The 277,877-nt window shown below is 47.5% G+C and overlaps 19 protein-coding genes and 5 long non-coding RNA genes across 47 annotated transcripts in view; 12 read left to right on the forward strand and 12 right to left on the reverse strand.

Moving 5' to 3' along the window:
• Window positions 1-2,591: 2,591 nt before the first annotated feature.
• postnb (periostin, osteoblast specific factor b) lies at window positions 2,592-13,268 on the reverse strand. The gene is made up of 22 exons (XM_088380559.1): window positions 13,134-13,268; window positions 12,515-12,613; window positions 10,248-10,312; window positions 9,903-10,060; window positions 9,663-9,827; window positions 9,432-9,578; window positions 8,690-8,831; window positions 7,736-7,948; window positions 7,318-7,452; window positions 6,756-6,904; window positions 6,555-6,691; window positions 6,283-6,413; window positions 6,078-6,208; window positions 5,836-5,938; window positions 5,667-5,734; window positions 5,421-5,466; window positions 5,310-5,336; window positions 4,667-4,780; window positions 4,463-4,510; window positions 4,304-4,381; window positions 4,181-4,219; window positions 2,592-3,070 (listed from the first exon to the last, which is right to left on the reverse strand). The coding sequence occupies exons 1-22, from the start codon at window positions 13,253-13,255 to the stop codon at window positions 3,042-3,044; spliced, it is 2,346 nt and encodes a 781-aa protein (XP_088236685.1). The 5' UTR covers window positions 13,256-13,268; the 3' UTR covers window positions 2,592-3,041.
• Window positions 13,269-15,846: 2,578 nt separating this feature from the next.
• Window positions 15,847-20,882, reverse strand: LOC148395788 (short transient receptor potential channel 4-like). Its single transcript, XM_088380834.1, has 10 exons — window positions 20,497-20,882; window positions 19,910-20,428; window positions 18,118-18,454; window positions 17,901-18,040; window positions 17,335-17,648; window positions 17,058-17,253; window positions 16,790-16,984; window positions 16,670-16,711; window positions 16,511-16,600; window positions 15,847-16,449 (listed from the first exon to the last, which is right to left on the reverse strand). The coding sequence occupies exons 1-10, from the start codon at window positions 20,872-20,874 to the stop codon at window positions 16,069-16,071; spliced, it is 2,592 nt and encodes an 863-aa protein (XP_088236960.1). The 5' UTR covers window positions 20,875-20,882; the 3' UTR covers window positions 15,847-16,068.
• A 5,503-nt stretch (window positions 20,883-26,385) lies between these two features.
• On the forward strand, window positions 26,386-66,640 carry LOC148395789 (FRAS1-related extracellular matrix protein 2-like). The gene is made up of 24 exons (XM_088380552.1): window positions 26,386-31,623; window positions 32,642-32,731; window positions 45,355-45,501; window positions 48,750-48,980; window positions 50,825-50,950; window positions 51,967-52,218; window positions 57,584-57,733; window positions 58,687-58,896; window positions 58,970-59,167; window positions 59,643-59,807; window positions 59,875-60,057; window positions 60,146-60,276; window positions 60,666-60,821; window positions 61,562-61,865; window positions 62,287-62,418; window positions 62,484-62,815; window positions 63,475-63,667; window positions 63,747-63,851; window positions 64,027-64,154; window positions 64,229-64,363; window positions 64,432-64,558; window positions 64,627-64,814; window positions 64,915-65,061; window positions 65,229-66,640. Exons 1-24 carry the CDS (start codon window positions 26,604-26,606, stop codon window positions 65,679-65,681), a joined length of 9,303 nt encoding a protein of 3,100 aa, XP_088236678.1. The 5' UTR covers window positions 26,386-26,603; the 3' UTR covers window positions 65,682-66,640.
• LOC148395790 (uncharacterized) lies at window positions 64,670-88,705 on the reverse strand. Of its 4 annotated transcripts, XR_015859391.1 has the most exons (6): window positions 88,451-88,559; window positions 88,047-88,364; window positions 87,917-87,971; window positions 66,107-66,194; window positions 65,220-65,713; window positions 64,670-65,088 (listed from the first exon to the last, which is right to left on the reverse strand). It is a non-coding gene; the product is annotated as an uncharacterized LOC148395790 (long non-coding RNA). The 4 variants fall into 4 exon arrangements; XR_015859390.1 differs by having other exon boundaries at window positions 65,220-66,194; XR_015859392.1 differs by lacking the exons at window positions 64,670-65,088; window positions 65,220-65,713; window positions 66,107-66,194 and having other exon boundaries at window positions 87,547-87,971; window positions 88,541-88,705.
• Window positions 67,601-69,750, forward strand: LOC148395791 (uncharacterized). The gene is made up of 5 exons (XR_015859393.1): window positions 67,601-67,848; window positions 68,034-68,362; window positions 68,438-68,492; window positions 68,560-68,614; window positions 68,682-69,750. It is a non-coding gene; the product is annotated as an uncharacterized LOC148395791 (long non-coding RNA).
• A 539-nt stretch (window positions 88,706-89,244) lies between the features above and the next one.
• Window positions 89,245-97,897, reverse strand: LOC148395792 (tripartite motif-containing protein 3-like). The gene is made up of 13 exons (XM_088380563.1): window positions 97,654-97,897; window positions 94,317-94,482; window positions 93,877-94,117; window positions 93,643-93,794; window positions 93,063-93,243; window positions 92,185-92,914; window positions 91,989-92,092; window positions 91,735-91,902; window positions 91,495-91,663; window positions 91,207-91,266; window positions 91,028-91,098; window positions 90,822-90,962; window positions 89,245-90,486 (listed from the first exon to the last, which is right to left on the reverse strand). The coding sequence occupies exons 2-13, from the start codon at window positions 94,463-94,465 to the stop codon at window positions 90,334-90,336; spliced, it is 2,319 nt and encodes a 772-aa protein (XP_088236689.1). The 5' UTR covers window positions 94,466-94,482; window positions 97,654-97,897; the 3' UTR covers window positions 89,245-90,333.
• Window positions 97,898-98,624: 727 nt separating this feature from the next.
• fhdc4 (FH2 domain containing 4) lies at window positions 98,625-104,110 on the reverse strand. Its single transcript, XM_088381130.1, has 11 exons — window positions 103,747-104,110; window positions 103,362-103,423; window positions 102,719-102,821; window positions 102,168-102,253; window positions 101,995-102,095; window positions 101,858-101,928; window positions 101,679-101,786; window positions 101,540-101,610; window positions 101,351-101,468; window positions 101,114-101,278; window positions 98,625-100,998 (listed from the first exon to the last, which is right to left on the reverse strand). The coding sequence occupies exons 1-11, from the start codon at window positions 104,104-104,106 to the stop codon at window positions 99,922-99,924; spliced, it is 2,322 nt and encodes a 773-aa protein (XP_088237256.1). The 5' UTR covers window positions 104,107-104,110; the 3' UTR covers window positions 98,625-99,921.
• LOC148395794 (uncharacterized) lies at window positions 102,544-104,346 on the forward strand. Its single transcript, XR_015859488.1, has 2 exons — window positions 102,544-102,859; window positions 103,729-104,346. It is a non-coding gene; the product is annotated as an uncharacterized LOC148395794 (long non-coding RNA).
• A 2,463-nt stretch (window positions 104,347-106,809) lies between these two features.
• LOC148395795 (arfaptin-2-like) lies at window positions 106,810-110,262 on the reverse strand. 4 transcript variants are annotated; one of them, XM_088381132.1, is made up of 10 exons: window positions 110,134-110,262; window positions 109,593-109,701; window positions 109,094-109,202; window positions 108,861-108,923; window positions 108,383-108,472; window positions 108,151-108,254; window positions 107,843-108,064; window positions 107,607-107,764; window positions 107,359-107,533; window positions 106,810-106,965 (listed from the first exon to the last, which is right to left on the reverse strand). In XM_088381132.1, the coding sequence occupies exons 2-10, from the start codon at window positions 109,689-109,691 to the stop codon at window positions 106,810-106,812; spliced, it is 1,176 nt and encodes a 391-aa protein (XP_088237258.1). In that variant the 5' UTR covers window positions 109,692-109,701; window positions 110,134-110,262. The 4 variants fall into 4 exon arrangements, with proteins under 4 accessions (XP_088237258.1, XP_088237257.1, XP_088237259.1 ...); XM_088381131.1 differs by lacking the exon at window positions 110,134-110,262 and adding an exon at window positions 109,779-110,038; XM_088381133.1 differs by lacking the exons at window positions 108,861-108,923; window positions 110,134-110,262 and adding an exon at window positions 109,779-110,037.
• An 8,820-nt stretch (window positions 110,263-119,082) lies between these two features.
• Window positions 119,083-174,763, reverse strand: LOC148395796 (protocadherin-16-like). The gene is made up of 21 exons (XM_088381391.1): window positions 174,392-174,763; window positions 168,039-169,856; window positions 135,125-135,313; window positions 134,434-134,665; window positions 134,124-134,360; window positions 132,963-133,991; window positions 132,268-132,455; window positions 132,095-132,191; window positions 131,871-132,028; window positions 129,874-130,723; window positions 128,194-128,433; window positions 127,684-127,809; window positions 127,012-127,221; window positions 126,047-126,913; window positions 125,828-125,941; window positions 125,528-125,739; window positions 125,108-125,259; window positions 124,890-125,020; window positions 123,833-124,119; window positions 123,615-123,756; window positions 119,083-123,542 (listed from the first exon to the last, which is right to left on the reverse strand). The coding sequence occupies exons 2-21, from the start codon at window positions 169,833-169,835 to the stop codon at window positions 120,943-120,945; spliced, it is 9,858 nt and encodes a 3,285-aa protein (XP_088237517.1). The 5' UTR covers window positions 169,836-169,856; window positions 174,392-174,763; the 3' UTR covers window positions 119,083-120,942.
• Window positions 174,764-182,950: 8,187 nt separating this feature from the next.
• urb1 (URB1 ribosome biogenesis homolog) lies at window positions 182,951-193,792 on the forward strand. 2 transcript variants are annotated; one of them, XM_088380374.1, is made up of 39 exons: window positions 182,951-183,208; window positions 183,304-183,443; window positions 183,513-183,664; window positions 183,741-183,870; window positions 183,955-184,051; window positions 184,120-184,205; window positions 184,279-184,404; window positions 184,495-184,625; window positions 184,699-184,894; window positions 184,959-185,096; window positions 185,188-185,349; window positions 185,434-185,554; window positions 185,615-185,737; window positions 185,799-185,911; window positions 185,971-186,078; window positions 186,146-186,262; window positions 186,337-186,475; window positions 186,552-186,710; window positions 186,784-186,980; window positions 187,111-187,326; window positions 187,392-187,577; window positions 187,654-188,467; window positions 188,555-188,753; window positions 188,892-189,078; window positions 189,174-189,232; window positions 189,299-189,498; window positions 189,568-189,678; window positions 189,784-189,847; window positions 189,918-190,086; window positions 190,392-190,494; window positions 190,569-190,729; window positions 190,801-190,912; window positions 191,000-191,106; window positions 191,205-191,348; window positions 191,418-191,527; window positions 191,631-191,825; window positions 191,892-192,133; window positions 192,321-192,860; window positions 192,952-193,792. In XM_088380374.1, the coding sequence occupies exons 1-39, from the start codon at window positions 183,082-183,084 to the stop codon at window positions 193,125-193,127; spliced, it is 6,657 nt and encodes a 2,218-aa protein (XP_088236500.1). In that variant the 5' UTR covers window positions 182,951-183,081; the 3' UTR covers window positions 193,128-193,792. The 2 variants fall into 2 exon arrangements, with proteins under 2 accessions (XP_088236500.1, XP_088236499.1); XM_088380373.1 differs by having other exon boundaries at window positions 185,434-185,737.
• Window positions 190,242-194,685, reverse strand: LOC148395798 (uncharacterized). Of its 3 annotated transcripts, none has more exons than XR_015859366.1 (4): window positions 194,074-194,685; window positions 190,987-193,741; window positions 190,810-190,921; window positions 190,242-190,710 (listed from the first exon to the last, which is right to left on the reverse strand). It is a non-coding gene; the product is annotated as an uncharacterized LOC148395798 (long non-coding RNA). The 3 variants fall into 3 exon arrangements; XR_015859365.1 differs by lacking the exon at window positions 194,074-194,685 and having other exon boundaries at window positions 190,987-193,461; window positions 193,555-194,067; XR_015859364.1 differs by lacking the exon at window positions 194,074-194,685 and having other exon boundaries at window positions 190,987-194,067.
• On the forward strand, window positions 194,198-204,956 carry LOC148395799 (SR-related and CTD-associated factor 4-like). The gene is made up of 18 exons (XM_088380386.1): window positions 194,198-194,447; window positions 195,511-195,594; window positions 195,700-195,744; window positions 195,815-195,976; window positions 196,060-196,177; window positions 196,463-196,584; window positions 196,664-196,783; window positions 196,860-196,930; window positions 197,047-197,119; window positions 197,294-197,389; window positions 197,451-197,530; window positions 197,640-197,824; window positions 197,893-197,993; window positions 198,071-198,184; window positions 198,266-198,422; window positions 198,495-198,604; window positions 203,900-204,041; window positions 204,152-204,956. The coding sequence occupies exons 1-18, from the start codon at window positions 194,418-194,420 to the stop codon at window positions 204,487-204,489; spliced, it is 2,148 nt and encodes a 715-aa protein (XP_088236512.1). The 5' UTR covers window positions 194,198-194,417; the 3' UTR covers window positions 204,490-204,956.
• A 252-nt stretch (window positions 204,957-205,208) lies between these two features.
• LOC148395800 (rho guanine nucleotide exchange factor TIAM1-like) lies at window positions 205,209-225,103 on the forward strand. Of its 5 annotated transcripts, XM_088380379.1 has the most exons (28): window positions 205,211-205,389; window positions 212,723-212,786; window positions 212,864-213,731; window positions 214,885-215,308; window positions 215,393-215,456; window positions 215,535-215,565; window positions 215,695-215,919; window positions 216,280-216,465; window positions 216,956-217,102; window positions 217,174-217,248; window positions 217,322-217,495; window positions 217,590-217,694; window positions 217,757-217,838; window positions 217,907-217,993; window positions 218,415-218,621; window positions 218,798-218,898; window positions 220,786-220,968; window positions 221,057-221,125; window positions 221,799-221,924; window positions 221,999-222,107; window positions 222,297-222,476; window positions 222,547-222,665; window positions 222,742-222,850; window positions 222,912-222,970; window positions 223,039-223,144; window positions 223,224-223,311; window positions 223,380-223,552; window positions 223,640-225,103. In XM_088380379.1, the coding sequence occupies exons 3-28, from the start codon at window positions 212,874-212,876 to the stop codon at window positions 224,026-224,028; spliced, it is 4,476 nt and encodes a 1,491-aa protein (XP_088236505.1). In that variant the 5' UTR covers window positions 205,211-205,389; window positions 212,723-212,786; window positions 212,864-212,873; the 3' UTR covers window positions 224,029-225,103. The 5 variants fall into 5 exon arrangements, with proteins under 5 accessions (XP_088236506.1, XP_088236505.1, XP_088236501.1 ...); XM_088380375.1 differs by having other exon boundaries at window positions 205,212-205,389; window positions 215,393-215,565; XM_088380376.1 differs by lacking the exon at window positions 205,211-205,389 and adding an exon at window positions 207,786-207,946 and having other exon boundaries at window positions 215,393-215,565.
• On the reverse strand, window positions 218,934-238,377 carry LOC148395801 (uncharacterized). Of its 3 annotated transcripts, none has more exons than XR_015859369.1 (4): window positions 236,958-238,377; window positions 236,724-236,804; window positions 221,781-221,891; window positions 218,934-220,179 (listed from the first exon to the last, which is right to left on the reverse strand). It is a non-coding gene; the product is annotated as an uncharacterized LOC148395801 (long non-coding RNA). The 3 variants fall into 3 exon arrangements; XR_015859367.1 differs by having other exon boundaries at window positions 218,934-220,938; XR_015859368.1 differs by having other exon boundaries at window positions 218,934-220,938; window positions 221,777-221,891.
• Window positions 225,488-227,117, forward strand: LOC148395802 (claudin-4-like). The gene has a single exon (XM_088380392.1). It carries the CDS (start codon window positions 225,862-225,864, stop codon window positions 226,546-226,548), a length of 687 nt encoding a protein of 228 aa, XP_088236518.1. The 5' UTR covers window positions 225,488-225,861; the 3' UTR covers window positions 226,549-227,117.
• LOC148395803 (claudin-8-like) lies at window positions 231,509-232,906 on the forward strand. Its single transcript, XM_088380389.1, has one exon. The coding sequence runs from the start codon at window positions 231,576-231,578 to the stop codon at window positions 232,533-232,535; it is 960 nt and encodes a 319-aa protein (XP_088236515.1). The 5' UTR covers window positions 231,509-231,575; the 3' UTR covers window positions 232,536-232,906.
• cldn8.1 (claudin 8.1) lies at window positions 233,662-234,697 on the forward strand. The gene has a single exon (XM_088380391.1). It carries the CDS (start codon window positions 233,697-233,699, stop codon window positions 234,498-234,500), a length of 804 nt encoding a protein of 267 aa, XP_088236517.1. The 5' UTR covers window positions 233,662-233,696; the 3' UTR covers window positions 234,501-234,697.
• On the forward strand, window positions 235,483-236,664 carry LOC148395805 (claudin-8-like). Its single transcript, XM_088380388.1, has one exon. It carries the CDS (start codon window positions 235,578-235,580, stop codon window positions 236,571-236,573), a length of 996 nt encoding a protein of 331 aa, XP_088236514.1. The 5' UTR covers window positions 235,483-235,577; the 3' UTR covers window positions 236,574-236,664.
• Window positions 237,903-249,056, forward strand: LOC148395806 (glutamate receptor ionotropic, kainate 1). Of its 3 annotated transcripts, XM_088380383.1 has the most exons (17): window positions 237,903-238,314; window positions 242,337-242,585; window positions 242,837-243,004; window positions 243,081-243,338; window positions 243,425-243,606; window positions 243,851-243,904; window positions 244,043-244,216; window positions 244,580-244,723; window positions 245,193-245,300; window positions 245,659-245,700; window positions 245,929-246,042; window positions 246,221-246,424; window positions 246,490-246,713; window positions 246,959-247,077; window positions 247,142-247,359; window positions 247,568-247,793; window positions 247,956-249,056. In XM_088380383.1, the coding sequence occupies exons 3-17, from the start codon at window positions 242,932-242,934 to the stop codon at window positions 248,243-248,245; spliced, it is 2,430 nt and encodes an 809-aa protein (XP_088236509.1). In that variant the 5' UTR covers window positions 237,903-238,314; window positions 242,337-242,585; window positions 242,837-242,931; the 3' UTR covers window positions 248,246-249,056. The 3 variants fall into 3 exon arrangements, with proteins under 3 accessions (XP_088236509.1, XP_088236507.1, XP_088236508.1); XM_088380381.1 differs by lacking the exon at window positions 242,337-242,585; XM_088380382.1 differs by lacking the exons at window positions 242,337-242,585; window positions 245,659-245,700.
• LOC148395807 (transcription regulator protein BACH1-like) lies at window positions 248,528-254,854 on the reverse strand. Its single transcript, XM_088380387.1, has 5 exons — window positions 254,735-254,854; window positions 253,309-253,563; window positions 252,234-253,193; window positions 251,966-252,172; window positions 248,528-251,889 (listed from the first exon to the last, which is right to left on the reverse strand). The coding sequence occupies exons 2-5, from the start codon at window positions 253,549-253,551 to the stop codon at window positions 251,701-251,703; spliced, it is 1,599 nt and encodes a 532-aa protein (XP_088236513.1). The 5' UTR covers window positions 253,552-253,563; window positions 254,735-254,854; the 3' UTR covers window positions 248,528-251,700.
• A 25-nt stretch (window positions 254,855-254,879) lies between these two features.
• On the reverse strand, window positions 254,880-266,701 carry usp16 (ubiquitin specific peptidase 16). 2 transcript variants are annotated; one of them, XM_088380384.1, is made up of 18 exons: window positions 266,510-266,701; window positions 258,949-259,026; window positions 258,672-258,871; window positions 258,500-258,603; window positions 258,279-258,391; window positions 258,000-258,214; window positions 257,834-257,929; window positions 257,613-257,743; window positions 257,441-257,528; window positions 257,271-257,352; window positions 257,111-257,202; window positions 256,977-257,030; window positions 256,620-256,769; window positions 255,988-256,549; window positions 255,770-255,864; window positions 255,602-255,688; window positions 255,383-255,524; window positions 254,880-255,285 (listed from the first exon to the last, which is right to left on the reverse strand). In XM_088380384.1, exons 1-18 carry the CDS (start codon window positions 266,541-266,543, stop codon window positions 255,170-255,172), a joined length of 2,439 nt encoding a protein of 812 aa, XP_088236510.1. In that variant the 5' UTR covers window positions 266,544-266,701; the 3' UTR covers window positions 254,880-255,169. The 2 variants fall into 2 exon arrangements, with proteins under 2 accessions (XP_088236510.1, XP_088236511.1); XM_088380385.1 differs by lacking the exon at window positions 266,510-266,701 and adding an exon at window positions 259,094-259,399.
• Window positions 259,170-261,367, forward strand: rwdd2b (RWD domain containing 2B). Its single transcript, XM_088380390.1, has 4 exons — window positions 259,170-260,026; window positions 260,107-260,174; window positions 260,282-260,650; window positions 260,779-261,367. Exons 1-4 carry the CDS (start codon window positions 259,775-259,777, stop codon window positions 261,020-261,022), a joined length of 933 nt encoding a protein of 310 aa, XP_088236516.1. The 5' UTR covers window positions 259,170-259,774; the 3' UTR covers window positions 261,023-261,367.
• A 185-nt stretch (window positions 266,702-266,886) lies between the features above and the next one.
• Window positions 266,887-277,877, reverse strand: part of LOC148395810 (cell adhesion molecule 2-like) — a 44,335-nt gene continuing 33,344 nt past the window's right edge. For 3 of the 6 annotated variants that reach the window (XM_088381205.1, XM_088381206.1, XM_088381208.1), the window contains 6 exons: window positions 276,144-276,293; window positions 273,748-273,900; window positions 273,535-273,672; window positions 271,812-271,970; window positions 271,492-271,582; window positions 269,486-271,280 (listed from right to left, as the gene is read on the reverse strand). In XM_088381205.1, the coding sequence (XP_088237331.1) occupies window positions 270,812-271,280; window positions 271,492-271,582; window positions 271,812-271,970; window positions 273,535-273,672; window positions 273,748-273,900; window positions 276,144-276,293 (1,160 nt within the window). In that variant the 3' untranslated portion in view covers window positions 269,486-270,811. Of the gene's footprint in view, window positions 268,950-269,185; window positions 269,309-269,485; window positions 271,281-271,491; window positions 271,583-271,811; window positions 271,971-273,534; window positions 273,673-273,747; window positions 273,901-276,143; window positions 276,294-276,563; window positions 276,835-277,877 lie in introns of those variants that run through there. The other 3 variants (XM_088381209.1, XM_088381210.1, XM_088381207.1) reach the window with 3 other exon arrangements.

A 277,877-nucleotide genomic window follows, 5' to 3' on the forward strand; every position in this document is an offset into this window, starting at 1 on the left:
GTTCCCCAGATGAAACCGGGCTCTTCTATCTGGAAAAACACTTTGTCCCCACGCTCACCCACCGTCACGCAAAAGCAAAATTCCAACTCAGATGAAGCAGTCATGCACGGACAGGCTGCGTGTAAAAAGTCAAAAAAGAGGATAAATCACACAGATGTCTAAACTCAAGTACGTTTGTCGGAAATATTGAGATGTGCCCCCAACGGCAACACTTGTGTGGCTTTTGCCTTTCCGCGCTTTTTCATAAAATACCAAGCACCCAGTTTTGCTCTGTATTTGACAAAATATGGAGAAATGATCGCTGTGCAAGCCACTTCACAAAAAGAACCTGCTTGGCAGATGAACAATTTGACGACCGGGTATACGTAATAAAAACGCCTATCATATAGGTGTTATTATTTATTTTTTAGTCTTTTTATATGTAAAAATATATGTAATTAAAATACAGGTGTTACTATGTTATTTATTTTTGTATCTATTTATTTATTCCGAATATTCAAATATAATGAATATAATAATTATCATAAAGCCAAACAAGCTCAGAACTTGATTAAAGTCAAGTGATTAGTTCTCGACATAAATCCCGAACGACGCCAAGACGCCGCTTGTCCGGACACATCGTGAGCAAAATGGAAAGAATTTGTCTTCCCGTGCTGTTATCTCCAGGCTGCGATTTTCACGCTTAAGATCACACACACACACTCGTGTCACGCAAGAATGCGCCAAATAGGCGAGTCGTTCATGCGTAAAGAAATTAACGGGTGGGCGGGATGTTTTGCTGGGGTCATGCAGGCTTCACCACAGCGGAAGCGCCTTGTTGTGCTGCAGTAGCAGGACACACACATGAGTGCGTGCTTTCCAACAACTTTGAATTCCGCCCACTCTATCGTATCTCAGATCGTCTAATAATAGTGCTTCGGAGTCGTCAGTTGAACTTGACTTCCTTTTAAAAGGCCCACTTTTGAGGCGGCACAAAGCAGCCAGCCAAATAACCGTTTCCAAGGCACGAACGGCGGCGGCTTTTATGGAGATGGAAAATGAAGTCCGGCGATTATTTTCCTGCTGTTTCTCATTAGAACCTATGCGCTTGCCGCCGAAATCCCGGCGCTGAGCTTTCCGTGTTTTCATCGATGTTTTCCTGGACACGCGGTCCACCTCGCATGACCTTTGACTTTTTGAGAATGTTTGAATCTGTCAAGGTGTCCCTTGATTCTTCTCGTTGCTTAAATTTGGAGAGCAGATGACGGCGCAGGTGTCTTTGGACAGCCAGGTCGCACACTTCATAAAGAGAAAACACAACTCTTATGTTCTGGGCTTTACAACTAATAGTCATGGCTGGCAGCTGCAGTGGTGAGGGTTTTGGCAACGGAAGAAGGGATGGAAAAAGAAAAAAACCCAGCTCAGAAACACTTTATACAGCTGATATATTCCTAAGTGTGGAGTACAGATCTTCTGTGGGGACAGTCCATACTGGATGGATGGATGGATGGATGGATGGATGGATGGATGGATGGATGGATGGATGGATGGATGGATGGATGGATGGATGGAGGGACGGACGGACGGACGGACGGACGGATGGATTTTTTGTATGATTGAATAAACTGCAGGTCCAATTGACCCATGAACATTTTCAGTGTTGTAGACGAACCAACATAGTAGGAGGGCCAATAAATTAATTTGAGTTCTGACTGTCCCCCCCCACCCGACCCCCTGTTGAGATTTTGACTACCAGCGAACATGTCGCCCGTCTGCTTTCACTCAACGACAAGCGTCGGATGGCGTCGGAGGCGCCACATCCACAGAAATTTGAATCCGTGACTCAATCATTGATTGGAACAATACTGCCGAGTTGTGCAGGGGGAGAGAAAAAAAACCCACACACAAAACCAAATGGAAAAGCCATGGGCTCTTCCAACAAACCATGGGACTCCGCCGCCGCCTATGCGGTTGCGAGGCCGTATCGGCTTTTGTCAAATCAGGCCAGTTGTGCATATTGGCAAAGGGGACACAGCAACATTCCTTTGAAGAGGTGTTGGTAGCCATCTCTTTTTTTTTTTTTGCTCAAGCCTCCCGAACGTGGGATTTCCTTCAGCCGCCTCAACACCGGCTTGCTGCCGGATTCCCTTTGCCGACATATGTTTAAAGCATCATGTAAGCGGTGATGGTCATTTCCCATGTTTCGCCACGATCGGGTTGCGGATCCCTTCCCAGAATAGCTAGCCTGCCACTACGATAGGGATGATGAAATGTTTGGAGATTTTTTTTCCAAAACAAAAGGCACATTTTTTAAAAAATCCCAAAGCAGCTGTTGGCGTTGTCCCTGATTCTCCCATTAATTGCACGCAAAATAAAGTCACGACATCCAAATCAAACACACGGACCTTTCAGTCCATTTGGATACACATGAAAGATTTCAAATCTCTTCTTGAGAGACGGCCGAGTTCTCCATCCGCCATCAATTATTATAACGTGGCCGCGATGGAAGAATCTCACATTATGAAACACGTACTGGGGCATGGTCAGACCTTTTAAGGAAGCGTCGTCGTCAGGTGTGCTTTTGGAAAAAGTGGCAGGTTTATATCAAAGAATGCACTTTATTGCAAAATGCTTGGGGACAAAGACAGAAAGCAGGGAAACGTTTAGATGGATGGATACATTGTTGGAAATGAAAGAGCAGATAAGAGCATTTAAGGGTCTGAAAAAAAAACATCATTCATCTCCTTATTTATCATGCCAGGATTTCGAAAATCTTCTCCTTGAGTTTCATTGCTTGGACTTGGGCAAAGACACGGGGAAAAAAGTGTAGGATTGAGCCGTGGTTTTTCTTTTATTGCTCCGTTAATGGCTCGTATGAAAGTCAAGCCGCAATGTTCGTTGGCATTTGAGAGCCTCAAAGTGGAGATGCTAGCGTGGAGATTGCTTGCCAGAACGGCTTTTGAACCGAGAGTACACTTGAAAGGACATTGAAAGTGCATCCCTGTTTTTCAACCTGCTTCGGTCGCTGCCTGAATCCCGCTCACTCTCCCCCTCGTCCGGGCTCAGTCCCGTCCTCTTCGCCGGCTGCCAGCTTGGAAGAGAACAAGCGAAAGGAGAGTGTCAATATATTTTTCCAAGGTCTTTTGAGCAGGCTGTGCAGCGACATTCCCTTTGTGGAAATATCACATTTGGCAAAGCAGGAGCTCCTGAGCCAATGTGCAGCAGCAAGCATGGCTGGCAGCAAGCATGCAGAGTTTGACATTTCGGGAAGACGGAAAAAAAACATTTTTTGATGAGACTGTTTGCCTAGCTTGAGCAGGCCCTTACAATTATTATAATGTAGTATTTTTTTTAAATAGATCATGTTTGGGAAAGCTCCACGTGATCCGTTGCAGATCCGTTACTTTAAATAGTATCTTGTGAAATCAGCTTTTCAGATCACCAAAATGGAGTCGACCCTTTTGAAATGATCATCATTAAAGATCACATGGCAATAACAACAATAGCTATTCCATTCCTGAAGTTTTCCCATGCTTCTAAGATTACCACTTAACCCAAATCCCCAACTTGATTCTGATCCAACTAGAGATGCGGGACCCCCCAAAAAAAAAAATCCAGACCTTGATCCTGTTCGTTTGGGTTACAGTTTTTGGATAGCGGGGATTAAGTGAAATGTGTGCTGCTGGATGCTTTTGTTCCCTAGCAACTGTCTGTTTACCCATTTCCAGACATTAGTCTGAGCCAGGCTGTTTGGCGGGAGCTTTGTCTTTTTCATTTCAATGCCAACAACTTGACAGTTGTAAATTTGAATGGTTCTAAAACTATCATGCGTCAGCTTCGGAAGCTCTGCTCTGCTCTCAAGTTGTAAATTTCAATGGTTATAAAACTATCTTGCATCAGCTTCGGAAGCTCTGTCAGAAGAGGCTAGCTCAGGTCACACGCAACAAAATAGTGACGACGGTTTTAATGGAGGATTGCTTTGCTAGCCATTTGCTTGCCTGCTATTATTACATGCTGAAAGCTAAAAGTTAGCTGGAACATTGGTGAAGGGCAAGGCCTTTTGGGTCGTTCCCTCCTCTGAAGTTCATGTTAGCGATTAGCATGCTTAGGGACTCTTCGTTTATTGAATGCGGAGTTAACCAGCCCGCAAGCTAATCTGTGTTAAATGCTCGGGCATTGCCCGACCGAATCTTTGCTTTACCTAAAATTCTTCGGGGAGGGTTTCTCCTTGAAACGCCTTCTATATGGAGGCAAGCAAACATCATCGGGTCAAACAGTGTTTGCCCCGTCGCTAGCATACACAAACCGCTCGCTCCCGGCTCACCTTTGATCATTTTGACGAGCTGGTCGCCGTCAAAGTTTTTATCAGTTTCAAAGGTAGAGATGTCTGCAAGGTTAGATCCTACAGGAAGAAGAAAAGATGGTCATTAGAGCAAAGTCTTACTATAATTCTAGCAGCGTCCAGTAAAATCATTTGGCTAACCGTCCACGGTGACCTGGGAGGTGCCACTGCTGACGGAATACTGAGGTCCTGAAAATGACACAATCCATCAATTTGTAGGTCAGCGTAACTCTAACAATTGTGTTGATGATCAAAAGACAGCTCAAGGTTCATTTGAGGTCGGATAGCAGGATTAGATGTTGCTCAGGAGGCCTTGGGATTCTCGCTCTGGTGTGAAAGACTTGCCTGTGACAACTCGGGTGACTTTGGTGATGGTGGGATCACTTTCAATGACCCTGGTCACCTTAGTGATGGTCGGTTCCTGTTGGATGACCCTGGTCACTTTGGTCACGTCAGGTGCTAAATAAGTCCAAATCAGAGAACAAAGTTCAGAACATGACGAAAGAAGCCGTGTACATAGTACATGTTGAGTCTCATCAATGCAAAGTCGAAGTCAAGTTGAGCCTTTAAGTTCGAGCCAACTAGTCCTAAAATTAACAATTCGATTGTGACCCGAGACGCGTCATGTGAACCCCCCCCTTTCCTACAAAGCACTTTTTGTTTGTGCTCTGTCGAGGTCAGCAACATGTGCCAAGAAAGAATCCTCGGAAGCATCTGTTTAACATCCAAGTGGCATCTGTTTTGCGCGTTATACGTAGTAACAGATATCACTGTACGTTTTTTGTCACTCGTCAGGAGCACTCCACCAAGGCCAGGGACTCCCTTTTGTGGTCAGTGGGAAAAGATTCCGGTGGCTGACGGCTGGATGAAACCATCCAAGTAAAGGTGCGTAGGTTCAAATGCCGGTATGCTCATCATTTAAGGCTGATCGTGATGAAACTCAAGCAAAGCACAAGATGACAAAGATGCTTCATGCTCTTGACTGTACCTTCAATAACTCGTGTGATGTACTTTTCTGTTGACAACAGAAGATAGAAAGCAAACGATGAGTGTGTAAACTTTCTCAGGAGATTTGAACGTCAATTCTTTGACTACTCACTCAAAAACGTGAGGGGGATTTCCTGGTATCTGAAGCCTGGGATGTACTGGGAATTCAAAAATAAATACGTTAGTGCAAAATGGACGTCATGCTCGATAGAAACGTTTTCATTTCGTGACGTGACGTTTGCTAGATGTCTATTTTGGGTAGAGCCACAAAAGGGCTCAAGAACCTGACTTTGGTCATTTCCCGGGGTCCTTCAAATATGTCCGAGGTAGCGTACAATGACTCGAGGTTCTGACTAACCTTAATTTGTATATAAGTAATGAGCCTCTTCAGCAGTGATTGAAGAGCCTGGTTTCCAACGGGGATATCTGTGGGAAGTTGCAAGAACTCTCATTAAAAAACAAAAAACAGGGAGCCGGAGGGTGCATCACACATCTTGAGAGATTTTACTTAAAGTGGAAAATTGTACCTGCAGGATACAAGAGTCGGTTGACAAAATGAACCACTCCGTTTGTGGCCATGATGTCAGAATCCGGGATTTGCACCGAGTTGACTCGCATGGTGTCGTTTGCCTGCCAAAGACACAACCCCCAAACCTCAACGCTAAGACCTGGGATGACTTCTTGCCGTAATAGCTTCCAGCCTTCTGTAAGTTGAGCTCCTTTGAAAATTGCCCCTCAAAAAAAAACTGCTCGATATGCAAATACTCACAAACATCACTTTGAGGTTGCTGCCTTGAAGGGACTTGAGAAGGTTGGTTACTCCCGTCTCCAAACCGCCGCCAATGAAGATGCCGTTATTGATGTGGTACAGAAGGATGGTTCTGAGAGCGTTGATGTCACCTAATGTTAACGAGAGACGGCCGACGATCAACGTTAGGTGTGCTCAGATAGACCGAGGCGTACGGGAGCCCTACTCTTCAGCAGTTTGAAATCTCTCTCGTTCAAACCGGCAAAGGCCTTGTCGGTCGGGGCGAATAAAGTGAAGTCTCCCGACTGCCTCAACAAGTCGCTCAAGCCGGCGTCTTCCATCAGAGACAAAAAGATCCTGGAGCACAGAGAGGAACTTGGCACCGGTAGCAACATCTTTTTCTCATAGGCATACATCCGCTATGAATGGGAGACTGCGGTTTAAAGGCATCTCCAAGGCCAAGGTTGGCTTTGGTTAGGATTACGTAGATGTACTTACTTGAAGCTACCGTTATCGCTCAGAATCTCATACATGGATTTCTCGGCCGGTTTGAGGAAGCTCCTCATGAGATGGAGCGCTCCATTGCTTCCTTCCTTGCTTCCCCTGATTAGGCAGGAGTTCTCGATGCACACGGCCTGCCAAAGAACGGAATCTCCGGGTCACGGCTCAGTTGCGCAAGACTCGATGGGGACCACTCACAGTGCGATAGATGAAAACCCTCAGGAGCTTGCCGCCGATGGTCTCCAGCGTCTGCCCATTGTACAGGTCTCCGAGGATGATCTTTTTCTTCAGAATGTGGTTTTCCAGGATGAACTTGAGCATTCTCTGATCCATGGACATCACCTCATCTGGAGAAAAAAACATGGGACCGGTTGATGGAAACATATACGTCATACAAATCTTTGTCTTTTATTTTATACGCCCATTTTATTGCGCTGGAAATGTGGTCATCCCTCACAAGTAGAAGGTCACAATACGGAGCACGGTGCTTAGGAAGGATTTACGCCACAAGGTTAAGCTCAGCAGCTGGATGGTGCGCATGAAGCTACAAGTCATGTCTGCACTACCAGTAGAATTTACAGAGTGAGGACGAGCTCAGCTTTTGGCACCGTGTGAATTCCTGGCTCCATTTCCAAAACCTATAAAGTATCCAGCCCCCATCGACTGTTGTGCACGTTTGTCAACTACAACACCTGGCTGGGCTTAGCTTGGTCCCGAGTGGAAGAACATGATATTTTCTGACGCATCGTGTGATGCTTACCGTTGAAGGCGGTGTTGAGGGGGGCCAGGAGCGTGTACTCGGCCTTGGGTCTCATGGCAGCAGAGAGACCCAGCTCGGACACCATGTCGCCAAAGGTGGACTGAGAACTTCCCACCAGTTCCATCACCTGTTTGGCTTAAATAGCAGAGACCATCCCGACACAGTTAAATGGAGTCATATCAAAGCTTCAAGCCTTGTGAGTAAGTATGCTTGCTTTTCACAAAAGAAGTCTAAGGTGAACGTTCTGCTTGGGGTTGGGTTAAGAAGACTTCTGTACAGTATTTACAAAACCACAGGACCACAAAGGGTCATGGTTAGGTTTGAGGTTCAGACAGTCTGTTGCTCTTTGCATGGGCACTAGATTCTTTCTGTGTCCTGGTGGTAAGCCATAGGTCAGTGAAGATGAGGCAGATCTAACCTGAGTCCGGCATGAGCACTTGGTCAATGACGTGGATGACGCCGTTGGTGGTGACGATGTCCTTCTTGCGCACCATCTTAATGCCATTGACGGTCAAGCTCTCGCCGTCGCAGCCGATGATGATGTTGTTGCCCTCCAGCGTCTCGTAAGAGGTTCCAGCCATGATGGCCTCGGAGCATTGCACCGAGTCCAGGAGGTGGAAATTGAGAAGAGCTGGAAAACAAAGAAAAGTCTGTGAACGTGGTCTCATTGTTTAATTGGATTGCTGGCTGCTCGGGTGGCTTTGCGTTACACTGCAAACAGAAGCTCTAGGGAACCAGAAGACCCTTGGATCCTTTGGGTCCTTGAGATTAACCACTTGGGAGTCTGCCACTCTTCTGTTTAACTTTGTGTGGGATTGTGTGATATGACATCATCAGCCAATAAAATATTTGAGGTTGACCGGCCAACTACTGCTTCCAAGAAAAGCCATTTTACGTTTACCACGGATAACTGTTGAAAGTTCAGGGTGGGTTAACGAACAACTCAACAAAATAGGATTTCCCATCTCGTAAAACGACTTAGTCAGTGTAAATGTCTGATCCGATTATAGTGTCAAATATTGACTTTCATCTGTTGACTTTCCGCTCGCGATTACATGCGCGATTTGAAAGTGGAGACTCATTGTTGTTATTATTCCCCACTCAACTTTGTTGTGCCAAAGTGTGGTCAAGTTCCAGACTTACTGCACAGAAGAATATTGCGGCTTCAGCTGTTCCCAGTTGGACCCGATTGAACCGGAGACTCAAAAAGTCAAGCAAACGCACAGCCTGAAGAATTTGAATTTGACATACGATTGCTTGGACCTTCACCCTTGCGCTACAAAGGTGCCTTGTGTTCTGCTTGCCGACTAATGCACACTTGAGAGACGTCTGGGCACCATTTATCATCGTTGAAAGCAAACATGCCGTGTACCTTGGAGGACCTGCTTGTCGCCCTGGAGCCTCTCCAGCACGTCACCTCCAAGCTTGGCAAAGGCTTGGTTGGTGGGGGCGAAGAGAGTGAAATGTCCAGGCTGACCAAGCTTGTCCAGCAATCCCGATTTCTGAGCAATATCCTGGAAGGAAGGAAGGGAGGAAGGAAGCAATTGGGGCTCACGTTTAAAAAAAGACCCAAGTTTCATTTTGATTCAAGTCATTAGAAATTGAGGCAGCGACCAAAATGAATTTCCGGGAACATCGACCTTGTCTATTATTTGTCGCAAGAGTCTCAACAGGAAGAAACTTTGGTGTGCACAAATAAACGGAAAACGGCGCCACACCTGCTGTTTGTCGATAATGCCGATAAGCAAGCGGACAAGCCGGAAAATAGCCAGAGTGCCTTTTAAAAGCTGGCTCCTAAAAGTTATTTTTGAAAAAGGCGCAAGATGCTAAACAACGTGCTGCCGTGTCAATCTAATCAGCCCAGGGACTTCAGGATCAATAGTGCCGACGCAATTTACATTTTATTATCAAGTAGACTGTATATTTTTCTCTAACAAGTCCGATTTCAAATTTGAATTTAGTCGGCATATCGACATACTCTGTTAGGGTGGTCAATAATCAGCATCTTCTTAGTTGTTGACGTTGCTGTCGTGTTTTTAGATAAATTGCGGTCCAGAAGATGTAGGTGGCGCACTTGTATTGTCTTTTATCACATTCTCGTGGCTCCAACTCACGCTCAACGAGGTCAGATCATCGTCGACCTCAATCACGTCCCTAATGGTGGTCCCGACGGCGCTGATGACGCGGTCGATCACGTGGACCACCCCGTTGGTGGCCACCTGGTTGCCGTGGATGATCCTGGCGCAGTTGACGGTCACCACCTGCGGGGCGGGGCAGGGCGGGGCGGCACGCCGATTGTAACGCCAGGTGTCACCGGGCGCTAAATGATGCTAGCGCTCGCTCACCCCGTTGGAGTAGTGATTGATGAGCAGACCCAGGTCGTTGTACATGGAGGTGATTGTCATGCCGTTGCGCAAGTCTTTGGTCAGGAGGCGCTTGTTGACCATGTGGTAATGCAGAGCGTTGTAAAGCTCGATGTTGACGTTGCTGACCAGCGCGGCCCGCATGCTCTGTCGCGGAACGACCAATACCATCAAAACGCCATACCAGCAGTGATGCAACGGGAACAAATGGTGGAACCTCACCTCATCCAAAAGCTCCCAGGCCTCATTGCTGGGCGCAAAGAAAGTGTACGAGCCGGATCCCTCGATCTCGGCCCTCAGCTTGGACATGTCGGCGTAATTTTGGGTGGAATGGGCCTTCACCATGCCCAGCGTGCCGTACACATGGTCGATCGGGGCCACTGTGGGGTGGCAAAGGAAATCAAGGAATCTTCTCACATAGCCTATAACGTCTAGCACCCGCGTGCGCCCTAAAGAACACGTGTCGGCAACATTTGGGAGCATCCCTTAACCGGCTGCTGCTCGCCAGGTTGGAAGTTACCCCCCAAATAAATCTCGTATGAATTAAAGTTGGTTCTTGCCACGCACCTGCGGGGCAACCGCGCATTCCATCCATCTTCATGTATCCCGGGCAGCACTCGTAAAGGACGGTCCTGGAAGTCAAACAACCTCAGTTAGTTACTAAATCCAAATTCAAAGGCCACTTTTATGTCATTTGAGTACTTCCAGATGTCACCGTTTCTCTGTCCTTCTGTAGCAAAAAAATGCCTGCTGCTCCAAAAGCTAATGGGAAGGCTGCCTCCTGGATTAAGCGAACATTAAAATTGCAGATTTATGTTACAGACTGCTCCATTTTAAGAGTCACAATCGCTTTTGGTTGTTGCTTGGCATTTGGTTAACCTCATTTTGGCACACATAAATGCAAAGTGCTTAATGTTGCATTTCAGAACGTTTTTTTTGCTCAGCACAAAGACCCCTTTTGGTTTCGGCAATGGAAACTATTGAAGTTAAAGCGTGAACAAGCAGAAATCGCCATTCTCTTTATTTGAAATGTATTTTTTTTAATATAGTCTCGTAGTCGTCGAATTGCCGCAGATCACCCACGACGGCGATGATAATCACAATATAATTTTTTTTTTTTAAAGAGCAGCTGTTGGATATAAACACAGCTATACTTCTCAGGTCCACAGGTATGTCATGTTTGGATCTGGCTTCCATTATTAGAAACATTTGCGGATCCATGTCTTATTTTAAACGGCCCAGGCAACATATGCAACATTAAAAAAAGAGCCGCAAGAAGGCCACACTCGTATACATACCGATATATATATATATGGGACCAACGTATACAAGGTTAGAGCTCAGTACATGTGGCAATAAAACTTCAACCACCTTATCACATCAACTTGTGACCAAATATCCACATTGGGGGGGAGTTTCCATGTGAAAGCTGCCTTATATTATATACAGTATAGGCTACACAGCAAACTGATGAATAACAACTTTTGAAATCAAAGACTTGTAAAAATTAGTAAAAAATAAATAGATGAATATTAATAAAAATTGCTCGCAATTTCTCAATTTTTTGGACATGAAGTCCATGCGCAATTTGTCTTTGCGGGCCACATAAAATGAGGTGACGGGCCGTATCCAGCCCCCGGGCCTTGAGTTTGCTACTTATGCTATAGTGAGACAGCTATCTGTTCGATCAGAGTTTTTCCTCTAACAATATGCTTTCAAAGCCTTGACGTATTAAGTGTCATGATTGATGATTTGGTTTATGTATTCATTTTTTTGACATCCTAATTGCCGGCTACTGTTTGCTTGACATTCAAATCAAAGTCGGAGCTCTAATCTTGAAATAAATATAGGACGAGTCAGCCATATTATTAATGGTGCTTATTTGTGGTTTGCGTGAGACTTTGAGGCACTGCGATGAGATCACGCAGAAGCCCACTCAAGACATAGTCAGCATATTAAAAAAAGAAAAAAAACAACAGTTGTTTCATTGCTCTCACACAGAGGGATTGTGTCTGGCCAAGCATTCGGAAACTTTTGACTTGTCAGCGTCTTCTTAACTCATTCACTGCCATTGACGGTTTTAGACGTCAAAGACTGGATTGGCAATGAATGAGTTAAGAAAAGAAACTCACAGGAAATTGCTCAAGTAGAATATATTCTCCCCGGGGCTGGCTGCATTCCAATACACTTACTGATTAGCGCCGCTTTTGAAGCCCAAATGTGAAAAAAAAATGCATGTGCAGTAGTTTTCTTAAAAGAGTAAATGTTGTTTTGTATATAGGTTATGTTTTTTTTTTTTTTTTTTCCCCAAACGCTCGGCTCCTGTCCATGTGTCAATCCAAAAGTGCTGATCCGCCAGAAAGGCCAAAAGAGCGAGAGAAGAAGTCGGCTGGAGTAAACGGCGGGCTTTTCCATTCATGGATCGTGTCAGCAATTCCGAGCCACATCCTGGAGTCTGTGGTCGGCCGGTGGGCCGGCCGGTCGGTCGGCCGCACAGACACTCCACTAGTGGCCGCTGGCCGCACTCCAAAAAGCTAATGAACGAGACTGTACATTATTGCAAAGACTACAAAGAGTTCCGCGTCCCATTTGGAAACACCTTTGGAAAGTGTCAGGGGAAAGAAAAAAAAAAAACGGCGCAAGACAAGACACGAAATATAAACGCGCACGTGTCGGAAACATATGTCGAACGAATTATGGTAAAGCGCGAATGACTCGCTGGCACGTGGACACAATTCATATGCTTGTTTGGGGTTTGCAATTATCAAAATATAATAATTTGTTGCTTGTTCTCAAATGATGAATTTGTCTTTTGTTGTCTGTCAACTACTCACGCTTTCTTCCCACAGATGGCGCCTTGGTACCAATTGCGACAAGTGCTGAAGTACTTCTTGCGGGTGCCCATCACTTGCTGCAAGGCGCACACGTTGGGCCTGAGGGGCAACGTTGACGTTGGGAGGAAGGAAACATCAAGCAGGTAAGACACACCAGCAAGACTCAAGCATGAAAACAAGTCAAATCATTCAAAAGCCAAATATGTGCGTGATCATATTGTACATGGGAATTTGTTTGTAATATTTGAACAAAGGTTGCTGAGTATCCAATTTAATATGAGTATTTATATTATTTGCATTGAATTAATGCCAGATATTCACAAAGTGAAATATTTCATCATCTTATTTCATATATTTGTATTAGCTTGCAGCTAATAAAAACCCAGAATCCATAAAGGGTTTTTTTTTTCAATAAAATGGCTAGCCTTTATTTAGAATATTCCAATTTATTATTAATAAAAAATAATAATATATTACACTATAATAATATTAATATAATTAATATAATTATAATTTAGATGAACTTGTTTTTGTAAAATTTTCACAAAAACAGCAGTTGCAATAAGGCACTGACATTGGACTAAATGAGGCAATAAAAGCAAATGGGCCCAAGTCTTACCCCTGGTTCCTGGCCCGGATGCGGCTGTGCGCCACGATCTTGTCGTAGGCCGACGAGTGCGCCTCGTCCAGCAAAGATGAGAGCACAAAGAGTGCAAAGGTGGCGGCCACGACGAGCTTCATCCTTGACTTGCTGCTTTGCACGGCCAAAGTGATGAGAGCTCCTCTCAGAGCGCGCCTTTATATACGTCCGGCCCGGCCCGGCCCGCGCCTCCCGCTCCAGGAGGATGACAACATCACGCACAAGTACGACGAGGAAACTCACGTGCTTAACCCCCCCCCGGCTCCCCCTTTTTTTCAACATTTTCCCAAAGTACTCATCATAACACATACTGCAACACTCCACTTTGTTTACATTTTTCTAAATGGGACCATTTCAATGTTGTTTTTAAAATCAGAATTTATTTTGGCCTCCTTTTAATGACCAAATAGAGTTAGGGGATACTTTATTAGGCACCCCGCACAGTCGTTTCCATGGAGCAACCAAAATATTATTAGTTTCTAGTATCACCATTTTTCTGTCAACTTAAGCCATTGCAACTTGCACATGCAGAACTTGATCGAACAAGCATATCATTGTCTGCAGCGTTGCATGAAATTGTGTGAACACATCTCGTGTGTGTTAGTGCCACCTAGTGGTGGGAAGTACTTCTTGTTTAGCACTTGCAATAAGGTCATTCCAGGTCAGCGTTTCCCAAATTTCTTAGGCCAAGGCACATCTCTGACAATGCGCTTCCTGAATTCCAGGCTCATTTACTTGAACACAACGCTGTTGTTTGTAGCTTTGAATGGCATCTGCCATTCCTTATTCTGCCCAGCGGTGGCATAGATGGACAAATCAAATCACTGGACAAGAATATGTGAGATTGCGAAGTCTGTTTCACTCTGTGATCAAGGACACACACGGAAAACACGTGAGACACATCTGGGATATTCCAGGCAAGTCTCCGTGCAAGCCCCACATCCGATGGGCCTGGCTTCCCACCCTTCATATGGCCGCCATTACTGACTGTATGTTGGAAAACTGCAAATATTTTTCAAAGTGAAAATGATGTCACAATTACAGTCCATATTTGAAGATCAAACGTTTCTTAACTCTATAACAATCAAACGAGATGATAGCATAAAATGCGTCAAGATGGGGCCAAAGCCTGGCTTGATAGGAAAGTAGTACATTGTTGTCAAAGTGAGACATTTTGACTGTCGGCAACGAGTTAACCTTAGCCTGGGTTGTTGGCGGAAATTCCTCGTAGTCTCAGTTGTATTCACAAATAGGTTCAACTTTCAAGGCCTTTTATGAACTCCTTATACAGTGTTGATATTTCATGTCAATGGAAACAAGTGGAGGACATTAAGTGGATAAGCCAGACGTTTGAAGACGCGGTGAGTTTCCTCGCATGCACGCAACAACGGCACACATGAGATCAATGCGGCCGTAATTGGATGCAGCGCGCCGTCGACACTCTTTGTCACTTGCACGTCGACAATCAAAACACAAGCGCGCCTGTCACACCATCGTTTTCACATCGGTGACAGCGATAAAAGCCATAACCAGCGCAGAAGCTTTTAGTGCCCCCCCCAAAATCTCTTGAGCATCACGTCAGCGTTTGGGAGCTTGTTTTTCTTCGAAAACTTTCAAAAGTGCAATCAACAGACACATCATTAAGTCTGCTGCCATTCTCAACGCTCGCAAATAACGCCTTGACATGCGCGAAGAAATTCCTGAGCTCGTTTTATTTAGCAGCCAGCAGTTTGACATCATGTCACTAGTATTGTTATTTTTCCATTGGGCTAGAAGGAATTTGGAATTGACAACTTGAAAATATCAGTCTGGTGGGTGTGGCTTATGCACAGCTTCCAGTGAAGGGAACCAGTTGCACAATTTTCCATGAATTATTGAGTACTGACTCGTAAACATGCATACAAATGATCCTTTTTTATTTTGTGAGCAGTCAAGCAGCCACTTGATTGGCTCAATGATTCTCAACCGCTGTGCCAGGAAATGCAAGAGGCGGAAAATGATCCAATTTGACAGGCAGAACAAAGCCATTGTCCTCCACTAGAGGGCAGACGTTCTGTTGCCACAGTCCCAGCTTAATGTTGAAAGTTTGATAGGGAATTGTTGGGGCCGTTGTGGTCGAGTTGCTTTTTTGGGATGTTCAAATTCTGGTCGTACGCGTTGCGCTGGACATGTTGAGAATTTCCTGTAAGCTTAGCATCTGCTTTTGTATACAGACAGACTGTGTGGAGAAGAAATCATCTGTTGACTCTTTTTCCTCACTGTAAACAGGATGAGTGAGAATTTAAAGCAAAGAAGATAAACTTACGAGCATTTCCCATAAATAGAAGCTTTGACACGGTGTCTCTTCTGCTTTTTATATTCTAATTTGCTGATTCATCAAGTGAAACTCTTTTTTTTTTGGAGCGTCCATCAGAAATAATGATAAAAGCCAACATGTAAATTTGGGCAGCACAAACTTTCCAGGAGTTGCATTTCCTCGTATCCCATCGTTGCGAAGAAGTTACAAAGATGTGTCAGAATAATTTAGTCGCGTGGCATGCGGCACCATATAATTAGAACAAAATTGAAACCACTTCATTTATGAAAGTAACGAATAATTTACTGCGTCCCCTCAACATGAGGTCCGCAGTCGACGCTTTGTATGATTTCTTACTTTTTAAAAAACAGAGACAGTTTGAGGAGGAGAAATAAACTTAGTTGACACATTTAATACTTTCTTGTTTCTTCACTTTCCACATGTCAGCACTATTTCATGTAGCGCACGAGCTAGCAAGCTAACGAGAACACGGCCGGGGTAGCGTCATTCATTCATTCCGTACGTTATCGCAAAGCGGGGGATCAAACCAAATCTCTTCTCGTATTTGTGGCCGCGAGTGAGCATTGTTGCGGTCATCAATGTCCATCAGGTTGCAGCTCAGGAAAGGTCTTTCTCTTGTGGGTCCTTCTCCAACTCCCGTGCCACTTGCACTATCACCCTGGGACTTTTCAGCTGCTGCTTTTCGGCACTGTCGGCACACTTTGAGCCCATCTCGGAGCGGTTCTGAGAGGCCCGCCTGGCGTGCGTCTGCTCGGGGCTGACGGCGATGGCGCCGTCGCCCGGGCCGGGCCCGCGGCCGCTCAGCTCAAACACCTCCAGCCTCTGCTGCGACTCTTCCGTGAAGTACTTGGGGGAATACTTGAAGGAGTTTCCCGGGTAAGCGAAAGGGGAGCTGGCCAATATGGAGCCTCTTTGCCATTTGCCGCGCATCATTCCCAGCACCTCGTAGCGAAAGCTGGAGATGTCCTGCTTGAGCTCCTGAAGGACAAACGGCGTCACGAGCGAATGACAACTCTTGGACTCGGCGGGTTTACGCTACCTTGAAGTTTTCTTCGGTCAAGCCTTTCTCCGTCTTGGCATCTCGGATCATTGCCGCGACGTACCTCTTGATGAGATTTCTCAAAACCTCCTAAAAGGTCACGCGGATGCCGAAGTGATATATCGATCGTCGCCGATTGTTTCGGATCGGGCGCCTTACCTGATACTCGTGGTTTAGTCGCACATTGTCTGCCGCTCGCCTCTGCAATCGCTCAAGTAAATTCACCGTTAGTCTGTCAGCGTAGGAAGCGATCCAGGAAGATTTGATAAAAGAACTTACCCCTAAACTTTCAAAAGTTTCAAGTCTTTTTATGCTGGGCACGTGAAACAGATGGGCTCGTATCCACCCCGTCAGATAATAAAACGACTTGGGACTGGGTATGATGTTGAACGGCGACGGCAACGTTCCTCCCTCTTCAAAGTAGCTCATCCATAATTTAGTTCTTGCAAATTTCCACTCGATATCCGCGTGATCCTTCGGGAGAAAATACGGCTTGTTTGTCAGAGGCCGACGCCAGACAAACGGGAGCGCTTAGGTTGGTCCTCACCGCAATGTGCTGGTACGAGTTGTTCATCATGGCGATGAGCATGTTCAGCAGCACCACCAGGGAGATGATGTTGTACGTGCCGAACATGGTGGTTCCGACGAACTCGGTGAATTCGTGGGGCGGTTTCACTCGTGTCACGTAGAGGGAAATGAGGCCAAACACGGACCAGAATAACGACTGCAGCGTCTCGAATAACCTGAAAAAAACAACAAGCGGAAGGAACGGACATCAGGTCTGCCGCGCCAGGCGATACCGCTATTGGTCAATCGGGTCGTACGTGGAGAAGGCGTTGTTCTGCTGCATGCAGCGGATTCCCTTGCAGTTGTCGCCCACGTCGGTTCCGTAGTAGTAGTAGAGCTGGTTGAGGCCGTTGGCGAAGGCCAGCAGCACCAGACAGTAGATGAAGAGGAACTTGAGGATGTCGAGGAGCATGCGGCCCAGCGAGATCTGCAGCGGGCCCAGGTGGGAGTTGGCGGTGAAAAGGCAGATGAGGCGCAGGGAACTGAAGATGTTGGCGATGGCGAAGAGCGCCTCGGCAATCAGAGTCGGGTGCCACATTTCCCAGCTGCATCGGGGTTTGTGCCCGCTGTACTGCAAAATAAATACGCCGTCAGTGAACAGACGGCTTTGCCCGCTGTGATCTTGGGTTCATCTAGCTTAAGTCTACTCTTTTGTCACCTCTTTAGTGACTTCAGGTGTGCCCCAGGGCTCTATCCCAGGGCCCCTGCTTTTCCTCCTCCACCTCCTCCTAATGTCATCTTTTTCTTCCATTGCTTCATGCTCTACCTCTCCTGCAAACTTTTTAACTCCAGCCTTGACTTGAAGTTTACACTTGTACAGTACCTTTGCATAGGCAACAATCTTGAGGGAAATGGTTGCAAGGTACAACGCGTTCATGATGAAGTCCATGATGTTCCACCAGTCATCCATGTAGTCTTGGAAACCGCTATCCCACATCTGCTTGATCTCCGTCCAGATGAAACCTTCAAGACACAAGCAAGTGGTGGCATTACGACCACCGGGGAGCCCAATCGCCGGGAAAAAACGAGAAATTCTTTACCGATGACCCAGGGTAGGATCATCCATTCCACCACCGTGGGTGCCGGGCCCTGAATGTCCCGCTGCGGGGCTTCGATGTGCTGCGACGCCAAGAAGAGCAGGAACAGGAAGGTCAAATAGGAAGCGGCGTGACAGATGAACTTGATGAAGGGCCTGCGGATGAACAGGCCGTAGCGGCTCTTCGGCGAGACCAAGTAAAAGATGGACAAGACTGGGAAGAGCACCCCGATGAGCATACACGTGACCAGTTTGACCGCCCAGTGCCGTCTTCTCCACCCCGGGATCTGATCGTACCAACGCGACGCCAGCAGCTGCTGACAGTTGGGCTGGGCCACAAACTATCAACGAGACAAAGGTCGCAATCAATCAACTGCCCACCAAATAATCGAAAGCAATCCACAACGGTCCTACTTATTTACCAAACTCCCGTTTGTCTGCTTTTTATCGTTCATTGTTTTTTCATCATCCCTTCTTTCCTAACAAGTTGTCCAATCTGGTTTTCATCGTCTGCTGTCAAAACATCTGCAAGGCATCTTTTTTTTTTTTTTTTTCTGGTGCCGGGAGTTCATTTCAGCTTAACCTCGTTACAGCCAAATGGATTCTCTCCATGGCGGGCTGGCTGATGAGGTCATCTTTCCACGCAGAATCCTTTTGAATCTTCCCATCTTGCCTCGGGAGTGGCCAAATTGCATTTTTGTGGCACAATGGACAACGTCCGGCATCTCAGCCTTGCGCTATTATTTGGATCAACACCCAAACTCTGGCAGCAGGAAGAGATGGATGGATGGATGGATGGATGGATGGATGGATGGATGGATGGATGGATGGATGGATGGATGGATGGATGGATGGATGGATGGATGGATGGATGGATGGATGTTGTGGACAACTGCTAAGTGCTTGAAAATGTTCTGCAGCGTGTCTGTAACCACCTTGGAGCCATCCAATCAGACAAACCACAATAGGAACATGTAAAAGGTTTGCGGTCGTGTGCTGAGCGTCAATCTCATGCAAGCTTGCAAATGAGGAAGGTCAGAACATATCTCGTATCACGAGTTGAACCATTCAATCGTACATGCCGATCTCCACGACCTTTGGCCTTTCCATCCGTTTCGGCTTTCTGAAGCTGACATCCATTTTTGTGCCAATAATATTTCCCGCAATGTCTGATTCTTTCAACTTTCAAAGAAATCCGCACAACTTTGTCATTCTCAGTCTCTAATCCAATTGTCGTGGGACGGAGGAGGCAACGGTAATGCATTACATTAAGAGGCAGCCTCGCAATTACGGGCTGTCCAAAGCTCCCTCAGGACACCTCCGAGCATTTGGAGCCATTTGTGGCTCATCTCCACGCGCGTCTTGTCACGAGGCCAGCGCCTTTACAATTTAGAGCTAACGACAGCTTGATGTCTCATTTGCTTCTTTTCGGGAGCGCTAAAAATGTTTTACAGCCAATCATTCCACTTGATAAAGCGTCTTTAGGACCAGAAGCGCCTGTCCGAATGAGGATGTACGTAATTTGGGATGTCGGCAGTATAATGAATGTTCACTTCACAGCTCAGGTTGGCGGGAACGATAACGTTTCATGTCAACAATCTTATCACGATGGACTTTCTTTCGGTGTTTGTGGGATTCCCGGCTAATCAAAATAGCTTCCCTTGTGGTTAGTTTTGAATTCATTTTTCTTTCAGACAGGTCTTTAGGACCAAAAAGTGTATTTGCCAATAGTTAGGGGTTCTTTTGAAATTCTTCACACAATGGAGAGGAGAGCGCGGCTTGTTCTTGCGGCTTACCTCCTTCTGACAGTACTTGATGGCCAACTTGACCCGGGCCAGATCGTTGGTGTTCTCATCCAGCAGCGGGTTGATGTCGTCGCGGTAGTTGAGGATGATTTCCAGCTCCTTGGAGCTCCTGGTCTGGTCCAGGAGGTCCTTGGCGAATTGTTTGCAGGTCCGCGACAGCGCCTCGTACTCGGCCTTGAACTCGTTCTCCACCCTGCTGAGCTCCTTCAGCTCCCAGCTGAGCTGGAAGGCGGTGAGGAAGGGGTCCTCGCTGGACAAGGCGATGAGCGAGGGGCTGGCCAGCGCCTTGTAGATGTTGAGGCGGCAGTGCGAGTGGCGCAGGCCGTCCACGTCCGAGCTGGACACGCACTCCAGGCAGTCGCACAGCACGGCGTGCGGCTGCGGGATGGACACGCCTCGCTGCACCAGCAGCTTGATGATCTCGTAGTTGTTGGTGTGCGCCGCCAGGATGATGGGAGTGATGTCCGGGGTGAAGCCCCAAAACTGCTTGTCCTGCAGGATTGGCGGGAGCTTCGGGGGAAAAGACAGCGTTGAAGATTGAAGGAGGACGATTCGAGCGGCCACTGGTGTTCTTGTACCTGTTTCTCGCCGCTGGGCTTCTTGTGGTTGAGCAGCAGTTCCACGGCGCCCACCACCTGCTTGCGGATGGCGTGCAGCAGGGCGTCGCCCACTTGCACGTTGTAGCTGAGCAGCAGGTCCACGATCTCCAGGTTCTCGTTCTCGATGGCGATGAGCAGCGCCGTGCGCCCCAGCGAGTCCACGCAGTCGATATTGATGCGGAAGTAGATCTCGGCCTCCTCCAGGGCCTCCTTCACCGTGGCGTAGTCGCCCTTGCCCACCGCCCCCAGGTAGGCCCGCTCCAGGGCCGAGAGCTCCGGCTCGGCCCGCACGATGCGCAGGGGGATGCGATCGCTGTAGGAGGGGCTGCCCGTCTTCTTGTAGTACAGCCGGGACATGGTTCCCTTCCCTTCCCTTCCCCGCCTTGCCTTGCCTTGCCTTGCCTCACCACGCCTCTTATTTGCTTTGATCTCAATGGCGAGAGTCCGTCTTAAACAGTGCTCGCATGCAATAATAAGAAGTATTTTTTTTTATATATGCTGCAGACAGACATATAGTAGGTAGAACCCTAACCCTTAACCATTTTTGAAATCTTTCTATGCTGAACTAGAATTGGAACTTGTTATGGGATCATTGAACTCATTTTGTAATATCTGACCAAAAAATGGAATGACGTCACAGTGCATACCCTCTTCTTTTTTTTTTTTACCCCCCCATCAAATGCAAATCGTCTTTACCTTTCCGGCGGTGCAAAGTAGCCACTCGGTGGACGAGAAGAAAATGTCAAGGAGGCGCAAAAATGACGAGCTTGTAATGGTGAGTCAGAAGTGGTCCAGCACGCAAGGCAGGACAGGACGCGCTAACTCAATGACATGTCAAGCAGTCAGCCACTCCCTCCCTCCCTTCCTCCCTCCCTCCCTCCCTCTCCATGCTCTCAAGTCTTTCCTCTTTTTCTCCCCCTCCGACAGCTTCTTAATTTCAAACTCAAGCATGAGTGGTGACCATTGCCGTCGTCGGGTATTATCACTCGCAAGAAGACGTTCACGTGACACCTTGGTGTTTTCTTTTTAGTGACTGAAAGGTCTTTATCCCCACACAGTTTTCATAATGTTTATTAAAAATAAGCCTCATGAAAGTCTTAAGCAGCATCTCATTTTTGTTGGCCACACAAATGTTGTCACCTTCTTGATGGCTTACTGTGCCCCACATCTGCTCACTTGTCTTCTAGCTCTTTAGTTCAGCATCCGTCCACTAGAGGGAAGACGACAACCCTTCTTGTTAGCTACTCAAGCGTGTCCATGACTTATGATAGCTGCTCCACTCGGGAGCTGGAGATTTTTTTTTTGCCCAACAGGGATGGAGGGAAGAAAAAAAAACATCCTCCAGGGTATCATCCTTTCTTTTTGGGTGTCTGATGAAGTGGACAAAAATCTAGGCCAGCAAAATGGTTCATGGCGAGCCAGTCTTGCGATTCACTTCTTGGCATGTTGTTTACTGCTTTCAACTTTTTCTCGCTTAGAAGTTTTATGTTTGTCATAAATAAGGTTCAGCGCCGCAAGCACCTCGAGAAGCTACTCAAGACGTTTGCGGCAACATCATTGAATATTAATTGCATCGTTTACCGAGGAAGACTTTTCCTCTTCCCTATTCAGTGAGTCAGATCAACCGCACTTTGTATTTCAAGCCAATCGTCGGGCCGGATCGGATTTGTTTTCCGAGGCGGTTGACCTCGCCGCGCGGGTTTCGACCTCGCCGCTCCAGAAGAACCCTGATGATGCAACGGTCCGAAATTCAAACATCATTAGGCGAAGGTGAACTCATTAGTGCCGCTGGATTGACACGTTGACGCAAGCTGAACACAGTTGTGCATCACGTAAGACCTGGGTGTCAAACTTGAGGCGCGGGAGCCAGATACGGCCCGCCACATCCTTTTATGTGGCCCGCCAAGTCAAATCAAATTCACGTCAGTACTAAAATTGCCTTCACTTTCAAAAAATAGAGCTATTGCTAGCATTTTTATTTACCATTTATCTTTTCAACGTATTTGAATGTTTTCTACTTGATTTGAAAACTAGTTATGCGCTCATGAGATGTGTCCGCCTCCCGGCAACAAAAGCGAAATAGGTTGAGCCGTCCCAAAAAAAGCCTGAGCCAGGAGGGTCTTTGTTGTTTACACAACTCGTAGCGTCTGCTCGGGTAAAAATACATTTGACTCGGGTTCCTCCCCCCTCCCCTCGGAGGCGATGCGTTCGAGGTTGTGTTTGTTGCGGGTATTTGTGGGCTCAGCAACGGCATCACCTGACAAGATTGAGCAAGCGTTTGTCAGTTGGCTCGCCGGTTCCCATTAAAGCTGTCAGTCCAGCGTGTGCGTGCGTGCGTGTGTGTTTGCTGTGTGGTTTTTTTTTTTTTGTGTGTGAGGGGCTAGCAGGGGCAGGGGGTTATAAATCAAACTCAAGGCCCCATAAGTGAAGTCCACATCTATCAGGAAGCATCAATTACAACAGTTAACAGATGACAGATGAATCCGAGGGGCAGATTAAGTCCATTACGGCGCGGCGGGGAAAAATATTTGAAATATTCCCCCCGACCAACCCACCTACCCCTCCCTGACCCTTTTTTGGGCCACAACAGGCCCTCAGCTAGAAGCTTGTTAGTTGATTTTGAGTGGTGTTGTTTTTTTACAAATGACACGAAGAAGGTAAAACGCCATTTTAATCATCCCACGCAGTGTCGACAATTGCCGTCGACTCCCAGCAGGCAACTTAGTCATCAAGTCGGGGGGGGGGGTCTTTTTGTCAAGTGCCCGGCACCTTAAGAACTCATCAGCGGCAAGAAGCCCCGCAAGCTGGTTGGCAGCGTGATGATTAAATAACGTGAACTTTGAACTGCGGGTGAGCGCCGCTCTGAAGGCGGGGGACTTTGAGATTTTCATATGCGACATGTTGAGTCGGAAGCACGGAGGAATGAATGCCTTGTGCAAGGCCCCTTTTATTTGATAGCTACAAGAACAATATCAGCATCAAAACATCTTAGCTGTCAAGGTGAAGACAAGAAAGCGTCGATTAACGTCGATTAACCGATTATTCAAAAATAAAAATGTAATGGCTCACAACCCATGTAAAAAAAAAAATAATAATAATTTAACTATGTAACTATGCTTTAAGAAACAACGACAATGTCACCTACTTCTATTTTCCAGGTCGCCATTTATTAAGCAAACACAGTAAATAAACCTCATTTGACTTGTTTGCAGACGCCGTGTGATTGCACCTGCCATCCGCCGCCGCCGCCGTCGTGGCAGCGATGCGTGCGTGCACGCCCGCGGGGATTGCGGCGCAGCGGCAAGGTAAAGAATATCATTAAATCTGACTGGCTCGCGCTGGCTGTTTAGTAGGGCGGCATCCCGAGAGTAATGAAAATTGCCCAAGATGGATTTGGCTAGCGGCCGACAATTCGCGGATTCCGCAATTTGCCTCGGTGGGGCTCGAGACAGCGGTGCCACTGTTTTGCGCTCCAAGCAAGCGGCGGAAAAGAATTGCACCTGACAGAAAGTTGATGAACTGAAATTGCCTCCGCCGTGACGTCGGGCGGCGCCGTCCAGGGGAATGACCACTCGCATTGCTAGCAAAAAAAAATAGTCAGCAAGGTCTGCTTCTCTCTTCGGTCAATAACATGGTGTTTTAGTTATTTTTAAGATTTCGAGGTTTGGCAATTTGCAGCAAGGCGGTCGGCAGGGTTCATTTGTCCGTCAGTGGACGTCGGGACGTCCATCCGAGTGCCTCGTTATCTGGTGGCGCCTCCTGCCACATACCTCAACGCGCTTGTAATAACAACGGCGCCGCTGACGGACGAGTCCGGCCAACCGGCCTCGACATTCGCCGTGGAGCCAGACGGGGAAAAATGACAGACTGCTGTCTATCAATTATGCATGTGCGACAAAAAGCGTTTGCTCCTTGGTGGTAGCTGCACAGTTTGGATTCATTTTGCTCTTTCTTTGTCATTCTGGAGTATCAACCATCTCGATTGTGGTCGCTGCTGTCATCTTCAACAAACCCTTTCTTGTCTCTATCTGCAGCAGCAGCAGCCCGCTTCATTTCATTTCAATTCATTGTGCCTTCCGTAGAAAGCTGTTGAGTGTCGGGAATTTCATTTTTATTTATTTTTTACCTTGTCACTCTAGATGCTCAAGTTTTTTGCGATCCATTGAGTCGAGCTTGCCTTTTGCTAGCGCCGGTGAGAATGAAGACATCCGCCATTTTTTTGGGGGGGGGTACTATAATGCTGTGCTGTTGTGCGGCCAAGGTAGCATCTTATCGGATTTTCAGTAAAAGCCCTCTTAGATGTTTTGTTGCTGTCTTTGTCAACTTTGGCTCAACGCGAGCGCTGTGCGAGTGCGATATTTAAGCCCCCGCGCTTGGGCATCTTAGCCCGAGCCAATAAATCACAGCGACGCCTCTCTCCGGCACCTTCCTGACATCTCTGACACTCTGCTCCGAATTGACAATTTACACCAAATTTGATCTAAATCCGATATGACGGAATATGATAAAAGTTGGCTCCGCCTCAAGCCCAAGCCCGAAGCTTTGGGATATGATCCAATTCCCTCTCTGCGGGGGTTGCTGTCTGAGCGTTTTATTCCGCTGCCTTTTCCCTCCCATTTTCTCTTCTATCTGGAAGCTGTCAAAGCCCGAGGGCCATTTGCTGGCAGTTTGCTCGCCTCTGCTTATAATTGGACTCTGTCAACAATGTCCAGCGCCCGTTTCGATACGTGCCAAATTTTGACGTGTAACTTCTTGGGGCATTGGGGGGGAAGTTTCTCTATACCAATCAATTATCTAAGGTGGATTTAATAAAAATTTCTCAATCAAATAAGCCTTTCGTATTATGATAAACTAACTCAATTAAAGCTGAGTCATCTGGAGTGTCTTGCGAACATGACCGGCATTTGAAATACGTATCGACACAGTAGCATAATTACCTTGAGTTTTCATTCAAACTGGATTTGGTGGTAAAAAGGTACCAAATGTGGCTTTGTTTTTAGCTTCTGAACTTGCCAGCTCCGGATGTCAAGTTAAGGTCACAAATGTTCACGGGCCGTGTCCCGACTTTATCAATACCGTCGGGAGCGTGACATGAAAAGCATCCAAATGGGTCAGGGCCCGTCTTGATGCTTGAGGTCAAATTTGCGGAGGGGACAAAAAAAACACGGCCCGGCTACTTTGCTATTTTAAAATGCGCTCAGTCATGTGGCTGATACTTTAAAGCTGCTTTTGATCGATGTAGTACTTCTGGTCGCAGTGCTGCTCTGCCGCTCGGCGGGCGTCCTCTCGCTCTTCATCATCACCGCTGCACACGGATCATGACCGGGCTTGTTGCGTGTCAGGAGAATGTGGAGCCGAGGGCCGAGGGGCGACACGCTGAAGGAAGTGGCTGACATTTTAGGATGAGAGGGAAAGCCACAGTTATGTGCACTCCAAACGGTCTCAATGAAATCTGAAAGAAATGAAAAATAACTATCATGTTCAGTTCATAATTCTCTGAGCGCTTACTTATATATTTAAATACCTTGTCTAATGATTTCTATGAGAGTTCATAGTCTGGCTAACGAGTTCAGATATACTAGTCCCAAATTCTTTGACTTTGTCTTTTTGACCATTGTAGTGCAAAGCAAATCTGCAGTCTCGCCAAAAGAGGGAGACAAAGTTTTTGACTTGCACAGCATTTCTTCTGCACTCGTCTTTTGCCTCGCATTAGAAGCAGAGACTTGATTGTAAGAGGGAGTCGGTGTGCGGAGGAAAATGAAAATATGCTAAATGTCATCCAAGTGACGCATGGGTTGAAGTGGTGCGTTTCAATCTGCTCTCGGTGCAATCGGATTCCTCCCGTGACGGCGGCCAATCGGCTGCGAGGGGGGCGCGGCCGCGCTTTACTCGCTCCAAGAGGCAGCGAGCGTGAAGTTTGGCTCGCCAGTGCACAGAAGCTGCGGGAGAATGGTGCACCTTGGCGGCGGGGGCTGCGCGACGCCGTGCCACTTTGCAACTTAGTTGTGTGCCTGCTCGTGTGTGCATGCGCGCGTGCGTCCGTCCGTCCCTGTGTGTGTGTGCGTAAAGTTAAGCCGCGGCTCCAAATGGCTGCAATCTGTCCTCGGCGCGCGCACGCCTCCGGCGCCGCTTTTCTCACGCTGGCGCTCGTCCTCACCACGACGAGCGACGCGCAGTTCTGGGAGCACCACGGACTGTCCTACGTGCTGCGCTCCGAGCTGTCCGAGGACACGGTGCTGGTGGCCAACAACGGCATGCGGGTGCCTTTCGGGAGGGCAGCCTTTGTGGATCCCGTCAACGACCTGGTGATTCAAGTTCAGCCCGGTGACAGGTGCACCATCACCGTCTTGGACAATGACCCTCTGTCTCAGACGCCCGGGACTCTAAGCCCCAAAAAGTTCCCGTGTGAATTTGGCCCCAACGATGTCAAGTACTCCCACTTTGGCTCCCGGAGCCCGGCCAGGGACCGGGTGAGACTGCAGCTCAGGTACGACACGCAGACGGACACCGTTGTGATTCCTTTCATGATGGAGGTGGAGGTGGTCTTCACGCAGCTGGAGGTGCTGACCAAAAACATGCCACTCACCGTGGAGAAGCTGCTGGGGACCAGCAACCCCATCGACAGGCGCGTCTTGGAATTTACATTTGACAGGCAAGCGCAGCGGTGCAGGGTCACGCCCCTGTCCGGCGGCGGCGGCGGCGCCTTGCCCAGGTACGGAGTCCTGCTGGACGAGGGCGGCCTGGCTACGGGGATGACGGACTGCGACCGATTCACCGAGCTGAACCTCCGCTATCGCCACACGTTCCCATTGAAGTCGCCGAGCCGAGATTACCTCCCCATGGTGGTGGAGCTGCATGACAAGGAGGGCAACCTGCTCAAGCAGGAGTTCTTCCAAATCTTGGTCAGGATTAAGGAGGGCGAGGAGAACACGGCGCCCAAACCCAGCTTCGTGGCCATGATGATGATGGAAGTGGACCAGTTTGTTATGACGGCCCTCACCGGCGACATGCTGGCCGCCGAGGACGCCGAGTCGCACCCCGACGAGTTGATTTTCAACATCACGTCGCCGTTGTCTTACGAGGAGGGCTACATCGTCAGCACGGACGACAGGAATTTACCCCTGACCTCCTTTTACCAGGCTGACCTCAAAGACTTCAAAATCGCCTACAAGCCGCCCGCCGTGGATTCAGACAGCGAGCGCATTTTCCAGCTGGAGTTTGAGGTGGTGGACACCGAGGGGGCCGTGTCGGACCCTTTTGCCTTTATGATCGTGGTCAAGCCCATGAACACTCTGGCCCCCGTGGTGACCAAAAATACCGGTCAGTTGCTGTACGAGGGACAGTCCAGGCCGTTGTCCAGCTCGCAAAACCTGGAAATCAGTGACGAAGACAACCTGGACAAGGTGAAAATCGCTGTGATCGGCGGCCTGAAACACGGCCATTTAACCGTCTTGGGCTCAGGCGGGAAATTTTTCACGCCGGCCGACCTGAACGCCGGCCAAGTCGTTTATCAGCACGACGGCAGCGACACTTACAGCGATAACATTGTTTTTCGAATGACGGACGGCTCGCACCAGGTGGAGTTTCTCTTCCCCATCACCGTCGTGCCCACCGACGACGAGCCGCCCATCGTCAACGCCAACACCGGTTTGATTCTCTTCAAGAACCAAATGGTGCCCATTTCCTCCCTCATGCTCAGCGCGGCAGACATCGACTCGGAGGACTCCACCATTAAATTCATCATCCAGCCGCCCTTTTCCACCATCGGCCAGGTGCTGCTGCGCCAAGCCGAGGCCCCGGAGGACCCGTCCACCTGGAAGTTCGACACCGAGGAGGAAATGTATGAGAAGGCGGTGAGCGAATGGCTGCAGCGGGACGTGAGCGACGGCAAAGTCTTTTACAAGCACGTGGGGCCGCACAGCACCAGCACGCTCATGGATCAATTCACCTTCCGTGTGCAAGATGACAACGATCCCCCCAACCAGTCGGAGGAGAGCTCGTTCGCCGTCAAAATCCTCCCTGTGGACGACCTTCCGCCCGAGCTCCACCCGGAGGCCACTTTGCATATGACCGTGCACGAGTATCAGCTCACGCACTTGCGCAAGAAGTTCCTGCGCTACACGGATCTGGACTCGGAGGACCGGGACCTCAAATACGTCATTTTGCAGCCGCCGACGGACACGGACCAGAACAACCCCGTCGTGCTGGGCGCTCTGGTTTTGACGGAAAACCCCAAGGTGGAAGTGACAACTTTCACTCAGGCCCAAATCAACCATCACAAAATAGCTTACCAACCGCCCGATCTGGAGCTGGGCATCACCACCCACGTTTTGCAGTTTCGCTACAAAGTGGAAGACGTTTCGGGGAATAGCGCCGACGGTGTTTTTACCATCTTCTTGAAGCCCGTGGACAACAAGCCGCCGCAGATTACCAACTCTGGATTTACAGTGCTGGAGCGGGGGGCGCATATCATCACGAGCGCTGAGCTGTATACCTCCGATTCAGACACGGACAGCAAAGGCATCTCTTTTACCGTCGCTCGGCCTCCCCTGCACGGACACCTCCGCTTGGTGTTCACAGACATGACGAGAGGAGACGTTTTTAGCCTCGAGGACATTGACGGCGGGCGCATTTCTTACGTCCACAACGGGGACGAATCCACGTCCGACTCCGTACAAATAGACGTCAGCGACGGGGTCCACGTGGTCACGATTAACGTCAAGATTAACGTGAAGCCCATCGACGACGAGATTCCGTCCATTAGCCTTCCGGCGGGGACCATCGGCTCCTCCATTGATGTTTTGGAGAACGGGGCGACTGAAATTACCAGTAATGTCATTCAGGGGCGAGACGAGGACACGGACGACCTCCGTTTGACCTTTATCGTGGAGGACCCGCCGTCTCTGGGTGAAATTTTGGTCCGAGGGGTCCCTTCGGTCACGTTCACCCAGGCCGATGTCATCAACGGCCACGTGATCTACGCCCACACCGGCGGCGAGGTGGGTTTCACCACAAGACAAGACATTTTCAACTTAACTCTGACCGACATGTCTGACGAGTGGACGGTGGGAGGTAATAAGATTACCGGTGTGAGAGTGCGCGTGACCATTCTACCGCTGGACAGCCAAGCCCCCCAGGTCTTTGTGGGGAGACTCTTTTCCGTCGTGGAGGGCGAGAAGAACGCCATCCAGACGCACCACATCGGCGCGGATGACGTGGACACGCTGGTGGAAGACCTCCTGTGCACCATCGTCGTGCAGCCCACTTCGGGCTACGTGGAGAATATTTCCCCGGCCCCCGGCTCGGAAAAATCCAGGTCCGGCACGGCCGTCAGCGCTTTCACCGTCAAGGACATTCAGCGGGGTCACATTTACTACGTTCAAAGCATCCACAGAGGAGTGGAGCCGGTGGAGGACAGGTTTACATTCAGATGCTCCGACGGGATCAATTTCTCCGAGAGGCACTTTTTCCCCATTTCCATCATCCCGGCCAACGATGAAAAGCCAGAGATGTACATGAGGGAGTTTGTGGTCATGGAGGGCATGAACATCGTGATCGATACGCCCATTCTGAACGCGGCCGACGCCGACGTCCCCGCCGACCAGCTCACGTTCATCGTCACCAGACCCCCCGCGCACGGATTTCTCCTCAACCAGCTCACCACGGGCACCGTGCCCGTGCACAACTTCACCTTGGAGCAGATCAGCGAGGCCTCCAGCATCGTTTACGAGCACGACGACTCGGAGAGCACGCAGGACAGCTTTGACGTGCTTCTCACCGACGGCAAGTTTACCGTGCAGAGAACGGCGGTGATCATGATTATCCCCGTGGACGACGAGACGCCCAGGATGGCCATCAACGACGGCCTGGACGTGGAAGTGGGCGACGTCAAAGTCATCGACGGCGACGTTTTACGAGCCACCGATCTGGACTCGGAGGACGGCGCGCTGACTTATATCGTTCGCCTCGCGCCCGGGCAGGGCTACTTGCAGAAAAGCACGCCAGACGGCGTGCTGCAAAACATAACCCTCGGAATGAATTTCACCCAGGACGAAGTGGACCGGGGTTTGATCGTTTACGTGCACAACGGCCAGGAGGGCGTTCGCGACATCTTCAAATTTGACGTGACGGATGGCTTCAACCCGTTGATTGACAGATACTTTTATGTCACCGTGGGCGGCATCGACATGGTGTTCCCCTACGTGGTCAGTAAAGGCGTGTCCCTGAAGGAAGGCGGCAGGGTCACTCTGACCACAGACCTGCTCAGCACCAGCGACCACAACAGCCCGGACGAGCACTTGGTCTTCACCGTCACCCGAGCTCCGGTGCGAGGCCACCTGGAGTGCACGGACACGCCCGGGATGCCCATTTCGTCCTTCACGCAGCTTCAGCTGGCGGGCAACAAGATCTACTACATCCACACGGCCGACGACGAGGTGAAAATGGACAGCTTCGAGTTCGAGGTGACCGACGGCTACAACCCCGTGTTCCGCACCTTCCGCATCTCCATCACGGACGTGGACAACAAAAAGCCGGTGGTGACGGTGCACGGCCTGGCGCTGACGGAGGGCGAAAGCAAACTCATCACGCCTTTCGAGCTCACGGCGGAGGACAGAGACACGGCGGACCGACTCTTGACGTTCACGCTCGCCCAGATGCCCGTTCACGGCCGGCTGCTCTTCAACGCCAGCCGGCCCGTGGCCTCCTTCACCAAGCAAGACCTCAACGAGAACATGATCAGCTACAAGCACGACGGAAGCGAGAGCGCCGAGGACAGCTTCTCCTTCACGGTGACGGACGGCACCCACGCCGACTTCTACGTCTTCCCCGACACGGTCTTCGAGACCCGAAAGCCGCAGCTCATGAAGATTCGCATCGTCCCGTTGGACAACGGCGTGCCGCAGATCGCGGTCAACAAGGGCGCCCCCACCCTGCGGGTCCTGGACGGCGGGCGCCTCGGCTTCGTGATCACCGGCAAATCCCTCAAAGCGGAAGACCGAGACAGCACGCAGGGTTCTGTCCTTTTTCGGATTACGGGCGCCCCGCAGCACGGCTACCTGGTGGACACCGGCAAAGGAAATGCCACCGTCAGCACTTTCACGCAAGGTACCGGGCTTTGTCACATTCTTCACTGAAAGCTCTTCATCATGTTTGTGATATGTTCTTGTCAAAATACTCCAACAATCAAGTTCAATATATACACGACCAAAGAAAACGTATTTTATTCCAAAATAGACCCCCTTAAAAAAATTGCATGTCGAATGTCCCCAGGGATTTTGCTCTGTTCCTCATGAGATGGCCAAAAGAGATTTTTATGAATGAAATCATTTATTTCTTTGACCGAAGCCACCCTCCTATTTAGAGCGTTGAAATATGTCAACGCCTCAGGCAAGCCGTGCATCTCGCAGGAGAATTTCAAAGAGAGCCTAATGGATTACACTTAGTAAGGGAAAAGTGCCCAAGGTGATTTGTGCCGGGCGCATTTCGTGCAGGATCACGCATGTCGCCTGGCACACGTGTGTCAAAGGAGGTCATTGGTGAATTTTGTAAACTGGAAGTGCAAACGCAGGCATGCACGCGCCACCGCTGGCTGGCTGGCTGGCTGGCTTTTATTCACTGAGCCGCCAAGTTCCCCGCGAGCCCTGTTCAATATTTCACAAGTAAACAGACTGTAAATAAAGACGCCAGTCATCTCCTGGGCTTTTTGAAAGACGCGGCGGCAGCGGCGATGCATCGATCTCTTTGAAGAGAAAACACGTGGCCATCAAATATTGAAGACGGCCATGGGTGTAAAGCTCCCGCTTTTACCGAGACGCATCTGCGAAAGCCTAACCGTCGAAGAAGAATGCAAGAGGGCGCAATGTATTTTTCATGTGATCCGAGGGTCGTTACGCAGCCAAGTGCATTTGGTGGCGCTCTGAAGAAGCACTGCTGAAGCACTGCTGAAGCACTGCTGAAGCACTGCTGAAGCACTGCTGAAGCACTGCTGAAGCACCACAAAAAAAAAAACACCTGCCTGATGGATGAAACCGTGTGAGCGGCTATGGATGGATGGATGGAGGGATCTCTTTCATGGCCAAAAGCCAAATGACTGATATTGTTGTATCTATTATTTTTTTTTTAGCGGACATCAACGACATGCGCATCTGCTACATCTTGAGGAAAGGCGACGACGCCACCAACGACATCTTCCATTTCTCCATCGAAGACAGCGGTAAGTCGCCATTTTTTTCCCCACTTCCGTCCCCATCCGTCGAGGAAACAAAAAAACAAGATTTTGTAACAAGTTTTTAGTATGGAGATGAGTCAGAGTCACGGCGGCTATTTGTAGGCCGGAAACAAAAGCCCAGGCAAACAATGTATTCCGGTCCTGACCTTGAAACGTCGGAGCGGCCGTGGGCTCTTCGGCACCGAGCTCGAACCGCCGAACAAAGCCCGTGTTAATTTGTGCCGTTGCGTGCAGGTGTAAATCCGCTCTCAGCCGCGCTTCATCATGTTTTTTAATTAAGCGTAAACATTGGCCGCGCAGATGGGAGATTTACATCCAGTTCCTTGAGCCGAGTACGGCCGCGTGGGGAAATAACTACGTGCTGAATCCAAGAACATACATTTTTAATAAGCCGCCTTTACCGGCCGGCCGTGCTGGCTGGCTCGCTGCGTTGGCCGCCGCCGCCGCCGTGTGATGAAGGGAACAATTAGAAAAAGGGGGAATACAACCGAGGCGAGCGCCTTGCCGATTAGCCCGAGCGGCGTGAAGCGGCGTGCCCGATGATGTGGGCCTCTCCCCTTGTGCCCTTTCCTCAGCTGCAGATGGACAAACTCACCCATAGTTGCCCAATGTGATGAACAGAAAAACTCCTGCAAAAGTTTAAATTGATTTTTTTGGTGTCACATTTGCTTGGCTGCCTTTTGTAATTATTCGCTCCATCTCATCAGATATGCTTTTTTTTTTCCACCTAAACCAATTTGACATCACAGGTAGAACATAACACACCAACTGTCATGTTTGTCTTGCGAAACGTTGACTTTCGAATTGGGCCGCTCCACTGTCTTGCCCTCATTTGAGGTTGCACAGATAACGCTGAGTTCCAAAAGTGTCGTTGTTTGCCTTTGGTAGAATCCATTTGTGGCCGAAAGAAGCGTGGCCAAGCGCTCACAATTAGCTTTATGGTGGCACCTTAATGGCTGCAGATCCGTTTTGCGCTGTGACTTGTCCACTCGGACTTAAACGCTGACTCCGCCGCAGCTTATGAGGCCGTGAAGGAACTTATTTTTCCTCCCTTAATAAGATTTACTTGTGCTGGGTGGCTGCCCTGCGTCCCCCAGACAGACGCAGCCTCCAGTATTGAGGTGGGGGAGGTTGGCTGAGGACCCCCTCCCCATCAGGAAGAAATGACTTTCTGTGCCACGGCTGTAATAAAGCGTGGCGGTTAGCGGCATGTCGGCATAACTGCCGCCAATGCGCCATCGGAGATGAATTCCGAAATAGTTTCGCACGACAGGATCAAAGCGTGTATTTTTAATAACGTCCCCCGTTGTAAGATGATGACTCAGCTTTGACGCCATGATCAGCCCACATTAGTTGCAGTAGAGGAAAAAAAAAAAAGGCGACGGCACATCGCAAACTGAACTGGACTAATTGACTAAGCGCTGTTTTTGACCTCTCTTCTTCCGAGCTTTCTAATTTCCCGCGGAGCCCCCCGAAAGGGCACAAAATGAAACTGCTTCTGGCTCAGAATGAAGGTTAGCTTCGCTAGCGAGCCGGAAAATATTCACCCCAGCAGGAAACAACTTTACTTTCAGTAAACAGCATTTTTTTTTTTTAAATTGAAGCCCAAAGAAATGCTTTCGGCCCGGTTTTGGATTATTTTTAATTCCTATATTTTCCCCTTTTTTTTTTTAATGAAAATGATTTAAATGTTTGTGACGGCGGCTATTGTCAACAATTGTAATGCGTCAGGGCGGACAGGGATGACCAGCGGTGAGGTTCTTTTTCCACTTGCGACCTGCACTGAACGTTTCCCAAATTCCTTGGCTCGGGTGCACGAGCGTGTCGGGCTGGCTAGCTGGCTCTGCTGTTTTTGTAAAAACATCCCAGCTGGAGGTAGAAGTGATGAAAGGCTGCTTAATGGCTATAAAAGTCTCCTGCTTAGGGAAAGGACTTGTGGTTTCTTGCTGCTTCTGTGCGCCACGTCAAGAGCTCCCTCCCCCTCCCCTACCCCGCGCATTCAGGTGAGCTTACCTGAATACACACACACGACCGCAGTGACCCGCTAAAGTGTTTTTGGTCGGGCATTCTGGTCTGCTCTGATCCCGTCAGTCAGCATCCGAGACGTGGTACCTGACAGGCGCTTTTTATTCGGCTCTAGACGTGTTAAGGCGTCGGCACGGCGCGCTCGTGGTTAGTACGTCCGCTTTGCAGTTGAGACCTTCTGGGTTTGAATCTCTGCTCCGTCAACTGTGCGTTTCGAACGTCCAGTAAAGGTCAGGTGGGCTAAGGATGAGCAACTCAATGTAGCAAATCATTTCTACAATAGTGTTCTGTTATGTGCGGTTTATGATTGTGATAATATTAATAAAATGAAAAAATAATGATTATTCTTCTTGACAGTCCGCTTGCTGATGCCTTTGTGGAGGTGTACCTAATGAAGTGTCCTCTTAGCTTTCAATCCTCTGAAGCATTTTCCCTCCCGTGTGAATTTATTTGATGGTGTGACTGTTTGTAACACCTTGCGCCCCCCACCTGTCGACCCCCCCCAGGTTGGAGGGGATTATCTGCCTCGCCTTAGCGTGCTTAAGCACAGCGGCCTGCTGGGTGGCCAGGAATTTGCTGGTAAATGTGCAAAGCCACTTGTGCGTGTGGCATTGTCAGTGATGATTCTGCGTTTTCTCTGTGCTTTTTGACCGCTTTTATTAATTTCGGTGCTCTCCTTGCCGCTTATCTGGCTGCGTGTGTGACATTGGTCCGTCCTTGGCAACAATGATAGGAATTATACACAAGAACTGGAGGTGAAAATGACACGTGCGCTTTACCTTTCTCTGTGGAAACATCTGGTCGATGATTACAGAGCGATTGTTGCGTGACAGCTGCTTTACTTTCTAGAAAGAAAGGATTACAAGCTTGTTAGTTTTGTAGGACACTCGCTCCAGATGCCATCTTGCTCAGTTGGACTTTTATACTTTGCTCACGTTTCTACAGTATTGATGTTGTTTTTTTTTAGGGGTCTTGTCATTTGATTGATCGATTTTTTTATTCATAGCTTTGAAGTGCTTTTGGTGCAAATATTTAGTGTAAGTAAGCCTTCGTCGGTGTAAGTCGGTAAATAGCACAATGCATTGTGTCATGCATGAATGGCTCAAGTTGAATTGGAGTCCACCGCGACCGCTCAGTCATCTTGTCATGGACTGGAAGTTGGTTTGCGAGCACCTCCTCGTTGGCACAAAACTCGTTTGTTGTCTCAGCAGCTTTTATTAGCCAGCCCGCGCCTTGTTAGCGACTTCATTTTTACTGCACCTTTGATGCACGTGTGATTTGCAGGCTGCTCAAGAAGCTGCTCAGCGGCCGCAGCATGAAAAATGGATCAACCCCTAACAGACTCCAAACAACGTCATTTCCCTTAGCCCGACATTAAACTAAGCCTTTTTAATGACGCCCCCCCCCCCCTCAGATAATAAGCACATCTTTGCAAGAACTTTATTGCTTGATTATGAATTATCATTCTCAATTTCCATATCTCCTTCTAGCAGATGTCTGATAGTTTTATGATTGCTGTTGCTTCTCTGCTGTTAGCGTTTCATTCCTTTTACGGCAGCGGAAATGTTGATGTATCGCAGCCAAGTCACGACGGAGGCATTCATTTGTTCGTGCTTTTCTGCGTAACATTGAATTGGTCTTAACATTTAATGAAACAAAAAAGAAAGAAATGTCAACCAAATGTCAATCAACAGAAAAGATTTTCAATTTGCCTGAAATAAAAAACGAGCGCCGCTGCTATCTTCTGTTCTGGATGTGCAATTACACTTAATGGTTGTTTGACCCAAAAACAAAAAAACTCAAATTACCCCTCCGATCGATTCAGAAGTATATTGGATGGTCCTTTATTGGAAAGATTCATACAATTGCAGCCAGCTTCTCCCCCCAAATAAAGAAAAAATCATCTTTGATTGACTTTGGTTCCCCCGTGACAAGGAGGGCAAAAGCAAAAGTCAAAGTCTCCTTTATTGTCAATTTCTTCACGTCAAGATATACAAAGAGATAGAAATTGGTAAAAAAGGTAATAAATGCGTGGCTAGAAGCACTTGTTCACTCGTTGTCAGCCTGGCATGAATGTCAAACAATGACTTGTGACGGATTTCACCCCACCGACCTTTTGAGAGTGGCAATAATTATTGCCATTTTCATTATTTCCTGTGGGGAAAGTCGAAAAAGTCAAATCAGAGGTTGCCTGGTGTATTCTTGCTAACTTCTGCTAGCCTTCTGAAGTGGAAATGCAAAATCCCGCCGGCCGACCGACCGGCCCCCTTCTTCAGCCTTGTCCAAACCGGCCCGGGCTTGTTCCCCCGGAAGGAAAGAAGGAAGGAAGGAAGGCGATGATACGTGTCGTCATAGCCGCCTTAGGATATCGCCCGAGCAGAACTGAGCTTCCGAAAGTGCCGAAAATTCCTTGGTAGAAAAGCTCAGACCGAGGGGGGGAGGGAGTGAGGGAGGGAGGGAAGTATGTGGGCGGGGGGGTTGTTATTTGCTTCAAGGACAGCCGGGAGTCTTCAGTCTTCAGTCTGTCTGTCTGTCTGTCTGTCTTCCTGCCATGGCAACAGGATGCGACGTGTTGAGGCAAACTGAAAAGTTGAAAACAATGCTGGCTCAAGTGTCTTGTGCTTGGGCCACCACCAGGTTGCTTCACGACATTTGTCACAGCGTCCAAACCTTCCGAATGTTCATGGGCCGCCGCTTCCATCTCTGGGAATCCTCTTAACAAATCATTCACACCTCTTGCGGGAATATTCATTAGTGTCTTGAGAGATGCCCAGAAGAAAATCCACAGCAGGGAATCGGAGTGTGACTCCATGCAGCTGTCTCTCGGCGGCTTTTTCTTCCAATTTGTTGGAAAAGTCCTGAGGATGAAGTGAAACGCTGGACCCGCCCCTTGCCTGCTTGATGACAGGCTGACAACTGCCGTGAACTCGTGGGAGGCTGTGTTTGATCAAGATGTCTGCCAAAGAACCAAGCGACATTAGTATTCATTGTCGACGTAGAAGTTGTTGCGTCAGCGTTGCAAATCTTTTGGGCTGGTTGACTGAGCGAGCACTTCCGCTTCTGACTTTGCAGCTTATAATTCCAGTCTGAACCTGTTATGAATGAATAAAACATTGCCAACATGCAGTAAACACGGCGCATCCACGGCGAGGCGGGCCGCCCTAATCTATGACCCGATGAAATGTGAAGTTGAATTGAAAAAAGGCCTCGCATTTCACGCCGCGCTCTGCTTTCCTGAGCGGCCGAGAAGGCGCCCCATCCGAACGTGCGCCGCTTTGACCACGAGGTCGAATCCTCGCCATTGGGTCGCTCTTATCTCATAAAAGGTGTTGATGACAGCCTTTGAGGGATCCTCCACGCTGACGGGAAATCGGCTCGCTGGTGGAGACGTGGGAGGTGAAGTTTGGAGGAGATGAAAGATAGACGTGCTTCGTCGCTGGTAGTTTTTTTTTCCCCCCAATCGAGGAGCCTCTTCCTGTCACCTGTCGGGACGGCGCCGACGTGCTGATGGAGGATCAGACAAGTAGCGGAGGCCTGCGGGGATCCTCATCCTCATCTGGATGCGTTTGATGGCTCGCCGCCACTGCCGCTTTCATTACCTGTGCATGAGTTTAAAAAAAAAAAAAAGAAAGGCTGTGGGCTTGTTCGCGCGTCCCACTTCTCGTCTATAAATATGCGACAGCCTCAAAACCGTTGGTAGAATCGTTAACGCGGGGCGAAGATTTTTCACAAAAAACTGCTTCGCTGCAGAGAACGAGCGAGTCAGGTTTCGTGTTCCGACGCATACGTCGGCCCGCAAATAATATCTGGCGTTTTAAAAAACAGATGGCAACAAAGCGCCGTCTCAGAATCTCCTTTTAACCTGCGTGACGTGCTTGCTTTGCCAATTACCAAGCGGCCTTGACGGAGCTTAAAAACAGATTACACCCAGCCGTCACTCAGCAGAGTGCAACATTTCGCAAAAGTTCAACTGCTCACAAAAGCAGCAGGGGGGAGAAAGAAAACCAAAAAACACTTCTTACCATACCTATATTTGTTCGGCACAAGTCTACTTCCTGGCTCAAGATGATCCCCGCCCCCTCCCCTCATGAAAATGAATCAGAAATAGCATCTCAAAGTGCTCTGTTTGTGGCCCCCCAAAGCTCAGATGAGGTCGGGCATTCTCGTAGTAAGGTGGCCGCCAGCCACACTTGGCCCGCTCTTTGTTTTTGCTGCAGCTCGCTGCCGCTCGCTTTCTCTTTGCTTTCCATTTCTGTCTGCGAAGACTTCCCCGTGCTTTTCCCGCGTTGTATTTTCATGAAATTTTCTCCCCAAACTTGAAGTAGTAATTTGATTCATGTTAACTCAAAGTCCTCTTTTCAAGTTGAACAAACAGAAGTATGGCATCTTTTAAAAACCTCGATTCCTTTCAATTATTCCAAACAAATTAAGCGAGCATGAGGCAAGAGTTCAGAGTCCAACTGCCCCCCAACCCACCCCACCCCACCCCTTCTGAGCCCCCCTCCCTTAGGTTGGAAATCAACTCAACCGTGTCTGGACTCTTTCAAGTTCTCATAGTGAGCAGTTAAAAATTAGCCTGCCAGGATTGCAAAAAAAAAAAAAAATTTTTGAAATGAGGAATGCATTGCTTCATTTGATCATAATAAATGTAAGTCACAGTCACTGTTTTTTTTTTCTTTTTTCCTTTCCCACAATCTGCTTCTTGGTCTTGGCATTTGCAGACATGAAAAAAAAAAAAAAAGCGCAGTAGCAGGTCTGCGCCAACAAAGTGCTTGCGTTTTTCTCCGAGTCGTCACCTGGAGCCGTTTTAATGAGAGGGTCATTGTCGTGCCATACTAACAAGCTTATCAGCGGCCAATGAGCCGGAAAGGTTCTGTCTGAGCGGGACCGCTCGGTTCCGCTCGCCCCGAGTAGGGGCTGGGGGGCGCGTATTTAATTTGCACCTTGAAAGAGGGGGAGGGCGCGTGAGATCCAATTTCCCAGATAAGGCAAGAACGTCTGCACGCCCCTCACGTTCCACGCCGAGCTTTTGTTCTGGCCAAAATTCCCATCCGGCACTTTTTTCAATGCGAAACTGATCTCATTCTTGGTTCCTAGGGGCTTCCGCCGGCCGTCCCCCAGCGTGAGATCTTCTGGCTTGTATTGTATGACACGGAAGGAGAAAGAGCGGCTTTTTTGGAAACCCTTGACTTGAACGTTGCACGGTGTTGATCACGCTGCTCTTTGAAGCGGCCATACTTCCCTTGGAAGTTAGCAAACAGCGTGTGAAGGCTGGCCACCGAAAAAAAAAAATAAAGCAAGCACTGACTTTGGGGGGAACTCTATCAATCATTCCGCCTTTACATTTTCTAACATGAATGTTTGGCCTGGGGCTGAAGCTTTTCCCAACCTGGACTTTGTTCCAAATCATCTTTTGGAGATGCTCCTCCCTTCTCATTTGCGAGGCGAGGCGAGGCAGCCGTCTTATCTTGAGCAAGCAGCTTTGTGTTCCAATCCAAGGCCTCCTTTCAGCGTGCTCAAACAAAGACTCGCGGAACAGCGCTTTACCTTTTGAGGCAGGACTCGTCGCTCCTTCCACCTCTTCGCCCGCCTCAATTCGCAAAGCCGCCGTTCTACATTTCAAGCCCGGTGTGATTAGTATGGCGCTGGCGAGGCCCGCGCTGCACTTTTATATTCAAAGGCTTCACATGGGCAAACAGTCGGCCATTATTTGCTGTGACAAGAGAGCAAATACGGCCCATTCGTGGGGTCAAGGAAAAAGCGGGCCCCCCCGCCGCCGTCTCGCTCGAGTCCCGCCGAGCTCGCTCCTTGCGCTGCTTTGTTTTCTCTTGTCGCTCCTTGTCTTTGCTTTTCGATTCCTTCAGCGTGGAAGTCCATTCACAGGCAATTCGGTGAAATCACTTTTTGGGTGGGGGAGGGGGCAGGGCGCCGGGCTCCCCCAAGCTTATTAGCTGAGTCAGGAAGTGAATTCCTTTGTGTTTTTAACAATGAGGACGACTGAAGATTGACTTCCAAATGATGAAGAGAAAATCGAAAAGCAGAGGCCACCCCGCGAACGATGTCAGTTCAGCAGTCGCAGCATTGAACATTTCACAAACTTGCAAGCAGCTAAGTGATCAATGTGCTCACTTTCACGGCGACACGTTTTAATTTCTCGCTTATTATTCCGCCAAACTGGAGTTTCTGCAGTCTTGATGCGGGGCGAATACAAATGATTCAAAGGCGCCTTCTGAAATCCACGCTGACAATTTGATCTTTGCGCTTGCTAAACGGGGATTAGCCGCGACTTGACGCTAGCCTAAAAGCAGGATAATCGTTTGAAATGAGTCCGCTCATATCTGAAGCCAACGCTCTCTAATGATGCGCTCGTCATAGGGCTCCACTCCTCAGCTCGCCGACTTGGAGAGGAACATCTTGCGCTCCTGCCGGAAACATGGGTCGCTGTGAATTATTCCTCACAACTATCGCTCGCAGGCGGCACGGCACGTGTGGGATCAAGCGTGAAATCCTCACGAGCTCGGAGAACATCTTTGCGCTCTGTCGCGGCTCTCCTCGGGTTATCTCCACGACCTGAAAAACAGCCTGAGAACTTTCCCGAGTTTTATGTCGTGCCAGTTCCACGAGAAGACAAATTAGGCCGTTCGGAGGCAACAAGCCAAGTCCCAGGACGGGTCGACCTTTCCCCGTACAGTATTTCTTTTGCCTTTAAAGTCTCCCGGGACACACATAAAGGAGAGCCGTTTGAAATAAGAGCCTTGGGAATTTCCTCCAGACCGCTGTGCTCAGTCAAGGGCTTCAACTTTGGGATCCTGGAGGGGAAGAAAAAAAAAAAAAAAAAAGAGCAGGCATTGCGAGAATCTTGTGCAGCTTAGCGGTTGCCAGCTTTAATTGCAAAATGAAAATATAAATAAAAACGTGAACATAATAGAGCTGTTTTGGGAAAACATTCATTGCTGTGCATATGCTCCAGGTGAAAGCAGACTACATTAAAAAATAATAGTTATGATTATACCTCTCCCATATGCATTTAAATGTACTAAAACATGTATTTTAAAAACATTGTAATCATATTTGAATGCGGGAAAAAGTTTAAGAGGCGGCTCTTGGGCTCAAATGCTCACGTGAGTGTCTGGATGTGAGCTGTGGCCAACAGCAGCTCAAATGTTGTATCGACGCATCTCGACAGACAATTCTCGCAGGCATATATTCTTTATCCTCTGCAAACTGAGCGCGCCTCATGCCAGACTGGGCACCAAAACAGATCCCCGTATTGTGCTTGTGATTTATCTGATCCTTCTCTCATTCTTCCCATGTACGCAGAGGCCAAGCACCTCCATTGAGGCTCCTCACACGTTAATCTCCCCGCTGAGCGCAAAGCCCGACTCACCCCGAGCCCGGCGGTGGGCGCGCCTCCCTGACCCGACCCCGGCCTTTTGTTCCGTGGCGCCTTTGGCCTTCCTCTCAGGCACCTCCGGGGCGGCCTCGGAACGAGCTGATCGGTACGGGGCGCTCCCTGCCTTTGCGGCACGCCACAAAAGGGGCTTCGTTCGAGCTGTGTGAAATGATTGCGGCTCTAAATCTTTTTCCACTCGCCTCTCATTAGCGCTGATACAAGGCTTAGGCTGATTAGACCATATAGCTCACTGGCTTTTTTTTTTCCCTTCTACAGGATTATCTTATCCCGCTCCACCTTAATTGGAGCGCCGAAAGGCACGCGCGCGCCGTCTGGCGCTTTATTGAATCTAAACATTCCGTCAAAATATAGCCTAGGCTGGGATTAGCGGCCGCTGTTTCGGATTGGAATTGAGTCGTACTATTATTACTTCATGTTATGATAAAGGTTGAAAAGACCGCCATATGTGAAGATTTAGCGGTAAATGAAAGCAAAAGTACGGCACCTGTGTGAGCTTTGCGCATTCACTTGTGCCGCTGCTGCGGTATTTTTCGTGAAGTCATAAAGCCCAGCAATCCTCATTAAAGCCGGCCGGCCGGCCGGCGGGCGCCCTCCCGCTGCCTTTTTTCATGACTGAGCCTCGCAATGATGATTAAACTTTGACTTCATGCTCCGCCCACATTAAAGGAGCCTCAGATCCTTGGCCGTATAGCATCCATCCATGCCTCTGATTTGCTGCTTTTCTTACGTCCGCTAGCAAATTTGTGTGAGAACAGGCTGACATCAGGATTGCGATGAGAGTCACGTGATTTGGCACTCGCCGCGCTGCGGCTTTGGCACGGAGGCGCGGCAACATCTTTTGTCAGCCCGCAATCACGACCCATTTGTTCGGAGGGGCCCGAGCTGACCCCCCACGTCAACGACAACATTCCCCTTCGTCGCCGGGATGTTTACACTCATCTGTCAGCGCCGCGCTCGACTATTTATCTGTCGGACCTGTCGCGGAAACTTTAAGCGTGCAAACGCCTTGTGAAGGTATTTTTAGATGTATTGTGTCCGTTCGGCCGCGTCCCGATTTATCCGGCCTCATTAGCCCGCCTGGCCGGCTCGGACGACGGGTCCGCCGGGGATGCTCGACCGTGACCAAATAAGGGCCGTCTACTAAAGGGGAGGGGCCAAGTGGGGGGCACCGAGCTGGCACGGCCCCGGGGCCCCGCATTCCTTGGCCCGCTCTCTAAAGGATTCTGTCGCTCGTCATCCGCCCACCGTGTTAGTGCACGGAGTTCACGCTCGGCACTTTTGTGCTCGGGGCTTTTAGCAACAAGGCAGATTAAGGTGAAGGTTTGTTCCCCAGTGGTTAAAAAATAGTATCAAACTGAATGCAATCATCCCTCCACGCTTTTTCTTTTGAAGAGCAGGGGTGTGTAGACTTTTGTCATCCACCGCATGTTGTCATTGCTTCAAAGAAACAGCGAGACTTCCGCAAAAGTGCCTCTCTTTTTTTTTTTTTATCTTTTTTTTTGCTGAGTGTGCCATTTCGAAGAAGCCCGTGAATCAAAGTTATGAGCGCGGCTTTTGCGTGTGAATTTTGTCAAATAGCGTGTGGTACAAATGAAGGTACCCGCTGTGAGATTTGCATTAACGGCAGGTGAGGTCATGCGGGTTTTGCCTCAGCCTACGCTTGAAATGCAAATACGGCTGACAAAGCGCCGGTGAAAGATTAACGCTCAGCGAGACGGTCGGGGTGGCCGCTTCAAGACTGTTTATCTTCTTTGGAGAGAAATCCGGAGGACGATGGTGTTCTCCCCACTTACCGAACTTACAATCTAAACTCAAAGTTAATGTTTGCTCCTCTACTGAGTCAACATAAATGATTTGCTCCGAGAAGCCCCAAAAGAGCGACTTTTTTGTCCGTTGCCTTTATTAGCTTAGCGAGCTATTTGCAATGTACTCACATTTTAGCTAATGTGAGCTCTTCTATTTGATCAACGTGGCCTTAAAAAGGCTCGTAAAAAGTCTTTCTCGACGTCCTTCCCCGTGAGTGGAATGGGCCGTCTGCGCTTTTTCCACGACCTCGGCTTCCTTCACGACTCAGCGATCGAATCGGCGGCCTGCGTCGCCCGCTCACGTTAATCCACGGAGGCGGGGGTCCTGTCGTACCCGGGTCACAGAACGCACGGGAAGCCGGCCGCCAGCGAGTTTAAGCCTCTGCAAAGTTTGCCTTTGTTCATGACAAACTACTGAACTCATCCTGCACGGTAATAGCAACGCATCAAGCCAGAGGCCTTGTTTGTCCGTGTCAAAGCGCATTACAGGGGGAGTGGAGCGGTTGGAGGGAAGGAAAAAAAAAAACCACACAAAAAAACAGCCATAGGCATGAATTTAGATGCATTTTGATGTTGGTGGCTGGGCAGAAAGACAGAAAGGCCCCGCTTGTGACAGCCGAGGACCCGATGAACCGGACTGTTCGTAATAGCGGTCGGTCATTTGATGGCTGAGCGGACATAGAAAAAAGCCATCAAGAAAATAGAAAGCTCTTTCCAATATGATTATTCTTCGATCCCTCAAGTTGGAGTCCCATTCACCGTCTTTGACGTGATGATTTGCTAACTGCGATGATGTCAACGAAGGCCATTCTTCTCTTTCTTTAGAGAGAATGATGCCATCGGCAGAAAGGTGAAGCCAGACTTGTGTTAGCGGGTCATCGATTGTCTCGGGCTCACAGAAGAGATCGTAGTAAATTGTTGAAAGGGAAAATTCGTCACTCTCTCGCTAGCCTTTTGGTCTAATTAAAACTCTGTACCGTCTTTATTTGCCCGATGAATTAGCGTTAGTGTAGCATTAGCGTCATTAGCGTCTGAGAACAGTAGGACGACTGGGTGCTATTTTGAAAGCGGCTTCTAAAGGCCAGGATGAATGGAAGCAGTCTGGATGGCAAACCCACACCTTTTTTTAGTCTCATTAGAAGCCAAGCGGTCGGATCCTACCGATCCCCGGCCCTTCATACTTCCCACAGACTCTGAAGGTTTTCAAAAGAGCTTTATCATGGGAAGCTTCCTCCGACCTCCCAGAAACTTAGGTTTAATGAAGGCTAAATTCTCCAGTGGGTTAAATGTGAGTGTGATGAGCATAAGCGCATCAAACAGTCTTTTTTTTCTTTTTCTTTGAGGAGTTCCTTTGTTTTTTGCAGGTGGCAACAAACTGAGGAACCAGCAGTTCCGCCTCAACTGGGCTTGGATCTCATTGGAGAGGAAGCACTATGTGGTGGACGAGGAGCTCAAGTTCCTGGAGGTGGTCCTCAAGCGTCGAGGCTACCTGGGCGAGACCTCCTTCGTTAGTAAGTCCAAAGTCGGTTCGCTTGTTGCTTGAGTTGTATGTCGCTGACATGTTTTAATTGTAGCCACAATGCATATTAGAACCTGTTGGCGTCGTTTGCCTTTGCTTTTTATGAGCCCACAAAACAAAAAACATACCGTCAGACATTGTTTCACACACTAAAACCAAGAGTCTTTTCTGTAACACAAACAGTCTGGATCAACAACAATCCATAGATAAAAGCTACAGAATTGATTAAAAGAGAAAGAAGTTCCTTTGAACTAAACTGAGTATTTTTTTCAAGTGCGAGGGAGCTTTCCTCATAGTTAGTGAGATAAGAAAGGAAGGGAGTTAAAGGAATTCTTTGGAGCTAGCGTCGTTGAACTAAGGGACTCCAAGTTTATAAATTACGAGGCACTTGGTCAGGCCGATCATCTAATTATTCCAACACATACAGTGACCTTTAACCCCTCTCCCATTTACCGTTCGGATGCTCAACAGTGCACATCCCTACTAGAGGTCACCTGCAATTGGTGTCACCGCTCCCAACGACGCAGCCAGCAATTTAACGACCGCGACTAAACAAACAACAAGCTGCCCGAGACAATCGGAGTCGCTTTTATAAACTCGATTAACGCCGGAGGGGCGCCGCTGTTTTTGTTTTCTTTTTTGGTGTCACCGTTAAGCATCTAAAAAGCGAAGGGATCATTAACACGACGTGATGTGAAAGGTCAGATCCCGTGGCATCATTAGCAGCCTCCGTCCGTCGAGAGCTCACGCTAATGCATCAACGCAGGAGGCCATATGCGAATTTCTAACCTCTGTTCAACTTGGCGCTCGCCTCAGTTGCCGTTTGAAATAAAACGCAACTGTCGCTGCGTGGATCATTAAAAAAATGTGTCGGGAGATTGAGCTGACAGTAAGGTGTGAATACGGGGGTGTGAAATTGAAAAGGCTCCTTTCTAATTACGGAGAAGGCAAAAATGAAAAGGAATGTTAACACGGAAAATATTGTGTGATGATCCCCGTGTGCTAGCCTCACAAATTGAAGCGAAACAAGAATGTGTATTTAAAGAACGTGGGCGGAAATTCAAATTGTTTTGATTATGCGGAGCAAAGCTTGCTGTTTTATTCATGCTTGCGTTGTAAATGAAAGAAATTCCTCTTTCAACTAATAACAGGGAGGCTGCCACTTGCACTCCAATGACTCAAATATGGAGACGTTTCTCCAAATCAGAGCTTGAACGAAACAACCTAGGTGTCTTTGAATCTGAATGTATTTATGTTATAAATATGTCCTGATATTTTTGTCCGGGTATAATCTAGAGTACGCTACACGAGTGACTTTGTTCATCAGCCATCCAATCAGTCAGACGCAATTGGGATTGGAGTTCCTCAGTGAACAATTTCAGGTCCACAAGTTTTCTTTCAAACGTGAACACACGGCAAAGCATTTCAGAAAGTTGTCGCAAAAGTAGCGAGGCCGTTATAGCGGCAAAGGGCTAACCTTTTTTCATTTTCACATTCCGTTGATGGACTGTGTCTTACTACTTTTTTTTTGTCCACGTGGCGTACGAGCCCTTGGTGGTCCGCAGCTCTCGTCAGATCAATGAAGAGTGAACGAGAACAAGTGAGAACAATAAAACCGCCGTCCGGTGATGGAAAGATCAGCAACGTTGAAATCGGATAAGTCCGACAATTTTGTCCTTACAAGCCCCTCAACAGCCATACAACCTTTTATGTTGTACATTGCTCACAAAATTGAGCGCAGCCTTACATTACCCCAGAGTGTGTTTGGCCATAAAGAAAATAACACATATTTTTCAAAACAAAAGGTCAAACATTTGCCGACGTGAGGAAACGATCAAATATTTTTTAGTTTGAACTCCATTTCACCGCTTGTACAAACAAGCACGCTGCCGCCGGCAATAATTACCCTCATCATTTAGTGTAAATGGCCAACACGGCTAATGAGCCTGCCTGGCTGGCTAAAATGAAGCGACGTGAGTTTTGATAGGCGGGCTCACATTTTCCTTGGAGTTCCTGAGTCACCGCAACCATGCAAGTTGCATGCTAAAGTTTCGGGATGAATTCATTCTCCTTGCCAAGTTAGCAGACTCAACTGCCCCCCTCCCCCCCTTACACCGCCGAGGGGGATGCTAAGATGGACCATCTTATCTCAGTTTGGCTGTGCTGGAGCTTCTTTCCCTCCCGTCTCTACTTACATATCAAAGTCCTCGCTTTCATTTCAAAGAGCAGGTGAATAAATCAGTCATAGTCGCCCAAAGAGTCAAACGTATGCATTTCATGTATGCAGCCTGAGCATCTTTCTTCTACAAGAGGAATTATTTAACCTTTTCCTTCCGCTGACAATTTATTGAGGAAGGAACCAGCACCGGCGTTCCCTACTAGTAAAATGGTTCTTAGGTGAATGAAATTGCCTTGAACCTTTAAACATGATCCAAAAGACGGCACATTTAGTGGAGTCATCTTTCAGAATTTGGCCTCGTATTAATAACCAAGCCATTTGGGGGAATGAGCCAATTAGCGTCAACGTTGACCATATGGACAACGCTACAGATTTGGGTCCAGACATATAACCAGAGTCAAGTTTTGCATACTTGAATCCAAGAGGTTTGATTCCTCAACATTTTGAAATGTTTGTTTTGAAATATGGTACGCTTCCTGGAAATTGGGTCACTGGGACCACCAATGGGGAAAAAGACATGCCTAGCCATGACATGACTCCAAATGCACAGATTCCCTTTGAATGTTTCTATGCTGTCAGTTTACAAACGCTCAACGACAAAAGTATTGGGACAGCGACGCATGCATGAAAATATCTGTAGACCAGTGAAGTTCAAGCTCTACTTTGGGAGTTGTTTTTGTCAGCCCTGCGGCGGGTTGCCTTGTTTGCTGCCAAAGCCCGCCACATGTCGTGTGGTCAGTTCCAGGAGACAATGAAGTTGACATTTTACGGGCCTCCGCTCTCCCGCCGCCAGCAGCGACAGTCAAACGCTGAAGGTCAAAGATGGGCTGAGGAGATAGATAATTGGCTTCAGCTCGGCCATAACCAGTCGAGACACGTCGCTTGGGACCCAAAACGGACCAGAAATCACCACCGATGGAGGCGCCCGGGCTTCACCTGGTTTTATTGATGAGTTTGTTTATGGCGAGTTGAGCTGGCCTTTTTATACGTGTGAGAGATATCGTTATCAATGAAGTCATGAGTCTTGTCATGCTAACTTTTTGTTTGCGTCCTCCGCAAAGGCATCGGCACCAAGGACGGAACGGCGCTCAAGGACAAAGATTTCCGCGGCAAATCTCAGAAGCAGGTGCAGTTCAACCCGGGTCAGACCTCCGCCACCTGGAAGGTGCGCATCCTGCCAGATAGCGAGTACGAGGTGTCCGAGACCTTCCAGATCGTTCTCTCCGAACCTGTGATGGCCGTCCTCGAATCCCCGGAAGCCGCCAGCGTGGAGATCGTGGACCCTGCTGATGGTCAGTCGCTGTTTTTTTTTTTTTTTTTTTCCCCTCTTGTAAACACCACGGCGTTAGTGCCAGGAAGCAGAGTGTGCGGGTGTACCTAATAAAGTGGCAGCTTTTCAGCGGCTTTTCAATCCGAGATATTCATCCTGAAGTGGAAAGCCATTTTCAACCACTTAGCACTGAAGTGTTTCAGGTGAAATGCATCGAGAGCAGGTAGCATGACCTCACCACTTTCAATCACGGCATCTCCAGCGGCCGTTGAATGCGACGTGGCCATGAACAAACGACGTACTTGGAAGCGAGTGAAAATTATCCACGGGAGTGCGCGTGGCTTCTCAGAGGGAGGGAGCTTTCTGCGGCTAAATAACTCAAGCCAAAGGAATAACAAAAGGATTTTATGCAAAGGATGGGATAGAGACTAAGTAGCGAACTCTTCAAAGTGGGTGACGACTCAAGGAGCATCCTGACTTTGTCCAAGGATTTTAACTTAAGCTTCCCAAAAACTGGGATTAACCCCAAAAAAAATTTCCTCCAGCTAGCTGAGGTCTCTTGGAATCTCAGAAAAAGTAACAGAGTAGTGTATTAAATGGGCGACAGCTGCAAAAAGAGAGAGGAGCAACTGGTTGAGTTGAGTCACAAGGTACGCTTTCCAAGACTTCAATGGCAATTTTTTAGCGCGAAACTCCGGAACCTGTAGTTTGCGGCCTTGGCGCTTTGAAAAGCTCCGCGGCGTCACAAACTGGCCTTTGTCAGCCGGTCAAGTGAGTCCTTTTGACTTCTGCTTGATGTGAAAAATGACAAGTAGATGCCCTTCCCGCTGCATTGCAGTTAGCCAAACAAGCTAAGAGCCAAACTTCAAATTTCTTTTTGTAACGACCGCTTCAAACCACCGGGAAGAATAGGAGGTAAAATCCGGCGCCACTTTTGGAGCCACAGTCGTGGAAAAGATATGAAAGAGATACGCAACAATAACAAGTGAACATTGCTTCTGTAAACAGTTGCGCCGCCGCCGCCGCCGCCGCCTCATATACACGAGTGCTGAGGTGCGGAAAAGTGCAGCCGGCCTATAAATATGGATAAGCAAGTCTCCTGGGACTTTGCCGGCTGGATTGGCTGTCAACAATTTATGCAAATGAGCATGTTCACTTGCTAGTTTGCTCGGCGAAACATCTCTGGTGGACAATCACCCCACGACACGCCAACACGGATTCGTTGTCACCTTTTGCCTTTTTTGACGTGTTTTGGCAGCTCAAGGAATGAAAAAAAAAGAAAAGGCTTTCTCCTCTTTCTTTTGCTGCGCCCGGAGGTTTGGTGTCTTGTCAAGGTCCCGTTCACGAGCGCAATGATGACTGAAGCCCGCACAAAAGAAAAGCCTCGCCGCAGTCGAGAGAAGTCGGCAATTGTGATTGGCGTGCTTAATGAAAACATGAGCTTTGTTTTCTTTTACGGTGTTTGTAATTAACCGTCTGCAGGAGAAACAAAGATAAACACATTACAGCAACTGATGACACGCACACATATATATTATATATACACACATATATATATATATATATATATATATATATATATATATACATACACACATACACACGCGTATATATGTGATCACAGTAAAAATCGAGTGTAAGTTTCTAGCGCGAATGAAATTGTATCCTTTAATGCCAGTCGTGCACGACGGAGTAAAATGTTCCTATGACAGAGCATCCATTGATGTGTAAACTCCACGTTTTGCATTTAAATGATTTAAATCGTTCATTGCACTTCTCCTTCACTTCATCCCGCTCAAACGGAATATATCAAGGGACGCGTTGAATATCCTAACCCTTCATTTTCTGCCCCTCGTTCCCCTTCAGAGTCATCCGTGTTCATTCCGGCAGCCGCGTATAACATCGAGGAGGACGTCGGCGAGCTGATGGTGCCGGTGAGGCGTAGCGGCGACGTGGGCCAGGAGCTCATGGTGGTCTGCTTCACTCAGCAAGGTAAACGAAATTGAGTGCCGGATGAGGTTTCACTCTAATGACTTTTTTTTTCGCCATGCATACGACTTCCTCGACTAATTTAACAAATAAAACCTCCGTTTTTATAAATCATTTAATATTGTATGTCTTTTTTTGCCCCAGTCTAGCGTAAACTGTAAATATTGACTTGTTTCAAGTCAAAGAAAATGTTTTATTCAGCAGATATTTTGTATTACGAGGAAATTGGGTGATTTTTTTATTTTTCTTCCATACTATGCAAAAATCACTCAAGTGGCTTTTTACAGATACAAATGATGATTAGAAGGAGCTAGCCATCCAAATACAAAGCTCATCATTTGCAGATTGTTCTGAAACAATGGACTTTGTATTGTCTAACGTAGACACTGGCACTCTCACTTCCAAGACTAATCATGTCTTCCGGAAGTTTGAGGGCATAAAACCACCAAAGGCGGGCCGGCTGGCCTGGTGACGATGTTACGGGCCACTTGAGGATCATTAAATGACAACAAAGCCGCAGAGGCGGACATCACAACACAATATAAAACCAAACAAGCAAAAAAGAAGAACAAAGTTGTTTAACCCCCTCCATCCAGGGGATAGTAAAGCCGGGCTGTCAAACTCATTTGTGTCGTAGTCATAGTTTCCCTCGGAGAGACGTCTTCTATATATACAGTATAGGCTACGAAACTAGTTTTGAAATCAGAGACTCGTAAAAACTCATCAAATATTTTAAAAAGACGAATGATAATAAAAATTGCATGCAACATCTCTATTTCTTTCAAAGCGGAGACAATTTGTAATTTTAGTAATAACACAAAGTCGATGCACAATTTTTCTTCGCGGGCCACATAAAATGATGTGGTGGGCCGTATATGGCCCCCGGGCCTGATGTTTGACACCTACGCCTTAAAGCTTCAGAAATGAAAAAAACATCCATTATTAGCATTTCAGTGTACTATATGTTGTTTACACACAGTGAAGAAAATGGAATCCAACTAATGCCGGTGTTTCCGTAGCGTCAGCCACGGGCACGGTGCCCACCAGCGTGCTGTCCTACTCCGACTACATCTCGCGGCCGGACGACCACCGCAGCGTGCTGCGCTTCGACAAGGGCGAGGTGGAGAAGCCGTGCCGCGTGGTGATCATCGACGACTCGCTCTACGAGCCCGACGAAAGCTTCAACGTCAGCCTCGGCGTGCCCATGGGGGGCCGCCTGGGCGCCCGCTTCCCCAGCACCAGAATCACCATCCTGCCCGACATGGACGACGGTAAGACCTAAAAAAAAAAAAAAAAGAAGTCGTTTAGTCAGCTTTGTCGAATACAGAAAAGTACTTTGCTGTGCTGAGAGACGATTTGTGTGCGAGTGCATCTTTGCGTAAAGGCAGTTCAGCATCCTCGAGTTCACCCATCCTTGCCCTTTTTTCACTTTCTTCCTCAAAAGGATTTCTTTCAATGCTACAATACTGACGGGGACCATTGAACTTTCAATTTTGCTATTTATTCAGCGGAATGCACCGTTCCTTTTTCCCAATTGAAGCATGCGGTTATTTTTCTGTTCTTTGCTTTAGAAGTGTGCTGCTATTGATGTCAAAAGAAATGTTTGCGCGTACACGCGAGCGTGTGGCCACGCGCGTGCGTGTGCGCAGCAAAGCCGGATCCACACACTCGCACGGCTTTTTGATGTCGCAAATAGTCTTGGTGGGAGAAGTCAGCATTAGAGTAGTGGCTCTTTTTTCTCAAATTAACTTTTGCACTCAATCATTGATTGACAAGGTGTCATTTTAGTGCTTTGATTTCTTTATTTTACAGCTACTGCGGGTAAATATCTAAAATGATATTTATGTTATTTCATATTGATATCGTATATTTGTCTTCCGTCAATAAATCTGAAATAGCAGAGCAAGGCAACAAACAACACGTTTGTACGTAAGCAGAAAAAGAAATGTTCTATTAAAGCCTGCCAAAAAATATCGTTAATATTTTAGATGTTTATTTTAGACTGCAGTAGCTTTAAAAGACTTGTTTTAAGTGGAAGCGTATATTCATGTAGCTTTATTTTTTAAGCAGTGTTTGGCTCTCTGGCAGTTTTGGCCCTCAGGGACACAAGTGATCACAATGAGAAAAACACACATTTCCCAGCAAAGTCGAGCTGACACTTCAATGTAAGCCTTTGTTGCCGTTGATTGCCGTTCCGCGGCTCCTGATTGCAATCATGCAAAAAAGGCCAAAAGCAAAGTTGGAGCTGCCTCGTCAACAGGAAAGTGGCGGTGGTCGCTAATTGGCTCGTCCTGGTGTAGCTTTGCCGGCTTTGCTACCTGTGTCGGTTCCCATGGAAGTCCAGCTTCCACTCCATTTGTTTGACCTACTTAGTAGCGGGGAGGGAGGGAGGGAGAGAGGTAGAGAGAGAGAGCCTACGTGACGGGAATGAATGCGGCGTCCGGTGTAAGCCGAGCGAGCGGCGGTGGCGAAGACGGGGGCAAGGCGGCGTCTCGGGACAACGCCACAAAATCTTTTGATGGGATGTGCGGCACGGCTCCATTTTGTCGCATCCCACTTGACGCATCGTTCGTGTTTCTTGTCGTTATTTATTGTTTTGTTTGTCCGCTTCCGTTTTTTTATTGGCATTTAAAAACACCACAGTCACTTAATGGAATTAAAAAAGTCTGTCCTGGCTTCGGGCCTCGCTGTTAGTTTGGGACGTTTTATCATCGGGCAAGATCATATCGGCAGAATAGGATTGATGTCATAGCATCGATGGCCCGCGTACCTTTAGCAGGCATCATTTTCCGACCTGCTCGCTCACTAAAGACTGACAGTCTTGCGTAATTTCCCACTTTGAATGTATTCCGTGTTTTTTTTTTTTTTTTTCCTCTGCTGTTTAAGTGCCACAGCTTGAAAAATACAGCAGCTAGCTAGCACCCCGCCATTGCTAAGCGTGTGAATATATGGAATGCGCTTTCTTCCAACAGAGAAGCGGCTCCACGGAGCAAATATTTGCGAGCGTTTGCGCGGAGTCCGACCGCGTTGATAACTTTTTTGCAGCGGCCAGTTTGCTTTGCCAAGGCTTCGTTTATTCCCGCTAACTAGCACACCTTCACCCACCGCCGGGGTGTAATTAAAATCTGATTTGTTTGGCACCGGCGGCGCGGCCCGGGAACTGAGATTTGTGGCTTCCAGGGAAGTTTCCGCTGGCGTGAAAGATGGCACAGTCCTTGTCTGCCAAATGAACAAAGGGACCCGGCGACGCCTCGAGTCTGCCGCTCGGAATATAATTGTCGCGGCGGCGGCTGATTTGCAACGTCGCCTCCGCAACAAAACAAAACGGCCGTGTTTGCTCTCTACTACCAGACTGCGCCTGGTTGTTTTTCAAAAATTGCTCCCACCCACCAATTTGCATATCTTAAGGCCTCCGACTTTACGGCGGATTTGGCCGGGACGGGCATTAAAGGAGCCCCGCGGATCATTACGGCTCGCTCGCTCGGGGTAATCCGCGCGTTCGATCCGACGAGGCGCAAGGACACTTGCCGAGTGTTGAGGCAAACAAAGTCAAAGGCAAAAATCAGCATTTTAAAAAGAAAACTCAAAGAGGCAGCCATCTCCAAGGGCACCATAAAAGATGATTATACCAAGCCATGTGACGGTACACACAATTTCTGGCTAGTACGGCCGCAAAAGTCCTTCACCCTAACTCATAGGTGTCAAACTCAAGGCCTGGGGGCCAGATCTGGCCCGCCACATCATTTGATGTGACAGATTTTGCGTCATCACTAAAATGACAAATTGTCTTCACTTTTTAAAAATAGAGATATTGTACTGTACGTAGACGACATTGACAGTCAGAATGGCCCTCCGAGGGAAACTTGATTCCGACATGCACTCGATGTTGTCATCATTTCAAGAAGTTGTCTCCTGGGTGGTTTTTCATCGTGTCCACTGCGTTTGCCTCAGTTGACCTTTGTGGTTCCATATCGCCAGCCTGTGAAGCAGCTGCCACGGCGTTGGCAGCGAGCTTTAGCGGCGGCTCACTGGGCTCAGCCAGCCGGACTGACGGCCGTGGTCGCAAGAAGGTTGGCCTTCCCGGCTGCAGATGGGCCATCAAAGGCGTTTGTGTGCAGGCTTGCCCTTTCTTGCTCAGCTAATTGCCGTTTGATACGGCCTCTGCATCCGGATGTCTGTTCGGCTGCTCGTAGAACAAGACGCTGCTTGCGGAGTTTATCGTCCGCTCGCCAGTAAAGTCGGCTCCCGTTTCCCAAGGTATGATTATGACTTGTGTGTGTGTGTGTGTGTGTGTGTGTGTGTGTGTGTGTGTGTGTGTGTGCGTGTGTGTGTGTGTGTGTGTGTGTGTGTGTGTGTGTGTGTGTGTGTGTGTGTGTGTGTGTGTATGTGTGAGTGTTCTGGCTATGCACACTGTTATTATTCTCTCCCTTCATTTTGTAAACAGATGTCCAAAGCACTTAAAGGTAGTGACCCATTTTTGACAAAAAAACAATCATACTTAGGTTTATTTATTTAGTTAGTTAGTTAGTTTTTAAGAGAGGCACAAGCAAGAACTCATTCAAGACAAAATCGCTCTTGACGTATTGAAATAAACAGTCGAGTCAAAAGGCACCGTCGTGAAAGTAAAAAAGCAGAAAATCTATTGACGAGAGCAGCGGCTCGTCTTTCGATTTGGTGAAGCAGCATGTGGTTGACTGCCCCAGATGACTCCGGCGGGCTTTCTCGCAAGTAAGCAATGTTCTGTTTGTGATCCGAGGCTGCTGGCTCATCCCCAAGCGCCAGAGCAACTATAAGAATAAGAACAACAAGCTTTCATCAAGTTGTTTTCGGAACGAATGAAGACTTCTTGCGTATAATTGCTCGAGTCTAAATACGGATAATCCGCGCTCACGTTGAGGTAACTGGAGATGCTTTGCAGGTTTACCTTTCACTTAATGAGTGGCGGCTCTTTGAAGCTGCTCGCCGCCGATAAGCGGCGTGTGTGGGTGTGCGTGCGTGTGTGTGTGCGTGTGTGTGTGCGTGTGTGTGTGTGCGTGCGTGCGTGTGTGTATCTCCCTGCGGCCGCCAGCCAGCCATCCTCGGTGTGCTGCATGATCTGATTACTCCCGGACGGTGTTGGCGAGTGCATGCAGGCAGCCTAAACCATCTTTGTTTGCTTTCTCTGCAATCTGGCACCTGTCACAACTCTTGCTCATTGTCCTGCCAAGCGAGCGGGGACAGACGCTAGTGCAACTTTTTTTTTTTGGTCCACTTTCGGGATCACGTCAGCCGGCCAGATGGTCCGACTTGCAAGTGGAAATGCCAAGGATTTACCTTAAATGTCACCGTTACTTCTCGGGAGTTTTATAAAACAGACATGAAGTTGACTTTTCATGGGGGGGTGGCCAGTTTTGCAACCCCGCCCACCTACGAGTTGGCATTTGTTTGAAAATCCCTGGCAGGCCGTAAATATGAGAAAGAGTAAGTATGACATAAGATTTTCTTCCACCCCTGTGCAAAGCCTTTCATTTCCGAAGCCTGAAGAAAAGCGCCCCTTCCTATCTGTGAGCTCTTCCCGCTGACAGTTACGGCCCGTGTTTGCTAAAATTATTATCTCTTTATTTCCTCTCGTGCATCGCTTCCCTCAGATAACCTAATCTTCGCAGCGCCGCTGTCATATTTCATTCAAGGCTCTCCTCCCGCAGCACAGCCCTATGGCCTCCCCTCGCCTCCCCCGCCTCTTCACTCGAGCCCGCTCGCTCGCCCGCCCGCCCGCCGCACACACGTCGCCACCGGTGAAGTAGCCTCTCCAAGGTGCTCAGTGCCATTGTCATGGAAACAACAAGTGTGCCCATGGCCGCGGCCATTCATTTCATGGGCTTTATTGCCGAGCAATTTGTCATCACCATGATGCATTCGGTAACCAGAATGGAACACACGAGCTTTGCGGCGGCGTGGCGGAGAGCAGATGACGCCCAGCCGTTGGGCCCCATACGACACTTTCAGATGGAACGCAACAACCGAGCCGGTTCAGCACGTCATTTGGCTTGCTTGTTTGACGTTCAGCATCTTCCATGATCTATTTTTTTTTTTTTGCCTTTTGTGTCTCCAAAAGTAACCATTCCCCATTCATTAATCATCAGGTTGCTACGGCAACAGTAGGGTGCCGAAAAATGGCGCAGTACAGATTTTTGCTAGCATTGGCAATCGCTTTACATACTTGTTTGCAAAGTGAATTGAGTCACAATTCTTTGGGAGGGCTCAGCTGACTTTGGCCACCAGTCCGACCGCCAATCAATCTCAGGCCGCATAGGACAAGGGGAGAAAATGCCCAAACCACACCGGGAGGTCGTAGCGAGCCACTTCTGATTGGTGACCTTGAAAGTAAATCAGAACTTTGATGAACTCGGACTCACGTCCTTTGATATGATGGTTTGGATCCCAAGAGGAGAAATTGTTCAACCCCCTAATGTCAGGGGCTTTTGGATGCCTTGAAAAGCAGCCAGTCATGTTTAAAGTGCTCCAATTACAGTGTGCACTCAGTAGAAACATTTCCTCCATTTCCCCTGTAATAAGTGGCGTGCTGCTGGTTCCAGACGCTAGCGAGAGAAGATTGCGTGTCTTGAGATGTGCTTTTTTTTTTTTTTTTTATTGCAGCCCCCGTCTTCTACTTCGGCCACACCGACTACCACGTGGACGAGAGCGACGGCTCGGTGGAGGTGCAGGTGTGGAGGACGGGCAGCGACCTATCCAAAGCCGCCAGCGTCACCGTGCGCTCCCGAAAGACGGAGCCCGTCTCGGCCGAAGGTACGTGTCGTCCGGTCGCCCGCCCCCCTTCCCTTTCAGGGCCAGCCGACCTGCGCAATGTCAACAAAGCTAACCGCGCTGTGTACGTATATAACGGCGGTTTGATTGAGGACGACGTTTTTAGAATTGTTGCTTTCGACTTTTTCTCCTCAAGCTTTTCTTTCAGCCTCCATTATCTCATCCGTCAGGCTCTCGTTCGTCCCCCGCCGCCGCCGCTGCCGCCGCCGCCTTCTCTCGCTCAGACTCCCTCGACTGCATCTTAAGCTCACGAGTAACTAAGCGTCTCATCGTATGCAAACGCTCACTTGGACATGAGGAAAGCCCGTGGGCGGACGCCAGCCTCATCTGAACCGAGCGAGCGAGCGGGCGGGCGGGCGGGCGTATTTGGAGGCGGTCTGCCACAGCAGGATGTGGCGCTCTCATTCTTAGTGGTTGCATAACACAATAATATTCTAGAACCGCTTAAATCGTTTCTTTTGGGGTGCGAAATTGTCCTAACTAAACCGATGATCTTGTTTTTGTGGGCAGGGCTTGAGTTGTAGAGAGGGGAGGGGCTGTTCAAAGCGTGCACGCCGCTTGACCGGCAACGCTGCTTTGACTTTGAAGTTAGATGACAAATAATGATGTGCTCTCCATCTTTTCATCTTGCCCTCCGTTTGACATTCATGAATGAATTATAACTGCGAGACGTTCTCATTTGCCATCAACGCTCTTTTCCGACGGCATCGTTTGCAACTTCCTACAAACTGTTGCCGTGGCAGCAAAGTAGATTGTGCTGAAGAAATGCTCTTATTGCGTCGCTAATCCAGCAAATAGGTGAGTTTTTCAGCTCATCAACGAAGCTGGTTTAAAAATAAGTTGGGAGATCCCTGCAGGATGAAAAAGCCAAAAAAAAAAAAAAAGTTCTCATTGTCTTCTACTGTCCATCTGTCCTTTTTGACGGTGGCCGACAGCCGGAGCGGATTACGTGGGGATCAGCCGGAATCTGGACTTTGCGCCGGGCGTCAGCACGCAGACGTTCCGCGTGACCATCCTGGACGACCTGGGCCAGCCGGTGCTGGAGGGCCCCGAGAGGTTTGAGCTTCTGCTGCAGATGCCCGTCAACGGCCTCCTCGGGGCACCCGCCAAGGCCGTGGTCCTCATCAACGACTCCGTGTCAGACCGTGAGACGGGATCTTTACATTTGGATGGCACCTCAGCCATCGTGTCATTATTGAATTTTTGCTTCTGGTCCAGTGCCCAAAGTGCAGTTCCGCGACAGCGTCTACGTGGGCGAGGAGAAGTCGGGGCGGATCGCGGCGAGCGTGTACCGTAGCGGCGACATCGGCCACAAGTCCACCGTGCGATGCTACAGCAGGCAAGGAACGGCGCAGGTCATGATGGACTTCCACGAGAGGCCCAACACGGACGCCTCCGTCATCACCTTCCTACCAGGTATAGTATATATTCCCATACTCATGTTTCTAATGACGACATGAACTCCTTCACCGCCAGTGACGAGAATTGACGTCAAACCTCCGTTTATACTGAGCTGGCAGTGAACGAGTTCATAATATTGTGACTCTTCACTGCATTTTAATTCTAGTTCAAACTTTTCCTTTGCTTTCATTCCCGCTTTCAACTTTTGCCATGTTTTTGTGTCTTTGCGTTTTGTTTTCAAATGACCTTGAATCGATAAGCATGTGTTTGCTTTTTATTCATGCGCGGTGCTTTGTTTCAGCCTCGGTTCATTTGAAAAAGACAAAATGAAGTTGAGAAGGTCAACTTGGCAATTTGCTTCACTGTCACCTTCTGCAAACGGCTCCACGTGAAATCTGGCTTACAGATCTCATCGATTTGTGCAGGTTGTTTTTAAAAAAACGGTTTTCCAAAGCGTCACGCTAAAGTGGCTGGCTGTGTGTTTGCTCAGGGGAGGTGGAGAAGCCTTGCGTCCTGGACTTGGTGGATGACACGGAGCACGAGGAAGACGAGGAGCTGCGTCTGGTGCTCGGAAGTCCAAAAAGCGATTCTCCCTTCGGCGCGTCCGTCGGACGGCAGAACGAAACGCTCATCAGGATAAAAGACGACGCCGACAGTACGTTCCATCGCGTTCGTCGTCCGGTTGCGGAGTCGTGGTGCTACGCGGCCTTTTCCGTCCTCAGAGTCCGTCATCAAATTTGCCGAGACCAAATTCAGCGTGAGCGAACCCAAAGAACGAGGCCGGGTGTCGGTGGTGAGAATCCCCGTGGTGCGCGTGGGCGACTCGTCCAAGGTGTCCGTCGTCCGAGTGCACACCAAAGATGGATCTGCCACCTCGGGGGAGGACTACCATCCCATCTCTGAGGGTGAGCGACGGGAGGACCGGGCCGCGCCGCGCCGGGCCGGGCCGGGCCGGGCCGGGAGGACGACCCACGACACTGTTTCCCTCTGCAGAGCTCGTGTTCGGAGAAGGTGACGCCGCGCACTTTGTGGAGCTGGAGGTTTTATATGACGGGGTCAGAGAGATGAGGGAAGCCTTCACCGTGCACCTCAAGCCAGACGAGAACATGGTGGCAGAGACGCAGGTACGCAAATTGCAATTTGAAGAAAGAATTGCATCTTTTGTTAACAGTCAGCTGCAATCCAACAAGGAAGCTTCCAATTTGCAAAACATCCCATTAAAAGTCACATTTCGAGCGAAAGAATCCAAAAGAAAATCTTCAACTAATGCTATATTATTCAAGAGCGGAAGGCGAGGGGTGAACCCCAATTCCCAGACATGGGCCAATGAGAGTGAGCAGAATGAGAGCAGCGAGCGGCGCGGCGTGTTTGTGCGCATGAATAATACATACATGTGCACAAGTGAACCAACGGCAAAGCCAACATGAAGACATACTTTGTATGCAGAAGAGAAGAGAAGAGAAAGATTCCACGGAATGTACAATTCACCTTGTATTCTCCGCCCCTTTGCCAGCTGACCAAAGCCATCATCTACATCGAGGAGAGCAACAGCATGGCAGACGTGACCTTCCCCTCGGTGCCCAGGGTGCTTTCGCTGCTTCATTACGACCACGTCGGCAAGCGCCCCGACTCTCTCCCCGTGGCCGGCTACCCTGTCGTTTGCGTCACCGTACGTCTCCGCCCATCATCATCATCATTTTATGCAGGGATGGTGGCTGGCCGGCCGACCGACGTGGATGCCGGAGGGGGACGGCGGTGTTACAATTAAAAAAAAAAAAAAAAAAATACACGTAGTGCCGCCATGGGCTCTCTTGCATACAAATGACCAGCCAGGGACGGTGCAATCCTGCTCAACTGCTCACCGACATAAAGTGCAAGAAGCCGTTTTATATATTTTTTTTTTTTTCACAAAAATTAACTTCTCATCCAAAAAAAAAATCAACAAATCCAAATTCACAAGAAATGTAAAGTATCAATTTCATCATCAAAACAGAATGTCGGTGCCATTAATCCAAGCAACAGAAACTCAATGAATTGGCCAGACCCTCAGTGATCATTACCGAGCATCTGATTTGGAATCAATGTGAGCGGGCCCATTGTGAGAAGATGATGGCGCAGATCTATTTATTAGTTTGCGGCGAATCGCTGCCCGTTGGGGAGGGTCAGGTGGATGGATGCGAGGGGGCTGCGAGCAACACAAATGCAGACTCAGCAGAACAAATAGTCAGAATGCAAACTGGAATTTTCAAGTAGCTGCTTGCACCAAACTTGACGATGAGTTGACAATCTGGCGCTGTGGTGGACTCCAAAGAAGAGGCAGCTGCACATGCATGTGTTAGTTGGGTTGAAGATGGGCATGGCTGCCATTCAGGACATGTCCCCACGTTTTTATTTCTCCTCCCGCCGCAGGCGTGCAACGTGAAATACCCAGACTACGACAAGACGGGCTCCATCTGCGTGAGCGAGAACATCAACAACACTCTGACACGCTACCGCTGGCTCGTCAGCGCCCCTAAGGGCCCGGACGGCGTGACGGGCCCCATGCGCGAGTTGGACTTTGACACCTTCTTCACCTCGTCCAAGCTCATCACGCTGGACTCGGTCTACTTCCAAGCGGGCTCCAGGGTGCAGTGCGCCGCCAGGGCCGTCAACTCGGACGGCGACGAGGGGCTGGAGCTCAGCAGCCCCGTGGTGACCATCAGCACGGACGAGGGTGAGACTTTGGCCAATCAATTGTTTTCAATCAATGCAGATTGATATCATACCACGTTTATGTTTGAAGCCATAACTAGGGTTAGGGTTTCAAATGAGGGTTTAAACTAGGGTTTTAAACTAGAGTTAGGGTTTCAAACTAGCATTAGGGTTTCAAACTAGGGTTAGGGTTTCTATCCTAAAATCTGCATTTGTGGCTTGGTTTCCCTTGTTGTGGGTTTTTCCTAGCTGTTTATTTTTTGACTTAACTCAGCGAGCGCTCTCGTTTGTTATGCAAATGGCAGCCCGCGACGAGCACCTGCCGTCGCTCGCCGCTCTGGCAGCTGCAAATCATTTCTCCGCGGCGGAGTTTTCTTTTTTCTCTCTTTTTGTTCCTCGCCAGCCGACTAAACGTTTGATGTTTGTTTACGGCCGGGCGGCAGGCATGTGCCAGCCTCGCGTGGCGGGCACGGTGGGGGCCGAGCCCTTCTCAGCCAAACTGCGCTACACCGGAGCCGAGGACCCCGAGCGTCCCAATCTCATCAAACTGACTGTCACCATGCCTCACATTGATGGTAAGGCCGCAAAAAGTCACATCTTCATCACGGAAGAGCCAATTGTGCCATTGTCCTTTTTGCAGGTATGCTGCCCGTGGTGTCCACCCGCGCCCTGTCCAACTTTGAGCTGACCCTCAGCCCGGACGGCACCCGCGTGGGCAACCACCGCTGCTCCAACCTGCTGGACTACTCGGAAGTCAAGACGCGCCACGGCTTCCTGACCGACGCCACCAAGAACCCGGAGGTGCTGGGCGAAACGGCGCCGTACCAGTACAGCGCCGCGCTGAGGGGCGCCGGCACGCTGCGCTTCTACCGCAACCTCAACCTGGAGGCCTGCCTGTGGGAGTTTGTCAGTTACTACGACATGTCCGAGCTGCTCGAGGACTGCGGCGGAACCATCGGCACCGATGGCCAGGTAAGCGCCGCCGTGGAGATGTCTGGCCCTAAAAGCAAAATGTTGTTTGCAAACATATACATGAAAAGCTCGTTAGGCTACTCGTCTGACTTGCGACCCGAGTCCCCACCTGTCAAAACCCGACACGTTTTGTGAGTGCGTCGCGGACAAAACCCCGAGGCGGAATCAGCCTTCCTTTGATTTGCAAGCGCTGCTCCGAGAGGCCGGACGAGCTAATGGAGGGACGGCCCGCTCCGAGTGTCATGTCAACGCTCAGCGGTGCCGCAGGAATCCATTAAGGCCCAGCAGGTCATGTCGGCAGGATGAATATGAGCGTGTGATGCGCGGTGCACGACGGGCGCCTGGAGGCTCGCCTGAGCACGCTCGCCTCACAGGCACAGGCACAGGCAGGCACATGCGCGGCAGGTCAGAGAGGTGCAGATACCTGGGTTCGTGTTGGAACAAGTCGGGCTAAATTTGTGCATTTTGAGCTTTTCCACACATTTCCAAGCTAAGACCGCAGCTCAATATTTGCAATCAATCTTTACTCTCAAACAATTTCATATGATCTCTCTGTATTTTCGCCTATTGTGAATGAGTCTGGAAAATGGAGGTTGGCAGCGATGTAACATTTCATTTGCCATGGCATTGTGCGAAACGTGTGCTATTTTTTCGGGCAGGTTCTGAACCTGGTCCAGTCCTACGTGACGCTGCGGGTGCCGCTCCACGTGTCCTACGTCTTCCACTCGCCGGTGGGGGCGGGCGGTTGGCAGCACTTTGACCTGCAGTCGGAGCTGAGGCTGACCTTTGTGTACGACACCGCCATCTTGTGGAGGGACGGCATCGGCAGCCCCCCGGAGGCCGAACTCCAAGGTAAGCGCTGCCCGGCCGGCCGGCCGGCCAGCCGGCCGCTGCTTCAATTATGTTGAATGTTGATTTTTTTTTTTTGCAGGCGCGCTCTACCCAAGCAGCATGCGTATTAATGAGCTGGGACGCCTGGTGGTCAACTTCCGCACCGAAGCTCGCTTTCGGGGCCTGTTTGTCGCCAGGCATCCTGGTATGTCCAAATACAGTCTGGACACCACTATTTGGTTTTTCCTGGCCAGTCAATCATTACACATAGACTTTATGTTTTTTATCACTTTTTGTAATATTGAAAAAAAATGGATTCAGCTAGTTTTTGGCACCGTGTGCAAAATGCTTGAGAAATGAGTATTGTGCTTTGCCGTCAGCTTCCGGCCTGACCTCCATAGTCATAAGCGCGGACCACCCTGGCCTGACGTTCAACCTCAGCCTGGTGCGCAGCGAGCCCACCTACAACCAACCCATCCAGCAGTGGACCTTCATCTCGGACTTTGCCGTGAGCGAGCGCCGCCCGGGCGGCTTTGCGTTTGTTTGTGCTTTCCGGCGCCGTCTCAAGTTGTGACCGTTCAGGTACGCGACTACTCGGGCACGTACACGGTGAAGCTGCTGCCGTGCACGTCGCCGCCCGGCCTGGAGTTCACCGTCCCGCCCGTGTGCAACCCCAGGGAGCCCGTGGGCTTTGAGCTGGACATCCGATTTCAGCAGGTAAATATTGTGGTTCAGTGAATGGCGGCATGTAAGTACGTACTTGTTTGTTTTGCGCGCGGCGGCAGGTGAGCGATCCCGTGGCTGCCGAGTTCAGTCTGAACACAGAGATGCTGCTGCTCTCCAAAAAGACCCTGTGGCTCTCCGACGGCACCGCCGGCTTCGGCCAGACCAGCGACACGGCTTTCTCGCAAGGTGCCCTCCCGTCGAGTCGCCCGCCGGCATCTCCGGCCGGGGCTCGCCATTGACCTTTGTCTGCCCAGGCGACACCATCTACGGCCGCGTCATGGTTGACCCGGTCCAGAACCTGGGCGACTCCTTCATCTGCAACATTGAGAAAGTATTCCTATGCACTGGCGCCGACGGCTACGTGCCCAAATACAATCCCGACGCCTTTGAGTTCGGCTGCCTGGCCGACGCGCCGTCGCTGCTCTACAGATTCAAAATTATCGTAAGTGAATTGAGAACAAAACAACGCGGCACGTTTTTGTCATCAGGTGCCTCTTTTGTTTTTTGGAGAATCCTTTTAATCTTGCCTCACTCATCACAAGGACAAAGCCCAGCCAGAGACCCAGGCCGGGACTTTTGGAAACGTGGGCTTCAGCGCCCGCTTGGCTGTCGACGACCCGGCCGCTCTCCCTCTGGTCAGACAGCCGGGATCAGATGGATTCAGCCTGGATTCATCCGCCCTCTTCCAGGTTACTTCAACCACGTAACCCGAATTTCTGCAATTTGAGACATGACATTGGAATGTTACTAAAAAAAAATTGGAGAATGACGTGGGTACAGCTGTCATTTTATTTGGATGAGAGAAAATAGGGCTACGGCTTTTAAATGAGGCCACTCCCGAATTCACCCTCTGCAGGTGTCCGCCGGTCGAGAGTGGTTCATCCACGCCATCTACACGGTGCGCTCCCGGGACAACGCCAAGCGGGGCATCGGCAAACGCAGCCTGGAGTACCACGCGCTGAGCCGGCACCGGCGGTCCGCCGACGTCGAGGAAATCGGTGCCGACAATAACCGCGGCACCAACATCCTCCACATCGCGCTGAAGCGCGGCGCTCGCCAGGGCGCCGATCTCGCCGGGAACAGCCCGGTCCCCGACGGGGTGGTTCCGCGCGGGCTCGCAGAGGCGGAGGACGGCGGCACCGCCACCGATGGGCCGGTGCTAATAGTGGGCGTGGCGGTCGGGATGCTGCTGGCCGTCCTGGTGCTGGTACTGCTGGTGGCGCTGGTGCGACTCAAGCGAGACGCCAAGGGCGCGGCCGCCCCTACGCCAAGCGGCCGGCAAGCGCCAGGCGACAGCTCCGAGGTCTGAACCAGCGCCCCGTCCTGAGTACTTGGCTCACACTGACAAGAAAAAAAAAAAAAAGAGGATCCTTTTGCTGAGAAAGGAGAAAAACACACTATGTGACAACGAAATAAAATTGTCATTTGATCATTTGAATCCTCTTTCAGAAATAGATGACCAAAAGACAAATTTTACACTGTTTTAAATAAGTTGGAATTTTCGGATCTGATTTTCTTGTCGTATTTGTAGAAAATGCATCCGCCGCCCACAATAGCAGGGATACAAAGACAACTTCAATTTCAAAATGTCATTTTTTTTTTTCTTGTCTGTGTTTCTTTAGTACTCCTGCGCCATTTTTGCAAGTGCCTCACATTTGATGGAAAAAAAAAAAAAGACATTTTGAGCGTTGAACTTTTTGCTTGTGTTCCGAAATCTACTTGAAAGGCGCTCACCGTGTGTCCTCAGTGGAGATGTCGCATTCCATGTCTTTCAACGCGCTCGTCCTCGTCTTGTCCTCGCTGTTTGTTTCCTCCGTCATGGCTTAAATAAATGACATCAAAAATGTTGCCGCTGTTTCTTTATCGTTTGACCTCATTCTGCTGTGCGCAAGTAAACATTGTATGACTTTTTTATTTGGAGGGAAACTTTTTATTTGGAGGGAAAATGACATCTATGCAATTTGTGTGATTTTACATTTTGATGTGTTTTTTTTTTTATTCTATTTTATTTTTCACTGTACAACCTGCTTGTTAATCTTCTCAACCCACGTGTGCTATTATGTCCTCTAACGCTTGCAGTGAGCGCTTTTATGCACACGTATGTTCACCATGTATACAAATCGCTGTAGTACTTATGAATATGCCATTTGGATGTTCTTTGGGAATGGTTGTTGGAAAAAAAAAACATGACAAAAATGCAAACTCTGTGCTGTTAGCATTTGTTACAAAAACACAGTGCTGGTCTGCAAATAAATCATTTTTCAAGAACTTTTGAATGGTCAAGAATAATTTGAGAAACTAACCCTGTTGTGAAACTATCATTTAAAGAGCAAAGTTCATAATTTAGCCAATAAGGGGGTGAGGGTGGGTGTGGCACTTTCAGTTAAGCTTTGACCATGATTTTTCCCTAATGAAGTGGCCTGTTACTAGGTACACTTGAAAATGGCGGTGTACCTAATGGAGTGTCCGTGTGATTCCCTCGTTAAGTGCAGGTGCGTGAAAAGTTTTAGCCACTTTCACGTTCAAAAGGAGCTAAAACTTTTCACGCACCTGCACTTAACGAGGGAATCACACGGACACTCCATTAGGTACACCGCCATTTTCAAGTGTACCTAATAACAGGGCACTTTATTAGGGAAATATCATGGTCAAAGGTCACAGGTGTCAAGCTCTAGTCCTCGGGACCGCGTTCCAATATGTTTTCCAAGTGACCCTCGTTAAACACACCTGCGTGAAAAGTTTTAGCTCCTTTCACGTTCTGCAAGAGCTAAAACTTTTCACGCAGGTGCACTTAACGAGGGAATCACAGTTGCCAACAAATCAGTGTATTATAGAAAGAAATGTGTTAATTACCCGAGCCAATTATTCTCATGTATAATAATTTTGGGGTAGTTGTATTGTTTGATGTGTATGGGTTATTTCCACTGGATGTTATTTTTAAAAAAAAAAGCTGTATCGTTGTGTGTGTGTGTGTGTGGGGGGGGGGATTCGTTAAACGATTTGTTTGAACGAATCTTTTGAGTGAACTGATTATAAAGATTCGTTCACCTAAAAGAACTGGAATGCACATCACTACTGCGGTGTAGTGTTGGCTCGTGAGTGAACGATGTTTTCAGTGAACGAGAGTGAACGAAAAGATCTAAAGATCTTTGTAGCCATGACGGAAAAACTTGTTTGGACCCGTTTGAAAATCCCTAACCCTAGCCCGTTCCAGCAGCATTGGTCTTGTGTATGTATGATTTTGTGTGTGTTTTTAAATAACGTTTTCATACTTTATTTTATTGTATGTAAATAGCTGTTAGTCACGTGACCCAATGTGGAGGTACTTGTGGGCGGGGCCTGCTAAAAGACCAACTACGGAAGCTCCCCAAGTACTGATGTGCATTCCAGTTCTTTTAGGTGAACTGAATCTTTAGAATCTCTTTGAACGAATCGTTCACTCACGAGCCAACACTATTTGGGTTTTCAGTCTTGAGGTGAGCGTTGGTTGCCCTTCTGTCACTGTCATGGACACGAGTCTTTGGTCAAGTGGTAAACGTCATTGCCTCTAACACGATGGAACCATGGTTCGAGACCCGACCTTACCCACGAGCTGTACTTTGTCGATTTTCTCTCACTTCTGCATAAAGTTTGTGACTTTTTTTTTTTTTTTTTTTTGAAGGCAGGTTTCAGTCTTGCCTGTCGGAGAGGTGGGCGTGGTCAAGCCACTTTCAGTTGCGCTGTGATTGGTCAGACTGAATTTGGGCAGAGGTAGGAGGCGGGCAAAGTGGGACTTAGGTTTTTGAAGGCAGTTTTCAGTCTTGAGGTGAGCGACAGGTGCAACCGCCCGCGTGTGAAGTGGCCTGTCACGTGGTACGCTAGTGTGCAAAGCACCATTGGACGAGCAGGCGAGGAAGATTTGAATTGACGGATGTGACGTCATGTCTTCGGGTGAATTGGGGAAGTTGTCAAATACCGGTGCAATCACCCGCGCAGCAGGCGGTTTCTCAGGTAAGCTAACATGCTAAGAAATGTTTGTCGTTCATTGGCGTTTCTCACGACGGACGCCTTGTTTGTTTGTTGCAGGATTCAAGGCGAGTTATCAAATGCAGGCGCCACCGACCGTGTGGCGGTTTCTCGGGTAAGCTATCAAATGTTTGTCGTTCATTGCCGTTTCTCACGACGGACGCCTTGTTTGTTTGTTGCAGGATTCAAGGCGAGTTATCAAATGCAGGCGCCACCGACCGTGTGGCGGTTTCTCGGGTAAGCTATCAAATGTTTGTCGTTCATTGCCGTTTCTCACGACGGACGCCTTGATTGTTTGTTGCAGGATTCAAGGCGAGTTATCAAATGCAGGCGCCACCGACCGTGTGGCGGTTTCTCGGGTAAGCTATCAAATGTTTGTCGTTCATTGCCGTTTCTCACGACGGACGCCTTGTTTGTTTGATGCGAACAAATATCTTGAAAATCTTTTCACACTCGTCCCGGCCACCGCGACTGTCGTTTTGCCGCTACAGTATTTCAAATCTCTTTGGCGTTGTGTTTCGTCAAATTAACAATGTTGCGTTACATATAGTGTGCTATTTCCGTGTTATGCAAACTGATGAATGTGACGAATTTGTTACGTCATGTTCAAATCTATTCCAAGATGGCGCCCGCCCGCCCCCCTTCCGTTATGCAACAAACATTTGCGAGCGTGATTTTCTCCCGTTTAGTCGACTGCTCGATTCATGCCGACATTTTTGAGTGAGTTGATGGATGATCAAATTAAATTATTATAATTCGGATACTTTTGTAATTATTATAACTCATTACAATATACTGATAATTGTATACATATTTTAAATATAAAACTGGAGTTGGTATGTGTAATTGTTGCAAAAATATCATGCCATTGCCACTCTACTCAATGTCTATAATTGTAACTCCCAGATGCAGAGCATATAGTATGGTATGATATTGTATGGTATTGTATTGTATGTATTGTATTGTATGCATTGTGTGTATGGCAGCGTATGGCAGGTTATTGTATGTGTTCTATGTCAATCCATCCATCCATCCATCCACCCGTCCATCCACCCGTCCATCCATCCGTCCATCCAACCCATCCTCCCGCCCACCCAACCCATCCAAGACCACCCACCCACCCAGACCCCAGCCCACCCATCCAAGCCCACCCAGACCCCAGCCCACCCATCCATCCATCCACCGCTTATCCGGACGTCGGATTGCGGCGGCAGCAGCTTTAGGAGGGACTCCCAGACTTTGTATGTATTGTATGTATTGTATTGTATGTATTGTGCGTATGGCAGGGTATTGTATGTGTTCTATGTCAATCCATCCATCCATCCACCCATCCGTCCGTCCGCCCGTCCGTCCAGCCACCCACCCGTCCATCCAACCCCATCCACCCACCCAATCCATCCAACCCATCCACCCATCCATCCAACCCATCCACCCATCCATCCACCCATCCATCCGTCCATCCAACCCATCCAACCCATCCAACCCATCCAAGCCCACCCAACCCATCCAATCCATCCACCCATCCCACCCACCCAGCCACCCATCTATCCATCCAGCCACCCACCGCTTATCCGGACGTCGGATTGCAGCGGCAGCAGCTTCAGGAGGGACTCCCAGACTTTCCTCTCTCCAGCCACTTCTTCCAGCTCAACCCAGGAAATCCCAAGATTTGTATGTATTGTTTGTTTTGTTGTGTTTTTTGTTTTGTTGTGTTTTTTGTTTTGTTTTTTGTTTTTTTTGTTTTGTATGTATTGTATTGTATGTATTGTATTATATGTATTGTATGTATTGTATGTTTTTTTTGTTTTGTTTTTTTGGTGTTTTTTGTTTTTTTTGTTTAGTATGTATTGTATTGTATGTATTGTATTGTATTGTGTGTATTGTATGTATTTTTTTTGTTTTTGTTTTGTTTTTTGTTTTGTATGTATTGTATGTATTGTATTGTATGTATTGTATCGTATTGTATTGTTTGTATTGTATTGTATTGTATGTATTGTATGTATTGTATTGTATTGTATTGTTTGTATTGTATTGTATGTATTATTTTTTTTGTTTTGTTTTTTGTTTTGTATGTACTGTATGTATTGTATTGTATTGTATCGTATGTATTGTATGTATTGTATTGTATGTATTGTATTGTATGTATTGTGTATGTATTGTATGTATTGTATTGTATTGTATGTATTGTATTATATGTATTGTATGTATTGTATTGTATGTATTGTTTTTTTTGGTTGTGTTTTTGTTTTGTATGTATTGTATTGTATGTATTGTATGTATTTTTTTGTTTTGTTTTTTTTGTATTGTATGTATTGTATTGTATGGGTTTTTTGTTTTTGTTTTGTTTTTTGTTTTGTATGTATTGTATGTATTGTGCGTATGGCAGGGTATTGTATGTGTTCTATGTCAATCCATCCATCCATCCACCCATCCGTCCGTCCGCCCGTCCGTCCAGCCACCCACCCGTCCATCCAACCCCATCCACCCACCCCATACAGCCACCCACCCAATCCATCCAACCCATCCACCCATCCATCCACCCATCCATCCGTCCATCCAACCCATCCAAGCCCACCCAACCCACCCACCCCATCCAATCCATCCACCCATCCCACCCACCCAGCCACCCATCCATCCAGCCACCCAGCCATCCACCGCTTATCCGGACGTCGGATTGCGGCGGCAGCAGCTTCAGGAGGGACTCCCAGACTTTCCTCTCTCCAGCCACTTCATCCAGCTCAACCCAGGAAATCCCAAGATTTGTATGTATTGTTTGTTTTGTTGTTTTTTGTTTTGTTTTTTGTTTTGTATGTATTGTATTGTATGTATTGTATTATATGTATTGTATGTATTGTTTTTTTTTTTTGTTTTTTTTTGTTTTGTATGTATTGTATTGTATGTATTGTATTGTATTGTGTGTATTGCATGTATTTATTTTTTTTATTTTTTTTTTTTTTGTATTGTATGTATTTTATGTATGTATTGTTTTGTATTGTTTGTTTTGTTTGTTGTTTTTTGTTTTGTTTTGTTTTTTGTTTTGTATGTATTGTATCGTTATGTATTGTATCGTATTGTATTGTATTGTATTGTATGTATTGTATTGTATTGTATTGTATTGTATTGTATTGTATTGTATCGTATGTATTGTATTGTATCGTATGTATTGTATTGTATCGTATGTATTGTATTGTATTGTATTGTATGTATTATGTATGTATTGTTTTGTATTGTTTGTTTTGTTTTGTTTGTTTTGTTTTGTTTGTTGTTTTATTTTTTTGTTTTTTGTTTTGTATCGTATTGTATCGTATTGTATTGTATTGTATCGTATTGTATTGTATCGTATGTATCGTATGTATTGTATTGTATGTATTGTATTGTATGTATTGTATGTATTGTATGTATTGTATTGTATGTATTGTATTGTATGTATTGTATGTATTGTATTGTATGTATTGTTTTTTTTGGTTGTGTTTTTTTTTGTATGTATTGTATTGTATGTATTGTATCGTATGTATTGTATTGTATGTATTTTTTTGTTTTGTTTTTTGTTTTGTACGTATTGTATGTATTGTGTGTATTGTATTGTATGTATTGTTTTGTTTTCTTTTTTGTTGTTTTTTTTGTTTTGTTTTTTGTTTTGTTTTGTTTTTTGTATTGTATGTATTGTATGTATGTATTGTATTGTATGTATTGTATTGTATGTATTGTATGTATTGTTTGTATGTATTGTTTGTATTGTTTGTTTTGTTTTTTGTGTTTTGTTTTGTTTTTTGTTCACCCATCCACCCATCCATCCACCCAGCCACCCATCCATCCAGCCACCCATCCAGGCAGCCATCCATCCATCCGTCCATCCAACCCATCCGCCCACCCAACCCATTCACCCAACCCATCCACCCATCCTCCTATCCATCCACCCACCCATCCGCCCATCCATCCGTCCATCCAACCCAACCCATCCAAAACCCATCCATCCACCCATCCTCCTATCCATCCACCCACCCATCCATCCACCCACCCATCCATCCACCCATCCACCCAGCCACCCATCCATCCAGCCACCCACCCACCCATCCAGGCAGCCATCCATCCATCCGTCCATCCAACCCATCCGCCCACCCAACCCATTCACCCAACCCATCCACCCATCCTCCTATCCATCCACCCACCCATCCGCCCATCCATCCGTCCATCCAACCCATCCAACCCAACCCATCCAAAACCCATCCATCCACCCATCCTCCTATCCATCCAGCCTCCCATCCACCCACCCATCCACCCACCCATCCATCCACCCATCCATCCAGCCACCCATCCAGCCAGCCACCCAGCCATCCACCGCATATCCGGACGTCGGATTGCGGCGGCAGCAGCTTCAGGAGGGACTCCCAGACTTTCCTCTCTCCAGCCACTTCATCCAGCTCAACCCAGGAAATCCCAAGATTTGTATGTATTGTTTGTTTTGTTGTGTTTTTTGTTTTGTTGTGTTTTTTGTTTTGTTTTTTGTTTTTTTTTGTTTTGTATGTATTGTATTGTATGTATTGTATTGTATGTATTGTATTGTATGTATTGTATAGTGTTTTTTTTTTTGTTTTTTTTTTTTTTTTTTTGTTTTGTTTGTATTGTATTGTATGTATTGTATGTATTTTTGTTTGTTTTGTTTTTTGTTTTGTTTGTATTGTTTGTTTTGTTTTGTTAGTTGTTTTTTGTTTTGTATGTATTGTATGTATTGTATTGTATGTATTGTATTGTATGTATTTTTTTTTGTTTTTGTTTTTTGTTTTCTTTTTTGTTTTGTATGTACTGTATGTATTGTATTGTGTGTATTGTATTGTATTGTATGTATTGTTTTGTTTTTTGTTTTGTTTTCTTTTTTTTTGTTTTTTGTATTGTATGTATTGTATATATGTATTGTATGTATTGTATTGTATGTATTGTATGTATGTATGTATGTATTGTATTGTATGTATTGTATTGTTTGTTTTGTTTTGGGTTTTTTGTTTTGTACGTATTGTATGTATTGTATTGTATGTATTGTATTGTATGTATTTTTTTTTGTTTTGTATGTATTGTATTGTATGTATTGTATTGTATGTATTGTATTGTATGTATTGTATAGTATGTTTTTTTTTTTGTTTTGTTTTTTGTTTTTTTTTGTTTTGTTTGTATTGTATTGTATGTATTGTATGTATTTTTGTTTGTTTTGTTTTTTGTTTTGTTTGTATTGTTTGTTTTGTTTTGTTAGTTGTTTTTTGTTTTGTATGTACTGTATGTATTGTATTGTGTGTATTGTATTGTATGTATTGTTTTGTTTTTTGTTTTGTTTTCTTTTTTTTTGTTTTTTGTATTGTATGTATTGTATATATGTATTGTATGTATGTATTGTATGTATTGTATGTATTGTATGTATGTATGTATGTATTGTATTGTATGTATTGTTTGTTTTGTTTTGGGTTTTTTGTTTTGTATGTATTGTATTGTATTGTATGTATTTTGTTTTTTTGTTTTTTTTGTTTTTTGTTTTGTATGTATTGTATTGTATGTATTGTTTTTTTTTTGTTTTTTGCTTTTTTCTTTTTTTTCTTTTTTTTTGTTTTGTATGTATTGTATTGTATGTATTGTTTGTTTTGTATTATTTGTTTTTCTTTTTTTTATGTTTTGTTTTGTATGTATTGTATGTATTGTATTGTATGTATTGTATTGTTTGTATTGTTTGTATTGTATGTATTGTATTGTTTGTATTGTATTGTATGTATTGTATTGTATGTATTGTATTGTATGTATTGTTTGATTGTATTGTTTGATTGTATTGTTTGTATTGTATGTATTGTTTGTATTGTATTGTATTGTATTGTATGTATTGTATTGTATGTATTGTATTGTTTGATTGTATTGTTTGATTGTATTGTTTGTATTGTATGTATTGTTTGTATTGTATGTATTGTTTGTATTGTATGTATTGTATTGTTTGTTTTGTATGTATTGTATGTATTGTATTGTATGTATTTTGTTTTTTTGTTTTTTGTTTTGTATGTATTGTATGTATTGTTTTGGTTTTTTTTTCTTTTTTTTTCTTTTTTTTGTATGTATTGTATGTATTGCATTGTTTGTTTTGTATTGTTTTTCCTTTTTTTTTGTTTTGTTTTGTTTTGTATGTATTGTATTGTATGTATTGTTTTTTGTTTTGTTTTTTTGTTTTTTGTTTTTTTTTCTTTTTTGTTTTGTATGTATTGTATGTATTGTATTGTATGTATTGTATTGTTTGTTTTGTATTGTTTGTTTTTCTTTTTTTTTATGTTTTGTTTTTTGTTTTGTTTTTTTGTTTTGTATGTATTGTATGTATTGTATTGTATGTATTGTATTGTTTGTTTTGTTTTGTATGTATTGTATTGTATTGTATGTATTGTATGCATTGTATTGTATGTATTGTATGCATTGTATTGTATGTATTGTATTGTATGTATTGTATTGTATGTATTGTATTGTATGTATTGTATTGTATTGTTTGTATTGTATGTATTGTATTGTTTGTATTGTATTGTTTGTATTGTTTGTATTGTATTGTTTGTATTGTATTGTTTGTATTGTATGGTTTGTATTGTATTGTATTGTATGTATTGTTTGTATTGTTTGTATTGTTTGTATTGTATGGTTTTGTTTTGTATTGTATGTTTTGTATGTTTTGTATTGTATGTATTGTATGTATTGTATGTATGTATTGTATGTATTGTATGGTTTGTATGGTTTGTATGGTTTGTATTGTATGGTTTGTATTGTATGGTTTGTATTGTATGGTTTGTATTGTATGGTTTGTATTGTATGGTTTGTATTGTATGGTTTGTATTGTATGGTTTGTATTGTTTGTATTGTATTGTTTGTATTGTATTGTATTGTATTGTATTGTATTGTATTGTATTGTATTGTATTGTATTGTATTGTATTGTATTGTTTGTATTGTATTGTTTGTATTGTTTGTATTGTATGTATTGTTTGTATTGTATGTATTGTATTGTATGTATTGTATGTATTGTATGTATTGTATTGTATGTATTGTATGTGTGGTCTATGTCTGGGTGTGGTGTGTGTGGTCTGTTGGTGTGGTGTGTGTGTGGGTGTGGTGTCTGTGTGTGTGTGTGGTGTGTGTTGTGTCTGGTCTGTCTGTGTGGTGTGTGTTGTGTGTGTGTGTGTGGTCTATGTTGGTGTAGTGTGTTGTGTTTGTGTTGTGTAGTTTGTTTGTTTAGTTAAAAAAATGTTTGCGTAGTTTGTTTGTGTAGTTTAACTACACAAACAAATGTTTGCGTAGTTTGTTTGTGTAGTTTGTGTAGTTTAACTACACATTGTAGTGTGTGGTGTGTGTCGGTGTGGTGTGGTGTGTTTTGTGTAGTTTAACTACACAAACAAATGTTTGCGTAGTTTGTTTGTGTAGTTTGTGTAGTTTAACTACGCAAACAAATGTTTGCGTAGTTTGTTTGTGTAGTTTAACTACGCAAATGTTTGCGTAGTTTGTTTGTGTAGTTTGTGTAGTTTAACTACGTAAACAAATGTTTGCGTAGTTTGTTTGTGCAGTTGCTGTAGTTTAACTACGCAAACAAATGTTTGCGTAGTTTGTGTAGTTGGTGTAGTTTAACTACGCAAACAAATGTTTGCGTAGTTTGTTTGTGTAGTTGGTGTAGTTTAACTACGCAAACAAATGTTTGCGTAGTTTGTTTGTGTAGTTGGTGTAGTTTAACTACGCAAACAAATGTTTGCGTAGTTTGTTTGTGTAGTTTGTGTAGTTTAACTACGCAAACAAATGTTTGCGTAGTTTGTTTGTGTAGTTTGTGTAGTTTAACTACGCAAACAAATGTTTGCGTAGTTTGTTTGTGTAGTTTGTGTAGTTTAACTACGCAAACAAACTACGCAAACATTTGTTTGTGTAGTTAAACTACACAAACAAACTACGCAAACATTTGTTTGCGTAGTTAAACTACACAAACTACACAAACAAACTACGCAAACATTTGTTTGCGTAGTTAAACTACACAAACTACACAAACAAACTACGCAAACATTTGTTTGCGTAGTTAAACTACACAAACAAACTACGCAAGCATTTGTTTGCGTAGTTAAACTACACAAACTACACAAACAAACTACGCAAACATTTGTTTGCGTAGTTAAACTACACAAACTACACAAACAAACTACGCAAACATTTGTTTGCGTAGTTAAACTACACAAACAAACTACGCAAACATTTGTTTGCGTAGTTAAACTACACAAACTACACAAACAAACTACGCAAACATTTGTTTGCGTAGTTAAACTACACAAACAAACTACGCAAACATTTGTTTGCGTAGTTAAACTACACAAACTACACAAACAAACTACGCAAACATTTGTTTGCGTAGTTAAACTACACAAACAAACTACGCAAACATTTGTTTGCGTAGTTAAACTACACAAACTACACAAACAAACTACGCAAACATTTGTTTGCGTAGTTAAACTACACAAACAAACTACGCAAACATCTGTTTGCGTAGTTAAACTACACAAACAAACTACGCAAACATTTGTTTGCGTAGTTAAACTACACAAACTACACAAACAAACTACGCAAACATTTGTTTGCGTAGTTAAACTACACAAAACACACACCACACCACACCGACACACACCACACACTACAATGTGTAGTTAAACTACACAAACTACACAAACAAACTACGCAAACATTTGTTTGTGTAGTTAAACTACACAAACAAACTACGCAAACATTTGTTTGTGTAGTTAAACTACACAAACAAACTACGCAAACATTTTTTTAACTAAACAAACAAACTACACAACACAAACACAACACACCACACCAACATAGACCACACACACACACAACACACACCACACAGACAGACCAGACACAACACCCACACACACACACACACCACACTAACAGACCACACACACCACACCCAGACATAGACCACACATACAATACATACAATACCATACAATACAATACCATACAATACAATACCATACCATACATACCATACATACAATACATACCATACATACCATACATACAATACATACAATACATACAATACAAACCATACAATACAATACAATACAATACAATACAATACAATACATACAATACAATACAATACATACAATACATACAATACATACAATACATACAATACAATACATACAATACAATACAATACAATACAATACAATACAATACAATACATACAATACATACAATACAATACATACAATACAATACATACAATACATACAATACAATACATACAATACAAACCATACAATACAAACCATACAATACAATACATACAATACATACAATACATACAATACAATACATACAATACAATACATACAATACATACAATACATACAATACATACAATACATACAATACATACAATACATACAATACATACAATACATACAATACAAACCATACAATACAAACCATACAATACAAACCATACAATACAATACATACAATACATACAAACCATACAATACATACAATACAATACAATACATACAATACAATACATACAATACATACAATACATACAATACATACAATACAATACATACAATACAATACATACAATACAATACATACAATACAATACATACAATACAATACAATACAATACAAACAATACAATACATACAATACAATACATACAATACAATACATACAATACAATACATACAATACAATACATACAATACAATACATACAATACAATACATACAATACATACAATACAATACATACAATACATACAATACATACAATACAAACCATACAATACATACAATACAAACCATACAATACAATACATACAATACAATACATACAATACAATACATACAATACAATACAAAACATACAATACATACAAAACATACAATACAATACAAACAATAAAATACAAACAATACAATACAAACAATACAATACATACAATACAATACATACAATACAATACAATACAATACAAACAATACAATACAAACAATACAAACAATACAATACAAACAATACAATACATACAATACAATACAATACATACAATACATACAATACAATACAATACATACAATGCATACAAAACAATGCATACAATACAATGCATACAATACATACAATACAAAAAACAAAACAAACAACATACAATACATACAATACATACAATACAATACAATACAATACATACAATACATACAATACAATACAATACATACAATACAATACAATACATACAATGCATACAAAACAATGCATACAATACAATGCATACAATACAAAAAACAAAACAAACATACAATACATACAATACATACAATACATACAATACAATACAATACATACAATACATACAATACATACAATACATACAATACAATACCATACATACAATACAATACCATACATACAATACAATACAATACAATACAATACAATACAATACAATACAATACATACAATACAATACAATACATACAATACAATACAATACATACAATACAATGCATACAATACATACAATACAATACAATACATACAATACATACAAAACAAAACAAACAATACAATACAATACATACAATACATACAAAACAAAAAAACAAAACAAAAAACAAAACATAAAAAAAAAGAAAAACAAACAATACAAAACAAACAATACAATACATACAATACAATACATACAATACAATACATACAATACATACAAAACAAAAAAGAAAAAAAAACAAAAAAAGAAAAAAAACAAAAAACAATACATACAATACAATACATACAAAACAAAACAAAACAAAAAAAAAGGAAAGACAATACAAAACAAACAATGCAATACATACAATACATACAAAAAAAAGAAAAAAAAAGAAAAAAAAACAAAACAATACATACAATACATACAAAACAAAAAACAAAAAAACAAAATACATACAATACATACAATACATACAAAACATACAATACAATACATACAATACAATACATACAATACATACAATACAAACCATACAATACATACAATACATACAATACATACAATACAATACATACAATACAATACATACAATACAATACATACAATACAATACATACAATACATACAATACAATACAAAACATACAATACATACAAAACATACAATACAATACAAACAATAAAATACAAACAATACAATACAAACAATACAATACATACAATACAATACATACAATACAATACATACAATACAATACAATACATACAATACAATACAAACAATACAATACAAACAATACAATACAAACAATACAATACAAACAATACAATACATACAATACATACAATACAATACAATACATACAATACATACAATACAATACAATACATACAATGCATACAAAACAATGCATACAATACAATGCATACAATACATACAATACAAAAAACAAAACAAACAACATACAATACATACAATACATACAATACAATACAATACATACAATACATACAATACAATACATACAATACAATACAATACATACAATGCATACAAAACAATGCATACAATACAATGCATACAATACAAAAAACAAAACAAACATACAATACATACAATACATACAATACAATACATACAATACATACAATACATACAATACAATACAATACATACAATACAATACCATACATACAATACAATACCATACATACAATACAATACCATACAATACAATACAATACAATACAATACAATACAATACAATACATACAATACAATACAATACAATACATACAATACAATACAATACATACAATACAATGCATACAATACATACAATACAATACAATACATACAATACATACAAAACAAAACAAACAATACAATACAATACATACAATACATACAAAACAAAAAAACAAAACAAAAAACAAAACATAAAAAAAAAAGAAAAACAAACAATACAAAACAAACAATACAATACATACAATACAATACATACAATACAATACATACAATACATACAAAACAAAAAAGAAAAAAAAACAAAAAAAGAAAAAAAACAAAAAACAATACATACAATACAATACATACAAAACAAAACAAAACAAAAAAAAGGAAAGACAATACAAAACAAACAATGCAATACATACAATACATACAAAAAAAAGAAAAAAAAAGAAAAAAAAACAAAACAATACATACAATACATACAAAACAAAAAACAAAAAAACAAAATACATACAATACATACAATACATACAAAACATACAATACAATACATACAATACATACAATACAAACAATACATACAATACAAACAATACATACAATACAAACAATACAATCAAACAATACATACAATTCAATACATACAATACAATACATACAATACAATACAAACAATACAATACATACAATACAAACAATACAAACAATACAATACTTACAATACAATACATGCAATACATACAAAACAAAACATAAAAAAAAGAAAAACAAACAATACAAAACAAACAATACATACAAAACAAAAAAAAAGAAAAAAAAGAAAAAAGCAAAAAACAAAAAAAAAACAATACATACAATACAATACATACAAAACAAAAAACAAAAAAAACAAAATACATACAATACAATACAATACATACAAAACAAAAAACCCAAAACAAAACAAACAATACAATACATACAATACATACATACATACAATACATACAATACATATATACAATACATACAATACAAAAAACAAAAAAAAAGAAAACAAAACAAAAAACAAAACAATACATACAATACAATACAATACACACAATACATACAATACATACAAAAAAAAATACAAACAATACATACAATACAATACAAACAATACATACAATACAATACGTACAATACAATACAATACATACAATACATACATACAACACATACAATACAAAAAAACAAAAAACAAAAAAAAGAAGAAAACAAAACAAAAAAAACAATACACACAATACAATACATACAGCACAATACAAAACAAAAAACAAAACAAAAAAACCCAAAAAAATAATACATACAATACAATACATACAATACAATACATACAATACAATACAATACATACAATACAATACATACAATACAATACATACAATACATACAATACGATACAATACGATACATACAATACATACAATACATACATACAATACATACAAAACAAAAAACAAAAACCAAAAAACAAAACAAAACAAAACACAACAAACAAAACAAACAATACAAAACGATACATACATACAATACAAAAAAAACAAAAAACAAAACAAAAACAAAAAATACATACAATACAATACATACAATACATACAAAACAAAAAAAACCACAAAAAAAACAATACATACAATACATATAATACAATACATACAATACATACAATACAATACATACAATACAATACATACAATACATACAATACAATACATACAATACATACAAAACAAAAAACAAAACAAAAAAACAAAAAACAAAACAACAAAACAAAAAACACAACATAAACAATACATAAAAATCTTGGGATTTCCTGGGTTGAGCTGGCTGGATGAAGTGGCTGGAGAGAGGAAAGTCTCGGAGTCCCTCCTAAAGCTGCTGCCGCCGCAATCCGACGTCCGGATAAGCGGTGGATGGCTGAGTGGCTGGATGGATGGATGGCTGGGTGGATGGATGGGTGGGTGGGCTGGGTGGGTGGATCGGTTGGGTTGGATGGGTTGGGTGGGTGGGTGGATGGGTTGGATGGACGGATGGATGGGGTGGATGGATGGATGGATGGACGGATGGATGGGTGGGTGGGTGGATGGATGGATGGGTGGATGGGTTGGGTGGGTTCTGGATGGGTTGGATGGACGGATGGATGGACGGATGGATGGATGGGTGGATTGGGTGGGTGGCTGGATGGGTTGGGTGGATGGGTTGGGTGGGTGGGTGGATGGATGGATGGACGGATGGATGGGTGGACGGCTGCCTGGATGGGTGGCTGGATGGATGGATGGGTGGGTGGATGGATGGGTGAACAAAAAACAAAACACAAAAAACAAAACAAACAATACAATACAAACAATACGTACAAACAATACATACAATACAATACAAACAATACATACAAACAATACAATACAATACATACAATACATACAATACATACAAACAATACATACAAACAATACAATACAAACACAATACAATACAAATACAATACAATACAAACAATACAATACATACAATACATACAATACAATACATACATACAATACAAAAAAACAAAACAAAAAGAAAACAAAACAAAAAAACAAAAACAAAAAACAAAACAAAACAATACATACAATACACACAATACATACAACACATACAATACATACAAAACAAAAAACAAAACAAAAAACAAAACAAAAAACAATACATACAATACAAACAATACAATACATACAATACATACAATACAATACAATACATTCAAAACAAAAAAAATAAAAACACAAACAAAAAAACAATACATACAATACAATACATACAATACAATACATACAATACAATACATACAATACATACAATACATACAATACAATACATACAATACATACAATACAATACATACAATACAATACATACAATACAATACATACAATACAATACAAACAATACAATACATACAATACATACATACAATGCAAAAAAAACAAAACAAAACAAAAAAAAACAATACATACAATACAATACACACAATACAATACATACAAAACAAAAAAAAAACAATACATACAATACAATACATACAATACAAAAAAAAAAATACATACAATACATACAATACATACAATACGATACATACAATACATACAATACATACAATACATACAATGCAATACATACAATGCAATACATACAATACATACAAACAATACATACAAACAATACAATACAAACAATACAATACAAATACAATACAATACAAACAATACAATACATACAATACAATACATACATACAATACAAAAAAACAAAACAAAAAGAAAACAAAACAAAAAAACAAAAACAAAACAAAACAATACATACAATACACACAATACATACAACACATACAATACATACAAAACAAAAAACAAAACAAAACAAAACAAAAAACAATACAAACAATACAATACATACAATACATACAATACAATACAATACATTCAAAACAAAAAAAATAAAAACACAACCAAAAAAAACAAAAAAACAATACATACAATACAATACATACAATACAATACATACAATACAATACATACAATACATACAATACATACAATACATACAATACAATACATACAATACAATACAATACATACAATACATACAATACAATACATACAATACAATACATACAATACAATACATACAATACATACAATACAATACATACAATACAATACATACAATACAATACATACAATACAATACAAACAATACAATACAAACAATACAATACATACAATACATACATACAATGCAAAAAAAACAAAAAAAAACCAATACATACAATACAATACACACAATACAATACATACAAAACAAAAAACAAAAAAAAAACAATACATACAATACAATACATACAATACAAAAAAAAAATACATACAATACATACAATACGATACATACAATACATACAATACATACAATACGATACATACAATACATACAATGCAATACATACAATGCAATACATACAATACAATACAATAAATACAATACATACAATACAATACAAACAATACAATACAATACATACAATACAATACAATACATACAATACAATACAATACATACAATACAATACATACAATACAATACATACAATGCAAAAAAAAAAAAAAATAAAAAATAAAAACAATACATACAATACAATACAATACACACAATACAATACATACAATACATACAAAAAAAAAACAATACATACAATACAATACATACAATACAAAAATAACAAAAAACAAAACAAAAAAAAACAAAAAAATACATACAATACAATACATACAATACAATACATACAAAACAAAAAAACAAAAACACAACCAAAAAACAATACATATAATACAATACATACAATACAATACATACAATACATACAATACAATACATACAATACAATACATACAATACAATACAATACATACAATACATACAATACATACAATAAAATACATACAATAAAATACATACAATACAATACATACAATACAATACATACAATACAATACATACAATACAATACAATACAATACATACAATACAATACAATACACACAATACAATACATACAAAACAAAAAACAAAAAAAAAACCCAAAAAAAACCAATACATACAATACAATACATACAATACAAAAAAAACAAAAAACAAAACAAAAACAAAACAAAAAAATACATACAATACATACAATACATACAAAACAAAAAAACAAAAACACAACCAATAAAAACAACAAAAAAACAATACATACAATACAATACATACAATACAATACATACAATACAATACATACAATACAATACAATACAATACATACAATACATACAATACATACAATGCAATACATACAATGCAATACATACAATGCAATACCATACAATGCAATACATACAATGCAATACATACAATGCAATACATACAATACATACAATACAATACAATACAATACAATACAATGCAAAAAAAACAAAAAAAACAAAACAAAAAAAAAACAATACATACAATACAATACAATACACACAATACAATACACACAATACATACAAAACAAAAAAAAAAAAAAAATACATACAATACAATACATACAATACAAAAAAAAAAAAAAAAAAAAAAATACATACAATACAATACATACAATACAATACAATACATACAAAACAAAAAAAAACAAAAACAACCAAAAAAAACAATACATACAATACAATACATACAATACATATAATACAATACATACAATACATACAATACATACATACAATACAATACATACATACAATACATACAATACAAAGAAAAAAAACAAAAAACAATACATACAATACACACAATACAATACATACAGTACATACAAAAAAAAATAAAATAATAATAATAATAATACATACAATACATATAATACAGTACATACAATACATACAATACAATACATACAATACATACAATACATACAATACATACAATACATACAATGCAAAAAAAACAAAAAAAAACATACAAATACATACAATACAATACAATACATACAATACATACAATGCAAAAAAACAAAAAAAACAAAACAAAACAAACAAAAAAAACAATACATACAATACAATACAATACACACAATACAATACATACAAAAAAAAACAAAAAAACAATACATACAATACAATACATACAATACAAAAAAAAACAAAAAACAAAACAAAAAAAAAACAAAAAAATACATACAATACATACAATACAATACATACAAAACAAAAAAAACAAAAACACAACCAAAAAAAACAAAAAAACAATACATACAATACATATAATACAATACAATACATACAATACATACAATACATACAATACAATACATACATACAATACAAAGAAAAAAAAACAAAAGAAAAAAAAACCCAATACATACAATACAATACACACAATACAATACATACAGTACATACAAAACAAAAAACAAAACAAAAAAAATAATAATACATACAATACAATACATACAATACATTACATACAATACAATACATACAATACGATACATACAATACAATACAATACATACAAAACAAAAAACAACAAACAAAACAAAACAAACAATACAAAACAATACATACATACAATACAAAAAAAAAATAAAATAAAATAAAAAATACATACAATACATACAATACAATACATACAATACAATATATACAAAACAAAAAAAAAAAACAAAAAACCCCAAAAAAACAATACATACAATACAATACATACAATACATATAATACAATACATACAATACAATACATACAAAACAAAAAACAAAACAAGAAAAACAAAAAACAAAACAAAAAACAACAAAACAAAAAACACAACAAAACAAACAATACATACAAATCTTGGGATTTCCTGGGTTGAGCTGGATGAAGTGGCTGGAGAGAGGAAAGTCTGGGAGTCACTCCTAAAGCTGCTGCCGCCGCAATCCGACGTCCAGATAAGCGGTGGATGGCTGGGTGGCTGGATGGATGGGTGGCTGGGTGGATGGATGGGTGGGTGGGTGGGTGGGCCGGGTGGGTGGATCGGTTGGGTGGGTTGGGTGGGTTGGTTGGGTGGGTTGGGGTTGGATGGGTTGGATGGACGGATGGCTGGCTGGCTGGCTGGATGGATGGATGGATGGTTGGGTTGGGTGGGTGGGTGGGTTGGATGGATGGGTTGGGGTTTGGATGGACGGACGGATGGATGGATGGATGGATGGATGGATGGATGGATGGATGGATGGATGGATGGATGGATGGATGGATGGATGGGTTGGGTGGGTGGCTGGATGGGTTGGGTGGATGGGTTGGATGGACGGGTGGGTGGATGGGACGGATGGACGGACGGGCGGACGGACGGGTGGATGGATGGGTTGGGTGGGTGGGTTGGATGGACGGATGGATGGATGGATGGATGGATGGATGGATGGATGGATGGATGGATGGATGGGTTGGGTGGGTTGGGTGGGTGGCTGGATGGGTTGGGTGGGTGGGTGGATGAATTGGATGGACGGGTGGGTGGAAGGGACGGATGGACGGGCGGACGGACGGACGGATGGGTGGATGGATGGATTGACATAGAACACATACAATACCCTGCCATACGCTACCATACACACAATGCATACAATACAATACATACAATACAATACCATACAATATCATACCATACTATATGCTCTGCATCTGGGAGTTACAATTATAGACATTGAGTTAGAGTGGCAATGGCATGATATTTTTGCAACAATTACACATACCAACTCCAGTTTTATATTTAAAATATGTATACAATTATCAGTATATTGTAATGAGTTATAATAATTACAAAAGTATCCGAGTTATAATAATTTAATTTGATCATCCATCAACTCACTCAAACATGTCGGCATGAATCGAGCAGTCGACTAAACGGGAGGAAATCACGCTCGCAAATGTTTGTTGCATAACGGAAGGCGGGCGGGCGGGCGCCATCTTGGAATAGATTTGAACATGACGTAACAAATTTGACACATTCATCAGTTTGCATAACACGGAAATAGCACACTATATGTAATGCAACATTGTTAATTTGACGAAACACAACGCCAAAGAGATTTGAAATACTGTAGCGGCAAAACGACAGTCGCGGTGGCCGGGACGAGTGTGAAAAGATTTTCAAGATATTTGTTCGCATCAAACAAACAAGGCGTCCGTCGTGAGAAACGGCAATGAACGACAAACATTTGATAGCTTACCCGAGAAACCGCCACACGGTCGGTGGCGCCTGCATTTGATAACTCGCCTTGAATCCTGCAACAAACAAACAAGGCGTCCGTCGTGAGAAACGCCATTGAACGACAAACATTTCCTAGCATGTTAGCTTACCTGAGAAACCGCCCGCTGCGCGGGTGATTGCACCGGTATTTGACAACACCCGAAGACATGACGTCACATCCGTCAATTCAAATCTTCCTCGCCTGCTCGTCCAATGGTGCTTTGCACACTAGCGTACCACGTGACAGGCCACTTGACACGCGGGCGGTTGCACCTGTCGCTCACCTCAAGACTGAAAACTGCCTTCAAAAACCTAAGTGCCACTTTGCCCGCCTCCTACCTCTGCCCAAATTCAGTCTGACCAATCACAGCGCAACTGAAATTGGCTTGACCACGCCCACCTCTCCGACAGGCAAGACTGAAACCTGCCTTCAAAAAAAAAAAGTCACAAACTTTATGCAGAAGTGAGAGAAAATCGACAAAGTACAGCTCGTGGGTAAGGTCGGGTCTCGAACCATGGTTCCATCGTGTTAGAGGCAATGACGTTTACCACTTGACCAAAGACTCGTGTCCATGACAGTGACAGAAGGGCAACCAACGCTCACCTCAAGACTGAAAACCCAAATAGTGTTGGCTCGTGAGTGAACGATTCGTTCAAAGAGATTCTAAAGATTCAGTTCACCTAAAAGAACTGGAATGCACATCAGTACTTGGGGACCTTCCGTAGTTGGTCTTTTAGCAGGCCCCGCCCACAAGTACCTCCACATTGGGTCACGTGACTAACAGCTATTTACATACAATAAAATAAAGTATGAACACAAGGCAGAGTCCCGCTCTGTGGACGATTAGATCCATCTGATTCTTTTGAATAAATAAATCTTTGTCATAAAAACGTCCATGTATAAGAGACAAAAAGGGCACCAAAACGTGTTTTCAGGTAACCATGTGCTTTTATTACCAGTGCATATTTCTAGAAACCAGACCACGTATTGTCAGTGTGCGCGCACGTGCGAGACACAATTATAGAAATAAACCACAATGCTGAAATGTTTTGTATTAAGATCATGGGTATTTTTAAAAACCGTCACTATTCATCTGGATAAATGAAGTGTTGGCACACAATGGCCAGCAGGGGGAGCCAAAGCGGAACAGTACAACAAACATCAGACTGAAAGTAAAAGTTCACGCAATCTGTCATCACCCAAATTTGGTTCATACGTTTTTAAGGTCCTTCATTATAACAGTGATGATTATAATTACAATATAATAAAATAATCAACCTGCCAGTTTGTGTTTCCTGAGAAGTGTATTTTTCCCCAACATGCACCTCAAAAACACATTTTTATTTTTGATTGAGAGTTGGTTGGTTGCCTGGGATTAATTACGAGCAGAAAGATTACACATTGGATCCAAATTCTATATCAAAAGTAATTTATGCTTACATATTCCCTGTACTTTTGTGTTTGTGTGTGTTTGGACCTTCCGTTAATCGACTGAATGAATGTATTACTGTAATTTAGCGTTAGAGTTAACCCTAATTAATTGCTTGAATTTCAAAATAAATTTGTGTTTGTATCAATTTATTAAATAGAAAACGAGATCAGCCCATCTTCACATGAACACAAATTCACAAATTTCAATCAATACTCCTATGAAAGGTGACATGGCGTTGTCAGATAAAATAAAACAATTCAAACGCATATCCATTTAAAAAAATAAAAGTGTAAAAGCAGAGCATGTGTATAAAATCAAATAAATTAGCTCTCCCCATCCCGCCTCCTTGTTGCTTAAAATCATATAAAACAAAAGTCATCAACAAAAAAAAAAACGCTATTGTGCTGCTTTAATCGCAATAAATATTCTTCTAGTGTACGTATGTTCATCAAGCAAGTTTTGAAAAGCGCATATTTGAAAACAGCTGCCTTGGGTGCCGCTGCCACTGCCGCTGCGTCCTCGTCATGTTGTATTATACACAATAATATACATTTAGTCCGCTATATACACTAAGTACATACAGCAAATTATTGTTTCACGCCAAGCAGTGAAAAAAATGGACTGAAGATTTAAAAAAAAAAAAAAAAAAAGACTAGTTTTCTTTGCAGTGGTGTGGCCCAAATACTTGTCGGTATATAAATGACGTTACGGAGATGAAATCAAATTGCATGCATTGGGACAAAGTTAAGGCTCGTGTAATACTGGAATCTAATCGAGCTATCTTTGAAGCACACACACACACACACACACACACACACTCGTACACTCGGCGCGTTCCTTAAAAGAAGCTATGTCGTCAAATTTGGAAAATAAAAACATCATAAAATTCCGAGCCCACGGCGCAAGCGTCATGGCTGATACGTGAGACGAGAGGTTTGATTACACCCTGTGCCTTTGTGGCGTCTTACTGCAGGTAGCGGTAAACCTTGAAGCAGTGGTTGCCCGAGTCAGCCACCGCCACGTGGCCGTCCGAGGTGAGCGCCAAGCCTTGCGGGCCGTACAAGGGGTCCGCCGTCGTGTTGATGTAGGACAAGAAGGAGCCTGAGCTGTCAAAAACCTGGTTGGGGAGAGGAGAGGAGAGGGGAGGGGAGGGGAGGGGAGGGGAAGGGAGGGGAGAGGAGAGGAGAGGAGAGGAGAGGAGAGGCGAAGAGAAGAGAAGAGAAGAGAAGAGAAGAGAAGAGAAGAGAAGAGAAGAGAAGAGAAGAGAAGAGAAGAGAAGAGAAGAGAAGAGAAGAGAAGAGAAGAGAAGAGAAGAGAAGAGAAGAGCTCGTGTCAGATTTCAAAAGACACAAGAGCAGTGTGCCACGAGGACTGCTCGTGGTACATGGAGCTCTCTCTAGCGGTCAAAACACTATACCATACTGTTAGCGCACTAGAAACGATTTTTCCAACCTGGATGCGACTGTTGCCCCAGTCGGCCACGATGATGTTGCCATTAGCGTCGACGGCCACGCCCGTGGGAGCGTTGAACTGGCCGTTGCCTTCACCGTGCGAGCCAAACTTGAACAGGAACTCGCCGTCCGCATTGTAGACCTGAAGAGAAAGAAAGGGTGTGACTAAAGACCAAGAGCTAAAAGACAAAGACAACAGAAGTGTACCTTCACGGAATGGTTGTGAAAGTCTGTCACAACAATCTCATTCTTGTTATTGACTGCCACAAAATGCGGACCTACAGAAAACACAGGGAAACAGAAACGGCGTCAATTTTGGACTTGGGCTCGCTAGCAAAAGATAACAAAGAAATCAATAAACGAGGTTGCTAAGTGAATTGACTTACTGAAGACTGGGCCTGATTTACTCAGCTTTTGTTCGAGTGTCACATTTGCTCCACTTTTTTCTACAAGGAAAGAAAACATGACTTCAAATTTTATATCTAGCTCACTAGCGAGCACGACGGTTCGCTATCTATAGCTAGTTCGCTAGCTAGAGAAACAGGCAACTTTTGATTCAAAAAAAAAAAAAAAAAGTGGCTGTCATCTTGTAAAATCCCCCCCACATCACACCACTTCCAAACGTTCTTCTTTTGTCTGAGTGACGTAATGATTGTAGGAATAATAAATCCTACCAGCAAAGTGTCTGTCGGACGTTCCCTTGGCTCCAAATTTGGTGACCAGCTTTCCGTTGGCCTGGAAGATGAAGACGCAGCAGGCCTTGTTGTCCACAGTGATGATGTGTCCGTTCTTGTCCACGGCCACTCCTTTCGGACCCATCAGACGACCGGCACCGATTTTGTTCTGACAAGCGCCAACGTTTGGGTCATCGAGTCACAATGAAATGACTCGTGTCGTTTTGTGTGTTGGATTACTTTGAATTTTCCGTCGGAGGAGAAGATGCTAATCCATCTGTTGTCGTAGTCGGCCACGATGATGTCGCCGTTCATGTCCACCGTCACCCCCGTCGGGCGCTGCAGCTGCCCCGGGGAGCGACCTCTGACCCCGAATCGCATCTTGAACTGCCCGTCGTTGGAGAAGACCTGAACAAGAGGCCTCCGTGTCACAGCTTGCCCACATGTCGTCGTTTTGTTTTCAACTCAACGCGACGTGCCGTGCCGTGCCAGACCTGTATGCATTGGTTGTTGCTGTCGGCCACCACGATGCGACCGTTGCTGGAGGTGGAGATGCCTTGAAGGTTGGTGAATTCTCCTTTGTCACGTCCTCTTGTTCCTGGCAAATCATGTTGCAATTGAACGCCACAGCCTCATCCAAGACAATCTGTCAAACGTCCTTGGCAGCAAAATTGTGCGAGCCATCCTCACCGACTCTGTAGATGAGCTCGTCCTCAATGGGGTTCTCCTTCTTCTTGGTGGTGCTGTACATACTGGAGGGCCTTCTGACGGCCTTCTGGCGAACGTGACCTCCTCCGCCGCTCGGCGACTTGACCCGCCGCTTGACGTCATCGGGCGACTGCAGCACGTCGGAGGGCTTGACGGCGCGCAGGCGGAAGGGGCTCCCCCGGACGGGCTGCTCGTAGAGCAGCAGCGAGAAGGCGAACTCGCCTTCGGCGCGGGCCGTGTAGCCCACCTCGTACGTGCCGTTCTTGTTGTCCGTCACCTCGGCCTCGGCCGCCGCGCCCTCGGCCGACACGATACGGGCCCGCAGGGCGGCGTTGCCCGTCCTGACCAGCTCGCCGTCTTTGTCCTTGGTGGTGACGGTGACGGTGGTGTGCTGGCCCACCAGAGCGTGGCGCAGGCCCTCGCCGGTGGCCACGCTGGTGTGGCCCACCGCCCCCGTGGTGATCAAGACGCCCAGGTTCTGGATGGAGCGCCGCAGGCCGTCCGTCTCCACTTGGCACTCCAGGTGGCCGTTTTCGTGCGGGTGCTCGGGGAAGGTGTGGCGCGCCAGGGCGCTGACCCGCTCGCCCATCTGCTTCTGGACCAGGAGCACCTCGGTGGCGCTGCCGTGGCTCAGGGCCTGCTCGGTGAAGTCGCAGCTGCTCTGGATGTTCTCTTTGCCCTGCAGTAACGACGTCAGCTGGGCTTGGAGCACCTGAAAGGACCCGCACCAAAACAAATTTAAATTGATGGGGCGGCTATTATCTTCCCCTGATCGCAACCCAATTGAGAACCTTGGGAGTGAAATAGTGAAATACTCTAAAAGCCATTTTAAGTTGAGATTTTTTGTTGGGAGGTGCAACCTTCTGTTTGGCGCTGCAGATGTTGTCCACCTCGGCGACAAGGGCGCTCTTGCGCTGGTGCAAGGCTTTCTCCAGCTCGTCAAAAGTGTCGTTGATCTCCGTCACGGCGGCGTGCTTGCGCTCCGTCAGCTGCTTGGAGATCTCGTTTACGAGCTCGATGGCCACCGTCAGCTGAGGAAGTCTGTCGTGCAAACACCGACACGACGTTCCTCATTAATACGTGAAAAAGGTACAAATGAAGAGAGATAAATGATATGTTTAACAAATAAGACATTTGAAAAATAAAGGAGTCAATCAAAGTTCTAAATATAATATTCATATTTTTTTCACTTTGGTTTTCTAAACATTATTAGTCAGATTTGTTTGATAGCTTTGTGATGATAGCTTCTAATATTTTATCATTATGTAAAATATGATACCTTAAACTAAGCAACCAATACCTGGTATCGGTACTCGCCCATCCCTAAATACTATTAAAAATGACATCAAACTAAAATCAAATCTATATTCGCCCCCCCTCCAAAAAAATCGAATGTAGATGAAAACGAATGTACATCTGAAGGCGGACGTGATGGCTGACCTGTTGCGTACGGTGTCCAGCTGGTTCTTGAGTGCCGACTTGTGTTGTTCGAGCACGTCCCTCAGAGGCACCGTCACATGCTCCCTGTGCTCGCCCTCCGTGCACTCCAGGCACATGGCCGTCTCACACGACTCGCAGTAGAACTCCATCACCTGCGGGTGGCGCAGTGGAGCAGGAGCAAGTCTTTACCTCGTAAGGCGACGACGACCCAGCAGGGCTCGAGCATGCGCTCACCTTGCCCTCGTGGTTGGGGCAGGAGAGGGGCGGGCAGGTGGTGGCGGCGCCGGCCGAGTCCAGCACGTTGCATGCCTCGGGTCGGCTGCACTCAGGGTCCCGCTGCAGGACCTCCATCAGGTTGGTGATGAAAAAGTTGTTCTGGAGAGCGGCCACGCCTTTTTCGGGCAGGATGGACGTCTGCCGGCACACCGGACACGACAGCGTCAGGGACTGCGGAGGGATGTAGTTCTGCAGGCATCTGCAGGGGAAACCAAAAACGAGTCCCATTTATTGGTCAAACTGGAAAACAACCATTCTGACAACCACCACTAGATGGCGGCGCTGCACTCATTTTCAGTGCGTGCTCAGTCAAGTGAGACGACACCGGGGGAAACAGCTGGATGCTGCGTTAAAAGAAGGACAATTTGAATTTTGGGGGGAAAAAAATGGTTTGGTACCTCTCACAGAAAGTGTGCAGGCAGGGCAGCACTTTGGGGTTGTGGTAGCGGTCCAGGCAGATGCTGCACACCAGGAACTGCTTGTCGATCTGCCTCACCACCGGGCTGGCGGCGCCGCCGCTCTCGCGCTTGGCCATGGACACAGACATTCACGCCAATGGGGAACCTGTGCGGACGGCGTGGCGACAAGGTCAGCTAGGCCGCCGGGAGGAAACACGGCGGCGTTGAGAGGGCGTCGGCGACCGGCGCGCGCCTAGGAGGAAATGAGTCACCACGCTGGAAGCGTTCTGAGAGACTCGCTCAAGTATCAGCTGGCTCGAGCAGGGCTGTTTTGAGTCTTCGATTTCTTCCACTGACGGAATCACCCTGCTTTACACGTAACATGCACCCTCGTGATTAAAGCCTACAGGCAGCTTGATGAATTTGGAAAGCCGGCTGCAGTATTGCCAATTGAAATCCTAAACCCCACCACGGGCATGAAACCCAAAGCCAGGCTTGAAATCCTTCCGCTTCTAACCTGCACTTGAACCCCAAATCGCAGTCAACAAAAAGTCAACAAAAAACGAGTGGGTGGGTTGCAAACGTTTTCTCGGTGACACTTAGCTCATGCACTTGGGAAATGCACTCATAAACCACAAACGATTCCAAAAATATGGACTGCTTGATTTTTTTTTTTTAAAAAAAAGCTGCCTCTCCAGATGCTACTGCAAAAATAAAAAGCCAATGCGGGACTTCCTGCCCCTTGGTGGCCAGCTGCTTGCGTTGAAGACAGCGCCACCAGCTGACCTGACTGTCCATCTGTCACAGGACGTTGGGTGGGTGTGTGCGTTTGCTTGTCGGTCGGCCGGCGCAGTGAGCGAGCGAGCGAGCAAGCGAGCAAGCAAGCAAGCAGCTGTCCCCGAGAGCTAGCAGCAACATTCCAGCTTAGATCAACGCCTCCTCGCTTTCGTTTTGTTTTTCGTCTTCTTTCGATGCACTCGTGGCATTGTGGGACCTCCTGCGCAATTTTTCAGACTGCGTTGTTGGCCAAGACTTAAGTGCTTGCTGCCCCCCCCCCCCCCCTTACGCTCTTTTGACATGAACTCTGATTTAAAAAGTGACGTCACGTAGCTCGCCCCCCGCCCCCCCCATCCTTCCTCAATCCGAACAGCCGGCGCGGCGCGTTTCAGTTCCTCCCACTCGAGCGAAGCTTTCTCGAATAACAGTTTTTCATTCATGTGCGTTGACTATTGAAGGCGTTGTTCTGCATGAGATGTGATGTGAGCGTTATAAAACGAAAACAAAAAAGCCAGGTCATGTGCGTTGAAATGTTAAAAATAGCACATGGAACGCAGTCAACCATTCTCAGCACGTATTCTTTGACAGCGGATATCTACTGGACATTTCATTAGGTACCCCTGAGCAACCATTTAGTAGATTTATGTTTGACGTTTCAGCGTGGGGTACGGTTTTAATCAAGCCATAGGGTTAGGGTCAAGTCTGAGTTGGGAAAAGCAAATGAGCGTATACGGCCTATGTTAGGGTTTCAAATTAGTTGGGGGAAAAACACATTTGCATGGTTAGGCTGCTAAATGTCAGTGTTTGAAGTAAATGAGGATTATTTCACTTTGGAATTTCAAGCCCACCAAAATCGGGTTTCAAGCAAGGCTTAGGGTTTCAAACAAGAGCAAGCATTTCAAAACAAAGTCTCGCGATAGGCTTGGGGTTTCAAACCTGGGCTCTAATTTGAAGTAAGGTTTCAAACAGTGGTGAGGGTTTCCAGTTTCACTTTGGAGCCAGCGTTAAGGTCACCGTCTGCCGTCTAGATCCGAGCGACCCGCCAGCCAATTACAAGAGACAGATGACCACGGGAGTCCGCTCCCTTCTTATAAAACGGGGTTAGCGTTTCAATCCAGGACTGAAATTTTAAATTAGGGCTGTTGAAATATTTTCCTTAATGATCAAGACTTGAGCAACAAGTCCGATCCAAACGACGCGGGCATCGGTACTTGACGATCACTATCTGACAAACTGCTGTTTTGTTTGACACTTTTTAATTATATTGGCCAAGCAACCCATCGCATCTCATGAGTTGAGTCACTCAAAATTGTTTGGTCAGTCGCAACGGCCCGGTTTATTGAGGTCCGATCTGATTTCATCAAAGTTTGGCGATCTGGATAAGGGACAGAGTACATCACGTGACTCACATCACAAAGTTGCTGAGCAAAAGCACCCCAGCGTCTCCTCATCTCACTTTGTTCACATTTGACTAACCCGACAAACACGCGACGAGTCAGCACTTTTGCCAATCTCGCTGAGACAACAAAGAGAGGCGGCAGACAGCGGCAGATCATCCTGTGACCTCCTCTCACTCTCTCACACATCAGATTAGAAATTAGGAAGTGGACGAAAACGCCTACGTGTGTTGTGGGGTGTCCGCTCCGTCCACTTTCCATTGCGCTTGTCCTCGAGAAGCGATTTAGAGCTACAATACTTGGGCTACGATACAAGTCTAAAGTTCTAGCCGCCCGTTTCCCACGCCACGAGAGTGACGGGTTGACTTTGGACGAGACCCGGGGTACACCCTGGACCGGTCACCAACTAATTACAGAGCACCAGTCACGCTTACATTCACACAAATGGTCAGATTTGATCCTTACTGACCCTACTGTTCAAAATAGGGCCAAGATTCCAACCCAGAACCAAAGCACTGCGGGGCAGACGAGCAAACCACGAAGGACCACCGTGCTCCCTGATGACGTGTTGTTTTATTTAGCCAGAGAGATGCGGCTGCCGCATATCGCCGCATCTAAGCCTGCTGACAGCCCATCCGAGTGCACAAGCACGTTGGCCTCTGCGGCCTCCGCCAGCCCCCAATGATGGACTCAGACAGCGAAGCGTTTTGCTGATGCCCATGCTTATCACGCCGATGACGACGGTCTCCCCTCGGGGGTCTACAAGCAACCTCGCTGTGACCGCAAAGGACGCCAGAGGGCTTGTTCTACACAAAGACCCGCTAATCGATGAGAAATCATCCGCTTCGGCAACATCACCCGCCGCTGCTGCAGCGCAAGACCAAGCGCACCAACACGGCAGTGACATAAGCAAACAAGCTGACTCACATGTAGCCCACATACTGGACACACTGCAGCAAAGGGGCACACCTGCGACAAGAGGCCTGTCACCATGTTGACAAGCCCAAAAATCACACGCTTTGGGCATTTTGGATAGGAAACGAAGAGCATCAAGCTTCCTCGCTGTCACACTTCATAAAACATCAATTATTCATCCGCACGGACGGAGCGGGGGCAAGCAAACAACAAAAGGAGGTATGGTGCATGTTTGGGGGAGTACTCACATGAAATCCCAGCGGCAGGAGCAGCAGGAACGGGCAAGTGAGGCTCAGGCGTCAGCATCGCAGGCTCGCTAGGAGAAAGCCGGCCATTGTGCAACTCCACCGTCCGCTCTCAGACTCCCAAACGCGTACAGAGGCGCTAAAGACAGCAAAGGAAAGGAAAGGCAAGGCAAGGAAGGGAAAGGGCTGGGTCTGTCTGGGAGGAGGAGGAGGAGGAGGAGGAGGGAAGGACATGGGGGTCGAGGAAGAGGAAGGAAAGGAGGGAGAGGTGATGGGAGTGGCGACTAGGAGGCATTGGTCAGGCATCCTGTGGGCGGAGCTAAGTCAGCCAATGGCATGTGTGGAGGTGCATGGGGATGTGCGGGGGAGTCCAATCTCAGTAACAGACGGCGAGAGTGCATGTGATGCACAAAAAAAAAAAAGGAAAGGGGGGGCTGGCTGGCTTAAGATTCCACCCAGCTAGTCCACCTTAAAAGGACAAAGGATGGCGTTAAATACATTTTAGGCCGACGATTATCAGGAAAGACGTCCATTGGGGGGGTCCCGCATAAATAAAATACATTTCAAGGTGGCACAGAGCTCCACGATAAAAACAGGCTGAAAATGGAATGTGGTCAGGTCAGTTCAGTTATGCAATACATTTTTAAAGCAATAAAATAAGCACTTTGATGAGACGTCGTGTGATGCTGCGCAATAAAAGCAGCGGGTCGTTTGTTGGGGGTGGGGCGGGCGCTCTGTCATCTCGCAACGCCTCGTTGCCATGGCGACTGCCTCCGCACGGCACGGAGCGCCGACAACATGGCCGCCGCAATCTGCCACATCTTAGAGGCCGTACACATAAAGTGAGGATGACATTGAACCACCTTACGGCATATGCACTTTTGTATTAGTTACACCCAGAGCTAAGCAACTGGAAATATTTAAGATGCATATATGTATGTGTTGGGTAAATTACACTTTTACAAAATCAGAGGTAATAGTGCCACAATGTTTATTATGGTAGTATAAATAAATGACACATCTAAATAGTGACATTGTAATGCTACTGCAGTACAGTATTGTGTTACCATTCCCAAGCAGTGACCTACATTTACAACGTAATCTCCAATATTGTTATCATGTATCCTATTAAGCTTATTTACTTTTGAATTTTCTTTTGGCTGTGCAGCTTTCAGTGCGTGTATGTGATGAAGTTGTATTTATTTCGATGCTTGACTTGCTCGACTGTAATGGCTCGAAAGAAAAAATCTGCCCCGGAGATTGTTGGACACCAGAGATTGGCTGGCAGGATTAAAAGCTGACATGTTCCCTGAGCGTCAGGTGTTTGTTTATTTGGTGGGCTGCCTAAACCGCGGCGCTCGTAACACGCCTCATCTGACAGGCAGCCTTTGTACCACTGACCCATTTAATTAAGCCCCCCCTCCCCAACACACACACACAAAACAAAGGCTGAATTGTGCAGATGCAAAAGCTCATCTGATGACATCACTGGGGGACAATATAGAAGTGAAAAAAATTGTTGGATTACAATTTTAAGAGAACATGTCGAGAATATAAAAAACACTTAACATGGGATGTAGAAATAATTCCTAGCGTCCAACATGCACTCCAATTAAGACTGACCAATAGCTTGGTCTTTCCATAGGACTGTAACATGCTGCCATCTAGCGGTAGCGCCCAGTCCTGCAACAGAGTTCATTTTTATCGTACTCAAGGTTGGCTTGCGCAAAAAGACAACACACTCCACTCCTGGACAACTTTGCCCAGCTTTTTCAGCGGGAGTCCTCTGACCCGAGTTATGAGTGTCCACTGCACGTCATCCTTTTCCTCTTAACCCTCAAGTCTTCCTTCGCTACATCCACAACCTTCTTCCTCACTTGCATCCTCACCATCCTTCTTCCAACATACTCTTTCTTTCTTCTGAACGGGTCATGTCTCCAAAACACCAAAGCTCGGCTGTCCCTCTTATTTTGAATCCTATCCAAGCCGTTCTCTCTCCAATAGGCTGACCTCATCAACAACTTCTTTCTTCTACCACACGACACTTTCCCTAAAACGTCTTCTCTATGTAGTCTCAACTCCCCCCCCTCCTCACATTCGTGCACATCCATACATTGGTCCCTAATCTTCATCGTTTCCACCATGACGTCAAGCTGGAAATAAGCCAAAAAATGGATTCAGTGGCTTGAACTCGTGCAATGTAAATTTCAGGAAAGCTATGGCGGCATTTTCGAGACGAACGAGCTCATCATTTCAGATTCATTTGCGTCCTTACACATCCGTACCGAGATGAGCAGTTTCCTTGACCGCCTGCTGCCTACCAATGTCGCCGAGGCGCTTGAAAATGCCATAAAAGAGTCCTGAGGACTCCGAGTTGCTCCACGAACTCTTGGATGGAACACTTTTGCCATTTCCCTCGTAGTTTTGCTCCTTGTCTTGGCCGGGGGGCGGCGTAAGGCTCAGCCTTCCCTCGCTGGCCTGAGAATCTCGTTTTTGAGGTAGGTTGGTTAAGTCAGTACCTCGCTCGGTCTCCTGCTCGGTGTCCCACAAGTCGTCATCGTCGTCCTCTGCCTCCTTCTTGATTTTGACCGGCAGCGTGTGGCGGCGGGGAATATTACACTTGGACGGAGGCGATGAGCTGAGCAAGAATTTGACCAGCTCCTCGTTTGTCGGGTCTCCGGGGTACCGGTCGGTTTCCATGTCAAAAGTCCGCTGACGGGTCTTGGCCAACTTGGGATTTTCCACGGGAAACTCCGTGGAGGAGACGCTACCCCGGCTTTTCTGGTAGAGCAAAACCTTCTTGGAGGCCTCACGCAGTTTTTGGGCCTCCTCCTCGTTATTGTCCTGGAGGTCCTCCTCGTCGCTGTCCGTGGCAGCGGAGAACGTGGGAGGCGAGGAAGGACTGCTGGGATTCCCACCGCCGCTCGATTCCTCAGCGGCACGACGTAGATCCTCTCCCTGATTCTTTTGGTGAGTGGCGGCGTCGGAGCCGTCCGCTGGTCGGTGGGGAGTTGTGGTGAGTTCGGCGGCGGAGTTCCACTCTTTCTTGGCCGTGACGCCGGCCTTTAAAGATTCCAGACATTTGAGCTCAGGCTGGGAGGTCATCTCCGAGAGGCTTCCCGACTGAGGGCTGGCGCCGGCGGGGAAGCCGTGAGTGGACAAGGGGCGTCCCGAGCGTCTCCTCTGGAGCCGGTTGGTCAGGACGTTTTGCAGGATGGACTCCAAAGCGATGCCCTCCATTTCTTTGTCTCTGACTGAGCAGGTGGCCGTGGATCTGCGCTTGGCGGCGCTTTGGAGACGCTTCTGGTGTCGTCGTTTCACCTCCGCCTTCTCCCGGGCTGTGTTTTCCTGAGGAAGAAAGAAAGAAAAAGAAAAAAAAAAAATCAACCCATCAGACCTCAGTTCAACTTTTGCCCATTCTTGCGTTGACTTTTTTTTTAGCACGTCAAAACATGGGCTTAACCTGCACGGCCCGCAGAAACTTCTCGCAAAAGGAGTCGAAGATTGAGCAACACTCCTCCAGTCTGAACTTGCTGGGGTCTTCGCAGAAGTACTCCGCCACCGAGTCGCTGGTGGACTGAAGCTCCCGCAGATCCCGTTCCACCTCGTCCAAGCAGGCCTCGGCATCCTGAACCGAGAGGAGCGCTTAGCAGCGGCCCGATAAGAGTCGGTCGGCGGGCGAGCAACGAACGATTCTCACTTGGAGGAAATTCTCCATTTGAGCCTTGAGGTCTTCCTGCTTCAAAGTATTGGCTTTGGCGTCATTCACTTTCTTGACTTGCCGATCGAACTCGGCTTCGAGCTCACTCGGATTGATCCTGCGAGCAAAAAGGTGGAACGATACATTTTCAATTGCAAGTTTTTTCTTTTTAGAAGTTAGCGTGTTTACCTTGCTGCGGCTTTGACGTGAGCGAGTTGTTTGGCAAAGTTAAGTAGCTCCACGTCGACGTTCTGAGCTTGCTGCAGGGACAATCGCATTTAGCCAAATAAAAAAAAACGCTTGCAACTTGATGAAAGCGTCCACTTGCCATCACCACATAGTGCATTAGATTCATGCCGGGCTTGTTTGCTTTGGTGTCCACCAGCTTGAGCAGGGATGCCATCCGGAAGCCGATTGCGCTGCCGGCGTATCCGCCCTGTCGTCCAAACAAGCCGAGCTCACAAACGCACACAAAAAATTGACAACAGTAGCGTCACGCTCACTCACGGCGTTCATGTAATTGCCCGTCTTCAAAACCAGCCGGATGACCGAGTGCAAGCTGTCAGAATCCAGAAGCTCTAAGAAAACAAACAATTTGGATAAGTTTGCACAAAGTATTCGTTTTGACGTTCAAAGTCGAGCACCGTTTGCAGCAGCTTTCAAAGTGCCAATGAATCCTCTCATTTCAGCCATGATGGGGAAAAACTCCTCCTTAAGGACCAAGCTGCTCAGACGCTCCTCATACCTGACACAACATAAAAAGGCTCCAATTGTAAAGCTTCATTCCGTCACTTGCAAAAGAACCTGGAGCTCTCACCCGGGGATCCGGATCAGCATCAGCATGAAGAGGTCGGCGTCCGGGAGGGACGTTTGGTCGCCGCTAAATTTAAGCAGCTCTTTCACCTGTGGACATTTTCACCGAGATCTCAAGTCAACGGAGTCATTCCATCAAAAATCAATATTTTATGACAGAATTCTTGCAAATCTTAATTTACAAATGCAACAAAATCTTAAAACATTGACAAGATACGTAGTCATCAATTTACAAAACAATAATTATAATAATAATAATAAAAAAATAATTTATAAATCCTTGATAGCCAGCCTAATGTCAACGTTAGCAAAAACAATTTAGAAATTCTTCAAAAGTGCACTAAAGGCTAATGGCAATGTGGTCCATCAATTATTTACTAAAAGCAGATTATTACATCTTATGTGTTAAAGATAGCAACAATCCATTTCTCTGTCAACTCTTCAGAAAGGAAAACTTTTGCAATGTACTTCGATCAATGTGTGTCCTGCCGTTAATGGTTAACGAGATCTAACAATAATGCAGCTCGAGTTGACGTGAAAAGGTTCGGCGAGTACCTCGCCGTCTTCTGGCAGCATTTTACGCAGCTCCCGAAGTTTCCCGGGGCCAAAACCGAGGCCTTTTCCCGCTTTGATTTCCTCAATCATGTCAGTGACAGGCCTGTGGATTGAGGAGCGCAGAGAAGAAAGGGAGCTGAGGTGAGGCTTACCAGTGATGTCACATCAATTATCCACAATTATTTGTTGGATTGAGGTTGGACCGCCACTTACGCCAACAAGCCTCAACAAGCGAGCTCTGCTGAACAACATTTTCATTTGAAACCACTTCATCCTCCAATTAATCCATGAAATGAATGCAAACACTAATAATCCACTCCCAAAAAAATCCCACATCAATAGCATGTCAAGTTCATTTCAAGTTATTTTCACCTTGACTTTTGCCGCCGCGCCCTCGTGGCGGAGTGTCACAAGTTCACTCCAAAGTAAAACTGCGGCTTGCAACAAAATGTCAGCAAGTTGGGCTACTCCCAAGGTGGAAAAAAAATATTCAGAAGCATTGCTACACTTTGATGGTATACGTTGTAGAATGCGCACTTGATAGCCGTGAGGAACATGCTTCTCATCTCAGGTCGACCGGGCCTGCCGGGACACGCGAGTGTGACGCAGTCGTGCTACGCCGTTAGCGCTGTGAGAGACTCACCGCCTGAACTGCTTGAGGAAAATCCCAATGTTCATGCTCCTCTTGGCGCTCAGGATGGACACCTAAAGACGGCAGCAGAAGGTTATTTTGAATGCTCACATAGCAACAATCTTCAAAAGTGGCTGTTGTCAGTGAGAACCTCAAAATATGCTTGAGATATTTTAACCTCCACCTGGGAACTATTGTGACAAAATTGAGCCAACATCAGAAGGTTCTCATGTGACCTTCCTTAAGCAAACACACACCGAGTGAAGAAAAGATAACATTGCTGATCCATTACGTAATAGCGGGTTAGCATTTTTTTTTCTAGTGCGCCGTGTTCACGCAATGCTCTGATGCTTTTTATTACGACCACTGTTTCTTTCAGTGATCCGTCCGCACTCACCAGTTCTGCCCCGGAGGCGGCAGCCAGCGGGCCCCTGGCGCCGTGGCGGCCCAGGGTGGTGAGCTGCTGCTGGTTCTGCTGCTGGGCCAGCTTATGACTGAAGAGCTCCTCTATGTGCTCCGTGTCCAGCTCGTAGTCGCCGTCCGCCTGATCCGCCGTCCAGATGTTGTGCTTGCCCATCACCGTGTGCTTGGGGATGGTCTCCCAGTTGAAGTTGCGCATCCTGGAGCGCCGACGCTCTAATTTCGAGCTGCCCGGACCGGGGGGCGGCGGCGGCGGTGGCGGTGGGGGAGGCGGAGGAGGAGGCAGTAAAGGAGGAGGTGGCGGCGGCGGCGGCGGCAGAGGATCGCCGGGTTCCATCTTGATGGGGATTCGGCGGCGCGGTCGTCTTGTCAGCCGCGCGTGAGGAAGCCCGGCGCCGGCAGTGGCACGTCGTGTTTTGTTTTCATTGGTCTTGGCTTCAACGGGAGCGTCCCAAACGACACTGAGAGTGACGCATTCATTCTAGGGAGTAAAAGGGTGTGGAGAAGTTATGACAGTGGGAGTACAAAGACCACATTCAATGTAGTCGTTTGAAACTGCATTAAAAAGTGAGCCATATTGTAGTTGCCTTTGTTAGTAAATCTTGATGCAACAATATTTTGTCTCACTGTTTGGCATCCAATACTGCTGCCATTACTCCGTTACCTCACAGCAGCATCAACAAACCCACATTTCCTGTATTTTTTATGAACTGCAATTTTATTTTGCTACAAACAACTAGTCAAATACTTAAAGACTGTACTTGAGCAAATTGCTACGGGAAGCTGTTGCTTTGATAGCAAAACAGTCAAGCTGTTGCTAGCAAGGCATTTCTTTCTCTCACACACTGGGATGATAAGCCAAAGATAACATCAGGAAGGTAAGGTAAGGTAAAAAAGAGCAATCACATGACTAAATCATGCCACGGAAATGACTCTGCAATTTGATTGATCAACTTGTAAACAGTAACTCACCTTTGCTTTTTCCGCTTACAAATGTGCCCAGCTTCCTAGTTTTCCATTCCAGACTGGCTCCTCTCGTGCTGAAACTTGAAGGAGTGTCGCAATTCCTCTGGAAAAGACAAGGACACGCCCATGGAGAGAAGGCGGCAGAGGGAGTGTGTGCTCACCTTCGTTGGGAAGGAGCACCTCTGGGATCCCTGCCGGACCTCCTTGACTTGTTATGCGAGTGGTTGGACTGTGAGCGCTGGGCTGGATTTATGGACTCCGGCAACGTGATGAGTTGCGCTTCAAAGATACAGGAGATGAATATTGATTTGTTTTAAAGGCACACACACGGCTCTTTCACTCGTTGGTGATTTCAAAATACCTCAAGATGGGAGATAGTGAAGATGGGATTAAAATGTAATTATTCACCTCAATGCAGATTACGTGCTCATGTATAATCACTTCATGGGGGACAATGTCAAGATTTGCAAGCTGATTTAAGATCTGCACAAAGCCAAAGGGTAGTTGTTAAAATTTGAGCAACCCAATTTAAAAAACACTGTCATGCTCTGCAGAAGGCTCAGTAAAGTTATGATCACCATCATGATTTGACAATGAATTAGGGCTGAATAATGAAATAATGAAAAAAAAAATCAATCTGTAACCTCGATAATTAACTGAAAGGCCTTTAATAACTACGAAGCGCTATCTAAAAGCAGAGATTGGATGTTTTAGGCGGGGTGGCTAATAAACATCACGTCAGCTGACAACAACTGAGAAATGTAGTTCAAATGTCAATTGTACAGCATATCAACTTTAAATGCACTATAGTGTACACGAGTAACATTTAAGTAGAAAAAAATACCCACAACAAACCCGCATGCAACAACGGCATACATGATAAACATGCACATTAGTTCATAGAAAAGATGACGTGAGACTTGCCACTTTTGTTGTTATCGCAGGCGGATTCTTCAACATTCGCATCAATTGTTCATTGAAATGGAACAAAGTCATCCAGCGAGCAGACTTTTATTTGGGAGCTGCACAACAAGGACAAAGACGTGAAAATACAAGGCTCTCTGCACACGTGGATAAATAGATAGCTAGGAAAAACAGCGAAAACGGCCCGCCCGTGTCACAATTTGCTCAAAATACTGACCTCTGCTCATTTCGGTCCAACAATTGGGTCCATTAAATGCCAGTAAATAGTCCGGAAGTGCTGAATTCCCCCAAAGCACGGTGTAAGATTTGACACACGCAGGCGAGATTGACTCGATATGTATACACACGATGTTTCATCGCATCATGTAAAACAAGAGCCGAAGCGGCTATACCACAAAGCTAACAAAAACCAAAGCACTTATTGCATGTCCTGTCCATTTGTGTCTATGAAATTTGCGCTTCATTCTTGTGGCTGGGAGTGACTCAAACATGCTCTGCCCGCAAGAAATGCGGAGAAAATTTGCACTTCTCACAAAATTCAAATTCGGTGGTAAATTGCCATCAAAATGGCCACTTTGAACCACAATAGCTATAAATAAATGCACTAATTGAACTTACATTTCTCATCACTTCCTGTCGTCCTTGTATCCAAATTACCAAGTTCAAATTTGGTAGCGATTGGACAAACGTTTGTCTTGAAAGAAGCTGTGGAAATGACCCAAAAATGGTGGGCTTCCCTTGTCTATTCTTGAGATGAAAGGAAAATGTTGGTGGCCTCCAAAAATCATCATAATGACGAAGAAGAGAAGCAATTGCAAGGCTCACGTTGCACACCGCATTGCTCGGATCCCTAGATGTCTCATTTGTTATACAAAATAATAAAGTTCACTTTCAAACTATCATGTACCGCTCTAAAAAAATGTGACGACAACAAAAAAAGACTAAAATGCCCAAGTGCCATCTCCACTAAAAAAAAATTCTAGACTTTACATACTCTTATATACAGAAAAATGAATGGTTCATCCAAGAATACGCATAGTGTGTGGCTTAAATAAAAACAAAACTCGTGCTGATAATATAGAACAAGTGAGGACTACAAAAAAAAGGAGACTTTCCATATTTTCTATGCTGATCCCGCAATGACCACCTGTCACTGTTCCTCAAGCCAGGACGGCTTGTCGGCCCCAGGCGGCTTCAACTTGACGTTGAACTGCACTAAAGTTTGTTCCAGCTGCTGCTGGTTGCCGGCGAAGTAGGCCGAGATGGCGTTGTGGAAAAGCAGCAGCTGCTTGTGCATCACTTTCACCTGGGACACACAAACATCTAAATATTACCTACCAGCAAGCTCGTTTTTTATGTTTTTATTTTTGCTTTGTGACGTGCGTGAGCTTCCGACACTCCGCCACTAGATGGTGCTAAAAACATCCAACAAATCAACTCAGCCAATACTGACAAAGCAACTTTTTATGAGTTTCGAAATGGATTCTGGTTGAAAACTGAGTCTTGCTGAGAATTAAAACATTAAAGACCAATGCAGTTCTCGCTCTGACCGGTCAACAACCCAGAAAGTGATTTGAAAATTCCAAACCTTGCTTTCGCTTTGGAAAATTCACTTAGTCCTAGGGTTTTTAAATCTTTGAAAACCAGTTCTCAAAAGGGGAAATGCTTCATTCAATAGGCAAAGTGGAAGGCACCAAACCTTGTTCTCCTCTAAGAACTTGAGCTTGATGGTGACGTCGCTGCGCAGTCGCTCATATTTGTCCCTGTGCACTTGGTATTCGTGCTGGGCCATGTCGATGCGGACCATGGCGGCGCTGTCCCTGGGGCCCAAACTCAGCTCTTCCAAGTCAGAGCGGTAGGCGTCAAACTCCAACCTGAGCGCACGAGACGGAGGCTGACACATTGCGGGGAAGCGCGTGAGAGGACGCCCGTCCTTATCAGCGTTACCTTGCGTTTTCGTAATGCTTGATGGTCATCAAGGTGTCCTCCATAGTTTTGTTGACCAAAGTGTCAATGCTGGACACAAAGAAGTTGATGGCGCCCAGCAAGGACTCGCCGTTCTTGCACAATAGTTTTTGAGTTTCTGCGTTATACCCAAACTCATCCTGGAGGGTGGGGGCAGCATCCTTGTTCTTTATTTGTCTTAAATGGAACATTCAAGCAAAATTTGCACTGTGGGCTACCTGCAGCTCGGGCGACTTCTGGCTGAGGTCGGTGAAGGTGTCCCCGAGAGCTTGCTGCGTCTGCACCATGCTCTGGAAGTGGCTTGTGAGCGCCGTGGCCAGCCTGAGGATGTTCTCGTACTTGCTCTTGGTGTCTCTCAGCACGTCGATCTGAGCCTCCAGTTCCAGGTCGACCGTCCGCGAGCCTCGGCCAAAGCGCTCCGAGAACATCTGCTTGGTGCACTGAGGGACACGCGTCCATGGAAAAAAAAACAGGATGAAATGTTACCAATTGGAATTAAATCAACGGCTTAGCAGTAGCTTGTTACCTTATATGTGTTTATGCCCCATTTCTTCACACTGTCCAGCTTCTCCACTGCCACGCCACGAGACACTTCTTCCATCGCGGTGCAGGTGCTATGGTTTGAGGAGCCTTCAAAAAAACAAACAAAACAAAAAAGCCGCTGCCATAAAAGCGCCGACTCGTGACATTCACGATGGACACGATGAGTCATGGCAATGAGGGAAGGAGAAGATGGCGACTGACTTCAGAGATGATACCTGAGAGCTGCTCGCTGCCGTGCTGCGCCAGTCGACCGGCAACCGGCTGGTCGGTGGGCGAGCTGGCGGCCCGGGATTTCATGCGGATGTCTGCCATGGGCATGGGGGAGGGCATGGGTGAGAAAGGCTTTGAAAGGGAAATGTGTCTTTTTGGTATGAGCGGATGAAGACGGGGCCAGCATGCGTGGGTTGTTTTTTTTTGACATGCACTCGAGAAACATGGAAGAATGGAGTTAATGAGATGAGATGCAAACAGCGACGGCAGTCGGTCTTATCATTCAATACAAGGCAGTATTACAAACAAATGCTCATATTGGGTTAGTGCATCTTTTAAGGCTGCAATATTTCCCCTCAACTGCCAATGTAGGCATGCGAGCAAGGCTGCAAGTCCTTTCATCCAAGTAGGAGACGTTTTACAAAAAAAAAAACAAGACTGAAGGGGTTAAACTTGAGAAACAGCTACAGAATGTACAGACACCTGGCGCAGGCGCGGGGGCACCTCTTCTGTCCAAATATTCGGGGTTGAAACGAATGGCTGGCCCTATGAGATATGGTAATACAAGGCCGCCGCCTGGACGTCAGCACACGTACAGTGACTGCGAATCAGAGTCATCACGGAGCCTCCATTTGTTGTGGCCGCCCGAAGGCTATTTAAAAACTCATTGGTATTAAGTGGTGGGAATGAAAAGGCAATGCTGTTGCGGCCACTACCTTTGATGGTGCTGGTCGGAATGATGCCCCCCGCCGGACCACCGTAACCTCCCGAGACGATGCTGGTTTCGTTCAGGTTGGGCCCCGACACCATCACCTGCTGCAAATCCTGATCCACAAACAACTGAATGACGCGTGTGAACTCGGTTGAGTCTCAGGTGCCTACACATTAGTACATCCTTGATTTAAAAACAACAACGCAAAGAGGAAGCAAAAACTAAACTGTGCAATTTATTGAACTAGTTCATTCATTTACAATCATGTTCATCGCTTTTCTTTCCAAGTAAAAGACAGAGCTGTTTTTTGATTCCTTAAAAACAAACTTTGGGGGGAGGTTGAAAAGGCAAAGGACGTTTCAGCTTATTTCAATGGGCTAAACTGATGTGAGCCATGGAACAATTGAAGCTTGTAAATCAGTGTACCACTGTGGGACGAATAGTTTGTGTTGCAATGTGACGTTTGAGATTCCATCAAACAAACAAACAACACACTAACTGACCTGCTCCAGACTGTCATCCTCTGGCTGGGTCCCAGTGTCTCCATTACTGTTAATGGGAATCTCCATAGTGGCTGCTTTGCTCATGATGCCCTCCGCCATGACAAAATGTCTGAAAAGATACAAATAATAATAATAATGGGCAATTGTAGAGTGTAAGTACTACACAAACGAGCATAGCTGTCTTACGTTGATGCTACGCTGATTGCTAACGGCAGCTGATGTGGCTTCTGGCTATGTGACAGCTAGCTTAAATCTGGCTGGCAGCTTGCTCGTCCCAAAGAAAAGTCAAGCTACGCGGACGAATGTAATAAAGAGCAGAAAAGGCACCGACTTTTCTAATGAATCAACGTTACATCCATGGTTGCTGTTTACATGATCTGCCTCTTTCCATACAACTCATCCTGAAAATCCCTGCATCCAGCCAAGCAGCGGCTTTAACTTCACTTCGCAATAAAAGTTTTACTATTTTCGAAGACGCCTTAATCGGCGTTTTAGCACTTTTAATCCAATGTAGATGTTAAAAGATGCGTTAAATGCTCACCAGTATTCGTTTGAAAGTTTACTGGTGGTCTAGGGTCGTATATCGAGAAACTAAACCATTAATTTGAAAGAGCATCATCTTCAAGCCTTTTCCGCCCTTCTGCTCCGTTGTCCACGTCGTGCTGCGCTGACGTCACGTTGTCCCTAAACTGTAGTATGGCATTCTATGCTGAAGGTGTCAGTGTTTCCTCGTTATAGACGCTACCAATGTCGTTGTGGTAGTCTTTTTCAATAAAAAAGTATTCTGGTGTACAATAATAATAATAATAATAATAATAATAATAATAATAATAATAATAATAATAATAATAATAATAATAATAATAATAATAATGATAATAATAATAATAATAATAATAATGATAATAATAATAATAATAATAATAATAATAATAATAATAATAATAATAATAATAATAATAATGATAATAATTGTTATTATTATTAATTTATTGGTGATTCCATTTTTGTGTTGTCCTCCCTGGAATCACCTACTAAACACCCAATCAGCTACAAATAATGCATCTTACAGTTACTGTACTTAAGAACGCATAAGCACCTAAGCCTTAGTTGCTATGACACTGAGAGTAATGTATCTGTTTCCAATGTGTATTTTCTTTTTTCTTTTTTTTTTTTAATCATACTGATTAAATAGCTCAACACGGTGCAAATCTTGGATCAGGCCATCCTGTTTTACTTTGCATGCTTTCCCATGTGTCCAGGTACTCTGACTAGTTTGAACCACATTCCAAACACATGCATGGTATATGCATTTTAAAAATCTCAAGTTGTGAATTTGAAACAGCCCAGGGAAGGATAAGCTCCTCCCCACGAGACTAATGAGGATAAACGGTATGAAAAATGGATGAATGGATGATTAAATGCCCTATCTAAACATCAACATCTAAGGAAATTGCAATTTTTGATTATTATTATAATCATTATTGCGTCCCGCCTCTGTTGCTGATTGCAGTTGTCTTTAGAGATAGACCGATAGAGCCAAATTGTACTAATGTGCCTCATTTATTTCAATCAGGGAAAGCGAATATGGCTTTCAAACGTTGTGAAAGTGCTTAAATTGAAGGGACATTTTTCCCAAGCATAGTAGTGCTTGGTTTTACTGCACCCCATCTCCCCCTTCTTTGCTTCTGCAACAGCACTATTTTACTATATTCCTTTGGGTTAAGAGAACTTACATGTTCTGAACAAAATATAAAAAAATGTCTAATTCCCCATGCTTCAAGTCGGGTCAGAGATCATAACTGTCTGGATTTTTTTTTATTTTCCCACTTGACTCCTTCTTGTTAGCATATATGCATTAAAAAATACAATATCCAATGTATGTTCTTCTGTTTCAGAGCACCTCATGCGGCGAGTGACCGCCCAGAGGTGAGATGTAAGCGAGAAGGCAGAGTTGGGGGGGATGAATGGAACATCTCAAATGAAAGAGTTATTATCCTCGCCTGAGTGACGACTACTACGCCTTGCCCTTGTGATAGCGCCTCCAAACCTCAAGGGTGTCTGTTGAAGTGCTCCTATGAATAATAATGAATCATTTTCAAATAAGTCCGCAATTGTGAGCCTCAATCTCGTTTCCGACAACGTACACACACAGCCGTTGTACACGTGTATAAGCCGTATACGTGCAGGGCAGGAAGTCAAATCCCATAAAGGAAGAAGGTGAATAATGTTGCTGTTGAGATTTGCTCAAAGCCAAACATCTCAAAGTTGCTTTAGTTCCACTTTGACTGATTGAAAGGGTATGTTTTGACTTTGCGTCTTTTGGCTGAGGGGCCGCCTCAACGTCCTTAAGCCTATCCCAGTACAACCTTTGACCTCTGCATTATGCACGGCCCACAAACTGTCCAGGTTTAAATACAATATATGAGTTCTTCTGAGTCTGACTAACGAACAGAATTGGTGTCCCATTTATGGCTGAACCATTTTGCTCGCTTTGTGATCAATATATAATTGTTAACGAGTAAAAGCCAAGACCATTCAAAACAAACGTTTGAGAGCTTTTGGTTCCAAATTTGGATTCAATGTTCATAGGCAGACAGTTGTGAACACTACTGCGACGCCCCCTACTGGCAGAGTGTATACAAGTACTAAAGACAACCTCCAAATGGTTGCGTGTGATTCAACAAGAAGAACAAACATTTATCACCCAACTTTACGAAATACTGCCGTGTGAGCAGTACTACGAAATTTATTAGATGAAATGTTTGGATAGGGAGCAGACAGAGAAAACAGCCTGCGGATATAACTTTGTCCAAACAATGCATCAAACCTGTCTGAGTGCCCTCCTCGGCTGCCAAGACATTTTCTATTATTTACACAAGAGTCCTCAAACAACTGAGAGATGTCTTATTGCCACATGAAAAGCAAGCAAACAAGGCCTGACAATTATTTAGTAAATATGTCAGGTACAAGATTTTAGAAGGGCTGCAAAAGTGCGCTTGAGTCTTTGTAGCACGCAGTTTGGTGCTTTTTGCTGAACTCAGCCTTGTGAAGATGAACTGAAATATATATACACACATTTCTGTATTACAACCTCCCACTGTGCTCAAGAGATGATCATGAAACCCCCCCCCCAAAAAACAGCTTCTCTGTAGAACCACAGCACCGCCTTGAGTATATGCTGTTTTTCTTTTATTAATGCTATTCTTTGAGGTCTTTGACGTCATTTCAAAATGACACAGAAAAGTACAATGTTTAAAAACTAAATGAAAACCAAGTGGCTTGAAGTAACTGTCAAACAATCTCATAATCCAGATTTGAATCAACCCTTCAATGGAAGAAACAAGTCATGTAGACACACAGTCATTAAAAAAAAAAAAAAAAGTACTTATGAATCATGCTTACATCAAGCATCCAGATATCGCTCTTTTCGGAAAAGGGATTTTTGAGCCCCCCCCTCTCCCACACACACTCATTTCTTTACCTGGAGGGAAGCGGCCTACTGGGCAGGTTATCCCGCTCATGAGACAACCGGGAACCGTGACAGGATCTGCGGTCAGGAAAAAGGCAATTATGAATCATTTTCAGCAAAGTTACAACAGTCATTGGAATTTGAGCGCAACGGTGGAAATGTAATAAGTCCCACTGAAAGCATGAGGCCTGCTGCTAATTCAAAATAGATGAAAAAGCCCAGTGGCTGACCTTGCATGCGTTTGCTTCTGTTGTGCTTGAGCTCCTCACTGAGTGCATTCACCATCGCTAATTGGGAATCGGAACCACCGCTGACTATACGATTTTGCGATAACAAGAACGGTGTTACCATGGCAACTGATGGCCGGCGCTGATAAAAACAAATTAACATGCACGCACGCAATGTACATATGATGATTGCTCCCATAACTATTTAATCATAACATTAAAAAAAAAAAAGGTTTATTTTGTTCTACAATGATTCCTGTAATTAGGAAGAAGAGTAGGTCATCATATGGAATAATTCAAGTTAATGTTTTTTCCAGATTGCGACATCTTCATGACAACTAAATTTGGTGAGAGGAGTCCAAGCACAAGAATATCCAGCAAGGAATGCAAATTATTCCAGTGAGCAACTTGAGTGTCACTTGCTGCGCTTAGTCAGGGAAATGTGTGATTCGTGGGACCAACTTCAAAAACACACACACCAACTTTTTTCTCCTTTAATCAAAGCGTGTCGATCATATCTGCTCATTCGGATGCGGCCAACGCTCCTGGATGCTCCAGGTTAATCTTCCCTTCAGAACGACATTACACACGACCGCCAAGGGGACACTCTGAAATCCTGTCATCGCAGAGGCTGCAGGTGACTTCGTTGGGGCGGATTAGTCACTGCTCTGCTAAAAAGTCGTTAGCAAACGTATTGAAAGAGTGTTTTACTTTTAGAAATGAGCAGGTGGTTCTGGTCTGCATTTGATTCATTTGAAATCTTCTCCAAAGGAAATAATGGACAATTTATTTATTCATTAATTTATTTATCTTTCAATTTAAATTTTTCATTATATACAAGCAGCAGCTTCTCTGCCACTTGAGTGAGGTGAAAAATAAAACGGAGCGATCGGGGTACTGTAATGCCCTTGCATGGCGGGAAAGGCGAGTCACTCTAACAAATGATGTTTGTGCTCCTCACATGGCAGCTTGATGTTTTGTTCAAGATGAGACAGAGGAAAGCGAGGCCTCGAAGCACACGCCAGATGTCCGCACCAATAAACAAGCAATCACACCCTATGTAGCTAATTAGCTGTCATAGCAGCAATTAACAGCAACAGCTTCGAGCTGCCATGCAAACCTTTGAAAAACAAGGCCGGAGCGTACATGATTTATACCTTCAACCTATTGTTTGCAATGATCCGGCGGCTTTGATGCCGCATCTGGGTCACGGTTGAAGCGCTATCAGCTAGCATAAGCTTGCTTTCTTGCCGTGCCAGATACATGTCAGGACGGTAAAAGCTCCGACGTTGACTTTGGTGTGCTTCTAGCGGACCTCCCACGACCATGGCGCAACATTAAACCCAGTCTCGTCAAATGCAGAGAGCGTCGGGCGTCATCGGGTGACTCTTGTTTTTCAATAGAATGGCACCCCAATTGACAGCTTTGCCTTAGCAAGGCTAACAAATGCTGACAAACAATGCAAAAGGAGCGACCAAAAGGCCGCATCTTCTGTGATGTCATCATAAATTGTCTGTCGCTGCCCATTACTTTTGTTTTTACTATAAAAGCAAAGCTCTTTTTTGCCCAAAAATGTCAAGACATGATGATTTATATAACATAATGTAACCTAATGTAGACGAATCATGACAAGTCCAAGCGGACTTGGTCATGTTTGTGTCTCAGGAAATGAGAAGCAGTCAAGCGTTTAATATTTGCACGTTTTTGTTTTTCCTTTGCTTGCTACCATTAGCTGTGGCCTGGCCCTGTGACCGTTGTAGGAATAAAACTCAATCATTGTATTTAGCGATCAAGTGCGTGTGCATATAGTAGCGCTTATTAAAGCAGAGCGGTGAGTGGAAACACCAGGCTTGAAAAGTCAGGCCACGTAAAAGCGCCAGTAAAACACAAGCGGCTGCCATTTGCAGGCTTTGGTGACATGGCGCTCCACAAGACCAAGACATCATCATGCAATTCAACTTCGCGGCTAACAAAAAGAGACGCACCTCGCTGATTGCACCGCTCACTTCCTGTTTCTCCACCAATCAGCAGCCACTCTCTCATCACCTGGACTGGGTTTTTAATTGTTACTTGGACAATTTGTTTTAGGTGTTCCAAACATGGCACGTTTGCGATTGAAGCAACCATTTGGCTTTCTTTGTGCATCTGATTGGCCAAAAATACCGCGCAGGTGATTTCCACCTGAATGAATAATTCTAATGATAACTCACACTTCCTCGTCTTGATGTGGGCCACTCTGGTGGATTATATTGCGCCGGCAATCAAAGCTCTCCTGGAATCCAGTGTACATAATAAGCATGGCCTTTTATGTCTCACATTAAGTGTGAGTCATTGTGTGGGAGATTACCAACACAAAGCTGATTTTTAATGACGGTCCCGAGGAGGGACCACGACATCAATGAGATTCTTGCCCGCGTTTCAACCTTAAGCGTTTCCAATAAACGATAAAACGCGTAAGCAATTACCAGCTGTAAATTTTGACGAGACGCTGAGTGGCGCACTCCCGAGCCGGGCCGGGCGTATAATGAGAGAAAGTATCCAGATTTTCTCAAACACTCAATCGTCCAAATGAAAGCATTGTGGAGCTTTAAGGCCAAAGTATTTTCCATTGGAAGTAGGCCTCCCCTCTCTGCTTCTTCTCTTTCTTTTTTTTCTCGAGTAGCCCTGCTGGAGAAGTGAAGTTGGCAAGCAACACTCCTCGTGCACTATTGTTGGGTAGAAAGTGGATTTATGTGCCAGAATTCCTCCTGGACCCAACTGCAAGCACTCAAGCTTTCACATGAGAGAGCATTCGCTGTACTTTTCTTATGTAATCTCATCTTCCGCAGCGCATCACGCATGAATTTGTGCCGATGAAAATTTTACGCTGCGCCCGACGATGCAATGACACAGAACTCTATTTACATTAAAAATGAACTATGAGCACAGTCCCAAAACGGACTCAGGGTTGTGGTAGCCCCTGAAGCGCGGCCCGGTAGCCAGCGACATGCAGTCTCCGCTGCGAAAGACGACACCCAGATGTTTGAAAACTATTGCAGAGGCGGCGGAGGAGAATGCTTGATTTGATTACGCTGAGGCAATGCGTTGAAACGCAGCCAACTTTAATGTATTGATTCAGTCCAACAGTAGTCTCTCTCGTGGGCGAGCGTATACGTATCTATTATACGGTGGCGGGCCGTACGTTTGGAATTTATTGGTTAGTTTTTTGATTTTATATAACACATTGGGTAAGAAAAGCAGAGGCTCACAGGCGGATCCTTGAGGTACGCCGCAAAAGACTTTTTCGCAAGCCATTGCTCAGATAACACATTAATTGTGCAAAACAAAGTTCAACCCTAGCAACAGAGCGAAAAATGGAAGCAAAAAGTACTTTTGAATGGAGCAGTGGTGTTTTCAGATGATTTTTTGCGGGTTGGGAGGTATTTTTCCAGTTGAAAATGAAAGGCCTATCCAGATAATACTTCATGGTTAATAATGGGCTTTCCGTTAGCGATGGCTGCAAATGTCTTTTCGACGCATCCATCTGCGAGTTATTAGGATTTAGCAATAGAGACGTTTCACTAGATAACAATGAGGCATGATGGCACGCTTGGATTGCCTTCGCTGACGTTTGCTGACTTATGGCCACGCAGCTTTGGGGAGCGAGAACATCAAAAAACTGCGTTTTTCTTTCGCTTTTCTCATGACCAGAAATGTTCGATCAACGATGGGAAAGTGTTCATCATCCACGGAACATCGCATGGCGCTGGTGTGTGACTCATTCGACTTTTGACCGGGGTGTCCTTTTTGCCAAACTGGCATAATTACATACGTGGCGACGGCTAAGTATAGCGGCCGACATAAAAAGTGATTTGACGACCCGCAATGGCTGCGACGCCCACGATACGGATTCCTCCGTAACAATGGCGTGTCACAGACGGATTTACGACCCAAGAAAAAAGAAGAAGCGCAAATTTGCTGCTGGCAGATTTAAGACTTGCAAGTGGGAGTGACAAAAACAACAACAAAACACAAACAAAAACAGTCGGCGTGGAAATAGGATCCAGACTGGGCCGGGCCCGGTTGCCAAGTGACGACTTGAAAAGACGAGGGCCCCGAAAAGATTTGGCTGCGGTTTCTGCAGGGAAAACACTTCTCCTACCAGCCATTGCCCCCCACCTTCCCCGATCCCCCCGTATTGCTGTGGTTCTTCTAACGCTGGCGAGGCCCAAGCCAAATGAGAAACAGACCCCCTTTCGCCTTGCTATTGCCCATTTCTCCCTGTGGCTTTTTTTTTGTTTCAAAGCAGAAAAAGAACTCTCTCTCCCCTAAAATAGACGAAGGGTTCACGTGCCAACGGGATTTGACCCCCCCCACCCTCCCCGTCTCTTTCCAGTCACGCAAGACGGCTGGCAAGGAGAACTTGTAAGAGACAGTAGCAAAGTTGCCGCTCTTCGGACTGTTTGGAGAAGGGATTGTGGGAAGCATCAGCGGAGCCTGACCTGCCGCGAAAGGCAACTTCCGTGCAAACTGCAGTTATGAAGGCCTTACGGGTAATCCCAGCATGAAGGAGAAGAATGACGGCCTCATTTTGACTGGACGCCGGTTTGGGCTTCTTAGCTGGAGAGTCACGTCCTTGCCAAAGCTTCCCCGTGAAACAAAGCAGCTCAGCTCTTCGGTGTAAAGATCCACATTCCAACAAGTATTGTGAGATCCTGTTAAACTGCCGCAACACAGATGGAGGAGCTTGCCACACAAACCAGCTCCATTATATCAACTAAATGACACCATTGTAAAAAGCAAAACCAGGGCCTCAATTAAGCCACGTTTAACTACATTTGCGGTGCAAAAGAGGCACAGAAAGTGCTCGGAGAATTGAACGATGGCACAAAGCTCTTGTGCAGAGGCCATCTTAAAACCATTAAGTCCCCCACCAGTCTTTATAGTCATTATGTCTTCAAGGCTAAAAAAAAATGGAAGCTGTCGATGACTTCTAAGGCACGTCAACCGTTTGTGGGAAACGCGGACGAGGGCGGGTACCTCCTTTTATGACAGGTGGTCGTGCAAAAAGCTGAAAGCCTCGAGGAGCTCGCGCACTGTTGGACCAAGGCAGCAACACCTGAAGATGCCAATCGCCTAATACAAAACAAGTCATTGATCTCGCTTTCGCTTTGCAATCAATCAGTGGACAAGATTGAAAAAGCCTCCTGACCTTCAACAGAAAGCTACGAGCTAACAGTTTTCCAAAATGACAATAGTATGTGGAATCGCTCAATCAAAGCGTTTTTCTTGTGTTGGATGTAGAAAACTTTGAACGCCTAGACGGGAAGCAATTGAGGAGAGTAAGCGCCCTGAGGCTCTTGTGACAGCTCTGACATCTCAATAGACTCATGATGGAAAAAACATCGGCGCTCCTCGCGTGTAAAGGGAGCGGCCTCCTCCTCCTCGCCTGTATGTGCAATGACAGATCTCATTTGGTTTATGGCGAGTCTTTCATTTGAGCTTTGAGTAATGGGCCGACTCGCCCTCTTTTGCTCGTATCTTCCGAGCGCTGTTGTGTAAATAGCGAGCCCCGCTCATGCCGGGGAACCGCGCGCGGCTCATTACCGTGACACCCAGGCCAAGCGTATCATCAGCGGATTGTCCCGTTCGGGCGGCTCCACCCTTCTTTCCAGTTGGGAAAAAGCTGAGAGGGGAAAAAAAAAACATCGCTGCATGGGTGTGTGCGTGCACTGGCTCACAACTTTGCAGGCACAAAAACAGAAGTGGTCCACTTTGACTTTGTCAGATAGCAATGACAGGTGCTTCTAGATTGTGTTATTCATGTCCACTTTTAATTTGATAGACATACAACAACAACAACAACAAAAAGACAGACAGAAAGAAAGATACAGTAGATAGATGAATCCACTGTGGTGTCATTTTGAGAACAATTACTGTGCAGACCTCAAAAGTCAAAATCAAAACTCCATTGTGAAAACAAACACCAAAAAAATGACGGTACGGATAGCATTGTTTTTTTATACTATGTAGCTTACAGGCCGCTTCTCCCCAATCTTAGGTCAGCTTAGCAATTAGCATGACTTCTCAAATGTTTCCTCGTAATTCGTTGGTTAGATCGGTACTTGTCAGAAGTGTACTGAACCGCTAGCATGTTTATCATAACAGGATACGTTTCGAGGAGCCATGCCTAAAACTGAACAGGAAGTTCATCATTATGGTTTGGAAGCAGCCATTTTGGGCAATACAAGGGCACATCATTCAGAGAATTTGACCCATCTATCCATTTTTGTAGCGTTTATTCTCTTCATGGACATAGCTTGCTAGCTAACCTCCAGCATACGGCAGACTACACCCTAAACTGGGTGCCAGTAAAATACAGAGCACGTACGAAACCAGACAGCTTTTTGCATTGACCGAAATACGTGTTCAAGTTAGCAAAACCTTCACCTTTCGTTTAAATGTGAAATCAGAAGCTCATATTGCTTTAGTTTATTGTCTATCTTTTATTTCAATATCAAACTTGAGAAACAAGATTGATCACGTTTCCATCCGAGTTCTTTAATCAGGCACTTGAGCTCAAAACATTCCTCTGGACACGTGACACACGTTTGTACAAAAAAGGCCATAAGGTACCTTTAGTCGATGAGTGGATATACGTATCTGGCCATGTTCACTTGCCACTATTCTTCATAATAATTTACATAAAGCACAGGAAGCTTCTGAGGTCTGCCAACACAATAAATAATAAAAATACCACCGAATACCATGCGTGCTATTTAAAGTGTTCAAGATTTAAATGGAGAAAGTAAGTAAAATAATTCCAGGGATGGAGGAACCGCTTTAGTTTGGACCTTGGCAAGTCTTGCATTGTATTATTTACTGTAAATGGCTTATAGGCTGTCTGGTGAATTATAGCTAAGGATAAAACATTCTCTCTTATTTTTGGAACATTCGGTCATTTGCCATCCTTCGAAAACCAAAACAAACGTGGGATGAAAGACATCGTTTTTTTTTTTACTTAGCAGCAATGCTTTGGAGCTTGGGTCGGGTTACGTTTGAAATAGATCTGTTATCTGAACCTTGTGCACGACGTGAAGCGGTAAGGCCGGCCGGCTATGATAAATTAAAGCACCCGAAAGACAAATTCTGCAAGGGCTTCACATTCACGATGACCTTCCTTTGCGGCGGAACTGGAGTCTTTGCACAAGCAGAGAGGTCAAGGTCCAAATCCACTATCTACAATAATTTGCCACAACATCTAAAAGAGCTTCAAAAACACATTTGAGAGTTTACAGTACAAATAAGGATACAACACAAACTACAAATATACAAAGATAGAAACAAGAGAATTTTTTTTTTCAATAACCCTTCGAGACGGGAATGCCATGTGCTTGTGAGGAAACCACATATAAGTATAAAAATATAGACAATGTTTTTTCTACAAAATATTGACATCGTGTTTGAACCCGCGCCCCCCTCGTTTGAATGTACAAACCAACATGGACCAATGGGAGAATAAAGTTCGGGATAAGAACAAAGTCCATTTTGGCCCTTTCGGTTTGTCTTCAAGCAGCCCCACCACATGTGCCACACCACAGCAAAAGAAAGGAAATGACACAACACTGCGGTCAGAAAGTGGAAGCCTGAGGTTTCAGATTGTCCCCAAAGTTCAAATCCTCAGTTCGGCCTCGTCAATTTGCTCCAGATTGTGTTCCGTTGCGCTGATGACGGATGCCGACGGGCCCTGGGAGACGCTGAAGGGCGTGACGGCCGGAGAGCGCGCCGCCAGTGGCGACAGGGACGGGGAGAAACTGGGCGACATGGCCACCGAGCAGATGGATCCCTCGCTGCTCAGGGGAGACCTCCGGAAAGTGGACAGGTGGGGGTACGTCCTCCCCACAGCCGGCTTGGGCGCTACAGTTTTTGCGCTAGGATGCGCCACGGAGGTGATAAGCGGAGGCGGGTCGATTCTGGACTCCGCTTTGCTTTTGCGGTGGAAGGAGCGGCGGGGGTGAGGGGGAGCCGTTTCATCCTTTAATCGCGCTATCTCGGTGAAAACGCTGGCTAGAGGTTGGAACTGGGGGCACCAGTTGAGAAGGTAGTCCCAGTTGTAGCTGCCCCTCAGTTCCTCGTCACTGGCCACGATGGCCGTCAAGGAGCCGTCCACGGTTGGCTTTCCGTCCTCCGGGAAGATATAATCTTTGTGGTGGGAGACGTTGAGGCCCCGCCCCATGCCCGCGTACCCACCCCCCTCGTCTCGGTAGATCGGCACCTGCCCAGCTAGCAGAGTGCCGTTGAGGCTGCCCATCTTCTTCCCTTTGAACCAATCGATAGAGGGCTCGCCAGACACATCTGACAACTGGTCCGCGTCCTGCTGGATCCCGGAGTCGGGACCCCGAGCGGAGATACGCTCCTGCATGGAGGAGGAGATGCTGGACACACGAGGGTATTCGTTTATCATCCTGATCTCGTCGTCCTCCGCCGCCTCGGCCTCCGCGGAGCCTCGGCCGCTGGAGTGCGAGGGGTCCAGGGATCCCCCGCGAGTGTACGGCCCCCCGCTGCTGCTGCTGCCGCTGCTCTGATCGGCAACATACCCGGGAAGGGCCTGGTGATAAATGATCTCACTTGCGGCGATTTTGCTTTCCTCAAACTTGTGCAGCATGGTGGCCGACGCCTTGGTTCGTCTGTGTCTCTTTTGTTCTTTCCTCCGGCGCCTCAGTTTGACGCAAAAGAGCGCCACGGCAATGACGCACAGTATGACTATTATTCCGAGAGACACGGCGATGACACTTATTAGCAGCATGTTGATGTCTGTGGCGAGTCCGAAAGAGGTGTGGCTCACGTCGACGGTCACTTTGGTCGCCGCCGTGCGGGACGTCTCCAGGGGGCTGTGGGCTAACAGGTCGAGGGTCATCAGGCGCACTTCTCGTTTGGAGCGGCTCACGTGTCTGCCGTAGCTGTCCATCTTTAGGGAGATGGCGCCGGATGATTTGTTGACTTCAAAATAAGGTGAACTGGCTGACAGGGAATACAGGACAACACCGTCCAGGCCTCCGTCTTCATCTCTGGCTTGCACTCTGCCGATGATCTGACCTTTCTTCGCGTCCTCGGGCACTTGAAAGGAGAACTCCGGGGAGGTAAAAACAGGATCATATTCATCCTCCCCAGAGACATAAATCTGCACCGTGACAGTGGCAGAATAGTTGCCAGCATCCATGGCCGCCACCTTAAAATTGAAGGAGTTCACTCTCTCAAAGTCAAACGTCGAGCGGGTCAGCACTTCTCCTGATGTTTGGTTGATGAAAAAGGCTTCTCTTCCATCTTGAGAGTCGTCCAGCATGTAGTATCGCAACTTTCCAAAAGCCCCTCTGTCGTGGTCGATGGCGTGCAGCATGGTCACTAAGGCATTTTTTGGCTGATTCTCCCTGATACTAGCCGTTACTTGGCTGAGTGGAAAGAAAGGCCAGTGGTCATTGATGTCCTTCACGTCAATGCTGACTGGGGCAAAGGCATAGTGTCCAAAGCCATCCGTAGCTTGGACAACAATCATGTGGGACAACTGGCTCTCACTGCCCAGAGGTCGCTGTAGCTTCAAGGCCCCGGTCCATTGGTCCACCTGGAAAAGGCCCGTTTTGTCTCCTGAGCTGATGGAGTACCGCACCTCCCCATTGGGAGCAGAGTCTGGATCAGTGGCAGACAGATGCAGCACTTCCGTTCCCGCGGCGGTACTCTCGCTCAGCACCGCGCTGTACTCTCCTCGGCCGAAAGCCGGCGGGTTGTCGTTGACGTCCGTCACGCTGATTAGGATCGGCACGCAGGAGCTGCGCTGGGGGATCCCGCGATCCGATACCACGACGGTCAGGTTGTAACTGGACACGGCTTCGAAATCCAGCTCTTCCACCAGTATGAGGCTTCCGACCGTCTGGAAGCCTTTGCCTTCCAAGAAGCGCACGCTGCTCTCAATTTGGAAGGCGTTGCCAGAGTTGCCACTGGCGATGGCAAAATCAAAACCACAGTTGTCACGCGACAAGTCTCCGTCGGCCGCCTCTAAGGTCAGAACCGTGGAGCCGGGAAGCTCGTCTTCAGATACGGACGCTCTGTACTCGGACTGATGGAAGACGGGGATATTGTCGTTGATATCCGACACCTGGACTTGGATGGTAGCCAGTGACGAGAGGGAGGGACTGCCCTGGTCTCGAGCTTCCACAACCACGAGGATGGAGGGATTTTCAAAGTCAAATTTGGTCTTTTGCTTGACAAACAGAGTTCCTGCAAGGAAAACAATCAATTGCATTTGTACTTTCATAATCCTTTGGGAAGTATTGAGCAGAAGATTCATACCGTTGCTCGGGTCAATGGAGAAGACGCCCCTTGTGGACGACATGACTCTGTAGGTGATCTTTCCGTTGTCCCCGGAGTCCGAGTCGGTGGCTGTCACGGTGACGAGAGCGCTGCCTTCCGGGAGATGCTCTGATACCGTCACCTGTCAGATCCCGAGCCATGTATTGGATCAATACCAAACAATACCAAAAGACGCATGCCGTCCGTCCCAGTCATACCTGATACAAATCCTGGGTGAAGACGGGTGTGTTGTCGTTGACGTCTTCCACCAGCACGGTCAGATTGGCTTCGCTTTGATGCTTTGAGTCCGACGAGCGGATGGTCAGCGTGTACCATGTCCTCTCTTCGTAGTCCAGTGCTTTTGTCAGAGACACGCCGCCGCCGTAGCAGTGGATTCCAAACATGCCCTTGCTGTCACCATCCAGGTAGAGGGTGTAGGAAAGGGCCGGGCCGGAATCCACGTCATTTCCTGTCACTTGACTGATAACTGTGCCAATCAGGGTGTCTGGAAATGAGAAGGTTGAGGGTATTAGCGTTTGGCTGTATGGAAGCATCCAAACGGTAGACTATTTTTTGTTCCCCACAAACTTCCCTCTGCCAGATGGCCTTTAAAGTGCACATTTGAGAAGGTTTTTGCAGTTGCGCTATGTTGCTAGTACTAGTCTTTCCTGCTTATTAGCCTCTGGACCACAGTCAGGGAGCACGGTGTTCTGTTCCAGGGCACCACTTCCATCCATTCATTTTCAGTGCTGGTCAAGATTTCGGGGGAGGTGAAGCCCAACCAAGCTGCCTTTAGAGGAAAAACAAGGACCACGCCCTGCACTGGTTGGCAGTCAAACGCAGGGCGATGTGAAGAGGGCACTGGGCAGCAATTTTGCCCACGGCAGCTGCGTGAACCGCTGCACTGACAATGAACTCGGTGAAAGGCTTGCGGCGTCCAACATTGCTGTTGCCCGCCTAGACGGGAAGACGGCAGGCAAGTAAGACACAAGGCCTGGCAACATTTCCAGGGTCGGCGCTCTCCATTCTGGTGGCTAAACTCGGCACTCTTTATCGTGCTTGACATGCATGTACGGCCAGAGCTTCCTTAAGAATAGTCTTCAGAGAATGGATTACAGTCCTGTAATTATAGCCGCTATGTACAAAAATATTCTTGCTTTGCTACATAAATATGAAATGAAAAATTCTCTGGCAAATCTTGAACACATTGAACACTAACTTTCTCTCTCTCTCTTTCCCACCGAAAGTAGCAAAGTGCCCAGCTGGCCCTCTTACCTTCAGGCACTCGGATCTCCCTAGGCAGAGGAATCATGGGACTGTTGTCATTGAGATCGACGATAATCACGGTGAGAGTGGCGGAGCCGGCCAGTCGCGGGGTTCCACGGTCTGTCGCCGTGACGACAAGCCTAGTGGCGCAAAATTGGGGGAAAAAAAAAACACTTCACTTTCACAATCTTGTCAATGCCTAGAAGTCCAATGAAACAAAGGCTGACTTTGTTTGCGTCCAGATTTCTCTGTCCATGATGGCCGTGGTGCTGATGCTGCCAGTCAGCGGGTCGATCTTGAACAGACCGCTCATAGATGACGACCTAATGGAGTATGTCACCTGGCCATTTTGACCCTGGTCCAGGTCGTTTGCCGCAACCTGCGAGATTGAACGAAATGTGCAAAAAAGCCGTTTCAGCGTAACTCGATCCGGCGCGCAAAGGAGTCCAAATGGGCTCCACGGAGCCGCTTCCAAGGCACAACTGATTGAATACATTCAGCAGGAGTGAGCGCTGAGAATACAGCCATTCATGGCTGAAACTGTCCAGGCCGCTCAAGAGTGAAGAGTGTTTCTATTCTGCTCCACAACTTCACACTTTAGCAACAGCCAACCACAATAAACTCAGCCAACCTGGGTTTTAGCGCACCTGGATAATGGGAAAATCGTGACCCTGCGCCTCTCGGATATAGGCCACGTAGTTCTGCAGCTGGAAGCGAGGCAAATTGTCATTGACGTCCTGCAGGATTAAGTTCACCGCCACGTAGGAGCTGGAGGACGCCGTCTCGGCTTTCACCACGAGGCGGAGTTTCGGGGACTCCTCGTAGTCTAGCCCTTCGGATTTCTGGACCCATATTTCACCTGATTGGCGGGATGAAAAGAACAGAGGGGTCACTTTTTTTGGCAACTCTTTGGACTTTATGCCGCCGCCGCCGTCTGGTCAACGTACCGGTAACCGTGTTGATTCCGAAAGACTGCAAGGGGTTTCCGCTGAAAAGACTGTAGCTGACCCCACTTTGAGAGCCGTCTGGGTAGTGGGCTTGGGTCTGCGTTACCACTGTGCCTACAGCAAAAGAAATCCACATCCAAAGTTAATACAGAGCTTTACTTGGGGGGGGGGTGGGGGGGTGGGGGGGGGGAAGAGTCCATTATCTTTGAGCTCCCCTACCTTTTGCAGCATTCTCCTGCAGACTGACGTCTCGCGGCGTGCGAGAGAAGCGAATCCCGCTGTATGTCTGCTCCTTGATATAAACAATGACCACCCCCAAGGACGACTGAGCCGGGTTGCCCTGATCCATGGCCTGCACGATCAAAGTCCTCTGGCTTTGGGTCAGAGCCTGCAGCTTCTCGGTGGCTTGAATGGCGCCTGTCAGCGAGTTGATGGTGAAGCCCCTCACCGGGTTGGCAAAGCGATAAAACACCGACCCGTTGGCCCCAAAGTCTTTGTCCTCGGCCCTCATGGTGGCCAGTATCCTTTGGTTCGACAGGCTGCCGGCGGAAATGTTCAAAATGAGCGGGTCCTGAATGAAGAAGGGGGCGTTGTCGTTGACATCCTGGATGTGGACGGTGACCCGGGCGGTGGCGTTGCGAGGGTCGGAAGGTGACGAATCGGTGGCGCACACCTCAAAGGTGTAAGAGGCCGTCCGCTCTCGATCCAGAAGCGCCGCCGTGATGATACGGCCCGTGCTCTGGTCTACGATGAACATGCTCTCGGAGCCCCGGCTCAGGAAGTACACAACCTGGCCGTTGGGGCCCTCGTCCAGATCCGTGGCTTTCACGTCCAGGACCAAAGAGCCGATGGGCACGTCTTCGGACACGTCGGCCGTGTAGGCGCTGCTGCTAAACCGGGGGCTGTGGTCGTTTATGTCGCTGACGCTCACCTCCACCGTGGCGGTGCTGCTGCGGGGCGGGTGGCCCTGGTCCCGGGCGACCACCGTCAGGGTGTATACGGCTCTCTTTTCCCGATCCAGAGAGCCGGAGGTGGACAGGGCACCGGATTGTCGGTCCAGGTGGAAATCTCCTGCTGGGTCCCCAGCTGCAAAGACGGCAAAGTCAACACGAGGAATACCGAAACCTGACACAAATCTAACGTTTATCCTAAAAGGTGCATTGGTGACTGTGAAGAAGCCTCACCTGTAATTCTGTAGCTTATCACGCCGCCATCTCCCGCATCCTGGTCGGTGGCTCGCAGTGTGAAAAGAAGCCGGGGCTCCGTGTTCTCCGGCACCTTGATGCTGTAGTACTGCCGTCCAAAGACGGGGGCGTTGTCGTTCTCGTCCAGCACGCGGACCCTCACGGTGGCTTTGGCGTAGTTCGGGGGAAGGCCTCCGTCCTTTGCGTAAACTGAGGCAAAAAACGAAAAAAGCCTTTAGTGATTGACAGCAGCGGGCAGGCTGTCGTAACGAGAGAAAAGTTAAAACACGAGTCGACGTGTCACTCGGAGCCATTTACGAGAGTAATGAGCCCGCCGATGTCTAACGACTCCAAAATGTTTTGGTTCTGTCCATTCCAGTGTGTTTGATCAGCAGCTTCAAGGAAACACAAGTTGCTTTTTTCCCCCTCTCCAACCATCTTAATATGACATACATAGAAAATACTTTATAAATTACAGCCCGGCGCACTCGCTGAACTCGGCCCACTTTTGCGGAGGCGGTTGCATCTCATGCAAATGAGCTCAAATGAAGCTAACAGGCATCACAGCGTGGGAAGGAAGGCCAGATTCCAATCCTGAACTGCGTGGCAGACTTGCTCATCGCTAAGACAAACATTTTTTGCTGGACATTGATGGAATTTCGGAGGTGCTACCTGTGACGGTGTAGTACTCCCGAAGCTCTCTGTCCAGCGGCTGAGTGCTGGTGATGACGCCGGTCGCCGGGTTGATAGTAAAACCTTCGGCTGTGACGCAACCGTACGTCACCTTCCCGTTGGATCCTTGCGAGGGAAGAAAAAAAACGCTTCGATTAAAAAAACAGACAAAGATATGTGCAATTCTTCATTTTCAGATGTTTCCCCTCCCTTATTTGTTTGTTATTGGCGGCCCAAGCGACTTAGCAACGAGGCTTTTCCAGGTGTCTGCGTGTCTCGTTGCGTGCGATCGCACAATGGCGTCTGGCGGAAAACTCGCGTTGTTTACTCGGCTAATGACTTTTGGATCGAAACTTTATTTGCTTCTGAGTCAAGCGGCACGGAAATACACCCCCGCCCTGTGCCTTTATTAAATTAAAATCAAACAACATCAGCACATGAGAAGATTGTTTGTAGGAGCGAGCGACATGGTTTGAACTTTGTTGTCTGAAATGTGTAGCGCTTTCTCACCTTGGTCCAGGTCGAAGGCTGACACGGTCAACACGGAGGAGCCTCGCGCTTGGTTCTCGGAGATCTGCGCCTCATAGTGACTCTCCTCGAAGCGAGGGACTTGGTCATTGACGTCCACCACAAAGACGCGTAGCAGCTGGCTGGACGAGCGGCGGGGGGCGCCGTGGTCTTCGGCCACGATGGTCAGGTTGAAGACTTCCTGCTCCTCGCGGTCCAGCGCTTTGAAGATAGACAAGGAACCTGCGGGAGAGAGCCATTGGGAGATGATTTACTGTTTCTGCGACCAGTTCAGACCACCTCGAGTCAAACGGATGGCTGGACTTCCTGTCTTGTACAATGTTTGAACTTTGAGTCGTGACTCTGCGCAGGACAAGCATGAAAACATGTTGAACTCATCAGAGGCAACGAACCCACCACGCCGCCCCCCTTGCAGAAAGTGTGAAAAGTTGCCGTGTGAGGTTGGGATGAAAGAAGGCACGCACGCAGAGTTTTGCCTACCTGAACGAACGCCGGCTGCGCTAGCAGCTTGTAAGCGTCTGGCCGCAATTTACGAGATTTTCCACCGCATCGCACGGCGGCCGTCCTTCGGGGGAGAAGCCGTAAACACCAGTTGGCTGGAGACACGCAACATCAAGGCCTGCCGTGCGCTGCGGAAATTAGGGGGCGCTACGACTCTTTTGTTTTCATCCCTCAGATCAGCGGCTCGCTTTTCAATTTGGCAACGTGAAAGAAAAGAGAAAGCCGACGCCGGTTTGTTTTGGATGCGCTCTCAGCTGGTTGTGCCTTTTAATCTGGTTCGTTTGAATGTTTTTTTGGACTCGCTCCCCGATTCAGCTCCATCCCGCTCGGAGTATTTGGGCTGTTTCTAACATCTTTTGGATGCGTTGCGGTGTTTTATTATTTTAAATTATTTCATGAATACTAACCTTTGCGTTGGATTGTATTATTCCTACTAGTTTACCTGTGGTTTTGAATGACGGGTGTAGGGAGAGTGTCAACACGTGTCACCAACAAATAACAATAATAAGTGGCGACGGACGGGCACCACGGGGCCCCATCCCGCACGGGAACTCCAGGGAGTGGGTGGAGCCAGACACGCGTCTCCAACCCCCAACAAAGGCCGCACGACTAAACAGCCCGAGGTCAGCGCTTTGACTAAGCGACGCGGTCTCACGCGAGCGCACGCATAAACACGCTAAAGCGACCCCCCCCCCCATCTCTAATGGTTCCCAGAAGCCCGAGCGGGAGGTTCTTTGCTCTTTCATGGATGATGCCGCTTTGTGTATATGTGTGTGTTTCATATTTGTCAAGCCCTCTTCTTCTGTCTGGCCTCCAACTGAGAGAAAGAAGTCACGAGAGGTAAAACAAGAGTTGCCATTCCCTCGCAGAGAATTACAAAACTGTTTGCGGCAATGGGGGAGGGGACGAGGGCGGGCATCTCCTCGTTGTTCAAAGGTGAACAGTTATACAGCGCCCAGAGACATTCTTCACAAAGAGAGCCGTGAAATGACATGAACAGGTGAACACATGTGGGCCGGCCGTCTGCTGGAATGGAATTCGCAGCAGGTGGTGGAAATATAAAAAGAAGCAAGAGATGGATGTTCCGCTGCCAATTTTAACATTTCAGCAAAAAACATTTCTGCAGTCGTTGCCATATCGCATACGTTTGGAAAACCTTACCGGTGTTGGGGTTGAGGCTAAAGGTTCCGCCCGTGTTGCCCGACTGGATGGCGTAGGTCACCCTGCCGTTCTCCCCTCGGTCCGCATCCCTGGCCATGACGTAGAGCGCCACGAAGCCCACGGGCTGGTCCTCCATCACGCTCACCGCCGCGGGCGAGACGAACACCGGCGGGTTGTCGTTCTCGTCCGTGACGTAAATCCTCGCCGTCACCGAGCTCCACTGCCTCTCGCTCGCGTCCGGGGCCGAGTCCGTCGCTTTTACCACCAAGATCAGACCGGGGTGGACCTCGTGGTCCAGCTCTCGGTTTAAAGTAAGAACCCCGGTGGAAGGGTCCAGGGTGAGCAGACCGGGGATGTCCGGAAACTGCCGGAGGATGGAGTAGCTCAGGTCACTATTGGGCCCGCTGCCGTCCTTGTCTGCGGCCTGGAACGTGAAGACAGAAGTCCCCGGCCTGACGCTCTCCGAAATGACCACCGTGACGGGGTCTTCGGGGAACTGAGGGGCGTGGTCATTGCTGTCCTTGACGTTAATGTCCAGGTGGACCAGGGTGCTGACGGGCGGAGCCTGAGAGAAGTCGTCCACCTCGATTTTCAAGGCGTAGTGCGCGTCCTGCTCGTAGTCCAGAGGCCGGGCCAGGTAGACGTCTCCGGTCGAGCGGTCCACCACAAAAGTCCCGTCCCTGTCGGTGCCCCCCACCACCATGTAGGTAACCTGGCCCTCCGCCGGGCTTTCTCCATCGTGAAGGCGGACGGAACCGACGACTGAACCCGGCTTGGCTTCTTCCTCCACAGAGTTGAAAGACATCGAATGCGAGTTGCTCTTTGGAGATGCTCTGCTGGTGCTGAGAACCTGCCATGAATATAAAAAACACATGAGGTTTACATGAGGGGCCGAGAGCACGAATCCAATGTTCCCCTGACAAAGCAAAGCCGGTGGCAAATTATAATTTCATTTTGTACGAAACCAAAAATATGGTATGGATTTTGAAAGCGCACAGAAACAGATTTCGTGCACTTGCTGGCGTGTGTGTTTGTGTTCTCGGGGGGGAAATAAAAGCAGCTACAAGCGCTGTTGTTGTTATTGTTGGCCTTTTTTCTTTTAAATGGACTAGAATCACAGGCCGCTCACATGAAACCCACTTAATTTGATACCCATGTCAGTGTCGGGTAAAAAAACCACAAGCAGACTTTGGGATTATGTCTTCACTTGTATGACTAATCTGTCGCAAGAGACTTTCTCCAGCATTTTGCGTCACTGAAAACGGTGTCGGGGTTCGGGACGGTTCATTTCAAAACCGCCGACATAAATCAATTTTTACCAAAACATACGCAAACATTAATGAGTTATCAGACGAACCAATGTTCATTTGTCGGGATGATATTAGGGAGGGAGAGCAAAACGATTTGAAAATGTAATTCGATTTTTCCACATCGGGAGACACGGCATTGCATCATCGAGGAACCGCAGCGCTCTTGACGACATGTGACATGACAAGCTATAAATTGCTTCCACATTCGATGGAAAAAGTCAGCCCTTCCAGCTACCAATGTTGACCGACTGAAAATAAAGATGATTAAAGGACGTAAAATAAACGCATCAGCAGGCAAGAACAACACGGCCCTGTTTAATCCGATTATTAAATAATTAGGTCTTTAAATCTCAGGAAAAAGTGAGCTATAAATTTGTTTATCTGGCCTCTCCATTTTCCTGGAACCGATGTGTTCCTTCCTCGGTGTCAGCTTTCTTTTCTGACTTCCAAATTAAAAGAAGGCCTTTCAAAATAATACGCCGAAAAATGCCTATTTTGCACTGCCACTCAATGTAAAAGGGGGGCTACTGTGAAAAGTCACCGTGAAAAACTTCCACACAGCTGCCACTCATCACACAAAACAGCTGCGAGTCTATGATTCACACCCACACGAAAAAAATCCCTTTTGAAATGTCACGGCGAGAAAAACCCCGCACGTCCAAAGACGGGCTCCGGCTGAGCTCTGACCTGGACGGCGACGGAGCAGGAGGTGCTGCGAGGCGGCAGTCCTCGGTCGCTTGCCGTCACCGTCAAGACGTACTCGGGCCGCTCCGAGTGGCTGAGGGGCGACGACGAGTGCAGCTCGCCCGTGTTGGCGTTCAGGAAGAAGCGCTCGGCCCTCGGACCTGGAAAGTGTAAACAATTTGTCGTTGACTTTCAATGGATCACTTGACTTTTTTCTCTCGCTGTACCTGACAAGGAGTAAAGTACGGTGCCGTTCTCTCCTTCATCCGGGTCTTTGGCCTGTATGGTGCCCAGCAGAACTCCTGAAGACTGAGCCTCCGACACCTGTTCAGCCGCCAAATGCTTATCAATAAAGTTATGACCGTCAATTAGTTTGCTGTCTACGGGCTCGAGCTATGACCTGGAAGGTGAGTTTTTTCCCAGGCTGGCTGTGGACGAACGTCGGGACGTTGTCATTGTCATCCAGCACGCTTATAAAGACGGTACCGGTGGCGCTGCGGGAAGGCGAGCCTCCGTCCTGCACGACCACCGTCAGCTGGTAGCTGGACTGCTGCTCCCTGTCCAGACTGGCCCTGGTGCTCATTTCACCTGGAAGACAAGTCAGGCTTGATCAGATCTCCCGAGGTAGAACATGTGCATCGTGCAGAAGCCGTTGAGACCAGAAAATGATCGCAAATCAAAGTCCGCCCACCCACAGAGTCAGCAGGCCAATTAGAGCGCAACGAGGTGCTGTCGCCGCTCTCTGAATTATTCACTGTGGCGGGGGAAGATGCAATTTCAGATTTAATTGATTTGATTTCTGAATAATTAAAATGTTCTGTGTTGTCATAAATGTGTCATCCCCAAAGATTTGCATCTTTGATTTGCAGCCATTCGCCGACAACTCGAGCAATTGGCCTGGTTGTGACCTGATATCATGAAATGATGATGAGATGGGATTTTTGACAGCAATTTAAGCATCTGAGGGCATCAGAGTGAAATCGAGTAGCTCCATCAGGAGATCGGAATACGTTCCTTCCATTTCAAAACATGCTCGACGGCTAATGGAAGACTGGAAATGGAATCCGTTTTAGCGCGAGGTGCACGCCATCTCACCTGTGTGCGAGTTGATCTGGAAGTTGCGGTCGGGGTGCAGCAGACGATAGCTGAGGCGTCCGTTGGAAGCGCTGTCACGGTCGGTGGCCAGCACGCGACCGAAGCCCGTCCCCGCCGGCAGATTTTCCCTCACGGCCATGAAGACTCTGGGCTGCGCCAGTCGAGGCGGGTTGTCGTTCTCGTCCGTCACCGATACCCTGACGGTGGCGCTGCCGGTCTTCTTCAGCTGTCCGTGACCCGCGCTGGCCAGCACGGTGAGAAGATACATGTCCTTGACTTCCCGGTCCAGGGCGCTCTTCACGAAGAGCCAGCCGCTGTCCGAAGCGATGCCGAAGCCGGCGGCGTCGCCGTCCGGCCGCAGGTGATACGAAAGAGGACTGAAGTATCCGGAACCCGACGTTTCTCTATTAAGGGCCCGGACTCGAAGGAAGCGCGTATTGATGGGAGTGCCTTCTTTGAGCTCCACCCGGTAGCTGAGCGTGTCAAACACGGGTCCCTGGTCATTTTCCGCTTGGACGTGGACCACAAGCATGAAAGTAGCGCTAAGCTGAGGCACTCCGCCGTCTTTGGCAATTACTTGCAGGTCGTAGCGGGGGACGCTCTCATAGTCCAGGGGCCCTACCAGCCGGATCTCCCCGCTGCTGCGTTCGATGCTGAAAGCTCTCTGGATGCCGCTCGGAGAAGACAGATCAAAAGACAGTTGGCCGTTTGCGCCGGAGTCTCTGTCCTCGGCCTGTACGCGGTACACCGCCGTCCCCATTTCCGTTTGCTCCGGCACGAGCAGCGACTCGGAGGACGAGGGAAGGAACACCGGCGGGTTGTCGTTGACGTCCTGGATGGCGATGTGGACGCGGGTCTGACCGAAAGCCGGCGGGTTCCCGGTGCGGACTTGCACTTCCAAGTCGAGCGCCGGCCGGGCTTCGTGATCCAGGGACAGACGGGTCCGTAGGGTTCCGGTGTCGGCATCCACCGTAAAGTATCCCGTGGGGTCCCCGGAGCTGATGGCGTAGGCCATATCTCGGGGGAGGCCTGAAAGCAGAAGTTATCATTTCCCGAGAGGCTGCGGTGGAAGCGAAGATGCCATTTGTCAATTGCCGGAGAATGTTGAAACACAGTTGCCAAATGGACATTCTGAGGTGAGATGTATCATCTGGATCATACCTGGCTTACTTTTGGCTTGGACGCTACCCACGACGGTTCCCTGCAAGACATCCTCGGAAACCGCAAAGTAGTACTGAGCTTGTTCAAACACAGGGGGCGCCACCGCACCCGCCGCCACGCTGATGTTGACCTTGGCGTTCTCCAGGGCGGCCAGGCCTCCGCCGTCCTGGGCTGAGATCACCATCGCAATGACCGAGTTGGCCTTGCCGTGGACGGAGCGGGAAAGAGAGATCACACCTGCGCAAACAAGATCGCCATCGCACGTTGAACGGATTCCTTGTGCGGAAAGTCGACGTTTCGATGTACCAACCCGTGTCTTTGTTGAGGGTGAAGTAAGGGGAAGACCCTCCTGGCGCAGTTTGGTACGTAATCCGGCCATTTTCCCCCGAGTCCGGGTCGTAGGCGATGACTCGGGCCACCGAGGTCCCGGGAGCGCTCTGCGAGCTGAGGCTGACGGCGTAGCTCAGCGGGTAAAAGGTGGGCCGGTTATCGTTGACGTCCACCAGGTCGACCCTCACGTAGGCCTGCGTGCTCAGGCCCCCCTGTCCGAGAACCGTCTTGTTACTTTAGCGTGGATCGTATTAATGGGGCGGATAAAAGTACGCTATGTATAGAATGAGCTGGGAGAACGGGCCCGGCGGGTCAGATTGATGGCCTCCCGTGGGACAGAGAGAGAGAGGCCGGCTCGGGCCGAGAGGTCTTTTCGTTCGCAGCGAGTACAATGCAGCCGTTTCATTTCGACCAGGTGGCAAAAACAAAGAAGGCGGCCGTTGGAGCTAATAAAATATTACTGGCTGACAGCTGAGGCATTTCTCCCCCGCCCCTTCTAATGGTTTTAACATGGCCGTCATTTGCTTTCATTTCTCAGCTTGTATTTTCATAGCAATACCTGACATATCTGACGAGCGGGCGCTCTGACCTGCCACGCCAACGCGTGCTACGTTGCTGGCTTTATGCGACCGTTTAAGTCTCAAACTTTTTGTTTTTCCTCAAAGGCTCACCCCGTCCACCGCAGTAACTGTGAAGTCGTAGCTGCTCTGGCCTTGGTCCCGGTCCAGCGCCGCACGAGTGCAGATGACGCCGGTCTCTTTGTCGATGGTGAACTGGGAGTTGGTGGCGCTGTTCTGGCCCGAACTCAGCGAGTAGCTGATGGAGCCAAAGGAACCACCGTCCGCATCTCTTGCCATCACCTACGAAGACGGACCAAGAATGATTATCGGATATTTGAAAGTCAAACAAGAATATCAGAGCAGGTGCCGTTTGAAAGCATTTTGGACTCTTTCTATTTCGTCCATCCGAGCCAAGCGGGCCTTCTGGCGGGATGTGGGTTCTCGGGGAAATGAAACAGAATGACTTCCCCAGACACCGGGAAGAATGCCAGCAAAATGGCGTCTGTCTACAAAGGACACTGATGGCGGCGGTGGCGGCGGCGGCGGCTGCGGCGGCTGCGGAACAGCTCCGTACCACACAGTTCGTTCCAGTGTGGCGCGTTGTACCCTGTAATGTCCCGCTTGTGGAGTGCTTTTAATAAGAGCGCGCTATCTACAGAGGGCTGCAAGTCGTAAAATTAGATGACGAGCCGTCATTTACTGCAGGGATGCCTCCGGGGAAGCGCCACCAAATAATCATTCCCAAGTGTTGGCTGCTGACGGAAGCCCAATGGAACCAAATGATTAAGATTCAACCTGGCATGCTTACGATTAGCTCCGTGGAGATGCTTATGTTGTACGTACGGCACGGAATGCAAAGCCTTGAGAGCGCGAGTGGAAATGTCCGTCTGTTGGCATTGGTCCCAAAAAAGCAACAGGCAGAAAACAGAACCTGTTGCTACAATGTCCAAACACCTGGAAAGTCATCAGGTGAGCGGCCAAGGAAAATAAGGTTCATCATCTCAAAGCAGACTCAAACAAAAGTGAGTGTGAGCAAAATCATTCATGTGAGGCGATGAAGGCTGGGAGGGGAGGGGGGCGCGAGGAGGGGGCAAGGGGGGCAGCCGTTCGGGCTCCACTCTGATGTTGGAGCAGCAGATGGGAGGCGCGCCTTGTAACTCTGAACAGAGGACGACTGGTGTGGAGGAGTGAGCGCGCCAGCCAAAGAGAAGGATCATAAAGCACGCCAGGAAAGGGGGAAGGAAGGAAGGAAGGAAGGAAGCAAGCAAGAGCCATAGGAGGCAGCCAGCTACTCCATCTTTAACGCACACTTGCACTTGAAGAAGTCAGCCCGCAGCGCGACCTGCTCCTTTTCTCTGCCCTGCCAATGGAGCAAGTTGAGGTGACGAATGTGTCCAAATGTTTATGATAGCACTCAGGAATTGTTTTCCAATTTGCCCACAAGTGACCAAAAACCTGCGCAACTATGAAATGTCCAGCCTGACTTCCATGCAAAAGCCTCAAACTTTCACTCTATGTTTGGATCAGCGGTGAGGACAATATGTTCCATGTGTTCGGGCCGAGACACGTCACAGATAACGCGGTGTACATTTGCATAAATGGCGGTGGCCGCTTCCAGCCAAATGCCCCAAAGCTATCCTTTCCATTGGTAGCTTTGGCGGCAGCGGTGGCGTCTTCCCTCCAACAGCCGGCGCTTCCCTCCCACGCGAGACCACGTGAGGTCGTATGCAAATGAAAAAGCGCCATTGGAAAATTAGCCAAGCCGCAAAAGGGAGTCCAATAAAAGACGAGCCTTTGGCCAAGTCTGGGGAGAAAAAAAACGAATAATCACTCTTGTCACTTCCCCTTTGTCAACTTCAAGTGCGTTGTGGCAAAAAATATTCTGTAAAACACTGAGAAACTACAAACAGCTTGCAAGAACACAGAGATGATTAAAACCAATTGGAGCTGGGCATGCAAAAATGAAAAATAATGTCATGGGTTGTCTTTCAGAATTTTTGGACATTGTTCAACCAATGTCCAAACGTGACTTCAGACATTAGCAGTATGTTTATTAGTTCTTGTTTCACTAGGATGTCCGATGTCGTTAGTGGGCACATAAAAGTGTAAAAACTCTGAAAAGCAGCTAATAAAGTTGCCCTATAATTTCCAAAGGAGGGAAAGAAAAAAAAAAAACTCCATCCACCACTCAGGCCTCTTTCGGGGGCCCCTTTCTCCATTTTCAACGTATAGGCTCTACGCAAACCTTTCTTTGGATTGGATTAAAAGATGGCTACGTAATCTTGAGGTTTTCTCACCGCACTCGGCAGACCATGGGAGCCGTCTTATCGGGCGCCGTTTGGTAAAACGAGCTGACGGAATGCGACGATACGCTGCGGTTCTCGACGGTCCGCTAAAGAGAAGCACATTGGTGGGACTCGCGCGTATATTTATCTTCAATATGCTGAAATTGATCAAGGAGCCTGACACGGGAAAAAAAAAAAGAAAAAAAAAGCTGACCTTGCATTTTCTCGCCTTTTGCACTTTGAACAGTGTATCTTTGTCTATTTTGAAGCATGAAAGGATAAAAATGCCCATGATGTTCATTTGGGTCGGTTCCTTTGAAAGTGAGCTTTATTATGTTGGTTGGCGGCGGAATATTGGATGAAGCTCTTGTCCTGGATGAAATTGGATTGCACTTGAGGCTTTTTTGCAAAGTCCTTGAGGACGCCGCATCCTTATGTAGGTCACTCGGGTCTTGTTTTCCCAGGCTACCGTTGGCGGACCGAAATGTGCGAAAGCCAACAAAGTGGGAGGTGGCAGAAAGGGAAGATGCTTTTTAATCACACGAGCGGCCCAGTCAAACAAATCGTTTCCACCGCGAAGGCCGGCCAATCAGGAAGGCGGCGCCGCCTGCCAATCCAAATAGGCTGCAAAACGACACGGCGCGTATGTAAATGTTTGCCCGCCGGGAAATTATCGAACGCATCAATCAAGGTCTCTTCGCAATCGGCGTTCCGAAACCTGCAAACATCGGGGAAGAGATGTCACACCTCATCGGCTTTGTGCAAGAAAAATCTCGCCGGCGTGAATCTTCGACACGGTCACGCCTCAACCGGGTGCAGATGAGAACCGAGAGCGCGTCCAAAAATACCCCATCTGTGAATCTCTTGAGGTTCAAATTTATGACGCTTTGCTTTTATCTTGCTTGGCTACCTGAAGGCAGCGTATACCTGAGGAGCCGCCATGTGGTTTCAATCGAAAAAAGCCTAAACTGTTCCAGTGTCCTTGGATGAAGAAAAGATGTGCTGACTGGTAAAACAAATAGAAGTAAAAAATGAAAAGACTCTGGCCAAAGACTGCCCAAGCCGCATTCACAGAACGAACAAAGTGCTGTCTCCACACATGAACATTTCATAAATGCTTTTGCTGTTTGTATGGAGGCTTTGGAAAATGCGCCATCAACAAGTATCCAGCCCTCCCGTCATTAAAGTCATGAAAACAAACATCTAACACCAAGCCAAAGCTCAAAACCAACCCCGAGCCCAGATTCACCTGACTCCAACTCCGACCGAGCGGTCTGTCGAGCTCCAGCGTATTCAAATATCGTATTCCACTCAGACGATGAAAAACAATACAAACATCTCAGTCCAGAGATTGGCCACCATTAAGGGCAATCTGTTTGGAGGGTTCAAGTCATCATCATCAAATATCATTAGGTGACAGCTTCAAAGGCCGGTCGGAGAACATGGCCAAGGCAGAAAAGGTGAGGCGGGAAGTGCTAGCTCCAAAGAAATGGGAATGCGGCCAGACAACAGCTTTGGGACTGGCACAGCTGCTGTAAAACTGCTGCCGCTGCTGCTGCTGCTGCTGCTGCTGGCCATGATGTTCTGGCAACACTTCTGAGCACAGAAGGCCAGAGACCCCCTGCTGGCACGCTAAATCGCTGAAGGAGCTTGGACACGTGTCCAGCGCTAAGCCTCAAAATTAATATTGATTTGAGTGAACACACTTTTGGGCCAAGCTGAAGGTGAGTTGCAGGTTCTTTATCTAATTCAGGCTGAACATTTTTTTGGGAGGACTTATATTTCTAAAAGTCCTGAAGTGACCATAGGCAAAAAAAAAATGCAAATCAAACACATTCTTTCTATTTTTGAACGCTACATCTCAGTCGTGTGAGCAAAACCAAAAGGGTGGATTTTTAAGACATGTTATCATGGAACAGATTTCCGTCTATTAGCTGTCATCTGGCAGTCGTTAATCACCGTCACGTCAAAGAGATTCGCCGTACTGGAGCTCGTTTTTATCTTTCGCCGGTCCCGACCAAAAACGCTCGGATGAATACTCGGGCCCGCAGAAAAACCACCAATGGGGGATTTGGCTCGAGTCGTTAGCGTGCGGGTCACAAATGAATTCAGCCCTCCAACGCCGCCTTTGAACTCTCCGAATGAAGTTTTGACATCAGCTCCCAATTAGCCATTTGCAGAGCGTCTTTTGTACGCGCTTTGCTAACGCTACGCAGACACTGCACCGAGTCACGCTTATTTACGCTCTTCATAATTACAGAACAAAAACAGCCCGTGTCAGAATCCTCAATGTCCTTGCGTGACGTGAGCGGAACAATTAAGTCCAGATTTGCGGCGCTCGGTCTTTGTCCGGCCGGCCGGCGAAAACTTCCACTGCGGGACCGACGGGGACATTGGTGAGCGTGGCGTAAAAATGTCAAGGTCGCTGAGAATCTCAATCAATCTCCTCGCAAGTATGCCAAAGGATCTCATCCAGACCAGGGAGGAGGATTGCACATGATGCCAACAAAACAATTGACCGCTAAGCATTCGTTAGCGTCGCTCGCTCAGTCGCTGGGTAGGCCCGAGCCCTTCCGAATGAGCCATTATTATCTTGGCTTTTTTCTTGGACGGAGAAAAGAAACTTCCTGACACGGAGGAGATGACTTTCTGGGTTCTGGTTTCCAAGTCAACATTCAATGTTTCATCTGCAGGAATGGAGCTGGCACATGTTAGCTTAGCGATGGACACAAGCTAGCAAGTGGATGTTTTACTCGTGTTTCCATGAAATGTTCAGTCTGTTAGAATCAAGTTCCCATGGTCCACTCTTTCATATTAGAGTCACACTTATTTTTGTTGGACAGTAGCTGTAGTCTGCATTCGTTTTATTGCTTAGGTGGTCCCAAAAAAGTTCCAGCTAGAATGTCAATAACGGCTCGTGTAAGCAAAGATAAAGACTAGATTCTCGTTCCGATTAGGACCGATTCGGATTGAACTGCAATCAAGTAAGAGTTTGTCGAACTGGCGAGGAAAGAAATACATTCCTGTTGACGGGAAATGTCAATAAAAACGATGGGGAGGGAAATAACAACACAGCGGAGGCCTTCAACTTTCAAGTTCTTCAGCGTAAATCTGGCCAGATCAATCTCTTGCCTGACATCATTGCGGTGTACACTAAAACTGTTGAGAGTATCCCATAACTAGAAGTCGGTCGTGCCAAAAGTGCCACAATTCCATCATTCTTTCATTTTAGTGTTTAGTCCTTGTCAAATTTTGCAGGGGGTAAAATGGACGCTTTTTTTTTTCTCAAAACATTTATTGGACTTTCTAGTCAAACTGAAGTGTCTGTCTTTCATCCCGGCCTTCCATCTGGAGATGATTAGGCATCGAACCGTTTAAGGAGAGTAGAGTTTCACAAAAGGGCAGAAAGAAAGTGCTGAGCAGAAATCTCTTGTGCAACTTCCAAAAAACTGCAAGGATGGGCAGGGAAACAACATCCAAAACCGCTCGGGCATGAAACGCCATATTGAAATTATCTCGACATGCTAATCAAGCCTAAAAATGATCCGATAATGAGGACAAAGCGCCGACTCGGGACAGCAGAGCCCGCTCGTATTCAAGAGCAATATTTGATGTTTCGAAGAAGCTTTCGACTTGTTTGAAAAATAAACAAGGCCCCCCACCAGGGCAGGGCGCTGGGTCGGATTTGCGAGACGTATTAACCCATCGGCCACCTGGAAAGACGGAGCGCGCTTCGTCGTAAACTGGCAACCAGGCTCCTGCTGGAGACATTTGCCTGTTTATTTTCAGGGGGTCAAACAGGAGACGCCGACCTGCCGTTATTTTTTTTACGCCTGCTGATTGCTGTTCCGGCCGTTGAAAAAGAAAACAAAGAAAGAATATTGCCTATTAGAATTATTTGTACAAAACACGTCATTTTGAAGAATAATAATAATAAAGAAATAAATTGCCAGTTGGAATTATTTGTCCAAAACACGTCATTTTGAATAATCATGAGAATTCTGAAACGACAAAGTTGCCCGGCGGCGTTTTGACTTTCAACATGTCTGGTAGCTGCCGTTGTCAATCTCAAAAACACATGTCTTCATTTCTGGGGACACATTGCAAGTAAATGCAAAAAACATGCTTTTGGCCAGGACAGAAAGTGGTCACACGGGAAGCCCACAGGTGTCATTGGGAGATTTCCATGCAGGGCGAAGAGCGACGACAAAGCCGCTTTTAGCACCAGGAGATGCACTATCAAGTTTAAAAGTGAGAGGGAGGGCTATTTTAAGGCTGTTCAAAATATCAAACATATATCCTCGTGCAGTCCTCTCATACGGACACGAACCCTCAGATTCTTGCTAGGTTCCTGCCACACTGATGTGGTTTTGTTTGATGGGGGCGGGGCTTCCATACTCGGCACAGATGCGCTTGCAGGTCCTGATCGCATCCCCGTTCCCAACGCTCCCAGAGCTCACGTGATAAATTGGACGCAGAATAGTCATCACTGCGAGCGACGTGTGAGGCTGGACTGCAGTGCAGACTTCTCTCAGTGCGTCACTTTGGTCCATACCTGCAGTCAAAAAGCCTCCTGAGGACTGAACTGCCTGCCTGCCATTCATTTGTACGTTTTGACATTCAAAGCAAAGGCGTGCTTTAATCCTATCATCTTTTTCAATAAGAATGAGAAACACACTGCACACATGCAATGTGAATGGTCTCTCTTCTCTGCACGTATCGCGGAGAAGATCTTCTCATTCCGACTCAGCAGACATGAAAGAAGACTGCCAACGCTTGGAGCCACACGGGCTTTGTTGCTAAATTTGAGGTCAGTCTTGGGAAGGGAGGACGTGGACGGTGCCAAACGTGCGGCGTGGCAAGAGCCAGACTCCTCTGAAGCTCCTCCACGCTTAATTTACACTGACAGTCTGGTCCTAAAGAAACGGCAAAACATCATCGCTCATTGGCCTTCGTTCTTCTGACAGCCGCAATCGGGACGAGATTTACGCAGCGTCAGTCACATTTTGACGTTTATTGCCATTGCTGTTTCATTCTTCAATGTTGGGAAAAAAAAAAAATCAAAATAGACACCCTGGGAAGCAAAAGGAGGTTGGTGCATTATGAAGAAACGGAGACTCAACTTTGCTCGTCTCCGAGGACGTTTCCCCGCAAATAAACTCCAAACGGGAAGATGTTCTATATTTGCAGCAAGCCAAGCATGAGAATGTTTTACAATCAAACAACTAGCTATAAATTACGCATGAAATTACATCATAAAAAAAAAAAAGACACACACATCATAGGCAGCGTGCAGAACATGCTAGTAAAACTGCAAAAGGCAAGTGCCGCTAGAATTTTATTGAAATTTAAAAGCTCGGCTGCTTGCTTAAATTAAAACTCCAGCTTGGACTGGCACTCAAAATTCCCGTTTGCTAAACGTTAGTGGGTGACGTTTACTTTTGGTGCATTACCACCAGCGGCCAGAAGGTGTCGGTAATTTACCCCCCAGAAATTTGCCAACCGCTTAAAGAAAATAAACACAAGACACCTACAAACTGTTATAAACTATGAAAAAAAATCACGAGATACACGCAAAGCGTGCGTACGTACGTGTTTTTGGCCTCACATGGCAATTGCAACTCCCCGCCCGCGGGTACGGCTGCTCCATTTAGCAATGGAGTTGACAGACATGGCTGCTGCTATGATGTAACTCGGAGCAAATCAAACCGCTGACGGCACAGCGTCACTTCAAGTTCGCAGCGCAGAAGAATCCTAACAAACGGCCCCGAGCTTCACGGGAAGGTCGCTCGGAGTTTTGGATCTTGGTGAATGTCGACCAATCGGCCCGACGTGGCTTGACCTTTAGCACGCGAGGGAGCGCAAAGGGAGGCGGGCTACGGTGCGGGCATCGGGTTCATCGGAAGCGTCCACGTAAACAGAGCCTGTCACTAACTAGTAAACACCAGCAAACAAATGAAGACTGCTAAAAGATGGCGCCACCACAAGCGCCCTTCCATTTACACCACAACATTTCAAACTGAAAATGGATGGAATGCGTGTCGCTCTGGCAGCGTGTTGATACGACAGGAGAGTTTTGGAGCCCGACAGTGCAAATATTTGAAAACAAGTCGAAAAAACGATTGCTAAAAGACATTCCTGGGTGAAAATATACAGTAGCCGCTCAGTGCTCCGTTTCATGCTTGCAGCTTGTCACAAATTCACCAATTTGTCATTTTCATGATAACAACAGTAAAAGTAAAAGTACGTTGGGAAAATGTTTACTATGAGGACTAACCAAAGAAAAACAAAATAGGTCCCTTTATCCTTGACCTTAAACTTCGCCCTCCTGCAAAGTGGCTTAGGTAATCATGGTATGATCTGCTTCGCTGACAAAAACATTCAGGAAAACACACATTCTTTTTACAGTAAGGACAGAAAATCATAAATGGACCTGTAGTTATGCGATATAAAAGTACATCCTGTCTGCGAATGATAAGATGATTTTTTTTTTTTTTTGTCTGAAGGCCCCCCGAAAACTGGCTGTATCTCCTTGACGGGATATTTATTTAGCTTTGGGCCAAATATTTACTGTAGGTGATGGGCTAATTATATTTTATCTTGTATACACGTCGAGTTTTGCTCCAAGTCGGCATGATTCATTCCAAACAATCCCCTCTCTGCGTATACATAAAGTAGTCGTCTCGTTTCTCAGACGTGCGGCCGGAAGCCACGCATGGAAGAAGACGGCGCCAAACTTGCCTATTCACACACCTCACGTTGGCCAGGTCGCTTATCTGCGGGGCCATTGAGCTTTTTAAACGTCATTGTACCATTGTGATGCTAGCTGTTGGCGTCACGCTTTCCCATAACCTTTTTCTTCTTAGATTTGTCAACTTGATAGGGTGGCTGTTTTTCATTAAACTGGAACCCGATCGTCCAAAAGCCCCCGAAGATGCAATTAGATAATGCATTCCTTTCGTCTTATTTGGGTCCGAGAGAGAGCCTCGCGCAGCTCCAACATCTTGCGCGCTATTGCCGCCTTATCAGCGCTTGTTTTACTAGCTCCTTGGAAGCGTCTCCCGGAGCAAATTGGACCCAGGAGTGGGCCGAGACCAAAAAGAGAATGACCTCGGTCGGGGGAGGGGCGGGACCGCTGAAGGAGAGTTACCGTCGGTGGTCAGGTACGCCCCGGTGAGTCGCGGTTGTTCTTGGCCCGACCACGACAGTAAATATTATTCCAATAGTGCTGCCGTTGCACGCGAGCTCTTTTTTTCTGGCTTTTGCAGGATGCACATGAGCTCATTTGAACGCGCACTCTCCATGACCCAGACAAAGTACACCCCCAAATTTGACCTTTGAGATCATTCCATCCTGCTACGCTACGCTCAATTCCTGCCACTTGAAGAATTACCTCTTGGAATTTTAAGCAGGACGCTTCACAAGATACATTTTATCATCCGCTTCGGAGGCTCCGGGAGCTGAATCGATCCCACGCCGCTTGCGTGAAGGTTAGCTGTCTGTACCGCTACGCTTTTGGCTAAAAGCGAGACGGCTGCGCTGGGTGATGCCGCTCAAATGAATCACTTCAGAAATGCTCACCACATTAACTCATTCATTGATGGTTAGAGACGTTAAGAAGATGTGAACTGGGTGGGTCGTGGATGAGTTCAAAGTATTTCATAAAGAAGTGAGTTAACTAGTGCTCCACAATAGCCCTATTGATCCTTTTTTACAATTCTCAAGAATATTTTCTTTCTTTCTGAGATTTACAAGCCAAGGCTGTCGCTAATCGGCTCTAATGGGGCAGAAAGTACCACCCGACTAACATGTGAGGTCCCGGGTCGAAGGCCTTTCAAACGGCCAGTTGGCCCCGACCTCTCTCCCTCCCTCCCGAGGGCTCAGTCTAGTCCTCATTAGAGCAAGCGGAGCAAGATGGAAATGAACGGCGCCGACACCAAATAAATCACATGACAAGCGAGCGTAATCGTCTTTGCTGTTTTGTAATCAAGAGCCACTCGCCGAAAAGCGTCTTCAAAAAAGCCACAGGAAGAAGCAGGAAGTCAATTGGCAAAGGTTTGAAATCAAAGAAGTCAAGTGAATGTTTTTGGGGTCTTTTTTTAAGCCGCACTGCACACTTTTTTCGCGTACTTCCATTTACGGGCTGCATCGTCAAGAGCCCGAGCCGCCGATTCGCTCCTTTTATTTCCACTTCAGGCACGTCAGAGCTAAGCCATTACTTTTGTTCAAAGCAGAGGCGCCGTGTCAAGGTGCCGTGCTTCATCTTAAATCTTTTGTAAAAGCGTCTCTCTTACTCGCTCGTCTCCGGAGAGAAACCCTCGTCATCGCAAAAGCTGCACCTTCAGCTGGAATCCAAGATGGCTGACGTAACTTCATCGCCTAAAAAGGCATTTCCTTCCACTTCGAGCATTTGCGTCACGCTTCTAGTACATACGTATATGTCGTCTACAAATCCAACCGCAAGAATCAACGACGATTACACGTCTGGTCGGCCGATGACCGCATAAACATCAACGCTAAGCCTGCTAACTAACCAAGTGAAGGACGGAAAAAGCAAATCGACTTTGTTGATTGGTGAGTCGTTTTGTCCCGGTCAACAAAAAGTATTAGTCTTTCAAATAAAGGACACGACACCCAAACAAATGACGCCATTATGGCGCTGGCCGGAAATAAATCCCACTTTGGGTCCTGAGGACAGATTTATCGGCAGGGGCGGACCGTGACGCAGGCTAAATAAAAGGCCCGCTCGTTGGGGGGTCAAAGGGCACCGTTGCTCTTCCTATTTAGAACTCTGGGAGAGAGGTTCAATCCGTTCTTCGGTGCGGGGGCCTCGACTCGCCGGAATCTTTCAAGGTCCCCCTTAAAATTCAAGAGTGCGTCGACGAGCCGGTCTTCCAGTCAGTTTTCCTTCAAAGCGTCCCGGCCGGCTTCTGTCGGGACCGACCGGCCCCGTCCGTTTCTGTCTTGGCCTCTTTGAGAAGTGGTGTGCTTGTACAGCTTGAAAACATTCCCATGATAATCAAGCGTGTTCCGCCTCAGCCGTGTTTTCTCACTTCTGACCCGAGCGCATTTGAATCCTCATCTGGTCTTTATTCCGCCGGCGGAACGCTCTTCCCGGGGCACCTGTTTGGTGAAAAATGAGGCTCGGGTTGCTTTGTACTCGGGTCTTGACGCAAAGCAGTCGCCGGACGTCACGCTCCGGAGGTCAACGGTGTGTTACTGAGGACCTTGACCCGATCAAAGAAGGTTCTGGTTTGTTTGATGACAACGGTGGCCGCAGCCGGGAAGGAGGGAGGGGATAAGATGCCCTCGAGACGCCTGCGTGCTGCTCGGGCTTTTCTTTGCGTCGCTCCTGGGAGGAGAGCCAAGACAAGACGCAGCGTCCAGCCCTGGGGGGTCACCGGTTTGCGGCGGGCCGGCTGGCCAGCGCTAAGCCTAAGCCTGCCCTCCAAAGGGGAACTAAATAAACAAGGCAGCGTGCGGCAATAAACAGCGGCGGCGGCGGCGGCAGGAGATGGTGCCTAGCACACAAAGAAGATGGAAGTGATGTTTTTCCAGGATTGACGTGGCGAGATGAGGGTCATTAACCCTTTCACTAGGCTTAGAAAAACTGCGGGAGGGAGGGAGCAGGGTGTTGAATTCTTTTGGACTCAAACATCAGAAAACACGTACCCACTTTTTGGCAGATGTTCAAGAGTACAAATGTGTAGATTCGAATCTGTCAATGATGGAGAGTTCAAGATAAATAAAAAACAACAAGATTTGACCATTTCTGATTTTAAAACAAGTTTTTCCATTGGAAATAATAGAAGGAGAATGTTACAAATCCGTCGTCTTGATGTAGCTGAAAAGCCAAAGACATTTTATGACCTGACGACTTACAATCAGGCAATTTACTTTTTCAGTTAAATTTGCAGACCTCCCTCGAAACATCTCCCTGACACTCAGCGACGGTTCGGACGATCTGCAAAGTGCTGACGTCTCGTCACCGCTGCAAGCTCCGCAACAACCAAACGGCCGCCGCCGCCGCCGCCGCTTTCATGATTGCGTTGTTAGTCCTCCGTTAGCTCTTCAATCTCTCACTCGCCGCCATTTGTATTCATTTAGAGGCTGCGAGCGGCCGTTATGAAAACAAGAATTTGTCTAAAAAGATTTGAAGGGCGCGTTGCGAACGCAGGTGACGAGCGATGAGTTGAGGAGAGGGCAAGAAAGTCAAGCCAAAGATTGAAAAAAAAAATCTTTGAGCCCCTTTCCTGTGAGGCCCCAACCTTCCAGCAGCTCCTTCAGCAACAAGTCTACAATGTTTTCCTTCCCTTCAACAGATTACATCAGCACCGCAAAGAAGTTAAACACTCTCACCTTCCGACGAAAAAACTCGAAATACCAAAGGAGGCATTTGTAAAGATTTCTGCATTGGCGGGGGGAAAAAAAAAAACCAAAAAACGCTGGATTCGAAATTGTCGATTGTGCTAATCCGCCGAGACCACATACAAAGCCGACAAACATTGTGCTGAAGAATGCAAATGTGGGCTAATGAGGGATTAGTCGTGGCTTTTCCCGAAGAGTCCCGAGGCTGTTTTGCGGCGTTAATAACGCTGGAGGAGAAAAATGGCATACACAAAACATATTGTAATCCAAAGAAAAAAAAATAAAAGAGCCAACGGGAAGAAAGGGGGCACTGTGGATTATTGGCGAGTCATGGGATCGCTCAAAGTGTACCACCAGGATGACTTAAGCTCATTTGATGGGGTTCACCATTCTGATGTCACATGACGCTTTCTTGGTGGGGGGGGGGGGGCAGAGGCTGTGTGTGCGTATAAGCAGATCAAGCGCTCTTCAAAGGGATTAGTCATCATTTTGCTGGAAAAGTCCTATGAGAAAGAACATCAGGTACACGACAAAAAAAAGAAAAAAAAAAGGCATTCTGCTTTCAAGCAACTACAAGCGGTCGGCTGGCCGGCCTTCATTTCGACATGCGCCAGCCACTTTCTCATTTTTGCTTGCATTGCAAACTCCAGCAAAGAGATTTGATCAAGAGATTCAATCTGTGATCAATAAATAATGAGCAAAGCGTTTACACTCCCACCCCAAAAAAATAAAAAAAATAAATCGCATACTTATACTTAAATATTTGAAGAATACATTCAGGTTCCAGAACATACTGTTTATTCATGTTAGTTACTATCACTGTTTTAACTTCTGAACTAGTCACCTAGTTAGCGTCACTGGACCACACATATCAAGTTTGTCTTAATTTGAACTTGCTTCCATGCCATGTTCTCACATTTGCTCCATTTTTTTTTTGTGTACGAGTATATTTTGCACTTTATTTATTTTGCGCATTAGCCGTGCCTGCCATCTTTCTGTCACAAAACGGGGCCAATAATGTCTTCGAACTTTGGATGCTTAATGACATAACTGATGCATAGTGGAGAATGGAAGGTCCTTTTATGTTGTCAGATATATGTTGATGCCCACCGCGGTTCTCTTGTGCCACAAAATGAGATTACTTTTCCTTTCGGGTCCATTAGGCAATTATCCGGGGGAACAGTTATTTCTCTGCCAAATATTCGCTTTGCGGATCAAAGTCTTTTTTCTTTGTGTGCTGTGCACACGGGTGGCCTGCGGTGAAGGACTTTGAGACTTGAGGGATTGGGACTGAAAAACACCAAAAGTTGCTTTCTTCACAAAGTTACAGGCTGAATAAATTTGCTTTTTTGATGTGAGGATCCTGCTCTTTCACAAAACATTTTTGCTCCAATTATGCATTTCTTTGTTTGGATGTAGTTCCAATATTAACCAGTAGATGGCGTCACATTGGGTAGGGAACAATTTCTCTCTTTTTACAACTTGTTGCTATTGTTCTGCGTTCCGAACATTTCAGTTAGCAAGGGTGTGATGGAGTGGAAACGTTGCCAGAGGCGACTTCTGGCGAGGCCTCCCTCCATGTTTACGAGGCGTTTTTGAAACGTGATGATGTCACGCGGCGGCTGTGAAAACACGCTGGCCGGCCGGCCGCTCCGCTCGCTCGCTCGCTTTCATGACAATGTTAGCCATGTTAACGAGGGGCGAGTGGAGGGGGCGTCGAGGCCGGGTGGATGTCTTTGCATGACAAAACTTAATGCTCCAATTGATGATGATGATGACATCCCAAATTCCCCATCTGAGTTGAGCGGAATTTGTTTTCGAGCCCTGTCGGTGGACGGTGCTGACTGTGACGTCTTAACCTGTCGGACACGGCAGCGGCAGGCGTTGACCCCTTGGAAGGCACACCTTCTGACCAGATGTCGCCATAAAAAGCCTCCTGAAAGCCCTCAACCCGGCCGGCTTGGGGATAACCACAGGGGCCTACTACTGGACTGGGCCCAACTTGCATGCTCGTTTTAATCAAAGGGGAAATGAAAGACTCGTTGCTTTCCGGGGACTAAGTGTGATAAGGGGAGCGGAAGAATGCAAGCAGCATGTTGATTTTTTTTTGGGCCATATGTTGGGACTCTACATGGAGGTAAGTATAGATGTATACAGTCGAAAAACAGATGGGTCAATAATAAACCAATGGCTTGGCTCTCGGCTGCCGCCTTGTTTTCATTCTTTAGAAAACGCAGCGCTTAAGTGATCATTTCTCACGCTTGCCGGCCAAACTACTGAGTCATGTCAAATCGTCTAAAAAAATATAAATTGAGTTTTGAGGGATTTTTGCATGCAGGAAAAAAAGAAAGTATGATGTTGAGTATTTATGCAAACATTTGGTAAAAATATTTAAATTACAAACACTTTTTACTCCTTTTTTTAAAAAAATATTTTTTTGAAAGTTATTGGAGAAAGAATAGGCAAAAAAATAGCCCACCAGCACACACACTTTTGTATTCCCCAAACTATTTTGATTCTTTTGACCCCACATCCATCAAAACATTTGCATGAGAATTGAAGAGCTCACATGCTGTGTGTGTATTTGAACTGCGCCACAACTTGGTTAATTATCAACACGGTGTTGTTGAGTTGGGAAAAAAAAATCTCCTTATTAAAAACATCAATCAAAGTGGAAGCTCCCTGTTGTTCCAAACATTGCCGCTCATCCGGACTTCTCGGCACAACCGGTCGGCTAAGAAAAAAAAAAAGAAACGCCATCGCCATCCGTCAAAGGCTGCTCAGGTTTCACCCAATCAGGTTGGATTTTGCAAGCCATTAATTTCCCTTAAAGAGACGCACGTGCACTTTCCCTTTGCGCACAAAAGCGGAATGTGCAACAATGAGTGATATTTGAGCGGGCAAGCGGCCCAGACGTCACATCACGTTCCGGCCCGTGACTCATTTGCGTTTACAAATGAGCGCCAGTCAAAGTTCCACACGGTGATTGTCTTACTGACTCCATCGTGTCCTCTCTGATGACTTTTTTGAATCCAGTGTGTCCGTTTCAGGGCTTTTAGGGAAGGAACGGCTCCGGCAACTTCACGCGCCCCCCGAGACCCCCGCTCGCTCGCTCGCGGCCACGGGCCTCTCCGGGCTAATGGATGAAACAGATCGCGGCGGGGCCGACATGAAAGAGGAGCTGCAAGGAGGAGGGAGACTCTCTTTTTTTTTTTTTTTGGAAGACACTGTGTCAGCTTTGTTTTTTTCTCTTTTGTCCATATGGAGAAACATTGATGATGATTCCTGGAGCACACTTTCAAGCAACTGTTTGACTCGAGACTCCCGACCGATCCTTGGCCTTTCACCGCCCGCGCTAATGGTCCAAATTGCAATGCTTGCTTTGGGACCTTTTGGCTTTAAGCTTGTGGTTCACTTTGCATTTGGAGTAAGAGAAAAAAATGATTTTCCATTCAAATTCAACAAACAAGTCGATTCAACCTTTGTGCATTTGCCACCCCCAATCTTGACTGCAAGCTCATGGTAGAAAGCTGCTTTGAATCCAAAATCAGTGAGCGCCTACGCATTAATGGTCTCAGCTCGAGTCGGCCTCGGATCACGGCGGTGACGACGGACGCATTTGTATTGGACAACTGCGGGATTAGGCCGAGAGGCCTCGGAGGGAGCCCGCGGCCGGTCGTATTTTCACAACTGTCGTCCGCAGATTAGCGCGGATGACGGACGGCATGCGGCCGCTGTGCCCAAACCTGAGCAGCGTCGGCGAGTGTTGTCCAACGTGGGAACGGGCGGACCTTCGCCTGGCCGCCAAAGCGGTTCTCATTCACCGTCACTACGAGGGGCGCATTCTTCAGCTTGACACGGCGCGGAGTCGGTGCCCGGGCCAGGAATGCGGGGCGGCCCCCGTCTATTGTCCGGGGCAAATTGAGCAGGCTAATTCGCTGCTGGTGATGCATTGCCAGCCTGCCAATTTCACACTCTTCATTCCAACCAGGTAAAAAAATATATATATCGATCAATCATGATTTTGGACACCCGGGTGATGAAATATAAAGGCAGGCTCAATGACTTGTGCCGCATGGAAATTCTCAAGTTTATTTTTAGAAAGAGACGGACAGCAATTTTGGAATCCACTAAGGTGACTGGTTCAAAATGAGCTTTGATAAATGGCGGCCGGCGCAGGTGGCGCAGTACATCCATCCGCTGCTAGCAAACGTAGGAGCCAAGGTGAACCCGCTGCATCCTGCAGATAAAGATAATAAACCGCCCTGCACTGCAGCTCACTCTTGTTGTTTTTATGAGGGAAAATTAAATTGACTGCTTGGCACACGCTGGCTTCCAAATCGATTTTCACGCGACCTTCTCGTACCTACGCTAGGCCGCCGTCATTTTCAGACAACACCTCCGATCGGATCGTTCAAATCAAACGAAAACATACTCAGCATTTATTTCTCTCGAATTAGCGCTATGTCCTGGAACAGCATGAGAAACAAATGAACTCTGAGGCAACGTGGACCGACCCCCGAGGCTCGGCCCGCTGGCACTCACAATCTTGGAAAAATATTGTTCTGCAGTCTCGCCACACTTCTGGACTAACTCAACGTGACACCTACTTCGGATGCAAAAAAAACCAACACACACACTTCAAGACACACAAATCGCAACATCCCCGAGAACGGGAGGCCTTTCCGTACTCTCTTCCTTCCCGGGGGAGTTTGGCGCCACAAACAAGACAAGGGCCAGGATGCAGGAAGTGCGCAGAAGATGTCACGTCGGCTGAGTTCGAACGTGCCGAATCATGCAAAGTCAACGAGCGTGTACTTGCAAAATGACATCACTGGGACCAGGCCTTTGGCTCGCAGACACAATCAGGAAGGATTAGCTAAGCAAACAATAAATTATCAAGATACGTGCAAGTGCCTTCGCGGCTGTCTCGCGCATGCTAATGAAAGGCTGGGGGGGGCGAGGAGATACAAGGGGCTCCGATGAGTGTGCGCAGCCATAACAACGCATACTTGCGAGGCGAGATGAGAAGCAGCTGCTCGTCTGGCTGCATTCGAAAGCGGCGCAAATTCAAGACAAGAAGGACGTTTGAAAGCGAGATGTTTCAATTTCACTTTAAGTTTGCAGGATGCATTTTAGCATCATGTCATGACGGCTATTCGCATTAGAGCTCTCCAAAGACATTGGGGTCATATGAACCATTTTTCAATAAGTTGGATGGGATGAAAAATTGTCATCAGATTTTCCGCGGTGGGATTTTCCTCTGGTTGTGGAGCGTGGGCCAGTTGACCTCGCAGCTGTCCATCCGTCCGTGCGTCCGTCGGGGACATTCAATAATGCCGCCTTTCCAGCAGCTGCCTCCAGATGATCCATTTCTACGCCGTGCGTAGGCCGCGAGGCAAGAACACATCATTCACTGCGGGTTTTTTTTCTGCTCGGCCTCATTTCAAGTGGCTTTATGTGGACACCTCTCATTTCCTGCGCGGGGCAGACATCCTGCGTCTCGTAATCCCTCCTTCGACCTTGGCGCGGAGCGAGCGCTCGGGGGCCGGGCCGCGTCTCTCCCCGGCCGGCTTTTTAAAAGAGACTGTTAATATTGCATTTGATCCCAGGTTTTACTCCTCAAAGCGCGGCGGATATGATCGGTCTTAGGGGCGAGCGGCGCTGATGGCTGAAGGCCGTCCTGTCCCGCCGTGACCCGCCGCTATCATCTCGCCATGCCGTGACTTCAAGCGCTTTACGGACAAGACGAATGCGCTCGCTCGCTCGGTCGGTCGGTCGGCCCACGATGGCTCGGACGGCGTTTGGCGATGTCATTGTTTGCGTTGGAACGGCTGTAATCCCTTGCTGGTTTTCCATATTAGCGCCTTTGAAGTTGACTTTTCTTATATTGACTGATGCCTCGGCGCTTTAGGCAGTACCGGATTTGCAAGATCCCGATGAGAATCTGCCCAGATATGGCAAAGGCAAAAAAGGTAAGCAGAGCTGCATAGACTCCGCCCCCTCATACGGCAGCAAGAGCAAAAACGGGGGGGGGGGGGTGCACTGTCATTCTCTGGGTATTTATTTCCAAAACATGTCGACGGACACCTGGGAACTGTTTTAACTGGTGAAAATAAATGCATACTCTGCTTCATCTAAGCACAAACGTGTTTTCTTTTTTTCTTTTTTTTTCCATCCGACGAGAACATTAGCCTCCCCTGTTCTATTCAGGCCGCGGCGCGTCACATGACCGCGGCTGATGGATTGGTCTTGTGGCGGCTGAGACGGCTCACGGGAGATTGCTACCAGATGAAAAGGTCTCGGGGTGCAAACTCAGAATAGAACCAAGAGGTTTGTGTCGGGGATCAGATGGAATAAAGAACAGCCGTCTTACTACACCGAAACACCTCATCCGCCTTTTGGGATAACATACAACATTCAAAAATTTGGCCAATCGCAAAGGATTGAGTCACGTGTTGCTTTTTCTTTGTCTTTTTTGTTCACGACACAGAAAAAGAAATCCCGCTGCCGTTTAACTGGATCCATGCGCCGAGTAAGCGTTTCATTGTTTTGGCGATTAACATTCGTCGAAGTCTTTTTGTAATTGTTAAGTGTCACTTGAAAACAAAAACAGGTTGATTAAGTTTTACAATTTGACTCGGGAACATATGTCCAAACGAGCAGTGCCCTGGAAGCCATTGCAAGTGTCGGGAAACAAACATTTGCTGTGAGAAATCAAACAGATTCCGCAAGAGTGATGCCGTTTTCAGATATTTATAAAAATACGGGCCCCAGACAATCTTTTTCCGTCCCGTCTCGCGGCATCCTCTTGCGGGTGTCCAAATTAACTCGCGCCAGATATCTCATTCAATATTGCAACAAGGTTTTATTGTTTTGGCGCAGCCCCGTTCGGAGATGGACATAAATCATGTCGCGGCGAGGAGCGCCTTTCAGCGTGTACAAAATATGCGCCGTCCGCTCTCACCTGCCTTCCCGTTTTTTTGGGACTACACATTAGGATCGGGGGATTTGCGGCCTTTTAGGTCAACACTCGACGCCGCTCGGCAAGAAAACACATTTTATGCGCGCGACACGCTCGGCCTGTAAAGTGACAAATCAAAATAATTACACAGGACGCCACTAACGCGGCCCAGATGTTGTTTCGGCTCGGCGGAAGAGGAGGGGCTTGAAAAAAAAGATGTGTACGCTTCCCTTCATCGGTCTAAAATGTACAATTTCAAGTGCTTATGAAAATATTTTCTCTGGAAATATCCTCGGCATATAGAAAAAGCTGCGAACACAAGTCCGCTTCCTGATAAATCAGACGCGGTTGCACACATGAGGAGATTGCACCGCGGACGCCGGCCAGGAGGGAGGGAGGGAGGGAGGGAGAGAGGGAGGGAGGGAAAGTCATGTTACACATGAGAGGGTGAGAATTACAAAAAATGATTGTTGTCATGTCACACACACCGGTGGGGGGGGATAGATAGGGAGGCGGGGTCAGGGGTCGGTGGGCTCGGGTGTCAATCAGAGAGCGGAGCGGCATTTTGCGGGCCCTCCCTGCCACCCGCCAGCCAGACAGAAGGCGAGCGGAGCGGCCCGGGCTCGGCTCGGCTCGGCTCAGCTCAGCTCGGGCTTGGCAGCCGGCGAGCTCTGCGGCGCGCGTGGCCCCCCCCCTTTTCACTGGGCTGGATAAGCCCGGGGAGTGTGGCGCCTCTGAGGTTAGCCGCCTGCCTGCGTGGAGACACCAGCTCCATCAGGAGCCTATTTTTACTCCATTTTGCTTTTTTTCCCCCCCATTCCCCCCAACTGGCTTTTCCTTCCTCTGCCTCCTCCACCACCATGGTCTTCTTCTACTACGACCGTGATGATGATAGGATGTGCTTGAGCCACATCCACGAGAGAAAATGAAAGAAACAAAACACATGAATGGCAGCGGGCTTCCTTTCGTGCCGTGATTCTTGACGTTAAGTAAAGGCGAGAAAAGAAATATATAGACTCCGCGACAGACTGTTTTGGTCGTATGCACGCAAGCAGCCAGGCAGGCAGGCAGGCAGCATATGCACGGCTAAAGTTAGCCAAACAGCTGCCACGGTTCTTTGGAATGTTTTTCACCCAATCAAAGCAAATCAAAATGGCCGCCTCAAAGCAAAATGGCCAACTTCCTGTTCAATTTCCTTGTGGAAAATGAGCGCTTTAAACGACTATCTGGCAGATTTGTACTTTGAACCGGTTGTTTACAACTTCATCGCTGACGCCATCCTTCAAACAAAAAAAAAAAAGCATTGAAAGGCGGCCATATTGTCATGCAGCTCGCAAACTTCCTTCCGTCCGGGCCATGGAGCAACAAGAAAGGGAAGCCATGAGAGCCGTCGGACGGCCTTTTGTGGCCTTTCTCAAAGGCCTTCAATGTCCACGTTGGGTTGTTTTTTGGGAAGCGCTGCGTTTATTTCAAGCAGCTAATGGGACATGTTGAGGCAATTCACGTACAATGCGGCTACGCTGGCGCAATGGCGGGCAAGCGGGCGGGGCGGGGTGGGGGTGAGGGGTCCCTCCGCTTTAGCATCATAAAGCAACACTTCCTGACAAACGCGACGTTCGCGCCATTAGCCATTCCAGCCACGCACATTGTGGGCGAGCCCCCACCCGTTGCATTTTTTTTTTTTTTTTCTCCACACAGGCCGGCAACAGCGTGACGACGGGGTGAACGGGGTCTGGACGGCTCTTGCAAAAGCCATCAGATTAGCCTTTGGGTTTACGTGGAAGCTCGCAACAAGGTCGCCGACGTACTAGCGAGAGCTGCAATTAGGAGCGCTCGCCGGACCTCCGGAGCATGAAAGGCACGCCGTTGCTTGTTAAACGTCCCGAGAAATCCTTGAGGGCGGATATTTTATAGTTGCTGAAAAGGAGCTGCAGGTATGTTGAACGTTTTGAGGCTTTATTCCAGAGTCATCCTTTGAGGCTGGAGCTTTTCAATGCTTTGTTGGCAATGTTCAGGAGAAGATTCCAAAGCCTTGAGTTACTTTGGTGCTTTTTCTGGAAGAGCGGGCCGTTTTCTCCCTGTCATCCACATCCACTCATCGTGGCTGCAGTGTTCCTTTCCACTGACCTCCTCCCCCCACCCCTCCCACCGACCTCCTCCTCCTCTTCAAGCCACATCTAAAGAGTGCCGGGCTTAAGCAGAGGATCGGAAACTAACCCAACGCCGTCCTCCGATTCGAGAGTTGGATCCCTGTGACGTCGGAAAGTTAATCCCCGGGGCCCCGAGGGAGTGGGGGGTAGGGCAGCGTTCACCTTCCACCCCCTCCAACCCGCCTTTTGAGGGTCGCTTTAATGAGCTTATTAGTGAGAGTGAAGCTGCAATGAACTTTATGTCTACAAGTCAGGAGACGTGGCAAAGCCGGCCGGTTGCTTTTGTTTTCAATTTGCGCAATGAAATTTGGCAAAAATGCAAATCATGTCAAATGCAGGTTGAAAGGAAAAGCCGCCACAATTTCCAGTTCAATGAAAAGCAGCTGAAGCTGACCTACTTGTGTATCATTTACGAGCCGCTGTTTTTGCACCAGTTGTCGCCGGGGCTCAAGAAAGGTCCGCCGGGACTCTTTTTGGAAGTGCGTCGTTCCCCTTTGCTTATTACCATAACCGTGACCTGTGACCCTGCGCAGATCATTCTTCATTTCCCCTTCAGACGCGGGCCAAAACCAGACCAGGATGTGGACGGCGGAAAATCCCGCAGGACGTCTTAAAACAACAAGGGTGACGGAATGAGGCCGGACTGAGCGCTTTTGTCTTGTGATGTGATAATAGCTCTTGAAACTTTCACTTGGATTCTGGCTATCCGCAAGTATCAAGTGTTAGCTAACGTTTGGCTAACGCCTTTGTTTGGTTGGATTCAAGGCAATGACTTGGCATTGGGGAACAAGGTCTTTTCCATTGCTATGTCACTCGCAGCTGCCCAGTGACAACCTAGTAGGTCCATTTCGACGGGATCAATGATTCGATCCAAATATCTCAAACGCTTCCTGTCGTACAAAGCATGTTTTTTGGAAGCAAGATTTTCAAATGACTGACTGACGCACAAGATGGAGGACTTTTCAAATTTGAAGGTCATTCCAATTCTTTCATGACATCGTCGGAGCCGCAAGAGAGTGTTTGGCGATGGGATCGGTGGCCCCTCGCTGCACTCGTCTGCTACATTTGACGCACGTATTTCATCGTCGGAGCCTTGAATTGTCGATGGGGCGCGATGCCGACTCGGGCAAACGAGGTCGTGCCGGCGTTTCGCTCGGCGCCAACATTTCTCGGCTTCCGCGCTCAAATAACATGATTGAGTCATGCCATGTGTCGGCGTATCCGTCCGCTTTTATCGAAGCATGGTTTCTTGCATAATGTTTTGGTTTTGGCCCGGTCGGCACGCAGACGTCTCGCATGGCGCAGCCTCCCGCGTCTCCGTCCAAACGTTCCACTTTGGAAAGTGATCAGGCGCAACATTTGATCTTTCCCCTTCTCTGGGAAAATGCTATTTTTCGTTGTCTTTACAATCCTCTTAAAACCTCACATAAGTGTTTCATTCCACTGTTGCGGGCCAAAAAAGTGTCTCGAGAGGACGATCATTGTGAATTATGAACGATAGCCTTAAAAAGTTGCACGCCGCCCTTGCGCTCCCTTTTTCATGGCGACCCCTGCAAATAATTGTCACGCTTTGATGAGCTGACAAAAACGTTCTCCTGAAGGCTCAAGGATACCTGCTTCCAAATTCAAAGTCAAAGTCTGCTTTATTGTCAATTTCTTCACATGCCAAGACACACAAAGAAATTGAAATTACGTTCCCACTATCTAAATTGAGCTCAAACTCAAGCTGGAGTCAATTGAATTTGCTCAAAATGGCCGACTTCCTGTTCAATCTAGCGCATGGCTCCTTTTCCAAAATTCCACTCGATTGGTGAAACTGGTAACAGGAGTTTTCTGGACTATTGATTGACTGTTTTCCATGGATGTGGACTAAAACCTCGTTTGTTTTTGTTTTTTTAAAGATACTGAGGCATTAGCAAATGTGTGAGTGTGTTTTGTCGCCGTGGAAACGAGCTGATAAACAACCTTGAGATTATAAAAAACTGCTTAGTCGCCAAGATGAACACGTACGCCCTACTCGGTCTGTGAGCTGCCTCTCCGAATTCTAAATTTGTTAATGATGGTGAGAAAGGGCAAAACGGTAAACACCGGAAGGAGCACTCACTGCCCGCCTGCCCGCCCGCCCGCCGCACCGCAGCGCGTTGCGTAAATAGTCAGCCACAAATCAGAAAAAGGAGGGAAAAAAAAGAACAGGCGGTCCGGGCTGATGATTAGCCTGTAAAAAGCAGTTTCTACTTTAAGCAACTCTCCGCTCGCCCGCCCGCCCATTTGTGTGTTTGCCGCCATCGCCATGGCAACACAACGGCACTCGGGCCCGGGCGCACGCCTCTTTTGCACGCACATCCGTTGCGGCATGAGGGCTAATGGCCTCCTTTTCACTCGTAGCATCTGCTCGCCTTCTCACTCTTTTCCCACCGTCATCATCCTGGACTGTTTTTGATTAGCCGCTCATTTTCCTTTCGTTACGTGCACCGAGAAGACTTCATTTGCAAACTCCTAAGCCGTGTTGTCCATTTCTATGCGCTGGAAGATTAGGAGAGCAATAACTCTTATCAACCATTTTTCAAATGACGACAACCCGAAATGTCGGCGTGCGTCTTGTCACAATGCTTTGACAGTCAGCGTTAAACACAACAGTGTGAAGGCGGAGATTAGAAAAGACACAGAGTCCAGGCTGTCACCGAATCTGTCATGGTGGCTTTTTTATTCATGGCCACCCCTACCCGCTTCCCCGTCGCTACTTATGCTGGCATATTAATGCGCTCCTCGTTTTGTCCTTGATGAATCCACATTACGGAGAGTGGCGTTTGATGAACGGTCAGCCAGGCACTGCCTTCTTTTTGGTCAAGCACAACAAATGGTCACTTCATCTCAGGGTCTACAAATGGTCGTACGCGTTGACATTGCTTTGAATGTGGAGCAAATCCAGATGAAACCTGCTTCAACATTGTGACCTGGCAAGTGTCACAAATTTGACTGAAATATGATAGGCGGTCTTGAAATTGTAAATATGCAGATTCTCAACCACGTGGAACCAGATCGGATCTGGATTCAGTTGAGTTTTGTTTTGAGCGTTTCCAATTTGATGAAACAAAATGCGACGCGAACAAACGGAAGTTGGCGATGAAACTTGTCGGTTTTAAAAGTAAAATCCACATGTGCGCAGTAAATGCTTGGTTTCACATATTTGTGGCACTGATCAGCTATAACGGAATGCACTCTGGGGTCACACTCATCTGGTCATTACTGCTGCTCACAAAGACAAAAAAAATTAAATCAACACAAGCGCTACTTGATGATGCGATTCGTGCCGCAGCGCGAGTTTGTGTTTGCTTTGGAGACCACACACACTGGGATGATGATGATGATGATGCAGCCCAGGAGACCTTCTGGCGTCATCAAAATCAGCTCGCTTCAAGTAGCTCCTCCGCCCGCCTTGGCCTCAACACCGCATTTATTTTCAATCAAAGTCTTTGTTCGACTCTCAATGATGAAACTTCCTGCCTGTCTTTTACTCACACAGCTTTGTCCAATCAGGATTTGTGTTTGGAAAGATGATGCGCCAGCAGTGATGCGCTCACTTCTCACGATACGTTTGACCCGGCTGGCTCGGAAAAACGCCTTGGTCTCCCACCAAATTTTGATTCTGATGTTTCGACCTCGCCGCTGGAAAAAATTCATCCGACAACTAGCCCGATGGAGTATTTTCGTGTCTACTGTACATTTGCATGGACGTTTCCTAATTAGCTCGTGTTATTCCTTCAAGTCCACAGGCAAATTGCTTACATTAATCACCGTTGCTGCCGTCCGAACTAATCACGGAACCAAAGCAACATCTTGTTCGCGGTGGAAACAGGCAGAAGGTGACGCTTCAACTTTCTCCCGCCGGCATCAAATCAGAAGGAAAAAAAAATAAAAAATGGGGAAAGAGCCCTGCGAGCGAGCGAGCGAGCGAGCGAGCTCGTGTTGTTGTAAAGTCGTGCCGAGTCAGATTGTTTTGTATGACTGCCCAGCACATGATAGCACTCAAGTTGTTCCCGCTGGCGACCAGCGTGCCAAAACAATGACCTGTGAAGGAGTTAGGAAGAAAACGCAACAAGCAACAAGCCCACGTCACAACGACTGAGCACGCTTTCTTGGCTTTCTTGATGGATGGATTTAGCCATCATTGCTAGCTGCAAGCTACATGCAGAGATCTCCGATTAGTGTGATATATCCTTGAGCGAGCTTTTCATTGGCCTAAAGCGAGGGGAAGTTTAATTATTTAAGAATGATTAAATCATTATAATTATTTAAGAATTATTTAATGATGATTTAATTGCTTAATAATTATAATCTTAATTATTTACATTTTTTAAATGATAGAACATTGATTTACTGACAATTATTTTAAAGCTCTGCCCTTCGGGCCTCCGTTTGGGAGCTGTGGTCTTGATACGGATGCTTCTGGAATGTGATTCAAATGCATATCGTAAGCGCATCCTGCGACCATTAAGAGACAGCAAGAAGCGCTTGCATTGCTGTCAAAGCATCAACAAGTTGTTTTTCCCTGTGGAGCAACAGAGAAGAAATCATCTCCGTATTTAGCCTGCAGCTATTTTTTTTTCTCATCTCCTCAGTCAAACCTACACATAACCTCCATCATTTTCCTTTCATATTCCAAGTTGGATGCAGAGCCGCTGTCACGCTACGCCGGCGTGGCCGGCCGGGCGACGCTGTCGTTTGGCCCGAAGATGCCAAAGCATTGTAGCATCTGCTTTGTAAATGTTTCCTCTGCCGTTCACACACTGGCAACAACGCTAAGGCAATCTGGGAGGAATCCAAAGCACTGATTGGAGAATTCATTCTTGCTTAAAGAAAAGTATGCCTGCAAGCACTCACACATACACACACGGACACACACAAGCAAAGCCAATGCTTGGCTGCTTTGATACCACATCACACATCTCGAGTGAGGCTCTCTTGCCTAATTACAGCTCTCCCCACACTGCCTCTGGGTTCCGTAGTGCACGACAATCTAAATTTGCTCTCCCAACGCCCGTGGTTAAAAGAAGCTCTAAACATAAACACTCCAGCACCGGGCCAAATGAGCCCCTGCTGATGGAGTACACAAGCCTGTGGTAATTAGTCCCGCTGCTAAATTTTTAAAACAAGCACTTGTCTGGCCTCACCATAGGACGGACGGACGGACGGACCGACAACCTTGGGTTGTGACCAATATGACGCAAGGAGGGTTAGGGTAATGGCTCTGAAACACGCAAGCGGACCACCGTAGAGGATGTGCGGGTGCCCGACTGTCTGACAACGGCGGCCAAGCGACATGTAAAAGTAGCGCATCCCTTGGCCGCAAACCATCCGTCTCCACTGGCTTGGTTTGTCGCGTCTTCCTCTTCTGTGGAAGCCCGTCTACCTTCAAAAATCTCGTCGAGGTCTCGGTTTACCTCGGCGGGCGACTGCCAGATTAGCGAGCGGCGCTAAAATGTCTTTATTTATAAGCAGGATTACGCAAGACTAAATAGTCATCAGTTTTCCATGAAGCGGGAAATGGAAGGGTGGCCGGCCGGCTGGCGTACGGGCCAAGATAGAAACGAGATACAGGTGTGGAGCCAGGATTTCCTTGCGTCAACATTCGCAGCGTTTCCTTGCAAACAACGCACGCGGGCGTCTCGACGCCAGCCGCTTGACAGATGCGAAAGATGCAAATCCAAAATGGCATACGATCGGGTGCTGATCCAAAACGGGATTATCGGGCCTCGACGGAGGTCTGCGGATGATATACGACAAGTGACAATCTATTACCGAGCTGTTTTCCATCAATCAGATAAAACGTGAACATTTCCAAACATTAGCGCTCATCCTTTTGGCGCCGGGCCACCTTCCCCGGTTCGAATCAGAGCAAACGGATCCAATTAGCCCAGGCGAAATAGAATGGCGTAACCGCACGCTGTGTGCGACGGAACGCGACGCAGCCAGCCATGCGGCAGGCAGCGAGGGAGCGAGGCTGGCGGTGAAAGAAAAAAAGAAAAAAAAAAAAAAGGCCCCTTGAGGTCTCTGGCAGACGCGAGCGAAGCATTCTTTGTAAACACTCGCGATTTGGATGTGGAGATAATTTTCTGGGCGGTTAAGATATTTTAGGGTCTCCGCGTTTGTGTGTGTGCGTAGCGCATGCTTTTCTCGGAAGCAGCCATCTTGTAATAAATGCAAAAGACAGAGTACAGGGGGCCAGACAACAGAATGCGCCGTCGTAATCCAAACTTGTATACAAGTGGGAACGGCACATATATCGTATGATATGGTGGGAAAGATATCATTACAGTAACTACTGGAATGGAAATCCTATCTAACATTTAATGATTAGCGTTAATTGTGCACTTTTCATAACCCCAAGATGTCAGCTATCCAAGGACCCCCGTGTCCTGCAAAATACCTTGCGGGGTTTTTGTTTTTCTTCCGAGGACGGGGTCAAGTTTCCGCTGGTTCCAGATTCTGTCTACCTGGCACGCTGTCACCGGCCGGCTGTCTGGTGGCTCCTGATGGACAGCTTGGGGCTGCACGGATGATTTAGCCCAGATTTGTTCAGGAACGGAAGCACTACTCGGAGCAGATGACGCTTCCCGATGCCCAGCTTGTCCGGCAACTGCCAAAGTGCGAATGAGCCTGTGAGAACAGAAGGCCTGGCTAGCCCAAAGAACCTCCTGGCCTCATTCAGCGGTCCCGAGTGGAGGAGGACGTGAATCATGGAGTCAACCAAGGAGCACACACCTGCAGCCTGACTTCACCCGGCATTATCAAATTAGATAAACCCGGCCGGGCAGGGTCCGAGTAGCGGCGGAAGCCGGAGGGTTTGCAGATGCGATGCGTTCACCTGCTCTGGTCACCTCCTCCAGAGGGAGGAAATGACAGGACAGGACAATGTGGGAAAGGAAGCCAGGGGAGATAACATGTCTGGAGTCATACGGAGACAAGGGCGGTCTTCCTTGATGGTGATCACACCCTGGATCCAAGGAGGGAGCAACAGCTGAGTCCAGCTGTTGCATCGGGAGCTCGCAGCTGCCAGAGGCCGACACTCCCTCTGGATCATGTCCCGTCTTTGCTTTCTCTCATAGACACGAACAAGTTCTGCTGAGTTCCGCCTCACCTGGCAGTCGGCTGGGCTCCATTCATGAAAATACTCTGGTGGTTGCCATCTTCCTTTCCTTAAATAGCAGATGTGGGCAGGAAAGCCCCGGATTCACATTTCAAAGCGTGCAAATGTTTCTCTGGATCGTCAGGGTGCCTTGGCCACGGTCTGCGCAGATCATCAACCTTCACCTTGTTTGGTTTGATAACAATCAGAGCAACATTCGTTCTGCAAGAAGGAATTTCCCAGTTCCACGATTAGGAAAATCAATTAAGCGTTTTCGCATTCAAGTGTGTTTTGCGAGACCAAAGCAGACGCCACCGATTCTCACAGTCGTGGTCGGGCAACCTCACGTTGGCTCACGTTCACGTAGCTTAGGATGAATTTAACACGCATGTTTCTGAAACACGAGAGCATCCTGGAGTACCCAACACATGGTGAACATGCAAACGGCACACGGTCGGTGGAGATTTGAAGCAAAACGTCCTGACTGTGAGGCAGATGTGCTAACCGTTAAGCGACCACACCGTTACGCCGAAACGCCAAAGCCGTAAATCACTCTGGCAGTCTATCCAGAACCGGTTTAGCCAAAGAAAAAAAAAAAACATTCTCTCGTACATGGAATTAATAGTTGCGAGTCAGCGAGTCTTCGTATTTTGGTGCATGACCATCCACAACGTTAATACCCCCGGCCTGGCCCGGCCCGGCCGCCCCCCTCACGCATGCCTTAGGAATCTCGTGAACTCGTTGATGGACACGGGCAATAAAACGCACTGAGGAGACAACTTTGACCTTAACGCCCACGCTCCGTTCACATGTGCACGGTTGTCGTGACAAAATCCCAAGGGTGGATTGCTCGAGGAAGTATCACATTTGCTAACACATTAAGTAGCACGCCCAGTTTCCTGAAGTTGTACCGAGAAGCCGGGTCGTTAACAGAAGGGGGGGGGGGGAGAAACACACCAGTCCGAGCTGGCAGAAAAACAAACCAGTGAGCGTTTTGTTTGTCGCAAATTCTTCACACAAAACATCTGGTGAGAATTGATGACATGCTTTCTGTGCAAAAATACCAATTCCGAACTGGCCTCGCGTGTTTACACACCAAAAAAAAAAAAAACTCTGGAAGGCATCTCCATTCCAAAAAGGCAGCCAAGTCCGTCGGCGGGAGGAAAAGAGTGAATGTTAAGAATGTGGCTGAGCTTTTGCCTTTCACCAAATCGGCGCACGCAGCAAGGCCGTTTGGCAGAAGGAACATTTTGTCGCAGCAACTGAAACATTGATGAGAAATCTTCTAGGCAACGGATCGATTTTCCTTGCAAATCCCAGGCGGAGACGTTTTCTGCCTCAGCCTCTTTCAAGCTGGATACATTCCAGAGCCAACGTACAGCTCATGAAGACGTAACGAAGCGGTGCTGGCATTCTACAGCCCTCTGAGGAAAGTCGAGCGAGCGAACGGGCGGATTCGGGGAGAGATTAAACGGTACTGTAGGAGCCTTTCGAGCCCGGCTCCGTGCTACCGGTTGCGGTGGCCGAGCCAAGGCTTGAAAATGAGGCGTGAATGCTCAAGCGTGATGCCGTTGAGCTTACACAACAAAGAATGAAATGACTTCAGGATTGGATAATACATCAATAGCGTTTCCAGAAATACAAAATGTCAAGTAGTTCAGATCAGTTGGATACGCTCCTGCCCACATCTTTCTGCATTTCCTTTGACCTGCATGCTGCACGAGGTTAAGGTACGTACAACTTGACACAGTGACGTGCATTGGAGGGTCAACGATATGGTCAAAAGTCACACCCGGCCGGCTAATGAGAAATGAAGTGAGATCTGATAAGACCGAGACGAGTAACGGATGGACAGACAAGGAGGTATCGCGGCACCCCCCGCTTGCTTGTGTCGCCGCTGTCACTCATGCTAGTGCTTGTCAGGGCTCATTTCCCCTTCAACCACCCTGAGAGGCCCCCCCTACCCCTCCCAAATGACACCACCACGACTTTCTCCTTTTGACTGGGAGCCCCATGCAGACAGAGGGACAAAAACGTCATAAAGTGAGGTGTGAATGAGTTAGCAGTCAATGCGTCATGACTTTTGAAGTGATCAGGGTGCTATCTTGCTATCTTGATGTTTGCACATCAGGAGTTTGCTTTAGAATCGCAGCCCAGGCGGTTAGCTAGCGCAAAGTTAGCCCGCTAGCTTTGTAAGACTTTCCATTTTGTCGAGGCCAAAAGTTTAAAACGGATCTTCAAGGCAAGACCGACTCGCGATAAATCTTGACGGGTTACAGACGTGCAACAGGTAGCGGCCACATGTAAAATTTCCTAAGGAATTTTTCTGCTTTGTTATTCCAATACAAAAGTCTGTCTGGCTGGCTGGCTTGCCTCGACATCAATGTCGAAAATCGAGTTTTTCCATGCCCTATGATACCATTTTATCACATATTGCTTGTTATTTTTATTGGATCTAGTCGGCCTTTTATTGTTCTAAGAGGGCTTGTCACATTTGTGATGAATACAGGCTGCTTTGGATTGAAACACGGTTTACAATCCAGCAAATACAACAGATATATAAAGTGAAAGTGACATTGAGTTATATTTTACTTGCGCACCATCCAGAGGACACGGCAATGGAACTTCGACCGAAGAATAGAATTGGTATTGGCTCGTGGATGCGTCTTGCGTTTTTTTCAAATCGCATTTTGCATGTCAAATCTGATTTCCTCTCTAGAGATTGACCTATTTTTGTTGCATGGATCCAACCGATTGAATTACAAAAAACCGTGGCTGTTAACAGGCTTTAGCTTTTATTTTGGGGTGTCTTTTCTGCTATCAATTGCTTTTTTTGTGAGCGCTCAGGTTGTGGGTGAGCTCATTCCCGGTTGGCGAGAGAAGCGAGTGGGCTACATTGTCGACGGTTTGCCAGCCAATCGCTGGTTACAGATTGACAAGCAGCCAGTCGCACTCATACACGTCCAATTTCCAATCTTCAATTAACATCGGAAGCGTGTTTTGAGTACCCAAAAAAGGCCCAGTCCGGTACGGCGAGAACGTTTGACTCCAAGGCAGAAGAGTCTACCGCGCAGCCAAAAACAAAAGCAATAATTCGACACGGCTGGATCGACAAAGGGGAAAATGGCAAAAAAGAACAGGCACAGATAATTGTTGACTGCTGTGCTTGGGGGACCTGTGGGGGCTAAACAAAGAAACCACTTGAAATAGTCAATCACAATAGGCATGCATATGAAAGTGTTGTGTAATGACAAAAGAGACTATTTCATTTCTGGCTCCAAAGTTTGGCTTTCCAACAGCCCCCACCGAGTCCAGGCAGTCTGTTCTCACACGGGCGGCCAAGAACCCAAGAGGGTCTGGAGAGCCAGCGAGAGCAGGCTTTGGAGAGCCTCCTCGCACTCGGACGTGTACTTGGACTCCGCGGGCCAACCGAGAAGTCGCGCTACGCCGAAGGAAATGCGGAGGAAGGAAAATGTCCTTCCTGGCGAGATAACTACGTGCGGCTTTACTAGATATTTTCATCAACACGAGCTCCAACCCGCCCTGGGATTCTTCCAAAACACACATTTTTAACTATTCCTTGCTTCGTGCTCCAAATTCTATAATCAATGTCAGTTTGTTCCCATCTGCCATCATCCTTGCGGTTCCTGTGATTTATAATTAGGGGGACCTCACACAAGAAAGTCCTGGTAGCTTCTATTTGTGCGCCCGAGCCAGGAGTCGTGGTGAGGCCCTGCGTCTCTCTGCTCTGCTCTGCTACCCTCCCTCCCTAACCCTCCCTCCCTCTCCCCAAGGCCAAACCCTGGGCCAAGAGCCCGGCTGCTGAGCCTTCTCCTCTGTCTGTGCTGCACTCGCTAGCCAAGTCTTTGATCCATGCAAGATTCCGTCTGTAAGGGGGAAAAAAGGCTTGCGCACTGAAGAATATGCCTGAATAATGAATCTCCAGTCTCTGTCGAGTCTTCAATGTGCCTGAACTTCACGTTTGCTGTGTATTGTTCGTTTCGATGCCTCTCCCCCACCCATACTCAAGCAGGAAGCCTTTTGTGCTTGAAGTGACACTTGAAAACAGTTTGTGGAAACGCCAAAGACACAAATTCATCCCTTGAATGCATAGAATCTTTAGGTGTCTTACCTCCAAGATGCACGTTCCCGGAGCCGCGTCCTCGCCGACGGAGACGTTGTAGAAGTTGCTTTCAAAGACGGGCTCGTTGTCGTTAATATCCTGAAGTACGATGTTGACCACGGCGGTAGACGACAGCGGCGGTCTCCCTTCGTCTGTGGCCACGACGGTTATGCTGGGATTGGGGTTCTTTTCGTAATCCAGCTGGGACAGAGTGTTGATAATCCCCGTGACGGCGTCTATGCTGAACCAGTCGGCAAAGGCGCCTTTATCCGAAAGGATGCGGTAGCTAATGTCCCCATTGGGTCCCTGGTCTTTGTCTCTGGCGGTCACTTGTAAGACGAAAGTGCCGGGAAACACCACCTCCGGGATAACTTGCCGATACACGGCTTGGTCGAACAGCGGCGGGTTGTCGTTGACGTCGGTCACCTCGATGGTGAAGGAAGATTCGGCCCTGAGAGGAGGGTCGCCAGAGTCGGTGGCCATCACCCTCAGGTCGTAAACGTCTCTCTCCTCGCGATCGAGAATCTGATCCACGCAAATCAGGTAGATGATATTGTCTTTGGTGGTCAGTCCGAATTTGCCGTCTCCGCCCTCCAGCGACACGTTGACGTTGGCGTACTCGCCGTAGTCCGGGTCGGTGACCGAGATTCGGGCCACGTACTGTCCCGGCTGCGCGCCCTCTGAGATTTGAGGCGAGCCGTCCTCGCTGAGAAAAATGATGGTCATGGTGGGCTGGTTGTCGTTGTAGTCTCTGACGTGGATGGTGACAAAGGCGTTGGTCACCTCCGGGTGCGTGGCGTTGTCTTGGGCTTGCACCACCAGTTCGTGGACTCGCCGCATCTCAAAGTCCAGCGGCTTGTTGAGGGTGATGATGCCCGTGTGGGGGTCGATAACAAAGTAACGATCGGGGTCGCTTTGGCGCCTGTTGATCTCATACGTCACCACGCCGTTTTCTCCCTCGTCGGCGTCCGTCGCAAACACCTGCAGGATGCTGTTTCCCGGTTGCAGGTTTTCCGATATGATGGCGTGGTAGCGGCTCTGATTAAACACGGGAGCGTTGTCGTTGATGTCCTGGACGGCGATATCTAATGTCATTTGATCGGTTCTTTGAGGGGAACCCCCGTCAAAGCCCTCCAAGGACAAAGTATAGGTCGACCTTTTCTCCCTGTCCAAGATGGCATTGACCACCAAGTCCAGATACAGAACTTCGTTGCTTCCCCTCCTGGTCTCCAAAGTGAACGCCTGGCCGATGTTTCCATCTTTGATGAGGTAACCCTGGGTGGTGAAATGACCTCCGTCCGCATCCACCGCTGGGTCCAGAGGAAAGCGAGTGCCGATGGCCGTCTGCTCGGGGATTCGGAAGGTAGCGTGTTTTTTGGGAAATGTCGGGCCGTGGTCATTGATGTCGTTGACCTTGATGGTTACCTCCACAGTCACACCTGTCATGGTTACAGCGATGAAGTTGTACCTGTCCCTCTGTTCTCGGTCCAGAACTTTGGCAGTCTTAATGATTCCCGTGCTCTCGTCAATGTCCAAATCGGTGCTCACGCCGGTGCCCTCGTGGTCAGAAATGAAATAGAGCGCCGCCGTGACGCCGGGCGGCAACCCGGCGCTGATGTCACCGACGATGGTTCCCGCTGGTTGTTCCTCGTCCAACTGTAGATCCAGGGTGCCCTGAACCGCCGGCGAATGAAGCGAAACAAGAACCAGGACGGCGTACGTCAGCGCAATCCTTCTCATCCAGCAGCCGTCACCTTGCAAAGGATCCGTTGTGGACTTCCCCGCACCCTTGGCAGCTGTCTTCATTTTGGCTCCTTTTTTCTAAACCTGCAGACACATACGGTACATGTGAGGAAATGCTGAACAATATCAAAAGCTGACAGCAAGGCTCGAGGCAACGTATTATTTCTGTTGACATACAGAGCGGGCTCGTTTAAGAGAAATAATAAACTCCGCAAAAGACTTTCCCATATGTCCGACAGGCACCAATCCCAACCGCACAGAACCCACACATACCAATTTCCCCACACCTCTTCCTTCACCTAATAAGTCAACACCTTGTTCCCTCTGCGCTGGGCTGAACTGACTTTGTAACATCAAAACCACATGCGGCGGCGGCGCACCACTTCCCATCTCCTTGGCTGCTGCTGCTCCTCTTCCATCTAATTAAAAAGGTGCAGCTCTTATTTTTGCTGCTCACCGTAGCAATAGACCGTCGTGTCATCTGGATTGAAGTTGCAGTTTGATACAAAGGATCAACGCTCTCGTCGCAATGCCATAGCTCCAACTCTGCTCGTCTTGGGAACGAAAGCTATACTTGACGTTAGCCGCTTCATCGAGGCTCCCCCTGGTGGTTGAACTGATGCTAGCAAATCTTCAGCGCAGCGTCGAGCTAGAACTCCAAGTCCAGGGGCTCCGTGCCGTCTATCCCGCTAACTTTTTCTGGCTCCGCACCATTGCAATTAGCGTCTTCTGGCAGCTAGCCATCATCGCGCACAGGCTAATTTTGGAGCCTTCTGAACAAAAGACGCTAATTTTAACGTCAACGACTCGGGAGATTTACTTGTTTTAAAGTACATGTAGGAGCTCGGATCGTGCCATTTGGGAATGTGATGATTAGAAATGGCAGCGACCTTTGGCATGCCGCACTTTGTACTGCATACTGCTCTTTTTGTGACCTTTTTGGCACGTCAAGCAGAAATTAAACTGAGTGAGTATGCCGCATGTGCATGTTCACACTCACTTCAAATCTGTATTTTGAAGGGTAAAAAAAAATGCATACGTCTCCTTGAAGAGTTTACGCCACAAACAAAATGAGTGTTTTAAACGTTGGCTTTGTTCCGGGTATTTATATCTCTTGATTAAAAGTGAGCTGTGGGTTAGCTTCCTGCCACTTTGAGACTGGCTCTAATGGGGTGGGGGGGGGGGTGGGGGGGGGGGGCAAATGAAAGGTTGAGCACATGTGTAGCACACGCAACGCATTAAGCAGCTTTTTTTGTGAGTGTGCTGCTCTTGGCTGCAACAGAAGCACAGCCGGAGCTTGAAACCTTTGACAAGTGCTTGAACTTTCAAGTCTGCAGTATTGATTTATGCTGGGCATTTTTTCCCCCTCGCTCCAAAACGACAAAGGATAACTTTCCAAGGCTGCAGTCTTTGTAAGGATTCCACAATTGAAATAAAGCGGCCCATTGGTTGGGTAGAGGACCTCTGCCGAGCCAGCCAGGCAGTCCTAATGGATCTTGCAGACATGCTGGGGTAATTGCATGCAAAAAGCAGAGAGAGTTTGAAAGGGGAAAAGATTCAAGCCTGAGAGGAATCTCCACGTTCAACGTGTGACACGTCTCTGTCGCACTTTCTGGATGTCTTGAGGTTAGTCAGCAGCAATCTTAAGGTCTAAAAAGACATTAGAGAGGTTCTGCAAACTTTTGTTGTGTAGTTAAGCTAGCTAGCATGTGAGAGCGATAGTCAGTCAATTCCTTTTGAGGCTTTTACCTCGCACTCGTTTTCTTTGCCTGTGACGACTTCCAATCCCGGAGAATGAACGCTTGCAGGTTTCAAGGACTTACAAGCAGAATCAAAACATCTGCTCCACTTTCTGCTGACTGCGCACGTCTTCCATCTTGATACATCACAATACATAAAAAAATACATTTGCTGTTTTATTCCTGCCGCTTGCAGAAGTGCAATTTGTCTTCTTGCGCCATAGGAACATGACAAGCACATCTTTACTATTGGCGTCGCTCACAATAGGGGGGAAAAAAAAAAAACATCAGCTCTGTTGCCACCTTCCGCAAGCTTCACCCAAGTAATGATTTGATTCGACTGTGATTTCCTGCAGACTCAACTTGGCTTTAATTTTGGCCGCAATGACTCGATCAGGATCAGCTCGAAACTTGACTTCACACTCATGCACAAATGTGACTTAATTACTCCTCTCGACCTATTTGTCAAACTTGGCATCTTTCAAATAAATCAGTGACTTTCCAAACTCAAGCACAGCTGCATACTTGCACAACTTTCATTAAAGCAACCAACAAACCTGGAGGGGATGGCGTGTGTATGTGTGTGTGTGTGTGTGTGTGTGAGGGGGGTGGAGGTCTTCTCTACAACTGCGGTCCACTACGTAACTACAGCCTCCGACTTCATGTCACCAGTCCAGTTAGCTTGTGGTCAGAGGCCTTGCCAGCCTGGACCAGGCTCGGTGGAGCCAGAATGGAAACAACAAACACATGTGACAGACGAACGTGGAGATGATGAGCGGCCAGCCAAAACAACTAGAAAGGCTTCAAAACACATTTGAAAACTCATCACAAGATTAGTTACACGAATGAAAAAGCACCACGAATCATCCCACGGTCCAGTGAGCAAGACAATCGGCAAATCAGAATTGTTTTTGAGTGTTTTAGGCTCGCTAGTAGCTAGAATATAGCTAGGATAGCTAAGCAAGTTAGCTAACTAGCGCAATAGATGGCCAGAAGTTGGGTGTTGCGTTTACAACACATGGCTGGCTTCCTAGAATGCAAGATGGATAGAACAAACTATAGTAGGTTTGTTTTCGTTTTTTAAGATAGCTAGCTAACTTGCGTGATAGCCAGACTGGCGTTTACTTAAGTTCTTCCTATGGCGAGAGTGAGACTGTGTGTGACTCGTTTGTGCAGCAACACACACCTCAGTGGCATCATCCACAACACGCGGTGTCAGGTGTCGACAACATGTCGGGGGGATGTTTGGCTACGGCCTCGGAATTGATCCGGGATTCACCGTTTCCCGAAGGCATGGCAGCAGGCGGGCATATGTTTGTATTTAATAAGTGACGCGGTTGTGTTTCCCGCACGCCCTCGCAGCATGGGCTCCCGTTTGAAATGGAATAAAAAGGCTAACGCGGGGGTTAATTGTGTCCAACGTAGCACTCGCTGTCTGGCTCAGCGTGACGCCTGTGTGTCGTGACATTTAGTAATTGGAATCAAAGTCTTTGAAATAAATACAAGAGAAAATGATGAGCAAACAATGGATGATAAATGATGAAAGACACGATGAGCTACAAATTGTCCAAGCCTCAAGCCTTTGGTCAAGACAGCCTCAAAAGATTGCCAGATTTCCCAGGACCACAATGCAGGGGAATGATTTAGTAGGGCTTTTTTGCTTTTTAAATGCAACCACTTGGAGTCTGAGAGGAGGAGCCCTCCTGGGTGGCGTGGATAAGGCCGTCCAAAAATGATCCACATGTCATTATTTTAATCCCATGCAGGGTTGAGTATCGGCAGCTGTGTCGGGCTGCAAGGGCAGCGAGGGTGAAAGAATGGCGCCTTGCTTATGACATAATCCGGTTTTGTTTTTTCCACACACACTGACGATCAATAACGCTGAGTAATATTTTTTTTAGTTTAATTAATTATTTAATTAAAAGTCTGAAATCTGTTTGAGAACTTTTGCCTTCAATGTCGGGCAGCATCACGTTTGCCTCACAGTCAAAAGGTTCGAGGTTTGAAGCTCAAACATTTCAAAACCATGCATTAGTCTCTTGGAAGCCTGGATGGACCGGGATATCATTCATGATGCTGGCAGCCTTCATGATTCTTTTGCCGATTCGGCTCATTGAGAACATCCGACATACGGATGGATCTGTTGCAAGCGAATGGCTCGTGCAATGGAAGCACGACAGTTACATCAAAGGCAAAACAAAAGAAAAGCGTGCACGACGAAAGCAAGCCCTGCAGGGCTGGCTTATTTACAGTACAGAGTAAGAGAGGCATCATCGGGGGAGTGCGCTCGCAAACTTCAACTGCTGTGGAAACTCATTATAAAGTCGGATATGCAAAAAAACGTTTGTTTTTTCTTCTACATTTTGTTAGTATGACTGTACATGATGCTTTGCCTTAGCATTTATAAGTCACACTCAGAAAATGTGATTTAATATAGTGCATTGTATTTTTGACTGCACACAAGACATTACTTTATTAGTTTTGTATATGTGAGTAAAACAAGCATTAGCGTTTTTTTCTCATGTAGAAAACTCCCAAATTCCCAATACTGCGCAAATACTGCAATTAGAGCATTTTTCTATTGCAGAAAATGAGTAGTGATCAAATATTTATTTCTTACCAGAGCTGCAAATAAACCAAAAATTGTTTGCGTCTACAAAAAAAAAAAAAAAAAATCATAAGCTGTTTTGCACGCCTAAAGATACTATCCTCATTAGTTAAGTGAGCATCATTTCTGCAGCTCAGTGATGACAACCAGAAAGCAAAATATTGGGAACACCTCACTGTACTGGCACGTCGCCGAGCAACTTGTACGTCCATTCATTAATTAAAAAAAAAAAAAAAAGTTACGCGTCAAGATATTAGGAGGTGGCTACTTACATTCATGGGTTTCTTGTCAGGTGGCAAGATTGAAGTCGTCCAACATCAACAACAACAATACTTTTGAAAAGTCCTTTCAATGCTTCCCAGTGAAAAGCAAAAAGAAAGTGAGAGTCGCATCCATCTTCACGAGAGGTCACCGGTGCACAACACAAAGTCTGTGCACTTGCAAACTTGGGAAAAACTTCCTCATGAGGTGCTTCCTTCCTTCCGCCTCCCCGATCTGCATCCAGGGGTGGTATGGAATGGCTGCCTGGCCCGTTAAGACGAAGTGCTTGCGAGAATCCGAGTGGTGTTCCAGCCGCTTCCTTGTGCTCTCTCCTAAATGTGATATCTTCAACACATGACTGAAGTGGAGTGCAGGCTGGCAGCCTCCTCCTCCTCCTCCTTCTTCACCTTGCAGCGGCCACAAGGAGGTTGGGGGAGTTGAATCCTGAACTCTGATGCCCCCTTGCTTTTTGCAGTGGAACTGCACTCTGGGAGACCATCACTTCCAGTAGAAAAGTCAATTTAGTTTGGTCATTCAGCGCAAAAGTACTTAACATTTTGCTTTCATCTTTGCTCGAGGGGGCATTCTACACTTTATATGAAATAAATGTTCGTTCGCATGAGTCATAAAATATTGAGTGGCTTCGCTTGAATCCAGCATTTTCCATCGAGGCTCATCCTTCGCTTTTGAGTACAAGAGCAATTGATGAAAACAAGATCTATTGGGCTTTCTTTTCTCTTGAGGTTATCACCCCAGGCAGCCTTGAATTCCTTCTAATGTCACCGAGCTGTGTCAGCGACCCTGCTGCTGTCAAGCTGACGACATTTCATTAGGGAAGGTGTCGCTCGCTTTGCGTTTCTCAAAGTGAACAATGGCGAGGTTCTGCCGAGCTGACATAGTGCAGCCTAGCCGCTCGACGAGTGCTGTTTCCTTTTCATGTTTCCTAATGTATAAAACATTTGTTGAATCAAAAGAAGTCACGGGAGAAGAATGTAATGATGTGACACGGGTCGTTTCCAGCGTGCTTAAAAGTTTGGGCTAAAGCTTTTTAACATGACCCACTTTGTCATCAAATATGATCCGTTCCCCGTTCCAAGTCTTGATTGTGACAGAGCACACTGGCAAGGCCCACGCGCCGCCACCAATTAATTTCACGTTGTCGTCTTGTTTGTGTTGTTTATGCTTCATGAAAGATTACACTGATCACACAAATCGTTCTTGAAATTAATTGCAGAGATGATGGACGATGTTTTTGTTTTGCCCGTGTCTTTGGTTGATTACTCGTCGTTTGGTTTGGGATTTATATTTGGTGCGGAAGTCATTAGCGTCGCCTCCAGACGGGACGATGGATGGTCAAATATCCTGCAGACGGCAATCATTCCTGATGTTTTCTGCTCTGTCTATAATGTTTTTTGAAAGCCATAAAAGAAAGACGCCTCGAAGCTTCACGGCGACGCGGCGACGTGCTGACAGGTCGTAAATTTGTATGAAATATTAAGAAAGTTGTTCCAAAGTGATACTTTGAGTTGAAAGCCTTATGAAGACTTACGCCACAAGATTAGGACGTGATGCATTAAGTACATCTGCAATGATTCAAGTGCCGCTAAGTTCAGTTGTGACTCTCAGCCAGTTGCAAGAAATTTGGTGGAGGACAAAAACATCTCAAGGAGCCATTTTGGGCCAACTCCAAGGCTGGTCGGTCAACTCCTACAATGAGCCCCAACACCACTTTGACATGACAAATGTATCAGAAGAGCACACATGGAAAAGTGAATCAGCATTGGAGTTGGATTTTGCTGTAAATTCCAGGCCTCAAGTCCTTGGCGTAAATTCTTCCAAATGAGCTCCAATTAAAAGTGAGCAGATAGCAGACGATAAATTTTGCTCAGCAATTTGCATCTTTTGAGCATTTCTGTGCAATCTAAAGACTTCAGCCAGGACTTGATATTTCGAACCAATAAAACTTCACATCTCTTGGAATTGCTTTCCTATATTTGTTTTCCTTTCTTTACAGAATGCTGCTCTGCTTGAGCTCGTCGTCCGGGTTATAATTTGAATGCTCCTCGTTAGTTTGGTTTTCCAGGTGGATGGGCATAAAAGCTGCAGTTTGGTTTCAGGGCAGGCGGGGGGGGGGGGGGGGGGGGGGCGTTCTTTCTGTCAGCGGGGGTCTAATGTGGACTCCGACTGAGGCAAAACACAAAGCAGAGGCACCCGTGCTCCGTTTCCTGAGGAAATTGGAGCTGTTGTGAGAATATTGGACGCTTTTGAGCCCATCTCTGTTCTCCCGCAACATTTGCGAGGTGTCCTGTCTTCGCAAAAACAGGTGCTTCTTGTTTGGTGGCAAACTGCTGCTCTGTCATGGTGATTTAGAAGAGCTTTTAAACATTCCTGTTTAGTGTCACTCCTGCCTCCCCCCACGACCCCAGAAATTGCTGTTATAAATCTCCAGTTGCCACGGTCAAGTTCAAGCAGGCAGATAGTTGGATGCCTAAATCCACATTGTTGTTGTGTCACGTTCCGTCTGAGAGCAACTCATTCATTTCCGCTTCTGTCATAACTTAACTTGCCATCACTGTTTGATTAATTTTATGTTTTTATAGCCTCTGCTAATATCTGGGTGTTTATTTACTTTTGTCTGTGATCAAGATATCTCAAAGTTGAAGAGAAATGTTGGCTCGCTTTGGGCCTTGCTAGTCGCATCGCGTAGATTGCGACGAGAGTCGCGGCGACGGCTTTGACTGATTGACGGGCTCACCTTCCAATCCTGCCATTTGCAACATATCGATAGAGTTCAATTCCAAACCAAACGTTTAAAACAAACAGCAATTAATCTGTCAAGTCGTCATAAGTCAAGTCAAAGGCCCAAGTCTTTAACTTCCAAGATGATATCAATTTAAGTGTTTTAGTTTCTGGCAAGTCAAGTCATCAAAACAGATTCGAGTCCAAGTTTCAATGACTCCACTTCAGCATTTGCAGTTGTGACTGACTTTCACCTCGACTGCCTCGTTACCTTACAGTGAGCCAGGAAAAAAAGCCTTTTGTCATTTTTGGTCATTAAAATATGGCCATCAAATGGAAAAGACAAGAGCCAAACATCGACATGTTCTTGAAGAAGCCAGTTTGGGGCTCTGGCTCTCTACAACGACACCTCCAAATCTCTCTAATTAACACACAATCAATCATGGCATCCCGCCACGTCGTTCTCACCGCAGGACGAAATTCCTCACACATTGTTAGGAATGTCCAAGTGATTCTGATGGAGATCTCTCCAGGAATGTATTGTGCGGCCCCCGAAAAGGAGAAGGAATGCGCCGCATTGAGAGCCACGCTGTGGAATGTGCAGCCGCAACAATGTTTTCTGGGAGAGGACGCAACAAAGGCCGAGAGAGGGACCAAGGAGAAGACCTTTCATCCTTTCGCAAAAGCGCCGGCGGCTCTTGAGAAAGCAACAGTCTGCTCGAACCGTCTTACCATATGTGCGCTAGCCGATAATTTACGGCCTCGATGAATATCTACTCCCCATAAATCCCTTTGGCAGCTTTTTACAGACGGTCCTAAAATAGAGCTGACAAACTGTCATTTAAAATAAGCATGACGCACCGGCTTGACTTGACTTAATGACGCACTGACGATGACGAACAGGTCGCTAATGGTGGTTCGAAGGCCGCTCGGTGGTTGTCTCGAAGGTTTCTTTGTTACCAACGAGACCATGGCGGAGCGCAGTGGCGGGATCCACTGCAATAAGCCTTTTTTGTTCACAATGAATGAGTTGCTGCGAGAAGATTTTCTTTGGCAGGCCCAAAGCTCCCCTCGCCGGAAACGTACACGACCCACACCCTTCTATCAACATGGAAAATATATCGCTATATTTACGGCGGTGGGGACCTAAAAGGATTGGCGTCACTCAATCATAACCGGCACGCAGACAAAAGAAAATCTAAGTAAACATTTGTTCCGTCTTCTAAACGAGACCCAGATGGGGAAGCGGGACCACGTCCAATAAAAAGTGTCGAAAAGGCTGCAAAATTCTCAATGATGAGTTGTAGTAGCCCATAGTGGTGTTTGCTAAACAGCTTTTCATTTTGGAAGGATTTTTGCCGCATTTTTGCGCTCGTTAATTAGCACTGAATGTGATGGAGGCTACCAATTTTGGTGCAAATCCAAGAAAAATTGCGGAATAGAGCATCTGTTTCCACTCTTGCTAACATTGCGTGATGTTTTTCTACCTTTAAAGTTGAGCAAAATCTGTCAGTGTTTTTCACATGCGAAAGTGAAAAACAACAAAGAACCAAAATGAATGCACCAAATATTGATGGAAACCATCAGTCATGGATTTGCTAATTGAGTTTTTTTTTTACGAGACTTTTGCAATTAAGTGCATTTCCACCATGCGCCATGTCAACGAGAATTGAAAAAAAAACCTTCAGTTCAGTTTTTACATACAGACATGGCAGAAGCAGCAAACGCATTGTTAGCAATGCTAAATGCTTCCTTATGCAGATGCAACAAAAAAAGAAGCCCTTTGATTCCCGCCTCCAACCACACATCAAAACAGTAAAACGGAAAGATTTATGGGGTGATTTTTCTTTCTTTTTTTTTTTTTCTTTTTTTTTTCCATAACCGGTAATTAAAATATTTATACATCTCGTCGAGGATGCGGAAGCTGCTGCGGCGGCGGCGGCTCTTATTATTGACAAGACGCAAGGCAGCCAAACACAGTTGATGATTGCTCCAAGTTTTTATCACCACCCTTGAATTATTACTGACTTGACTTGCTTTTTATATTTTTGAAGTTAAAAGATCAGCATCAATTTTGAAAAGTTTCCCAGCTAAAATAAATGTTTCTGCTTTTGATACCTTTTCATCGCTTTGTGAAACGGCCTTCGGTCAAGCAGCAGCAGCAGCAGCAGCAACACACCAGACCGCGCCACTCTTCCGGCCGAGGGAGGATGTGGACTTTTCCGAGGTGATGCGGAATAAATTGGACCTCACATCAACGAACTCGTGGCTCAGCGTTGCTCAGCGTTGCTCAGCGTTGCTCATATGCACCGCATGCGCAAACGCTATAATCAGCCGCTCGCTCCTTTTATTAAACGGCTAGCAAGGCCGCAACTAAAACTAGCGCAAAGCTCTCACATCACAACTGACACACACACGTGCAATGATTTTAATCACAAGCGAGGTCAATGAATTTGTTGCCTGGCGACCGACCACATGGCCTTTCCTCCCCTTTTTTTTCCAACCTTTGATGGCCGGTTGAGGTTTGGAGGAGTCGCCGTGTGACTCATGCCTTGGGAAGCCTCGAGCCAGCTCGCTCGTGGTAACTAACGGCCCGGCTGACGGCCCAGATAAAGTTGTACTGTGATCAAAAGGCAAAGGGAGGATACGAGACGGCGGCGTGGAGTGGAGAGAGAGAGAGCGGAACGTAGAAGTGAGACAATGATTGGGAGCCGGATCTAACAGCGGCTTTGTAGCCTCCGAGTCTTCATCCTGGCCAGAAAACTCTTTTTCCTCTAATCTCTGTGTGGAAAAGATAACTTGAAAAAGACCATTTACACCCAGTTGAGATACGTACGGTGTCGCCGTCGCTAATGGTAAAAACTTTTTCGCGTACATCAAAATGAATAGGCCGACTGTGATGTCACAGTCGGGGCTTAAAGTGATGTAAACATTGCTTTTATGGCATCGTTTCATACATGGGCAACTCATCCAAAACGTGTAAATGTGTAAACTCACACTTGCAAGCCACTAAAAAGGACATTTGAGTTAATATTTCACTTTTAAACTGGTGGTGGGGTTTTTTCATCTTAAAAAAAGGGAAATGTACAAACGCCTCATACTAAATGCAGTATCGACTACACAACAAATTGATGGATATCTAGTTTTCAAATCTGAAACAAGTAAAAAGATGAATGGTAAAAAAATGCTAGCAATATTTTTTTTAAAAGTGAAGACACTTTGCAATGTTAGAATTTGATTTGTCTTGGCGGGCCACATAAAAAGATGCGGCGGGCCGTATCTGGCCCCCGGGCCTTGGGTTTGACACCGGTGCTAGAGACGAACAGCGCAGTCAGTGGAGGGCATCATCACATCCCCTGACTTCCTACGAGACCTCCCTTAACTCCTCCTGCCGAGATGCGAGTCGAGGAGTCGGAGGAAGCCGTGCGCACGGAGCCAACTGAAACACAAGGCCTGGCTTTGATTCACCGAGCGAAACAACCTCATTCATGAAGGAAGAGCGAGAGGAGGAAAGAGGTCACGGCGAGGCCGCGCCACCAAACGACTCTTCCCGAGTCGCGGGGTGCTCTTCCAGCCATCTTGTTTTCATGGCGCACAGGAAGAGGGAAAGAATAACACCGTGTCGTTTTGGTGCTTCTCTAATCGCCGCAGGGAGGCTGCCAGGCAGGAAGCTCCTCTGCTGAGCATCTCCTCTCTGGAATTGACATCAACGTCACGTGCAGCACGGCGAGGCCTCGCTCCGGAGGTGCCGGGCCTGCTTGGTGCAATTTCTCCTCTTTCTCTCAACGATAAGATCTACTCACGCTGTGTCCGACAAGAAGCGAAAACTATACGGTGAAATATCAGCCTATTCCCCCATTCATAAAAATAAATGTCCAGTGGTATGCAAAGAATGACTGAATGAAATGTTCCATTTGTGCAAATTGTGATTGCGGCGATTCAACTGGGAGCAAAAATGCATTTCAGCTGCATAAACCTTCCCCATGAAGCTTTTGAGGAGCAATGAACCAGGATCGAAATGGACCTAACATGGAATTGCATGACAACTTGTCATCCAACACAGTGGCTCGCAAAAAAACAACATTTTTACAGCATTGCCCCAAAGTGTTTGGCAATGTTTTCAATCAGCGCTCTAAATAGCGACAAGCCGCAAGCCCCGTGGCGCACCCGATTTGAAACTGGATCGGGCCTCCAGAACATCTGCACCTTACGTGAGACGCGTCTGGCCCCCGTTTCGCCGACGCGCGGCGGAGGGAGGGGCGTGGCCGCCGGCAGCTGCAGCCAACCGCTCCCAGATGTTGCCGATAGATAGGGCCCCAGCCGGCGTCTGGCGGGATGACGATTGATCCCGTGCGCCGAGGGCCCGCCAGGCTCGGCCGGCGAGGGCCCGACGGAAGCTCGGCGAGCCTGGCGGAGGAACCTGCGGTGCGCCAAAAGTGGCTTCAGATGCGGGGAAGAAAAAAAGGCTCTTGGAAGCCGCCCGGCTATCTCCGAGCGAGCCAGACCGAGCTGGGCCGCTTACATTGTAATAGAAGCGCTAAACACATCATCTTGATATACGGGGTACCCTCGTGACTTTCATCCGTTTGCCCAAAATAAAGGCCAGCGGCCCATATGTGCACGAGAAGAAGATGTCTAATGCCGTCTAATGCGTAGCCGTGCTGTCATTTTTTTGGACCCGCCATTATGTTGGAGAGGCATGATAGTATTTTGGGAAGAGGAGGTCCAGAGCATTAAAAATAAACACGGCACTTATGGTGCAGAAAAGGGCAGCCTGGAGCTGCCGCTCCTCTTTCCCTTCCTGCGAAAGAACGTCAATAACAGATAAGCAGATGATGCCATGCAGCCGAGTTCAACTTGGAACATTTCCCCAGGAAGCAAGAGAAGGCCACTTGCGAGTCCATTATCATTCGACAATATAACGGTGAAAGCTTTTGTGAATCACTGATGGCCGAAAACCAGGAAGTCAACGTTTTAAGATAATTCATCCTCAAAAAGTCCAAATAAGGCCCTAGATGGACATTTTTTTTCTCTGGTTCAGGTTAAAATAAAAGCTCAAACGAAGCACAGAGACATGAACAATCGACATGACGAGATCAGGAGATAAAATATGAATACTTAACGTGACTTCCCGCCAGCTATCGTGAGTCTTTAATAAAAAAAGAGTGGAAAACCTGCCAGCTCCGCATCAGGGAGTTTGGGAGTTCTCTTTCTAAATGTTAATGACTTTGACATCATAAACAAGCTTGTGATTAATGCCGTTGTAATCTTCTGCAAATATTTGCACATTTCAATGTGATGTGCCTTCGAGGCAACTCCCTATTTGTTATCATTCGTAACCTTTTCCTTATTTTCAGCAGTTCTTTGCTAAGGGGTCTAGAAGTGAAATGTATTTGCTTTAATGTGCAGCATGAATACATTTTCTCTCGTCTGGCTTTCACCCCGAAACGGGCCTTATAAATAGTTTGCGTTGGTTTGCGCGCCACGGGCAGATGTGTTTTTATAGCATGCACAGCTGCGGGCTGTAACTCGCTCGAATCGGGAGGAACAACCAATAGCAAATTCCAGACGCAAAGCCTCACCGTCAAAACTTACCGTTGACGTTGCAATCTCAAACTTGGGTCAGTGAGAAAAAGTGACTCTTAGCGGTCGCAGGCATGAATCGCAAGCAGCTGGAGCAAGCATGAATAATAATAACAATAATAATAATAATAGCAGTAATAATAATAATAATAATTATTATTATTATTATAATAATAATAATCTCTCGGCGTCTAAAATATTCTAGGCGGATAGGCCACTATGCGGAACGTTTGTGAAATCACTGAGTGTTTCCTACCGAGTGACAGTTCTGTCGGACGAGTTGTCTCTGTTTACACCGCAACGTGGATGGGAGTTCTACTACGATGATACTTGAATCAGAGTTTATTGAACATTAGTTAGGTTGTGTCGACATTTTAAAATGGGCCAAAAGCGTAAAAGTGAGCACGCGTTGGAGCCTGACACGGCGGCCAAGAAAGAAAAAACGATTGAGTTCAACGGGACTCATTTTAAAAGCATGCTGAGAGATCCCACCACAGCCTTGAAAGGTAAGTCTTTAAATCAATCCACAAATGAATATCAATGTATTGTTATTACTCACATGTGTGCCACGAAATTAAATTTGATCTGTGGCCACCTCCAGGACTTGAAACGTTCATAGCAACCGCCAAGAAGCTTCCATCATCCGAGTTGTATGATGTGGTTGAAGGTTACATTAAAATCTCCATGGATTGTGCAGAAATATTCAAACTGCTGGAAGGAGAGAAACAAACCGAGAAAGAGGTGACTCGATTTTCATATCCTATTTTGTCCTAAAATGAACATGTCATCATTGGAGCTTTTGCTGTTCAGATGGTGCTGATCTTTGAGAGTCTGGAGATGATTCTTTTGAGAACCGCCAGTGACCTGTCCCACTTCAACATGGTGGGCAACGCCATTGTGAAAAAGATCATTTCTGCTCACATGAAGCTGATTCAAAGCGGCTTTTATTCAACAAATAACAGGTCTGTCGCTTTAGCGCAACTGCATGAATGCAGAAACGGCTTTCATTCCGTGATATTATTTTTTCCCCCCTGACAGATTGGTTCGTCAGTGCCTGAGCCTCCTGTCTGCTTCCGTATCTCAAGGGCCTGAAGCTGCCAGAGAAATCTTGAGTCACATTTACATGCACAAGTCCCTCGCTGGGCTGGCCAAAAGGAAAGATAAAACTGTGAGAAGACTCAAAAGCCATTTGATAACGGGCAACGAAAAGACACTCCACTCAATCCAACATCTTCTGCTCTTCTTTTCCCAGGGAAGACCCGACGTCCGCATGGCCTTCATCCAATTTGCCCTCTCCTTTTTGGTGTCAGGGGACAACGCAACAGTTGGACTGATTCTAGAGGTCAAAGGTAATCACGATCCCATCACCGAGCAACTTTCTTCGCCGTGCTGCCAACGTGTTCATGTGTTGCGGCAGAGCTTCTGCCTGAGATTCTGAGCACGGGGCTGAAGGAGGACAGGATGTCCATCGTCAATCTCATCTTGTCCACGCTGAAGACCAGAGTGAGTCAATGCTTTTTTTTTTTACACACGGATATGAATATGACGTTTATGATGATGTTTTGTCTCATCGCAGGTGGTGTTAAACAAGGCCATCAGCAAAACGCAAAAGGTGCGCTTTTTCACAGCCGCACTGTTGGCCAACATCGCCTCGCTGTATAAATGGAACGGGATTGTGGACGCCACCGCCAATGAGGAGGATGTGAGTTTTTATCTTGTCCCAATCGCTTGCTCTGTCCCCCCACTTTTTACTTTATTGCTATTTATATACACGATTTTTTTGCGCTAAAAGATGGAGGAGGACTCTCGGAATGCCGGGATATCGCTAGTGCGGGAGATGGCTCACAGTTTCCTTCTGGACTTGTGCTGCTCCCGAAAGTACGGCATCAGCTTCCACGATGCCAGCCTTGGCACGGCGGGCAGGTAAGTCGTCCGTTAGGCCAATCCGCACGGAGACAGAAGACGCCGTCTGCAACCGCCTCGTCTTTCCCCGCAGAGTCGGCAACATCGTGCTGCTTCAGTTCCTGGTGGGCCTGAAGCAAGCCACGGAGGATGAGCTGGTGGCCCAGCTGGTGGTCCGCACACTCAAAGCCAGTCCGGACCTCCTGGCGCGCTACTTCAAAGAGACGCAGTACTCGTACTCGCCCCGCCTCAAAAGTGCCTGGCAGGGCAATGTCGGGCTGCTCAAGAAGGTGAAAATAAAATCCCACGGCCTCTACCGTACAGCGCTTGTAACGGTTGCGCCTTTTGCGGCAGATTTACGAGGCCCAGCCGGATATCGACGTTGTGTTTGCAAGCGGCGAGCTGATTCCTCTGCCTCGCTTGCTCGCCATGATCACGGTGGTCTCGCTGCCTCCCGTCTGCAACAAGGCCTTCTTCACGCAGGGCCTCCATGTAAGCGTCCCAATTTTGCCGCATAGCACAGACACACCACGAGAGGACGCTAACCGAGAATCACTAAACCGCTCGTCTCCTTTGCCGATAGTTTCCCAACACAGCGATGCAGATCACCACCTTCAACATGATGATCTTCATCTTGAATAAAGCCAACAAGAACTTGGAGTTCCTCACGGAGCACCACTCGGACGTGTACGCGGCGCACACCGTGGCCGAGCTGGCGCAGCAGTACCGAGAGATGCTTTGCAAGGTGAACGCGACTCCGCGCACGCTTCCAAAGCCTGAAATCGAGCTTCGGCTTCTTCTTCTTTTTAAAGTCATCTTCTTTTGCCAGATTTTGCCAGATATGACGAGCGTGGTTTCAAACTGGCAGTCGCTCGGCAAGAAGGACAAAGATGACGGAAGTACGAAAAGCAAGGAAGCCCATGCCAAAGAGGACACAGACACTTTATTAGGTACACTTGCAAAGAACGACTTTTACTGGGCAGAGAGCAATCGAGTTGACTTGATTGCAGATGGCGACACACCCGAGCTCGTCCTGCTCAAAGCGCTCATCCTGAAGGTGGTGTGTCTCTACCAAAAAGTTGTGCCGCACTTGGTTACTCAGTGCAAGTTTGACTTCAGCAAGCTCCTCAAAGGTAAGAAAGTGCTTTTAAAACGATCGCGGGAGCCGCAGCGACGCTTTCCGTTGTTTTCAAGGCATCGTGTCGGAGGGAGGCGAGAACGAGGGGGTGGCCCCCATCTTGCAGCATCAGATACTACAGCTGGCCTTGGACCTTCCCGCAAGCAAGTTCTCGTGGTTCCGTCTACAGGTAGGAAGATTGGGAAAAACATTAGTATGCATTTCTCCAAAATATTTGGCTTTCCGCAGGAAGCTGCAGATACCGACGAGAAGTCTGTGCTCTATCTGCTCCTCAAGATGTTTGTCGGCAGCCGCTCCGGCCAACTGAAGACCTCCACTCGGATGCTGGTTTTGAAAGTAAAGTACCTGATTGAGATGTGTACCAAAAGCTGCGGCTAACACGCCGCTCTTGTGTGATGTTTAGGTGTTGAAGGACAGCGGCGTGTTTGAGTACACTTGGGCTGAACTTGAACTCTGGTTGGACCAGCTGGACAAAGTAGAGCCCGGCCAACAAGAGCCGGTCATCCAGTTCTTGGAGAGAGTGAGCGAGCGAGCGAGCGAGGACACCCGCTAAACTTTCGAGGAACTAAACGATGATTTCTTTCTTCTTTGTAGGTGTTTGTCAAGTTGGTGTGCCAATCGCACTTGTACACGGATCAGGTGGCCAGCCTTGTGCAGGAGGCGGCCGAGCAGCAGGCCAACTCCAGCAGCCGGGAGGGAGACGGCGCCAGCGTGTGCGTGTCGCACATCGACGGTGAGCCTCTTCACCTTTTGAGGAGATTTGTCACTTTGTGTTGTCGCAATTTTGTTCATGTCGCCGCTCCCGCCAGATGTCCTGGACATGCTGGACGTCATCATGGAGGGCAGCGAAGGCGACACGGACGAATTTGGGCCACCTCTGAGCGAGGAGCTCGTGGTTCAGACGTTCCCCTTCAGTGTGGCCGTTCCCGCCGCGCTGGAGGCCCGCAACAAACTCACTCCAGACAAAGGTGTCGACTTCTTCCTTTAGTCGACAATTCCTTGTGAAAGAAAGACCTACTGATAACGCGTTCCCTCCTGTAGGGGGCGTGTTTGAGTACCTGTCGGCCGTGCTCTGTCACGTCCTGCACAGCCAGCGCGACCCGCTTCCGCTGTGCTTGGGTCTGCTGCAGTACGACAAAGAGCTGGCGTCGGCGTCCTCCTCTGAGCCGCACATCTCCGTGGTGGAGCTTTACCGCTATTACTCCAAGTGGCTGCCGCCACCGTGTCCGGTCCAGCTGGTCAGTTTGCCTGAGATCATCTTGTCATGTAAAGCAAAGAATGGGACTGAAGATAAAACCAATTTGATGTTGCGTCTTCTGTCTTCTTGTCCAAATGAAGTGACCAGGAAATGTTTTTTTCTTCTCGCAGTTTAAATCGTCCCCATATCAGCCCGGCAAAACGTCAATGGCGAGCTTCAACGCTCTAATGAAAGCCGCGTACCTGGACGGCCTGAGTTCCGTGGCGGAGGACAACTTCAGGACAAAGGCGGAGGTCGCCATAGGTTCCATGTCGCTCGCCGACTATCCACTTTCTGTCAAGCAGATTCTACTCTACATCAAATCGGCAGTGGACAACCTTAACACGGTAAGAGTAGTCGTTTCAAAGTGGCGCTCACTTGACGTTGAGAATTTTGCTTCGCTTTCGCACAGTTTTCCAAAAACAGCGGCTTGGCCATTTTGAAGAGCTTGATGCAAATACTCCAAGATCTGGTGTTGAAGCTACAAAGCTGGGAGGTACCCTCGGAGCCTCAGCCCGCTGAGAAGAGCACGCAAGATGGATCGGACCTCTTCCTGGACACGGACTGCGCCAACACTGCGGAGGCAGACAAAAAGCTGGTCAGGAGCCACGAGATCTGAGAAAAGGTGCAATTTGAAAGAAAATGCTCTAAAAGTCTCCTCGTGTGTTTTGAAGATGCTTCTCTCAACCCTGAGCGCCATCTTCAAGCATCCCTACGTGGAGCAGTGGTACCTGTCTCCGGAACAGGCCAGCCTGCCCCCGCACTCGTTGAACCCTGTCCGACTCAAGCGCATGTGCGCTCAGCTGAGCAACGACATCACCGCCCTGTTGACGATGAGCGCACCCACCCTACGCGAGCTGGGTCACACGGAGCTCATGGCGCCCTACGCCGACGCCATCCAGAACGCCGTGCGCAGGGAGCTGCTGGACACCACTTCCCGGACTCCCGAGACGCAATCCAGAGCGTTCCAGGCCTTCCTGTCCTTGCACGGCTACATGGAGCCCTCCAAAGTGAGGGACGCCGTGTCGGCGTTGCTGCTCCTCCCGCAGGAGAAGCTCGTCACCGCAAAAGAGCAGCTGAGTGCTTACGGCCGGGCCACGCTGCAGGTTCTCACCGAGAATCGAGAGCGGGACGACGGCATCTTCTTGTCGCGGGCTCACCTGGGCGGGCTGGGGACGCTGCTGCTATCCTGCCCCGGCCCGGAACCGGAGGCCTTCCTGCTCCGCACGCTGTCCAGCGAGCCCGGGAGCGCCCGGCTGGTCCATACGGAGGTTCTGCGGCACTGCCTCCGCCGTCCTCTGGGTGACTCCCTGGCCATCGCCGAGCTGCTGCTGAGCAACTCCTCCACGCAGCGTCTCTGCTTCGAGACGTGGTGCCTCCAGCCAGGTAACGTGGAGAAGATGGCAGACCTGATGGAAAACTTTCTGCCGCTCATCAGAACGTACTTGCTGGTGGCGGGGCGAGCGGATCCGGCGGCGCCCAAAAACGGTTTGTATTAAAACAGCAAAAAAAACGGGATTTATTGAAAAAAATCATAAATTTGCTTATGTCGTGTTTCTTGCTGTATCGTTGCAGTCCAACAAGCAGTTTTAAAAGTCCTGAAGGAAAATCTCCTGTCCAAGTGGATCCGGTCAGCTCTCGGAGACGCGACAGAAGCCGCTGCGGTGGTTGAAGGGCTGGCGGCTCTGATCAAGCTTTCAGCAGACATCGGAGACATCGGGGACCTGATGAAGAACCTGCCGGACGCCCTTCAGAAAGTCGACGGCTTTGAAAGGTCCGTTTTAATTGAGCACGCGAATCAGAACATGTCTGATCGGAGAGCGTTTTTGCCCGTCGACGGCTTTGAAAGGTCCGTTTTAACTGAGCACGCGAATCGGAACATGTCTGATCGGAGAGCGTTTTTGCCCGTCAGGTGGCAGCTGGTCGACGTCATCACAGAGAAGCTGTCCGCCTGTCCAGAAGAAGATGTCACGTGGAGGAAGCGCCTCACCGCGTCTGCCCTCAAGTGTCTGATTGCTTCTTACGGCCACTCCAAAGATCAGGCCGCAACCTCCTCCGCCCAAGAGCGCGACGTTCTGGAAAGGCTCCAGAGACTCATCGTAAGTTGACGAGCACGTTTTCTCATTCTTTCACTTGATCGTTGAATGAAACGATTTTATCCTTTTGAGTTTGAACCCGTTTGGTTTCTACGCAGACATCGAGTGACGACATCGCCGCGGCTGACTGGCAGACTTTTGTGAGGAACGGACTAAAGTGAGCCATCATTCAAGCTTTCATTTCTTGACAACCAAATACTAATTGCTTGGCGACGGTCTGCAGGTGGCGCTACAGAGACGAGCATTTCCTCAACGTCCTGAGGAGCCTTTTGGAAGCCATGTACTGCCCGAGCGACGCCCCAAATGGTCTGATCCCCTTAGCTACCCTCCACATGATGACCAGCAGCCACTCTCTCTTCCTGCCCACCATGTTGGACGACAACAATGACGATGGCGACAATCCCGCCAGGTGTCGGGTTAAAGGTGGGGGCAATACCTCCACAGTCAAGCAAAAGTCCAATTCTGACTTTTTGTTTCTTTGTTGCTCTTCAGCGGCCTTGGCGTCACTCCTTCTCTGTCTGGTGAAGAAATGTCCACAAGTGTGCAACCTGAATCACTTCTTAGTACTTTTGGGAGCGTACGGAGCCACGCTCAGCGATACGGGTAATGTCATGTTCACGTTTCAATTAGAATTGACATGCCGGAAAAAAATATCATATCAAGGAGGAAGATGTTGGAATGATGTCAAATGGTTTGTTCTTTACACAGATCAGACAATTCTGCTGCTCCTCCAGGAGTACGAAAAAAATAATGTCAGTCTTCTCCAGTTTGAGTGAGTACCTTTTTATTTCTTTTTTGACTAATTGCTCGTGCATGCTCACAATTCGAAAATTGCCCGGCAGGTCCATTATTTGGGGTCCGGCGGCCTTGGAGCACCACAAAACCAGGAAGAGCTTGGGATCGTCTCTGTGGAAGCAGACCCACCCAAACGACCTTTTGGCATTGCTCGACGCCCACAAGATGCTCCGAACCATCGCGCAGTTCCCGCAGCGGCGGACGATTATCCTGCAGGTGTGCACATTTTTTAAATTTATTTTGTTTTAGGTGGTATTTGGTGTAAGCATTAATGTGAATGACAAATCTGTTTTGGCAAGAAGGAAAACATAAGCATAAGAAAAATAATAATAAAATAATAATAAAAAAGAATAAGGATAGAAAATGATAAATATAATAATAATAAGTCATTTTATTTATGGGCGCCTTTCTCAACACTCAAGGTCACCTCACAACAAATAAAATATCAAGCAATCATTTGGACAATTAAAAAAAAAAAAAAGAGATCATCTGCTGTTTTTATTTATTTGGAACATTTCCAGGCAGATCAAGTGCAGCTATTCCACATCCAAGGCGTGAAGGACCTCGACGGCTTGTACGACCCTTGCTTCCTCCTTCCCGTCTTCAGCACCATTCTCCGACCAGGTGAGCGGGCGGATTCCACCCCGGCTTCTCTCGTCGCCCGACTTTCCTGTTGACCGCGGCGTCTCCTGTGGCAGAGTCTGTGGTGGACTGCTTCAAGTTTGTCTCCAGCCACGCCCTAGGCCTGACCTTGGTGGCTCTGAGCAGCTACGACGCCAAATTGCGAGCGGCGGCGTACCACGTGCTGAGCTGCTTCTACCAGCACCTGGATGCCGCTCGCTTCAGAGAGAAGAGACAGGTACAAAAGAAAATGGTCTCATAAGCTCAGAAAAAAAACAGCACTGTTTTCTCAATTGAACTGGCCAACAGCTGCTGTACCTGCTGGACCTTGTGAAGAACGGCATTCGCAAGCAGAATCAGCGGCTGCCCTTTGTCTTGACCATGTACATCAGCAAAGTGACTCAGCAGATGCTTAGACCCGGTGGGTGACCTTCAAAAAAAACAACATCAATTGCGCTCCGTGTTGCTGTCACTGACCTTTGCCCTCTGTGTTACCTCTTTCCCTCAGAGGACCACATGTACGTGGTTCTCAATCGATTCCTGCTGTCCCATCGGAGTTTGGACATGTGGAGAGTGCCCGAGTTCTTCAAGCTCTTCTACAGCTTTGACCTGGAGGTACGCTCAAAGCACAAACAACGCTCGACCTCGATGTGCTTATTTTGGTTTGTGGGTCACGGCGAGGTTGACCGACTGTTTGTTTGTTTCTCCCCAAGCACAAGACGGAGCGAGAGTGGATCCTGAGCGTGCTGGAGGAAGGGATAAATGACCAACACTGCTACGACATATGCAACCAGCAAGGCATCTTCCACAGCCTCCTCGGCTTCAGCAGCAGCCCCTTGTGCGACGAACACGCTCAGGTAGTAGTTTGAGCCCGGACCGGACTCGGCGCGCATTGTTGCGTCACACTGAGAGACTTGCTCCACCAGGCGCAGATCTTCAGGGTGTTGCGTCAGGCGGCCCGTGTCAGCAGAGCAGCGTACGACCTGAGCAACAGCTGCGGCCTGCTCACCTGGCTCATACACACGGCTGAAAAAAGGTGAGCCGCTAATGGGTCGTTAGCGCCATCTTGGAGTCGCTAAGCAATTTTATATTTGCCTAGGAACAAATCAAATTACGTAATTGTTGATGACGGCCCACAGGAATCTCGGACAACATTTACTCGGCTCCATCATCGATCTGCTCCACGCATTGTGGCTGGCCAACCTGGGCATGAAGAAGAACCCCGTCGACAGCGGCGAGACGTCCGCGGCGGAACGAGAGACGGTCAAGTGTCTCCCGCTCACACTCATCAACGAATTCCTATGCGTGGCTTTAAGCGTCAGCCGGCGCTTGAGGTAAAGATGGCGCCGGCGTGAGAAGCACGTCTCCGTTCAGGGACGCTGACGTTCGCTTTCCGTCAGGTTGGGCGTGAACGCCGCCCAGCTCGCCACCTTCCTGCAGACCTTCTCGTCCATACTCGGGCATCGGACGAGCGCTCTCGGCGCCGGCCAGCGGTCCGAGTGGACGACGCTGCCAGCTCGGCCTCTGTCCACCACCGAGGCGCTCGCTCTGCTGCAGTGCTGGAGCGCCTTGTCTGGCCGCGCCGCGCTCCTGGGCCAAATACAGGACTTGTGTGAAAAGCACAAAGTCAAGGAACTTTTGGGTGAGTGCAATTGATTGGGATTCTCAGGTCGTGACCAATCACGGCTCAGCGTGCAAACATTACATGACCCAACTCGGAAAACAGCTGAGCCCTTTTGCACTCAGATGTCATTTTTAAACACAATATTGATCAAAATGCCGTCTTTAGACGAGTTGGCATGACATGACCTCTCATGGCATCTATACAGGAGGTTCTGTGAAGGACAAGAACTGGGCAAAAGGCTCCCTAACCCTCATGCAAAAGGAGAAGCTGTCAGAGGACACCGAGACAGAAGAACAACGGCAGAGTCTCCTAGCCGAGTGCCGGGCCACTCTCTGCAGCATCGTTATGCACTGGCGCCCCGCGTTTGGCCTCGGCCAAGAAAATCCCACGGAGGCTTCCGCTCTGCTGGCGGTGGAAACGGGCCACCTGCTCGCCAAGTGGTCCCTCAGGTGCCTGGCGGAGGACCCCTACGATGACGAACGCTCCGAGAGCTTCTTGCGTTGGCTGGAAACCAACTTCACGGCGCACGAGGAGATGGCGGACGCGCTTCTGCGCGACCCCGGACCCGAGGCAGACCTGCTTCGCCTCTACCATCGCGCCTGCCGTACGCCCACCGGCGAAACCTTCCGCTTGTTCACCCACGTTATGATGCGCTTGCTGGAGAGGCGAGGCCAACTCCCACACACGCATGGAGCGATCGTTGCTGCTTGCAGCCCAGAAGACACTCGGGACGAGTCCAAATGCGGTAAGGATCCAAATGTTTGGTGTATTTGAAACTTTTGATCCGTTTGACCAATCACCTCACTGTTGGGGCATTTCTTTTTTCCCTTTTCTAGAAGCGGGCCTGGCTATGCTGTCTCTGTACATCCACGACGTGTGGGGCGGAGCCGACTCGCCACAAATCTTCCTTTCTCACGTCGCCATGGTGACCGGAGGCAAGCGTAAGCGGACTAAAGCGCACAAATCGGGCGTCAGCGCCGTTTGTCAGGACTTGGTAGCCATGACGACGTGAACGCTACGCGGCAGCATAGTTCAAAATGTGACTTTTTCAGGACCGAAACAATTTCAGCTTGGAAGAGGCCATTTTATTTGCTTCTTTTTGCTAGTTATTGTTCTTGTAGGTTTATATTAAACTGGATGATGTGTTTCTCCTCCGACTTCTGCGTCTACATCTCCTGCAACAAAACGAGACAGTCGTTGTTTTTTGTTTGTTGGTTCCATTTGAACTTGCACTCACCATGGCAAGTGGGCACTGCCTGACATGAGATTCAAGGTGAGGAAGAGGACCCCCACAAAGGCAGCCAGAGTGATCCAAAATGCAATAACGATGGAGTCTGAAAGCGGTGCTGCATTAGGTCAGAGGAGAAGAAAGAAAACGAGATATTCAAGCAAAGTGACTCACACTTGTTGTATTTTAACTTGCTTTGGTCCACAATTACTGGATCCACGTAGTCATAATAATATTCCCATCCGTCGAATGGCGCACTAGTCGAGTTGTCCATGGTGATCCCAGTTTAGGATGCTGCTGCTCCAGCTAACTTTTGGAAGGAATGTAATCAAGCTGTGTTGTTCCAACAGAAAGTCGTCCTTGACTCGTTGCAAAATAGGCGGGGTCCTAACCAGTGACTGCCATGTATAGTTTTGCAGTTGTGTTAATAAAAAGATTAAATTGTTTCATTTTTCTGTTTTTTTGCTATACAGGGTGGATCAAACACAAGATTTTTTTTCAAGATGAATTTTATCTTATCTTTCTTGGCCTCCCTTTCCTCAGTTGCACGCATGCTCCCTTCACTTTAATTTTAATTCATGTGGATTTATGTGACAGTAAAACAAATCTTTTTGTGAGCACAAAGGGCATTTTTTCCCGACTACACTGTACTTCTATATTTTAGACAATGAAGGTATCTTTAGAATAAAAGACATACGATGGTAGAAATAGAATGCTGAGGAATACGTACAAGCATATTAGAAAGTTATGAAATTAAGACGTCCTGTTGAGTCACTGCAATTTCTACTCCAACCACAGCACGGCAATGGTTGCCCAACAACGCCTCGTTGCCAACAACCAAAGGACGTCAAGGAAGAAGGCTGACGTGTTTGACGTCACATTGCTCGCGTTTATCGAGGCGGTATGCGGCTAAAGCGAAGCTAAACTATGTAATCCTTCAAGAAGCCGATTGTCATCTTTCTTTTGCTTAGTTACGTGGTTGTTAATTTCGGCGTCGACATACATGGTGACGAGTAATAAGAATAAAAAAAAGCTCGTCTTCTAATCGGGTTTGTGAAAGGCAAATCAAGAAGAATGGAAGCGGTGAACGCGTTCAACATGGAGGTAAAGTTTGCTCGTGTTCTGGTCCAAAGGGCGACAGTAGCGAACGGCGTTAGTGCTCGTCGTGTTTTCAGCTCACATGTGCTAGATTGAAAATGAAACGCTTCTTCGTTGTGCTTTGTATTCCTTTCAATCGTCGATTGATCTGAATTGTTTGCGCCTGTTGTTGCTCGTATGCCTAGCAAGGCCTTTCGGATTCTGTGCTAAGCTAACTGCTAATTGAGATGCTCGGGTACCTCGCAAAGGCCACATTGTTGTGTGTGTGTGTGTTTTTTTTAAGTGACGCGAACGTAGTAAGATGGCTGTTTTTGTTTTTTTTAATCGCGATGCCTTCTGCAGTACAACTGACATTTGCATGTGTAATTTTGAGATCACAGTGGATTACATACAACTAATCTAGAATTCATCTTAAAGTTACAAAAATGTCCACTGCCCAACTAATCTAGAATTCATCTTAAAGTTACATGAATGTCCACTGCCAACCTCTGTTAAGTGAAATTTTGCATTGTCCTCCAATTTATGCTTGCATGCTGTACGTGTGACAACTTGCATTCATCTAAACTGTTTATTCGAATATGTGGTGCAATTGTTTTGTTGGATATATGTCCCTTGTATGTGTGTTATGAAAATGCCAAATAAGTTTGTAAGTGCAGTTTTAACTCACCGTTTTAGTAGTTATTTGTTTGTTTTACATGGAAATGGATTTATTGTGGCCCAATCATTTATCAACTGCCCGGTTTAATCGATCAATAGTAGTAGGCTAGCGCTTTTAATTTTGGTTCATTTCTTTTCTATTTTCACCTGTTTTCTAGCTTTGGTCATGTGGCATGGTTTGCAAGCTGAGCGCGATGGCACTGTGATGACATTTTCAGTTGACAACAAGTGGCAAAATGGCCGCTCCCTGACATTCAATATTAGCTCATCCTAACGCACTTGTGTTTCGAAAAGAGCTGTAACTCTTTACTTAGCACTGCTATTTGAAAATTTGACATTTGCTGCTCCGGTTTTTGCTGAATTTGATGTGATTTGCGGTCAAGTAATGTTTGTTTTGTGTGCAACCTCTCAGTTGTTCTCCATGCTTGACATGAAGCCTCCCATATCGCGGGCTAAAATGATGTCTGTTACCAAGGCCGCCATCAAAGCCATTAAGGTAAACAGCCATTGCTCGAAATTGTACAATTTTAACAAGCCTTAAGTGTGTTTGCGGATTTGACGTTGTTCGTAGTGACTGATGCCAGGTTTTTCTTTTCGCTAGCTCTACAAGCATGTCGTCCAGATTGTTGAGAAGTTCATCAAGAGGGTACGTTGCACCGTCGCACGAGTTGGATGAATTTGGGCTTTGTCACTTCAATTTGGTTTCTTTTCATCAGTGTAAACCCGAGCTCAAAGTTCCCGGCTTGTATGTGGTGGACTCTATCGTACGGCAGTCGCGTCACCAGTTTGGTGTGGACAAGGACGTGTTCGGGCCTCGTTTCTCCAAGAACTTCACAGACACCTTCCAGAATCTTTATAGCTGCTCAGAGGACGATAAGGTAGCCGCTCTTTGTGCTTTTGCTGCCATGAGGTACAACGCAATGTTGAAAGCTAAACTAACTAACTTTTCTGTCTGTGTCAGGACAAAATTGTCCGCGTGTTGAACCTGTGGCAGAAGAATAGCGTGTTTGACATGGACATCATCCAGCCTCTGATGGACATGGCTGAAAATGTCCCGTCACCCTCGCCGTCCCTTGAAAGTAAGAAAAGGATATTTCATGTTTTCATTGGAAATAGAAGGATGATAACGGTTGTTTTTTTGTTGCAATATCGCAAATGACCACTAGACAGCACACGTGTCAGTTGTGCTTACACTGGGACTTGTACTGCAATATTAGTTGGCCTATTTTTGCGGGATTAGAATGATTTGCAAGACAAATAATACAATAAAATATTGGGTGACTAATGCCGCCTCCAGAAGTTAAGGTTCCCATCCCTTGTCTAAAGTGTGCATTAAGTGCGGCGTCTTTCGCATGTGTGACCAGTTCCCACGGAATCACAGCCTCCTCCCACGACAGCGACCCTCAACGTAGCTCCGCCACAAGTGTCCAATTCTGATGCCTTAGCCGCGGTGGCCCAGCTGTTCCAGTCCCCGCACGGTCAGGAGGTGAGTGTTTGCCCTAAACTTCAAGCGTGCAGAGCGGCCGCTCTGCAACCATTGTTCACCGTTGTCCTTTTATCGGCAGCTCCAGAGGATGCTTCACAGCTTGCAGCAGGCGGAAAAGAGCTACGCGGCCAATCATACAAACGGGCCAAATGCTCACCAGGTCAATGTGGCCCAGTCCCAAAGAGGCACCCTGGCTGAGGTATTTGCACGCTCCCAACACGTACTGAACCCCGCTTTCACCTTTTGGAGCTGAAAATGTGGATCCGCTTCCTCAGAAACTGCTCGACAGCTTTGACTATGACGACGAGCCCGAGAAAGTGGCAACGAGCGACACGACGAGCTGTTTGTGAGTTACCTTTTGGATCCTACCGTAAAATAGCGGCAGCTGATGCCGTCGTGAATGTTAACAATCACACTTGTTGCAGCGAGTGTGTACCTCAATCATGCTGTGTTGAATTGTAGCACCGGAAGAGACCACGTCCATGGTCAGATGCGCAACATGGAGGCCGCTCATCCATTTCCGGGCGGATTTGAGGTAGCGACTCTTTTACGGGGAACCCAACCCAAGACTTTGAAACTTTGTCAAATTGTCCTAAAGCTTGATGTGGTAATGTTCCAGAACTGTGGAAAAAATGGCGCAATTTCTGCGCACATGCCACTCGATGCTGCTAATTCACTTTTTTGAAATTCATGCGATGATTCTTCTCAGTTTGGTGGAGTGGCGGGTGATGCCGAGCGCCAGATGCTACCCATCGGATACCATTCCAGGAGTGACCAGTCTACGCTGATGAACTACCAATCGCAGGTATAGCGCCAAATGGATGGAGCCGCCATTTCGCTGTGTCATTTTGCATGTTGTCTAACAGGCGGACTCAAGGGAGGACCTTTATACACATCGAGAAGGCAGACACGGAGCCTACGGCAGAAGAACAAGATCCGGTTCCAAGTAAGATTCTTGTGGATTTTAACCAACCCTACTGCGTCCAAGTTGGAGCGGATTGCGTCGGATTGACCGTAACTCATTCTGCCATAACGCGCTTCGCTCGTTCCCGTAGATCTCCGAGACGAAGACGCTCGCGCTCGTCGTCGCGGTCGAGAAGGTCGAGGCACAGACGCTCCAGATCGCGCTCGAGAGAGAGCCGCCGGCTGCGCTCCCGCTCGCAGGACAGAAACGAGCGAGAGTGTGATAGGGAGCGGCGGCAGAAAGGGCTCCCCGCCATCAAGAGCCAGACGCTCAGCGGTACGTCCCATGACTCGAAACCCAGATGTATGCGTGTCGAGCAGCCTTCAATTAGTTTTGTTTCTCAGTGTGCACCACAACACTGTGGGTCGGTCAGCTGGACAAAAAAACCCAGCAGTCGGACGTGGTCTCCCTCCTGGAGGAATTTGGCCAGATCGAGTCGGTCAACGTAAGCGCGTGCTCCATCGTCACCGACTTCGAAAAGAGATGGACGCATTCTTATTGGCAACCTTTGTTTGCTTACAGATGATCCCCCCGAGAGGTTGTGCCTACATCGTGATGGTGCATCGACTCGACGCCTACACGGCCTTGAACAAGCTCAGTCGCGGCTCATACAGAGTCAATCAGAAGCCTGTGAAGGTGCGGCCATTAACCATCCATTAACCATTAACCCCGCCTTTACGTTCGTTCCGTCAGTGATACCTTTGTGCTATTTCATAGATTGCGTGGGCTTTAAACAAAGGCATAAAGGCGCCACACAAAAAGTTCTGGGACGTCGAGCGAGGAGTCACCTACATCCCCTGGGCCAAAGCCAAAGCCGAGGAGCTGGAGAGTTATCGTGAAGGCGGGATGCTGGACCCGGACACGCTCAGCGAAGGTGAGTCCGCTCATTTGCCCTTTGTAGCCTAACCGCCCCCACACCAACCTCATGGGGTCTCTCGGTCTTCAGAGTGGAAAAGCCTTCTGGACCTTAACAATCCGCAGACGGCGGCCGTGAACGGCATGTTGGAAAGCACGGCGGCGGCGGCGGCAGGCGGGACCGTCCGAGCTCTGATTCAGGTAACGCTAATGTGCAGTCTAAAAGCTGTCCTTTCTCTTCCTGTTTGTTTGTTTGCTGCTTAATGGCCTCTTTTTGGAGGCCCCCTTCATAAGCTCTTGACATGTTGGGGGGAAAATAAAATGTAGTGGAGCGGATGTGAATCAACTTCATTCTTTTGCACACCAATCGACAGCATCGAACTTGATTCCGTGTGTCTTCTGGTGCTCGCACAAATGCCATTTTAAGACCGGAAACGAGGAACCGCTCGGTCGGTGCTGATGCATGCTCACGTGCAAGCCCTACTTGGGTGCAAGGGAAACGTTTTCAGACTTGTCACAGACGAGGCGATATCTCCGTAAGCCGACAAGTAGTCGTGTCAAATTCGGTAACGTCTAACCGCACCTGAAGAACATGAGTGTAACTATTCCAAATGCTTCACAGTCTTGACTCGGGACTGCCACCTTGTTGAAATGTTCATTTACTGCCAGTCTGGCTGGACCCTTCTCTTCATTTTATGCAATGTGTACAGCTCGCGTGATGCCAGTTTGTGAACAATTGAATACTCAGTCTCCAAATATTTGCCTTTGAGGATTCCTCATCAGAGTGCAAACTGCACCACCACTGAGCAAAAGTTATCGGGGTTGAAGCTTTTGATTTAGAAAAGAAAGTCCTAGAGGTGAGAGGGGGCGTTGCGTCCATCCGTCCGTCCGTCTATATGCGGAATTTGACAAATGTTGCATCTGCAAACTGTTTTTGTAGATGTTCATTCATCTAAGTATAAAAAAAAAAAATGAATAGCACTCGCCTCCACTGTGCTTGTCGGGGATGGGGAGCGTACCCCGTCTTATTTTAGGAGTGCGAGGCAAACACCCTGGACTGGTATTCCGCCAGGCACATATAGACAGCCACTCGCATTCAGAGCCATGCAAACGGAGCATGCAGCTTTTTGCAACGTGAAGGGAACCCGAAGTACCCCGGAGAGAACTTGCAAACCCCACCGGAAGGAAGGCTGGAGCTGAAACTTGAGAACCAGGTCAGTTAGGAAGACAGACGGCTACTCCAAGAAATAAAATGGAGACGGGGTGGTGGGTGGGTGGGTGGCTCGATTGTATGCTTTAAGCTTTTTTCTACCAAATTGTATTGCAAACCAAGAAAATACTTTGCCATCTTCAAATATTCCTACGCACTCAAATTGTCGACATGCAAAGGAATTGAGTTTTTGGTGCCTTGCCGAGCCGGCCGGGATGGAAGAAAATAAAAGTTGTAGTCGTGATCAGGTCGGACATCGCGGTTGTCACAAAGTGTCACATCAACGTGCACTCTTGAGCAACAGACGCGCAGAAGAGGCTGCTGTGTTTGTTGGGGAGAAAAAATAGCATTTGTTGGCTCTTCTGGAACTTCTCACAAAGGAGGATCACGAGCGCCTTTGCTACTCGTAGGAATCAAGGACTTGCTCCAAGGTTATACTTTACTACCAACCTTTTCCTTTCCGTCAGAAAATCAGCATTTAAAAGCTTGACGGCGGGTTTCCAACCTAGGGTCAGCTTGCCTTTTGTAGTCCGCCATGTATGTGTCAGTGGCCCATGCTTCATGCTAACTAAACGTCCTGGTGGTGATATCCACTTTGTGTGGGTCCAATGCCACTGACAACTACAGCCACTAAACTTTCAAAACATGATTATCAGTTGTTGCCACCATTTTGCTAGCCAGCCATAACATCACATTGCTAAAGGCTGAGCCGCACTGTATTTGTTTATGGAGTAACGAGTGAGTCACATTTCCTGACACTTGTGCAGTATTATGTTCTATGCCTCAGTACTGCGCTGAAAACCCCCCGCAAGTTGTCCCGACCCACCAATCGCAGATCGAGGCAAAGAAACTGAGGCGCTAACATTTCTCGCAACAGAGAAATTCCATTACGGTGCCTTATTAACATGAACAGAAAGCTCCAAACCAAAAAAAGAAATCCAATTACTTGATGGCTTAGTTTTAGCAGGTGGTAACTGGTCAAAGTGGCCTTCTTGATCCAGAAGTTTTCTGTATGCAGCTCGGGAGGAAAAAGTTTGGAAGAACATCAAATAGGTGAGTGTGGAAGCATCTGGCAAATAACTACTGACAGACAAGAGAAAAAGAAGGGTGGCAATTAATTTTGATCTAAAAACTGGAGGTGAGTTTGTTGTGCAGCTGCAAACAAAAGTACAAAGGAAATACTCTTGAAGCATCGCGGGGGTGCCCAGCAAAGAAGGGACGCTCGGCTCGGCTCGGCCCGGCCCGGCTCGGCTCGTGGGATTAACAAGGAACTGCCCCCGATGGGATCGGACCAGTCTGGTAAGAGCCGACACGGCATCAAAGCTGATTGACTTGACGCTGGCGCGCTCTGCTTCCACCAGAGTAGCCGTTTGGGTTCATTGTCTTTTGCATGCGACTCGAAACACGCGAATCCCCTCTTAAGCCTTCTGTCCGACTCATCCCTTCCAGTCAATTTAGGGGGAACATTTAAAAAAAAAAATAAAAAAATAGATTGGACATAAAAGATGTTGGCTAGTAGTCACAAAAACAAAAGTTTAATGAAATATGTAAATATTAGCAAAAGGATATTATGACATTGCAATTTTTTAGTTTTGACCCATAAACATGACTGGATTTCTGAATTAGAAGTTTTGACAGAAATGTGGCTTTCAATTTATGTCTAAATCCAAATCTTGTGTGATCCTAGTTGAAATTGAACATGTGCAGAGTGTAGGTCAGAACCTTTTTTTTTTAACACACTAACAGAATTTGAAAGGATTTTTATTCGGGCTCGTTGTTCTAACGCTGGACAGTAACACATCGGGTATGAGCGGGTTTTAATATTAGGACAGGTGACATTCGTCTATGGTATAAACTTGAAAAGTAATGTCCCATTTATGCCCTCCCTTTTTAAAAAAAATAGATTAGTTCAAAAGGACAACTCTTTGCATTTGTGCTGCTTTCAACACTCTTGTTCCAACTTTGAAATAACGTTGAGCTGAAGAAATTTCCATCTATACATTTGTCCCGGCCGAGTCGCCAGCAACGTTTGCTGTTGCGGAAATGTTGAGGTGGGAGGTGGCCTTCTTGCACTCACTTTGACTGCGCCAGCGTGTGTATGACATCACGGTGCCCTGCACAGATGAAGTCAACCTTGTCCGCTCATCAAACCTTTTCAAGTGGTGATGTCACCGTATTTTGCAAATAACACCAACCAGGGTTTTGAAATATTTTTTTTAATTATTTTTTTTAATTTAAGTTTTGCAGTACTCTCTTGTGCAATCAGTTGTGCTGCTCCGGAACTATGATCATGATTAAAGTAGAGATTATATGAATAAAAGTCCAAGGGTGTCAAAACAAAGCAATAGCATCTTGGCGAAAGCATTGAAAAAAAATAATAATAATAATAATAAAGCATTTGTGTCTTGTGCAGGTGTTGCACATGGCACACAGAATAAGCCACTTCTTTACAGGATAAAGCCTTGTAATTATATTTTGTTCCCTGATGTCAGAGGTCTCGTAATATTGACAAATCCAAAGACAGCCGCAGCTTCTGTTTTTGACTGGTGCGTAAAGCGATGATAACCATAGAAGTGGCCGGCCCTTCACTCGTTCTGTCCCGGTTGCTCGATGAAAAATGGCCCCAGCCACAAAGCAGCACCGGCCGGAAGCATCCGTTGATTTTGTGTGGCTCCGGTCACAGGTGAGCTGCAGCCAATCACATTCCCACCTATGGACAATTTGGAGTCTTCAACAAGCGTGTTTTTGGGTCATTCTGCCCAAACTCACACAAGCGCGCCGGCAGAATGAGGAAAGCCTGAGCCCGGATTCCAACCCGAAACCGTAGAACATATGCGCTAAGACGACACAATTTCCCCTCCAGGTCCGGCCTATGGGAAAGCGTGATGGATAGGGACAGACCCCCCTCGAGTAAAAGAGACCCCCCCCCACCCCACCCCACAGGGATTTGTAATTGTGTATGGGTACCACAAGATGGTGGCAAAGGACATTGTTTCATGAAGCTCCTCAATTCACTTCCAATTGTTTACATGAATCAAACTTGCGCGCTGGGAGTGCTGGCTGCGCTCTGAGCACAAAACAGCCAATAGGTGAGTTTTTCAGACAAACTGGCAGAACGCGGACTTGGCAAATTGCACCTGAGTGGTGGCATGCAAAGCGCATGATTAGGATGGCTGCTAATAAAAAAAAAAAAAAAACGAGGGAGAGCGGGTGAGGTGGCTGTGGACAAAAGCTCCATAAAAGGTTTTCATCGCCAGGAGATTTATTTCGCACTTTGACATGCATCTGGCATATTGCCCAGCTGAAGACATTTTCATGGCAGCAGGGGTGTTGTGGTTGCTCCCCCCGGGGGCCATCCGCACCGTTGGCCCCCCACTTTGCACGCCACTGCACAAGAAAAAAATGGAATAACTTTGATAACCTCTTTGTTAACAAATTGTCATCATGAAGCGTGGGTACATGAACTCTCTCTCTCTTGCTCGCCTTGTAACTAGAAGGTTAACATCTAAGCTTCGGGTCCAGCCAAAGTTTCTTCTTGCAGCTTGTTGTTTTTGCAAGCAACATGTACCGGTTGCACGAGAAAAATACCTTTTAGCCTCACGGTGCACAATTTTAAGATCAACTTCATGAAAGGCAGCGTTGATGGCTAAGAGGCAAGTGTGATGAACTGAAAATTGCCAAAACTCTTTGTGACAGAAACGGCTGCTCAGTTCGAAGCAACACACACAAAAAAAAGGTTCCAGTGGACTGAGTTTGGGTCTGCATGTTTACGGACCTCTCCAAAGTAGCCCGGAACTCCTCTGAGACAATACCAATACCAGACAATTTAAATGAATTTATATTTTTTAATCATTAAACAGTTGTTTTAATTTGTATCTGTAACATATTTAATTTGACTTTCACCTTTACTGGTTAATTATAAATTAAGTATACATCAATTATCAGCATTTTATCAATTATCTTCTTATACCTTGGAAAAAAAAAATTGTATTTTACTAATTAGAGCACACATACACAAACTTTTTAAAATGTCATCTACGCATGAATTCTTTTTTTTCTCACAAATTTACCTCCTTAAGCTAATTAAAAAATGACAGTGAATTATTTGATGAAAAAAAACTGTTTTTAATTTATTCTTTTTACCTCATGTACAACTGGCATGTACCATTCATTTGTTTTCCAAACAAAAGTTTCCTGGCTGTGCCTGACCAAGTCGTGCTGTATTGTCTTCAGCGAAACTTTTTGCTGCTTTTAAAGGCCTCATGTTGCGCTTGTCTGTCTTGCAGGCTCCCGCCGTCCAACAGGGGGCGCCCATGGGAAGCCCGCCGCCATACCTGCCCCTGGGTATGCTGTCCCCAGGGTCCCTGCCTAGCACGGGGGGCCCGATGCTGATCCCGCCAAAGTTAAAGCCTGACGCCATGGCAGCAGGTAGGACCCTCACGCAGCAGCGGGGGGCCGCAAATAGCCCCCAAGCCAGACTTTGGACACCTGTCACGACTTGTTGATACTCATAATCATCTGATGTCTTTTCCGGGCAGCCGTCAAATCCCCAACGGAGTCGACGCCCAACCTCGAAGGAGACAAACTCTCGGAGCGTCTGCTGGGCTCCCCCACCGCCATCAACCTGCAGACGCCTCCGCCAGGTCTCCCCCCAATGCGTCCTCCTCACCTGCCGCCATTCCTCTCGCCGCCCGCCATGATGCCCGCAGGACCCGCCTTCCCCCCGGAAAGGTTCCGGATGGCTTTGCCCTACCCCCCTCGCGGCCCCATGCTCCACCGGCCTCCTTTTCTGCGGCCGGAGGGCACCATGCCGTCTTTCAGGGGACGGCCGGGCTTCGGAGGCCCGCCGCCCCGCCTGCCCAGGGGGAGCTGGTGATCGAGCAACCTCTCGTCGCCATCTCATCAAAACGAGGACAAAGAGCATCTCGGCTGTAAATACTGTACATGCGTGCCACCCTTTGTGATCTTTTTGTATATTTGAAGGAAAAATGAGTCTAGTTTAAGTGCTAAGGCTACAAAGAAAATCTTTATTGACAATGCTAACTTCTAGAAAGAGCCAAAACTGTGTTTTGTTTAATCACCTTGACTTCTTCTTCACGTTTTGATTAAAAAAGATAAAACTACCACGAGCAACCAGCATCATGGGCTCACTTTGTGACGATAATTAAAAAACAAAAGCCACAGTAGATTTAATCTAAGTTTCATTTTCACATTTTGACCTCATGTCGGTCTGAGAATCACGCTAAAAAAATATCTACCAATGCAGAAATTGCCGTTTAAAAAAAAAAAAAGGGTTTTACCTTTTGTATTAATCCCCTGAAATAAAGGAACTTTCACACCATATTTTGATGAATTGAGATGGAATAATAATAATAATAATTTGTTGATTAACATGTATTTGTCTTAAACTACATATTAAAGTCGCTTATATATAAATAAATAAATACAATCAATCATGTGTCCCGTGATCAACAATTAGTAGAGTGCGTGTGTGTGCGTGTGTATGTGTGTGCCCCATCAGTACATCAATGAGGAATCTGTTGATTGGCTGTGCGCGCGGAGTGACGTCCGCTCGCATCCAATTGCACGCATTTCCACATGGGGGAGAGGCGCTCCACCGCCATCTCCTCCTCCTGCTCCTGCTCCTGCTCCTGCACCTCCTCCCGGCCGCCGTGCGTGCAACAAACAACACGCGTGGAAGACAGAACGACAGCTTTTGGCCGCTTCAATGTGACGATGGACGCCGGCGATCCGTGACGGGAGCTTCGTGGACATGGTAGATATGGTCGTGGCGCGTTCACTGTGGTGGTGGTGGTGGTGGTGCACCCCGGAAGTGCGACGTCCCGTTCGTGGCAACTGGCAAGGATAAATAACCTGTATGCGCGCGCGCACGCAAGCAAGCAAGCAAGCAAGCATATTCCCGCGTGGCGTCTCGCAGTGAGTTGATGGGGTGGGCTGCGTGGACAAGGTCGAGCCGCAGTGCACATCTGCCGTCCAAGCACGCACGCACTGAGTCGCTCATTCATTCATTTGGGGGTTCAGTGCATTTCATTTGCACGCGTGGAAAGGCTGTGACGTCAATGGTAATGGGTTGGGGGGGGGGCGTGCTCTCTGCGTGAAATTGTTGCATTTTTGCACAGTCATGTGGCTACCAATGATGATGATGATGCTCTTCATCTTCTTCCCTGGTTCACCTGAGGAGAGTCTTGTTTTCCACGGCAAGTGGAAAAAACGCCTGTTGGTGACGTGAGCAATACAATCATGCCCTAATCATAAGAAGAATTGATTTCGTGATCTTTATGAACTAAAGGTCAGGTTCGGTAACAGGTGGATTTTTTTTCTCTGAAACGTCATCACTATGAAGGAAATGCACATTAAAATACTGTAAATATTGTGCAACCTTTCAGAGGTCAAACTTTAAAAAGAAATATCTCAAAAAGCCATTGTAAAACAGTAAATCATTTTTTTCATATCGGCGTCAAAAATATGTCGACCGGTGTTACGATTGTACGTTTATTGTGTTTTGTCCTCCTCCCGCCAGTTGATCACAATCGTCGCCTCTGTTGTGTCATAGAAATCATTTGTCCAATGAATGAAAATAATCCACAGTGTAGGCTGATGTAGGCTTTTGACTGACTTTCTCTGTCTGCGTTAGGACAAGGGTCATCACAAAGATGCCGAGTGTTGTCTGCCACACGTAGGAATGTCCTCTGCGGCGTGATTGTGTCTCTCACACACACACACGCACACACAGCCAGCGTCAGTGTGTCGCAAGCGTTGTTGACTTGTCGTGTAGTTGAAGCCCCTGGTTTGTTTTGCCGGCCAGCCGGCCGGCGTTCTCATGTGGCCCACTCGCACATAACCGCTCGCTCCCTCGTTTGCAATGGAAATAGTCCCAAGTCGAATTTGCACACGAGTCAGCTCGAGTCGAGTCAAGACGAGCCGAGTCGCATGGCTTGACTCCAGTGAGACTCCGCTTGTCACTATAAGGACTTGGAATGTTTGAAATCCGGGACAAACAAACGAGAGCCTCCAAAAACTCAGGTTCCACGACTGCAATATTTGGAATTTCCGTTTATAATGTCAGTAGTTTCTAGAATACAACCATTTTTTGTTTGTTTGAGAAGTTGTTATTGTCGTCGCTGCCACGATGATTCGCACGCATCTTTTCAAGTGCGCTTCCACCTTCCTTCCTTCCTTCTTTCCGCCTTGCAGGTGGTGCATCTTCCCTGTGAATCCTCAATGACTTTTGTGTCTTTGATGTGGACTCTGGAGAGGCTCCCCGCCGCCGCAATCGTCGGCTAATGATCTGTCTTCCCGGCCGGAGCGCCGCTTTCATGTGCTGCACGTTTTTGTGCTTTTGCACGTCCCCGTTGCCCGCCCTGTACCTTCTCCGCTTGCCGTTGGGAAGACACCACCACGGTCCTTGTGGGGCCCTATGCTGTTTTTATTGTTGCAAGAACTTTTGGGAGATTTTGCATTGGGAAAAAAAAAAAAAACTGCCTTTGAGCCTTGCAGAATGTAACTTTTTTTCCCTTCACAGAAAGTGATGTTGAATTTGTCAGATTCTAAATTGTACCTTATGTATAAGATTTATGTCTTATAGTTGACTAAAACAGATTTTTTTTTCTTTCTTTCTTGAGACACTGGAGTCGTCTGAGAGTTTGGGTTGTGCCGAGTCAGCAGACGCGTGATGCTGAATCCGCTTGTGACAGCTTGTGTTTTGTTAACGGAGGTGGCGCGAGACGCGTTAATGCGTATTGTTGTCATTGTGCGTCCCGTCGTCCTCGTCTGCATTTTATTCGACGTCATCGGCACCGGCGGGGTGAATTTGCGAGGCGTTTCCTCGAGACTTGCTCCAACAGAGCCGTGCTGAGCCAATTATGGGTTGACCTTTTCATTTCCAGCCACTCCTGTTGTGATTTTAGCCTCGGGGGCACGTGTGACGCACGGCGCTCTCCTTCCAGCTTGGAAACAACTCTAGTGACACACGACCGCCAGTAGAGGGCACCAGATGAGGTCTGCTTGGTTTGGGAGTCTCCTGGGCTGCTTTTGAACAGAATTTTAGACGAGGCTGTTTAGTGTAAACGTGACGCGGGGGGGCGGGTGCAATTAGAGAGCAGACGAAGGAGGGGGAACACGCATTCTTTGGCCTGAGGGAGTGGAATAGAGAGGGAGGAGGCACTTGCAAACAGCGCTCCCTCCCTTCCTCCAGTTTTAAGTCATCCCGGCGCGTGAGGGCACTCAGTCTGAGGTGGACTTGAGGAGCATGAATGGAGCTTGGAAAGGCACACGACTCGACTTGGTGACGGAGCTTTGTGGTTGTTCAGACAGTAAGTTGAGTCTCTGTCTGTCTGTCTGTCTGTCTGTCTGTCTGTCTGTCTGTCTCTGCATCTTTGCTGGCAGCCCTTTTTGTTGCATTTGCACATTTGCTCTCCATGTCATGTTGCAACCTGTCCGCTGCAGCCTTTTGTGTGCGTGTGTTTGTGTGTGTTACTGTTGTCATGATAAAAGTTTTTTGTCATGTTGAAAAGCAAATGAGTGGGATAGATTTTCCACTCCCGATGCAAGATAAATGTTACAACGCAGTTGAAGTTTCTCAGACTCTTCTCTTATTGCTGGAAAATTGGGTGTTTCTTTCAAAATGGTGTGAAATTGTTTCTTCGAGGCTCCAGAATCACAAACCAACAGGCACACTAAAATGCATTTTTTCAATTTTAGATTTGTTGTTATATTTCAGCCCATTCATAGCATGCGGCACAATTTCACACCTTTCATTGTTTTCCGCCTGGGGGGGCTGCTACTGGGACGATGAAGATGTTTGCCAGTCAATTGCAAATGTGAGTGGGGTTAAATTCAAGGGGTGCATCCTCAAAGTTGGAGGAGGGTGACTTAATTCATTAAAGAAATCCCAAATAAATCCCAAAAGAGTCTCCAAATACAATATTCAAATAATGGCCCGACGTCAATGTTTTCAGTCACTCTTTGAATTTGATCTTTGACCAGCAGATGGTTGTACTTTTTCCCATTGAAAGCAAGCAGCAGGGTGCTTTGCATCTCAAGCGCGTTTGCAAGTGAATTTGAAATAGTCAACGTCAAGGAGAAGTCTCCCAGGGTGCATTCTCAAGTTGGAAGGGTTAAAAAAAAAAAAAGGAAGAAATCCCTGCATTGTGTTCCTCTGAAGCCCCCCTGGTGTGAAGCTGTCATAGTCATGGAAATACGTTGCAGACGTATGCTCGTCCGTCCGCAAGGTTGCCTTTCTTCTTGAGTCTTTTCTTTGAGCGCGACAAGTTCACAAATATGAACGTCACGTGTGTGCTTGTTGTGCAAAAACAAAGTGATCTGCTCCCGTTCTCTCCTAATGGCGCTTTTAAGCCGCCACAAAGGCCGCATTGTCCGCTGGACTTGCTCTGGCATCAGGTGCTCCATTAGCTTGTTAGCACAGCCAGCACAACAAGCCACCTAAAATGAGTCACACGGTCAGTCGTCTTCATCTGGGCTGCTTCAAGTTCCAAATGAGCAATGCGGCCTTCCTTGACCGCTGTGACAATTTTGTCACGGCATTTGGTCAACAAATCAAAAGCCGTATCAAAAGGGTGAGGACTGACATTTTGAATGTATTCTTTTTTTTTTTTTTATTTTAAAGAAGATCCTCTGGCAGCGTGGCGCCACATTTGTTCAAAATGGCCCGGAACCAAAAAGCTGAATGGCACCACGTGTCTCCAAGGCGACATTAACATTTCTTCATCTCATCTGTGAGATTGAACAGACCGGGCCGGCCGGATGGCGGCCGTCGCTCGCCTCGCCTCGCCACTTGGGCCTTTTTCCTTTGTCGGCCTTCTTGTGTAGTCGAGTGTGCGGCGGGCGATGCTGACGCTTGACTGCACAAGGCGCTCCGGGCGCGTAATGGTGGAGGTAATGCTCAGGGGAGGTGGGTTGGGGGGGGAACATCTCTGTGTCCAAGTAATGCACATCTCCCGACTCAGCGCTGCTCTCCATTGCACATTTACATGACATGCCGGAGTTCCGTCAGTATCTCTTCTCTTCGGGATGCTCATCAATATTCAAAGCGTTGATGGAAATGCGTCTCGACGTCCACCCAGATGTGTTTGGGGTGACGTTTGGCGCACGCCTCGGCGTTTACTGACCTGGAAGAAAATGTGCCGGATAAAGAAACGCATTTGGCTTGCAGTTTTGTATTTTTAGCAAAGCGGTGAGGCGGCAGGTCACAACAGAAAACAACATGGCCCTGTTTCTTGGGGCAAGTGTTCCTCCCAAAAAAGTGTTGCAAATGAGAAAAAGAGTAACTCTAAAACAGTTCCCTGAGGAACACCATTCCAATTGTTACTCCTGATGTAAAGAAAAGGATAGTGCGGACAGGTCCAAAGAATCCCAGTTGCACTCTAACATCTTGTAGGAATTCATCCCAGAAGACATTTTGGCTGCAATAAGAGACGACGACAGTTAGTCTTCCCGTGCGATGGCGTGCATTTGTCAGCGCAAATCTCTCATTTCAGTCACCCGACCGACCTCTTCAAGCAACAGATGGGGCTTCCCAAAGTGCTGTTGGGCCACCAGCATACCTCCAATTGGCAATCTGTCATCGTAAAGCCGTCACGCACATACGCGGCGCCGGCTTGGGAAAATTGTTGCTTGTGTGTGCCGAGCGGGAAAAGTGTGACCGTGAGGAATGCCGAGCATGTGAAGATGAGATGCCCCGCATATGTTGCCGGATGAGATGATCCCCACCAAACGTATGGGAACTTGTTCGGATGCTGACCTTCTTTTATTAAAATTGATTAGCGCAAAGAGCAAAATGGCAATGCCTCTAAAACGGAGCCCCCCCCCCCCTCCACCCTTTTGTCCTGAAACGGCTGGCCTGCACCCAGCAATGAACGGCTGTTGAGGGACTTCAAAGCTAAAGACCTGCAAGCAGGATGCGCTCGGCTCGGGTCGCACCTTTGCCGGGTGACGACGTTGCTGATAAAAGTGCCTTCACACCCGTGTGTGTGTGTATGAGCTTGTGTGTGTGTGTGTGGGGGGGGGGGGTTTCCTCAGGAAGGACAACGACTCATCCCCAGCGTGATGTTTTTCCAGCTTGACGTTTGTTTAAGTGCGTGAAGTCTGAGAGGGTTACAAACGCTGAGACAAAAGCCGCCTAATGACTTCATAACGGCGCCTGATGGCCGTGTCACACTTGCTCAAAGCTGCCAGAGTCTCATAAAAATACTGCTGAAAGGTTACCCGCTCTCAGTGTGCCGGACAAACTTGAGCCGAAAGCGAGCGGCCGCAGATACAGAAGCTGGCGCGGCGCCAGCTGCTGCCGCCGCGTTGCTTCACATCCTCAAACAAGCAAATAAATATGCACCAAGGCAAGCTTGCTGGAAATTCCGCCATTTTCCAAAGGGCACGTCAAAGACGAGCAGAGTAGGCTGAAGAGGTCCCGTTAGCCCACGCCACCTGAGCCTCTCGTGACGCGTCAGCGGCGTCCCGGAAATCAATTGGGAAGGAAATCCCATCACCTTGCTTGCTTGCTTGTTTGTCTTCCTCAAGTACGAGTGTGTGGCTGCTTCGATGGGGAGATGGCCATCCCGAGGTCACCCGCTGTGCTAATGATAATAGCGGAGTGGCCAGGACGCTGTTTGTTGTGAGCTTGCATCGTAAAACAAGCAGCCATTGTTTTGGTCAACACGTGATGTTTGTTAGTGACACCAAAGAAAAACTAGTTTCAAATCTGCTCAATTTTCCAAAATGGTTTCAGATGAAACCCCTTCAATTTGAGGAAATAGCAAAAAGTCCAAACATGTCTCGCCAACATTTGTAGTGTAAATATTTTCCATTTGTAGGGTGCGGTGAAGTCGTGTGGAAATTGAAGGAGCATCTTCTGCCCTCCTCCCCCATTCCAGCTTTTGGAGTCACAGTGTCATTATCTCCACGCCATGTGGAGTGTTCAAATTACAGCCTTGTGTGTTGGAGCTTGTCACTAATGGCTGCGCTACATTCTTGCTTCTGTCATCGCTGAAGAAGCGTGCGGATGTTTTGAAGCGTCACTTTGTCCAGGTCTTTCAGCTTTCAGTCGACTGTTCCATCAAATGACAAGCATCTTGACAGTTTTTGTCCTCTGGGCCTTCTTCGGAAACGGAGGAAAAGGCAAAAGCCTCTCGTGTTCCGACAGGCCCGACGGAGCGTCAGGTGCTCTTCAGTAACAACGGCGGTCGCGTGACGCATATTTCAGGGATGCTCGTAAATTGGGATGCGCGACTGTCACGCACATCCCGAATTCCAGTGCAGTTCTGTTGTGAAACTTGTCTGCTGTCTACGACTTTGCAAAGATCTGCAGATCATGCGAATGGACACACCGAATAGATTTGCCTATAGCTGCCACAAGGTGGCAGCAAATCTACGAGACAAACCTGGATGAAGCGCCTCCTCTCACGTCAAGTGCTTTGATCGTAAAGGTTTGAGTGACATCGTTTTTACCTCATTATGTTGTGTTTTTGCCTTGAAGCGCATTTGACACTTTGGCCTTGCCAAATCGATGACGTCGTATAAGAAACTCTTTTCGGATTCTATTTTGACAAGGTGATATGTGCTCATTTGGATTACTTGTGGCCTTTGCTTTTTTTAAAGGGTTTTTTTTTTTTTCCTACCACTAGCAGCTTTTTGTTTTTTACACTGCCAGCCACTTTGATAATGACTTTTTCCTTCCTTCTCGAACCATTTTGTGGCCCTCAATCCCGAAGAGATGAGTCGGCCTTTTCGCTCTCATCTCGTTTGCCCTCCTGAACGTCGCAGCCAATGAGAAAGGCCGTCCTTGGGCATCAAACATTGAACACTGCGGTGCCGACAAAAGGTGATGAGCGAGCAGAATGAAGGGGAAAAAAACGGGGTCAGCAGCAGTTTACATAAGCCGCCCCCCCTCCCCCTCTTCAGCCTGCCGGAATCCAATCTTTGACCCAATCTGCTGTTTCCAATTGCCCAGCCTGGGTAAAAGTAACCCAATCGGCTCAAAAATTATATAATTATATTAATAGCCTAGCACTACCGCTCTTGTTTGTTTTTCGGAAGCTTTTTTCACTGACTTTGCCGTGTCTTCCTTCTCCTTCCAGTTGCACCAAAGGCAGAAGTTTGGCCGATGAGCACCATGTCAGGCAATTTGCGTCCGTCCCGCAGGTAGGCCCACGCCCGCCCGCCCACCGCCTTGGTCATTTGCGAGCTGCTCCAAAAGCCTTTTGATGTCTGTCCTTCAGCCGCTGAATCATGGGAAATGCGGAGAGCCAGCACGGCGAGCATGCCTTCTTCGCTACGGAACGTGGCTATTTGTCGCGCAAGCAAATGTCGCGCTCGCTGCGCATCTCCAACAAGTCGCGGCGCTGCCGGCGCGCCTCGTCGGGCAAGATGGAGCACAGGAACTCGGAGGCCAGCACGCGCTCCAGCAGCACCCCCAGCATCCCGCAGTCCCTGGCCGAAAACGGCCCGGAGCCCTTCGACGAGAGCGCCGTCCTGCCCGACTTTGGAAGCCCCATCTGGGTGGACCGGGTGGCCATGAACCTGAGGCCCATGTCCTTCCACCACGTTCCGGCCAGTCCCGGCGCCACCGCGCTCATCACGCTTCCCGGACCCACGGCGGACGAGATGCAGGACGAGGACGTGTACGCGGGCGAGGTGACGTACCTCCAGGACGCCCGGGACAGCGCCAAGGAGGCCGGCGGCTTCAAAAAGAAGCGATCCAAGTCGGCCGACACGTGGCGCGACGACAGCCTGGACTTCTCCCTGTCGGACCTCAGCCAAGACCACCTGACCAGCACGGAGGAGATGATCACCCCTTGCGCCGAGCACGACGGCCCGCTGCTCTCCGGCCCCGCCGACGGCGTGGAGCGGGCCAACTCCTTTGACGAACTCTACGGCCAGAACCCCCACGCCGGCCGCTACGTCAAGTGGCACGACGGCCAGCGTCTCGGCGCCGAGGGCCGAGACGATAAGATGATCGCCGAGGAGGACGGCAGCACGTACAGCGCCTTCACTCTGCCGTGTCGGCGCTCGCACTGCCTCTCCGAAGGCCCGCCGGGACTCCGGACCGCCTTGAGTATGCCGGGCAGGAGGGCGCAGACCATCCAGGTAAGCTCTGGTCAATATTATTGATTTTTTTAAAGGCTGCTTTCCTGAAATTCTTATTATTTGGGGAACCCGTGTTCTTCTATCTGAAACGGATCGAGCCCTGCCGCAAGTAGCCGAACTCCATGACGTATTATACGACTCGCCACTAGAGGACGCCGAAGCCAGCACAAAAAACAATACGTTGCCCCAAAATATAATAGTTAGGTTGCATTCAGTCTAGTGTCTTGAATCTGGAAGATTCCAAAGGCATGCCATTGTCACTGTGTTTGACCTCAAACACATTTTTTTCAAGTTAGGCCTGCGCTGAGCTGTAAATAAAAGCCACACAATGTGGTCTTGTGCGTCGTATAAACGCCACCAGCCACTGTACCTTGTTTTCTCTCTGCATGGAACCAGTCTGGAATCCAAATGCGGCGGGCGGGCGGGCGGCCTTCAAGGTCTCGTTTGCCTCGCCACTCACCTTCCACCTCTCCTTTATTCCCCTTTTTATTGTGTCTGCCGCATAACTAAGCCGCACAATCAGATTAAGAGTCTGAGGAAAGCTCCTATTTTCCCTGCTGCTTGTTTTTCTTAGTCCAGAAGAGACAGGTTCTAGGGGGGCTGAGTTTAAAGTCACTCCCCGTTTGAAATGTTTTGCCTTTTGTCATGCTAATGAGCGGAGGCCCGTGGAAGAGTGTCACAGTAAAAATACTGTCACGGCGAGGCGCCCCTCCCTCAAGACCCGCCGCTGAATGGAGCGCATGATTGGATCACGTGATTAGGCTCAGTTCTGCGTTCCCCCCGTTTCCATCTCCCAGGAGCCTTTGGCCATGTGTGTAGGAGCAAGAGTGGGAGGGGAGGGGAAGGGGGGGCAGACGCGGCGGTGCCACAGCGAGGGCAGCTTGCACTTGAACAACAGCGGTGGTCTTGTGTAGAACAGAAACTTTTTGTGCTGGCCGACTTGTTTTTGCAACTCTCGAGGATGCTTCATTTCTGAAAAGGGGGTCAGCTCCAGTTAGTCCTTAGACCTAGGTCGGATTACCTCACCCTCGCCTCAATTTTGGAGTCGGGGAGGCCATTTGAGAAAAAGCAATACTCGGGATCCGCTCTGCTGGATTGCGATGAAGCGCACGCGGTCATCATGCCGTCTCACCCGTCACGGGCCCCCCCGCAGGACGTCACCGCCGGCGAGGGCAGCGAGTACGACGACAGCGGCATCGACGGGGTGACGGCCGAGGCCGAGTCCCGCCGCTACAAGACCATGTCGGCCTCCTTCTCCGTCGACTCGGCGGCGGGCGGCGACGCGTTTGCCGGCGGCACTGGCGGCGGGACCGCCGACTCCGCCCAGGGCATCTACGAGAACTTCCGCCAAGAGCTGGAGATGAGCTCGTGCCAGACGGAGAGTTTGGAGGAGGTGCTGAGCGACGAGCAGAGCACCATGAGCTCCGCCTACCAGTCGGACGCGCTGCTGGGCGCGCAGGGGACGGTGCGCAAGGCGGGGAGGCTGGCCGTCAAGAACTTCCTGGTGCACAAGAAAAGCAAGAAGGTGGAGTCGGCCGCCAGACGCAAGTGGAAGAGCTACTGGGTGTCCCTCAAAGGTTGGTGCTACCTTCACCTTCTTCAAACGTGCAGTGGATATTTGGGTTCTCCGCTTCCAATCACCTTCTCCCAATCCCGGTCAGGCTGCACGCTGTTCTTCTACGAGACGGACGGACGCTCGGGAATCGACAACGGCAGCATCCCCAAGTACGCCATCTGGGCCGACAACAGCATCGTGCAGGCCGTACCCGAGCACCCCAAAAAAGATTTTGTCTTCTGCCTCAGCAACTCGCTGGGAGATGCCTTCTTGTTCCAGGTAACACACTTGAGATGGACAGGTGCGGACAAAAGTAACGGGACAGGAGCTTCGGGGCACGTGGCCCAGACAACCGTGAAACTTCGATTCTGGTTTCACCTGCTGAAATTGTCCATACATTGCGGGCAGACGTGCAGCCAGACGGAGCTGGAGAACTGGATCACGGCCATCCACTCGGCGTGCGCCACCGCCGTGGCCAGACAGCACCGGCGCGAGGACACGGTGCGCCTGCTGCGCGCCGAAATCAAGAAGCTGGAGCAGAAGATCGACATGGACGAGAAGATGAAGAAGATGGGCGACATGCAGCTGTCCTCCGTCACCGACGCCAAGAAACGCAAGACCATCCTGGATCAGGTACCAGCAAACTTTTTCACTTTTGAAAAGAATTGATTGTGATTGGTAAAGTGAAAAACAAAAACAGCCCTCCCCCTTCTTGAATGGGCCCTTTTCAAGGGAGATCAAGTGGTCTTTGTGGGGCTGATTAGAAAGTGCCGGGTCTGGGCGGTTCCTTTGGGTTAGTGTCAGGTTTCGCATTGTGCCCAAGTGAATAGAAAAACCCCCGTGGCAGCCAGCGGAATGCACGGCGGCGGCGGCATTCTCGCTCTCTTGGCAGCCACCGACGGCTCGCCTCTCCCGAACTGGGTCGGTTGGCTCGCTCCGGTGCCCCAGTCAAGTGGCGGCGGGCGTGGAAAGTGAAAGCTTCTTCTCCGGCAGATCTTCTTGTGGGAGCAGAACCTGGAGCAGTTCCACATGGACCTGTTCCGCTTCCGCTGCTACCTGGCCAGCCTGCAGGGCGGCGAGCTGCCCAACCCCAAGCGCCTGCTGGCCTTCGCCTCGCGCCCCACCAAGCTGGCCATGGGCCGCCTGGGCATCTTCTCCGTCTCCTCCTTCCACGCGCTGGTAAGGCACCCATTTATGCAATTGCCATGTGGTGTGGTCATGTAGATGTTTTGTTTTTAGTCTTTTTCTGTGTGTAATTATTGTTTTTGAAGTTGTTTAAACCCTAGCTTGAAACCCTAACCCTAGTTTGAAACCCTAGTTTGAAGCCCTAGTTTGAAACCCCGACCCTAGTTTGAATCCCCAAGCCTAGCTTGGAAGCCTGCCCCTCCGTCCAATTGAGGCTTGTTGTAATGCCGACGACAGCCGTGGCCCACGTGAGGCGCCAATGAATTGGACGCTCAAGAAGGCCTCGCAAGTAAACAAAAGACAACAGTGGAAGACGGCCAGCATTTGCTCTCGCTCTTCTTGACAAGATTTCTTTCTTTTCCTTTGTTACGGGGATGCAAATGTTCAAAACGAAGGTGCTAAATAGTGGTGCGGCGCCACGTCTTTTAATACTCGATGACTCGCCGCAGCGTACAAGAAAATGACATTAAAGTTGTGGCCTCAGGTGGCGGCTCGCACGGAGAGCGGCGTGAGGCGGCGAGCGCACGCCATGTCGCGCTCGTGCGGCAAGCGCAAGAGCCGCTTCTCGTCCCTCTGGGGTTTGGACACCACCTCCAAGAAGAAGACCAGAGCTCACCCCAGCATCAACCAGGTCGCCGGCGGCCCGTACGCTTGCTTTGCACTTCTCAGCGCACACTAATGGGCCTTTTTTTGGCCCGGCAGGTATTTGCGGACGGCGAAGAGCTGGTGAAAAGGACCGCCGATGGACTTTATGCCCAGTCGGCGAAGGAGCGCCAGGTGAGGAGACTCCCAAACGGGTGACTCGGCTCCAAACGGGGTCTAACGATGCGAATCTGGTGTCCCGTCGCAGCCTAGCGAGGAGGCACCCGGCAATAGCGTTCCCGGGGGGCCCGGCGCCGAGAGCGACATCTGGGTGCCCGAACACCTCACCCCGTCCTGGGTGTGTTTGCCCAACGACCAGCCGGTGCTGAGCATCATCCAGCCCGGAGAGTCGGCGCTGTGCGTGCTGGAAAGCATCTGCAAGGTGGCTCGGCTCGGCTCGCCAAAAGAAAAATTGGGTTTGAGCGGTGCGGAAGCTAAAGTCCGCATTTGTTGTTGCTGGCCGTGACCACGTGCAGGCCCACCAGCTGGACGCCACCAAGCACTACCTTCGGCTCAAGTTCCTCATGGACAACCGAGAGCAGTACTACGTCCCCAAACCGGAGGAGGACGTGTGCGACCTGGTACGTTTGAAACCACAACTTTGGTGTTTGCCACCTTAACGTCTGCTCTTATCTGGCAACAGCTTTACAGAGAAGTCGAGCTGTGCTCCAAGATCACAAAAGTGGTCCGGTTTGACCGAGACGAGTCGTGCATGATTGGTTACGGTAGGAAACGCGTCCGGCTGTATTTCGGCTCGTATTTGCTCATAATAAAAGTGATCCCGCTCCTCCAGGTTTTTCCATCTCGGTGGTTGAGGAGGACCGAGTGCAGCAGCTTTACATCACGGACGTGAGGGCGGGCGGGCTGGCCTTTGCCAAAGGTCTGACGCCACTCAAAGCAAATAAGCCGACACGTTTACAAGTGTGTTTATTCCAAAGGCTGAGCAACAACAACAACAAAAAGCTTTACTTTACATAGTCTTTCATTAAAAAAAACAATAATAACATTAAAATAAATAATAAAAAAATATTGGGCTTTTTTATTATTAAAAAAAAAAGCCTTACAACATTTCGTTATGTGGTTAGTCCAAGTCACCTGCATTTTGTTGGTGCTGGTTACCTTATTTTTGATCTAATCCTAATCATTTGGATTTCATAAATGATGTTCATGTTGACGTCTTCATGTTTTCCATTCATTCAATTGAATTCTCATCATGACACTTGAAGGACCCAGATTGGATTTTGAACTTCAGCCCTCTGCGTTGAGCGATGATAGCTGTTGCTTCTCGTATTCTCGGGCAGGTCTGAACGCGGGTGATGAGATCCTGGAGCTGAACGGGAAGGAGGCCCACAGCCTGGACTTCTCCGACATGAAGGCGGCCTTCTCGCTCTCGTCGCTGGCGTTGACCGTCAGCGCGCTGCCGCCGCTGGGACGCGGCCAGCTCTGCTTCCTGCCGCCGCGACGCTCTGACGCCGACCCCTACACGGACATCTTTTCCCAGAGCCAAGGTGACCGGGTCGCAGACAAAACACCAAACGTTCCTCAACGTGTTCATCCGTCAAGTCGGCCAAGGATGTTCCACTCCAGGCCTGCGCGTGGCGCACGTTGCTAATGTGTGCTTCCCCATGCAAGCGGACTGTAAATCTGAGAAGCGAACCCTAATTTGGTCTCCGTGTGTCGGCAGAGGAGATCCTGGACGACAGCGCCGGGCTGCTGCTGGAAAGTTCGGGAGACAGCTTGGATGACGACGCCGAGTGCTTTGGCCACTTGGACGAGTGCGGCGAGGTAAGAAAACGGTCTCAAAAATTGGTATCGTGAATATTTGGGTTTATTTAATACAATAAAATAGCAGCATGGCAATAATACCCATGCAGACACAGTTCAAAGTTTAGGAAAAGTTTGACTACAGTAAAAAATGACAGCGCCACAACTTTGAGTTTTATTCCATCAACAGGGAAAAAAAAATGTTGGCTTGCATAACCGCGAGCTTGTTGGCCTATGGATGCTTCCAGTTGTCTTCACATTTGCTTGCCTGGGATTGATTGGAAAACAAGCGAAGGGAGGGAGGGAGGGAGACAAACTTAAGAATGCTGAAAGGACATTTAGCAGTTTTTTGTTCTGGCACGTCGGCGAGTGCTAAGTGGCACCTCGCTTTCTCCCGGCCAGCCTGGACGCAACATTTGGTGCTTTTTCACCCACACTGACATTTTCTCTCGAGAGGACAGGCCATGGCCGGCCGGCCGGCCTGGGCGAACCTCCCAAAAAACCTGCTCACTATTACATAAAAACAAAACCTAACCAAGATGAAAACCTTCATTTGAATTTCTAACTTTGGCTCATTTGAAAGCCTAGGCCTAGTTCGAAAGCCTAACACAGGCATGAAGACCCTCATTTGAAACCTATCAACCAAGCCTTTAAAGCGCAACTCTGGTGGGAAACTCTAATTAGAAGCCTTACCCTTGAATTGGAAAGCCTAATCCTAAGAAGATCCAAACGACCTACCTACCTTGATTTAAACCCCAAAAGCCCCTTTTGATGAATTAGTTGCAGAATCCCCCCCCCACACGCACACACAAATGCTATGCTCCCTCACTTGCGCCAGCTCCCACTCCAGAAGGCCCCCTCCACGGAGATGTGTCCCTTCCTCCCATTTTTCCCTCGCATTAGCGCACAACGAAGAGGCGGGCAGAAGCGTAGCGGACGGGAGGGACGTGGGTGGGTGGCTGGCTGGCTGGCTGGCTGGTGAGGAGGCGGCCCGGCGTCTTCCCGGACTCGTCCTTCAGCTGGCTTTTCCGAGACGAGATGGAGTTGCGCGCGGCGCGGTCAGGCGCCGAGTGAAGCTCGATTAAAAGACAAAGTGTGACGTGTTTGTGGCCATGTCGTCTCTCAAGTGGAGTCAGCCCAGGAAGCGCTCCTGCGACTCGCTTTTTGACATGCTCCATCTGGTGAGGTCCAAACACGTTTGTCTTCTGTTTCTTCTTTTCTTGCCGCGCGTTTGGCAGGACGGGAGTCGCCGCTGATGTTGATGTTGATGATGTTGATGTTGATGATGCATGAGTGCTGCACCTGGAAGAGAGCGAGCGAGCGAGCGAGAGGATACAGCATTGCTTTTTGGGTCACTTTATTCACGCCTCTGCACCGTCAAATTGACAAAGCCCTATTTCTTCGTCTCGTGAATGATTGTGCTCTGGCTTCCAAGCCAAATTTGAAACCCTACTTCCTTCCGGGGATACTTTTGAGGCCAAACCTGGTTGGAAAGGCCAATTTGTAAGTTTCGAAAGATGTCTTGAGATTTGTCAGTCATTGGATTCGAAACGGAAGCTGCCATGTGCTACAAGTCAACAAAGTAACGCAAGTGATGGATTGCCTCGATTTGCCCCTTTCGCTCCCAAATGACAGTGTAGTGCACATCAGGGCCGGTCTCCATGGCAACCCTCCTCCTGTATGTCATGTGCATTATTTTGATGGTGGCGTGAGATGAGTCATTTAGGGTGGCAGCGGCATACGCACGTAGGAGGAAAACAATGTCAGAGTTATTGTTATGACACACGCACACACGTATAGATCTCTTTTTTATTTATGTATTTATATATGCAGTCCCAAATCGGTGTGCTCTGCAAGTTGGCGCGTGGGCTGCTGCACACTTGATCACTCTTTTCCTTCTCTGCTCAGAATACGGAGCAGGTGTCGGCCTTCTGCCGCAGCCTCCATGACATGAATCCTTCGGAATGCGCGTCCTCGTCCTCGCCCAGCCCGGACTCGCCGTTCCCGCCGGCGCTCCGGCAGCTCTCGGACGCCGACAAGCTGCGCAAGGTCATCGGCGAGCTAGTGGAGACGGAGCGCACCTACGTCAAGGTGAGGATCCTGATTGCTTGTGTAGCCGCTTCATGAGGTACGCCTGCCTCCACGTTGGTGCGAACCATTTTCCATTCATTTTGCGCAGGACCTGAACTGCCTCATTGGGAGATATTTAAACCCGTTGCAGAAAGAGACCTTTCTTACTCAAGATGAGGTATGCGCTGCATTCTCTGTGTGCGCGTGTGTGTGTGTGTGTGTGTGTGTGTGTGTGTGTGTGTGTGTGTGTGTGTGTGTGTGTGTGTGTGTGTGCGTGCGGCCGTGGGCGCTGCTGCTGCTGCTGCCTTGAAGCGAGTCAAAGTGGCTTACATAACGGCAGAATGGACGGCTTTGTGCCAAGACGAGAGGGCCGAACGATGAGAGCGAGCGAGCGAGCGAGCGAGGAGGCTGGGATGTTTTTACACCTGCATGTGCTACTTGGACACGGCGAGCTGCTTCCGTCCACCATCTGCTGCTGCGCGCCTCTACTATCAGTCGCTTGCACAAAATGCTGTTACTATTTTGTGTTTCCATCAGGATGATTTCATGCAATTTTGTCTACAATGGCAGATGAATCTAGTTGCAACTCATTATCGTTAGTATTTCAAATCAATGGACAGGAACAGCTTCATAAAAATAAAAAAAATTGGTTCGTGAAGCCAATTTGAAGCTTCGTTTTTTGAAAGCAAATTTGAAGCGTCATTGTTTGCTCACAAGAGCATTCGAATTTTGTGGAAAATCTGCGCCTGTGTGTATAAATGCCACCAGATGGCAACAAAGTTGTTGTATTTTTTTTATGATTTTCTCCTTTATTGTGTCTTCCTCTGACCTACCTTCTTTTGTGGCCTCAGCTGGATGTTCTCTTTGGAAATCTTCCGGAAATGGTGGAGTTCCAGGTGGAATTCCTCAAGACTCTGGAAGACGGCACCCGTCTGGTTCCCGATCTGGACAAGTTGGAGAGAGTGGAGCAGTTTAAAGTAAGAAGACGCAAAAAAAAAAATAATGTCAACGTTAAAAACTCGCAGCTGCTTAAGGTGGCCTTCATCCCTAGAAAATCCTTTTCTCCCTGGGAGGCTCCTTCCTCTACTACGCCGACCGCTTCAAGATCTACAGCGCCTTCTGCGCCGGCCACACCAAAGTCCCCAAGGTCCTCGTTAAGGGTGAGCGAGCCCCCGTTCCACCTTGTTGCTCACAGCGGTGGCGCCGACCATCTGCCGGCTGCCGGCGGCCGCCATTAATCTCCGCCGTGCGGTTGTCAGCGTTTGACCTCTGCATACTTGCCTGCCGCTTCCGTTCTTCTGCTGAAGTTCGCTCTGTTCATATCTGCTACCACTTTGCGACCTTTGCAGCCAAAAGCGACTCCGACTTCAAGGCCTTCCTGGACCAGCGCAACCCCAAGCAGCAGCATTCGTCCACGTTGGAGTCGTATCTGATCAAGCCCATCCAGAGGGTCCTCAAGTACCCTCTGCTGCTCAGGGAGCTCTACTCGCTCACGGACCCGGACAGCGAGGAGCACTACCACCTGGACGGTGAGAAGAGACCGAGTCGTTGGAGAAAATCCCCCCGAGTGGCGCTAACTGGCCTCTGCTGTCGTTGCAGTCGCCATGAAGGCCATGAACAAAGTGGCCAGCCACATTAACGAGATGCAGAAGATCCACGAGGAGTTTGGCGCCGTCTTTGACCAGCTCATCACCGAGCAGAGCGGCGACAAGAAGGAGGTACGGGGAAGGCCGGGAGGTCCGTCCGGGGCGTTGCCACCGATCGGCGGCAAGACGGGTGAAACTTTGTTGTCAGGTTCCCGACTTGTCCATGGGCGATTTGCTGCTCCACACCGGCGTGTCCTGGATCAACCCGCCCGCTTCCTTAGGAAAGGGGAAGAAAGAGCCCCAAATGGCCGCTTTTGGTACGGCGCCTGTCTCGCACAATTTCTGAACACAAAGTTTACGGCACGACGTATCTTTCAGTGTTCAAGACGGCCGTTGTCTTTGTGTGCAAGGATGGATCCAAGCAGAAAAAGAAAATGGTGAGTGAGTGGCCTGATTTCTGCTCTCCAGCTCTGAGCTCTGACAGTGTCCTGTTCCTCTTGTCAAGGGCGGCTCCCACCGCGCCTCTTTGTCTTCCGAAGAAAAAGACCCCTTCCGATATCGTCACATGATTCCGACGGACGCTCTTCAAGTGAGACCCTTGGCGAACGCGGGTAAGCTACATCGCTTAGCGAGAGGGCTACTTTTCTGGCTGGAGTCCGGAACCAACCCGAATAGACGTTTCCTCTTCAGACGGCGAGGGCACGTCCGTGTGCGAGATCGTCCACACCAAATCGGAGTCGGAAGGCCGACCGGAGAGGGCCTTCCAGCTGTGTTGTAGGTGAGCAACTGCTTTTTTTTTTTTTGTCTTCCGCCACCCAAGCTGACGAGCTGGTGCCGCCCCCGCAGCTCCCCGCAGAGCAAGAAGGACTTCCTGAAGACGGTGCACTCCATCCTGCGAGAGAAGCACCGGCGGCAGCTGCTGAAGACGGAGAGCCTGCCGCTCAGCCAGCAGTACGTGCCCTTCGGAGGGAAGCGGCTGTGCGCGCTGAAAGGCGCCAGGCCCGTCATCAACCGAGCAGGTCGGCGCCGGCGCCGGCGTCAGGATGACGCAACGTTGAGAAATTGCGCCCGGGTGACATTGTGTTCTCATGCTGTGCTTTCCTCAGCATCTGCGCCAAGCAGAACCCTCGGTCGGAGAAAGCTGGTGCGCAACCGCTTCACCATCGACACCGACATCGTCTCCGACGCCGAGCCCGAACGGGACCCGGCCTCGCCCCGGGGCGACGAGTCGGAGCGCGGCCGGCTTCTGTCGTCGGAATCCAGCGACACCGACCGCTGGGTGGAAGAACAGTTTGATCTCAAGGAGTACGAAGACCCCGAGGAGGTGAAGGAGACTGACATTCTGAGCGACGAGGACGACGGGGGGCGCCTGGACGCCTCGGTGGCCGAGTTGTCCCTGCGAGGCGCCGGAGACGCGTCGGCCGCCGTGGAAGGCGGCGCCGACCGGGCTAAGGTTTGGGTGCTGCGCGGGCATTCGGCGAGCTTGCCCGACTGAAAACTCCACCGGCTTTGAGCGGTTGTTAGACAGACGCAAGCGAATCATAGTACAATCATGGAACCTTAATGGCGTGCTTTGATGACTGGCGGTGTTTGCACATGAGGGCGGGCCAGCGGCTGGCCCAGCGGCTGGCCCAGCCTGCTCTTGCCAAATGACACAGGAAGCAGTTGGGTGAAATTCCAGGATGAGCCCAAGAAAATGCAGACAGAGTCTTGATTTGGGAATTTGCACAACTTGCTCTTCTCCAGGAGCTGAACTCAAACGGCCACTTCCACATTTCTTTCTGTGACTCTTCCACTCTCTCACCTGGTGTCATTCAGCTCTTGAATGGCAAAACAGCAAGTTGTGGGAACATGAATTCAATTTCAAGAAGAATCAACTTCACTTTAAAATGTTAGCGTATTTTGGTTCATCCTGATTTTTCACCTAATTTCATATATACATCTATATGTATATATATATAGTTATGCCTAACTTTGTGTGAATGGTGGATGTATATACGCGTGACTCAGATTGAATTTTATATTTGTTCTCACAGAAATAATTAATAGCAACTGATGTCAAGTCTTGCGTAGTTTTTTTAGCAAATATGTATTTTATTTGTGTAATGTCAGTTTTTGCTTTACAGCTTTTTAGCCCGCTTTGGTTCCCTGAGTAGATTTTAGTAACAATTTGTGTCCATTTTCAGTGGTTTTAACTTAACATCATCCTGTTTTACTTGAACATTTCATTTTGTTTTGGATTACTGTGACATTTCCGTTGTTTTTTTGTTTTGCTCTTCAGTATTGCCTTTCAAAAAAGAAAACAATTTCTCATTCACCGAGAATTTGCACGAGCAGTTGTTTTTGATGGTCTTCACTGGATTACAAAGTAACATTTTTTTTGAATTATTATTATTTATTTATTGAATTGTAAATGTATTTGTTCGCAAATGTAAAGGATGGTCCAAATCTCGGCTCAGGAGAGGGCAGATGGGTGAAAATAATTGTGCTGCCGGCCGGAACTACATTTTTATCATGACTGTGCCTGTACATAAAAAATGATATCACAATAAAAACTGTTGTTTCTTACAGCTGCTCTTTATGAAGCCTTTTCCTGGCTGATGAAGCAAATCAAAGTAAAGTATGCATAACCCAAATCGTAACGGGCGTCTTTGTGACTTCCCACGCGTTTAAACTACAACAAGTGATGTCACCACGCTATTGCGTTCGTGTTTGTTTGTTTTTACTCGAGGAAGTCCGGAAGGCCGGTATCACTCTGTAAACCGGTCCGACCAGCATTGGGGTTTCTGTTCCGGCTCAGCCACTTTCATTCTTTTACTTTGCTTTTCAGTTGACTCTGATAGGAAACACAAAATTGCATGTTGTTCTCTGGACTCATAAAAAAACATTCAAATGTTGGTCCCAAGTTTAGTTGTATTCAACTTTCATGGTTTGAGCCTTTAGTTTTTGGAAACTGCTTGTTGGGAAATATTTCACTTTTTTTTTTTTTTTTTTAGCAATATATTTTAATTGAGTCACATCCATCCCAGCAAAAAAGAAAAACATGTTACTGTTTAAAGTGCTTATAGTGGCTTGTGATCATCCCTAATTTTTGATGTTCATGTCGATCCTGAACATTTGAAGTGGACCTCGGACAACCACTCATCTCGTTTTGGTTTTACAATCGCTGTCGCCTTGGCACAGAAGAGGCAGGTGCACATAGCGTGTCGCTAAAACCAGACGGATGACATTACACGCGTGGCTGGCGATATCATCCAGCAGCGAGTAAAAGAAGGCGGCGGCCGAGCCTCGGCTCCATTTCGAAAGAATCACCGGGCGAGGCTGCAGCATGAAGGCCAAGCTGGACATCGTGGCCATGGTCTTGGGCTTCCTGGGCCTGTTCGGCGTGGTGGCGGCCACGGCCATGCCCATGTGGCGCGTGTCGGCCTTCATCGGCGCCAACCTGATCGTGATGGAGGTGCTGTGGGAGGGCCTGTGGATGAACTGCTACAACCAGGCCGACATCAAGATGCAATGCAAGGTGTACGACTCGCTGCTCATCCTGCCCGTGGAGCTGCAGGCGGCGCGGGGGCTGATGGTGGTCTCCATCGTGGTGGTGGTGATAGCCTTGGTCGTGGCCGGTTTCTCCATGCAGAGGAGCATCTGCTGCCAGGACAACGCCCGGGCCAAGAACATCACCACGGCCTTCGCCGGCTGCTTGTTTTTGCTGGCCTGCCTGCTGACGCTGATCCCCGTGTGCTGGGTGGCGCACACGGTCATCCGCAACTTCTACAACCCGGTGGTGGTGGATTCGCGCAAGCGGGAACTGGGGGCATCGCTCTTCCTGGGCTGGGGCACCTGCGCCATCCTGCTGGCCACCGGCTGCCTCCTGCTGCTCAACTATGCCAAGCGGCGCTCCAAGGAGTACGCCGCCCCCTACACGGCGGGCTCCTACCTGCTGAGCGCCAGGGGCGGCGGCAGCGTGCGCAGCAGCCGGGCGCCGTCCAGCTTCCACAAGCATCACGAGTACGTGTGATGCCGGGGTCACGGCGGTGTACGCATGGCCTTTTGCGGTGCCGACTCGAGATACGAGTTGAGATGCGAGTGGTCGCTCAGCAGATTTTCTTTGCTTTGACTTGTGGGCAAAAAGGGGAAAGAAAACTTAAAAGGATTAAAAAAAAAAAAAAGCACTTTTAAAATATGCTTCAAGTTGTTCATTGAGAGTCCCAATTGAAGTTGAGGGTCAAACTGATGCTGTAATGCTCTGAACACAAATGGTGGAGCAACCCATGGAAACAGATCATCATCACATGACATCATCACCTTCCAAAATAATGGCACGTCATTTTGAAAGGACAAAAAAACGAAACCAAATATTGTTTGGATTATATTTTAAAATAATTTAAAATAATTTTAGAGGTGGCCAGTATCATGAAATGGTTAAGGCAAAAAAAAACACTGTACATATTTGATTTGATTTTTGTCAATGTGACTTGTGTATTATTTTAAAAAGGCAAAAAAGCCAATGTGTTAAAATGTCCCAATTATGTTTGCACTAATGTGAATGTGTTGTAAAGTCAAAAATTAAACAGCTTTTCTGATTCAGTTTGGTTGATGTTTGTTTTTTATTTTTTAACCTACTACTTCGCTGATAGGCTAAACGCTTCTACAGATAAAAAGGCCGGCCGGGTCTGACTTGGACTTTGAGTGCGGCATGCGGCTTTCAACCGGAGTACTCCATCGAGCCTGCTGGAGTTAGGGTGTTTCACACCTTTTCAGCGGCTCAACTTTCACACACTTCAATCGTTTTAGCCCGACTGGAAGCCTTTTGGAACAGGAACAGAGTGCACTAGTGTTGGCTCGAAACGAATCTTTTCAGTGAACGAGAGTGAACGAATCACGTGATTCGTTCTTTTTTCAGTTCATATGACTTCAACCAGTAGGTGTCGGTAATGCCCATCGAAACTGGTGCCACCTCGCCGTAAAACAAAACGAAGAAGAAAATGACGTCACTTCCCGTTCACCAACGACGCGTGAATTGCATTTCCCGTTCATCAACGAACGGATCTGTGAGTGAGTGATTTGCATTTGCAGTTCATCGCGAGAACGGATCAGTGAGGGAACGAATCGTGACTTTCCCGTTCGCGAACGAGGCAATGGGTCAACTGCCTTCCTTCCTTCCTTCCTTCCCACTGTGCATCAACGGATCGGTCAGTGAAGGTGTTGCGTCTCCCTCCTGGCGTCAACTATGGAAGCCAGAATGTCGATTGAAGATTTGCCAAGGAAAGAAAGAAGCACTCACTGAAACACCACTTCTTTTATGCAAGCTAACGGCTAACTTTATTGCATTCAGGGATGCGCCGTGATGCAACAACGGGGAGATGATGCTTCTCTTTGGCTCATCTTGATTTTAGAACACTTATAGTAGTTTTTAAATAACGTGCATGCATGTATACGCCTAAATATTGTTTCCAATATATCTACTGCAATTTCACATTGGATTGCTGGTTTGAAATTTACTTGTAATATTATTATTTTCAAATAAACATTTATGTTAAAACTTATCTGGTGTTTTATTCCTTGTTTTTATTTTTTTGGGCATGAAAACAAAATAAATAAACAAAGGGTTAATTGCACAATAAATGCACATTCAGGAATATTCTCACTCCTGGGCTCGAACCAAAATCTTACCGAGCAAGAACCCATGTCACTCACCAGTCGGTTATAACGACCTGGCAGTCAAGGGTCGTTTTTACTGTTTTGTACTAGTGATGTGCATTCCAGTTAAGTGAACTGAATCTTTAGAATCGGTTCACTCACCCTAACCTCCTGATTGGCTGTTTGATCTGTGACGTCACTTGGACACTCCATTAGGTACACCACCATTTTCAAGTGTACCTAATCACAGGCCACTTTATTAGGGAAATATCATGGTCAAAGGTCACAGGTTTCAAGCTCTAGTCCTTGGGGCCGCATTCCAACATGTTTTCCAAGATAATAAAGTGGCAACTTTATTAGGTACACTTGAAAATGGCGGTGTACCTAATGGAGTGTCCATGTGATTCCCTCGTTAAGCGCACCTGCGGGAAAAGTTTTTGGTCACTTTCACGTTCCAAAGGAGCTAAAACTTTTCCCGCAGGTGCGCTTAACGAGGGAACCACACGGACACTCCATTAGGTACACCGCCATTTTCAAGTGTACCTCATCACAGGCCACTTTATTAGGGCAATATCATGGTCAAAGGTCACAGGTTTCAAGCTCTAGTCCTTGGGGCCGCATTCCAACATGTTTTCCAAGATAATAAAGTGGCCACTTTATTAGGGAAATATCATGGTCAAAGGTCACAGGTTTCAAGCCCTAGTCCTTGGGGCCGCATTCCAACATGTTTTCCAAGATAATAAAGAGGCCACTTTATTAGGTACACTTGAAAATGGCGGTGTACCTAATGGAGTGTCCGTGTGATTCCCTCGTTAAGCGCACCTGCGGGAAAAGTTTTTGGTCACTTTCACAGTCCAAAGGAGCTAAAACTTTTCCCGCAGGTGCGCTTAACGAGGGAACCACACGGACACTCCATTAGGTACACCGCCATTTTCAAGTGTACCTAATAACAGGCCACTTTATTAGGGCAATATCATGGTCAAAGGTCACAGGTTTCAAGCTCTAGTCCTTGAGGCCGCATTCCAACATGTTTTCCAAGATAATAAAGTGGCCACTTTATTAGGGCAATATCATGGTCAAAGGTCACAGGTGTCAAGCTCTAGTCCTTGGGGCCGCATTCCAACATGTTTTCCAAGATGATAAAGTGGCCACTTTATTAGGTACACTTGAAAATGGTGGTGTACCTAATGGAGTGTCCATGTGATTCCCTCGTTAAGTGCAGGTGCGTGAAAACTTTTAGCCACTTTCACGTTCAAAAAGAGCTAAAAGTTTTCACGCACCTGCACTTAACGAGGGAATCACACGGACACTCCATTAGGTACACCGCCATTTTCAAGTGTACCTAATAACGGACCACTTTATTAGGGAAATATCATGGTCACAGGTGTCAAGCTCTAGTCCTTGGGGCCGCATTCCAACATGTTTTCCAAGACAATAAAGTGGCCACTTTATTAGGTACACTTGAAAATGGCGGTGTACCTAATGGAGTGTCCATGTGATTCCCTCGTTAAGTGCAGGTGCGTGAAAAGTTTTAGCCACTTTCACGTTCAAAAGGAGCTAAAAGTTTTCACGCACCTGCACTTAACGAGGGAATCACACAGACACTCCATTAGGTACACCGCCATTTTCAAGTGTACCTAATAACAGGCCACTTTATTAGGGAAATATCATGGTCAAAGGTCACAGGTGTCAAGCTCTAGTCCTTGGGGCCGCATTCCAACATGTTTTCCAAGATGATAAAGTGGCCACTTTATTAGGTACACTTGAAAATGGCAGTGTACCTAATGGAGTGTCCAAGTGACGTCACAGATCAAACAGCCAATCAGGAAGTTAGGGCGAGTGAACCGATTCTAAAAATTCAGTTCGCTTGAGAACTGTAATGCACATCACTGGTACAAAGCAGTGCAGACGACCTTAAGGTGCCAGGTCGAAATAGCCGACTGGTGAAGGACACGGGCTCTTGCTCGGTTAGAACTTGGTTCGATCCCAGGTACGTAAATATGTCTTAATGTGATTTTATTGTGCAATTAACCCTTTATTTCTTCTTTTTTTTTACCTCGTGTAGTGTACCTATTGAAGTGTCCACGCATATTGTCATATAAAGCAGTTAACCAAATGTCCGATTTTTGTTTTCATGCCCAAAAACAATAAAAAGAAGGAATAAAACACCAGACAAGTTTTAACAGGTTTTAATGTTTATTAAAATAAAATAATAATAATAGTAAATTTAAACCAGCAATCTGATGTGAAATTGCAGTAGACATATTGGATAACAATATTTAGGCGTATATATGCATGCACGTTATTTAAAAACTACTATAAGTGTTCTAAAATCAAGATGAGCCAAAGAGAAGCATCTTCTCCCCGTTGTTGCATCACGGCGCATCCCTTCATGCAATAAAGTTAGCCGTTAGCTTGCATAAAAGAAGTGGTGTTTCAATGAGTGCTTCTTTCTTTCCTTGGCAAATCGTAAATCGACACTCAGGCTTCCATAGTTGACGCCAGGAGGGCGACGCAACACCTTCACTGACCGATCCGTTGATGCACAGTGGGAAGGAAGGAAGGAAGGAAGGCAGTTGACCCATTGCCTCGTTCGCGAACGGGAAAGTCACGATTCGTTCCCTCACTGATCCGTTCTCGCGATGAACTGCAAATGCAAATCACTCACTCACAGATCCGTTCGTTGGTGGACGGGAAATGCGATTCACGACTCGTTGGTGAACGGGAAGTGACGTCATTTTCTTCTTCGTTTTGTTTTACGACGAGGTGGCACCAGCTTCAATGGGCATTACCGACATCTACTGGTTGAAGTCAAATGAACTGAAAAAAGAACGAATCACTTTAAGAAGTGATTTGTTCACTCTCGTTCACTGAAAAGATTCATTCTTTTGAACCCATCGTTCACTCACGAGCCAACACTAGTCAGTGCACAGTGTGAAAGATGCCACTTTATTGTTTCAGATCATAGATCATGTGACTTTTTTTTGGCCCTGTTTTTAGCATTTTTTTTAATTCAGTTTTAATAATCAGGTTTTGTCAATTCAAGATCAAATCAAAATATGAAACTCGGTCACGTGCCATCTTTGTATTTTCCGCCAAGGATCCGAGCAAAGTTAAGACTATTTTGAATTTCCATTCAATTTTCATTCCCGCCGGGCCTGATCAAGTTTTGTTGAAACTCATTTGCATCACGGTGCGGATGGATTGAAAAGGCTGGAGAGCGAAACACAATGGAGTTTCCTGTTGACGCTTTTGATGGGGCGCTTTGATCGGCATTCGAAGCGGCTGGACCTGCTCGACGACGTGGTTTGCATTTCTGTGGGTGTATAAGCTCCTCGCCTGGTCGGTCGGGCTCCTCAGACTTGCCTGGGCACTCGTGAGAGCGCCGCCCGTGTGCTCCAGCAAATGGCCTCCTACACCGCCTACAGCGGTTACTCCAAGCCGCCTCTGTCTTACGCCGCCTCGTACTACGACGAGAAGCGTCCGGCTTACACGGGGGCCTACACGGGGGCCTACACGGCGCCTTACACGGCGCCTTACACGGCGCCCTACTCGGACTACAGCGACAACAAGGACACCCTGTACGAGGAGAAGAAGATCATCGAGAAGAGAAAGCGCAAGTACGCCTATTGCTGCGAGGTGATCGCCCTGGTCATCGGCTTCATCGGGCTGATCGGCGTGGCGGCCGTGACGGGCCTGCCCATGTGGAGGGTGACGGCCTTCATCGAGGAGAACATCATCGTGATGGAAACGCGTTGGGAGGGCTTGTGGATGAACTGCTACAGACAGGCCAATATCCGGATGCAGTGCAAGGTGTACGACTCGCTGCTCTTCCTGCCGCCCGACCTGCAGGCGGCCCGCGGGCTCATGTGCGCCTCGGTGGCCATCACCACCTTCGCGCTCATCGTGTCGGCCGTGGGGATGAAGTGCACCAAGGTGGTGGACTACCGCGCCCGCACCAAGCACATCGTGCTGGTGGTGGGCGGCTCGCTCTTTCTGCTGGCCTGCGTCACCACGCTGATCCCCGTGTCGTGGACGGGCCACCGGATCATCCAGGAGTTCTACAACCCGCTGCTGATCGACGCCCAGCGCCGGGAGCTGGGCGAGGCGCTCTACATCGGCTGGGTGACGTCGGCCTTGCTCTTCGCCGCCGGCGTCATCCTGCTGAGTCGCCACGCCCCGCGCACCCAAAAGCCCGAGGAGAGGGTCATCTACAACCCCGGCTCGTACGTCTACCAGCCCGGCTCGGCGTACGGGCCCGGCCCGGCGTACGGGCCGCCCGCCAACTACCAGCCCGCGTACTCCTACCAGCCTGCCTACTCCGCCCCCCCGCCGGGCTCTGTGGCCTACACGCCGGTCCAGTAGGCCCAAAATTTCACAGAGACAGAAAGTGGCTTTTTTTTCGCTGCCAAAACAGGTGGCGTCGATTTCTAAACTCGCTTGGAAAAAGCTGAAAAAAATGATTCCATGTTTTTTGGTGGAACGTATTCTTTTAATGTGCTCAATCAAGCAACGGTGTGTTTTGACAAATGGTTGAAAGTTTAAACCATTGTACAGATTGTCAATTTGTTTTCTCAGATGAAATGTTCTTATATTTTGCCTCTTTTTTTTTTTTTTTTTTTAAGAGCATTACCGGCAGGTGATTTTTAGATCCGCTGGTGAGGCTTTCTGAACTGTAAATAGATAATTGTGATTTCAAGGGCCCACCGCGGTGCTTAATAAATGGAGAAAAAAGGCTCCCTGTTGATTTTGTTTTCCGTGATGGCGTTTGACTCAGCGGTGTTGTTATCTCTCTGCTTGTCATCGACTATGCAGCTCAACCGGTCAAACCGGAAGATTGTCACAGATCCAACCGCCAGACAAAAGTGACACAGGACGTCTGAGCCACGAGGACAAAGGAGACATTTAGCAAACAGAAAAGTCCAGCCCGTGCGTCAACCAGCTCACAAGATAAAGTCTAATCTGGGCTAGAATGCCTCTGGTTCTGACCCAAGAGGGTGGTTCCAGTGGAGGGAAAAGATCACATCTAGAAATGCTTCAGAGGAACATTGGAAATGCAAAAGCAAGAATTCTGTCAAAGTCAGCTGTCAGGCCCGCTCAGAGGGACAATTCATATCAGCTGTCAACCACAAACTCATTGATCATTTCAATCAATACGAAGGTAGTAATCCTCAGCAAAAAGCCCATCGTTTGAATCAGGCGCTCCTCGGGGACCAGAATTGGACGCCTGTGGATTCAAACCCAGAACCGCTTGACTGCGAGGCAGACGTGTTGACCGCTGCCCTACGGCCTGGTAAATGAACACCTCTGTGGAATGGCGAGAAGGTGTAAACTGAGAGCGTTGAGCAAACAAGCTCCTGTTTGCTGCACAAAGCCAGAAGCGGCCCGAGGGGAGTCTGTCTCCTAGCGACGCCTTTCAAATCCCGCCCACAACAGGTGAACTCCCTCCCTACCTCCCTCCCTCCCTCGCCGGGATGCGGCGACGTCCCAGCGGCGGGGCCCGACTCCTTCCCAAAGCGGGACGAGATGGCCAACTCGGCGCTGGAGCTGCTGGCTCTCGTTCTGACCGTCGTCGGGCTGATCGGGGCGGCGGCCAGCACCGGCATGCCCATGTGGCGCGTCACGGCCTTCATCGGCGAGAACATCATCGTGTTCGAGACCCGCTACGAAGGCCTGTGGATGAACTGCTTCAAGCAGGCCGACATCCGGATGCAGTGCAAGGTGTACGACTCGCTGCTGGCCTTGCCGCCGGACCTGCAGGCGGCTCGGGGGCTGATGTGCTGCTCCGTGGCCCTGGCCGGCCTGGGCCTCCTCACCAGCCTGCTGGGGCTGCAGTGCACCTCGTGCATCCGCAACAACCAGCGAGCCAAGCGGACGGTGCTGGTCGTGGCCGGCTCCATGATCATAGCGGCGTGCATCTGCGTCCTGATCCCCGTGTCGTGGACGGGCCACGTCATCATCCGGGACTTCTACAACCCCTTGCTGATCGACGCCCAGCGCCGGGAGCTGGGCGAGGCGCTCTACATCGGCTGGGTGGCCAGCGCCTTCCTGTTGGCCGGGGGCTGCGTCTTCACCTGCTGCAACGTGCGCTCGGAAGGCAAAGACGTCGCCAGGAGCTACATCTACTCCGGGAACTCGGACTACGCGGCGTACCCTCCTCCGCAGGCCGTCCAGCCGCTGCAGCCTCAGCGGCTGGTCCTGCTGCCCCAGGTCCAGACACAGCCCGTCCTGTCCCGACACCCTTCCAGCAGCTACCGCTACCAGTCCAGGCAGCCGTCCAGGTACCCGTCCAGGAACCCGTCTGTACACAGCGGGGTGGCGTATCTCTGACTGAAGCAATAACTTCTTCTACGTTTCATGTGATAAAGAAAAAAATACATTTCAATGACTAGATTGACTTTTTTTAAAATATGTTGTGTGTTGTTAGTTTTAATTGCTTGCACATTTCAATGACATAGCAAACAAAGATGTGTTTCTAGTATTTGATCTCTCCAATGTACCTCAATAAAGTGAGCAAAAATGTTCCATCGCCTTTTCTTGGTGATGAAGTGCAGTTATCGTTGGCCCATTTTGCACTTAGCTTTTTATATCATTTAATTACAAGTGTAACTATATACGGCAAATCCATGGTCTCGTCGGCTCATGGTGCCAATAATTAGATCGTGCGAGTGTCCTCTAATAAGAAAGCAGCAATTGACTTTTTAGCTTATGCGTACATGTACACATGCTTATAATAGATTGGTTTTATTTTGTAAACTAATTCCCTCAGAGTGTTTACGTTTGAGCGAGTCATCGGCCTCAACCCGAGTCGCAGCGACGAACGCAAGCGAGCAGTCGACTGACTGCTTGTTTAAGGTGTGGACGCTTTTGTGTTTACCGAGTCATGTGACTGAAATTTGCTTTGAAAGAAGATACAAAGAGTCCATTGGTGACCTGTTTTGCATTGGCAAAAGCAACAAGCGGCTCATCGTAAACCTGATAGGGGAAATCATCTGCTTAGTTTAAAGTTTTTTTTTAAAAAAAAAGCATATCCCGGTAGTTGCTCATGTGAAAAAATATACAGATCCAATTCATCTATTTTCGACTGACTGTGTTAAAGCATTTGATCCAAAATGAGAGTGGACCTCGAACCTTTCCCTGAGGAACTGCGGTCTAAATGAGGTATGAGATGCTGGTACAGTTTGCAAAGTTGCTGCGGTAGATGTACCAGCAGAAAGCCAAAGCCAAAACATGCAGTGATCCCGAGGCACCCTCATCGGTCCGAGCCAATCGGGAGCCTGCCGAGCATTTTTCCCACAACAAGCTTCAAGTGAGCGTCCGCAAACTCACCAGTTGAGTCTCGGGCACGTCGCTGACAGGCTAGGCGGGATGGCCTCTGCCGTTTAGTTCCTTCCCCGTCTGGGAGCGATGGTCCAAGGAATTTGCGAGCTCGCCGCCATATGCGTGGGCCTGCTGGGGCTGATCGGAGCGGCCGCCACCACCGGGATGCCCATGTGGAAGGTGACGGCGTTCATCGAGGAGAACATCATCGTGATGGAAACGCGTTGGGAGGGCTTGTGGATGAACTGCTACAGGCAAGCCAACATCCGGATGCAGTGCAAGGTGTACGACTCGCTCCTGTTCCTGCCCGCCGAGCTGCAGGCCTCCCGGGGCCTCATGTGCTGCTCCCTGGCCTTGTCAGGACTGGGGCTCACGGTGGCCACGTTGGGACTACGCTGCACGTCCTGCTTCCGCGATAACCGCAGAGTCAAATCCGCCATCTTGTCGGTGGCGGGCGGCATGCAGCTGCTGGCGTCCCTCTGCGTCTTCATCCCCGTGTCGTGGACGGGCCACATCATCATCCGGGACTTCTACAACCCGCTGCTGATCGACGCCCAGAGACGGGAGCTGGGAGAGGCGCTCTACGTCGGCTGGGTGACGGGCGCCTTTCTCTTTGCTTCCGGATTATTGTTCGTCTGCGGCGTGCGCCTCTCAGACAAACGCTCCGTGGACGTCGACCGCCACCCCGACGCTCTGATGGCCTACCGGCCCGTCCAGAGTCTTGCCAGCCTGAGGTCCGAGCCCTTCCGGCAGCAAGGCCCCGCCGGACCCCATCTCATCCTTCCTCGACTGGCACCGGGCGACGTCACGCTCTACAACTCAACCGAAAGGTCACCCGGCTCGTATCAAGCCGCCGCCGCCCGACATTCGAGGCACTCGAACCCAGCGGGGAGCATATACATGCCCGTCAACTCCTTATACATGAGCCAGAACAGCGGGCCGTACGCGCCCCGGTACAACCCCACAGTGACCTATTCATCCAGCTACCACCCGACGCCTCAAACGCCCGTTTTCATTCAATACAAATCGTCCAGAATTGAACCGGCATCGTACAGCGGGAGCAGCCCAGGCATGTACATCTGAACAAAACTACAAGTTGGAAAATTCAAAGAAATCATGTGGTTTTCATGAAAATGTTTCTAACTCATCGATAAATAAACTTGACTCGCTATCATATTCATGTCATTATTATTATGATTTGAAATCTGTATCATCTGCAGTGCTAGAACTCACCAGAAGACGGCGCCAAATCACAGGAGGAAACCAGACTGGCGTTTTCGTCGCCTCGTCTTGCATTTAAGCAGCTGTCACGTCCTGTGGAACAAATAAACACATTGTGCGTTGACTTTCGAATACATATAACAAACATCTTAGCAGCCGCTTTGGCGGAATAATTGCACGTGTCCCTCAATTTGGTGCATTTTGAAACTTTCGACCCGAGGAGGCGCAAATGTGTTCCTCCCTCACCTGTCCAAATCGACATGACGAAAGGCAGCGATCGAGGGTCATGACTGAAGTTTTCAGATAAGTGTGACGTGTCAGAAACATATCAGAGCTTTTAGTTGGCCCAAAAGTAGACGAAGGAGGAGTTACAGCCCACTGGGCTCCAAGTTTGAGAAGCATGCTTAATCTTCAAGGCAGCAAGCAGCACTTGCCAAGATTACATTTGCCCGCCCGCCCGCACTCCCTCCCTCCCTCCCTCATCGGCAGCGTGGCCAAGATTTAATCATCGTTCCTCGGTGTACCCAAGCAAAGACGTGGTCGAGGTCGACCGCTGGCAGATTTGAAGTTAATCTTCACGACGTATCCATGTTTGCGGATCAGCCAGCTCGCCAGTGCCCTCAATTGGGTGCCCGGCACGGGAGGGAAAGTCTCAGCCCCGAACCCCGGCCGGCCCGCTGCGTCCAGTTACCGATAAGGAGCAGAAACCAAGCCGGAATTGAACAATTCTTTGTTTCAGAATAAATGTGTCGAGAACAGCCTTTGTGACAGCGCCATACGAATAAAGATATGTCGCATTGCATTCTACGAAGCCATTCGGTATTTACTTTTGCATGTGCGAGTAAAAGAAAACATTTGTTTTAGCATTAAGCCAACATTATATCAGCACGTTAAAACATGAATAAACACTGCCAATTTATAGGAATGTGGAAATGTCTGCACTACATTCAAAATGATGTCTAGATCAAATGAGTTGAAAAAAGATATGTGGCAAGATAACAAACGTGACCCTTTTCCAACTCGACCTGCAATTATTTGCATCCAAAAGAGGAAGAAATGTCACTGTCTTTCTTGAGTTCTGATAAAGCCACGAATACACTGGCTCAGCCCACTTGACATCAATTTGGCCAGCCCTGGTTTGAGCACATTTACAAAGGCTAGATTTTATTTTGAAACCCGGAAAGAGTATTTGCTCTCTGTGGTGCCTTGACGGCACGGAGCATCTCAGCGGTCCTCCTCCACAGTCGCACGCACGCACGCACGCAGCCTTCAATTCAAGCGCGCGCCGGGAAAAAACAAAGCTGCTATGTGCACGGTGAGCATGGAAAACAACAGCCGTGTCACGCATGAAGGATTTTAACAGACCATTTGGAGTTTTCTTTCTTCCACGTCACAATGAGTGAGAAGACATTGCGGGTCAGGGGCCACTTGATGGTGACGCTGAAGGATGCGAGGACTGGCAAGGTGTCGGCATGACCAAGTGACATCCATGCTCGACTGGAGCCCCCAGGGAGGACCATGGCGAAGAGGAGAGGGCTGCTCTTGTCGCTGCTCTACTTGCTAGCACACTTGTGGCTCAGTTGGCAGCAGGTCCTCAGGATTGGTGAGTGATTGACTGACTCACTGACTGACACTGACTGACTGACTGACTGACTGCGGGAGCATCACTCGGCCCGTTTGCATCTGAAATAAATTCATTGAAGCTCATGCATTTAAAAAAAATATATATACACTTGATTTCATTGCATGCTTTACATCATTGCTTTTAAAATACATTCATATTGTTTAAACAAATGAATGAAAAATTATAATTTAATAAAGACAATGTAGAATTATTCAATTTATTTCTAAATTTCAAACAATCGACTCAAATGTCTGCACAATTTAGTCAAACAAAAATGGAATGAACAAAAATGTGACAAATTCAATCCATTTCAAATGAAAACTTGGTATAGCACAACTGACAGCCGTTCCTAATATTTTGACTCTGTGGCCCACTTAAAAATATCAGAAACACCAAGTCTGGATATCTTTGAAAAGTTACTTCTTTGTGCTTAATAACTGAGTTTGTTGTCATCGCTTAAAAACGCCTCATAAAACGTTTGTATTGTATTAGTATTGATTGAATTGTTTTTTATATTTTGCATACAAAATGAATCGTATCTTACTAGAAATACCGGCAACATAATTTACATTTGAAGCATTTCACCAATTTTATAAGTAATCTACAACAACTCATTACATTTGGCTATGACATCTTTTTCTAATTTAGAATACTCCTCGATTATTATGTTCACAAGTTGGACTGGATTATTGCTGTTTTCTGCATTTCCCCCCAAATCATGTTCATGACAATAATCATGGGCCGAAGATTGAAATGATGTTAATCCACTCTGGTGTCGGGCTGCCAGAGTTTGGCCCTGCTCCGTCCACATGCAGCGCCAACGTAGGACCGCTCGCTGATGCCTGTCAAGGCCTGTCTGTCGCCTTTTGGCCCGCCGCCACGGGAAATAGATACAACGGCAGCTACGGAATAATGAGCCAGCCCTTCTGACCGTGCAATTAGCTCTTTTACATCTGATGCAACCAGTGAGAAAAGCGCTTCATTAAAACAAGTTGCGTCACAAAAAAACAGAATTTTTATACAATACTGGCACTTGAAGTGCGTCATCTCCAAATAGCTTTCACTGTCCTATCCAAACGTTTCTCTCTCTTAGACTCCCATTAAGATTTCAAATGTGTCACCTCCAACTGTCCCTCCATTGAATCCGGATTCATACCGGATCGGTGTGAAAGACAATTGAGACTCATTCAAATCGGTTTCGATTCTGATTTAGCTGAGGCTCAAGTTGAGGTCAACTCATCTTTACAAAGACTGCACACTTTCCGCTCACCCTGACATTAATCTCACGGTCAAGACTTGAGCACACGTCCCGCTCTGGCGAACGGGTCACCTCCCCGTTCTCAATCGACGCTCGGTGTCGTTAATCCGTCTCAATCATCGACGGCTGCGGCCGGCCTAATCGTTTGTCATTCTCATCCTGCGCTAATCTGGCCCATATGCCGCGGCGCTCCTTCCAATTACCGTCCCTCTGTGTTAGCGGGTGTCGCCGTCCGCCCGAGACGCGATCCATAATAATAATAATAAATCCCTAAACAACAGACGCTAATCGTCTTTCGGCAGAAAGTTCGCAGCTCGCCCGAGCGATATCGTCGCTCCGTTCGCTAACGTGTCTGGCCGCCAAAACATAATCCTCATTTTCACTCTGCGTGTGTCAGCGTGAGAACAAAGAGAGCTCAGTGGCGCACATCAAACGGGCCTCGGGAGCGCCTTCCATCCTTCGTTCGTTCATTCATTCATTCATTCATTCATTCTCGGGCCGGCGTCCGGCCAACTTGGACGGCTCGGCCCGGGAGAAAGGCAAAACACTACGCCGTTGTACCGCTCCGCCCTAAAAGACGGGCCTTCAGGAGAGCGCCGTTCACGCCACTTTCTCAGCACAGATCTGGGAATTGGATCCTCAGACAAAAAAAAACAAATGGCTCAATATGTCGAGGATTACCCCAGCCAAAAGCAAGAAGCCTGAACAAAATCTGCTCTCATCTCGAGCTACACGTCGTGCCTTTCGCTCGCTAGCTTTGTTTCCAAAACGGAGATGCAAAAGAATCTTGCTGTGGATGTTCATGCAAAGACAGAAGCGCGGCGCCAGAGGCCGCCGACGGCACGACGGCGCTCTCCCTGCGGCGCTGACCTCCCAGCATGCATCGCCCGCCCGCCCGCCCGGCGGCACCGTCTGACCTAATAACATAGCCACGACTCACTCACTGGTTTCCATTCAGGAGAAAATGCGTCTTCTCGCCGAGTGGTCAAAGGTTGCCACGGACAGACAAAATTAGGGGGAAAAGAACCCGCAGCTAAAATTTGAAAGGCAGTTGGCCGTTTTAGTTTGAAGCACGGTGACCTATTTGTCGGCCCGCAAACGGAATACGCCATAGGCCTCAAATTCAGCACGCGCATAGATAGATAGATTGATGAATTCAGCTTTGTTCTGCATGGAGTGCAGCTTCATTTTTTTTCCTAAACGCTTCCTTAAAAAATGGAGCAGGACAGATGAATCCGCGGATATAATTAGCGAACGAAGTTGCGTTCGAATGAGCTGCCAAGCCGCCCGCCTCCATAATCAAGCTTGTTGTGTCTTGTTTTGTGGCCTGGTTAGCGCGCAGTAAATCATTTATCTATCGCCACCCTGGATGCTCGGGTGCTTAATGAACCCCAACGGTTGCTTGGATTTTGAAGAAGGGAGCTAGGCAGGAGGAGATAAGTATCAGGCAGCACAACGCAGAGCTGGCTGGTGCCTCGGTGGGGCCCAAAGCTAAATTTGATTTTGTCATTGCAGCGCTGTTGCACTACAAAGCTGACTGGCTTTATTTATACAACATTGCAAGTGGTGAATATGATCTAGGATTGGAATCTGAGATGGCTTTTTTTTTTTTTTTTTTAAATGTCTTTCAGACACAAGGCGCAATGTAGCGTCACTACTGGCTCAGTTTGAATTCTCTGGATGATTTGCCACTGCTGATTAGCGGGACCGGCGAGTCGCGTTTTATGCCGAATTACACGCAAGCAAACAGCCATTAGCAGGAAGGTCGGCAAAATGGCTTGGTGCAAATCAACAGCATGATTGGACGCTCTCAAAAATGGCCGTACGTGTATGCTGGCGCGCGCATGTTGCCGTGCCAACGAGATGCTGCGATAGGTCTAATTGGCCCCAGCAATTTGTTTTGCCTCGTACAAAAAGCCATGTGGGGGAAGAGATGTTCATGTTCCTCCAGGAACTCTTACTAAAAGGAGACTTTGACTTTGACTAAATACTCAAAAGGGCTTGTGCTACATCATTAATTAGAAATTGCTCATTAATTGGTAAAAAAGAAAATGTTGAAACAATCCAAATCATAGATGCATACAATCGAAATACATTTTTCAAAAGGAACTAATCAATAACAATTGATCATTTATTTTAATGTAATGATTTGATTGTATTTGAATCCTTTGCTTTAACCATTATTATCCAACTCAATTTCCATCCGTACACCACCCTCATAATATCAGTCAGTGTAGTCTTGAATTTACATTTGGTGTTCCCTTTTTCACAAGGCAAACAAAGCCAAAATACAAATGAGTCCGCTTCCCCTCTTGTATTCCCTTCGAGCGTTGCCAGCGCTTTGGAGATTATTCATGCAGCACAGGCGCACATGATTTTGCATTTGTGTGATTAGAGGTCGACTACCGAGATGTAAATCACAAAATCGACATAGCGGGGGTAGGGGGGGGACTATTTTGGCCCCTGTGCACAAAACAGACCATCTGTTTGGAAGCGAGAAGTTCCAGCATATCTGTGTGTGCGCGCGCTTGAAAAATATGCTTGATTGATGCATTAATTAGTTGTGTGCAGAATTAGGAAGTATTTTACCGGGACCTGCTAGCAGCTGCTTGGAATGGGAGCACGATTTTCAAAAGCCAACCACGTAGCGCAGACGAGGAGCTCTCACTTTCAAAAAGGGACTTGACAGAAGCATTTTGGTCAAAAAAACGACTCAAAGCTTTTTTTTTGCACTCTTTGCCAGTGTAATACTTTGGGAAGTAGCGAGGGACGGCTGCGCCACGGTGGGAGCGGTCACAAACAACAACGAACGGAATGGGAGTTGGAGGGGGTCATCGTCAGCGCTCCCAAGGGAAGATTTTGAGCTTCGGACAAAGACGTTTGCAGAGAAGCTGAAGCGACCGACCTGCGCGTCTTGGAACGGTCGCGGGCTTTTCCCAAAAGCCGCATTAGGAAGAATGTAGGCCGTGTAAAGAGGACAAGGTTGGCCGAGGTGAAGCTTTTCTCTGAATGGGATGAAATCCGCTTTGGTGCCCGTGACCCAAGGACATCTGCGCAACATTATGTCATATTCGCAATTGCTCAAAGCAAATATGAAGAATGAGGCTGCAGAAAGGCGTGAATGATTTTGTCCATATTGCCCAGACAAAAACGTCTGGGGATAAAAGCGCCTGGCCCGGCCTGGCCCGGCCTGGCCCGGCCCGGCCCCCGTTTAACGCTTTCTGTTTTGCGCTGTGGCCCCAGGCGGCATCTTTGAGACGCTGGAGACCGAGCCCATCAGCGTGGAGGAGCTGGCCTTTAAGTTTGCCGTCACCAACATCAACAGGAACCGGACCCTCATGCCAAACACCACGTTGACCTACGACGTCCAGAGAATAAATCTCTTCGACAGCTTCGAGGCCTCCAGAAGAGGTCGCGAGTCTTGACGGGAAAATACTCGTGGAGAGTTTTCCATTTGGTCAATCAACTCCTTGTTTTTCCCTCCCAGCCTGCGACCAGTTGGCATTGGGCGTGGGGGCCGTGTTCGGACCGTCGCACAGCTCGTCGGTGAGCGCCGTCCAGTCCATCTGCAACGCCCTGGAAGTCCCTCACATCCAGACGCGCTGGAAGCATCCGTCCGTGGACAACCGAGACAGTTTCTACATTAACCTCTATCCCGAGTACACCTCCATAAGTCGAGCCGTGCTGGACATTGTGCAGTACTACAAGTGGAAGACGGTCACCGTGGTCTACGAGGACGCCACGGGTCGGTCGGCAAAACCTGGCGGCGGCGGCGGCGGGCGGCTCGAAGCGCGTAGAGCCTGAACTAACGATGACGTTTGTGCGTTGAAGGCCTGATCCGCTTGCAAGAGCTGATCAAGGCTCCGTCCAGATACAGCATCAAAATCAAGATCCGACAGCTGCCGCTGGGAAGCAAAGACGCCCGGCCGCTGCTCAAGGAGATGAAGAAGGGCAAGGAGTTTTACGTCATCTTCGACTGCTCCTACCAAACGTCGGCTGACGTCCTCAAGCAGGTGAACCGCAAACAAAAAGATGGCAGAGAAAGCCTACTAGAACATCGGGGGGTGGGGGGGGGGGGGAACTCACAAATAATGAAGTACACTTTTTATATCTGCATTTTTGGGCTTTCTATTAGAAATCTCCTTGTCAAAGCAAATTGTTCCTTTATTCTGCTTCCGCATTTCTTAATGATTAGGTGCCTTGAAAATGAATTGCAAGCGGGCGCATTTGCTTCTAACGCCTCTCAATGGTTTGCAGATCCTGTCCATGGGGATGATGACGGAATATTACCACTTTTTCTTCACCACGCTGGTAAGCAGGCAAGCCACATCATCATCATCATAATAATAATAATAATGATCCACAGCAGCGCCCAAAGTAGGCTTGCTGACAAACGGGTGTCTCCGACCGAATAAGCTGCAAAGTCGTGTCCTCCCTCTTTTCCTTCAGGACCTGTTTGCGCTGGACCTGGAGCCGTACCGCTACAGCGGCGTCAACATGACGGGCTTCCGGCTGCTCAACATCGACAACCCCAAGGTGGCCTCGGTGGTGGAGAGGTGGGCCACGGAGCGGCTGCAGGCCCCCTCCAAAGCCGAGACGGGAATGATGGAAGGCATGATGACGGTAAGAATAAATAGAGCACGTTTGGACAGCTCCATTTTGACTTGTTGATCCGTTTTAATGAGGGTCATTAAAAGCTATTTACAGATCTCGCTCCGGTAAACAAAATTAATCCACATAGCATGCTAATATTGCTTGTGCACTGTACTGAAGTCTGAAAAAGGGAGGCTGCCCCAAAAGAAAAAAAAAAAAAAAAAAATCAAGGCAGAAACTCTGAGCGAGAACGCTGAGGTTTATTTTGGGAAAGAATTAATTAGAGCTTCTGATGGGGAAGGGAGAAAAAAAAAAAAATCAAAGTTAGCGATGCCATTGTGTTTGCAGCACCGCACCGGCCAGTGAGTTGCGTTTGTTTGTGTGCCATTGCAGACGGAAGCGTCTCTGATGTACGACGCCGTCTACATGGTGGCGGCGGCCTCGCAGCGCGCCGCCCAGATCACCGTCAGCTCGCTTCAGTGCCACCGCCACAAGCCCTGGCGCTTCGGAGCGCGCTTCATGAACATGCTCAAAGACGTGAGTGGCTTGACGCTGGCGATTGACAAGCTGAAAAGTTGACCCACATCTGGATTGAGACTAAAATGGCCAATTCACGAGAATGATGTGCTTGCAGAAAGTTCGAAAGGACCATTTGGGCATGTTTGGGAGAAAAGCTTTGTGAGCAATGCTCAGCTTGAAGCTTATTCCAAGTGGGCTGACTTGATTGCATTCATGAGCCCCCGCTGAACCGCCACGCACTCAGACCCAGACCTTGCCTGCCTGCTCCATTTGCGTCATCATCATCATCTACTAAACACACACAGGCACAGAAATGTCCAGCCAATGCAGACGTGGCCATTAGACCGCACCAATTGTCTATGCGTCTGGCCCGAATGCATCAATTATTCCTTCTCTCCTAATACTTGTTCATTCAGAATTTTGCTGTAATCTGGCGTTTTGCTCTACGACAGTTAGAAGCAGAAATAATTGCAATTCATCGGCGCAGGTGCAGTGGAACGGCCTGACGGGCCAAATCGTCATTAACAAGACAGACGGCCTGCGCAAAGATTTTGATTTGGACGTGATCAGCCTGAAGGAGGACGGCTTGGAGAAGGTGAAGCCGCCGACCTGAATTTTCATGCTTTACGCTTGAAAGAGCGTTTTCTCTGCTTTTTGGTCAGAAGGCTTTTGGTGTTTTTGGTGAAACCAACTGCTAAACAACTGAACAAGATAGTGAGATCTTTTTTTGCAGGTGAAAGAAGAGAATCACCTTCTGCTAAGTTTGCCGCTTATATTGTCACAATGTATGGCTTAAAAGTGAATATGTCTCTACATACACAATGAGTGGCAAGTTAATGTTCTTTTTTTGGGGTTTCCCAAGTCATGTTTCGCTTCCCACTTGCTTTTGCTTTTGCCGCTGTCCAATGGCATCCATTTAAAAGTTTTTTGTTTCCTTTACTGTTTTCCACAAGATAATCGCAGGCAACAATCGCTTGAATAAAGTATGGAAAAAGGTCTGTACTTTAGCTGCCCCCAAAGCAGACTAAAGAAATAGTAACGCTGTTTACTAATCCACTCTGGCCGTCTGATTTTCTCCTTTCCCCTCTCAAAACGTGTCGGCGTCTGGTCTCTCATCTGTTGTGCTTTGACCGTTTTCCCTTTCGTGTGGCTTGTGCTCGGTGGCTCCAGGCCAAACTTTGTAGCCTGCCTAGAGCGTCATCGTGACGTGGTGTCGTTTCCAGATCGGCGTGTGGAACTCCCAGACCGGCCTAAATTTAACAGAAAACAACAAGGACTCGGGCACAAACGTCACCGACTCCATGGCCAACAGGACCCTCATCGTCACCACCATTCTGGTACGCTAAAAAAAATACGTAGCTCCTCCCTGCCATATACAACAATGACAATAATTACTACTTTCCCGTCGGCCGCGGCTTGACGGCTTTTTAGAAAGAGCACCGGAAAACTACGCTAACGTTTCAGAAAATAGCTAACCGCTGGCTAGCATAATTGAGGAAGATGAATTCTTTCCAGGAAAATCCCTACGTGATGCACAAGAAGTCGGACAAGCCGCTGTACGGAAACGACCGCTTTGAGGGATACTGCCTGGACCTCCTCAAGGAGCTCTCCAACATCCTGGGCTTCTCCTACGAGGTCAAGCTGGTGACCGACGGCAAGTACGGCGCTCAGAACGACAAAGGGGAGTGGAACGGCATGGTGCGCGAGCTCATCGACCACGTAAGTGCGCATTTCGAGAAGACGAGCCCCGAATTGCCACAATCCTAAGACTTTTGTGACGGCAGGTCGCCGACTTGGCCGTGGCCCCCCTCACCATCACCTACGTGAGGGAGAAGGTGATTGACTTCTCCAAGCCCTTCATGACGCTGGGCATCAGCATTCTCTACCACAAGCCCAACGGCACCAACCCGGGCGTTTTCTCCTTCCTCAACCCGCTGTCGCCTGACATCTGGATGTACGTGCTGCTGGCCTGCCTCGGCGTCAGCTGCGTGCTCTTTGTTATTGCCAGGTAACGCTCGCTGATTGGCTGCACTTGGCTGCTTTTTTCCAAAATGCTACAGGGGCAGTGCCCACCCAAAAAAGCACCACCCTTTTTCCCCCCAGAAATGAAAAAAACAAATCCCAGCTTCAGCATGATAGGCGATAAGGAGCGGGCTGCTTTCCGATGACCGAGGGATGAGGATCGGGCCGGTTTACGATTAGCAATTAGCCAAGTCATCTTCAGCGCGTTTTTGTGACTATTTGTCTCTCCAGGTTCACGCCGTACGAGTGGTACAATCCTCACCCTTGCAACCCCGACTCGGACGTGGTGGAAAACAATTTCACCCTCATCAACAGCGTGTGGTTCGGCGTCGGGGCACTCATGCAGCAAGGTACGCTTCGTCATTGCGGCGGGCGGCGGCGTTTGAGTAAGCAACCGTCACGGTTGTCTTTTAGGTTCCGAGCTGATGCCCAAGGCCCTGTCCACCAGGATCGTGGGTGGGATCTGGTGGTTCTTCACGCTGATCATTATATCCTCCTACACTGCCAACTTGGCTGCCTTTCTGACGGTGGAGAGAATGGATTCGCCCATCGACTCCGCCGACGACTTGGCCAAGCAAACCAAAATAGAATACGGCGCCGTCAGAGACGGCTCCACCATGACCTTTTTCAAGGTAAGAAAGGCCCCAATGCAAAATTGGAAATATGGGGGGGGGGGGGGGTTACCGGATCCAAACGTTTTACAAGTTTGGTAGCTAATGGTCCATCACATTTTCTGGACACATAATGGTCTTTAGGTATCCGCAAAACATGTCTTTGACCGTCGAGGACAGTGAGCTATTTCTTCTACCCCGTCAATAAGACCCCCTCTCACTCCAACAGAAATCCAAGATCTCCACCTACGAGAAGATGTGGGCCTTCATGAGCAGCCGGAAAAACACCGCCTTGGTGAAGAACAACCGCGAGGGCATCCAGAGGGTCCTCACCACTGACTACGCTCTCCTGATGGAGTCCACCAGCATTGAGTACATCAGCCAGCGCAACTGCAACCTCACGCAGATCGGGGGTCTGATCGATTCCAAGGGTTACGGCGTGGGAACACCAATAGGTACCCGACTAGGGGGCCATTTTGGGGGGGGGTCAACATCCAATTTGGCTGAAAATTGGGATGACTGTGGAATTCTTTCAAAATTCAACCACGCATGGGCAGGGCACGACGGGTGGGATGAAGTGGATGAATGGCGAGTGAGCTTTGCGTTTTCTTCCGCAGGCTCCCCTTACAGAGACAAAGTGACCATCGCCATCCTGCAGCTTCAAGAGGAAGGCAAGCTGCACATGATGAAGGAGAAGTGGTGGCGGGGTAACGGCTGCCCCGAGGAGGACAGCAAAGAGGCCAGCGCTCTGGGCGTGGAGAACATCGGCGGAATCTTCATCGTGCTGGCGGCCGGCCTGGTCCTCTCCGTCTTTGTGGCTATCGGAGAGTTTATTTACAAATCCAGGAAAAACTTGGACATCGAGGAGGTGAGCGTCGGCCAGTGCGAGTGGCACAATAAGTATTGACGCGCTCCGACCACTTGAACTTTGGACGGAAAAGATCCAAATGGGTCCAACTGCATTGTTACAATCAAAACTTTTCAAGTTTAGTGATTTCTGTAGTTTGGATGGAAAGCTCATGAATATTTGAATTGGACGAATACGTTGGGGGGGGAAAAAAAAAAAAAAGTCCTTTGAGGGAATAATAGACATCATGATGCTTTACCATCACGGCCTTTGTGTTTTGATGCAAAACAAACAACAAGACAAAATGTCCAAAACTTTGGACAATGTGAGGTCAAATGGCACGTTGTTGTTGTTGTTTGGAGAGCATTTGCATATTTCAAACAAAATGGTGTGCAATACCTTCTACCGTGTTTTTTGCACCTATACGTATTTCAAAACGTTGTTTCAGTGAATCTTCTTTTGTTGTATCTATCAAGTTTCTGTTTTTTTCTCTCGAGCGAAAAAAAAAGTGATGCGAAAACATGACATCCTTTCGAACCCTTTGATCGCTGCTTGTTTGGTATTGCTGTGTTGAGTTTCTTATTTTGTCCCCTTTTGCTGCCATTTCAAATGACGCTCAAAACATTTTGGGTACATGATTTCACATATTACATCACTGCAAGCTATGTCTTATTTTTGGCATGCCTGAGGCTTCCTTGAGGCCATTCCGACCATCAAACCACTCTGCTGTATCCAAGCCAATTATTTTCTATTAACTGCTGATTAAATGTCAGATTTGAGCACGCTGGTACTTTGACTGGCCAAAAGACCAGAGGGGCAGTGTTTGAGACAATTAGCAAGATAATAAAGACAAGGAAAACATTAGCACACACTCCTGATTAGCTTATGTGTTTTTTGTTTTAACTTTAGGCCCTTCTCATTTTCTGCTAACGAGCGGTGCTTACTTTTACGGCTACATCTGAACCGAGATGAGCGCTTTGACTTGTCAATAGGCACATGCACCCGACGGACCAACGAAAACGTTTCGGATCAATCTGGTCCTTTGCTACCTAATGAACCGTTGGATCGTCTCAAGTATCAAGGGATCAGCGTTGTAGTTGCCGTTGTTAGCTGCCGTTGCTAGCTGCCGTTGCTAGCTAGCTTGAGGGTGGAGACGTCCTCCGGTGTCTTTGACTTGTCTGGCAGATTTCAGTGTTACGACCCTCCTTTCCATAATCCTGTCAGCGGAATACTAGCCCCGAAAATGAAGTTCATGGAGACCATGTAATCAGGATACAGTCGCTTAACAGCTTATACGATTAATGTTGTGTCACTAAAAGGTTAAGGACCTTATGTTGGGAATGACAGTCAAGCATTGTGCGTGGCACTCTGACCCCGGGGAGATAAGAGTCCGATTTTGTTGCAGATCACACAACAAAAGCGATGTTTTTTGCCACTACGGCGCTCTAATCTACTGGCAATTTTGCAGCTGGTTCGGGCCGGGCAGGAAATTGTAATCTACTCGTGCGTTCTATTAGCACGTATGTTGCGCGACTTAGCAAGTGGACAAAACTCCCGATGTTTTAATTAATTTCTAATCCCCCTGTTTCCTAATCCTGGCTTGCTTGCCTTTCAGAGGGATAATCGCTGGTGTAATTGTGAAAAGGAAGTCACGACGTGGCGTGAACGCAAAGCCTTACAATGTCAAAAGTGGGTTGATCAATGAAACCAAATGCGACGGGTCGGAGTGAAAAATGGCACCACGAGTTCTTCCTTTAAGACCGTTGAAGGTTTTGGTATTCTGATGAATTCCAGGATTGGTCTTAAACTGCTTTCATTTTGTTTGCCGCTTTTTAATCTTCTAACCCTGCATTCTTAATCAGAACTGGGAGCAGGTTTTTAATCTGGCATGAATGAGGCCGCGGATTAGCAGCCCCTGACCTTGCCATGTCGCGCAGCTGCTGATGCTGCTGATGCTGCTGATGCTGCTGCTTCTTCTTCCTCCTCAAATCAAGCCTGTCTTTGCCGGCCGGCCGGCCGGCCGGGGTCGCTCGCAAAGAGAGGATCATCGTGCGCTCTTCTTTTGATGCAGCGTAACGGTAGCCGGCGGCGCCGGGGGAAAACTCCAACTGCGGCCAATGAGGTGACACCGAAGGCACGTTTGACAAGCGCCATCTTGACGATTGCGTGTTACGGCAGGTCGGGAGGAGGCGGGGCCGATATCTGATGTCTGAGCGTGTAATCTCTGACTGGTAGATGCGACGACCTCACTTGTCGGGACTTTGTGCGCCTTCGGGCGTTGACTTCTTGGGTGGAACGAGAGCCCAGCAGGCGAAAAATGTTCACAACAATGGCCATGCAAAATGGGCAACCCTCCCTTGCAAAAGTATTGGAACATACGGAAGCGGCACAATTGGTTGTTTGGGACCCGCCAACGGCTCTCTGGTTTGCACGTCGGTTACACTTGGAAATGGACTTATTTGGGCATAGACGGACCGGACCGTTCCCGCTTTACATTGCTAGTTTGGTTTTCAACATAAGGATCAAAGCGAATCTGGCCTAAACAGCAGAACAAAAAGGAATTTTATTTCTAGCAGAATAAAAGGAATTTTATTTCTATTCTTCACTTTCAAGGCTGCATCCTTATTTTTAAGTTCATTTTGGGTGAAAAAGTAGAATTAAATTGAGTGTAGGAGGGAAAATGATTTTCAAAATTGCAAACGCAAATTCATATAATACATTTTTACCTCTCATTTTCTTATGTTCGCCTCTTTTAAAAAGGTGACAATGTTTTCACTTCCTTCAAGTGACCAGAAAAAAATGCACATGATCTCAGAGTAGTAGATGCTATTTACAAATCATAGTTTGGGAGAACGGATTTACCACCCTGAATGATGATCCAGGATTTCGGACATTCTTGCACCCCTTTCTTTCCCCATCTCCGACCCATGAGCAATGCAATTGCTGACGTCTACCGCCCTCTAGTGGCACAGCTAGCACACAGCTAGTACACAACGGATTTTGATTGTAAAAGAAAACATTTAATAGAAAATTGTCGTCAATATGGGCTCTGGGTTAATGTGCAACAGTGCTTTAGAATGAAATGCGTAAGGCACCATTTGCATGACAGAGCATCAACAATACCGTTACGGACGATGCGCGTTAGCAGTGACAGTATCATGACATAGAAAAGTTCCGTTAGTGCTTTGCATATTTCTTTAGAGAGTTACAGTAATATAATACTTGATGATGATGATGACAAAAACGAGTTAGGGGGGGACGTGTTCAAGTGCAGATTTCGGGATCAGGGTGAGTCTCTTCCCTGAGAAATCAAACGACGGATGCCTACGCTGGGGTTAGGAACACACTGGGAACGTTGCTACAGTTAAAGTCCCATCTAGATTGAGGTTGATTAAAAATGCCACCTCCGTGTGGGCGTGACTACAGTTTGGCATACTATAAAAAGGTCCTTGGACACAAGGTGAAGTACACTAGGGCAGGCCAGAGGCTCCAAACTTACCGCTTGAAATGCGCCTTCACGCATCTTCCTGCGGCGACGCCGGCGAGTCGGGGGCCGGCAGCTTGGCCAGGAAGCGCAGGCGGTCCTGGTCCGAGGCGGGCTCGGCGCTGATGCTCTTGCACAGCCTGCAAAGACTCTGGCGTGTTTCCTCCAGGTTCTGCTCCAGTTCTGCACGCTCCTGAAGTAACTTCTCCTTCTCGCTTTTCTGCGAGCAAAAAATGCAGTTGAAATCAAGCGGCAATATCGAATGGAACTAAAAAAGGAAGGGGCAAGAGACTTACCAATGTTTTGATGTCACCGTCCAGATGGTGTATGCTGTCCATCTTCCTCTTCCGGCATCGTTGCGCCGCCGCGCGATTTTTGCTCCGGCGCCGGACGTCGTGAACAAAGTCCAGCTGCTCGGGCGTCATGGAATGGTGCTTGAGAAGCTGCTGGAAAGCGCTGCGACTCAGCGCCGAGATGTGCTCCACTGGGAACGGCAGCTGAATCTGCAGAGGAGCGACAGCGGGTCAGTAGGGTTCCCCAAAGTTGTCCAGACGCGACGCCCACCTCGGCCGCTCTCCTGTTGTTGGCCTCCGTATCGCCGTCCGTGTCCACGTCGTCGGAGTCATCCCCGGAGTTGAGCGAGGATATGCAGGGGCTCTTCTCCGATTGGGACGGAGCGTCGGCGCACGGGTTCGACTCGTCGGCCGATCCCAGCTCCCTGAGGAAAGGACAGTCGGCCGGATTGGAGGTCAGGTCCAGCTGTTTGAGCCAATGGAAGTCCGAAGGGGATTTCTCCAGATCGCTCCGGTCCGAGGGGGGCGCAGCCTGAGCCGGCGCGTACAGGTCGGACCAAAACCCCTTGGCCAGATGCTCGGCCACCTCCCGCTCATCCTTGCTTCTCTCCGAGAATCCCTCATCCTCGGCCGCCCGCTCCAAGAGGCGAGCACCGGGACAAGAAACCAGGCCGCAGTCCTCGTCGAGTCCCTCCCCGGGCCGCGTGCCGTCGAGCGGATCCACGGGCTCCGCCGCCGACAGCTCGCACGGCAACTCCGGCACACCCGAGCGGCTTTGGGCGCAAACGTCATCGGAGGCCAAAACGTCCCCGCCGGCGCACAGCTGCGAGGCGTGCCCCGCTTTGGCCGGATCGGCCAGCGACAACATTGGACACACGACGTCGGCCGACAAATCCGGGGATAACGAAGACATCTGCGGCCCGCAGGTTTCCAAACACAAGTCGCGGGTCGGAGCGGGAGCGCCCGACGGGAACGGCGGCGGGGGTTCCGAGCGCAGGTGGCAGCTGCGCGCCGGCTTGGCCTCGCCGCCTTGACAGCAGCGCTTCCGCTTGACATCGTGCGCTTCCGGCTCGCAAAACTTGGGGATGAGGAAATCGAAGCATGCCGACTCCAGGTTGCGAAAGCCCAAGAATTTGGCGCAGCTTTGGATCTCGTGGATGTTTTCTTTCGTGAAGAGCAACTTGGAGGTGTAGGCGAACTGGAGCAAAGGTTCAAAGCCCCGCACTGTCACCTGGGTGGGTGGGGCAAAAGAGGAAGACCATCCGTTGGGTCTCATTGACGTCCGTCGGGCGCAGGCGCACCCGCCAGCCGAATAAAAATCGGACGGAGCGAGTTCCCAAACTGACCTCGTCCGGCAGGGCGACCACGGCGTTGCGTTTGGAGTCGGCGACAGCGACGCAGCCGTGGAAGTACTCGCTACATGAGGCCAGGACGGCGGCGTGGGCCCGGAAGCTGCGGCCCTCCACCACCACGGTCACGTCGCACAGAACGTCCCGCCGCCGCTGCTCGTCCAGGCACTGCAGCACGTGGGCGCTGTGCACGGCCGACTGGAAGGTAAACACGGACACGCGCTGGGCTTGGAGCAGCATGGTTCACTCGGCCTGAGGAGCGAAGAGGAAGGTCTTTAATTGCAGGTCTTCCAAAAATCTTCATTCAATGATACCTGATGTCGCCAAATATGAATTGAACTGCCTCCGTGGAAAATAGCGCTCTGTAGGAAATGATACTTGATAGAAATGGCAGCTTAGTATACTTCTGTAATTTTGTGGTTCTACGCAGAGGACAAAACTTTTCATCTCTGTATTATATCATCTGTCTACATGTGTTGCTCCATCGTTTGTGTTCAAATATTCATGACTTGAAGCACTAACTCCATCCAGCACAACACTGACGATATAAGAAAGCCCATAAACGGTGTTTTGCATTGTTTGTTAGCATTAAGCTAAACTGACTTCTTAAGGCAAAGCTATGCGGTTGTTTGAAATACACAACGTGTCATTATTTTTGATTTATTGTAAACTTCAACTGAGAGTGTTCCTGAGTCACGACACAGTCAACACTTGAGTCATTTCATTGCCATTAATTAAACCACTGTTATTCATATTTTTGCCAAGAAAAGTGGCATGCCATGCGTCTTCGTTTTCTGCCACAAAAATCCCTGCTCTTCACTAGTTCGGGGAAATGCAGTTGCATAACAACAAAATGAGTTCATTTAAAAGCAACGCTGCTTTGTTTCGATCGACGGACGACACGACGAAAACATGATTTAGTAAGATGCTTATGCGTTCAAGCTCAACTCTTTTTGCAGTGATGTCAAACACGAGGATCGCAATATTAGGAACACTTCTCAGCGTCATATGCATTTCCGTACAATTGAATATGGACAAAGTTGAGCATTCGCTTGTCGACTAAGCTGTTAGCTGCCTTTTTAGCACTTTTCAACTCGTCGAGGGAAGTTCAAAATGCTGACTCATGTTTGGCCAACTTGGCCAAACACACGGGGGAGAAACAAAAGCTCAGTGGCGACCAACTCTTGTTTGACTGCACGGTTGATTCTTTCTGTCGACGAATGTTCATATTAAATTTATCGTATTAAGTTTGACAACTTTTGGAAGTAATAAAAACATCGCTTTTGTGCCCCCCCCCCCTCACCACCCCACGGAAGGCGAGGCCGTTATCGCTCTAATTTAAAGCGACAATATTGATGAAGTCAAAAGCGAAGATATAGAAAATACAAGAACTAATCGATTAAAGCGTAGAATGAGCACCGACCTGGCGTGTCAACTCGTTAGCGGTACCATTTGTGAGCTCTGGGTCGAGACGAATGTGCCCATCCGGGACCAGTCAGCAAAAGAACAAGATGGGAAAAGCTTGGTGCGCATGCGCGGGGGAAAAGCACTTTTCAAACAGCACCCAATTTCACATCAACTGTGTTTTTATTGCATATTCATACAAAATAAACATGTATTTGCTTAAAATTCCACCCCGTCGTCCCCTATATGAAATTATGAGTTTGTGTACATTTTTTTTTTCAACAACTGGACCGCTTGTTTGCACACCTTGACATGTTCTCATGAGTCTGAGAAACAGAACAGCTGTAAAATGTCAGCGCTAAATGCCCTCTGAGAAGTCACCATGAGAGAAACTTGATCTAATAGAGAGAGCTAGAGCAGCAGAAGGTGTACAGAGGCACACATTAGATGATTGTTAGCGGACCCTCTCATAGAACAGGAGGTAGGCTTGACTATTCAGCACTCTGCTTTCACTCACGGGCTGCACGCTGGTGTCGCTGATGTGGAACCACGATCCGAGAGGTGGATCTCCTAAAGAGTTTGACATTCAAACAAATCAGACCGTATTTTATTACGTCATCAGCAAAGATAGCGGATTCGTCCTATTGATTCAGGTACGCGTTTTTACCCTCGAGTTTGCCGGAGGACGGATTGGAGTTCTGGGGTCGAACTTTCACAAAGGCCGTGTAGTGACCGGACCTCATGGTTCCGCTGTGCTCCACAATGCCGTACAGGCTGTAGAGAATCTGCCGTTCGCCTTCTGCCACATTCTGCGAGGAGAAAAGGACCAAATGCGTCATTATCCAGTCGATAGGCATCGAGTTTCCGAGAGCAGAATCATCGTTACCTTACTCTTGAGGGCGCAAAAAGGGGCGAGATCCAGGATCAGAGGGAAGGGCACATGTCGGTTCACTTTACAAATACTGTAACCGTTCTGGAGCAAACCAAAGAAAAGCAAATGGAGTCAGACGGTGCAATGTGCAAATGTGAATGTTTGTTCCTCCTGCCGCATCACCTGCTGAAATCTCTTCAGGTGAAGAGTGAGTACCGGTGGCGGAGAGGAAATGAGCATTTGCTTCGAAGCCTCCGTGTAGATGTTCTTCTTGGCTCCTAGCCAGAGAAAATGTTGTTTGAAAATGAAAAGACATAAAATACTGACTCGCTGCATCCCAGAAAAGCGGGAAGTCGGACGATGGCCTCAAGGCGTTCCAATAACTCTGAATTTTTGCCTACCTGCAGTTTTGTTCTTGCCGGCCTGCCATTTTGTGCAGCTGATGCAGAGCAGACTGTTGTTCTCGCTGAGGGTCTCCTCCTCCGTGAAGTGGAAGAGACACGACTCCACCGAGCACTCTTGCTTGTCGGGCGACGGCCTGTGGGCCAAAGTCTGGAAAGCCAGTTCCGGGTCCTGGTTGACCACCGTGTATTCCTTGGCCTTTTCCAGCAAGGCGTCGTCCTCGCTCTCCGGCTCGACCGAGGCGTCGTTCAGGTCGATCTTCCTCATCATGTCCGCCAGGGAGTCGTCGGCGTCGGCGTCCACGGCAGCGTCGCCGGCGCGCTGCGCCGCCGCTAAGGCGCCCCCCGCGCGAGCGCGAGCCGTTTTGGACTGGGAGTTGTTGACGGGGTCGCCTTTGTTTTCCTTCTTGACGGGCCGGGTCGGGTCGAGGGCGTTGGCCTTGTGTCCGGGCGGCTTTGTTTCCTGCGCGCAATCGTCATTGTCGTCGTCCGTCGCTTCGTCCAGAGATGCCAAACTGTTGAGACTGAGTCGGCTGCCCAGCTTCTGCTGCCGCTTTTCTTGCTGCGCACAGAGGAAACAAAGACGTGTTACGGGGCTTGGAAAAGCTTTTGGATGGTCAATGGACAATTGCCTTGGCTTGTTTCTTGGCCTGCTTCTTGGCTTTCTTCTGCTGGTACTTGCTGCCTGCGCAGACGACATCTTCGCTCTGACTTTCCCGGCCGTCCTCGCTGGTGTCGCTGCTTTTGCGTGCCGTTGTTTTCTGGGTCCTCTTCCTGTACGCCTGGACCGACAGAAAATAAAAGCAGACAAAGGAAGGAAAAAGACGAGAATGTCATTTTCGTTTGTATGTTTTGAAGGCATGATTAAAAAGTTGCCATAGGTAGAGAAAGATGAAGTGCTTTCGACTCCCGACCATTGTGTTGAAGGATTGGAAGTATTTGAAGGAATTCTGTCAATGGAAAACCAAAGCGCACGCCAGAATGTCTACCTGATCAGAAACGGGAAGCGAAAGGTCCAAAAACATCTCGGTGACCACCGACACCTAGCGAGAGTCAGAAGAAGAGCCGGCCGGCTGAGCGTTCGCTGCTGGTGTTAGTTTGCGCAGCGCGCTGCAGCACCGACCGTTTTACACTTTTGACACATGATGGTGCTGGTCATCTCGCCGCCAAACACCTGGTCCACAAAATTCTTGGGCAGCCCGTTTTTCTCATACTCTGCAGATAGACGACGACAATGACGCTCGGCAAAATGAAAGAACATCGAGGCGACTGCTCGCGCTTACCTTTCACGACGGATTTGAGCTCGTCTCCATCTGTGACTTTTCCCGAACGTTTAAGTGCCTCGGTGATGGCGGAGCTCACTCTCTGAAAGAAGCAAATCATAATTATGTTGTTGTTGTTTTTTTGCCACTTTGCAATAGTGAGGTGGTGCACTTTTCAAGCGATTGCTTACTTTGCTCTCCTCTGCCCTCATCCCGTCGAGCAGGTAGCGCAGAAGCTCCTGGCTGTCCTGCTGCTGAAATCCTTTGAACCTGGCCGCCCTGCACGCACACACACACGAGAGACAAAGGCGTCACGCCACAACCAATTTACGGGTTCTGACGTTTGTGGCGGCCGGCGCTCACTTTTTACAAACTTGCGCAAACAGCTCCTGTGGCGTCACCACCCCCTTCTTGGACTCTTGGATTTCGTTGAGGAGCTGATTCATCGCCATGGTTAGCGATCCGGGCGGATCCAGTTCCGCCACAACGGCCCCCTGTGCTCACAAAAAGGACAGTTGTTCAACTTGAAGTGATTCTGTGTGTTCACAAATGTGTGATTTCCTTGAGGCTAAGAAGTCACGCACCAGTTTGGAGGAGGAATCTGGTTTGACCCGGAGTCTGCTCTTGTCTTCGATCACCTTGTTAAGTGTCTGTCTCAGCATCTGCGTCTGAGAGAGGTTCTGCAAGAAAACATTTGACGACACCTCGTGAAGACATGGGTCCCATTTGAAAGGTCTTTGAAAAGCTCACCTGGATGACGGCGTTGAAGAAGCAAGTATTTCCCAAGTTGCTTAGCCCGCGGACGGGAACTCCGCAGTTTTTTTCCATGGTGGAGTCTGGCAACTTGCACACAGCCACTTTCTTGGTGATCTTTCTCTCGCAACTCTGGGCCCTGATGTTCTCCTTGTCTTCATCTTCTTCGGTTTTGAACGTAACGCTTTTGGGTCGCACCTCGACCACGTCGTCTTCGAAGAGGAGAAACAAATGTCACTGTTGCGACAGCATCAAAAGTAACTTTGTTTTTTCTACTTTTCTGTGCTTTCTGTGCATGCTCCAGCTGAGTCATCTTTTGAATGCTGTTCACCAGCTGAGCCAGCTGACTGCTCCCAGAGTACCGCACCTCATCGTCACACGCGTAGCACCTGAGCGAGAGCGGAGGTGGTGGCAATATTTGACATACGTGCAAGTCCAAATGTCCATTTTCAAGTGCGAGTGCGCCACCTCTGTGAGATGTAAAGCGGTCCACTCACCAGACGCTCCAGCTGTCCAAGCTGATCACCAGGCAATGCGTGTCAGACCTTGGCGTTTCGTAGTGTTTGATGGCATGCTTGTTCTTGGAGCTTCGGCCACATCCCTTCAAAGAAAAGCTTCTATCAAAGAGTTCTGGATGTCAAAATGAATCAACAGGTCACGCGAACTCACTCTGTGGCCACATTTCATGCACATCCACACATCCACCGAGTCCTTTTCCTCCTCGGAGTCCACCGAAGGGTCTTTGATTCGGATCCCTTTTTTGGGCTCCTCATTTTGACAGTCCTGGCAACTTGTCCAATCAAAAACACCAGAGACCTTCTTGAGAACAGTTTTGTCTGTGCCTTTCCTAATGTGCCTGCAAACCGGACCTGTGAGGATAAACTACATTTGTAGAAATGTATCCAACGAGTCACCATCATTTGTGTGGAGATGGAAGCGTGCCTACCTGTCATTTCAAACTCATCATCCTCGTTGGAGCGTCTGTCCTTCGCTTTTTTCTTCCCCATGTTCCCCCTATTTTGCGCTATCACAGATGGAAACCACACATGACGCATTCGTGTTGTAATGCTGCTTAAAAACAAGCCACTTACGTGATGATCAAAGTCGGATTCGAGCACGTAATGTCATAACGTAATTCAGCTCCCTGCTTGAGGAATTACTTGACACACGCGGAGTCGAACCACGTCACGCGTTCACTTTCGTTTACTTTTGCCACCGGACGCCAAATGGGATCCAAACATCTCAGCAGATGCCCCATACGAGTACTCTTCGAGGACACATTTGTACACAATCCGCGTACAAATAGGCGCTGATTTGGTAGTCTAAACTGAAACGAATCATGTCTATGGGGTCGGATAAAGAAGCGGAACCAAGGTGTGACATTTGCTTCATGCAGCCAGTGGCTTTATTGCACTTCCGGTGCGTCCCTAGCACGCTAAACTAACAAACAAGACAATTGAGCTCGCTCGTGCTTGTTTTCACGCCTTTAGCACAGACTTGCCCCGTATTTGTCGTCATGGGTAAACTCTCATCAAGCAAGCTTCGTGTACATAAAAAAAAAGATACATTAAAAATAACTTTTTCCGGTACGTTTTTCGAGTGCCACGCCAAAAATGTTCGGGTAGGCACGCCAGTTCACACTGGTGCGCCGACTTAAATCTTCCGGGTGGAATCGCGCGTGTGCGGAGTTGTAACGTGGACCTTTTGCAATAAAGTTGCGGAAACAAAAGAATCACCGAATTTTAAATGAAATTCAAAACACACATTTTAGCATGTGGTTCAGGGAGTGGGCAGAGGCTCAGCTGGCAGAACTCGAGCTGCTGACAAGCATGTTCCCCACTCGGGAAGAACTGGAGATCGTGGACCAGCTGGCCCTCGCTGAGCTCCGGGACTACGTCGGCGCCGAGCGTTCGCCGTCGGCTTCCAGCGAGAGCCCACCACAACCGGCACCATCCCCCTCTTCCAGACCCCAGTTCGTTATCAAGCAGAGGCTGGATGATGACAAAACGAGAGACGCGGAGGGGGTAAATAAAGTGCAATATTGGAATCAATTCATTATTCTGGTATCGATGGGATTTCATATTGTTGAATGTCATATTTATAGGTGGCCTTTATTCTCTCCTGCACGTATCCACCAGAGTATCCGAGTGTGGTCCCAGAGTTAACGGTTCGGTAAGATTAGAGCTCATCCAATTGATTGGGTAGACTTCCGTTACCTATGATTATGCATCCATAAGAACCAAGTTGAGTGTTTCTGTGGACTTTATTTTTTGCCTTAGTTGTTGCAAGCTGAGCCGCGCACAGCAGGCGCAGGTCCATGCAGGACTCAATGCGCACCTGGCGGACACCTGCCTGGGAGAAGCGTGCGTGCTGTCGGCGTTGGAATGGCTCAGGGACAACTTGCGTGCTTTCGTTGACAAAAGCTTATCGGCGGCGGCGGCAGCGCCACCTCCTCCTCCTCCCAAAAAGGACGTGGAAGCCTTCAGTCGGCTGTGGATCTACAGCCACCACATCTACAACAGCACCAAGAGGAAGAACATCGTGGAGTGGGCCAAAGAGCTCGGACTATCAGGTTTCAGCATGCCTGGCAAACCTGGGATTGTTTGTGTGGAAGGTCCACAGGCGGCTTGCGAGGAGTTCTGGTCCAGGTAACTTTGGTTAACGTTTGGCTTTGCTTTTATTGATGCTTTTCGGGTTTTCCAAGAAATTAGCACTAGGGGTCAGACTTTGCAACGATGGTTCGAGTTTCCAACTAAATGTTGTCGGCACTGCGCAGAGTTAAGAACCTGACGTGGAAAAGGATCACCATTCGACACCGCGAGGACCTTTGTCTGCAGGACGCGCCCGGCGTCCAAAGCATCGACTCCCTGCGCAAGTTCTCCGGGTTCGAGGAGGCGGCCTTCGACCCGCGCGGGAGCCGAGGGAACCACATGGACCTGGGTCTGCTCTACCAGTTCTTGCGGGAGAAAGGCTGCTGCGAAGTCTTCCAGATGTACTTTGGCGTAGAGGGGAGGAGGTAGTCCCCCGTGAAGCGTCGGGTGCCGAGCATCGATTGCGCGGCTTCATCGCGTGGACAAAGCGAACAAACTGGACCGCCTGGGCCCAGTTAGCGGAATTCTAAATCCCAGAACAGGCTTTGCAATTAAGTCACCGCACTTGACCAGAGATTTGCGGGGGGGCATGGGGGGTTGCTGTTTGCACATGTAATAGCAGCGCACGCCCCGCGGAAGCAGCTCGACTGGTAAATGGTGACTGTAAAGATTTGATCTGAAGAATTATAGATAAGAAAATCTCATTTTCTTTTAATGAACACTAAGGTAGAGCAATCAGTGAGCACACTCCAATTAAAACTTGTGATTATTCAACATGGGTCTTTTTTTTTTTCTCAGTCACCAGTGATCGAGATAAGATGGTGGATCCGGGAGGAAAACGGCTACAAAATTGCACATTTTGGTCAAAGATGCTGACAAAATAATGGCTTTGCTTTTCAAATGAGGCTTTCAAGCCAATGTTAAATTCAGTCTCCAAGACAAGGTTTGATTTTTGAACCAAGGTTGTCAGGGTCACGATTTGAAGCCAAACTTACGGTTTTAAATTAGAGCATAAACCTGCTTTAGGATTTGTTAGGCATCCAAATCAGGCTTTCGATATGTTTATTGAATGGAATTGAATCCCCAAATCAATGCTTCTGGAAGAACGTCGCGCGTTGTCCTTTCGCCAGCAGAGGGCAGTGTTGGAACAAGCGCGCTGCTTTCGAGCAGCGTTTTTGGACGACCGTCCCTCGTTGTGCAGGTTATTAATAAGCCAGATCGATGCCGCTCCACAACACCTTGACAGGGTACCCATCAACATCATGCTTTTTTCTTCTTCTTGTGACTCAACTCGAAGTCTGTGAATTGCCACTCCTAAGCAGCTTTGCGTTCAGGGCCAAATCTCAGCTTTTCTACATTTGTGAATAAAGTGAGACGCGTTTCTTTGGATACGTCTGGGTTTTAAATGAGTTTTTAAAGCCACGGCGAGATGTAAAATGAGGGTTTCAAGCCCATTATAGGGCATTAAATGACGATTTCAAGACTGTCTTTTAAGGCTGTAACAATATCCTAGTATGAATGTTATCGTGTTAGCTGTAGAAACATCCAAATAACGTGGAGGCCAAAACACAGTTTGATAATGCTCTCCAGTATTTTCCTTTTTAAAAACTTGCCATTGTTCTTTTTGTGTTGTTTGCCCTATTTGTCCCCCCTAATTTCCCCATTACAGTCATTTGGGGCGTCTTTGAAGATGCATCGATAATAGGATCTCTCTGCTTAATGCAAGCAAATAGCTTGGCAAATGACTGCGGGAGGGAAGGAACGCACGCGTCCGTCTTCCTTCGCTCTCCAGCTAAGCCCCCCCCCCCCTTCCCTTTCCAACACTAAACTTCATTCATACACGATTTTCTGCTATTTTTCTTTGTTTTCAGCAGACAATAGAACACTTCTGTAGGTGCATTGGAGCGCTGAGGCATATAATTGAATTAATATGCTTGCACTATTTCAACACGGGGATTTCATGACAAGGGCTCTTAGTCAGCACTAAGCTAAACTAATGTAAATAGCATTGGCAAACTCTTGGCAAAAGGAAGAGTTTGCAAACTTGGACATCGGAATTCAGGACATCTCAGCAGGCAAAGCTTCCTCATTTCAAAGCCCAACAAACCCTAATTTTCCTCTTTAACCTTAAACCAAGACCCTGACTTGTGACCTTTATTGAAAACTAACTGACCCTGACTTGAAACTCGAATACGAAGCCACAATCTTTTCCCCAAATCTTATTGTGAAACCCTAATCTTGGCTACACACCCCAATTTCAAACGTAAACCCTGGTTGCAACACTCAAAAGTCCTCAAAGCCTAATTTGAACCATGTGGCCTTTTTGAAAGCAGACAAAGAATCACACAGTGGAAACGTTTAATGAATACCTCCCAAGTCAAGTCGTGATTAAAAAAAAAAAAAAAGTCCATCGTTCTTTGCTGGCGCTGTCTGGAAACAGGGCCCCTGACACATCTTTGGGATTCCGGACCTTCACTCTATCGAAATGACCCTTCAAGGTGAACTCTCGTGCCGTGAATACTAAATATGGCGGGATTAAACATTTCCTCTCTTCTGGCGACGATCTAATCAGTTGTCTGGCCACAGTAATCCCCGAGGTTGGCTATCTGGCCGACCACTGGCTCGCCTGCCGCTCTGGAACTATTCGAGCTATTACCGCCGTACCGCTGCCGTTTCCACGACTTTATACGTACGAGTTCCGACATTATACTATAATAAATCATCTTTCCCCATTGAAATGAATGGAAATGGCAATATTGCAGGCCCGCCCGCACCGTGCTGTGAACAACAAAAATGTCTCCATAAAAGCTTCTAATGCTTGGAGCATTCAATCCGACTATTGTTATTTTGGTGGCAGTGCCAGTTTCATCTTTAAAAAAAAAAAAAAAGAAAGAGAGAGAATTGTAAAGACGGACACATTGTGACAAGCCATGTTGATAACGTGAGCAGATTGTCAAGAAAAGAGATTTGATTGAAGTGCTCGGAAACGCTATAAAAAAAAGAACAAGGCCGCTTAGGCGTGAAATGGAATTAAAAAACCCAAAAGCACCGCTCTGTTGTTTCGCTTTCAACGGGAATGAATCTCAATCAAACAGATGCTGTGATATGCTATAGTTGTCATTCCAACGGAGGAGTTATCAGTCTCCTGCTTTCTGATATTGCAACTTTAATTAAGTCTCAGGTGAATTCTGTGCGGAGCAGCCACGATCGAGTTCTCCAATCCAAACAGATGGCACATTATTTATGTATGCCACAGGTACGACGAGCGGCGCTCCCCGGCCTGCCTGCCTGCCTGCCGTTTCTTCCCAAGACAAGATTCCAGTCTCTCCGGGCGGCTGCATGGAGCCAAACACCGCGGGGGAGCTTTGTTTTAATTAGATCCTAAAAATACAATATGGAATAAATCAAACATCGGACGCTTTGTCCCTGGGCGGACTATTTCAAGACGCGCGGGCGGCGGAGGATGAATGACTTTGGAATACGACGGCCAAGTAGGGCCCCGCTCGTTCGGCTCGGCTCGGCTCGGCTCAGCTCGGCTCAGCTCGGCTCGCCGCCATCCGCACGCACGCACGCCCGCCCGCCCGCCCGCATCTCGCGGCGGCCTGATTTGCAAAAAGCCGATGGAATGACCTCACGCAGCGGACGGAAGAATCGTCCCCGCGCGGATGCTTGCGTGTTCTTTATTTCCACATCATTTGACGCTTTGTTACGAGTGGCGCTTTTATCGCGGGGAGCCGCCCGCCATTAGGCAAAGCACGTCTCGGGATAATGGCCCGCCCGCCCGCATGCCCGCCTGCAGTTTCCGCAGATGAGGCGTGAATGTCGTCGCAGGCCGATTTGCGGAGCTTTGCCTCTCAGGGAGCGTCATATAAAGCTACGCTATGCGACTAGTTTAGCTCAAGATAACGGCGGCATCTCAATTTCATGCATGCTTTGCGTCTCTCATGTAATAGTTGCGATGGCATCCGTGTCACTTGGAAAGATGACATCATCAGACAAACTTTAGCTTCCATCTCAAACTTGTGTCAAAGGCAAAATCATCTAAACCCCCCAAAACTCGGCTCTGCAGAACTTTTAAGCGGCTGCATTCACTCTCTGAACTGAGGCAAAACGTAAACAATTCATCCCGCAACAAGCGTATCGACAAAACGAGACTTCCATTTTCTACCTGCAGCTCAACATTGTCCACAGCTCAGTGACTCCAACTATTGCCAAACGGTGAGAAAGTTAAAAAAGGAAAAAGTTCTACTCTGCATTGTTACGATGATTGACTTGAAGTTGTGTAGCTCGGCGTAGCTAATCTGCAATTAAAAACACATTCCGGCGCCATCTTTTCTTTCATCCTTTTTTTGACTTGCTTTCACCGGTGAATTACACAAGGCAATTGACGTGCTCGGATGGTGAAAACAAGCGCAATTACTCTTATTTCCGCCTTGCAAGACGCTCACTTTGGAGCTTTTCCCGTCGCCGCATGCCTTAGGCCGCTCCGCCGCCGCTTGTCACTAAGCTACAGCGCAGAGTGAGATCAAGAATTTCCAACTTTTCAAGTACAACGCACGGAGCCTGCAATCAGACAAAACCAGCCGCCATCTAAGTAAGATCATAAGAAGAATGTTTCGTAAGCCTCCTGTTTGTACACAAGAATTTTCCAATCCAAATAATGTGGGGAATCGTGTTTGATTGACACCTTTCATCAAATCACGTGTCTGATTGAAAATGACATTTGCTTTACTTTGAGAAGTGGAAAGTCACCACGTTAGGCCAAGACATTCTCTTACTGTGTTGACCGATCTCTCTCTCGCTCTCTGTAACATCTGACATGACGCATATCTAATTACTGAACGATAATGGCTTCTCAGCATCATTTTGCAGCACCGCCATTACGAGCCGCCGTCTCAATTTCGGGCTTAACGGAGCGCTTTTAATCAAGCGATAGCGGGCCTTTGTTTGTTTGCTTGCTTGCTTGCTTGCTTGTTTGTTTGGCGGCCACGAAACGAGGCGAGGCGAGGCGAGGCGAGCATCGGGGACGGCCAGATGGTTGGCCGGAAAGGGTGTTGATAATGTTTCTCAGCTGGGAAGCAAAACATTAGCTCAAGGTCAATGGCGTCGCTTAACGACCGCAGATCTGCGATACGACGGCTGTCGTTTGGAGAGGCCTTTGGCTCCGTCCTCGCCGCTTCATCTGCTGGAAATGCCCATTTGATTTACTAAAACGATTGGAGCAGCCAATTCGCTGATTAACCTCAGAAGATGTCGACGTATATTTCAATCGGGACCGACACGCTTTGACTAAACGGATGCCTCGTAATCACAAATTGTTTACGGTGACTCGGAATGCAGCGTAGAAGAATAACCTGCTCTAATGAGCCGTGCGGAATGCGAATGTCCACCGTTGTTTCCACTGTTTTGTTTCTTTTATCCAGTCGACCCAGCCCTCATTTGTCCGCTAGCGCGCGGCGGTCGCTAGGCGCTCTTTTTAATTACCTCATTTCCCCCAGCGGGATCAATAAAGCGCAATCATTTCACCTCCAATTAAAGCCCAGCAAAGTTGACCACCATGCCAAATCACAAAGTGCCTCGCCTCCACTTTTACTTTTACTCAGTCGTCTGGGGCGAGGGGGGTGCTGACATCTACATGCAGCTCCACAAAGATGTAGTCACCTTGGAGGTGACAAAGGTGGCAAAATGAATTCTGGGTAAATCCAACATTAAGCCCACCCAATGTTTGGGAGAGGAGACAACAGCTTTTTTTAGTAATTTTTTTTATTTCCTTCACCATTTTCTGTGATATGTCCATTATTACTAAAACAATAAATACAGTCAAAACTTGATCTTCCTTTACATCGCCTCCCAAAAAATAATAAAAAGGAACTGATGGCCTGACAAGAGAATACAAACGTGTAAGAAAATACTCACCAGAAATGCTTATCCTTTCTTGAAAAAAATCCATCCTTTTTTTTCCTCTGAGCTAGCAAGTTGTCATGATGTCATCAGCGCTAGCAGTGGCAGAAGCAAGCGCATGCTAGCTGTCGTGCAAGTGCTTTCCAAAAATACTTTTTCTTTTTCTTGGAAAGCAGTTTTGAAAAGGAATTTTCAATCACATTTGCCCTCCTCAGTCACCTGTGCGCTCATTCTGAATCTCTGCACCTGAGTTGTCAGTAAGACACGCCCCCACTGCACTATGATTGGCTATACAACGCAAGACCAATTGTAACAACCAATTGAAATGGAAAAAAGCTGACGTTGCAAAAACGTTGAACATAGGCACACTCAAAGCACAACAAGCCAAAGTATTCAGTTGAAATTCATATTTTATTCCAGATTTTTTTGCTCGCTTCAGTTTTACATCGGCATAGTTTAAAAATGTATATTCAATATTAAGCAGAAGGAAAAAAAAATCTCACTTTTTCTCCCAACACACACACACACACACCCACACACATTTACCCCAACCTCATAAAAAGCAAATTACTTACAGCGAATTGAAAAGTTTTTTTCTTTGTTATACAAAACGAGTTCTTTATGTCACGATGAAATAAGGTGAGCGTCGGTGGTCCTTTTTTTGTACAGTGATAGCTGACGTTTGATTCACCAACGGTTTTGCAGCAAACTCAAAGGCCATAACGGTGATCCTTTTGTCCATTTTGGGTGGTGTCACAGAAGAAGGAAAAAAAAAAAGTACTTTTTTAATAACAGGTAGAATATCTGTATTATATGGTAAGTGATGAATACATACATTTCGTCTTTTTTCTGCCCTCCATTACAATCCCTGTTTGAAGAATACAAAGGAGTATGAGGAGCACACTGAAAAGGATTTGTTTTTATTTTTACAAGTCATTATTTCAGTGATTGAAGATTAAAGTTCCCATTTGGACCTCAACAGAACAGTCCAAAACAGTATGCTGCATGATGACGAGCATGACTTTTCTCACAAGATGACATTTTCCCCCTTAAATGGTCACAAATCATTTTGCCCTCATTTTTTCCCCTATGAATATGAATGTGGTCTCATAACTGCAATATTACGACCTCTTTCTTCCGACGGTTTTCCTTGAAAGATGTCAAATGTTGTCATTGAATTAACGCCTTGATTCACATTCCATTTTCTTTGCGAGTGGCCCCTCAGCCTCCTTTATAGAAGAAAACAGCTGTCCGTCCATCCACAACATGTTGGAAAATGCTATGAAACTCAAGTTAGAACGGTTGACTTTTCATGACTACAATTCAATACTTACATCGTATTTACATACCTTCTGGCCCACAGAAAAAAAATCTTAGAGAACAGCTCAAATAAAGAGGACCGTCGCTATCCAAGGAAAAGCTCGTATCGCCAAGTGAGCCGCTCAACAAAGAACATGATGGATTTCTATTGTAACACAGCGGTTCTTATCCTTTTTACATCCAAACAAGTATTCGAGCTCTTCAAGTACCATCATCGTGATCAATATTCAAATATTAGAGCGTAGCCACCGATGGCAGTGAATGAATTAACAGGACCTAAATATAGAATACACCATAAATTGTATAGATATTACCTAAATAAATATTCAAAATGAAATAGAACTAGGCGATGATTCTTTCTCGTGGCGCTACAGGGAGCCTGAGAGCCACAGATTACTTGTTGAACGTGCTTTTCATTGAACAGCACCAATAACCATAGACAAATGCGCCAGGGATCAAAATAATCAACAATATTCTTCACCGATATTCACATTCTAGCAAAAGTATTTAACAGCAATATGCACATGTTAAGTGTCTCTCCCCTGCCCCCACTTGGGGCTTTCACATTGGTGGGGGTGGACCAAACGCTTTTTTTTCCTCTCTGATCCCATTTCGAATCCTGAGTCAAGAACCAGTTGGCGTCCTCGCAAATTTGTGCTTTTTTAAATGCCGGCCCGGGGAAAAATCAAACCAAAAAAAAAGAATAGTTGCCGAGAGGAAGCGGCTTTCATCTATTGAAGATTGTGCTTCTACATTTTGCGTTTCAGGGTCAACTTTGGGATCTTGCTTTGCGCTCGGTATTGTGGAGGGGAAAGAAGAAAAAAATCCTCCCCGAATGCTAACAAACCTGTCGAACAAAGAAACAGCTTTGACTGGCGCTGATATCGCTGGAACGTGACATAAAAACAAAAAATTGTCTGTGAATGATGACGCTTAAAACAAATGAAGAAAAGGGAGGACGTGACACGGAGGCAGCTTCTATTTGCATGTCTGTTGTCCAAAAAGAAAAGGAAAGCCTAAATGAAGTACTCCTTCTTCTCCTCGGCGTGCATGTGGTTCCCTTCGGCGTTGATGATGGCCGTGTCGGCGTCGGGGGCGTCCTCGGACCCTTTGGCCTCGTGCGTTAGATACGTGCCTGGGCAGAAAACACACTCCGGCTCACTGTCACGCCACTACAGAAGCTAGCTAAGCACCTGCTTAGAGCCCAGTAGCCACTAGAAGGCCCCCGAGAGCACTTTACGTGCATGAACTATCGTCCAGAGGGCTTTTCTCAGATGCAAAAAAGAAAGAAATATCATAGCACCAACATTATGGGCTGATATGGAGGACCGGAAAAGCAAATTTTGCTGTAGCGGGCGCCGGGTCTCTTACCTTTATGTCTGGCCAGGTAGCGGCCCAGGACGATGATCAAGCACAAGGTGATGAAAACCACCACGGCCACCACGCCGCCGATCAGGGCGTGGTCGGGCCCGTGCTGCCCGATGGCATTGGGGTCTGACACATGAGGCAAAGACATTGGTTCTCGTGATTCAGAGAAATATGGCAGGTAGCTCCAGCGGATGGATGGATGGATGGATGGATGGATGGATGGATGGATGGATGGATGGATGGATGGATGGATGGATGGATGGACGGAAGGACGGACAAGCGGCTGAAAAGCCACATTTCGGTACATGCACCTTAATCAGAGCAACAATCGGCTTGCCAAATAGTGAGCCTTCCCTTTTGATGATGTGCTTGAGAGCAAACGAAAGCATTTGCATGGGCGGTGCCTGCTCAGTGGAACATTCCAACTGTTTCAGTGGGCGGAATGAACATAATATAAAAATGATCTACGCACACCACCAACACCTGCGATGGCTTCGCTTTACTGTGCTTTCAATGTGCTCCTCGTCCGGCGACTAGTTGATAAAAGCAGAGCGCAAATAACACTATTTTCTAGCTCTGTTAGCTCATCCATCATCGGCCGCGCGCTCCGTGTCATGTTGGTTGGCCGAGGCGGCGTGCGGACACGGAATGAGATTGCCTGATGCGGCAATGTCGTTGCGGAAACGAAAAATGAAGAAAAAAAAAAGCTTTTCACGGGAAAGGTGCACAGGATGAGGAAAGTCAAACCATTATTGGCGTGCCTGGTTTGTTGATTCTTGTACCAAGTCACAAAACAAAAACAGTCAAGAAATATTTGATCAGTCCTGTGAAAAACAAGTGGTATTTTTGTCATTTTTTTTTTTATATTTCTACGTGAACAGAATGTCAAACAAATGGACAATAACGTAGAAATGTTTCAAAAAAAAAAAAAAAAAGACAACGTGTTTGATGATTTGTGGCTGCCATTTTATAAGACAGCTCTCAAAAGTCTGTTCCTCTTCTCAACAGTAGGGGGGGCCGTGTGGCAAAACCCCCCTTTCCGGCTGCCGGCTGCTTTCCGAGGAAACGGCGCTGCAGACGTGAGACGCAGCCATCGCTCAAGTGTACTTAACCGCGCCGCATCTGCTGCGAGCTCGCCGACATCTCCGAGTCATTACAACACGGCGCGTTGCCTCGCTTGGCTTAATAAAGCACATTAGGGCGCATAATGGGCGGCGGTGATGAATCGGGGCGCGGCCGTGACATTTATTGCCTCTCGGGTGCCGCCGATGAGCCTTCCGGGCCGAGGCCGTCTGAGGAGTCAGCCTGACGTGATGGGAGGTCCTGAGGAAGCATTGTGGCGTCATCTGCACTTCCATTTTCTTAATTAATCGTACAAAACAAGGCAAAGCTGAATTCTCCCGCAAAATGGCGGCAGACGTATAGATTGCATTATTGAGTTGAGCTGGACGCATTTAGATGGAGAGGAGGTGTCGTACTGCCACGCCGCCATTTCGCACCGTGTCGGGAGGCTTTCAAAAAGCTGCAGCAGCTCGCGAGGCGAGGCGAGGCGGCTTTTAAAATTCAGTACACAGTCAATACTCACACCCGAGATTTCTCACTTGATTTGAGGCTGTCAATGACATTGAGTCAAGTGAAGCATTGCAGATAAAAAAAAAAAAAAAAAAAAGGGAGAGAAGTCTTGTGTCTGGCATCCTGAGAGTGTAATTCACTTTCTCGACAGGACTTCCTTTTACCTCTGCCCATAAACAGATGTAGGCAAAGCTTTTCATAGCTTTTAAAATTCCGCACAAAGTCAATCATAACGTCAAGGTTTCTACTCCATTTGAGGGAGTCAGTGACATGGACTCGAGCGGAGCAGAGCAGAGAGAAATAAAAAGAGAAAAAGGTGTCGAGTTGGAACGGGAGCGTGCTCTCACCGTATACAAAGAGTTTATAGTCGGCGCTGCTGGTGCCCAGCTGGTTGCTGGCCTCGCAGCGGTACGTGCCGTTGTCGGTTTTGTTCAGCGTGGTGATGGTGAGCTCCGGGCCCTCCACGATCATGCGCTCCACGTCGGGCAGGTCGCCGCCGTCTTTGGACCACACCACCGATTCGGGTCTGGATTGGGTGAAGGGAAAAGAGAGCAGATGTTATGGAATAGTGATCGATTGCTTTTTTCCATCGTTTGTCTGCTCCTGCGAGTTATACTCACGTGGAGCAACTCACTTGGTCACCCAAACCAATATTCTAATTCAAACCAATCAATTGTTGATTTCCACTCAAGTCGCGTGACACCTCTGCTATTGACACATTGGCGTGCGTGACCCACCTGGGGTTTCCTCTGGAAACACACTCCAGCTTCAAGTACTGGCCCTCCTGCGGGATGATCAGCGAATGCGTGATCTCCAGATGGGGAGCATCTGCAAACAAAAGCAGTTAGCTGGCTCTCCAGGCATCGGGCAGCTCGTATCCCCCCGCCAGCCCGCCCGCCCGCCCGTCTTCTGCTACTAATCCCTTACCTGCATGCTAATCCTCACTAATCCCGCCAGAAAGCAAAAGTAAACCCGCAGACGCTCGTGTAATCTGGATTCTCGTATTTCCTTCTCAATGCTAATCCGTCTGCGTGCGTGGGCTGCGCGCGGGACTCACAGTAGACCTCCAGGACTTCGGTGGTCACGTAAGGGTTGGCCAGAGAGACGTGCTCCACCATGCAGGTGTAGGCCACGAGGTCGTCGCCTCGCTCCACCTGGAAGCGCAGGCTGCTCCTCACCGTCAACGACTTGCCCGAGGCCGTCACCTCGGTGGTGCCTGCAGAAGGGAGGAAGCAGACCAGCAATTTTCACCAAATGAAATTGTACAAAGGAAACACACGGAATGGAGCCAGTGTGCCGCTGACTGGATCTACAGTCGCTGGGTGGGCCATCACAAACGGAATGGTTTTCTGGGAAACTAGTTGTCTTATGGATTGATTTTTTTTATTTGTATTCAATTGTTTTTTATTCATTCACTCTTGTATGTATTTATTTATTTATTTTCTGCACTGCAACTAGCAAGAAAGGTGACAAGGCTTGCTTTCTCTGGTGGGTAAAATAAACAAAACTGAGAGTCAGAGCATGAAATAAATGCGACGTGTTGCTGCTGTTATACCTGCCGTAAGTTCCCCCCCCCTCCCCAGCCAGCAAGGAGGGCCGATTTGAGTGACAGAACAACATCACGCTCCTAGCGTAAAAGACACGCTTTAAAAGCACGCCTACAAAAGATTCCCATCCCGGAGCGTTGACTGACGTCTCTGCGACACTTTGACATGGAAATGAAGTTTTTAAGTCGAGCCCTCCAGTCGCCGGCTTTGTTCCGCGGGTGGCTTTGACGACGAGGCGCCTTCGCCGTCGCCGTGTTTGCCCAAGTGGCCTGACAACGGCCTGACAACAGACACGAAGCAGACTTTTTTTTTTTTTTTTCTTCTTCCTATTCCGGTGACTCGAGGAATAAGCTGTGATGTCAGCAAGGATGCACCAAAAGGGGGGCAATCTTCTCAATAAGCAGATAGAGGTTGCCTTATATAACCAGCCACTGGCAGAATACGGTGTTGACTCGCCACAGGCATGTTCAACACCTCAAGTTTTGGAGGCAACTTTTGGCGAGAAGCTCAAGGAAGCGCACGCGCACGTCATCTCCGCCGAGACGGACAGCTCCCGCTCGGAGCATCTACGTGCGCGCCATCTCAACGCGGCCGGTCTTTCACATCCTCGCCGCGCCGCCATCAATCACGCCACGCCGACCAAGCAGCCAAACAGACAGACGGACGGACGGCAGACAGACGGAGCCACCAGGAAAGGGCTTTCAAGTGGGATAACTTCAATAAAGAGCAAGTGTCACGTCGCATCGCCGCAGCAGGACGGGTGACATTAAAGAGCCCGCCCGGCCGGCCGACCTGTCAAAAGCAGGCAACAAAAACAACCAGCAACAAAAAAATGGACCATTTCTCTCTTTGTTTTGGGTCTTTGCGACTTGCTGAAAATAAGAAAGCCACGAAAGCTGGAAGAGAGCCTTTCTGCGTTCTATGCGATCACTGCACCATCTGCTGCTCTGGGATCTTTTCCTCAGCCGTCTTTCCACATAACGAGGCGTGACAAATATTCCTTGTTTGAACCTACACAACGTCGTCCGCACCATATAGAGACAGCAGAGCGTGAAGAGAATTGACCCTTTAGATACTAAGAAGTGGAAGGAAAAGAATCAGTCTGAGAATCAGATGATTTGGAGCCTCAGGGTCATGGTTTAAGTCCACTAGCGATTCTTTTGTCCATAATGCCACGTGTTCCAATACTTTTGCTCATTGTCACTTTTAAATATAGCTCCACACACGACCCACCTTGGACCTCCTTGTCGTTGCGGAACCACCGCAGCTGGGCCGCCGGCTTGCTTCCCGTGGTGGTGCACGTCAGGCTGATGCTCTCGCCTTCCAGGGCCGGGCTGGTGAAGCCCGTGATCTTGGGCCGCTCCGGGACACCTGGGACGCAGCGCACGCGCAATGTGACCGAGCGGAGCGCACGTGGTAGAAGCTGGGTCCGTTTGCAACTCTCACCTAAGACGGTGAGGAAGGCCTTGGTGGTCTTGACGGGCATGGTGAAGAGCGAGCACGTGTACTGGCCCTCGTCGGCCAGGCTGACGTCGTTGATGCGGATGGTGAGCTCCTGCCACGACGCTCGCACCAGCTCGATCCGGTTGTCCCGAAGAGCTGCTCGGACCCAGCCCAAGAAAAAGTCAGTGAGCGAGCGAGCCAGCCAGCCAGCCAGCGAGCGAGCCAGCGTCCACCCGCCCGCCAGGCCATCCAGAAATATCTCAGCGCCGTCTGAGATTACAATATTTCTTTACGTAAAGACCTTGCATTGATATTTCACTCACGGGAACACTTTTAGCGGAAACTTCATACGCGCGCAGCCACTTAAACTATTCAGTTACACCAACACTGTATGCGAAGCCCACGCACGACTCAGACGAGGCCCGGGCGAGGGAATCCCGCTAGCGACCGGTTTAGCGCTAGGCACCGGAGATCCGTCACAATCAGAGGCAAGTGGCAGCGTGCGTGACAAGGATTGTTTTAGCGCGCTCTTGAGGAAATCAACGTGATGAAAAGGTTCATTTCCCACCGGAGGGAGACGTACGTATGTAAATGTGCCACGATGACCTTGTACATGTGCTGCAGCTTATACACGCCGCCGCCACCACCAAATGGTGCGATGACTAAAACAGACAGCAGGACTGCTCCCCGAAGGACATGGAAAAGCAAAGACGCTCTGACACATATAGCATATGCATTTTTTCTTGGTTCTACTTTCACTTTCCTCACTTATTAATTTCCTGGCTGTCTCATTTTTCTACTTTCCTGCTTTGTCACATTTCCCGGGGAAAGCACTTTCCCAGTTAATTTATTGCTTTGAATTCTTTGGTGTTTGTTTCTGTTATGCCCCTTTGCGTAATATCGGACCTGACAGGCGACGAGCGGAACGATGGCGGCGATATCCAGCTTGAAAGCAAACGGGGAAATTGCAGTGTTTCATTTTTGGAAGCCTAATTCCCCAACCCTGGCTTGAAACACTAACACCAAAAAAATTGTACTCAGAGTTTCAACCCATATTTTGTCTCCTCGTTTGAAATGTTTGTAACGTCAAACAGTGGCCGTGCAGTGCCTCGAAACGTTCGAAAAAATGAAATAACAGTTTCCTTTGGCAAAGGGACACACTTGGAGCGTTTCTTTCGCAAACCCGCACAGGAAAAGTGTCAATAGAAAATGTTTGCAAAGGGGCAGACGCATTTAAATGCGTGCTGCCGTGTGCGTATTTCTTTACAGAATGCTGATTGAACTTGATCTTTTAATTTTTTTTTTTTTTTTTTTTGCGGGCCGTAATCGTATCATCGTGAAACATTTGGCAAGATGTATTTATGAGATGAAACACCTTGTATTCACAGCAATCCATCTGCCTGGCGGAGTTAATTCTCCGACACACGACGGAGAAGAAAACATTGAAGAAACGGCTCACATTTAATACGAGTACTTTATGTGCTGCCACTCGCGCAAATTCACCAAGGATAAATGGAACCCCGACACGCTGCAAAGCGCATTTCGTCTGCTGTACAAAGTCCATCAAATACTTGACGACAGACAAACATTCATCCAGCCGGTTAAAACCTGTTCTGCAAAAACAAAAAAGTCAGGACTGATAGTTTTTTCGAAAACAAGCGCTCGGGAGTTGTCGAAGAAATGCCATCGATTGGCCAATCAGAGGCTGTCGATAGCATTCTTTCCCAACGACGCCGTTTCCCGACGGCAATGCCGACCGCGGGCTAATTATGCTAGGCGGCGCTAATGAATGTTTGGGCGCACGCATTAACGCTTTCATTTGGCGTGTAACGGCCGTTTGATTACTACAAGGCGCTCGCCATCCATTTGGCTGGCTGACCTTTGGCCATCCGGCGCCAATGTCCCAATGAGATGACGCACACCACACATGCCAAGTGAACATCCGGCGTGACGTCGCTTTGAATGGCTCAAGACAGACGCATATGCGTTATCCTTTTTTTTCCCCATCGCTTCTTTCATCACATCAAATAGTCTTTGGGCTTTTTTCATCCTCATTTGTCAGAGCTGAATTCAAATGGAACAAATTATCCAAAGGCCAAAGATCAGATTTTGTCTTCAGCTCTCCCCAGCAGTCACTTAATAATACGCATAACTTTTAAGTCATTAAAAAAAAAAAAAAAAGCTGCTGAAAGGTCATTTGAATCTTTTCTGCTTCAGGCTACTTGGAAATGTGTTTTTTGTGTTATTTAAAGACAAAGCAGCCGATGTTTTATCATCATCAATTACTCCTATGAAAGCTGCAAAAGTGTCTTTGGACAGAGCTGGCCAAAAGTTGAAATATCGCAAATGGAGGCAGAGTACGCTTGAAATATTTTCATCCTTTGGTTTCACGTCCTCACCTTTCTTGTCACCGAAGAAGAGCGTCTGCTGCGCGGGGTTGGACCACTGGAGGGAGGTGTTATCGTTGAAGTCCACCCGGCAGGTCATGTTGGCGGCCGAGCCCTCCAACGCTGTCACGTTCTGAGTGATGGGGAACTGACCTTGGCCACCTGTGGAAACGATCACAACATCTTTCAAGCGAGCTGGCAAATTGAAAAGACGAGTCCCGGTCGCGAGGTCTCCGGCGGCGGACGCTCGGCGCTCACGGTGCGCTCACGTCACCCTGAGATGCGGCTCTCCCGTCGCAAGGTGACATTGAGGCGGTCGCTTGACCGCGTCGGCCGAGGGAGCGCTTGCCCGCCTCATTAGTCGAGTGAGCGGCCCCCCGTCCCCCCATCGCGCCTCCCAGGACGCCCAAAGATCGGCGGACCTTCCTTGACCTCGATTGTCCCGACGGACGTCGCTCGTCAGCTCGGGGACACGTCGGGGGCCGACTAAAAATAGCAATGAGAGCTTCATCCCGGCAGGTATTTTGGCTCATTAAAGCATCCAGCCATGTCCTGCTTTGAATCCGGCGTCCGTTTCAATGATTCGGTCCCATTCAGCCGCGTGTGATTCTCTCTGCGGAGATTCAGACATGCACATTTCTGGTGGCATTTTTTTTCAGGATGCCTCGGAGGTGAAAAAAAAAAAAAAATCATAATCAAGCTGAAATCTAAAAGCGCAGCCAATGAAGGCAAAGCATCGTGACAAAAGACGCCAAGGTCGCCCGCCCGCCCGCCCGCTCTCTCGGCCTCTGAAGATGACACACCGAACAAAGAGTGCGTTCACCAGAGATGATGCATCGCCCCCAAACCGTAATTCATATGGGCGGGCGCCCGAGGCTAAGCGGTGTCAAGAGCGAGCGAGCGAGCGTTGGAGTGTCTTTGGGGTATTGTGTGCGTTGAAAGGAAGCCGCTCGCTGACAGCTTGCAACGCTTGCAGGTGACGGCGAGCAGGCCAAAAGCGCCGTCAAGTAAGACGCTGGTTTGCACATCATGATTCATTGACCTCATTTACACAATGAAAAACTCACCTGTTTGCATATTTGAGTGCTCATTCGGTAACCTCAATCATCTCCGAGCCGTGAAATTTTGAGTTTGAAAGATGAGTTTGAGTTTTGAGAGTCAAGTTCAACTTTTAAGACAGAAAGTGGAAAGCGCCCATGTCAGCTGGAGCGGCGGCGTGATCACGGGCCACCGCGTCAGCACGTGTCGGATTAGTCGACGCCACCGCCGCTAACTGTCCAACACAATCAAATGCGCCGGCTCGTGAATGAAATATTTGGCTCGGCGGCTGAGAGGAAAGGGAGGGAGCGAGGGAGACAAGGAGACAGGGAGGGAGCGAGGGAGGGCTGAGCTGGGCTGCGGCGGCGTTGTGTAAACACAAATATTTGACGAGAGGAAACGGCGGCAACAGATGCACTCGAGGCGTGCTGCAGGTGCAAAGCGATGATTAGCAGCTACCAGAGTTTTACTCGGCCAAGATCTGACAAAAAAAAAAGATTGGACTTTTGATATCACCTACTAGGGACGACTTGTGAAAAATAAATATTCCTATGAACTTGAAAAAAAATCCTGTCAAAAATTTCCACTTAGAATTCTAAAGTGTTTGGGTTGGCTCAATCTACTTTATTATGGTTAATGAAACCAACTTCTGGATCTGACCTGAATAAAAGGAATTTATGATCAAATTGATGCACACTACGGTGAGAG

The sequence above is a fragment of the Syngnathus floridae genome, chromosome 7 (assembly GCF_059516105.1).
Source record: "Syngnathus floridae isolate MCC-2025c chromosome 7, RoL_Sflo_1.0, whole genome shotgun sequence".
NCBI lineage: Eukaryota > Metazoa > Chordata > Actinopteri > Syngnathiformes > Syngnathidae > Syngnathus > Syngnathus floridae.

What these genes read in the sequence shown, in the direction of transcription:
- postnb (XM_088380559.1), bottom strand. Translation starts at nt 13,255, where the DNA reads ATGAAGCTCGTCGTGGCCGCCACCTTTGCACTCTTTGTGCTCTCATCT. An exon ending in AGTGCTCATGCCGGACTCAG is followed by an intron (nt 7,453 to 7,735) that starts GTTAGATCTGCC and finishes CTGCTATTTAAG; the next exon opens with CCAAACAGGTGATGGAACTG. An exon ending in CCCTCCCCGAAGAATTTTAG is followed by an intron (nt 3,071 to 4,180) that starts GTAAAGCAAAGA and finishes TTCTCTTCCAAG; the next exon opens with CTGGCAGCCGGCGAAGAGGA.
- LOC148395788 (XM_088380834.1), bottom strand. Translation starts at nt 20,874, where the DNA reads ATGTCCCGGCTGTACTACAAGAAGACGGGCAGCCCCTCCTACAGCGAT. An exon ending in AGCCCAGCGGCGAGAAACAG is followed by an intron (nt 20,429 to 20,496) that starts GTACAAGAACAC and finishes TTTCCCCCGAAG; the next exon opens with CTCCCGCCAATCCTGCAGGA. An exon ending in AAACTTTTGAAAGTTTAGGG is followed by an intron (nt 16,712 to 16,789) that starts GTAAGTTCTTTT and finishes GAGCGATTGCAG; the next exon opens with AGGCGAGCGGCAGACAATGT.
- LOC148395789 (XM_088380552.1), top strand. Translation starts at nt 26,604, where the DNA reads ATGGCTGCAATCTGTCCTCGGCGCGCGCACGCCTCCGGCGCCGCTTTT. An exon ending in GGGCGAGACCTCCTTCGTTA is followed by an intron (nt 45,502 to 48,749) that starts GTAAGTCCAAAG and finishes TCCTCCGCAAAG; the next exon opens with GCATCGGCACCAAGGACGGA. An exon ending in CGACACGGCTTTCTCGCAAG is followed by an intron (nt 64,559 to 64,626) that starts GTGCCCTCCCGT and finishes TTGTCTGCCCAG; the next exon opens with GCGACACCATCTACGGCCGC.
- LOC148395792 (XM_088380563.1), bottom strand. Translation starts at nt 94,465, where the DNA reads ATGTCTGTGTCCATGGCCAAGCGCGAGAGCGGCGGCGCCGCCAGCCCG. An exon ending in GCAACAACCAATGCATACAG is followed by an intron (nt 91,903 to 91,988) that starts GTCTGGCACGGC and finishes CCTCTTGTTCAG; the next exon opens with GTCTTCTCCAACGACGGGCA. An exon ending in TTCACAACCATTCCGTGAAG is followed by an intron (nt 90,963 to 91,027) that starts GTACACTTCTGT and finishes CTTTCTCTTCAG; the next exon opens with GTCTACAATGCGGACGGCGA.
- fhdc4 (XM_088381130.1), bottom strand. Translation starts at nt 104,106, where the DNA reads ATGGAACCCGGCGATCCTCTGCCGCCGCCGCCGCCGCCACCTCCTCCT. An exon ending in CCGCCTCCGGGGCAGAACTG is followed by an intron (nt 103,424 to 103,746) that starts GTGAGTGCGGAC and finishes TGCCGTCTTTAG; the next exon opens with GTGTCCATCCTGAGCGCCAA. An exon ending in CACGTCAAAGCCGCAGCAAG is followed by an intron (nt 101,469 to 101,539) that starts GTAAACACGCTA and finishes TTTTGCTCGCAG; the next exon opens with GATCAATCCGAGTGAGCTCG.
- LOC148395795 (XM_088381132.1), bottom strand. Translation starts at nt 109,691, where the DNA reads ATGGCGGAGGGCATCATGAGCAAAGCAGCCACTATGGAGATTCCCATT. An exon ending in GGGGCATAAACACATATAAG is followed by an intron (nt 108,065 to 108,150) that starts GTAACAAGCTAC and finishes CGTGTCCCTCAG; the next exon opens with TGCACCAAGCAGATGTTCTC. An exon ending in AGTTCTTAGAGGAGAACAAG is followed by an intron (nt 106,966 to 107,358) that starts GTTTGGTGCCTT and finishes TGTGTGTCCCAG; the next exon opens with GTGAAAGTGATGCACAAGCA.
- LOC148395796 (XM_088381391.1), bottom strand. Translation starts at nt 169,835, where the DNA reads ATGAAGACAGCTGCCAAGGGTGCGGGGAAGTCCACAACGGATCCTTTG. An exon ending in GATAAGCTACAGAATTACAG is followed by an intron (nt 126,914 to 127,011) that starts GTGAGGCTTCTT and finishes CCGTCTTTGCAG; the next exon opens with CTGGGGACCCAGCAGGAGAT. An exon ending in GCAGGAGAATGCTGCAAAAG is followed by an intron (nt 125,942 to 126,046) that starts GTAGGGGAGCTC and finishes CTTTTGCTGTAG; the next exon opens with GCACAGTGGTAACGCAGACC.
- urb1 (XM_088380373.1), top strand. Translation starts at nt 183,082, where the DNA reads ATGGGCCAAAAGCGTAAAAGTGAGCACGCGTTGGAGCCTGACACGGCG. An exon ending in TCTTCACGCAGGGCCTCCAT is followed by an intron (nt 185,097 to 185,187) that starts GTAAGCGTCCCA and finishes CTTTGCCGATAG; the next exon opens with TTTCCCAACACAGCGATGCA. An exon ending in AGCCACGCTCAGCGATACGG is followed by an intron (nt 189,679 to 189,783) that starts GTAATGTCATGT and finishes TTCTTTACACAG; the next exon opens with ATCAGACAATTCTGCTGCTC.
- LOC148395799 (XM_088380386.1), top strand. Translation starts at nt 194,418, where the DNA reads ATGGAAGCGGTGAACGCGTTCAACATGGAG. An exon ending in TTGAGAAGTTCATCAAGAGG is followed by an intron (nt 195,745 to 195,814) that starts GTACGTTGCACC and finishes TCTTTTCATCAG; the next exon opens with TGTAAACCCGAGCTCAAAGT. An exon ending in CCCGGACACGCTCAGCGAAG is followed by an intron (nt 198,423 to 198,494) that starts GTGAGTCCGCTC and finishes CTCGGTCTTCAG; the next exon opens with AGTGGAAAAGCCTTCTGGAC.
- LOC148395800 (XM_088380375.1), top strand. Translation starts at nt 212,874, where the DNA reads ATGGGAAATGCGGAGAGCCAGCACGGCGAGCATGCCTTCTTCGCTACG. An exon ending in TGCTGGAAAGCATCTGCAAG is followed by an intron (nt 217,496 to 217,589) that starts GTGGCTCGGCTC and finishes GACCACGTGCAG; the next exon opens with GCCCACCAGCTGGACGCCAC. An exon ending in GAGACCCTTGGCGAACGCGG is followed by an intron (nt 223,145 to 223,223) that starts GTAAGCTACATC and finishes TTTCCTCTTCAG; the next exon opens with ACGGCGAGGGCACGTCCGTG.
- LOC148395802 (XM_088380392.1), top strand. Translation starts at nt 225,862, where the DNA reads ATGAAGGCCAAGCTGGACATCGTGGCCATGGTCTTGGGCTTCCTGGGC.
- LOC148395803 (XM_088380389.1), top strand. Translation starts at nt 231,576, where the DNA reads ATGGCCTCCTACACCGCCTACAGCGGTTACTCCAAGCCGCCTCTGTCT.
- cldn8.1 (XM_088380391.1), top strand. Translation starts at nt 233,697, where the DNA reads ATGGCCAACTCGGCGCTGGAGCTGCTGGCTCTCGTTCTGACCGTCGTC.
- LOC148395805 (XM_088380388.1), top strand. Translation starts at nt 235,578, where the DNA reads ATGGTCCAAGGAATTTGCGAGCTCGCCGCCATATGCGTGGGCCTGCTG.
- LOC148395806 (XM_088380381.1), top strand. Translation starts at nt 238,230, where the DNA reads ATGGCGAAGAGGAGAGGGCTGCTCTTGTCGCTGCTCTACTTGCTAGCA. An exon ending in TCATGAACATGCTCAAAGAC is followed by an intron (nt 244,724 to 245,192) that starts GTGAGTGGCTTG and finishes TCATCGGCGCAG; the next exon opens with GTGCAGTGGAACGGCCTGAC. An exon ending in TCATCGTCACCACCATTCTG is followed by an intron (nt 246,043 to 246,220) that starts GTACGCTAAAAA and finishes AATTCTTTCCAG; the next exon opens with GAAAATCCCTACGTGATGCA.
- LOC148395807 (XM_088380387.1), bottom strand. Translation starts at nt 253,551, where the DNA reads ATGCTGCTCCAAGCCCAGCGCGTGTCCGTGTTTACCTTCCAGTCGGCC. An exon ending in TGGTCGCCCTGCCGGACGAG is followed by an intron (nt 253,194 to 253,308) that starts GTCAGTTTGGGA and finishes CCACCCACCCAG; the next exon opens with GTGACAGTGCGGGGCTTTGA. An exon ending in ACAACAGGAGAGCGGCCGAG is followed by an intron (nt 252,173 to 252,233) that starts GTGGGCGTCGCG and finishes GCTCCTCTGCAG; the next exon opens with ATTCAGCTGCCGTTCCCAGT.
- rwdd2b (XM_088380390.1), top strand. Translation starts at nt 259,775, where the DNA reads ATGTGGTTCAGGGAGTGGGCAGAGGCTCAGCTGGCAGAACTCGAGCTG. An exon ending in AAACGAGAGACGCGGAGGGG is followed by an intron (nt 260,027 to 260,106) that starts GTAAATAAAGTG and finishes TCATATTTATAG; the next exon opens with GTGGCCTTTATTCTCTCCTG. An exon ending in GTCCCAGAGTTAACGGTTCG is followed by an intron (nt 260,175 to 260,281) that starts GTAAGATTAGAG and finishes TTTTTGCCTTAG; the next exon opens with TTGTTGCAAGCTGAGCCGCG.
- usp16 (XM_088380384.1), bottom strand. Translation starts at nt 266,543, where the DNA reads ATGGATTTTTTTCAAGAAAGGATAAGCATTTCTG. An exon ending in CGCTTCCCGTTTCTGATCAG is followed by an intron (nt 256,770 to 256,976) that starts GTAGACATTCTG and finishes CTGTCGGTCCAG; the next exon opens with GCGTACAGGAAGAGGACCCA. An exon ending in AGGCCAAGAAACAAGCCAAG is followed by an intron (nt 256,550 to 256,619) that starts GCAATTGTCCAT and finishes CTCTGTGCGCAG; the next exon opens with CAAGAAAAGCGGCAGCAGAA.